Here is a 241,211-nt window from a genome sequence, read left to right on the forward strand (position 1 = left end):
AAGCAGGTTGGTGCTAAAATTCACCAGATAAGCCAATTCTCAATACGTGTGTGTCGTGATCTAGCCAACAGCTTTTGAACACAACTGCCTGAGCCTCAGGGGAAAAAAAAGCGCTGAAATTTCTATTTACATGCATAGCAAAAAATATATTTAATGTTCCTTCCCAGGGTATCCAAAGTGCTCCCAGCCACCCCAGCCTTCATTGATAAACCCATTTCCCTTCATACCTACATAAGGAGGTCTCAAAAAAGCACCCACAAGCTCCTGCCATGCACTTGAAAATTTCCGTATAATCCCACTGTAGCAGCCTCAACTGTGGTGGGCTAAAGCTATGTTTGCGCAGTGATCACTGCAGGAGAACAGGAAAATATTGACACAGTCGCAGGAGGAACACTGCTGCTGCGCTGTTATCAGTCGTTCTGCAATCTCTGCCCTCTCCTGACCCGTCAGCCCTCCACAGCAACCTTTGAACAGGCCACACAATCTATTTCAAAGAGTGTCACCCAACCAAAATAGACATCTCGGGAGCTTCTTAAAATAACAAAAGAGTGAAACGAACCGAACACCTCCTCTTGATGTTGCTTGAGAAATGCATTTATGTTTTGCTGAGAAGCAAGAAACAAAAATCAGCCGGACCAGGAAGGGCAGGGAATTCGATGTGTAAGAGCTGGTTAATCTCACAAATTAATTACAGACACAGGGTAACAACCACATGACTTTTTTGCAGCAAACCCCTAGGCCTCTCGGAGTCTGGTGTAAGCCAGCGTAGGTCCTTGCAATAAGAGAGCGCTGCATGCTGAACGACTGCGTGCCAGCCCATACATCTTTGCAAACAGCTTTCCACACTTTAAATATTTAAAAGATTATTTGGGGGGTGGTGGGTGGAGGCGGGTGGAACAAACAGACTCTGATCTACCAGGAAATTAGTTTTCAGTATTTAGTTTTAGCTGCTGCTACTTCCCTTTTCTGCTACTTTCACAATTTAAGGAAAAAAGTTTTTTAAAAAATAAATTAATAATCCGAAGGGAGGGAGAGTGTTCCCGATTAGTTACCTGTAGCACTGCTGTTAGTATTTGCTGGGTAGGCCATGTTTGTTCAGTGACACATCCAGAGCTAGGCTGTTAGGTGTCATGCAAATGCCATGCATCAAGTCCAACCAGACATGCAACCTGAAACAGACAAGAAAAAAGGCAGTTAGAAACCTACAGTTTTAAGAAGTTAGGTACATTAGGCAGTTTGCATTTCTGAGTGTTTACGGTCTCATCTTCAGTGCAAATTTCACTGTAGCAGTAAACATATTCCTCTTAATCAGCGTCCTAGCTATCACAAACCCCACCGCTGTCCTGGTGCCTGAAGTTGAACTGCAGTGCTCTGACAACCTCCAAGGAGGACCGCTGCTCTGGATGTGTCCTCACTGAGGATGTAACCAGCTGAATTTGCAATTGGCCTTGGGTTTTGTTTTTTTTTTTAGGTCTAGCCTGAGCTTTTTTGCAGTTTGTCCCTAGCCTCCCTTGTACCACAGCAGCTTCCACACGTTTGCTGGCACCTATGTAAGTTTTAGACTACCCAAACGTTTACCTAGGCAGGTTTAGAAGGTTTTTTTTAGGTGAAGAGCACCTACAGAAGAGCTGCACCAGCGAGCGGCAGATCAGCTGCAATTTCCAATGTTCCCAAGGGAGGTGAGGGCAGAAGAACCCCACTGCAGATGCAGCCAAAGCAAGTATGGGCATCCCCATCGCCTGAGAAACCTGGCGGCCAACGGCTGCTGAGTGGAAGCCTGCGGGGCGGGGGGACCAGCACTGGCATGGACCCTGGACTGGGACAGTGCATGGCTGACTGTGAGACCTGTCCCCTGCGGGTCCCTGCGGTGACAGGTTTTCTGGGTGTGAGGTTTTCTTTCAACCCACATGTGGCAGATTCAACCAAAAAGCGGTACTTGCCTGAAGCTCCGGCTGCGGGTACAGAAAAAGGGCGCCGTCGCCCTGGGCGGGTGGCTGCCGAGCCAAGTGAGAGGCAGAAGCAAAACCAGCAGCAGTGTTTGTGGCTAGTTGGCTGCTGGATGGCTTTGCAACGGGGCTCCCGCTCACCCTCCCCTGCCCACCCACCCACCATGGGGGCAGCCTTGATCACAACTCGCACCCTCAGAGCAACAGATTTGACGCGTCCGGGGCTGCAGAGATGCCTCCTCTTGGCTCTGCTTCAAGTTTTCTGCAATCCAAACAGCATTGCCTTTTGTTGACTCAGAGAGGTGGAGCTTAGGTGTATGAAGAACACCCTGCTTCGCCGACCCCAGCCTGACTTAGGCTGACTGCTCCTCAACAAACCAGTCACATTTTTCCAATTATATTTGATTTGGCTCTGACAGTACGTGCGTGGAAGTATTTAAAAGCTAAGCAGATTAGCGAAGGAAAAGAAAATCCAGAAATGAATTAGTGCAAGCACCATGTGAACCTGAGTCCAAAGTATACCAACTGATAGAGAAGCTGGCTGTCTTTTACAACTGATGGAGCTCCATCACAAAGGCTAATATCGCTTAGCTTTCCCCTTCAAGGAACACAAGCACAAATCACTTCAATTTTAGTACAATCCTGACATCAATTTCCCAAGAATGCAAAAAGACCCCCATTTCAACTCCTTCTCCCCATGCTCTGTCGTATACGCTTAAATTTATGATCTCTTGTTCAATGGAGGGCAGGACATGAAGCTGTCATAAAGACTGTGCAAGCAAAAGGCTACAAACAACAAAATAAAACAGGCACCCAACACAGACCATGACTCAGAGAGGCCCATCACAAGATTCCAGGCATAACAATAATTATCAGATTTCTGAAACAATGAAGCATGGTGCAAAAAAAAAAAAAAAAAAAAAAAAAATAGAAAAGCATGTTGCTGGCTGAGTTTGCAGCCAAGACCAAAGTTCGAAATCTGTGATCTTTTAGAAAAATATTAACTACTTCCTTTCCAAGGGAGAAATTTTAAAGCATCACTCCCATCTCTGCCACTGCCATCAGGATACAAAGTTATGCTTTAAGTTCAAGAAAGGCAATTTTTACTGAGCCATAAGGAATGCTGACTGAAAAACTATCACCTGTCTCCATGTGGAGTTTCCCAGGACAGGCACTGCCTCGGGGCAGGCTGCACTCAGCCGGGCATCGGACTCTACCAGCAGCGCACCCGAGGGTAAACAGGGCTGAATCCATTCACCCACTTCTAATTCGTTGAGCAGAGCTCTGTGCCTCTCGCTAGCACGGCAACAGGTGTGCTGCCCTGCTTTCACCGTATGTTTTTTTGCAGCAGCGGTCCACAACCGAGCACAGTGAAAACACACGGGCTGCCTTCCTTTATCGGGCACCTGGTGTTCTGGCCGGCCCGCGGCTTCCCATCCCGCTAGAAGCAAAGAAAGCCCAAGGGAAGGCTGCTCAGGAAACCCCGCACGAGATTTGCATCCATCTCGCCAAACTCCTCCAGGGTCCCGCCTCGGCGCTTCTGCAGGGCTGGACGTTAGCTCCATGCCTGAGCTTGAAGCTCAGCTCACACCACCAGCTGCACCCCTACTCCCGCTTGTGCGAGGGGAGAGGTGAGAGCATGCACCCAGGGATGGCTACGGGCAGATGGGTGGGAGGGGGCCTGGCGGGGGACCCCACCTCTTTTAGGTGCAGCACAGTCCCAAATTAGAGCAGGTCAGCCACAAAAGTGAGCCCCGACTTAAAACCCATGCTGCGGCATACCTGGAAACCCGTTGTGGGTTTAAAAGTAAAATCTGTTAAGTTTCAGCTTATCAGTTTCAAAAACACCAGTCACCATCACGGGCGCACATGAGGACAGCTTCCGAATTGTGAGAAGCAAATGCAATTGAGGTAAGAATCGACATAAAATTATAAAGACACTGCTGAGAGCCAAAACAGGGCCTCAGGTCTACATTTTGTTGTGGCTTAAAGAGATGTAATTGACCTGCTACAAACTCCCTTCTGGGTACACTTCTATTGGATTCAAAGCTGTGCAGGCTTAAGTACCTGTGTTAAGAAACAAACGCGCCTTTAGATAAAACAATGATGCTTCTGAGCTTAAATGAGGATCAATAAAATAATTTAGGAAGCAAATTCAGTCCAACAGATAGGAGAAAAGAAAAAAAAAGATAAAAACATAGGGTCTAATAATTTGCTACTGAAGATAAGTGGAAGAATGGATTCTTTTCTTTTTTTTTTTCCAGATGAACTGTAACTGCAGCTGATAACCTGCCTATTAAACAGCTGTTAAAGTATGGAAAAAAACTGATCTAGCTCAGCAGACTCACAGAGGAAGGGTATTCGTACTGATCTGAGCCACAAGGATACATGGGGAACTGAATTTCTGAAATTGCACCAACATTTACTTGAACCGTTTTTAGAAAAGTATTGGATGTGATTCCCCAGCAACACACCCCAATAGCTGCACTTTGAAAGAAGTGTCTTGTGTGGGCAAGGTGCAGGATGACACCAGGGGCCAGCTGGAATACACAGAGGAGGAAAATTTCGCCTGCTCTACAGCAAAGCATGCTCTCCAGTACAGACATCTTACAAAAGAAAATTAGTAGAGGCGCTTATATATTCCATTCCCAACTCTTCAACTTTCTGCCCATGTGTTTTTACATGCTCACCCCATGCCTGCCTGTGAATACTGTGATTTACAAACCCTCGGGCAAATGCAAAACAAGCAGAGACTAGCTATATGAAGTGTTATTGCTCAACCAAGCAGTCGTTTAAAGTGTTTTGAATTAGATATTCAAAACTCTCTTCTGCCCTGAGGTTCCATAGCAGAAACTTTAAACACACATGATCCTCAGTTTCTACAAACTATCACGACACCCCAGCTTTTACAGGTTTTTCCAGACTGGTGATTCTTTAGGCAGAACATAAAGCCTATGTCCTAATCCTGTCCTAATCACAAGAGACAAGAACCTCGTTCCTGCTTTGTGCTGCATCTTGTCAGGTCACCTACACCTATGCCAGTACTTCTGCACCAGAAATATCTTGTGTATACATACATCAGTTCCGGCATTCACCCAGCAGAGCTGTAGACTCAAGAGGCACAGACCTTGCAGAAAATCCAAGCTCCCACTTCAGTCTGATGTTTGCAAGAGGGGCTTAAGACAGGAAACAGTTGAGGTTTGATCTGAGTGGTTGTAGAATGGCATGTTGGCAACACAGTAGTTAGAAGAGAAATATAACTCAGCTCTTAACCCGGAAAAGTAATCATGAAAGTTCTCCTGTCCAGGGGCAATGTCACATGTGGGAAATGGTGGCGCGCACACACTTGTTTGTGGGATTCAAGAAGACAGGCCGTGGCTTCCCAGGCAACGGGGCTTTAGGCTAAGTAGATAGGCATATAACTTATTTTTTCTCATGGCATGCACAGACTGTTAAGAGTAAACGGTCACGTCAACCACTCAACACAAGCTCCAGATCTGCAGATATCTTGAACCACTCGCAGGGTGAGTGTGGCTGAGACATTAAGATGCTATTGCTTAAGATCTGGACTAAAAGTGGGCGCGTTGTGGGGCGGAGCTGAGAAGGATTCAGGGGTACAGGCTCGCAATTGCTCAGATGGATGCAGTCAGAGGATGGTCCCGGGAGGGAAACCAGCTCTGCAATCCTGTCCAGCAAGTGCAAAGCAGTGATTAAGTAGGCCTGGGATAGAGGGGTTTGACAGAGCAAGTTGACCCACAAGATGCAACACTCGAGGAAGAACTGGTACTGCTCCATTCCTGTTATACATCAGTGCAACAAGACTTCTGCCAGACACTTCCCTCTCACATGTGGGTCGTCCCAGCAGTAGAACTTGCCCAGTTTCATTCTGCAAGATACTGATAACATTTGCAAACAACAGCCAAGATACATGCCCCTTTAAACACACGGATGGTAATTTCTCTAGCTGCAAGAAGAAATTGGACCTGGAAATCCATCCTCCTGCTCAGCCAGAGGGGCAAGCACTATCCAAACTTCTGCGGCTCTACAGGAAACAGGAATGTCTGCAACCTAATTCATACCCTCAACCAAATATGCCAGGTGCAATTTAAATGAAGCAAGGGCTGAAGCCAGCAACAGTGAAAGAGAAAATATGTAGGGAGTTGCTCTGTGGTTGGTATCTACGCTGGGAGAATGACTGCGTATCTCACTGATATTTTCTTTTCGATCTTACCCCTACTGTGGTTCTGTTCTTCTTATCCATATGTTTATCAAAACAGGTGGCCAATAAACTGAAAGGCAAAGTTCGTAAGGGAGAAATATTTTGTTGTAGTTGTTTTTTATAATTAAAGTTAAAAACCAAGTTAAGAATGCAGGCATGTGAGGATTTTTTTCAGGTCAGACACAGAGCAGTCAACTTTGAGATAAGGGTAGACTGTGAACAATTTTAAATTTCACTTAATTATTTAATCATGTAACAATTCTCCCATTCACACATACTTTCTAGAGTGAATGGCATCCAAATCACAAGCAAAACTATGCAAGTTCAGTTGCTGCTTAAGTCTCACTAACTGAACAAAATAGATCACTAGCACAGGCTGTTTGCCACCCTGAGATGCAAAAGTAAAAATTCCCTGTGATCAGTGTTTCCTGCACCCTCTCTCAGGCAGCATTCCGTTGTGATTCAGCCTTTTCCATCAACAGAGATGATCCAGAGACAATTATTGCTATAGGCAATACGACAGGCAATTTTTTTGGACTGTATTTAAGCAGGCAACCAAAACAGCCACCTTTCACTGTGGCATAGTTATTTTTCTGCAGGATCTGCAGTATGATGGGAGCAAAAGAAGCCTTGTAAATCCTTTCCACAGGCAACTTAATTAACAAGATACAGCTATGGTCAGCATGAATTTACCTGCCTGCCTTCCTCACTCCCTCCATTTATGGCATGGGCCTGTAAAAGGTCTCTCTTCACAGCAGAGCTCCAGGCAAAAGCTGAGCTAAGCTCTGTTAAGAAGAGAGTGATGGCTCAGAAATTCTAGGACCTGAGTCAGCAAGCTGAAGAAAAGAACAGTCAGAGCGCTCCCAGCCAAGGGCATGTGCTTCCCTTCTGCCACAAAACAAAAACAAACAAACAAAAAATTCAGGCTCGACTCTGAGCTTTGTTGCTTTTGAGCTACAAACTCCCAACTATCGCAATGCCAGGCTTCAATTCTCGAGTTATGTTGGACTTACTCATTAGTCACTTCCATGGGGGTGACCTAAACTGTCTTCCCCTCATGTTAAGCAGACTTGCATTAAGCTATCTGCCTGCCTTGTCATTTCTTCAAGCACAGAATAAACGTACAATCTTCAGTAACTTAAGGGTCTGAGTGGTTTTCTTCTGCATACTTGAAACGGTTTCCTCCTCATCTCCTGAGTTGAGCTTCTACAAAGTTTCTACTTCACTCTCCCAAGCCACGTACCTACTGCACAGGAACTGAGCTTTAATGGGCAGCTTTCAGTGCAGAAAATGCCTCAAAAAATGGACATAAATTAAACTTTTCCAAAGGCATTGGATGCTTCTAGCTACCCTCAATAACCCAGCACTTTTCTGAATTTCCCCCAGTATTGCTTTGTCACATTTGTTAGAGATGACAGCAATGCTCTACCATCAGCTGATGGGTTTTAGTTTCCCTTCACATGGAGTTATCCCAAGTGGGTCTGGAGGATCCAGAAAAGACATCAGCTGTTCTACACAAGCCACTCATTGACTTGCTGGTACCAAGCAACGGGGGGAAGGATTTCAAAATGCTACCCAGCAGACACAAACATAACAAGCACCCTGTGGAGCCAGACAAATGGTCCATCTAGACTACCTTGTTTTCAATAATAGCAACAAGATACACTTTTAAGGAGCGTACAAGTGCTTGATGATGAGTCCATGCTTCTGTGTTCTCCCAGCACCAACAATGATTGGATTGGGAATATCTAAAGGTATACCCCTACTGTGTCATTTTAATATCCACATAAGTCCCCCGGGAATTTGACCAACCCCTTTCTGACCCTGCTCCTGTCAGTCAGGAGTGGCAGCTGTCACTATTTTCTATCAGGATCAGCATTCATTGGTAAAAAGAAGTCTTTGTATGGATTCTGTACATCACAGGTGGCATGCTTTTGTCACTTCCGATAAAGAGGACACCCCATCTATACAGAACCGGGGTAAAATCTTGCTTTGTCCAGTCTGCTGACTTGGTGGCCCAGGTCTAATGTGCAAGAGCGTGATCTTGGCTTACGTGCTGTGAGCCTGAACATGGATAGGTTTGTTCAGATGACACCCACCACAAAGTGCTGCAGGCCCCCCACACCCTGCAAACGTTCTCAGACCACCCATCTCTTCTGGAAATTGTTCCTGACAACATCATTGTCATCACCTTATATTATAAAGCAAAAAAACCCCAAAGCTTCAGAAGGCTGCAGTTTTGTAACTCAGAAACCAATTTCTGTTTATATTACAAGAAAAAAAAAAAAAAACCAAACAAAAAAAACCCCAGACCAAAACAAACAACTAGAAGAAGAAACACAATCCAGGGTAGAAAAAAACAACTTTTTTTTATACCTGAAATTCCTAATGGGTGATGTAGAAGACACTCCCTTTGGTTTATGCCAGTGAATAATGAGTCACATGAAAAGTACATGAATTCAGGCCAGTATGATACTGCTATGGGTTGTAATGCTTGCTGTGACAGGGAGCCCAAAGGATGCAACTAGGCTATCCACATTTTTCTTGTGGAGAAGCAGGAGTGATGAGACTTCCATGGCTTGAAGTAGTTCAGTCTGATCATTCTTCAAGAGGGGAATGAAATAACATGTGTGCTGAGCAGCGTTTTCATTTGAGGAGACAAAGACTCGAACCCAGCACCCGTAACAAATGAAAAGGCTTCCAAAATAGGTGTTAAGTTAGAAAAGGAACCCCATATTGGGGATGATGCATGCATGCCAGCTGCAGTGTACCTGTGGCCTCTCAGTGCTGACAACCCTGGAGCTACTGTGCCTGGCACAAGAAGCACCTCCTCCTCTACAGCATGTGCATAAACTACCCATCACATCTGTTCAAGCAGTGGAGCAGGACAAAACACACTCTCTTAGCTTTAAACATTCAAAGTTGAGTAAGAGTCATAAAAGCACATCTGCAGATATCATTACTTTAAAATGAATTTGCTTATTTAAAGTGAATTTAAAGGTAGATAAACCTGAAGGTTGAGTTGAATAATCCAATCAAGGATGTTTATAAACAGCTCATGAAATGCACTATGATCTCATTTAGACTTTGCATCTAGGACAAGCTGCAAGGATTCTGAGGCACAAACTCTGGTAAATAGACAAATTTAACTCTTCTACAAAGTGCCCGAGAATTTTTTTTCAGTGACATTTCATACGCAGTGGCACAAGCATGAAACATATTTAGAGGTTGATGGCCAAATCTCAGTCTGTCTCTTCTGCTTTTACATCTGGGATGCTATACATCAGAGAAACCGTAAGTCTTCTATGACAAAAGGGTGGCGTCATTGCAACCATGATGCTGTGGGACAGTTGGTAAATTCAACTTTTGTCTAGCAGCATTTGCCCATGTAGCTATTCCATGGTGGTCCCAGCTGAAGGTGTATCTTTACGTGAGACAGCTCCAGCAGCAGATCAGCTTTGTCCCCATCTAGCCCTCAATGCTGCTTCCTGTCCCCAAACAAGACCCAAATCCTGGTAACTCTTTGCTTTTTTTTCCTACTAATAAGGGTACTGTGGTCTTCAGTATCAACCAGTCCTTACCATACGGAATGGAGCAATTATAGGCTTTTTCCACAGTGAAAATGGAAGACTCTAGGAGCAAGAAGACAATATCGCAAGGGCCAGCCTCCCACTTTTTCTCTGTCACAGTTTACAACAGAGGACCGTAAAGTCCTACTCTCCATGCAACTCTACAGCCCACAGTGTCAACATCCATCACGACTAAGTGCCAGACTGCATCTACAACCTCAATATTAACACGGGCCCATTTTTCTTTAAGTTGCTGTGGCCCTTCGGAAACAGCCCCAACTCTGCAAATTTTCCATTGCACTGAAAGCGCCAACACAGAGCTTCAGCTTGGCCAGGGAACACACCTGAGACATCCTCCAGGCTGCTCTCCCCTCCCAGCCCATCACACAGCATCCCTCAGGAGCAGCTAGCATGTGCGCACAATTTTCCTTGCCTCCTCCCCTGGCCACAGACCATCTCTCTGAGGCTTTCTGCATTCACCCCAGGGGACAGCAGGTTTCGCTGGTCGCTCTTCCAAAGCCAGCATCTCCACACCACAGCCTGTGGACTGCAAGCCTGCATATTCTGGCAGGAGGGGCATGGGATTCACAGCAGCCAAAACCTGCCAGCCACCCCACCACACGCAAAATTGCCTCTTGTAACTGAGCATGCAAAGAGCCACCAAACCCAGCTAACGTTTTGACCTGAAGCTGGTGTGAACCAACGGGACACTGTCTGGCAGCACCTGCAGCGGAGTGTGGTGGAGCCAGGCTAGCTGGGTTATCGCCAAACTTTTCCTGCTCAACAGCCCGCGGAGAAAGACTTGTCATCTCTCTGCAAGTGTCATACTGCCTCTGCCTTGCACACAGCCAAAACCATCTTGCTGCCTGTGGCCACCTGCAGAGAACTTACCCACCCAAAGGAGGGGACCACAAGTTGGGGCTAGGTGCTTGTCCCTCACAGGGGGTGTTCCTCTCTGCCGGCTAGTCAAACCGACATTAAAACAATCCGTTCCTAATGCTCAGGGACTTTGCCATTTAATCCGAGTAATTTAAGTCAGCACACAGTTCACATAACCTGTCCTCCTCCTTCTCAGTCAGAGGGTGAGCTAACGCTTGTATGAATTATTCAAAGCATCTTCTCATGCTCATGCCCCGCTTCTTTTTCAAACAGCTGTACAGTGGCAAGTACTGAGAGCGCCAGTGCACACGAAAAGTGCACTGATGGACCAACTGCACAAGAACTTTTCACCTTAGGGAGCCGGGCATTGAAACTCGGTGAATTATGTCCCTCTCCTACAAATTCAAATCTAAAGCCCCGCATCTGGTTGGTGGCACGAGGCACACGGCGCTCTGCCACAGGGCGCCAGGAAGGAGAGGTGCTCACACGCAAGCGGGTGTCCAGCTGTTGGCACACGTGTGGTACAGCTGTCAGGTGCAGCATCGAGGCTCGTGGCGCCCACGCTCATTTTTGCACCAGTCAGTCACACCTCAATAAACTCAGCTTTCATTCAAATCGTCTGTCAGCCGAAACTACACCTGGGTGCTGACACGAGCTCTACGAACAAGGGGCCGTCTATATCTTACAGCACACGTCAAGGGAAAATCAAATCCCCCAATCAAATTCCCCAAATGACGTATGGATCTGAAAGTCGCTTTCCTATAACCCCGAGACAGTGGATCAAGTCCAGCACAGACTGCAAAAACTGTACCTTCCTATGGAGATCTGTAAACATGTTACTTTTCAAATCTTTTTTGGTTGATTTATTATTGGATAGCAGCACATTAATAAAGAAATAGCAAAATAAGATGTATCTTTATCGGTCACCCTGTGAGCACACATAAATAGATGGCAATGCATCTTTCAGCGCTAACCAAATTCTGGGGAAAAGGCAATACAAGAACTTAATTTTCTGAAGAGCGACACAGCAGGACTGTCAATGAAACAACGCATCTTCAATGTGATTCATGTGTTTCTTCCCAGAAGGCTGCTCCTAGGCAGGAAACCATGTAGCAAGTATAAAACTAAAACTAAATCAGATGTTCTTAGTAACAAAAGGATGGCTTTCCTATTCACTCGCATTATCTAGAGAGCAAAATAAGCCACTGAACAATTATCAATGCCCAATCTTCAAATCATAGCACCAAGGCCCTAGCAAAGGGGCACTTTCTTTTTTGAGATTATTCCCATCCACTTCCCGCTTCCCCCGGAAGCTAAGCCATATTTCGAGCTGTCTCCAGCCCTAGTGCCCATGGATTTGTGATAAAACACCCAGGTGCAGTGAATGAACCTATACAGAGCTAAAAGCAGATCCGTCTGTCTTCTTGGAAAAACTGCAAAACAGAAAATATACAACTTTTTTACCCCTGCCCCCTTTTCCCTCACTACATGCATAATCAAGAACAGAGCAGCTGAATTTGAACAAGGTCCGTCCCAGTCAAATAAAAAGGGAAAGTTTTTAAGATTTAGGTTCTGGTCTTCTGGGTCAGAGCAGAACTTAAAGGTCCCTTCTGCAGCCAGTGTAATTTCCCTACAAAGCCTAAAAATACCCTTTTTTAGCGATACAGATAATCTTTTACTGATTTAAAATCTTGAGAAATGTTTTTATAGGAGATGGATGTTACAGCAGAAGTTTTCTCCCTGGCTTTGTTCTTAGATGTGCCGAAGCTCTTTCCCTCCTATTTTACTTACTTGGAAGAACAACTTATTTTCACAATTTCTGTCACCAAGAATTCATGCACCTTACCTGGGGCTAACCAGCCCTAATTTTCACCTGCTCCCATTTCTCAGAACAAAAAGTCCAGTGCCGAAAAGCAAGCAATGTGAATTGTTACACTTCTATACATTTTTACTGAGAGGGAAGAGAATAGACAGCCAAAAATGTTACAAGGCCTCATGGCGTGTTAGGATTAAAGACCTTTGCAAATACTCTTCTTCCTACTACTTTTAATTTCTTAATTTTCTAAAGCTATGTAATCACCATATGAGGAAATAATAACTTTTACCCTTTGCTCCTCTGCGCTGTACTGGAATGACTTTGATTTTTTTTTTCCTCCTCACAATAAAATAGCAAAAGCAAGCACAGAGGTTACAATTAAACTTCTGTTGACACATTTATTGCTAATTATTAATCCATGTTTTGCTCTTTGTTTCTGACAATGTACGTCCAGTAGCAAAATGGCGCCAAGAAAATGAACAAAAAGAAGGCGGCATGCTGATGTTAGCCTGCAGTGAAGTTTCAAAAGCAGAAAAGGTGTAAGCTAAGCAAAAGTTTCCTTAAGTAAACATTTCATTTTCCATTCCCTCTTTCTAAATGCCATTACATATCTTATATATACATACTTACACATAGGGCACATCCCATGGTGTGCCAGTAAGCAATGCAGTAAATAAAAGACTAAAAAATTAGATTGCACAGTATTTAGAAATATTCTACATTTCCCTACTCAAAAAAGCAGTTTCACATTCAGGTAGGAAGGCTGCCACCAGGGTGGAAACTTTCTGCAATCATTTAAGGTGGGGAAACACCTTGTTGAGAAAAACATGATCTGATTTTCAAAGACTACAGCAGTATGGAGTGCAAAAACTGCTACAGTTTACTTCTACCAGTACAGAATTACCAGTACGAAATACTAGCTTGTAAACAGGATAACAACTTCTCCAACACAGTAAAAGGATATTTGCTTCACCAGAAAATTACAAAGAGAGATGAAATATCAGGCAGACAATGCTAAGACAAAGTTTGTGGAAGAGAAAACTTAAGAACTGAAATGTTGAACACTGTGTGTGAATTATTATTTTAAAGCTCTGATTTAAGAAGTAGTCTATACTTATGTATGTAACTGAGTATTACAATTTAAGTGTTTATTTTCGCTATATATTAATTATTTGACAACACATTTAGAATTGGAAAAATAAATACAAAAAAGATGAAAGTTATCCTCAGTTATCTGAGGACATGAACAGATTTCAGTATGCTACTTACCTGCTGCCATCACACTGAACACTGACTGCTACGAAAATAGGACATGACCAAGAATAAAAAAAGGCTAGCTAGGTCACACATCAAAATAAAGTTCTTAAAGGGTGAAAGTCAGCATTAGTTCCCTTCTAAGAATAGCTAAAATTCATCATATGACAGCTCAGGCTTTAAGGGCACATAGACAAGCACTATTTTCATCAGCAACTATCAAGTAAGGCATGTGCTTTAAGTGCCAATTTTAAGAAAGGTAAATGGCACTCAAAAAACCAAAATTCCTATGGAAACTTCTTCAGTTTACATTGTCTCCACTCCCACCAGAATTAGGAAGGCAGATGCTAAACATGGACAGATCTAAACCGTTGGTCAAGCCTTCCTGGGCACCGTGCATCTCACAAGCTGATGTGCCAAGTCACACCACATTCTTCCCTGTGAACGACGCTCATGGCTGATAGCAAATAAAGAACTGGGTGACTGCAAACTTTATCCCTAACTGAAGTCCTGTAGCTGCAGCGTAAAAACGCACAACTTTGCATGCATCTATTTGTTCAACCAAACTCAGCTCAGCTAAAGAGAATTGTGGTATTTGTCTTTTGGTGAATAAATCACACAGCAGCAGTTGCTTTAGAATAATAACTAGGTAGCTATGATTACTGCTGAGATTCATAGTTGGTGGCTTCTTTTTTTAACAACAGGTTGGGGCTTAACAGGCTGCAGAGTACCACAACAAAGTCACCAGCCACTACCTTACATTACATCTCAGATACCAAAATACATTCTTGAATAAGTGCAATAGAAATCGGAAAGGTTAACTAAGTGGCGGACACTGCAATCACAAAAAGCAGACTGCGCATCTTCAGCGGTATTCGGCACTTCACTTGCCTTTGGGAGTTCATGCAGGACTTGCAGAAGCAGCAGAGGTAGGACTTTCAAAGCCTACTCAGAGAACTGCTGATAATTACCACATGGAATCCCTGAGCCACAAGAGATGGGAATATCCCTCTCTGTGATCTGGTCTGCTCCCAGGTGCAGGGAAAGAAGTCGCATAAAAACCAGTCAAAACAAATTTAGCACCTGTGTTAACAGCAACATTTAGAATCATAGAATCATAGGGTTGGAAGGGACCTCTGGAGATCATCTAGTCCAACCCCCCTGCCAGAGCAGGGCCACCTTAGAGCAGATTGCACAGGAACGCGTCCAGGTGGGTTTTGAATGTCTCCAGAGATGGAGACTCCACCACCTCCCTGGGCAGCCTGTGCCAGTGCTCTGCCACCCTCAAGGTAAAGAAGTTCCTCCTCATGTTTAGGTGGAACTTCCTATACTCAAGTTTGTGCCCGTTACCTCTTGTCCTGTCATTTCTTGCTCCGTAACTAATGGGACTTCTGTCTCAGGTAGGAGGTGGCCTTTCACACAAGAGCTATAAAGAAAGCTGCCTCAGTATTTGCAAGGTGCCTCCCACCATCATCTCCCCATAAGCTCAGTGACACCCACGAATTCACAGCTCTTCACGGCGTTTACCTCTCTCTGCTGAGAGCTCGAGGCAAGCTGGCCGTGCTGCAGGACGGGCGCATAAACCCTGACTCCCTGTATGTGGTGACCTACAGTTGCCCTGGTGGTACTCACTTCCAGTAGTGTATTTTGGAGTTGGGCAGTTTTTAGCTCATATGGAAATAAACACAGCTGTGCACGTGAACGCCACTCTATCACCTCCCCTCCTGAAGCATTTTGCACGTGGCTGTTATGCCCCAAAAAGCTACAGACACAAACCTTCCCCAAAAGTGCCAGTTAGCAAGCATGTGGGAAGGCAAAACCTGAAGAGGAATAATATTTGCCGCCAGCAGCTCTTTGCTGGGAAAGCAAAAGCATTACAAGTGAAAAAATAAAAAAAAAAAACAAAGCAGCTTTAAGAAAATCCACTTTGTTTTACTGACTTGCAGCAATGAACAGTGGCAGAAGAAACGCGAGTGCTGGGAGAACATTTGGTTGCCAGCAGCACACAGGTTGCTGAGGCAAGGTGGGACAGAACGGCAGAAATCGCTTCCGATACGCTCTAGACCTGTGAAGACACCAGCCAGCCCCCCCCAGAAGCTGAGAGGTTAGTACGTGTTTACGTTGCTGCAATAATAAAATAGCACTCAAAAGCAACAATGAAGATAACGCACTTTAAAAAAAATAGTAATCGCAGCTACTCTATGTATATGAATATTATCTGTAAATATAAATTCGATCTTATTAAAAAGTGTTGACAAATACTGCAAGTTAGTGTTGACTCACGATGGAAAGATACAACTGCTGTCTAAAGAGGTAATTAATTTCTCCCTGTGAGCAACTTTCAAGGCCTTAGTTACAGTAAAAATAAATATTGCAGACTGAGTTTTGTAATTAATTAGAAATTACACATTAATCAGTTTGCCTGTTTCTGAAGGAAGGACAAAATAAAATCAGAGAAAAAAAAGCAGCACAAAGGTATTTGGACACTCCTTCAGCAACATTTAATTTCATCCATTCATCCTGCAGAGCAAAATACCGTAGAAAAACATGTTTCACGAGCCACTCTGCTCATCCATGTTACCACTCCCTATGAGGATGACAGATGCTTGAGCTCTCTCCTCTGCAGCACTGAGAATCACAGAATGGTCTGGGTTGGAAGGGACCTCTGGAGATCATCTAGTCCAACCCCCACTGGTCTTACCAATATGAACTGATGCACAGCTGAGTACTGAACAGAGCTCATCTTAACGAAATCCAGTCTCCACTACCAAACGCCACCCTCTCTCCAAAAATGGGACAGGCTCACCCTCCACAATGCACTTGAAATTCTGCATGGCATCACTGAGTGATAGCTGTACAGCTAGTCTATGTATAAACAACCTTCGAAAGACCTGAAAAATAGCATCTCAGGTTTCAGAATAACACCAAACCAGCGTATTTCAAAACAAACAAGGTAGTTTCCACAAGAAATAAAGTTATGTCCCATGCAAACAACGTTGATCACATTTTCTACAAAAATTACCTTTTTTTTTTTTAAATAAACTTTCTTAATTCCAGAAAGTGACCTCATTAAAAAGCTTACTGTATCAACCCCTTCAGTGTCTAAACACTGATTAATAGCAATAAATATTCACCTTTAACATTCAAACCACACCACTTAAAACCTGTTTGCGGGACACTATCAAGGAATTAAATTTTTTTCCAGCTTCTGGTGTCAAGGCAGGTGGCTTCTGATCACCATCAGGTGGAACCTACACAGTTTATTCCCAACTTTGACAAAATCTATCAGTGGGCATAGGTAGCAATGCGTACTTCCCCAGAGCAGCCACTAAAGGGAGTGGGGGGGGGAAGAGACATCAGACTTCTGACTATCCCTCAGGGCCAGCTGTGTTTTGCACCAGTAGTAACAGCATGGGTGGAAATTTGCATTATTTAGAAGTAGGAGGAATAAATAATAGGAATAAAAGATAACCAAATCTCCCAGTGAACGTGTTTTAATTATTTCCTGCCAACTCTCTCACACCAACCTCTAACGCTAGACGAGATTATTTATTAAGTTTATTGATTTATTGTATTCATTCTTTACATCCTAATCAGTCCTAATCTTGACCTTACCAGATCTGCTGATTAAATGAAGGTTATTTACGTATATTACGAAATCAAAGTGTATCATGTGGACTTCTGGCAGACTTGTGCTAGTTTTAGCAAACTTTCTTCAGAAAATTTCTGAGGCTCTCTATGGGCGTAATCAGGCAAATACCTCTGCTCTTGGCAAGACTGCAGCTCCTGCCCCTACACCACAGGTGCTGCAGTAGACTCCCTAATATTCCCAACCAACGCAATTCACAGTGAAACAGGACGGGGAGACGTGTTGCAAGCCAAGAGGCGTGCCATTTTTGCCAGGAACATATTCTACGTGAATATGGAGACTCCTCAGCTAATGAGGGGCAGGTTTAAAGGAATTATGAGGAACCTGTTTGATTTTCAAAAAACAGTAACCCACTGAAGCAGTTGCATCCTATACAGAAAGTGATGTTAGGAGACTTAGGCTAGTAACACGCTAGGTGTGCGGGCTACACCTTGACACTCCTAAAAGCTTCGGAATTTTGACCCAAATACCAACAAGATCAGTAAGCCTCCCCTGGCTTCAGCGGGGGGAGTTTCACAGGGAAGGTAAAACACCATTGGAGAGTGAAAACACCAGGAAAAAAAAAACACCAAAAAAACCAAAACAACACACAAGGAGACACTGCTAATTTAGCAACTGAGTGATTTAGTTCCCTGACCAGCCTGCAGCGCTGGGACCTGCCGAAGGCAGTGCACGCGGTGCTGCTCGCTCCACATGCGCCCCCAAACCAAAGCCTGGGCTGCCCCGTCCTGCCCGCTGGCCCAGCCATCTCCTTCAGCTTAATCCAGCGGCTTCTGGGAGCCGATAAACTAAAAGCTTGGCAAGCGCCAAGGCATTATTCCCACCTATTTCAGAGAACGTCATGGGGAATAGTAACAAAAGAAAAAGTACAGGATGCACAAACACCCAACTTTCCCAGGCATTAGCGGTAAAAATGTGCAAGCAGTGACCCATGCCAACTGATAAGCAGCTGTTTCAGGAAATTCACAGGGGAGTCGAGCCCAGGTTCAGAGCAGTCGCTGTGCACACACTCCGCTGAGATCACAGCTCCCACGTGAGCAGCGTGGCTGACCCCACATGGGCCCGTTCCTCAGCGTGTAACCCACTCTGAGAATGTTTTAAGTGCCCAAAAATTCACTGATTGAGTGAACTCCATTAAGCGAGGCCAAAACTATCAGTCAAAATTTCTGTCGGCTGGAGACGAGAAGTCCTCAAAGATGCAAACCCCAACTTTGCTACTCGCTTCCCAAGCTCCGTCAGCCTCTCTGGGCAAAGCACTCAAAGTGACGACAAACCCATCCAGCTGCAGATGCCTCTGATATTTTGCAAGGCGTGACCGTTTTCCACTGAGTGGTCTGAGCCTCAATACTTACAAAAATAAGAGGGTGTATATATATACACACAGACATGTGTACATATACGTCTGTTCTCTGATCAGCCTGGAAAATAAGAGGTTTTCAGCACAGTTTCAACTATTGAGTACAAAACTGGCTAAGGCAGTGTAAAAACTGGGAAAATGGTGAATAACCAACAGATAGGCAAAAACAACCACAAATCTTATTTCACAGTATGGTGGCTACTCCTTCAGGAATCTGTATGCTTCTCTCAGTTCGAACTAATTCAACCAGAGTCAAACCAAGACTATTTCCTAAAAATCTGTGCTGAGTACTGGGCAGAGTTTTCTTTGGAATAACCGAATTTTTTCCTACAGAGGCTTTACTTCTGCAGGAGACATCGTATCAGCGAGACACAGCTGCACAAATCAAGCTTCCTTTTGCCCCTAGTCAAAGCACTGGCGTTAAACAATTGTTCCTGTCAACAAATTCCTCCTCTCTTACTCACAGAAAATATACTTGACTTGGAGCACACTCAGCACAGTGGTTAAGGCATAATGTAAACCAGTCATTACCCAATTTTCTGTAACTTTTATATTATAGGATATATGTATTTCCATTTATCTTTGGTAGACCACAACCTTTTTCCTTGGCACTGCTAGCTCTCTTTAAGGTCATCTGTCACTCTAAATTGGGAGGAGGGGTTGAGGTTTCTGTTTTGTTTGTTTAGCACCACAGTGTGAAACAAATAGCAATGATTTTTAATAAGCACCCCTAGGGAACCAGTTTTCCAGACATTTTGCCCTACAATGGTTTCAGTGCAAATATTGTACTGGTGGAGGTGGAGATAATGAAATAGAGCAAAAAGGATTTATTTATTTATTTATTTATACTTCATAAAAGAGAGGAGAAAAAGTATAACATACTAGCTTTGCTACCCTCTTCCAATACAAGACAGGCGAGAAAACAAAAGGTTAGCATGAGGTGAAAACTGAAGCATCCTGTCTCCATATTTTACTTTATTTTTTTAAACTTGGACATCTGTGCAATTTACAGACAAATCCAACTGCATTTTCTTTACCCAGAATATCTTTCCTAACTTTTTCTATGAAAGCTGTCACTACTTATTTAGTTCAGACGGACAGCTGGACACTTACATAAGTGTACACTAATGTGACCACATATAATATATTGTGGCTCTAACCTCGTTATCTATCTCAAAACAAGATGAGAAGATTAGAGATTGTTTTATTCCTTATTTAATTAAGCAAAATCCTAGCCCTTTAAAAGAAATAACACAGGACCTTCTCATTATGACAGCTGAATGAACTGCACCTTCGACTAAGCCACAGGAATTAGTTTAACAGTTTAGCAAAAAGAGACATTTTGTAAGTGGTTGGAGGCCTGATTTTATTAGTAGAATGGAGGATGGCAACTTTCATCGCTGTGAATCGTGGCAGGGACACATTTAATGGGGGAGCTAAAGCAGGGGGGATGAGTAACCGTGCTGGTACCCGGTTGGTACCACAGACTGGTACCAACTCTCTGCCCAGCAGCCTGCAGAATCGCCAGAAACGTTAGCGGAGGCTGCAGTCACAGGCTGCGCTTAGATGTCACGTGCTCCTTCAGCAAGACCCCGATCTTTGTCTGTGTTTTCACAGTTATCTCCTACTTACAACAAGAGGGCCTTTCTCCGACCGCAGAGATTCCCTGCAGTAGCAAGGTGAAAGTTTCATGTTCAAGCGGTAATTGTTTTACATAGTCCTCTAGCTTCGCTGCTCAGTCAAAGCAGAGCAATTGCATAAGAAGTTCCTTTGTAAAGTCTCCTCATTTGCCTGCCGTGTCTTCCCACAGCTGTGCTTTAAATCACTGCCTGCGAGGACAGCGCATCAGCATTTTGTGACTTTTCGTTCGAGGCACTGAAAACCCGACCACGTCACAGCACTGCCCCTTTCAAGTCACTTAGAGAACGCAAGTAAATGTCATCCAATTTGCTCTCTTTGCTTGAAAGAAATCTAATTTTTATCTGCATTTGAGTATCTAATCCAGCCTATATCACACTGCAATTTCTGCCCGATTAAGGAACTTAATATTAAGAAACTTAATAAAAAATAGGCAAAGAGCAATGGGCAATAGATAAATAACTACTCATTCCAATAGCATAGATTTGTGAATAAACTCTCAATTGAACTCAAACTAATGAATAATCCAATGTGTTAACTAGCGGACATCTGAACAAGACAAGTACAGAATATGGACCCTGCAGAGAGGGAAATTAGGGTTTTTTAGTTAAGCATTCTGACCATTTTATTTCTACTTAACTGGCCTTAAGTATTAGAACACGTCTGCATTACATACATTGCCCAGGTCAAGAATTTCAAACAAATAATTTCATTTTTCCCAAACCCGCTTGCTTTCTTCTCAGTACTGTTACAAAAAGAAGGTGCATTTCTATTTGAAGCCTTTTGTTACAGACACACATAACACTACATGTATTAATTAGCTTTAACTTAATAGATGTCAGGTTTGACAATCTGCCAGCCAAGGTTTATTCCTTCTGTTGATCATCTGCTTTTTGGTTTTAATTTTATCTTTTATACTTTTATCTCATGTAGCCGGCACAAGTCAGAGAAAGATGCTGCCACTTCAGCATAAAAGCATCTGGATACTGGCTGCCTATTTGCAATTAAAAATTTCTTAATTCTCTCTCCTACCAACATAATTAACTTGACCTTAAAACTTTTCTGATAATCAGTCTCAAATCACTAATTTTAATTTCTTATTTGTGTTATATATGAGAGCTGAAGGACATACCACAAAACAGCTGGTGAAAATACACTTTTGCGTATCTAAGACAAGCAAGTTTTCCACAGAGGTACCTGCATGGTAGTTTTTCTACTGAGGCTACTTCTTGTGCATAATTATAAAGTTTCTTGTACTTGGTAGCAATTTTTTTTTCCTAACTCAATAAAAATGCAAATGGATTTGACCCTTCTCTCTCCTAAGGAGAAAACGTAGGAGCATAAACTCCACCATCTCGCAGACAGACATGCTTTGGCATGCATGGCTCAGAGCACGGGCCTTCACTTTTCCCAGTGTCTAACAGGTATCATGACCATCTACTCAGAAAGGAACTTCAGATACTAGGTCTCAACTCAGGTCTGCCCTTCAATTTCTTTCAGTGTGAAGTAGCGCTCCTAAATTTCAATAAAGGATAGCCAGCATTCACTGGGATTTTACTCTTATGTTGATGTTCAAGTTACAGGACAAGCATCTTGTTATTTAACTAAGCTTATCTATTGTACTCAATATTTTTATATATAGAAGAATGCTTATGGCTTAATTGTGATAGTTCAAGAGATCTGCACTTGATGCACCTATTTATCCATTGCTACCCCTTGGCCAGGAATTTGTAATCCATAGCCAATAATTTTAGCATACTTCTCAATATTTAGCAATTGTTTCTATTCCTTCAGCAGAATCCTCCTCAGGGGTTACGTATGCAGGACAGCAGCAATGCCTCTTTAGAAGTGAGTAGATGAACACTCAGCCCTGCAGGACTGTAGCTCTTTTGAGATATTAAGAGGAGGAAATGAAAAGGAGAAAGATGCAGTAATTTGCAACTCTGAGAATGGGCAGGTCCTCCAAAGCTTTTCAGACATGGAATACCCATTTGTCCTCAACATGGATGTGTGGTGGACCAGCAGCGAAAAGTGCTTTTGTCATCACTACAGAGTGCTTTTTATTCTGAATACTGTTTACCATCACTCTTACGATTTTGCAAATAAACCAAGTTCCCATAGAACTATCCACACTGCCATCTAGTGCAAATAGTTGCTTTAAAAAACAACCAAACCAAATAAAAAAAAGCATGAAACTGCTAGTTTTAATTAAGTGAGAAGGATACACTGCAGCAAAAAGAAATAAGAATTTAAAAACTCTCCTCTCCTTTCTTTTCAATGGCCAACACAGATATCTCCTACTGTTGTAACTAGACCACAATACCCAAAGATCTGAGATGAGGGTTGGGAAGAAATGAGTTGTCCACAGACAGAAATGAGAGTTTATTATTAAATCAGCTATTGGGAACAGAAGAGGTTCTTCTGCTCCCTTTTTAATAAGCACATCAATTATACAGAAACCAGGGTGTGTCTGGGAACCTAATGAAATGCACCCAGCAAGTGTCAGCCCACAGGGAAAACACGCAGCCTCACCCCAAGAGGGTGGCAGATGTTACGACAAAATTACTATTTGCGTGTTACACTAATCACTACGCTACGTCTGAAGCCAAAGCACTGCTGGCTGCGGTTGCTGTCAGAAGTCAACCGCACAGGACGAGGGTTAGGCAGCTGCTTCCCGTGATGGTTTGTGAGAGGACAGAGGTCCAGGAATGAGTGGCCAAGGCAATGAGCGGGACCTTGGGCCAGTCTCTGCCCCAGCTACCTGCCAGGGACGAGGTAGAGCTGCTGCAGAACACAGTGCCGGTCACACCCTGCCATGGCAGCCTGGTGCCAGGGCATCGCGGGATGCTGAGGGGTCCACAACAGCTATTTGTCCTTGTTTTGGTCAACAGGGACAAGGGAGAAAATCGTACTGCTACCTCGGTACTGAGTCTGGCTGTTTCAAGCATCACTGTCTAGTAACCTCCCCACCCACCTCCCCCCAAAAGAGGCACACCTTTTTAGTATGAGTTGTTACTTAATTAAGGGATTTTCATGGCTCGAACATTTAGCACCCCACTTAAGTTACACACTTACACAGTGGGGGCCTGCCTCTATCCCGAGAAAGGGAAGATGCAGCTCCTCCCAAGAGGAGGGGTCAAAACTTCCAGTAAATGCTCTAACTTACCCACTGCAGAGTCTGCCTGCTTCCCCCCCCCATCAACTCACAAAGAGAAAATAATGAAACCCATCTCTTCAATTAACTGCCCAAGTTACATGATGTTAATATCCGATGAGGTTTGATGTCACTTGGTGTATAGCAACACCTCTGCAGGACATCTGGAAGCATCCAGTTTTTAGCAGTTTTGAGTTTTTCTAGATGAAAAGCAGGAATGGGTAACACCCTCCTGCAGTAAGGCATCTGAAAAAGACAAATGTAACCGTGAAAAAGAGTCCTTAAATCAGCAGCCTGCTCGCGGTCATTTTTATTGTTTATTGTGCCCTGGCTTAGTCATCGAAGTTATACCAGAACATCTGGTGTCCTACTAAGCCTGCCTACCTGCAGCTCTCAGGCAGGACACTGGCACAGTTACTTTGCTTGGCACCTCGGTAAGAGGAACTCAAGTGGTTTTCCTGCTGGGAAAAGATGATTCTCCTCAGAACCAGTCTTCTGCATGAGTTTCCTTTCTACCGTAGGGCCGGAGACCTCAAGAGCAGCAATCCAGTGATGCTCGCTCTCTCAACGGCATCCCAGAAGAGGATGGAAAGTTCTTTGGTTTTGTTGCACAGAAACAGGTTCCACCAATTTACAAGAAACATAGAGGTGTGGACTCTAGAGCTTTTTAAAAGAACAAATACTTTGCTACTGGCACAGTCTGAAGAAGACTCTTCATTCTGATCAATTGCTGGAGTTTTTCTGTATTGTGCCCTAAAAATCCTTGGAGGAAAAAAAAGCCCAGGAGTCTATGTATGTTTTCACACCATGGAAAGCGGTTGCTTTCTGTGCCACTCAGCTCACCTGCACTGCTAAATAGCCCCAAGAGGCCAGATCAGCAATCAGTGGACATACCCCAGACTGGCACCTTTCTTTCAAGTGGAATTACAAAGCTTTTTTGCTGGGTAATAGGGAAGATCACTTCAAGGGAGTGGTCAGCACTGCAGAGAAAAGTAAACAGGTCCACGGCACAGACAGCAGCCTGGTGGATGCAGTCACCTTTCTGACCAGCAGACCAAGCCCTGCTGCGTGTGGACAAGGCAGCAGTCACTTCTGTCTGCCCTTCTGCTGTCCTTCAGCAACAGAAAAGCTTTGTCTAAAACTGAATAGATCCATTACCTACAGTTCAGCCTTTTATCTCAAAATCAAAGACTTACCTTTCCCAACTTAGCAAAAAGGAAAGGGGGAGGAGGCTAATGGCCCAGCCAGGAAGACACCACAGTAAGTAAGATGACAGCATTAGCCTCCCAAAAGTGGTCACCACCCATTGTGCCAGCTCCAGGGGCCATGGTGGCTATCTCTTACAGCCTCTCTCAAAGTCACAGCAGTCAGCTGGTACTGTTAGTTTAGGAGGCATTACCTTTACCTGGGCCTCCACCCTGCCATACCACCTGTGTCCAGGCTAGCTGCAGCCCACCAGTGGCCACCTGGTCACAACCCAGAGGGACAGTATGAGGTGACTCAGTATCAAGGACACTCCTCAGCAATGTTTTACCCTGCCAGCAAGTCCTACTGAAAAGGTGATCAGCCATAAAGCTGGGGGGGAAGGAAACAGTCTTTTGGTCTGGGAGGGAGGAGGACTTGGCAACTCCTTGGCCAGCTCACCGCATTGGCAATTCAGGTCTCACCATCTGAAGGCAGAGCTGATGAGTAGTGACACGGATGATATCACGGCAATTAAGAGACCAAACCTGAGTGGCAAGGAAGGAGAGGAATTTCACTGACAGAGTAATATTTCCTCCTCTCTCACACTAAAACAATGACTATCAAACGCTCTGGAAAAAAAAAAAAAAAAAAAAAAGAAGCAAGTCTTTGTTCAATATGTAAAACCCCTCACCTCTGCTAATGTATGCCAAACACAACAGGATCTCCTTCATTCCTGCTCTCCTCCTCCTCGTTCAGGGCTAGAAATACTCAAGAGACTTCAAAATGGAAGACAGAAGCAATGCATTTAAAGGTCCCATGATCACATTTTTACCAGTTTAACAACAAGCCTCTGGCAACAGCAATGACAACAGGGTGTTTTTCCCAGTATTCAGCCATTAACACAAGATTGGGCAGGAGGGAGAAATTCTGTACAATAAACACCAACACACACTCAGCCTTTTTAGTATTTTTTTTTTTTTTTAAATTTTAGCAATTTTGTTACTTACTGTTTGGGGTTTTTTTACTGGTATATCAGAGAAAATGGAAACTTTCATTAATGACAAGGCGTATTAAATGCGTGGCTTGAAAACTGCGAACTGGGAACAAATGTTTCCCAAGTTTGCAAAAACTAGAGGACAGCAGGCAGGGTAAAAAGAGAAAGAGAGGTGCACTCACAAAACATATAAACAACCCACGAAACTTCTTGCCACAGGACACTGTACTAAAAGTCTACACATTTAAAAACCTGATGGGAGAAAAATACAGTATATTCATCCACCAAGGGCTACTGAAACAAAGAAACTACCTGCTCCTTAAGAAAGCTCTGGACCACAAGTTGTTGGAGGTTGGTGGTATATTCTGGAACTGCATTATGTGCCTGCTCTGTTTTTGTTTTATTCTTTGGGCACTTTTCTCTGGTCACTGCCCGAGAACAAACTGAACCCTGTGGACCTCGACCTGATCCAGTACAGCCACACCAGCATAAATGAGACAGAATAAAGTAACAGAGGGAAAGCACCACTTTAGATCATTTCTTGCACTAGTAGCAGCATTAACAGAAGCAGTTTAAAGCAACTGCGTTATTTCTAAGTATTCAATCTCCTCTTTTAACGGACAAATGCATGCTAAACAACTCTGCAATTCTAGAAAGAGCCTAGGGATAGTGTGGTGAGCTTGCACTTCTCTCAAAGCTTTCCAGACAGCTGGCTTTCTGGTTCTCTCTCTCTTTTTTTTTTTTTTTTTTTTTTTTTTTTTTAAAATCAACATTTAGCATTTTCAAGCTATTTGGAACGACATTTCAAAGGAGGTGCAAGCTCTGCATGCTATCTCCACAGACACATGCCAAAACTTATCCAGAATTGCTAACTAAATTTCAAAGGCATGGAAATACTTGACTAGCTCTCCATCAGGTTGTGCGAGAGTGCCCACAGACAGAACTTGTTCGTGGGGGTGTTGTTTGTCTACAAATAGGGCATTTTGCTAAGGAATGCCCAACGTAAGCTACACATTTCTTAAGAGAAGCCTGGCAAATCTAGGGATTATCACCAACTAGGAAATAAAGGTCTTTTTCACGCCCACAGCATGTTGTGCTGAAAATCTGTTCTTCTCAGATGGAGAAGAAAATCTGCTCACCTTTCTAATTAGCATGATTTATTTATACACACACTACGTTATGAAAAACAGTGTTTGCGAAGGAGGCCATCCTGTTGAGCAGAGAGAGAGAGAACATCCTTCAGGGCATACTCATGCAGATTTACACAGATATTACCTGATAGCTTAGTCCTAAAGCAGCCTGGCTCTTGAGAAAAACAGAGGTGCCTGCTGCCAAACTGCTGCGGCTGTTCACCCTCGCGACTGTTACAGAGACTCCTGGGAACCTCTGAAGGTTGCTTTGTTCATTCTTGGCTTTTCTTCCTCACTTTAAGTTGTACATCTTGATGATTACTCCATGCAGCACCTTCTCTGTTGAGCTACCTACTGCACACACCAGGACTTTTTTGGCGAGGGAACGGCAGAGCCCCGAAGGAAAGCCAAGCCCCTGGAGCGGTTTTCTGCCCAGTGTATTCTAACATTTAAAAAGCAAAGCCTTTAACATACTTCTTAAAAGACTGTTCACACAGTTTTACCAGAAGCCAAGCATGAATCCCTGACTGATGGAGGTTGTCACGCACAGGCCTCCCTGGACACTTGTCAGAAGCCCTTTGGGGACGTAGGGCTGCTCGCTCCCCGCAGGGGCTCCAGAAGCAGCTGCTCATCTGCCCACAGTTAATTCTGCAGGCAGAGCAGAGGGGCACCGGGCAGCAGACCAGATGCACAGCGCGAGACTCGCCCAGATATCAGTGGTGTCCTTGTCACAAATGCCATGGGCCAAATATCTGGGTTTCAGTAACTGCACCTACTGTACAAGCCCATGAAACCCATCTATACTCAACTTTCTGCCCAGATTGCCCTTGTGGTTTCTGTACTAGGAGACAGGGAGGCTAGTACAAGACTCAGATTAATGAGTCACATCCAAATCCTTAGACTAATTCTCTTGCATAAGATATTGAGGCCAATGTAGAATGATTTGTACGGTATTAACACTGTGCAATATTAATAACTTTTTTTTTAAACAATCCAATGCAGACTAGATTAAGAACAATCCTATTTCTACATGGGTCAGAACTCTGGCAGTCCTGCAGGGTGTCTGACAGCTAATAGATCAGTTCATGTACAGCATCTTTCTTGGGGTCTGTACTTCTTCCTTAGACTCATTCAGCACATTTTGGGAAGACTGACCAGGGACACTCCATCCTGTAAAACAAACACAGCTGGGAGGTCTAGGAAACACGAGGGTGACAGAAGGGAGGGTGTGCAGAGCACCCCTGTGGTAACACCACATCGAGGGGATGCTGCTGAGAGCGACGGCCTAGGCAGTGCCCCACTGCAGCCAAAGGAGGCTGGGTGGCCCATGGAGGGACTGTGAACTGCTACGTTCATAAAGACACAGCGCTTAACAGAAAATAACAGTGATAAACCCCACATTTCCTCACATTGGGTTTCCAGGCTTGCTCTACAGGCAAGCACAGGAGGGGACTCAAGGATGACACAGCATTCAGAGTGTTTACCAGTGAATGGCTGTTGTGCTCATTTGAGGCATGCCTTTGTCTGGAGCTCTGAAGGCACCAAGAATCAGGAAAAGAAGTGGCACGACGCTGCCAGCTCTGCTGGGGTGCTCCTAGGCTGAGGAGAACTACCAAAGCATACCTCTGACTTCTAGTTCCAGGCTGTAAGCCTCAGTGGTCCATAAATGAATGCCAAGGTCTTCCCCCTTGTAAGAACATTTTTGGCAGTGTTGATATGGATGGCTCAGAAACCCTGGGAACCGTCCCACTATATATCACTGCCTTTTTAATGCTTTCAGTGTGAAGTGAACCGTGCTTCTGAAACCTTACAGCCAAGCTTCAAAACTTGTGACTGTTTTGGAAGCAAGTTGTGCTTTTATGCATAAATTCCAGGAGACAATATAAAGACTGACAGAATTCATCAAGAAGCCAATATATACACAAAAGACAGTGCTTAGATGCAACTTTTAACCTTCTCATTACTCTAAACTTGGATACACAAATATATGCAAAGCCCAATACCAAAAAAAAAAAAAAGGTACAAGCAGATTCCTCTAATATCTGTCATTGCTGTCATCTAAAACCTAGAACAGTGCTGCCAAGATAATTCTCTTTATTAAGGACAAAGTCTGCAGTAAACACAGACGAAACCATGAGATTCAACTCACCCAAGCACATTAAAACCCACCAAATTGTCTGTTCTGTGGAGACAGTTTAGACTAATTTTTCCATCATCACTGTGTGCCTACGCTCTGCTGTTTCCTTCATACATTATATGCATCTGGTGACAGGCTTGTAGCAAAGACTTATGAAAATGGTCTCAAGCATGACGTATAACACTGTTGGGGTTAACGCTAAATTCTCGTAACAAAAGAACATCCCACCAGTGGAACAGTTGTCCATTACTAACGTGCAATGACTGAAGCTGTACAGCAAACTCTTATTATAATCCATATATCCTACGTAGAGTATCAAATAAGGGCAGAGTACACAAGCTGCCTTTCAGAAAATAAACCATTTTGGCTGTGCTACGTAGAATGTGTATATACTGTCACAGAAGACACAACGCAGATTCATGTATACCAGATCCGGTATAAAATTTGTATGTTTGCTGAAATAAAAACACCAGTTAAGTTTATCTGCATGTTGTCTCTTGGTAAGGCAACAAAAACCCACAATAAAAACACTATTCCTTGTAGTTTGTCTACTTCGCCACCGATATGTGATTCTCAGGATCTCAGTTTCTCTAAATCTTATCTCCTCCCTTACAGAAACCCAAGCCAGCAGCCCTACTTTCCTTCAGAAGGACATTTGATACAAATGGCCAAAAAGGAAAAAAGTCCCTGTTTAGTCTGAGACGACGTCATTCAAGAAGCGTGGCCTCTGCACAGGCATGTGAGTTGGTTGCTAGGATAACCACCATCTCTGCTCCCTGGACAAAGCAGGGGAGCAGAGTAGACAGCAAGGAGTCACCTTGCAGATGGCCACCATCAGTCCTCAAACCAGGAGTCCTGCAACACACCTCAACTGATCTCACCACCAGCTGTTAAAAGGAGAGGTCTTTCCAACCCCACCACTCTGCTTGGGTCCAGCTGCTCTCCGGGTGCCTCACTGTAAGCTGATCAGACAGATGAACAGCTAGAGAACATTGGGGTTTTTGCCCTGTAGTGCAAGTTTTATCCCCATTTAGTCCCCCAACCTTGCTCACACACAGGCAGGCAGGTGGGCTGGTGTGCTGGCACGTGGGGAGGTCACAGAGCTGGACTCTCTGGAGAGGATATACTCCAAATGAAATTTGGGAGGCACAAACAGCATCCCCCCCTCTATGCCAGCCAGATGTCCCACCCGCTCTTCCTTGTGCCTGCTCTCCAGATGACAGCAAGGAACCGACAGGAAAATTCTGCCCTTCTTCCCTCTGCAGTCCCCCAAAAAGGTTTGTTTGTCCTTCTTGCAAAGCACGGTCAAGGCAAGTCGATGCTTCCAAGGCTTGTCCTTGGGCTCCCACAGATATCCAGTCTGTGGAGGGATCTGTAAGATGTAAAAATAAAGCCTGTGGCTGCGCTGCATCACTGCAGCCTCAGGGAGTGGGGGACTATCACACACAGCCTTGATCTTGTTCCCCTCTCCCACAGATCTTCTCAGCAGCACCTGTGGCAGCACCCACAGTGCTGTGGGCAGGCAGTCTCGGCACTGTCTGCTGTGCTGGGGGAACAGCATTTAAAAAAAAAAAAAAAAAAAAAAAATCGGCCTAACCATCAGGGACAAAGCATGTAACCGTGCATGTGGTAATTATCACGTATTTGAATTGCGATCATTATTCTCCAGGATTAATTGCCCAAGGAACGGAAAGGGACAGATTAGTCCACTCAACGGTTGCTCCAGCGTGACCGCACAGTCAAAGGCGTCAATATCGACTGCTGCTTGGAATGGGGCTTCCTCATTTCTGTACCAGATTTTAACGTGAAGAGCAAACAAGAGAGGAGCTTGAATTTTGCAGCAGGCTTGCTCCACTTCAGAATCAGTCATAACCCCCATTAGTGCTTTCATTACCTCTTCAGCTTCTTGTGAAAAGGACGTTTATTCACAGTGAAGCCGCATAATCATTTTTCAGTGCCTTGTCACAGACAGCAACACTATCTCCAGTCATCTTACAATCGCACTTGTTGAGCCTGCAGCAGAGAACAGTTTATAAACAACGGAAGCAAGCAGAGATAGGGCAGTGTTCGCAGAGCTGTTGAGGACACCAAAGGCCGCCAGCCTTTGAGAAAAATCTGAATTTATGGCCTCTTGATTTGTTCTAACTGCGAGACAGGCCACAAACACAGCTATCGCCTTTTAAAGTTAGCCTGCACGTAGTTTAAAGCGTTATGTACCATAAGCGAGAGCCACCTAATGGACACTGCCTGCTACACCCGCCCCGAGCGCAAGTCCTACCCTCAAAATAAACTTCTTTATCCAGCAGACGTAGGATAACCCCCTGCTCCTGCAGAGCTGTCACGGGGTTCGTAGACTTTGGGAACTGTGACCTCAAAGTCTCCCGAATTCAACAACAATTTACCACTTTGGAAAATAGACTCTTACAAATTAAGTGACAAAAGCATACCAATAGTTTGCTGGCAAAAAGTTGATTTTCTTTCTAAACGCACACATTTTTATATGCACAAGAGTGTTAGAGTCAAGAACAAAATAGTCCCTTGCTTCCCAAGAGAGGAGGGAAAGCAATCAGACTTAGGGTCTATTAAGAGCTGTTAGGACCCCATACAGAAATGCCTGAAGAAAACTCTACAGGGATTCTAACTTTTCCTGATCACACAGGAGTAAAGAAGGTCACAGGTGCCCAAGGTTAACTGTAGTCAGATGAAAACAGTTTTTACTGCTTACAACAAATGAACAGAAGAATGAACCCATGATCCTGGACGTGCCTGAAGGTCCTCTCTCTAAGAGACTATGTTTATGGACTGAAGCATGAACAACTACTGCCCTCTAAAATGAAACTGAATAATTTTACGTTTCAGTCTCTGTTGCCTAAGAATTAAACTGACTTCTGCAACAGCACACAAACACAGCATGCAACACTTCCCTGAATTCCTCTGTGCGAAGAACAAAACAGTGAATGTCAAAACAGAAAACAATTAAGACCATAGCCATGCAGTTCTGTCCTGTTCCTTACGCAGGTTCTCCCTCTGAGTCTTACTCAATTGATTCTTTTCACTAACACAGTAGAAATCTTTCTTTGTCAGGCTAGTTTTCTGCTTACCAGCACGCTGAATTAGCATTGCTCACTTTTCAAACCTTGCATTTCTCCTGCTCGCCTTGTCTCTCCAGGGCACAACTGTCCAGCCTTGACCCTGACTGGGAGATTTTTCCAGCTGAAGAAGCACCTGCTGAAGGAGAATGCTGTATGCAGAATTCACACATGCCTGCCTTCTCAGTTTTCCCTAAAGAAGAGGTTTTTCTAGTAGTCCCCTCTTCCTGTGACCCCTCCCTCCCACATCTGCTCCTTCCAAAACCACAGTGCAATGCAAACATGCGTTTTCTGTATCAAAATCCTGCACTCAGTTACCGGAATGCCTACTCTGTCCAAAAACATGACTCTAAACATGTGCCAAATATTTACAGTGAAAGCAAGGCCATTCTAGTTTTTAAATCCAGTGCTACAGAAAGGTGTATGTTTTATAACCTCGCTAACGATGAGGTTGTCAGTAGGGTAGGATATACAACTGTTGGTAGGATATACAACTGTTAGGCCTCATTAATAAGTTTGAGAACACGAACGAGCTTTGCAAGAAACACGAATCACTGGCCATCTGCTAAGGTACTGTCATCCCAGGTCACTCACCCCCACATCCACTGAAAAGCTCCCAACCAAGACCCGAGATAAGTGCTCTCCCGTCTTTGCAGCACGCATGGTCGAAGGTGCTCAGTAAACACTCGGCATAAAGCCATGGGGGGAGACAACTCCACACATGACCAATGTAGCAAAATATTTACTGAATGCTGATGCCAGGTGATTGCGTAAAATCCGCATCTGTTGCTTTCCTGCAGCTGTTTTGTGATGCAGTGTACCAAGAAGAGATAGGGTACCAATACAGCTCTTTGAATGCCAGCTCCTTTAATTTACTTGTCAATCCACTTTATGGCCACCATTTCTTACTGTTCTACAGCGAACACTGGCAAAATATCATGCTGTGGCAATATAGGTTGCCCAGAGAAGTTGTGGATGCCCCATCCCTGGAAGTGTTCAAGGCCAGGCTGGATGGGGCTTTGAGCAACCTGGTCTAGTGGGAGGTGTCCCTGCCCATGGCAGGAAGGTTGGAACTAGATGATCTCTAAGGTCCCTTCCAACCCAAACCATTCTATGACTCTATGAATACTCAAGAGATAACACAATTATTGAATCAGAAGGCCTTTCCAAAGCACTCAGTGGAGAAAATACAAGGAAAACAGAGAGATTATAGAATATACAGAGAAAACAGAAGAAAAGTTCAAGGAACAAAGAAAATACTACTACTTTTTTTTTTTAAACCTAAATTCTCTCATGAGGAGGCAGGAGCCACCTGCAGCAAAACAACAAATAAAATCTACTTTGAATTTCTGGTGTTCTCAATGAAGCTTTTTGCTTTTCTGAAATTACTCATTCCTCTAGTCCAACCATTGTATTTATTGAGGTTTACAAAGACAGAAACAGCTGTAGGCTGTACAGATTAACAGAGTATCATCACATTCCCTACTGTAAACTATTTTTAACCACATCATTACTACAAAGAAACACTCATAACTTAAATTTGGCATTTACAAACTAGTGACAAACCAAATTGCTTTCATGATTTTAAACACTTTCTTTTTTTCAATTCATCCCTGGCCTGATCAGAGACAGCCATTCCCTGACTGATGAGGTATCTTCCCCACTGCTAGTAACTTGCAAAAGACAAAGTAATCTCTGTTTCATTGTACTTTTTTTTTTTTTAAAAACTTATGGTGAACTGCATACCACCTCAGTAAAAAATAAATCTGTTTCTCCCATAAGGGGCTGGGAAAAGCCCCATTATGTGAACCTTCACCAGAAATGGGGGGGGGGGGGGAGTCACCCCATAGACACAGAGCGGTATTACACCACTGGGAACTACTTTTGACTTTGTGGGGGTTTTTTCCCCAGAAAAAAATTACCGGAATGGGAGATCAACGGACTAGGACCTATTTCGTGTTTATTGGGATTAAAATGCTACATAGATTTTTAACTTTCAGATACTTAATCCCTTTCTTCTCAGCCTCTTCACAAGCTTGTTGCTGCTGAAACACTCAGTGTGTTCAATCTTCTATTTCAAGTCCTGTACGGAAAACCAGAAAACTATCCCCACACTTGCACAAGGCTGGTTCTCCACAATGATCCATACACCATCACAACCCTTGCAGTGCACCCAAAAAGTCTTCACAAGTGGAATAGTATTGTGGCTTGCCATCTTCTCTGTAGTCCTGTTATCCTTCCTTCACACCTGTCTTCTCTGCTTACAGGCTCTTGTATTGTCTTTTTATGTGGTCCTGCCTGTATATTCATTACTCCTATATGAAGGGCACATGCATTTGGAGATGAAGGTTCAGAGCACAGGGTTCTCTGGATAACAACTGCTGTTGTCAGCTCATATCTGACTTAAATGAATTATCTGTACCATCAACCTCAGACAGCCTTTTCAGAAGCGCCCTACCCAAGAACAGAAGATTTTGTAGTACTATATTAGGCAACCCTTAATCACCTACACACGAGGAAGCATGAAACTCAACATCAGAAGCTCCTTACAGCTGAACTCCTTTAAAAATCTGGGCATTAGAGGTTTTGTTGCTCAATAGATTAGCAATCTCAAAAATAAAAAACAATTACCCATCTCTCACGCACATGCACAAATCTTTACACAATTAATCTTTAAGTCACTTTACATGTTCAAAAAACGCTGGGCAGGCAGGTTAGCACCACAGCTAATGGCAGGCTATCATGAGTGAAGCCGATACTCTTCTTCTCAGGGGCAAACCTGATAGAGAAAAGGTGCTCAAGGTTGTAGAGTGAACCAGCAGCAAAAAGCTCCTTTTCACAGAATCTTCAGAGTTGGAAGGGACCTCTAGAGATCATCTAGTCCAACTCCCCTGCCAAAGTAGGATTGCCTAGAGCACAGTTCCTCAGTTCCTCCAGACCACAGTTCATTGCCCGTGCACATCACCAAGTTTTACTTCGCAAGACTCCTTTGCCTTCAAAATTCCTTGAACTACTGAGCACTTTTTTGCTAGGTGTCTAAAGAGAAAACCTATTTCCAACACAGCCCAAACAATTACTCAGTGACCACTGAGAGATCATAAATTGTTTCAGAGACCTAGCAAAGGACACAATGACTCAGTAACCCCCCCCTTTCTTTTTAACATAAAGAAAGATTGCTTATGCTGTCCAAAAGGAGATTTCAGTTTTAAGTAAATTACTGATTCTTATTTCTATGCATTTTCAATTAAAAGCCAAGCCCAGTTAACCAACCTCAGCCAAGCCACGCTATTATGCATTTAAATTTATGCTTACCTGCTTAGTCTGATCTCAGGCACAACTAAAAGGAATTTTACAGGCACCTTAAAACACACAGCCAAAAGTTAAATAAATATGGACACGTAAAATAATGAGATGCATATTTCTGCTGCAAAGTTACACTAAACAAGCCAAACTCCTCCCTGAATAGAAATCCCATCAATTACTGACCTTGAAAGGTAGTCTCCTTCTCTTCTCTATTTCTCTTTAAAACATCAAGAATCCTGCTGCAATACACTTTTTTTTTTTCTTTCTTTCTTTCAAAGCAGAGGGAAGTTAGTACTTAATATTATACTATAGAATTTGGAGGAAAACAAAGGGAGCAGTTAACTTGAAGTGATGTGACAGAAAAAAGTTTGGGATGGTAGCATTACTCACAAATGAGGGATAACCTGGCAGAAAACACTTTCCTTCTTTCCTACAATTTTTAATTTGGCCAGAACAAGCAACAATCCATCCTTCGCTGAGGACAGATTTAAAATGAGATGTCTTGCCACTCTTTTGAATTTGGCACAAGAACTCTTTTACCCTTTGGGAATCATGGACACATTCCAACAACTTGCCCCCTTAATACGAAGTTCTCCAGCCTATTCTGTATTTTTTTTAACCTCACCTTCCAGCATTGCCTTTCCTGTAGGCACACTATGGAAAGCTTTCAGGGATACAATTTGTCCGGCACCAAATAAATAAAACAATACAAACAAAACCATATAAACAAAATTCTGCATTTTTATAGCACAGTATTCCAGGCGCACAAGAATATCCTGTGTTAAACAAGCACAAGGACGGCTGAGGAACCTTGAAAAACAGCTTAGAATCATGCTGGATCAAAATGTTATTTACTCCATTTTCCATTTCAAAGCAAACTTCAGCACTAAAAAAAAAAAAAAAAAAAAAAAAAAAGATCGTTTTTCAGATACTTAAAGCTTGCAGTGAGGCAACACATAACTGCTTATTCAATTATTTTTTAATTAGTTGGAGGCGCAACCATTTTCCCAAACAACATAGCTCAGTTTCTACCTACCCAGCAATTCTTCTGCCATTTCCAACCACGTTTGTTTATACTGCATACAGCTTAGCCACGTTTGCATTGATGCACACTGGGAAAATCTGTGCAGCCATCCCTGAGCACCCTCATTAAGAGCAGCATGGAAGGGAGGAGGGAAGGGGGAGAGGAGGAGGACAACAGGAAAGCACCCTGAGGCTATGTGTGCTATAGATAGCAGACGGGTAACTGCACCTTGGCACACCACATTTCATGGAAACTGCAGGAGAGTTGCCAGCCAAAATGGTTGCTGGGAGAAAAGGGTTAAAAAGTGTTCTGCCCTCTGCAAAAAAGAAAGGACTCACCAACTTCATTGTGGAAAGATAATCAATAGAGGCCTCTAGAACGACAAAACGTGATCAGTTATCATGGGTACAGACATTAGGCAAGGACACAGCTCTACTTAAAGCAAGTTTTGCAGAAAATGCATTACTTCTACATCTCAAAGTGAGTTTGGGCTGGGTATCCAGTGAATCCATTGAACAGCCTCATTAAGAATGAGTTTCTGTCACTGCAGACCCCCTCAGAATAGATAACACCGTTATTATCAATGGTAATTTGCCAAAAAAACAACATGTAATTCATGATCCTCCCCACCTCTTTCAAATTAGTGGCAGGCAATATTGCGTAACAACAAAAAGGAGAAGGGAAAAAAAAAAAAAAAAAGATATTTTGTCCGCGATGGTGTACCTGTGTCGCACAGGATGAGCGTGTCCCGCAGCCCAGCCGGCAGAGCCGGTGTTGGTGCCGTAGGCGGGCTGAACCACCTTCTGCAATACGCACTAATCCCACCCAAGGCTCTGCCGGGCTGTGTGGCAATGGGCTGCAGATTTCAACGGTGAGGCAATCAGAGCACAAGGCATCTGTGTTATAACCCAGACAGGTTTTGCAGCACTGATCAAACCTGGAAGAGGGCTGTTGAAGTTCTGTCCCACCCAAACAAGTTCTATACATCTTTTTGTACCCAGAGAAGGGAGAACGGAAAGAAGAGTTTTCTTTCCCGTATAACAGAGCGTGCTGCGACTTGTCACAGACAAAGCACTTGGCGTTACACCTGGGTGGGGATAGATGCGACCACACACGTTTTACACTCCTGCCCCATGCTTTCAAAAAGAGAATATTCTAAAGGCAGTACCTTTCATAAATAATCGAAGGGTGTCCCCCACATACACACCTTAATTCCTGCACTGGAAGAAAAAAAAACAAAACAAAACAAAACCACAACATCATATATTTTGACACAGTTGAAAAGGAACTGGAAAGCAATGTAAGGCTGTCAGATAACTTTTGTTCACAAGCCAAGACCATTTGCCTCACTGCTCCCCTACCAGTTTGCATTTATACTGACTGCTAGGAAAAGTCTCTCCATGTTTTCCTTTGGGGAAACTAAAATTAAAAGTTTGGTTTTTTTTTTCCAAATGAACTACTTTCAAGTCCTTTTGCATCACGCCATTCCTGCAGCACCCACACCAACTGTATGGGATCACAATCAAACACTAATTTTGTTCCATTTCTTTTCCTTGTATTCTTGAAAGCCGCACTTACAGGGGACAGGAAAGAAATTTTGCTGCAGCTGTTCCTGTATTTTGAGCATGGCCTGCAGAGATCAGTCACGTGAAGCTCATAGTACCTCATCTATCCCACTTTCAAGTACCCCTCCACAATTGATTTCCCAAGGGTAAAGAATTTGGGATGGTAGCAAGCAACACTCAGGTCACTTGCATGGTAGATTTCTAATCTAGATATCTTTCTGAAAGTTGCTTGATCTTTCTGGACTAAATCATGTTTTGTTAGTATGAAGAAATGAAGAAGTGTCGAATTGCAATAAAGCTCTTTTGTGTTTGTTGGACTACTTCCGATTGACTTCCAGGGGGGTACATGAAGTAGAGTAGAATAACTTCATCCATGCGCTGCCTGTGGAGAGTTCCCAGGTGCAGAGAAGGAGAATCCATCCCCACTGTATTTTGTGATGTTTCCTTATCTTACAGTTTCTCATTACAGTAGCCATGAACAGTGCCAGTGAAAGACACTCTTTTAGACAAACATCAGCAAGAAGGAATTTTCAAAACTGTATTTCATTACCAAAGTAGACTTGTTTTGGAAAAAGTTACACACACACTCTCATACTCCAAAACCTCATCTGAATAGAAGTTGTAACAAAGCCAGAATTGTAGTAATATGGCTGAAGCCTGTCCTTTTGTATAAAAACACAAACAGCTGCATACTTGCTCCAAAAACAAAATCACAGGTATGTTGATGTCCAATTTTTTTTTCTGTCTTCTGTAAGGTCAAATCAAAGGTATCCTCTTCAAGCAGCACAGAATTTTTACTTGCCTGTATTACACCAGAATTGCATAAATATTTAAACTACTGGAAAATTTGCCATTTGGCTTTATTGTAGACCTATCAGATGATCTATGGAAAACCTCCTGTTCCCCTTCCACAACAGCTTTCTATGCATCAAGCAAGCCACAGAATTCATGATCTTGAATATCAAAATAGTTGTCTTCAAGCTGTTGAAGCTTTCATTTAAATCCTCACAGTCCCAAGACCCCTTTAAGATAAATTACTTTATATTAGCAGTGAAGGAGTTAGAGATTTACAAAGTCAGTGAGAATTCATAACTTTTGCATGTTAATCATTCATAGCCACTGTATTTGATTTACCCCACAATTTCCATCAGAAAATGAAAAAAGTTTTGAAGAATGAGTTATTCTCAATGTAAATCTCCAGTAAGCCTCTGTCAATCATGTTAGTCCTTTCCCCGTTAGTTTTTCCTGCCTCCTGATTGAAACTACACAACCAGTTTAATTACTTCATGGGTTAATGACTTCTCACTTTAAAAGGCTGGAAATGCATGGAAAGCTAAACTAACACACAACAATTCTCCATGGAATAGAGGAAACCATTATAAACATCAATATAGCCCATGAAGACCCAAGTATATTCATACGTTTCGCTACCCTAACACTTTTACAAAAGAAGAAAAATAAATATACTTAGAGGTCTGGAACACATCTACCAAAGGATATTATGCACACACATAAAAGAGGGAAATACGCTATTCCATACTCAAATACAATATTTGCTTGCCACAAATTGTACAATCCCTCTGCCGTATTAAAATAACGACCTGTGGGAAGCTACCATTCCAGAAATTATGCCTTAAAAAGAAGTTTCAGTGTTGGACATTTGTTGGGAAGCTAAGCCTTTGATAGTTTTGCTGCCAAGTTTTATTTTTTACTTATTTATTTATTAATTTCCAGGGTGTTGAGCAGCTCATTGTACCTTTGTTCAACTACAGGGAAAGAACTGTTTAGTTTACAGCATGGTTTTATATGCAAATTATATTCAGTAGACTCTCTACTCATCATAAGTGTCAACAGGAAAAAAAAAGCATGACAAATTTAAGACTGTTGAGATTTTTCATAAACTTTGAAGGAACACTGAAATTACAAAGCATGCCTAACTCATTGTAAAGCATTTTCTCTAAGCATGTGCCAAATCATGTATATTAAAGGAATTTTTTTTTCTAAATCTACTATGACAATTTGTGCTCCATTTTCCATTTCTAAATATTTGTGGCAATTAAAAAAGTCCCGTCTTCTGCATACAGTCAAACTTGCTGTTTATACAGTCAAACTTACTGTTTGCTTAGCTGTCCCAGAAACGAAGCTTGTTTCTACTCTGTGGAAACATTTCCATTAGATTTAGCAGCACTGGAGAAAAAGCAAGCTTTCACCCCGACACAAATCAAAATTCAGGAGGAAATTCAGAGTTCAAAATGAAGAGATATTTTACTGCCAATAGGGGAAAGGAAATCTTAACAAATCAGCCAGCTGTTGCACTAACAACATCAAATAAAGAAATTGTGGAGCTTATTCTACCCTTTATCAATAATGCATGGCTGCGCACAGACAATTTATAGCTGTTTTCCATCACTGGGTATTGTGTAGTACTAAATTAAGTCTACAAAATTCAAGGACAGTCCACCCACACAGCTACTGTAAGCCAGCCAGGCCACTTTGAATAAACATTTTAAAGGCATAAAGTGAGTTTTATTAGCATTCTGAGCCACAGTTCATAGTGGACAAAGCAGCTCCTTTGAAAAAGTACGAGTACGCTGAGCAGAAGGAGAGATGAGTTACACTTCTGCCGTACATGTAAAGAAATAGCAAAAAGGAAAAAAAAAAATACTCAAACCCCTGAATATATTAAGATTTAATTTAAACATTAAGCAAGAGAATTTATTTTCTATGATAGAAACTGATTGTCAATCTCAGAAAATCCTGAGAGTTGCTGAACCGATCAGGTTCTGACAGCAAAAGAGCTAAAAACCAAAGATGGTTTTGATGGGTTTTGTTTACATTTAGGTAGCTCCAAAGATTAATAGACTTATTTTTAATCCTTCACAAGTGATATAAATCAGAAAAGCACACACAAGGCTTTCATCAAGATAAAGAACTAGTTATCGCACTGAAATCACCTCAGCAACATTTATGGCACCAGTAAACAAGTGAGAGGTGGAGTCCCTCCACAGGCAAAATTAACCAAAAGACAGTATGCCACAAGTTGGTTGCTTTTGGTCAGTCCCACCTCATCCTACCACAGCAGTACCAGCACTTGAATGCCTGAAATACAAGACAGCATCAAGGAACCTGGAGCACACGAGCTGGCCACCAGCAGCAAAAGGATGCAGGTGCCAGGTCTGCACATCCACCAGTTTTACCCAGGCTCTGCTTTGGCCCAGGTGCCACCTGGGTCCTCCCTCCGGGTCCTCCCTCCGGGTCCTCCCTCCGGGTCCTCCCTCCGGGTCCTCCCTCCGGGTCCTCCCTCCGGGTCCTCCCTCCGGGTCCTCCCTCCGGGTCCTCCCTCCGGGTCCTCCCTCCACAACTTGGTTTCAGGTGTGGAGCCAGGTGTAACCAGCCACAACACAGATGGCAGCACCACCAGGAGGTGGGTTTGGGTCATATTGCAGTCTTCTACCGCTCTTTCTTTTACAGTCACACTGCCCAGCTTCCCTCTAAAAAATACTGGCAAGTATGAGGTTTGTGACAGCCTTTTTTATAACCACAGCACCACTCCACCACTGGTAATTGGCATGACCAGATGCTATTCCTGCCTGGAAAACCTACTTTTGTACAGCGTGGGAAGGTAGAGGATCTAGCCCAGCATGGCTGGGCAGCTTGAAGGCTCTGTGGCGTGTTTAAGCACAACCACAACTAAGAGCAGGAAGGATGCAAGAGGCAGGACTTAAGCCACATCTGTTTTAAGTTGGTCAAGTGGAAATATCTGGCCAAATAAAAAAAAATCCTGAATGCATTTATTGTGCAGGTATGGAGACAAAAAAAAACCACCAATCATGATCAGTGGTATTTGGGTTTGCAGACACCTTTAATTTTCTAGTTATGGCATGTACTACTGTATAGCAAAGTTTAACTTCACTTACAATAGGCATGCTTTCCCAAAAATCAGATCCCTTTTGCAGATGTAAGTATCTTATGGACCTCTGAAGCCAACTAATCAGTGTTTACAACTCTGATTTTAAGTGCTCCAGTGAGTCCAGAAAATTCAGAAAGTGAAGAGACAGACTTGACTAAATCAGGCAACCAGCCTGATGTACAAGGGCAACCAGCCCCCAGCCTTTGGTGAAGCTGCTTCACCCCTGTGAAAGCAGAATCTGCTCTGTCCTACAGGCAGAAACTATCCCAAATGAAGTTGTACTGCGTTCTGGTCATGTTTTGTATAAAATCTTAAAGGTTTTTTGTTTGTTCGGTGGTTTTTTTTGTTTGTTTGTTTTGGTGTTTTGGTTTGGGTTTTTTTTGTTTGTTTGTTTTGGTGTTTTTTTCTTTTTTAAGATAATCAGAAGTCCAAAAACCCCTACAGCTCAAGACTTAACTAAGGAAAGCAACTGCTGGGTATTTGTATTTTAACTTGTGGGAAATACAGTTTTCTTCAGAGGATTGGTTGGGTTTTTTCCATTTAATAGGCTGAATTTCTGCTGCGAAAAGTGAAACTGCTGTTTTGAAGTCTGCAGTAAAACCCTTGGCTAAATCAAGGCTATAGGACACAGCTTTGAGAAACCCCAGGCAATCCCACTGAAGCAACCTTGGCTTTATAAATGGAAATTAATAAGCCTGTTGCTCATCTCATATTGCCAAGGTCTGTGATCCAATTAGAAGCGCACTGCTTTAATGACCTGCACGGGGATCACATTCAGTGAAGTTCAGAGACGCACAAAATGCTCTCGGGGAACGTGTCGCCTCAGTGGGATGCTGGCTTCGGAACTTACAGGCAAAAAGCACCAAGATGGTCACCTTAGTATTTCAAAGGAGCAGTTATCTGTACAAATGCAAAATACCTTAAGCACAGTGAAATGTTATTGTGCTACATGCAGTCAGGGACATACATGATCTTCAAACACTGTATTTTATGAACAGAGATTGAGCCCACTTCTCCATAGACTTGCTAAATGAGTAGCTGTAGCGTACTGACATTTAATTGGTAGTACCTCTCTACAGTGATGACTATCGCCATGAATGCCTGTATTGTCCTGTCCTCTGTAACACCAAGTTACAGCCCAGCACTACCCAAATGTACAGCGGGAGAGTCTGCTATGCCAGATACGCAGATATTCAAAGATATGTATGTATATAACATGAGGCATACTTAGATTCAGAGCATCTGAATTCAATCGGAGCGCACCTCTTCATCGTGCTCCTGTCCGTAGCCACGGCCTTGTGACGAGAGCTGACACAGGAGCTGCCTTTTTGCTATTTCTTTGCAATGGTACATGGTGCTCCCGTGCTTTCTGAGAAGCCACCAGGCAGCCAGCAATCATTGCTACTTCGGCTGCCTGACAGCAGATACAAGTCTGCCCTGGGTTTTCGCAGAATCACAAAATGGTCAGGGTTGGAAGGGACCTCTGGAGATCAGCTAGTCCAACCCCCCTGCCAGAGCAGGGTCACCTACAGCCAGCTGCACAGGACAGCGTCCAGGCGGATTTTGAATGTCTCCAGTGTGGGAGACTCCACCACCTCTCTGGGCAGCCTGTTCCAGTGCTCTGCCACCCTCAAAGTAACAAAGTTCCTCCTCACGTTTAGATGGAACTTCCCATGTTCAAGTTCATGCCTGTTACCTCTTGTCCTGTCACTGGGCACCACTGAAAAGAGACTGTTCCCATCCCCCCGGCACCCTCCCTTGAAGTATAAGCATTGACAAGATCCCCCCTCAGTCTTCTCTAGACTAAAAAGACCCAAGTCCCTCAGCCTTTCCTCGTAAGAAAGATGCTCCAATCCCCTAATCAGCTTTTTAGCCCTTTGTTGGACCCTCTCCAGCAGTTCCCTGTCCTTCTTGAACCGGGGAGCCCAGAACTGGACACAGTACTCCAGATGTGGCCTCACCAGGGCAGAGTAGAGGGGAAGGATAACCTCCCTCGACCTGCTGGTCATGGCCACACTCTTCTTGATGCACCCCAGGATGCCATTGGCCTTCTTGGCCACCAGTGCACATTGCTGGCTCATGGTCATCCTGTTGTCCACCAACCAGACTCCCAGGTTCCTTTCCACAGAGCTGCTCTCCAGGAGGTCAGCTCCTAACCTGTAAAAAAGGTTCCAGCCTTTCTGCAATCATATTCGCCCTCTCTGTCTGCACGTGTTTCCTTACAGCCTCCTCCCCTCTTCTCCCACCCCGTACCTTGCGCAGCCACCCATGCACCCCGACACACATCCAGGCTGTGACTACACTAGTTTACTGACACCTCCTGCAGTGCAGTGGGCAGCCAGGTCTGGGGACCTGCAAGAGCAACCTGAGAGTTCCTCCACGCATATATCCGCATCTCCTTTGCTTAGAAGCCCATGCTTGGCTGAGGGTGCACACTTCCACGGCCAGGACATGGCTGTGGCACACACCCACACAGGAACTAGGACAAGCCTAGTCACAGTGATAATAAGTTTCCTTATTTAGCTTTTTCTCCTCTGTGCCAGCTACAGCCCTGCCTCAAGGCCCAGAAGCAGTCATGGCTGCTTTCCCCCAACTCCTGTTCAAAGCACACCTTTGCCACCAGAAAACACAAGTCACCTACAAATGTTTCTCACCCCCGTCCCCAAAGTGACAAGAACAAGCTCCAGAAGAGCAAAAAGCCCTGGTGCACCCAAGTAAAGAACCACATCCTGCAAGGAGGGACAGGCACCGCTCTATGAGCAAGAGCCCGGGGCCGACTTGACCCGTGCTGGAGTGAGGTCTGCCATGGATGTGCAGGCAGGCTTCCCCATCAGGTGCCACTTAATGCAGGCGCATTGCAGCACCCTCTGCCCCCTCTCTGAACTGAGTTTTGCGCAAGAGAACCAAAGGGAGAGTCAGTGGAGTCTGGGTACGTGCACGTACACACACACAGGCAGCCCGTCTAAATGGCAAGTTCAGAGAGTAATGAAGAAAGGCAGGAGATCTGCTCTTCTACACTTGCTGAGTTTCTGCTGTTTGGGAAAAACAGCTGGTGCCCGGTCACCTTCGGGATCACTAGATTCAGTAGCCCTCCACCTGTCCCAACAGCTGTCAGCAATTCAACGCCACATCTGTATGCAAAAGACTTACTCTACGCTCAAAAGCCAAACCAGCTGCCCCCCCCTCCACTCTGATGAAAGCAGCAAAAGCAGCGTGGGACAAGAGTTAGTCTGCAGTGTGCTATCCCATATAGTGGAAACGGCCAAGAGACTAAACCTTTGCTCTTCAAGAGATGAGTTCAGCTTTAGGTGTGTCTGATCGCTCATCTGAACCTGCAGCACATTGCAGTGCACGTAACAGGGTAGGCAGTGACAGACACTAAAAGGAAATAAAACCGGAGCCAGCTGCCACTTCAAACAGCAGCTGTCAAACCTGAGGGAATCCAGGCGTCAGTAGCAAAGACAGCCTTTACACAGGGATTACCCATCTGGATTTCTTTTACTACAGATTTAATTCAGACCCTCCCTTTGGTGATGCTCTTAACCCGGTTTGTATTTTTGCGCAGCAACATTTCTACGTAGCCCTGTCCTGCTGGGGCGCTTACACCCCGTCCCTGGTCACCGAAATGACTCTGCAGCGAGAGAAGCCGGTGCTGCGCACTGGGCATTGCGCAGCCATACTCCCCACTGGACCAGTCTGTGGCTGAGGAAAAGCAGCAGCAGCACTACAGTGCAGCAGACAATCCAGCTATGAATCCAAAAGATGGGCACAAAATATGGGTAATTAATTAATTAATGGAAGCAGCAGCTCTAGTCAGAGGAGAGCGGTCGCTTTTCTAGCTACAAGTTGCATTTAGCTTCTTTACCCTTATTTTTCTTGGTGAAGAATTTGTCTCGGCCTGACATCCCATGGGGACTGAAGACTAAATCTTTTTACTACTAAAACATTATTAATATGTAGACGAAGGACTAAGGTATTTTAATGGAAAGGTATACAAGCACTTAAGAGCATAGAATTGGTGGTTTAGGAGGAGAAACCAAGTCATTTCTTCATTGCATCAATTTATACATTACTGAAGTCAGTGAATTTACTCATAACTAACAAATACTGATAGTTGGGTCCAGTCTAAGACTTCGTGTTGGTATGGTTTATTACAGAGCAAGAAGTGGGGCTGGGACAGTCTGTGGGACCACGTCTATTCTCTTTTGCTGGGGGCAGAGGGAAGAAGTCACATCTTACCTTAAAACATTTCAACAGAAGTGCCAGACCTCTCCTTTCCTTTAGGCCTTTTTAAACATCAGAAATAATGCAGAGGATTCAGCTAGTTCAATGCCTCAACATTTGACAGCACATTCAGGAACCTGAGAGTCATCCTACAAGGAGGGAAATGAAAAGCACCAATTAGTCATTGTACGTGTTGGGCAATATATCACACGCTTAAAACCACTGATGCCTGCTAGAGCCACGCTGCTAAACTGTAATGAAATTACCAATCACAAATATGAAAGACTAAGTCATTTTTTGCTTCCAAGGTAAAATGCACAAGCAATATTTTGGTTACAGCACCCTGGAAAGAAAGCATGCATCTTGCAATAGCTGTGTCACCCTGCACTGCCTTCCCAATTTAAATCCTCTTTGTTTAAACAACAGTCTGTGTGAAGGTACAGAAACAAAACTCCAGGCACGTCACGATATGCCAGCCACACCAGTTACAGAAACACAACAGTAAGTGTTTAAGGAAAAGTAACCTGGTACTAGTTTGAACTGGGAAATTCAGCAGAAGCCCGCGTGAACTAAGTGGTAACACTACGCAAACCAGATGTTGGTGTACATGAAAGACACATGGAAGTACTTTATAGATTGCAGTAAAAAGGGGAGACATCTACAGGCTGCTTTGTCTCATGTCCCTGAATAGGCTTTTTTAAAAATTCTCATCTTGCAAGGGCTCATACACGCTCTCAACCCTTACCGAGTAAAGACACTCCAGCTGCAGCTAAGTTCATGCCTGCACCACTACAGCACATAGGACAGCTTGTTTCCTCCACAGCCATTCAGCAAAGATGTTCTGTCACTAAGGTTTAGGCGCTTGTTTTGCGGCTCCAACTCACCTGGCACGTTTAATCTCCCAAAGGAGCAAACTTCCCAAAACCACAGGCGCCCACATACAGAGACACCATTCCTTCCACCGAGACGTCCCACCTCACCACCACACACAGGTACAGTCCCAATCACCTGCACCCTGGGGCTGCGCTGATGTCGAATGGTTGCACAACTACACTGCTACAACATTTGACAGCTGCGGAGGGATGGGACGGCAGAACAATTTATTTATCTCTAGCATGCTTGCTCAAGAGAGCAACCTTTTGAAGATTGTTTTCAGGGAAAAGGCACTTCTTATCATCCAGGTTTTAATTAAGTACTTCCCTAAAGCTTTGGTATGAACATACAAGGCGATCATTGTCCCAGTTTGTAAAACTACAGAGATGTGGGCTTAATGGAGTACAAGGGAATTATACCAGGTAAGAATTAAAAAGCTTTTATTATAAATTAATAAATAAACTAACACTGAAAGCATGACACAGACCAGTGTCCCTACCTATATATATATTTTTCTAATCCTTCACAAATCCTTAAACAGCCTCCTAAGGGTTAATTGTCTTCATAAACTAAAATAACAAGCAGCATTTGAAGGGAAACTACAATGGTCTCTGTCTGTGGGCAGAGGGGAGGGGAGATGAAGTGGGTGCTGTTAGACTCTGGAAAGATAAACCATAAATGCAACATCTGTTACAAAGCCAGAAATCCAAAAGCCCCAAGCTTAGGTGTGCTTTAAAACAGTACTCAGTGCTCTTAAGTTACCCCAAGGTAATGGGAGTCAATTTCTTCCCCCCTCTGTCTAACACTTCCCCAATACGTTTAGAAATACTTTCAGCTGTTTATGTAAAATATGAACTTGTTTACACTGCATGTTAGCTATTCATGATACCCTAAAAATGCTTTTCTTATGTTTCAATGGGAGTGCATTCCAAGATGTATCTCCATTTACATAATATTAAAAACTGTAATGTATTGGGAAACTTGAGATGATAGAAAACACATTATACCCTCGGAGCTATATGTTCACAGATAATAGAAAGTAGCATAATAATTGTATTTCTGTATAACCTCCTATTCTAAACTTCCGTATAAAGCATTACAGCAGTTTCCTGTAAAAATTCTGAATACCCTTCATCTTCAAGATGTTCAGCTGACAGTTACACATCCTGGACCACTGTTCAAGGATGCAAAAAACCTGACTTTCAACCGTGCCCAGCATGTCATGGCCCCATGACATGGTGTCAAGATTGTTCAGGTATTTCTCGTGGATTAATTTTGCTCCAACAGGTTTCACTTTTGCACGTTGTGCCACAACTAGCATAAACTCTGTATCGTGTACTCTCCGTAATTCAGCTGAAGAGAGTGTTTATGCCCACACCTGATACAGAGCAGCTTGAAGGCACAGTAAGTGTGCAACACCAAAGGACAGGGCTAGGACATGGCTTGAGCTCCAAGATGAACTAGTGACAGCTTTGAGGGAGTTGCTCTTCTTTGTCAGAGGACCAAACAAAAGTGAGAAATCCTTTGGGAACTGAGATTTATCACATAACTTACTGTTTTCCCCACCAGGTGGAAAGAATGCTTCAGTTTTGGTTTTTAACCCAAACACATCACAGCATACATGCATACACAATCATCTGGCTCCTATACACCCAAGGCCAACCAAAACAAAAAACATTACGCTGCACACCCATTTTTTTCCCTTAAGGGGAGAACAAACCACACCTAACAGGTATTAATAAGAACACAAAACATAAGAAAACATTCTGATACAATGGGGATTTAAAAATATATATATGTAACACTAAGCAAAATTTGAATCTGTATAAAATGGATTTATGTACCTCATCAAAAAGTAATTGTTCTTCTAAACTACGTTGCAAATGTCAACCAAAATTAATTCGCAGGCAGAAAAATGACTCAGTGATTAGCATAACTGAGTGCTAAGTAGAAGCAAAGAAAAGCAGAAATGAAAACAAACATGGTAAAACAGTTCAGCAGAGATATTGCATATACAAAAGGAGCACATTTACTGATAAAGCTGTCATTTTCACAAGAAGCTTTAACCTTGGTAACATTTTACATTTAAACAAAGCTTGCTATGCAACAGATATTTCTTAAATTCCCAAAGACATGGTTTCACCAATTTTTCACAGAAAGTCTACGTACTTCACAGCATACCTTAGCTTGACAAGTTCTCCGCAGGAAGGTAAGACACGTATTCCATCTCCTCTCCTTTTCCATTTTAATATTGTTCAACACCTCCTCCCACGCACTCCTCCAACACACACACCTCCCTCCAGCAGACAGCAGCCAGATTCACTTATCTAAAGAGGAATTTATGCTGGTCTGAAAAAACATCAGCCCCCTCAACTGTGAGGACATGCCTGGATAACTTATTGAGATATGCCTCAGATGTTGTGTCAAACACTTCAAAGTCAGTTAAAGATGCCCTGCATAGCACCAGAAGGGTAGTTACATTCTTGCTGGGAAGGAGACACTATTTTAAAATAAATTTGAATTTGACGGTAACATTTCCAGTGGTAAAGACACTATTTTCCTGGTGATTACATGCTACATTTTTGGACAGAAAGACTTTGAGTAGTCAAAAGCAATGTTCAATCTTGGTAGACTTCATTGGCATAAGTTCTTATAATTGCTAAAGGAAATCGCTACGGCTATGTCTGCATGGCACAAAGCACCATGCTAATTAACCCTGCAGAGACACTAATTAATCTGGGCAGGGCGCCACGGTAACATGACTACTCTGCTGCCTTGGGAATCTCCCCATGCCGATGTACCTTGCCATTTGGTCACCACCACCCCCCAAAGCATTCCCTTTCACATGAATGAGCCTTACACCAAAGATAAACCCCCCATGGAGGGGTGTTTCCTCTCAGCAGCTGTCATACAGCTCTTTTTTTATTCAAGACTGTGACCTACAGCAGACAATACCAAGCTGTACATTGCACCCATTCTTAACGAACAGTAAAATAATCAACCGGTACTACTGAGGATCCCAGGCTGCTAGGAGGAGAAACATGAGAGGGTGTATCGATGGACAGTCTCCTTGGCCCGAGGAGAGAAGGTCCAGGACAGCATCTGAGAGGAGCTATGTGTAATGATAATGGCGATTGCCCGCCCATCACTTGTGGCAGTTCACCGCACAGCATTTTAATTTCTCAGCTGGTTTCAAAACAGAGCAAGGAGAAACCCTGTAGTGCTAATGTGAATGTTCTCGAGTCAGTAAGTTCTAAATAGGAGATAGTGATGTGGTTGTTAGCCCATAAAAAAGTTAAGCTGTTGCCAAGGCAACTTTCCTTTCAACATTCTGGTGATAAAACAAGTCTTGAGCTAAAGCCAGAACACCTTATCTGCTGTACCTGATGCCACCTCTTGGTACAGAGATCAGCTCTTCACGTACTGCAAATGGACTTTGAGCTTCTTGTGACTTGTTAAAACATGTGCCATAAGGAATAATGTACTCAGCAGTAGCTTGAGATGCCTGTGCCAATAAGAAATGATTTTTGAGCATCCAGGGAACAAGAGGGAAGGGGAACATCTGCCATACAACACAACCTGCATCAGAACGTAGCCTTGTAGCTTGCCCAACGAAGCAGAATGGAAAGATGCAGAAGGGTCATTCACTGTGGCACAAACAAGCCAAAGTCGGGGAAAAGCATTTTACTGCCAAGCGAAATAGAATTTCAGAGTCTGAACAGCCCCTGTTCAGTCCCTTCTTCCTCCTCCTCACCAATTCACATCTGAAAATGAGACATTTCCAAAACAATCCTGTTCGTATGGCTTCTTCAAGAAACGCAGACCTACTGCAAAGCACAGGCCCATGAATTTATGCATGAGTTACTTTAGCAAGGGGACTCGCATTGCTAGCAAATGGAACACACCAGCTCAGCTAGAACCTGGCGGGCAAAGCCGGCTTCTCACATTTCAGTCCCTTTGCACAGGCAGAGGTCGCAGCATGAGAAAGGGCAGCTTCACCTTGGTCCAGGGTTTGCACTACAGCGTCAGAAACCCGTGACTGATTTCAACAAGTAGGCTGTTTCTTGTGGCAAAAGCACAGGGACAACTGTTAGTCCAGTATGAAGTGCGCTTGCATTGAGACAGGGAGAAACCAGATCAAATAAGCAGCATCAAAACCCTCCTTGAGCCTTTCGTGCTCTCGTCAGAGTGGACAAGTACTCAAATAAGTCACCATGGGTGAATACAAATGCTACACCACTATAAAAAAAAGCAAAATCATTAATTTATGAGAAATTAAATTGCGTTTCATAAGTAGGTGTTAAAGAAGCACTTAGTCCCAAAGTATGTCAGTTCCTGAAAAATGGAAAGGTGTCATAAGGGACACATTAGCTACCTGATCGCTTTCAAAGACAGTAAGACTTTTTCACAGGCATCTGGTGCACACGCAGGTTTGAGACTGACTAATAAAAGGCTGTCTCCTTCAAAACTTTTTTTTTTTTTGACACAAAGGCTAAGTGTGAGTTATACAGAGTAAAAGTGACAATCTAGGTAAACGCTTCAGTCTCCAACCAACAAAAACTGGTCAAGATTGTGACAGAACAGTAAAACCCAGCTAGCCATACAAACAAATGTGCTGAATCTTAACAACTTTAGCTGTCAAGTCAGGTGAGATTCTTATTCACTGTACCCTCAGAGGCCAGATACATGTCCCACTGCCTCCTCCAGTACCTTCCCAATACAAACTGTGAAGTTCACCGTGGGCTTTCTGAATGGAGATCTTTGCTTGGTGGGACAAACACTGCTGTGACACAACCACCACTGCAATGGAGATCTTCAGGTGGCAGACAGCAATCTGAGCTTTAACCAGAAATCGGCAAACTTCTGTAAAAAAACAAAAAAAAAACCAAAACCCAGCACAAATATCCACTCTAACTGCTGAGGCTGCTGCCATAGGTGAAGCTTCACTGACAGTGCTAGAGCTCACCCAGTGCTTTCTTTTATCCCATCTGCAGGGAAGTCACTGCTCACAGACTTCATCCCCCATATATAAGGACTCGTGTCCAGATTTGTTTGTGGGGAACTTTTTCCCTTCTTTTCCACAGGTCCCTTTCTGCAGGCAGATCTAATCCTTTTAATTCTTTGTTCTCCGTCTACAAGTCTAAGCTACCAAAACTCAGCCCAGATTCAAAAACAATGTATTTCGTAGGGCTTTAAAGGAGGATGGGCTTTACAAGGCCAGTTTAGTTGAGATATTTGATGTTAAGCAAGGAATGGAGGGAGAAGGGCGTGTCACAACTGAGAATGAAACTGAAAGGCACCATAAAACACTATCTTCCTTGCCTGGTGCCTGGGTCAGATGGCCTCTCACCTGCCCGTGGGACACAGGTACCAGGACACAGGCTGCTTCTGATGAGAGCCACCTGCTTATTCCTCTGGTTGCATCTGGGCTGGGTGAGCAAAAGAAGGGAGGGAAAGGGGCCTGCCAGCTGTTAAAAGGCAGAAGACACATCATTAAGTAATCTTAACCTTCAAAATTAACTTAAAAGATACAGACCTGATTGCAATTATCTCCTGAAACAGCAGCTCAGAAACACTAGTAACCATGATGTATCCCAGAAATTCTTAATTGCTAGATTTCCAGTGACAAAAGCAAACCTCCATAAAGACTCTGCTCTTTCTTTTCATGCTATTTCCCCATCCTCAGGGAAAATGAAAACATTCCCCAGCTGTCAGGCATCACTACAATTCTTAACAGGTATAACAAAGTTGTAGCTAACAACAATGAAATAGACAGCGGATCTGCTCTAGAACCACACCAAGAACCTACACCTTAGGGAATCCATATCCTCACATACCCATCTTTGCATCTAGGCCTGGAGGCTGAAGCTCCCCTCACTTTGGGACAGGGCACATCCCAAGACTTTGAGTTGGCAGGAAAAAAGACAACAGGGCTCATGTCCTCCTCTGGTACCAAGGCAAACCTTGGACCAGGTCACTTGGCTTTGCAGCTCGGGCTCTCCATATGTGTGTTGCCTAGCTGCCTTTGGGATTTTCAAACGGATCTTACCGCCATCTCCCCAGTGATATTCCAGAGCTTATATTCTTAAGGGATGGGATTTTTGGAAGAGCTAGGGTAGACCAGCCTCCAAAATCCAGCACTGTTTGGGAATAACCCTCAACACTCACCACACACTCCTGTAATAGCTCTGAGAAATTCCCAGTACTGAACCAAGATGAAAATAAGTTTCTACCATATTTTCAGCCTAAAGCTTTGAAAACACAAGGAAATGATGAACCCCAGACTGCACAGTGCTATTGGGTGGTAAGGTCCTCACTACAGCAGGCTACAACAAGAGAGGTCCTCAAAAGTGATAGTCACATATCACTGAGGGCTACTGTCACGCCAATGCTGTTCCCCTTGTGCAAACAGGAAAAAAAAGAAATACGACAGCTGTCCCATCAGACTTCAATGACATCAGAATCAATGACCTGAACAAGAACAGCTTAAAAAAAAAAGTAATTCTGAATTTACCTCCTGTGAAGAAAACTAATCCAGAATAACCACTGTATGTCCCTACACCTTAAAGAGCACCATGTTCAAGACATGGCAATTCACTTCAGACGAGGGTGGTAGTCAAAAATGAGCACCCTTCCAGGGATTCAGTGACCACGAAATTTAAGCAAACAAGCATGTGGCCTTCAAGGGAAAGGACAGATTGTTCTCCAGAATCCCACCGCCAGCTCTTAAGAGAACAGCTTTCCCCAATTTCATTTCAAGCCCTATCACTTGAAGACTGTGTCCCTCAGAAACAAAGCGGGGGAGTAGCTGGTCCTAGCATAAGCAAGAAAGACTAGCAAGGGGAGGACAAGCACCAGACATGCAATGCTGGTTAGGATGTTATTCTGTTGCAATTGTTATGGCTACCATATTCAGCAAAGGCGCAGATTAGAAACTCCACAAAAGAAGGTATATACAAATGGCAGTGTTCCTGTCCCTTCTGCCAAAAAATAAGATTAATTACAATAATAGTACTCTCTCTCCATATATATATATCCACACAGAAAAAAAAAAATACACTAAACACTGGATTTTCAGGCTCTAGCTCATGGAAATTGTAGTCGAACAACCTAATCTCTCCAACTAGACTGGGGGGAAAAAGTGAACTGTGTGTTTTTCAACGTGTTTCCCTCAAGCACCCAAAAGAGTAATATAAAGTTGCAAAAATCCCCTCTACCCACGCAGTCCACAAAACATGAAGGTCACAGAGCAAAGCGACCTCAACCGATTCCGCCTGAAAAGTGGTAGGCTCTCCTGTGTAAGCGCAGCCAGCAGAAGGCACGGGGGTAGTAGGGGGGAAGAACAGAGTGGAAAAGCCGATAGAAAAGCCAGTGCAAGTTTTGCAGCAACACTGCTTTAGTGTGTCAGCGTGAAGGCTCGGCGTGCTCGTGGATACTCAGGGCCGGTGCAGATGAAAAATCGCCAACTTAATCATTGTCCCACCACGGCATCTGCCTGCAAGCTTTGATTTGTGCGGGGCTGGCCGGGTTGCTGCTGCAGTTTGCAAACAGTTCCTCCAGCAGAAAGAGATACCGACGGAGAGATTTCACTCGCACAAACACACACGCTCTTCTCTGAAATACATTAAGTACTGCCATTCAAAAACAAATCACCACTTCAAGCCACAAGCATTCTCCCGTTTAGATATATTTTAAATAGTCCATTAGATTGTAACAAGGAAACCTACTCAGTGACACAAACCATATCAGATTTCACTATTTCACAAAAAAGAAAAAAAAAAAAAAAAAAAGAGAGAGACTAAACTTACAGAGCTGTTAGTCCACCTCCAGCACACCATACATGACTGAACTGCAATGCCTGAAACAGTAACTTGACCTCTCTGGGAAGGTGGGCGGTATTATACAAGCTGAAACACTAGAAACATGCATAATTACGCTGAGTATTTGCCATACATTCTTTCATCCGTGAACAAATATGAATGGAAAAGTCACACTGACACTCCTGGCTTAGATTATGCCCAAACCATCAATTAAGAAGATTTTTCATGAGGCCCCGAGGGAACAAAATTTTTTAGTGCAGGAGAAGTTTCCTTCGGACTTAAGCTGTGCATATGTTACAGAGACACAATGACAGTGCTGCCAGCTCAAAGCCAAGACAACAGTGGACTACACAAGGGATTTTCAGCTTTCTTGCCCACCACTGACAACTTAGCCTCTCACTTTGTTCTCCTCCAACCCCATGCACCCATTCATGCAGCACTGCCAAGGATGCCTGCTGGGGCACCAGCCGCATCCCGACACTAATCGCCCATCCATTCCTGCACAGTGACGTGTCTTACACAGCTGTGCAGCATCTGCCTGCTCCTCTGCACAACCACGCACCTCTGTCAGACCAAGGGCCTTTAGCAGAAGCAGCCCATCCGTAGGGCTGGGTGGGATGAAAACACTACTGGGAGGACAAATGGGGCCAGTGAATGAAGAGAAGGCACCATGCTTGCTCCTAGCTGCACCGGCAGCCACAGCTCGCATCACAGCTGCTTACACTTATGGCAATATCCCCTTCACACCAAGCACACAGAACGCCCTCTGTATGTAGCCTTCTCTTCCCTTCAAGGAAAGCAGCATTCATCTCTTGAGTTTTGGGTGGCAGAACCAGAAGCCAATGAAATAGCATGAGCCAATATTCACAGCCAGAGCCTAGTGAAATGCACAACGCTTTCAGAACTTTTAAGGCTAGAAAACAATACAAAATGCAATTTTGTCTTAACAGGGAGAAAATGAAGTTCCCATGACAGAAGAACTGTGCACATGTGGCTAACTACAGACTTCTCTTGTTACCTTAAGTTTTCCTATTCCTCAAACTCAAGACATAGCCACACTCCTGACCAAGTGAGATGCAGCAACACCTACAGTTGCTGTGATCCCAGTTGGCCCTCAACTTATTTTGATATCAACATCCACATGTTGCTGTTCTGGGCAACTAACTTGCCCATCCCCTGTCCACAAATGAAACACTTCCTGTGTTCTTGATTCAGCCCATTTCATTCCTGGTGCTTGCCACAAATAGGTGTGGAATATACAGTATTTATTTCAGCTAATTCCCCATGCATTAGGGACAATGCATGCATCTGGAACGCTGCTCCAGCAGAGAGACATGAATTATTCTAGAATACAATTCTTCTAGCCCAGCTTCCTCTGTCTCTTCACCTTCATTATACACTTTCAAAACCTTTGAAGATTGTAGCAATGCATAAAGTGATGTACCTCTTGATATATGTAAGTCAGATTTTGCCATTTCCAAGATATGTGTTTCCTCTTTATGCAGGATAACCATATATGTCAGGGAACATGAGTTGCCACAATGCCCACACAGAAGGAAAGTAAAACTTAAGAGCAAAGTTTTTCCACAGGTATCTGAAATCTCAATATATGAAAATTGGTCAGTGTCAAGTTATTAAGACAATATAAGCAGAACTTGCTGGAGATTTTGTTAGTTTGAGACCTGCCTTTGCAAACAGTGGTTTATTCAGAGGTTAAACCCTGCATACTTTCTTACACACTTCTGAAAACTGCAGACAGCTTTATTTTGAAGTTTCTCTCCCCCTTCCCTATAACCTAAAAAATCATTAAAAGATGACAGAGCAATCCTCTTAAGCCTTATCTAAAATATCTATTCAAAATGTCTGACCTATGTGATGAAAATGCTTTAAGTCAAAAGTGGTCTGTGGCCAAAAGAAAGGAAACTTTACATGCATTTCAGAACAGAAACTGCTACAGAGCAGAGATCTGAATTTGCATCAAATCCCCATCGGAACAATTTAATTGCCACGACACAAGAGCAGGAATTTCTCAAGTCTTTTCCAGTATTTGATTTTCCAGTAAATATAAGAAGGGAAAAGTCAACAATATAGTTTTAAGATTCCAATTTAGAAGTGGTTTGATTACAACCTCCCCCAAGTCATTCTCCTGGGAAAGAGTTGTTCGAGCACAGAGCTAATTAGGGCTTGTCAGTTAAGCTTCCTAGACAAATGGCTTATCCATGGACAGACCTGGGGGCCTTTCACAAATATTTTGTATTCCACTGCAAGCTTAGGCACATTACATAAACATCTGGAGTACCCACTAAAAATGTGAACACCTCCCCCTCTGCCCTGCAGTAAGTGTCTTCACGACACTGTTTCATCAGCAGTGACAGAAAGAAAACAATATTGTAGAGGGCTTTGATCCAAAAAAAATGTTGTGTATGTATAGACGAGCTACAGATCACAAGGGTTTGGGGGAAAAGGGAGGAGGAGAAATTCAGGTGCATAAACAAGTTTTCTAATCTTCCTTATCAGTGCTTAACTTCTGAAAGAAAGAAATTATCTTGTATCATTAATAATGAGAGACTGTTTCTGGAGGGGTTGGAGACTAGACTGCTCTGGGGGGAAATGGCAGTGAGTTTCGGGTATGTTCATCTTTTCCCTGGAGGTACAGCCCAGTTTGGAAGTGCTTTGGGCATCCAGAACCTAAGACCAAGTTATCCTGGTGTGCTCTGATGCCATTGCAGACTGATAGCATAGAGAAAACCACAGACACTGTATGAAACACAGGCATCTACAAAAGCTCCCAGCTGTGTTGACCATGCCAGGGCCCATAATTAATAAGCCAGTTGCTCACAGTGCCGCAGATACTTGGATACCACATTTCACAGCACAGCTGGATTAGAGCCAAGGAGCTGTGAGCTGTGTGAGCCAAACTATAAGGTGGGAAAGGCTCACAGTCATCTCTGGGATGCTTTCCCCCAGATCCTAAACCAGCAACATCAGCACCTTCAGCTTAGACTCCAAAGATGCTTGCAGAATTGCAGCTATCAAGCTTAACTACTGGGCAATTTTTTAGAATCATAGAATTGTCTAGGTTGGAAGAGACCCTTGGGATCATCGAGTCCAACCATCTACCCTACTCTACAAAGTTCTCCCCTACACCATATCCCCCAACACCACATCTAAACGTCTCTCAAACCCATCCAGGGATGGTGACTCAACCACCTCCCTGGGCAGTCTATTCCAATGCCCGACCACCCTTTCTGTGAAAAAGTCTTTCCTAATGTTCAGTCTAAATCTACCCTGTTGGAGCTTGAAGCCATTCCCTCTTGTTCTGTCGTTAATTACCTGTGAGAAGAGACCAGCACCAACCTCTCTACAGTGTCCTTTCAAATAGATGCAGAGAGTGATGAGGTCTCCTCTCAGCCTCCTCCTCCTCAAACTAAACAGTCCCAGCTCCTTCAACCGCTCTTCATATGAGTTGTTTGCTAGGCCCTTCACCAGCTTCGTTGCCCTCCTCTGCACTCGCTGGTTTTTATGTATTTGGGGTTTTTTTTTGAACCTGTGGAGAAGCTGTACCTTACTGTACATTTCAGCAGCTGCATAATAGGTGCAGTTTAGTTACCTCAAAACGTTCCCTTCACAAAACCAGGGAAACAAAATCTTCCTCTTCACTCCTACTCCACAGGAGAGCACTGAAGGCTACTGGTGAGACAAAGGCAGTAGCAGATAACTGGTGTGATAAAACTATCATTCACATTTTATTCCAATGAGTAATAATTACATGGTTTATAAATATACAAAATCCATGCATATGTTAAACATGAAAGAAACTGTCCTCAAGAGCTAGATGCTCCGAGATCACATTTCAAAGCAATGCAGTATCATTCTGTTAATCTTTTGGGAAAACCAGCATGGATATTCTGCTTCAGTGCGATTAACACAGGAATTCAAACCTTTCTGTTGTGACCTTCCACAGGAACCTCAGGGGTCAAGAGTGGCAGCTTGTATGTGTTATGCTACAATGCTAATACATCTGTACCACCAACAAAAGCCTTCTGTAACAATAGGACCAGCAAGTTTCAGGGGGAAAGGGGGGGGGGACGGGACAACAACTATATATACACTCCAAGACGGCCACAAAACATCTTCTTCAGAGCCATAAATGGAAAGTTGTTCTTCTAACTGTAGTTGCAGAAATTTCATTTTTGCTATGCAGTTGGAAAAAAGGTTACAGATTTACTTCCATGATTATGATTTATTCTCAACAAATACTCATACCCTATCAAAACAGTAACAAATAAAAGACTGCTTTCTTAGACGAATGGTTAATGAACAAAATGAAGCCAAGAGAAAGGCTACTTCTTGCTCCAACAGTGAAGTGCTAGGCAGAGAGGGGGAGAGTTTGAGGGAAAGGTGTTGGGTTTCCCCCCCCCTTAAGCCACATCACAGTGAATCCTCGGTGAAACCTAATGAGCACAGGCAAAGTGGTGGTTCTTACCCCCTTCATACTGAAGCAGCCATGCCCTCCTCCCCCAGCACCTCTCGGCGGAGGGATGGATGAGAACTGCTCCAGGGGAAGGGAGCAAGTGGGCAGGCAAGGAGGCAACATCGACTGCCCCGCAAAAGCCCTGGGCTCCGTGAGAACGGCCGGTGAAAATTTAAACTGAATCCCATTCGGCGTGTTCGGTATAAACAGCCTCAGGGTGGCCAGCATCAAGCCATGAAAAGAGATCATCAGATGAGTTTTTTCTCCTCATTCTTACCCTTTGCAATCTGAGAAGAGCGAAAGAGGACACCAGCCAGCAAGAAGGCTGCTAATTAATTCCTCCTCACTCAGGCAGGGCAAAGCTTCTAGCTGCAAAGAACCTTCTTATCTAGGAACAGGCACTCCATAGCATTTTAAGAAAGAGGCTTGATTCATTCTGAAAAAATGCCATTAAAAGAGACACAACCATCTCACAAGATCAGTTTGTAACATCTTCCCTATCAGCAGCAAGAAAAGCTGAAAGAAAAGCAGCATCACTCTCGCCTGCATTATTTTAAGCCTGGTTAATGTTCAGAGCACCAACTTACATTGCACGGCGATTCTGATGAGAGGTCAGCATGCCACAGGCATAGATGTTTTCAAAAGGATGACTTTCCACGTGGAGGTGTCCTTGCATCATCTCTTAGGTGAACAAGTTTCCCCAAAATAAACTATCTCTGAGTAAGTTGCCACAGAGTAGAAATGCCTCGCTGTAAGGGCAGGACCAGAATGCAGATAGCCAATTTAAGACACAGGCAGCTAAAGCACTTTAAAGCTAAGGAAGCAGGACTCTGTTGTCTTGGGTGCTCAGTTAACCTGGAGAAAAGGCTATAAAAAAAGCTCTTTGGAAACAGCACTAAGACAAGAGCAAGTCAGACAAAAGGAATAATGGAAAAACTCCAATGGACCCCACAAAGAGAGATTTCAGCGCGCTTTAACACTGAGGATCTCCAGCTTTCTGTGACCAGCAGTAGTTTGTTTGCCTAGCCAGGCTGCTCTGTTAGTGCTATCACAATACAAACAAGTCCCAACAGCGAGAGTTAAACTCCTGGCTGTCAGTAGGCAGATACAGCCTTAAGTCAAGTATCATCCGAAACACCTGCAGCTCAGCTGTAGCATTTTGGAGTCCCAAAGGGACATCACAATCATTAAAACCTCAAAGAACAAATCCACTTGCAAACACAAAGGCTCAAGAATCCAAACAACTTTCATCCTTCTCTATTTATTACTGCGATGTCCCTCATTTTAGTTAGGACACAAAGCATGAAGTTATATAAATTAAATTTGGGGGTGGTTTTCTTTATGAGGCCGGACAAGTTATAAACTTGTGCAAAACCCAAAGTAGCTCTAATCTCATCACCCTTTTCCAATTAAGCTTAAACTCTCCCAGCGCTTTGTCTTCACCACCTGCTTCTACCCAGGGAAAAGTGGGAGCATCAAGACCACCTCTTCACAATGCATGGGTCTAAGTGGGCAACAGGCCAACTGGGCAAACACAGGCAATGGAAAGGATTTTTTATTTTTACTGTGGTATCACCTCCTAGGTGTACAGAGTGCATGTTGAATGCACAGCAGATGTGCAACTCAGCCAGCTGTGTTTTCTCACATCAGTTTTTCATCCCTTTGTCCTTATCCTGAAACTGCTTTTCTTTATATCCACCCAGCAATCTTAGACACATTTTTTTCCCTGAAATAAAGGGTTATAGTTTCTGGCCTTACCACAGCACACAAACTTCATTGAAATCTGAGAAGCAAGAATGTTTTACTTGGTTTGAATCTGAAGACACCTGTGGTTCAATCTCAGGTGTGCAACTCAGAGCCAACAGCAAAACAATGGAAATGTCAAGGACCAGACACTTTCTTAAACATACCAGATTTTGCTCTGGGCCAACAACAGGAATACCCTTTGTTTTGGGTTTTTTCTTTCTAAAGCAGAAATCCTCCACCACTTGTAGGATACACCATTGTAGGTTAATCAGTTCCTGCATACAAGCTCCTCTCAGATTAACTGACTGGCTTCAAGCCCTTCTTTGGACAGGTAACCTGGAAGACGTCAGCGGAGGACCCTGAAGATGCAGAGAGGCTGGATCAGGAATGCCGGTGGCCCAAACCCAGGCTGGGTAAGCAGGAATTACATAGCTATCTTCTGGGTGACTACTGAGCATTTCAAACCGATCCTATCAGTTCTGAAAAAAACGGGACAGAACAACATGTGTAGGGACACATTTCCTGCTAAACCCTGTTGCTCCTTTTCAAATACAATAAAATGCCTATTTTAGAGTGTAAATTTGAGGGTGAGTCCTTCCCTACTTGGAATAAACACACTTGTGCACATTCCTTCCTTGTACATCTCTACTTGGCACCACAAGCTGTTGTGGGATGACTCAGTTTATTACCGATTAACAGCTCGCTTCAAGTCTTTTCTGTGTGCCTCAATCCAACTCTGCTCATATCAGTCAGGCATCCTGACACCATCAGCTTCTTACGACTTTGCCCTCAGGTGTACTGGACAAATACTAACTCAATAGCCCAGAGTTTACCATGTACCAGCAACCTTCTTCCCCCCCCTCTCCAGAACACATACAAACCCCACCTGCTTGCAACTACAAAGTCCTGCAGCACAAGCCTTCCCAGTCCCCAAAGGCTCTGCAAGCAGCAGAGCACATCTGTGGTCTTGCTGCCATCCCAAGTTTCCATGCACGGGAAGACTAAGCTACGAGTCAAGAAGAGGCGCCCTGGCAAGGGAAGGCTCTGCCCACTCAGGTATCTGCAGATACCCGCCATATACCATCTGCCAGTATCTGTCTGGACCACCATGCAGTATATCACCTGTTTGCTTCTGGAGAGCGGGGCCTGCCTCTCCTCCCCAGAAAGGGTTGGGTGGGTGTGTATATGGGGAGGGGAGTAACTTTAAGGTGACTGACAATCACACTGCTTCAAACCAGAGAAAAATGAGGTACGTCAGTGTATTTCACCCAAATGAAGTGTACTTTTTTCAAGAAGAAAATAAAAACACCTTTTCCTATATATTGAAGACAAGGTGTTGGTCCTTCATGAGTACTGGGACTACTGCTGTCTTGAATAGTCAGTCATGCAGAGCCATGTCCTGACGTGGACAAAAGGCAGCACCTCCCAGCCAGTTTTGCTGTAGCAGCAGCTGAAAGGTGATGTTACACAGCCGGTACCTCACTGTCTTCCACCCTGACCCCCACCACTGCCACACCTTCCCCCCCGCCACCAGCCCGAGTCTCAAAGGCAGCTGAAGTTCAGACCTCAGTCAGCTTTGTTTGCCCACAGCCTCTAACTGAAGACCACCTCCATCTGTGCCTGCAGCTCGCGCTGCTCCCACCAGCCCTGCCACCTGCACGGACATGCACACACCTGCCCCTACAGCAACACCCTACCCGCCTCCTGGGGAGAGAGGATCTCACACCTTCTCTCACTCTTCTCCCACACTGTGGTATTTCCAATAAAATATTTACAAACACACACACAAGCTGTGCAATCTGCAAAGTCTTGCCCTGGGGTCTTACCCTACCACATATCTGCATTGCACCATGACTGCTCCTGAGCCCTGCCATTGGCAGAAGCCCCAAGAGCAGTGCAGGGGTGAAGTCATGTCTCCATGGCCTCACAAAGCCTCCAAAGGCCCAGGGCCAAGAGACATGCAACTGTCTTTCGGAAACAGAGACAGAAGAGGAGGCAATGAGACGAGTTGCTGACAACACTGGAAGCTTGTTTGCTGGTTTAAGAGTTGTATCAGGAGATAAGCTAAAAGACCACCTCCTGCCCATCTGCATGTAACTACTGGCACACCTGGTCTTGCTTCCAAATGCAATCTCCTAACAGTCCATGCAGGCTGCTCTATGAAACCAGTCGTGCCAACCCCAACCCAGAAATCACTCCAGTGTCAGGAGCACTGGTAGTCATTATAAATATCAAACAATATTTACATCCACCTCAAATCCACAGTTTGGCAAAAAAAAGTTAATTCACCCAAGAGCGCTTTGATCCTCTGACAAATCATTTCCTCATTCAAGTTGAAACAACACAAAGGACTTTGGACACCAACCAGCTGTCGCCCTTGTGTTGTGAGCTGGCACTAAATCCCACACAGCCGGAGAGGAAAGATTTAGGTGATGGGAGGGGAGCAAATGGTCCATTTGCATTCACAGCATGTGAGAAGTTCCTTCTGGAGAAGTGATTCCTTCTCTTGCTACCTGACACAAGGTGTCAGAACAGGGATCCACCAAAACTCACCAACAGAAAAGCAGCTGCAGGACACATCAACAGCACTGAAGTACAGCAAAACCGGCTGGATGTACTACAACCAGGATTTGAGAGGGAACGGCTTTGCTTTGCTCTCCAAAGGATGCTTAGACACTGACAGATCTCCAAATGCAATGACCCCTTTGTGACCTTTGGGGCTGAGCCGAGTGAGAGAGAGAGAGAAACAAGAAGTGAGCTTAACAAAGATCTGAGACAGAAGTTGGGAGAAGCAAAGGCAGAGCTGAGGTTTAATAGCCATCTCCTTTTGTCCCATTTGAAATGAAGCATTTACACGCTTACAACCTAAAGGAAAAAAAAAAAAACAAACACACACACACACACCCCAAAAAAAAAACCCCAATGCTAGCAGACTGCTTTCAACGTCCTCCCTCAGATATTCTCAGTACAGATAGATTCATATTTTCCTGTGTTTCTACTAGCAAGTATAACACTTGGCAATTAAAAAGAAATGCAGCTTGGGGGGAAGCGGATTAGAAGCATAACTTGCTACATAGTTCTGGTATGATGAATTCTTTTATTAAAAAAACGTTATTAATTCAAGGTGTTGAAAGAAACAGTCCACAGAACTAAGTAGTTTCTTCCAGTCTCCGTCCTCATTTTAACTGATGTGTTTTATTACCAGGCTTTGAAAAACTGATTCTACAGTCTCGTTGAATGAACAGCCCATAATACACAAGCCAAAACAAAGTGACTGACTAACCCTTGAGACGCTCCTGACGTTTATTAACTTATTTTCACTACAGGTGGCATAAAACTGAAGTCCTGAAAGTTATCCTTGTAGCAGACTTGTTACTCTCCTATTATTTCCTCCTTAAAACAAGTTTTGGTGGCCAGGCAACTCTCAGATGTGCTACTTGGCCTACCACCTGCCTAGCTCCAACTGGATCAGTGTCTTCAAACTTAGCAGCACAAAAGGCATCAACTCGATAAAACTCATGCCTGGCGCTTTGAACTGCCCAACTGCCAGATCCAGAGCTGACATTACTCAAAGCCTCTCATGGGCCTCTGTTGTGATGCAAATAACGTACAATCCCCAGACACAAAAAAAAGAGTCATTAAACTGGAATTAGGAGTTATGAGTAACAGGCAACTTGAAGGAAAAAAATCAGGGTTAAAAGGAATACCAAAGAAAGATGTACAAAGACAAAAGTAGGAAATGGCTGTTTACTATCACGCTTCAGCAAACATAAGGGAACACATGTACGAGGGCAGCCTCCACCGCAGCCTCAGCCCACTCTCCTTCCCCAGGTCAAGGCGTACACCCAGGTTGCCCTTCTCCCCCGATAACCAGACGGACTTTGCCATCTAGGCCTCCCCGAGGGCTTGAAAGCACTGACAGCATTTTAACTTTGCAGCCTCCTGCTCAGCCCACTGCCAGCCACATGGGTTGGCAGACACGGCTAATACCAGCAACGAGCCAGCTCTGCGTGTGACCTGGAGCCAAGGCCAGCCCATCTCCAGCCAAGCTCCCCAGCTGCTGACCAAACAGGGAACTGAGCAAACCAGGGAAGAGCAGAGGAAATGGCTCACGTGGTATGAGGTCAGGAGTTAAAATATCTTGATGACCTGCAGCCTCCATCATGAACAGGACTGATGAATGCCAGAGCCACACAGAAGAGAAACTCATCTACAAAAACAAAACAAAACAACCATCCAGCCTTTGATGCAGTTTCTGTCACTCCAGATAGCCAGCAAGACAAAACTAAGGAAGGTCTCCTCCCTTCAGACAGAAATTAAATAATGACTTAAAATGCCGTTTTCAAGAAATAGTTAATGAAGTGCATGGAGCTACTGGAAACTTCCTAAATCAGACAGAAGCTCAGCATCTCAGTCTAGCAAGATGAATATTATCCTTTTCTTTTGTGAAAAGGAAGGTAACTGGAGCTGCCTTTGCCTGTAACTCCATCTTCAGCTTCAACATCATCGCTGACAATACCGTGACCATCATTCAGCTCACCCAACTTGTCCTAATTGGGCCATCCAAGGTGAATTATAAGCCAGTCATGGACCACAACAGCCTTTTTTTACGCAGTGCAGAAACATAATTCATACAGGAATGTACAACACAAATCGTGGCTACTCTTCACCCAGAATGTAAGCAGCTCTGTAACAACCAGCTCTCAACTAACAGGTTAACAGTGAAAGGAAATCAAAAGGTCAGTTGAAAAGACATATATGAATTAGGTTAGAAGAATGTTCACAGCTAGGAAAATACCAGATTCCTGCAGAAAGCAGGAAGAGCTTAAGAGAGCAGCTGGCAGAGCAAGCACATGCTTTGAGCTGCACGTCTACCTGGTTGCAGCCCATGGCAAGAGGAGAGGACAGCGAGGGGACTGGTCCACAGCCCACACTACCCAGCTGCCAACAACGGAGGCTAGAGAGTACTCATAGAAGCACCTGTGGCACCTCAAAGCATTTGTGCGTTGTGACCCCTGGCCACTATGGTTTATCACATGTTGGACTCTGCTCTATTTCTGAGAGGATGACAAAAATGCAGGTTCTCAGACACACACAGACAAGATTCAGGCAAATGTTCCATGCCAGGAAAAGTTCTGTCTCTGCAAACTGCCATGAAGTAACACGCATCTTTTATTAGCTACACATAAATTTTCTTTGCAATGCTGGGGCTCGAACTTGGTACCAAGAATAGCCCAGTATGTCGCCTTTTTCCATTTCCAAAGTAGAACATCTCGTAAGACTGCAGCAGCCTGAAAAGTTCTAGTAGTTTCCCACTGCTCCTGCATTACAGCGACAGGCAGCTATGTCACTTTTTTTTCCCCTACTGGCAAAGAGGAGAAAAGGAATTGCACAGCTGGCTTATCACTTCTGCTCCTGCAATAGCCCCTTGAGGCAAAGTTCAAAACTAGCAGAGATCTTATGACAGGCTGAAAACGTGAAGGGAAGGACAGTTTCTCAAGATGAAGAGTTTTACTAGTCAGATTAGAGGAGCCTGAATTCTGTCAGGGACAGCTCTTTCACTTCTCCCTTTTATTTCTACCGTTTTCTTCTTGTTACTTCCCTTCTCTGTATTGTCATAGAGACTTTGAATAAACAGAGCAAGCATTCAGGGGCAGCGCAAAAGAGGAGGAGCAGGCACAACTTGACAGGCAGTGAACAAAGCACGTGCTAGATAGAAAAGTTACAGGAAATAAAAGGAGTCCAGAGAGCAAAGACAGAGGAATAGCAAAAGCATGAGAACAGCCGAGCTGTGAGATGCTTCATAGACATGTCTGGGCAAACATTCAAGGCCACAAGGTAAAAACAGCAGAAGCCAGGAATTACATTGTGCTTCTTCGTCCTGCAATAAAAACTATCCTGAACATCTCCTGGGAGGGACCTACAGGCAATGCCAAAACTTCCACTCCAGCCGCTTGTTCAGAGCTGGGAGAAACCAGTTGTGTTAGACATCCAGGCCACCCCTAATCCCTCTTAATCAATAGGCATCTGGTAATCAACCTGGCTTAAGTGGTCAAGATGAGGCGATGGGCACAGATGGGACGATGAGATGAACTCACAAGCTTAGTCAGGAGGGTGGTCGGCCAGGATGGACAAGTTAGAGCTTCACATTGAGCATGTTTAGCCTCCAGTATCAAGCCCAGTATTTCTATCAGGGATATTTTAAGCTGCCTGATATCTGCAGGGTACAGTCAGAAGCTTCCTGATAACTCTCTCCAGAATTTTTCCTCCTAATTCTCCAAAACCAACAGGAAATTGATTTGATTTTTTCTCCGGACACTGCCGAAACCAACTCCATGAGCTGTTCAGCCATCCCACTGTGGCCAGATGCCTCTCACTGTGTGGCAGGCTAAGCAGGTCAGGGGGAAGTACCATTTCAGCTATCTGACTTTAATTTACCTCTGCAAGCAAGTCAAAACCATCTCAGCTAAGGCCAATCTCTTTCTAGCAAAAGCTAGGATAATATACTGCAGTTAAATCCTCACCTGCAAGCCACCACTGCTTTAATTAGATTCAGTCAAATCCAAGTCTTTGCAGTCTAGACATGGTTTAGCAAGTGCTTTTATGTGAGTAATTCATTGTGAGAGAACACAATTCTTAAAGGAATTAGAAAGATAACTCATCACATGTCAAGTTTTATCTTGAGCTTACCTCAATTTTGGCAAAGAAAAGCTTGGTGGATTTTCACAAAGCAAAGGCAGCATAATTTAAGTATTCAAGCATCAGTCCAAGTGAAGATTTTACTTAGGGAAGGAAGGAAGGAAGGAAAAGAAAATGTTCCACTTTGAGCCTAATGCTTTTCCAAAGTTTAGCCAGCCACAAAAGGCTTTCTGTTCAGAGCAAGAGCATTAACATTACAGTTTTGCAACACAGCACAGAAACATGAATTCTTGAGGTTACACAGAATACAGGCTTCCACCCTTACTCTGGCCCCTTCTGTAGCCTCTGTACTACTCAGTTTTAGGCAAAGGTATGAAGGTTTATACAAAGGAGCGAGAAAAGGCACCTACAGAGTACCTACTGCCTCTGACCTACAGCACAGATACACTGGTCACATTTTCAGGGACCTCCCGTACTCACATACCTATTTACAGAAACTTAAGGCAGGAGTATCAGAGCAGCTTTGTGGCTTAACAACTTCTGCGTTGAAATCAGAGTGATGAGATACTCCATCTCCACCAAAGTCAATTTGACTAAGCTTTAATACGCATGTCTGTTGGATGACAGAAAATTGCAAGTGCCAGCACTATTGTGCTGTGCATAAATACATTATTTTATTGCTATTTTGTATTTGCTCAAAGAATCTCTGGCAGAGCATTGGTAAGACACGTGAAATATCAGCCTGATGTTTCTGAAGACTGGATGTGTGGGGAAAAGAGCACTCATTCTTCTTCTACAGGGCAACACCAGTATCACAGGCCAGCAAGTCCTCCTCCTTGTAATGAGACTGTCTCAGCACTGATAGAACGGCTGCAACTGGACGTGGCAGTAATACAGTACTAACCAGTTCAATTAACAGTTGTACTTGAATGCACCAGTAAGCATAAAGCAACCCATAAATCGCCTCACTTTCACTCGAACAGTTGAAGAGATCTTATTTTCTGCAACTTACTGAGGAGACAACCCTGGCTCACTTTTGTGATGCAAATTAGAAAGTTGCTTGGAGGAAGAGGGGAGAAAAAAGGTCTTTTAAGTGAATAAAACTTTACAATAAAACTTCCTCCCTACACAATAGTCACAGAGACACCAGCAGCCACCGAGCCTCCTCCAGGACTCCACCGCTCTCCTTCAGACCGTGCACAGTCAAAACCTCTGGCCCCTCGATCGCACGCTCTCCTCACTGCTGCGTGCCTCTGTCGCCTCACTCACCTGCAGTCCCCAAAAAGAGCTTGGAACCACCCACAACCGGCACCAGATGTGTTAAACTGAACTTGAAACTGAGGGACATAAATCACTGCCCTTCCGTGAAGATGTAGCTACAAGGAAACTCCTTTACCAAGCAGTAACAGCCTCCAAAGCAAAAACATCGCCCCAAATGAAATGCGGCTCAGGAATGTGAGCTATGTGGGGCAGGGGGGGGCTCTGATGGATATTGAGGGAGGGACAGGAGCAGGCAGGCTGTTTTCACAGCCGACAGTGGTTTCCCAGCCAGAGCAGAGGACCAGCCTAGCTGCCCTCCCGCACCCCACGCGTGTGCACGCACAGGCACGCTGGCACACGCAGAGCCCGGGAATGCGAGCAATGCGGACCGTGGGGCCGGGGGGGCTTCGCTGCCCAGGAGGGAGGGATGGGAAGCGGGTACGAGGGAAACAGCACAACAAGACCAAGAGGCAGCCGGGGCTGCTGCAGAGTTGCAGGACTGCCTTTACGGGGGGCTCTGTGGGAGGGTCACAAGGCTCGACCGCAGGCTGCCAACCAGCAAAGGGTCCCTTCTTGTCCCACTCAGCCCGTGCTTGTGGAAACAAAACTTTACATGCATCTTTGCAATAAACCTGTCTGTCATTAATTTCTACCAGCTGAAACAAACTGCAGGTCCCCCGGTTTTTGGCTGGCTGCTGACATGAAAAACATACCAGCATTAAGAGTAATAAACACATGCACTTAACACTTCCTGAGCCAGAGATTTGATATTCAGCTGTACAAGCACAAGCCTTTTCTCCCCCGGGCTAACAGAAGACGAAATTGCTACAGATAAAACAGACCTGAAACCCTCCCAAGTCTACTTCAGCCAAAACCAACAACTCCTTACAGCGTGAAGAACATATTCAGTCACCTGCTATTTTTAAGGTTCTTGAAGAACTCCTTTATATTTCTACCATATTTTCTTGGTCCACAGGTCTCGGTCCAACCAGAGAGCCAGTGAATGAGCACTGCCCATCTGGCGGGGGCTGCAGCTTAACCCGCAGGGGCTCATGCCCGCAACCAGCGCGCACCTCCCACCGCCGCGTCTCTCCGGAGCGAGCACCGACTGCATCTCCTCAGCACGCCTACCGCACGACTCGTGGCAATCATGATGTGTGCACCGACACAAAGAAGGGTTTGTTTGCCTTAAATTTCCCCAGCTGAGAAGGCTCCCGGCAGCCACTAGTATTTTCGTTGATGTGACCGATCTCGCACATTGCTTAAAAACCTGAAAGCGGTCACAAGCGGCAGCAGTGATGGGGTGAGAAACTGCAAGAGAAACACAAAGGAGAGATAAAAACCGAGTGATAAATCACAGATGGGATCAGGATCGAGACTAAGGCGACTCCCACTCCACACAAGGGCACACATCAGAGCCCTTGTCTACTTGTGAAATAACACGAGTAAACCAGCCCACAACACTGCAAGAACAAAGTAAGAAGTATGCATGAAGTTTGTCAGCCTGGTTAAACTATGCTGACAAAATGCATAAACTGCAGCCAATGATGCCTACAGCACCTCCTGGTTTCAGATATTCAATCCCAGGGTCTTCTTGCAGGTGATTTTATCTCATCAGGGAAAGTTACTGACTTGCCATGCACAGAAAAGAATCCAAGCAGACTGCTGGTGAAGTACACATGGAGAAAATGGTCAGTGATGCCAGAATAAGGCTAGCATTCATCCAAGGAAAGAAAACTTTTCAAGAGCTTTCCATATAAAAAAAAAAAAAAGGCAAGTGAAAAGTTTAAGGAGTTCAACACCACATATCAGGAAGGAATGGAACTTAAACTAAGAATGTCTTCTTGTGTTGCTTTTTATAAGTCTTAAGATTAGCCTGGGATAAAGACTGTTGTTTTAAAAGCAAAGTTGTTTATTGAAAAATGTGAAGTGTGGTTTTAAAAAAATACCACGAAGCAGCTTAATTCTAATCCCACTCATGTAAATCCACACTAAACACCTGAAAAGAGCCTGATGACTTTTAATGCCTCTAAATAAAGAAACAAAAAACTGACTCCCCTGCTCAAGAACCCTAACATTTTACAGTTTAGTGGTTGTGGGGGTTTTTTGTTTTTGTTTTTTTTTTTTTTTAAATACAAAACCTGGCTTTTCAGCAAAACTGTCCAAGGGCTAAGACTGTGAGAAATCATAGTAAAAATGCTGACTTTCTGATTTTTGGTTTATGGAAAACCGGAGATCATTAATAGAGTTTAGAGCAACTTTAAAACTTACATTTTTATTAACATCCTCATTGTAAAGTGGTTTCAAAATCGACAACCGTGTTTCAATGAGCAAGCCCATTTTTGGTTGCCAGTCTCTACAAGACAAGGTGTTACTGCTACATGGACACAAAGCTGAAAAACACAGAGCAGGTTCAAGAGAGCCAAGAGAAGAGCTCTGAAAAGGACAGGAGCTATAGAAATACTACTTTGATATATCTGTAAAGTCCCACCTTGGTATAGCTGCATGATATTCCATAGCATCCATATGCAGATTTGACAACTGTCCTCCACTTTGCTAGGATTTCTCCAGCCATTCTGCACCCATCTTTTACTTCTGCTCTCCTGTGCACTGACACGGCACTGAACAAAAAAGCTAAGCCTAGCCTGCCAAATTACTTCTGCTTCCTGTCCCCGTTTGCCCCAGAAACCCAATTACAAAGTTAACTCATGCTAATGGAGCCTGAAGGGATGTGCACTCACACTCAGCTACATGACAGGTCTCAATGAATGAACAGCCCGATTTTCACCATGGTTTGGTATCTGAAATGTAAACAATGCACATTGAAGTTATCTATTGCAGAATTGCGGATACATCTGGGTCCATCTGTGGGTAATTGGAGTGAAAAGTCAGATTCCTACAGATGAGTCATTATCCATTAAAGTGCTCTGCTTGAAAAAAAAAAAAAAAAAACACAAAAAACAACCCACCACCAAGCCACAATAAGATTGACCTCAGCCTAAGTTTCTACTCTGAAGGAAGATTCAGCTAAACTAAACATCTTCTCTCAGCAGATATTTTGCTGAGTCTATTGAGGTATACCCACTCAGGAAAAAAGCAAGTGCAGCCCTCCAAAAACTGGACTGCAGTGGGAAGTGGGTTATGTCTTAATATATCAGTCTAACAACATTGCAAGGATACTGAAGGAGTTGAAACAGTAAAATCTGTCTACTAGCAGCTGGGTTAATAACAAAGCACTGGTGAGAAAAAATCCAAAGGCTTAAATTCCCTTTGCCAAGCAGCAAAACAGAGAAGACCTATCAACTCTTTCATTCCAGTTTCTCTTCCCTTAGAAGTCTGGAACTCAGAAACAAACTCTGCAATGTTGTTTCATTTAATAATTATGCATGGGTCATGTCCCCATACTTTTATCTCACAATCAACATCTTGACTGTCCTTTGTTACTTTTTATACTCTAATTTTAAAACACTCAAAAGCCAAAAATAGAGAGAAAGGCTCTCTAGTCTGTATGCAAGATTTTTTTTTCTTCCCAATCACTGCACTTATTGGAAAATTCTCTATGAAGAAATACTGAAGAGCCCCATAAAACACTCATCTATCTTTCTGTGCCCAAACCAGAGTTTGGAGTAACTCTTAGAGATCCTCTGCATCACCATATGCTAAGACAGGGATGAAAGGAGCAACATTTGCAGAGAGTTCACTATTGTCTGAGGTCCTTGGTTTTTTTGGTTTTTTTTTTTTGTTTTTTTTTTTGACACAGCTGTTCCAAAACAGCTCAGGAATAAGCCCCATCCTTTCCTCATTTAACAGCTCATGAAGTGAATGAAAACACTGTGACCAAAGCCCCACCACGCACAGCCATGTTTATGCACCTAAATAAACACATTCAACCTCTGACATGGTCTCGCTCCAGGGGACAATCCCAGCTGTTAAACTGGTAAAACAGTTTAAAAAAAAAAAAAAAACAAAAACAGAAAGAATCAGAATAACTATGGGGAAATCACTGTTTTAAAATAAACTCTTCCATCTTTGAGATGAAGAAGTTGCAGGCCAGTGGCATGCATGAACATGAAACGCAAGGCAAGGAGCTTTCCCAATCCCACCCACAGAGCAGGATGCTTCTGGTCATCATCTGCCAAGATGGTCCTAATGGACCAAATTTTAGAACAAGTTATGTTGGTTTCCAACAGTTCGCGGGCTTGGGAGGAAATCATAGTACCATGATTTCATACTCGCTGCTCTCAGCCGGGCACAGATTGACCGCCTACCTGCAGCCCCTGTAAGCCCCCTGTGGCACCAGCAGCTGCAGTCAACAGCAAAGAGAGCCCAAAGGTGCAGAGATTCGTATGGGTGCTGGATAAAACAGAAACAGTTCTCATGCCACCTTAGGAACTCATGGTGCAAAAATCACCTGGGTCAATCTGGGCAGGTTCCTCTCCTTTAATAATGATACTGCAGAATTGGGAAGGGATCAGAAATACGTAGAAATCATGAAAAAGGCTTTGAAAAAACACTTCAGTTTTTAACAAACCCAGCAACCATTATTTGGAAGGGGCTGAAGAATTACATAAAATAATGAAAGGCACATAAAAGCCAAATCAGTGTTTCTCCTTATCTCAAGAATGAGGGGTGATCAAGCTATGTAATTATGAGGCTGAAATGTGTGCGCACACACACTACAGAAGTCATTATCACCGCACAGCAGCCATGAAGGCTACCAGCTCAGTGGCACCAAGAGAAGGATTGGACACCTGTGTGGTTAACAGCCCTATCTGGAGCTGCATTTCAGAACACTAATTAAAGTCTTCAGGAAAAAAAAAAAAAAAAACCAACAAAAAACCAAAACCCCAACATTAAGTCCAAGGACTTAGGGCTTAAAAGTCAGTGTCCACTAATTACAGACCCATACCAGACATAAGGTAAGGAACAGATTAGCCCTCATGGGTCTTTGGTGTATGGACACTGCACATTTCTCAAAGCCTCTGGTACAAAACCTCTCAGCACAAAACAGCCTTATCCGGGCCAGTGTCTCATCCAATAACCAATATTTTGACTGTTTTCATAGAAACATAGAATTGTCTAGGTTGGAAGAGACCCTTGGTATCATCGAGTCCAACCATCTACCCTACTCTACAAAGTTCTCCCCTACACCATATCCCCCAACACCACATCTAAACGTCTCTCAAACCCATCCAGGGATGGTGACTCAACCACCTCCCTGGGCAGTCTATTCCAATGCCCGGCCACCCTTTCTGTGAAAAATTCTTTCCTGATGTTCAGTCTAAATCTACCCTGTTGGAGCTTGAAGCCATTCCCTTTTTTTTATAGTTTTCACCTCCTTAGAAAACACAGCACAAGCGCAATTGACTCCTGCTTTGTGTAACTGCACTGGTCACCCTTTGGGAAGAGAAGACGGTAGACCAGTAAGAAAACCCCAGGTCCCTGGGATGAAGCACAGGTACATTAGTGCAGTGAAGAACTCATCAGTAATGCTGGCACTTCAGCTCTGCAAAGGCAGCTGCAGTGAAACCCTTTTGTATTTCCTCAGCATCCCCCACCAACAGCTCAGGGCACCTACAGCCAGGAAGAGCATCCTCCACTTCAGCGCACTGCCACATGATGAAGCAGGTTTAAGAGATCACTAAGTCAGAGCAGACCAGCGATCTATCCTGGGAAGTGTGGTGCTATGAACATTTGCCCAAGAGACCCAAAGAGGTGTCCCCACTGCCCTCCTGGACATCAACCACCACAAACGAAGTCAGAGATGCCTATAGCTCATGGCATACACAGCTGCAGAGAAGATGCAGAAGCAGCCCGCGTTTTGCATGTAAGAGACTCCTCATTTACTGCCATTTCTCCCTCCTGGGCTCTGCATGCCATGCAGCAACACCCCAGTGCTTCAGGATGGCATGGACACCTTCCTCTGTGTGAGGAACGGCACAGAGGCACCATGCCTGAGCCCAGAAACAGGCTGGGACACCCCCACCACCCAACACCCTCCTACCATCACCTTTCACCAGAACATTTTCTGGAGACTTCTTGTTTCAGGGAAACACGGTTACAACCTCCAACTCATCAGGGCAGATATCCGGGTTTGGTTTTGGCTCCTGTGTGCAACAGGGAGCCCGTACACCAAACAAGTACGCAAACAGCAGTTTGCCTTATGAAAAGGCCAGACTCACTTTGACAAATTTGCTTACCCACAATTAAGTTCCAACTGTTCTTGTCAGACTCCTCCATCTTCAGACTACTCACATCTCTAAAGAATTAAAGGGACATTCAAAACATGTATTCATGACTCATGTTTAATTGTCAGCTGTCCTTCCCCAGTACAGCTCTAATTAGAAATCAGAAACACATTTTTGAGCACAGAAAGACACAAAAAAATTGGCATTAACTGCCAAGGGAAGCCTGTGGGAGCACTTTAAGTCTAACAGGACGCCTTCTAAGTTGTGCTTTAGCAAAACTAGTCATTGGGCTTAATACAGGGGTAAGAGCCCAGGGCCTGTGACAGCCTGGAAGTGAGATCAGACACTCCTGCCACCCATCCTGAACCACGGAAGTCTCGTCATTAGTAGCAAAGCTCAGAAAGCATTTTCAGTATTCATGACAGCACCTTAAAAGTAATTTCCTCTTTTCCTCATCACGGACAAGTACATCTTTAATGCTGAAGAAGTAACTATCGCCATATACATCTTTCTCCTATTTTGCAGAGTTTGCCAGGGAACCTTTGGCAAAGTAAAAACATAAACACAGCCTAAACCAGTATGCAGATTTAACTACAAGTCTCAGCACTGCTGTCATGATTGCAGACAGTTTCCCAAAGTAAAATACATGGGCAGCATTCAGAGTTAGAGAATGAGCTAGACATTGGAGTATAATTCACAGTACAACACTGATGGGAATAATCTGCATTAAATACATAAACTGCAAAAAACCAATCAATTATGCTGATTGTTCATTCTTGATGTGTATTATTACTTTACTTCAGATACCAGTCTTCTGACAGCTGAGAACAGCCATATAATTTGCATGTTACTTCCTCTTGATATGTAGCATCTATAATAGGAGCAAAAGATAACTGTGGAGTGTCAGAGTTGACAAGCCTAATTGGTTTCCCTGATTTCTCCATAAGATCCATAAATGCCTTTTTACAGCACCACCAATTATTCAACCATGCAAACAGATACCATTAAGATACTTAAAATGAATCATTTCCCACTAGAACCAAATATATTGTAAGTTTGATCATAAATCTGAATCTCTAGTCAAGGCAAACTTATTTCAGTGCTTACATAAGATTTATAAAAAGATATTGTGACTTTTATGTATTTTTATATAGCTCAAAAAAAACTTTTCAAGTAAGTCCTGTAAAAAAGTTACAGCTGGTATTTCAAGCCAGCTGTAAACTACATTTACTGCATCTTTAAGAAGTCAGGTGGAGTCAAAACTCTTCTAGAGTTCTTTGCTACTTTGTGATGCAATTCCACACGAACTTATCATCATTATGACATGATAACCTAGTTATTAGCTTAACACTCATCATGTGCCACAACCCCCAAAATTTAGATAAAATTCATACCCCTGCATGTATATATACACACAAGCTTTCAAGCCACTTCGCAAGTTTTGTGTTTCTTCCCTTTCTAAAGCGCACAGGCAAATTCGGATGACAGTCTGAACAGTGACGCCTGAAACTTCTCCTATGGCCCATTAGTCAATTCCATTAGCTAAATGGCTAGGAAAAAAAAAACCTCCTTCTCCGTGACCTACCACTACAATAGGTGCTGACACCACAAGAAAATCTGCAACTGTCCTCAATTAACAACTAATGCTTTAGTAACTAAAAGCACGATCAGCTGCCCGTTTCTAACAGCTCAACAGTGGCTCTGTATCATCTGCAAAAGAGACTCTTCATTTAGACGTTTTCATTTCACTTTCAGCATCTATTATTTAGACACACAGGGCACTGCAGAAACTGAGACCACAAGCTGTACCAGAGGCTTCCAAGACTGAGAAAACTGCCAGAGTGGGAAAAGGCAAACAGATACTCGGGGAGAACAACCAGACAGACTCATCTCATTCAAAAGTCATTCGTGGTATGAGAAGTACATCCGTTGCCATTTCTCCCAAGGAAGGGGGATTTTTAGAGACCCGCTAAACTGCCACCTAAAACCAATCCACATTCCATTTTCAATATAAGGACCCACTTTTATTCTCAGTTTCTCCAGTGCAAATTTAAAGTAGAGCCTAATCTCAAAAGAAAGAAGGTGTGTACAAATTTAAAAACTAAAGACACTGGGGACTCAGTATAGGCTGGAGTGCTACAGAAGTTGTCACCAAATTACCCAGAGTGGCAATTTATCTAATGGCAGTATCATGTTTGCCAGTAGAGAACCATCCACCTCAGCTGAGGAATTTACATCTAGTTAAAGGTCTGGCAATAAAAAGGGAAAAACCTCACTGTGACATCGACAAACGAAACACAAGAGTTCACCAAGCACATGGTCAGCTGAGTCACAGATTTTGAGATGCACAAGAGCCTGTATCCACCTACACTTCTGCCCAAGCTGCTCTCTGGCAGCTGGAGTTGTACTGCTGCTGGGGGCTGCGGCCCCCAGCATCGGTGTGACCCACGTTTCCCCACACCCAGCGCTGTGTGGGCTGCTCACACGACAAGCTCTTGCACCCAAGCCCCCCAGTGCCTCACACACCAGAGCTACAATCTGTGTTGCCCAAAACAGATGGAGGAAGGACTCGGGCTTCCCTGCCACAGCACACCACCTCATCTTCTGTTAAGGGGGCAGTTTGGGGGTAAGATCCCGTTTTACCTAGTCACTAATGAGGCAGGTGTTCCCAGCCAGAAGAGAAACAAGACTTCAAATATGCTGCTTGCAGCACAGGCTGGGGGCAGCCCCACTGCTGTCAACCAGCCCCACTGTGCCCTGCTGACACCCGCTCCCTTTCGAAAACTGATTCCAGACCTGAAGACCCAAGCAGCACTCCCAAGGGCTTGAACCCCCACCTGAATGAAAATGTCAGGCCTTTCTTTGCACACCTTGGGCACTTAGTATATTAGTTCAGCCTTTCTAAAACTCCCATTAACCCAATCAGCCTCCTCTTGCTTATCTCTTATTTCCATTCTTCACAACACTCACCCACGCAACCTTTAATCAGATCCAGTCACCCTGCCAGGAGGAGTGAAATAAAAGGGTAAGATACATCTGATATTTTTAATCAGCAAATTGTCATGGTCACCTCTCTTGGCTAGCCAAGATGCAAGGTTGTCAACTAAGCGAGAGAACTGCCAGATGGGCTCTGCTGTTAATTAAAATGTTTGAGAGCTTTAACAACAAGCACACTATGCCTGACCTTAACAACAGTACAAGAAAGTTAAACTTAGCCTGGTCTTATGTGAAACCCAGGGCCAAAGAAGTCACAAGAAAGTCACTGTCATTACTGAGGCTTGTAATTATGCCTGAATCAGTTTTTACACATAACTGTGTATCAAGCTATAGGGCCTCACAGTGTTCTTTGTTTAAGGGAGAATAAGATGGTTTTCAAACACTTCAGGATGTCTTTAAGAGCTTTTTGAGATCCATGAAGAGCCGCCAAAGTTAAAGCATATTCATGAGCTGAGCATCAAAGCCCAAAACTTCTCCCCTGCCCGCCATCAAAAAAAAAAAAACAACTTTACTGTCTTTTTAAAGTGCTAGCTCACAAGTTAGACTATATCCAAGATAATCCGTTTAAACAAAGCACCGATGAACACAAACTCCCGCTGTGGATGTGACCCACTCCCCACACGCCGGTACCCGGTCTCCCTCCTCTCCCCGACACAAACGTTCCCCACCCCGCACTTCCATCCCCGGACGAGCACGAAGGAGGCAGCCAGCCCTCAATGCCGGGCGCGGGGGGGGGACGACGGGGGGACCTGCCGAAACCTGCCGGTGGGCGTACCGTGGCCGCTCCGTAGAGCGCCGTGCGAAGGGCAGGGCTGGGATGCACCTTGGCTGCTCCCTAGTAGGGACGGGATGCAGCGCTGCACAGAATACCCGCCCCCGCCCCCCCCGGCAAAACCTCACATTTTTACTCAAACCGGGGAGCGGGTACCGATACCAACAACTCTCCGCGACACGCTCGCACGCCGGCACCGCCGCCTCCCTGCCCGCGGGGCAGCGCCGTGGCACACCGCCCGCTCCCCGCGCCGGACGGACACCGAGGCTGCCCCCGGGGCGGGCTGCTGCTGCCCCCCCATCCCCAACCCTATCCCCATCCCCCGCTCGCCCCATCCATCCCCGAACCACCGCCCCCTGCCCCATCCCCCGCTCACCTCCGGGCTCCGCGCCCTGGCCACCGGCGGGGCGGGGGGGAGGGACAGGGGACGTGTGGTGGTGGTGGTGGTGGTGGTGAGGTGCTCGGTAACCCCACAAAACTCCAGCCCCCCCGCCAGCCCGCACCGCCGGCAGCCCGCAAACTCCTCTCGCAGCCGCTTTGTACCCGCCGGAGGCCCGCACTGCGGCTGCGCGATGCCCAAAATCAACACGGCGCGCTTCCAGCCCCCCACCGGCACCCTCATCCCTCCCCCCTCTCTCCCTCCCCCCCTCCCCAGCAGGGCCGTCCTTCCACTCAGGGCCATCCCTCCACAACCCCAGCAGTGCAAATCTCCCCCTCACCCCCCCCAACAGGAAATCTTCTGCCCCCCCCCCCTCCCCCCCCGGCAGTGCAAACTCCGCAGCCCCTCACCATGCACCCTCCGGCAGCGCAAACCCTCCCGCACCCCCCGGCAGCGCAACCCCCAGCTCCCCAACAAAGCGGTCCCTCCGCACCCCAGCGTATCCCCCGGTGCAACCCTTCTGCCCCGCCGCGGGAGGGGGGGATGGGTTTCGGGCCGGTTTTGGGGGGGGTGCACGGCGTGGGGTGGGCGGCCGCGGCGCGTTTCCCCCACGCAGGTCCGGAGATGCTCCGGAAAGCGAGGGGCCGCCGGCGGCTGCAGAAAGGAGTTTCCTCGCCTCCACCTAGCAGGTTGGGCCAGCGGGCCACCGGGGCTCCCTGCCAAGGGAGAGCAGGGCTACCGTCGGGGCTGCAGCTGAGAATACAGCATCCTCGGGGACAACCTGTGTGGGGCTGACCTGGGCGAAGTCTTCCCTGTGCCGGGGCTGGAAGGACTGATCCGAAGCCCGAGAAAGGAGCGTTGGCCTCGGCAGGGTTTGGGTCAGGTGTGATACCTGGTCAAGGCTTGCGCTGCTCGGTGCCGGGGGACTGGGATTCCCCACTGGCGGCTGTGGTGTGACATGCTTTTTTGAGTGTCGGAGCCTCGGCAGAATGTGCCCACCCGCTGCCAGCTATTCTGCTGCGCGGGGCTGGACGGGGCGCTCAGCCGAGGCTTTCAAAGGCGAGCAAAATGTGCATCAGCTCCCCCAGCATTGCTTTGTGAATCTCAGCTTAGAAGCAATGTTTTTAAACTTGTGCCTTGATCTTTACTGTCCGGAACAGGCTGTCTCCAAAGCCTTTTCAGCTGTGCAAGGGTACGGTAGTCTCTGTTTTGTGAGCTTTGAGTTTTTTGCTTAACAGTTTGAATTTTTGGTGGGGATTGACACACGGTTTCTTTCACTCCTCCCACTCTTATCTCAGGTGCCACCCTCATTGCCCTGAGGCTCCCAGATCCCCAGGAGCGAATGCTTCAGAGGCTTTGTGGTGATGCCAGGAAGGGTTTCACAGCTCCGAGTCGGACAGTCCCTCCCAAACACAGAGAGGCCAGAAAGTGAATCCGCAGCCCTGGAGTAAGGAAGGTGCAGGAGACTCAACAAAGTCAGGAGTGTGACAACACTTGGTCGTCTTTCCCAGATCTGGATGTGGGGCCCTGCAAGGTGATTATTGTCAGCTACTTCGCAGCACAAAAGGAGGCAACTGCGGCACATCTCTCCTTGCTTTTTCTGATTTTCCCTGTAGTGTGCTATTGAATACTGGCACCTCCTGACCTTCCCTTCTCATTTCCTTCTGTCTTGTGTCATTCCTCTGCTTTTCTTCTGCCTTTCCCAGAATAGTTCTCCTGAAACTCTGCGTATTTCCAGATGTTTTTTTTTTTTGTTTGCAGACATGATACCTGAAGCTCATGAATGGAAACTGGCAAAGATTGTCTCAATGAATATTGATTCCAGAATAGAGCAAGGAGAATATTAAGGAAACCTGTAAATCTATCTGTTTTTCCCAGTGGACCACACTCAAGTAATGGTAGACAACAAATGGTAGGGTTTTCTCATTCTATAAAAAGCTAACAGGCTCAGTGATATTTCCGTCTAAATCATTTCCAGTATTTCTTCTGAAATCTCTGAAGCCATTAAAACATTTTAGAGATGAAATTACATCAAGTATTTTTGTAAGTAAAGCTGCTATGACGTTGATATAAACCATCTCTCAAACCACTAAGCTTTTATTAAAAAAAAGCTTTTATACATTTTAATTCAAGAGCATGTATTTTTAGAAATATTTTCAGTGCAAATCTGTGACCAGACCCTGCAACTCTTTAAGAAGCTAATAATTATCAGTCCTGACTGTGCTAAGTTTCCATCCAGAGGCTAATATTTATAGCTGAGTTACCAATCCTAGAAAAAATGGGGGACTGATGAAAGAAATAGTTGAGACAACAGTGAGCACCACTTACCGTTATTTACATTAACAACCAAAAAGAAAGTATACTCAGGCCAGCAAACAACTCCTTAGCATCAGCTTATTCATCCGAATAGTTGGGTCAGGACCATGTTGTACCAGAAACTGTACAAACACAGAATGAAAGCACTCCAGACTACGGCAATGAACAGAGCAAGCAGATAGGGCTCTTTCCTCTTCTCCCACTTAATCCTTTCTTTCAGGAGTTGCCAGCTCTTGACAGTTTAAACAAGTGAAATTAAATAAATAAGTCAATTGTTGCGTTACCTGCGTAAGAGTGACAGCGAAAGACTTTCGGCGCGGTCATGCAGTAGATGGGGCTTTTTTCTTTGATGGTGCGACTAAAACCAGCAGGTCTTGGTTCACCCTTCAGCCCTTGGGGCTCATCTGGCACAGCGAAGAGCTTGCAAAGGGCACTAACCCAGAGCCTGGGGATCTGCCAAATGGGGCAGAGGGGGGACATAAGGGAGCAGAAAGTGAGAGGGGCCAGTAAGCCCCTGCCACTCTGCTCCGTCCGTCCTGGCATCCTGGGCACATGCTCACGGGGGAGGTTGGGAGAGGGGGTGTAGACCCTCCATAGACTCCCTGTAAAGCACTGAAGAGAGAAACTGGCTTCTGTCTAAACTAATCCGGGCAAAACCTCAAGGAGAAGGGGGGATGAGGGTATCAGTGTGTTCCGACCCCTCTGCAGGTGGGAGTGGTGAGGAGTGAGGTGCTGCTCCCCAGCCAGGCATGCCCTGGTTGGGGCACTGCCACTGGCTGTGTCACCCTTGGAGACTCCTGCACGGCCCCCACCTTCCACCCAGGGCTGTGGGAGTGGGTGAGTCTGCCTGGCTTAGACCAAGCACCAGCAAGAAACACAGCCAAGGAAGAGGTGCTTTTTCAGGGCTTTTCCAGCTCCCTGGAGTGTTTTTCATTTGGGACCTGCTCTGGCAGGTAGGAGGGCTGGACACACCATTGACGTTTGGCAAAAAAAAGCCCCCCCCCCCCCCCCCCAAAAAAAAAAAACAACCCAAACCCACTATTTCCTGCAAAAAGCCAGATGCCCCATGTCTGTGAGCAGGTAATCCTAAGTGGTGTGTCCAGAAGTAAGTAAAGGTAATACTTGAAGAGAGAGAACACATTGTATTTTTCTGTGATCTGGATCTGGTTCAGATAAATATTGTGTATGCTTTGGCAGAGTTTTCTGTGAGACTTTAGGTCGCACACAGTACAGATAAAGCCTGTGCACACGTAGCACGCATATGTTAAGAACAAGAAGGGCTTAAGAAAAATCATCCCGCCCAATGTAATTTTCAGCGCATTGAGCAGGGGCTCAGGCAGAATGAGTCCCTGTGGAGTCTCAGGCCCCATCCCTCTGGGTTTTAACACTCACCATGCCTGAAACCTGTCTTGTGTTGAATGTCCCGCACAGCTTACTCAGGAACCATGGGGCTTCTGGACCATGAGGGTCCCATCAGCAGCCTCAGAGGCTGGAAGTGCACCTGAGAGCCGGTGGTCTGGGGGCTAAACTTAGGTTGCCCCAACCCTACTCCCAGCTGTGGCCCATATCCCATTGGGAAGTGTGGAAAGGAGTGGGATGAGACATCCCCTCTGCTGCTGTATTTGGCAGCAATTCTTTGCTCAGCTGCAGTCATACAGGAACACAAAAGGCCACGCGTATCTTGGATGTTGCCTTAGATCTTCCTCTAACTGGGATGGGCATCTATGGCTCCACAGTAAGCAGCTCCTCAGCAGGACAGTGGGTGGAAAAGGCTGAGGATAACTCACTTTTTGCACCCCCAAAACCTGAGATGCTGCCAGTCCCACAAAGTTCACAGCTTCCAGGGAAGCCCCTGAAGCCACAGCAAACTTCACCTGATTTGTCAGGGTAGTGGAAATGGCCCTGCCCTGTAAACAAAACATTCCTATTGAAATTTTATAAACAGAATAATTCTAGTTTTGCCAAAACAAAACAAAAAGTTGAAATATTCTTTCCATAGGAAATGGCAATGCTTTCCTGTGCCTTATTTTGCCCGTTCTAGAAATATCCCTCACCTGAAACAAACTCCCCCTATATTTTTACCAAAAAGAAGCTTTGGCTTGTAGGAAGCGGTGTTCACAGCACTGGCCTAAGCCTGGCCAGAGCACTACAACCCCCTGCTCCCCCACCCCCCGCCCCCCCAATTCCTCCCTGCCTTTGTGGGGGTCTCACACAGAGGGGGGCTGAGAGGGGCAGAGCTGGGCTGCTGGGAGTATCTCCCTCCAGGGCCACGGGGTGCACGTCTGACTGTGAGGGACACTTTGAAGTGCTGATCACTGCTAAGCCACTGCCGTTGCAAAGCTGAGCAGCAGCCTAAGGAATTAGTAAAACCCAATTTTAAAAGCACTGGACCTTTGCTGCCCCGACTATGCTGCAAACCGTTGTGAAAAGCAGGGGTGACACATTGCACTGGTGTGAATGACCCCACGCAGTGGGCACGGCAGCTGGGAGTCAGCTTAATCCTCTCCGCTGGCAAGCCTGCAAAAAAACCAGCTTTTTCTCTCAGGGCACCTACTGTTCCCACTTTCTTGTAGGGAAGCAGCGGTTTCAGCAGGTGCACACACTGGTCGCTCTTTTCTCGGTGTAGCAAATCACCGCACGTGGCTCGTTTCTGAGCACCACCTCCAAAGGAGGGATGTTACACAAAAGAAGGCAGAGCGTTTTTGCTGCCCCGGTTCAGGACTCACATCAGTGGCAGCCTGGAAATAGTACCACGTGCTTGACCGCCAGTCCAAAGTGAAACGAAACGATGCAGCGTGCGGCTGAGTTCCCATCGTCTGGGTTTTCAGCGCTGGAAGGTGCACGTTGCTGTTCGCCACAGGTTGTCTTGGATCTCACCATTAGGCCTACGGATATTTGAGGCACAACAGTGTTCTTGATTTGTGCATGAATGCACAGGAATGCAACTCCAGAAATCATTTACTAGATGAAATGTAGCACTTGCCTTTCCCCTTATCTTTAAAGGAGCAGTGTCAAAATACTATACGCCCCAAGGTTTGACCAGCTCTAATAAGACAGAGGAAAAGTTTCCATAACTATGCCTTCTAGATTTTATCTACCTTTTATCACTGAAATATTTTGCTTGATTCTCCAGAGCTTCCAGACCTTTATTTTACCTCTGACCTGGGTGAAGAAACCACTGCTGTTTAAGTTGAATCAACAGCATAATGCGGTTATATTACCAAGCTTGGTCTCTGCAAAAAACTTTACTTGGTCCTCATGTCTGTCATGACTTGTCTGAGAGATTAATATAATAATTTCCTTAATGGGTATGTGCATACAGCAACTGGGGTCTAGAACTACATTGGGGAATCGTGCTAAAACCTAAAATTAACACCAAAGGTCTATTCAGACACGTGGGCTGGGAAAGATGAGCAGGTCCACATGTCAGCTCGTGAGAGGGAGAGTTGGCTTTGAGGAATTCACAGGATACCTGTCTCACATGCCAGGGCAGGCAGAAAACTTTTCATAGCGCCTTGACAGGAAACTTGAGACTCACAGTAAGAGACAAAAGCAACAACTATAAGAAGAAAGCAGGAGATAAAAATCTTCAGCAATTTCTTGCTGGAGCAAGGAATTTGTTAGATGAACTCCCAAAGTTAGACTCAGTTGGCGTGATCCTAAATTTGTGCATGTTCACCCCAGGGAATGGCAGAATCAGGAAATTAATGACCCCAGTATTTTTCTCCCTGATGCGTGGCTCCTTGGAGGAGTTCCTCATCATGAATTTTGGCTCCATGGCAGGAGACAGATAGGCCCTGAGGGACACTTTGAAGGACCCCTACATTTTACATACAAGACATTTGGAGTTTTCTTTCTATTTTTGTACACTGCAGATTCTCAAATTAAAATGTGCTCTGTGCCAGAATTGGGCTATTGAGGACTGCTTTTATACACAGACAGATTTATTTACTTTGTATAAATGATGATTTGATTTCTGCAACGATGATTTGATTTAATCAAATTCGTTAGTCAATTGTCCTCTTAGAATGGTGTTTCTCAACCTTCATCCTCATTTTAAATTCACAAGGGGGTTTTAATTTAGAGGTATGGTGTCTTTTTTAAAAAATGTGTTTAAGATATGGAGGGCTTTGACTGTAAAACTGCAAGTGAAAAAAACTTGATGTAATTGAGCATTTTGTTGAGAAGGGTGCTGCTTTTCTCATCTGGTGACTGACTTAACAAATAAGGGCCCATCTGATGGTTATTTAGTGACAACTCTGAACACCAAAGTTCTCACCTTGACCAGTGATCAACCTGAAAAAGAGAACAGGTTCTTTGTTCCTGTTTCACAGACATCAGTGTGAAACTGCTTTGGCAGAGACTGGGGAAAGTTTTAGCTGTTCTTGAAATGCATGCTGTGCTGATTAATCTGTGGTTTGTAGCGCTGGAGGTGGGTGTAGATCCTGTCTCATAACTCACAGAGATTCTTCAGCCTGAAGCATCTGATACTGGCTTCTACAGGAGTCGGAAACTGGACAAGCTGAATGGCATGCAAGGTCTAATAACACTATATTTATGTTTCAACAAACCCATGATTACCAGTGGAAGCCTTCAGCCTTCAAATGTACCTCCTGACAACACAACCTGGCACAGACAGTCAGTACAGACTTCTCCATAAACTAATCTTACCTATTGTTTTATTTTTGCCAGCCAGAGGGTTTATCTGAGATCTGGCAGTTGTAGAGACACAGGTACCCTCTCACTGCTTCAGACCATCCTGGAACAATATGAAGAGTCCCCATTTTTAGTGCACGGAGTACAGTTCTCTCTGGATGCAGTGAGTGCCCTTTGGCATTTTACTGATACAGAGTGCTGCTGAAGGTTCAAAAAAACATGTTAATCCCCAGAGCATTTCTTAGTTTGGGCAGTTTTCCACCCTCCTTCCATCAGTGTAGTTGAGCAGTCCCTTCGGTGGCACACGCTGGTGTGTCCCAGCTCTTCTGTGCTGTCCCCAGGCGCTGTCCTGCAGCGGTGCCTGCAGAGCTGTGAGCCACACCGACACCTTCGTGGCTGCTCCCTCCAACGCTGGACTGTCCCACTCAACCCACGAGTAGGTTCACAGTGGTCGGGTAGAGACATCTCGGGCAGGGGATGAGCTGCAGGAGCATCGTGGAGAGCAGAGGTGGGAAATGTTTGAAAGCCAACTGCTGAAGTTAAACAGAGGATTAAACAAGCTCCAGTTTTGCAACCACGGATACCATGTGTTAAATGCTTTTCCTTACTGGGCTGTGGAATGACCAGGAGTGAAGGACGGCTTAGCTGGCCTTTCTAGGAAGATTGCCTCCGTCAGTGAAACACTCTGAGTGCCAGGATGGCGGCTGGTGCCGCGGGGTCAGTGCCCTGGTGGTGGTGCCTGGCTTGTGAGCAGGACTCCAGTAACTGCGAAGGCACTGGTGGATGCATTTGGATGCATCCTCCATCAGTTAGTAATAGAGAAGATTAGCAGTGAACCAAAACTAGCAGAAATAACAGGACATTCTGCCTTTGCCCTCTGTTTCCTCAAACTATGCCTGTCTGTGACTGTATTTCCAAGCTGAATAATTTCCATCCACAGCATCCCTTTTGTGCACAGGCCACAGAACCAGCGGTGGCTCTGGGCACCCATTACTGCAGGAGGTGTGCGGGGCTGAGCCGCGGCTCCCCGCCAGCCTGGATCCTGCACTGGGAGTAGTTATCCCGACACTTAGTCTGCCTCCTACAAACGAGTCATGGGAAAGCACAGTGTGGCTTTTGTTTGTTGCTTTTGCTGTTCCCCACTTCTTGACAGAAACTAGTAAAATCCAGGCAGTCAGCATTAAAAAAACAAAAAAAAACCCCACCCCAAAATCCACAACCTCCCCCAAACCTAAGAATATTTTTATAGAAAAGTTAGAGTTTTCTCATTATTATTATTATTATTTATTGATTGATTGATTGATTGATTACTTTTTGCCTGATGGCTTCCATTAAAGCACAGCAGCCCTCGGTTTGATGCCAAGTGCCCCACACAGTCTTGAAAGTGAGATGCATTCAGCACTTTAACCTGCCCTTAACTCCATTTCCGTGGTACTACTCCCTTTGTTCCCTGAAGTGTGTTGTGCTTTTAATCTTTTGCTCTCCGATTGCTTATTTATTTCTTTACGGATGGATATCTTTCACTCAGCTGCAGCCTTTGTCCTAGGCTGCAGCAGGCCTTGGGGGCAACTGGGTTTCTCTACAACCTGAGGTGCGCAATCCTTTCTACACAGTCATGGAGGACAGTACTGGTTTTATTCTCTTTAACCTGCCACAGATTACAAGAGTTTTGTTCTTCCTAGTTTAATCAATGTCTGAAGTCTGTTACATAAACCAACTTCTTTGAACTCTTTTGGTAGATTTAATATTATTCTCCCAATGTTAAAAGCTTGCAGCATGAAGTTACAGCGAAAATGGCATCCTTCCAGGCTGCTGAGAAATCTCCAGCCTCTGAGGAAAGCACTATCAACTTAATTTTTGTAAAGCTGCTCTTGATGGCAGTCCCTTCCCCTTCCCTTTCCCCTTCCCCTTCCCCTTCCCCTTCCCCTTCCCCTTCCCCTTCCCCTTCCCCTTCCCCTTCCCCTTCCCCTTCCCTTTTTTTTTTTTTTTTTTTTTTTTAGTTTATTTGTTTTGATCAGCTAAACATTTAATTTGATGTTTTGGGGGTGTTTTACTGATCAATATCGAGTCACTACATTGTTTGCAAATAACTTCATCAAGGTTAGTTTTTAAATCCCTAAACACTTGGAAAGCAGTCAGTTTTTGAATAAAAACCGCTTTGTTTAAACCAATCCCTCACTGAAGACATAAGGAGTCACAGAAACGTATTCGATTCATGATGCCAAGCACTCAATCAATGACAGGTTTTACTGTTACCTTCCTGAACACTAATTGAGCTCTGCTGTGAGTGTGCATTGCCCTTATTCATGTAATCAAAAAGGACTTTTTCCACAGGGGCCCCTTCTCCTTTCAGTGCACTGATTAGACCGGAGCATTACCCAGACTGAGATGACTTATCAAGACCTGTTGATTGTTTTTTAATCACTGTGTTTAACTGGTTTAAAAGATGGTTAAAACATAGTCAGCTGAGCTGCTCCACAAATTACCTCACTCCCAAATCACCACTAACGGCAACACGCTATGAACATTCCTTGTACGTGTTCCTGTCTACCAGAAGGCAGCAGCACTGTAGCGCAGTAAAATGCGATAAAACACTGCTATCGTGTGCTTAGTTTTCATAACAAGCATTGCTTTGAGAGATTATAACACCTTAGAGAGTCCTAGCTGGCTCTGTGTCAGGTTGTCTGCTAATCTTTAATGCCTCTTTCTGAAATATTTGAGATGATGGTACTTCAAACAGGCAAAATGGAAAAACAAACAAACAAAAAGGTATCAAAATGTTTACTTTCATTTTCCCAAGCCTTCACATTGGTGGAAAACCTAACGAGGAAGCATTCAGCTTCCAGACAGAGGTCACAGAATCATAGAATACCAGGTTGGAAGGGACCTCGAGAATCATCTGGTCCAACATTTCTTGGCAAAAGCACAATCTAGAGAAGATGGCCCAGCACCTTGTCCAGCTGAATCTTAAATGTGTCCGATGTTGGGGAATCCACCATTTCCCTGGGGAGATTATTCCAATGGCTGATTGTTCTCATTGTGAAAAATTCTCTTCTTGTGTTCAATCAGAACCTCCCCAGGGGTAACTTGTACCTAGTACCCCTTGTCTTTTCCATGAGACTCTTTGTAAAAAGGGAGACTCGATCTTCTTTGTAGCCACCCTTTAAATGATATGGTCTCCCCTAAATCACCTTATCTCAAGGCTGAACAAACACTTCCCTCAGCCTTTCCTCACATGGCAGGCTTCCCAGTCCTTTGATCATCTTTTGGGCCCTTCTCTGGACCCTCTCCAGCCTGTCCACATCTTTTTTGCATAGCAGGGACCAAAACTGAACATAGCATTCCAGGTATGGCCTTACAAGCGCTGAATAGAGTGAGATACTGAATTCTTTGTCTCTGCTGGTGATGCCCTTGATGCAGCCCAGCATTCTCTTGGCTTTCTTTGCTGCAAGCAGCACACTGTTCACTCATATTAAGCGTGTTGTCCACCAGGAGCCCCAGAGGTCCCTTTCCACAGAGCTGCTCCCCAGCCAGGTAGGTAGCCTGTGCTGCACTCCTGGATTATGTTTACCCAGACGCAAGACCTTACACTTGTCCTTGTTGAACTTCATGAGGTCCTTGTCAGACCACTCTTCCAGCCTATCCAGATCTTCCTGAAGGGTGGCTCTGCCTTCCAAAGTATCTAAGGAGGTGGATGACCTTCATGAAGGTTGTGTAACCCAGACCTGCCAGTTGTAAGTGACAACACTGCATTTCTTTTTACCCAGCACAAGTGTGGCTACAGCTACTCACGGTTGTGCTTCTTCAGTCCATCACCTGCTGAATCCTTGAATGTGAGATTTTTTTCATGAAGGATAAAAGGTGTCCTCCCTTTACATCTGCTGGAAATCTAGCGTTAGGTCTGCCCATGTAGGATCAGTAGTCTGACCAAAAGCACCCACCTTGACTGTTCAAATGTGTTCAAAATATGCTGACAGGTTAATTTATACTTCTGGACCATATTTTTGGTCTTCTTGGTGGACTCCTTATGTATGTGTATTGTCTGCACGCTGGCAGGCGTGCAAGTGTGTGCTCACACCTGGCTTGGATCAGCTGTGCTCTGTTGGGTGATGGGGCTGTGTACGGACTTGACACTGCTGGTCACAGCCTACTGCGCAGTGCAGCGCTGCGCAGTGCAGCAGGACGGGGCATGGCTGGGGTGGTGAACCGAGAGGTGATTGCTTGTCAGGCCACACCTGGAATACTGTCTTCAGTTTTGGTCCCTGCTATGCAAAAAAGATGTGGACAGGCTGGAGAGGATCCAGAGAAGGGCCCAAAAGATGATCAAAGGACTGGGGAGCCTGCCATGTGAGGAAAGGCTGAGGGAATTTCGTTTGTTCAGCCTTGAGATAAGGTGGCTTAGGGGACACTGTATCACCACTCTGAGCTGAAGGATTCTAGCCCCAAAACCAGCACCACACTCTCTAAAGCTGGTGCTTGCTGGTGGTAAGTGCAAGGAGTAAGTGAGCTATGGTGAACTTCCAGCTGAGACACCCATGGGAATCTTTGGACCAGCATCGGTGTAGTCCTGTGCCTCACTTGCTGGCTCCCCTGTGACAGCCTCAGTAGTTTCGGCCTGGACCTAACTAGTGTGGACACATGCAACTCTCTTGAATCACTCAGGTGGTGTGTCATTCAAGAATCAGACATGTTTCTGCTCTACACCTATACATCAGAGGAAGAATGGAGGGCACTACTGTCACTGAGCTTCCCACTGCCATATTTCATGGACACTGAAAAAGGACGTTAGGAAGCAGTTGTTGCCGGTTACCCCCACAACAGACACAATTTATTCTAAAGACAGACTGACACCTCCCCTGCCCAAATCTCTGTATTTTCTGCTGAATGATGCTTCCACAAGGAAAGGTTGTTCCTATTGAAATTTTCTTTCCATCTGGATTCTACTGAGGTGCAATGCAAAGGCATTTCTGAACATCCTGTGAAACAATCCCTTTATTGCAAAATTAATGTAATAAGGTAGAAAATACACATAGTTCAACTTTTGAAAGAAATGTACAAACCATGTTTCATTGGTAGAAGGGACAACATGAGCTACAAACTGAGGGCAAGACTGGCCAACTGGCTGAGGGGTGGTCCGCTCATAAAATGTAAGTGAAGAGTCCTTCAGTATTCCTATTACCTTGAGTATTGTCTCAGTTCAAGGACCACACAACATGAAACACTTCATTACTTTTACCTAGTATATTGTATACCTGTAGCAGTTTTTTGTTTACCTGAGGTTTCTGTTATTTAGGCTGTAAAGGACAAGCATCTTGTAAACAATGAGGTTGGATTATGGGGTTGACAGATGACAGTATTCTGACCTTCCTCCTGAACAGGCTGTTAAAAACAATAGATAAGGGGATAGGGTCTGATCTCATAGCTTCAAAGCTCTGGGAAATTAATAACCTTTTCAACTTAGAACTGTTTCAAAGCAACTTGAATACAGAGAAGCCACTCTGCAGAGGCATCTTTTGCTTTGAGCTTTTTATATCATTTGCTTATGTACTTTGGATGCTTTAAAATCTTCCAAACCACAGAGTACTTATTCCTGATTGTTGCATAACAATACCATAAATGAGGAGGGAAATGCTGTGTAAGTACAGGTTTTATTTCACCTATTTGCACATCTCATCTTGTTTGATCATCCCTGTGAATCTTCTGTGTAGCACATTGTAAATCTGACTTGCTCAGCCGTCAACAAAGTGCTGGGAAAATTCATATTATCAAATGGCAAGGCTGCAGATGACTATAAAAAGTCAAAATGTTTCCACTAAAAGCAGCAGCCTCAATCTCCTTTATACTGTCGGAGCAAAGAGACTTTGCGTTTAGAAACACATAGCGTTAGCTCTGAGAAAGTTCACTGTAAATTTCTAAAATTAAGTACAAAGGAAAAATGTAATTCCACTGTTTCATTTAATTTTAACATTAAATTCTGCATTTGGGCAAATGGGATTAGTTGCTTTAATCAGCATTAAACAAATAATTTCCCAAATCCTGAAAAGGTGAAGGGAAGGATGTGATACTGGGGGATGCTTTCATGGCTCTTTGTTTCAAAATACAAACATTACATCATAAGCGCGGTCACAATACAAATTGTGGCTCTGCCATTGCCTCACTGAGTACCAAGGTCCTAATCTCTCTCTCTCTCTCTCAACACCCTCACCTGCAAAATTGTAATATTATTTCCTCACTTCAAAGAAGTGCTGTAAAGATTATTTAGTAAAATGTTTGGTCAGGGTTCAGAAAGTACTAAGCATTAGGTATTATAAATTATGTGCTAATTTCTCTTAAGCTGCATTAAAGCCTGAGTGAAGTGCTTTGTAGGAAATCCTCACCGTGTGCTTCTGTAGTTAATTTTGGATAAGATTATCCACATAAGAGCATTGTATAGCAAAAGAATCACTAATAGCTTAGCGTCTTTTTAAACTATTACTTGTTAGCTCTGCTAAACATGACACTGATTATTAAGAAATCAAACTGCACGTCAAGTAGGAGTCCCTATACTTAGAAAAAAAATTTAGAAGATCTGTAAGAATTGTTTGCTGTTAATTATTGCTTTCCAAGCTTTGGTTGAGAAAACTTACGCAGAACTCTCCCCGCAGTTAAGGACTGCGACACAAACTGGTGACAGAAGCTGATTGAGGAAACTATTCCTTGCTGCAGCGCCAGCTCAGCTAACACTAAGCAGGGGACCATGCCTCTCCTCATTAAGACAACATTTAAGCATGTGATTAACTTGCAGAATGTGCTCCATTGCCAAATGCACATGGATAAATGCGGTCTTGGAAAAGGACCATAAATAGACATAATTTGTCAGCGTCCCTGAAGCACATTATTTGGATACATGTAACACCTCAACAAAACCACAGAGTTCTGTGTCTGTTAGCTAGTCATGACTGACCTCATGCCACTGACCACTCTAATGGTTCACCCCTTTGCATTACGCGATTATTTTACCATATATGCAACAGTATCTAAAAAGCAGCTCCTTCCTTCCCAAGTCCTCATGAGACGTGGTTGATCAGGAGTCATCCCCTTTTTTTCATTCAGTGACCTTGTATAAATGTTTTTCTGCACACTGTCCAGAAAGTGCACATGCTGTCTTGTGAGAGATTTCTGATTTCATAGGTGCTGAATACTCCATTGCTTCTGGCTTGCAGCATGAAGCTCTTTCTTGGCCAAAGCATCTAGTCCTTAGGTGCTTTGTGAAGAAGTCTGGGAATCATATTTCCTAAAACTGTGGTTTCGAAAAGATTCCCTGCAATGAAACGGATCCATAAATAAAGCTGGAAAATGAAAAAGAACCCAAGAAATACCTGCCTTGTGAAAAGGAGCAGCTGACAAATCATCAGCTAAAACATGTTATGTGTTGGCAGGTCAGAGCAATATTCGTTTTTCTGCTCCCACCCCACACTGGACACAGTGGCTTTGTGAAGAAGGTATATTCATAAGTAAAGAAAGAATGTAAGTTAAGACTCTTCTGTCTCAGTCTTGGGACTAAAATGGATTGCGTTATATAGGAGTAAAAGGATCACTCTTACTTCATGCTGGCTAACACCAAATGGTGCCATGTGTTCAAAACACATACCTGTTCTATCTCCTTCCTCGCTTCAAATGTTGAAGAAATGGCAAGAGGTTTCCAATAGCTTTTCACTAGGGTGGGGGAAGTCTTCTCTAATGATGTGTTAAAATGACATAAATCCCTTACCCCAGAAATAGGCAACTTGAGTAACACAGCTAATACCACATTCAGCTCCAGTGGAAGTCAGCAGACTTCTTTGATCAAGTATGAAGTTGGCAGTGTATATTGTGGCTTGTTTTTAACTGCCAGTAAAACTGCCTTTCTTCCTTGCAAAAAAATGGCATCTTTTTGTATAGCTGTAACAGATAACCCTGCCCTAACTGTACCTTGTGCTATGGACTTTCACTACAGGTTTGTACAGCTCTGGGATCTTCCTCTCAATCATGGGCCTAAGGTTCTCCTTCAGTTTCCCATAGTTCTTTCTGAGCTCTAGCTGATATTCCCGCTGGTCAGCAGTAATAAGGCGCTTGTTTTTTTCCACTGCTTCACCACACCTAGGCAAAAGAAAAGAAAAAAAAAAGGCATAACACGTATCACCCTACTTCTGTTAAACTCATTAACTTTGTGTTAGGTAATCTGAGTGGCCAAGGACCCAGGTCCTCTGAGCTATCTATTCCTGTGATAACTTGTCATCCAAAATTATGATGAACTAATAAGAAAACTCTGTCTTTTCCAAGTACCCAAATTGAGGTGATATTTTTAACACATTAGAAATGCATGAAGGAGCTAATAAAAAAAAATTGACCGCAGAATACTGAGCTACCTTCCTATTTACTATAAACACAAGCAGTGACAACAATAGCAGAGAGTAGAGGCTGTATCTTCTGCATAAGGCTCATTTTTATTTAACTCAAACTTATTCTTCAGAAATTGTGCGCTTTTTTTTTTGGACTAAGGAGATTAATATCTTGCTATGTGAGTTGCTCATTAAGATTTACAAGCACATCTAAAGAGAAAGCCATATGTATCTACCACTACCAATGTGTCTGCTTGACAGACAGGGTCAAATGTTTTCTTATGAACAGCTTCTACATAAAAATGTCATTTTATAAAAAACAAAATCAAGGCAATAATCTGAAATGCTTGACTTCTGTAAAATGCCTGTAAATTCTGTAAAACAAACGGAAGATCTTCATTTATACACAATTAGTTTGAAGTGTTAAAATTTGCTCCCGTTTGGGATGCAAAGTCTTCCAAAGCATTGATCACGAAGCAGACACAAGTCTGGACAAGGTGTCTAAAGCATGAGATGCAAGGATTCATGATGGTAACTTACATAATTAATTACACAGTCATATTATCGTTGCATTATTGTGATTATTGTCTTTATTGATGCAATTCAGCAATTCAATTTTGTTTTACTGACCTCATTATAAACTCTTTGAAGCACAACCTCAGCTTGTTGTGATGTCGATAAAGTTTCGGGTCTGCCGGAATTTCAGCCAGGAACACTTGTGCTACCTCTAGTGGTCCCTTACAGGAATAACACAGGACAATGTTAACGCCTGCTTAAACTAAAAACAGACCACACGTTTGGTTAAGCAGTTATTTCATGAGCGGAATTATGAAAGAAAAGCCACCATAACAGGATGGTTTTTTGCTCCTTTTCCTGCCCGGTTTTCCCTTTGGCAAACAGAGTATTTGCCCATCGTATTTCATCCTCTCCTATTTTTACTTCTCCTCCGTCCCCACCAAAAAGGCAATGGATGAATTCTACTCAGCAGAGAAGAGGTGGGATAGCTTTACTGCCAAATCTGGTTACATAAGAGAAACACAGCTCCTATTTGTGGCATTACAAGACCCCCAAGGGAGTTAGTTAAATAAGCACAGTGCAGAAAAGGACCACTCTTTTCAAAGCTTACATCAATGCGTTACTTCAGACTGGAGGCTTTGGCTGATGAAGAATCTGGAGAAATTGAGTGTACTTAGGCCTTCAGCAAAGAAAGCAAGCTTTGTGAAATTGTGGATAATGGCAAGTTTTCTCTCAGTTATGCCTTCATTCTTTCATTTAATATTTTTAATTGCCTTTTTTTTGTTAGAAGGCATATTTATCTTATAATTACTGCATCTCAGCTTTCTTTTGGGGCACCCAGGTCTTGACTTCGTGTATTTTCTGTGAAACTGTGAGTTTGTGGTGGTCCCACAGCAGAATTGTTATTATTATTCCCATTCCCCAAGAATACACCTGGAGTGAACAAAATGGCTGAGATGGCTAGCATGCTAGAAATGGAAAATCCTTGGATGCATTCACAAGGTTTTCTTGAGTTTCTGCACCTACAATCAAGATAGCACTTCCACGAACACTTTCACCACAAGCATACCTAATGAATAGCCTACAGTGACTAAATATCAAAGGATGAAGTTCAAATGCACGTTGTGACTAAATGTGTCTGACTAGATGTACTTCTTCCAGTGCAAGGGATGAGAGTGAAAAAGAAAGTACAATGAGAAAAGTATGCAGAAACTCTTCATCTGGCTTTTTTGGATCCCTTACCTGGTTTACAGTGGCTCCAACTGAGCCCTGTAAAACCATCTGGAGCATTTTGGCATCTGGTGGTTCTTGGTTGGTGGCTGCAGTTAGTTCCTGTGTTTTTTTCCGCATGTCTTCAATAGCAACTTCAATTGGGGTTAAAATAAACTAATGGAAATGGAAGAAAAGATGCTTCATTACCTGAATCATGCACAGAGCTGACCTGTTCTAAATCTGGCAATACCACTATCATTCTTCTGTGTCAAAAGCAGCAGTTGTGAAACCCATGAAGACTGTTTAATCTAAATGTCATCTTGGTGGATGCTGCATCTGATCCAAAGCTCTTTGACATCTTATCATTTACAAGAATAGGATGTAGATCTGACTGTCTGCATAAATTCATTATTATTCTAAGAAGTTACTGACTTCATGTCTGAAATGGTTTTGCATGTTCTACATTTATAAAACCTCCCTGTCTCTAAACCAGCTCTGAGTCCAATTTAGTTCTTTAACTGTACTTTATCAGCTTGAAGTACAGCGATAGAGAGAGCTCCACACATCCTCCTACACAGCATTACAACCAGGAGGTCAGAAGAATATACACTTGCTGTCCTTTGTTCTCCATAGTAAATATCCAGCTTGCATTTGTCTACCTATTCTATGCCATTCCCATTTATGAGCGTAACGTGTCTGTGAAATTCAGACAATTTTTTCTGCCAAGCATAGAATTTGAAAATCTTCCCATCTGGAGACTCCTTCAGCCTTTGAGAAATTAGATCTGTCCTCAAAACACAATTACCTCTTCTTTTTGGATGACATTGATTCTAGTTTTGATGTAGGGGAAAGCATGCATTGTGGTTAGGATGGTGTTCCTCTTGTATTGCTCACTAAGCTCTCCTCTGGGGCGCCCATCCATGGTGAAAGGCGTAGTGTACATGAACCGACAGAGGTTGAAGTTCTTCTCAAAATAGGTTACTCTGTCCTTCATCTCATAGTCATCAAAATACGGCTCCACAAAAGTAATTTGTATGTATGCCTGAGTAAAGAGGGAAGAACCATTACAGTACTTGACAACCCAAGAAGTGGAAAAGGAATGGCACATATGAAATATCCTATAGTTCACATTGGCTAAGCATGGTCTGGAAGTGCACAGAGCTGCAAATCCTTCAGGGCTCCTCTTCTTCTTCAGAGCTGACAAAACTTGCCTCTGGGAAGGGTACAGTTTAACCCTTGGGATCAGAGCCACCGCAGGGACTAGAGATCAGAACTTCTAATTTCCATACTCTGGGATGAGCTACCAAACTAAGACTTTCACAAAGGCTTTAAGGACATCCCCGAGCACAGAGATACAACCAAGTTAGTTTTGGGGTTTTTTTTGTGTGTGTGCCTTAATGTTTGAGCATAGATGCTTCAAGGCCATCCCCTTCTCTTTGTTTCTCTCCTGTGACAAAGCATTCAACACTCTCAATAGGACTTTCCTTACCTTATTGGGATCCAGCTTTCTTTTGTCTACAGGAGCAGAGTCCTTAATCACTTCCACAGCATCCTCCCCAAAACACTGGCCATAAAATCCCTGGAAAGGAAACAGAATTATCCCAGAGTGTTTTTAGTCCTTTAATGTAGTGGTAATGATCTGTATGCCTCTAAGAGAAACCATGACAATTTCTGGGCTCTGTACAGTCAGTATACTGCTTCATGAACCACAGCTGGCCAGGGTAAGGCATCTTCCAACAAAGATCAGTGTGAGTTGCTTATAAAAAAGCAGAACTCAAGGTAAAGTGATCAGAAGAGAACGTTGCAGTTCCATGAAAAATCTGAAAAGATATCAAAGCAAATATCTGGCATGTTCAAATCAAATCATTCAATATATTACAGGCCTGCCTGTAAGACACGTGGCCTCAAGAGGATGGGTCACTTTCATCATTATGCTGTAAAACAGGCTACAATGGAAAGGATATGCACAAAGGAAATAATGTATGGTACAAATCAGTTTGTTACTGATTTTTATATAGCAGTAATACTATTAGAACTGCATGGGTTCGTTAGAAAGTATAACACAACATTGGAGATCACATTAACACAATGTTTATTTCTTTACCTCTAATCGGTGAGAAATCTCAGGAAGTTTGGTAATTGCAGGCTCTTTATAAACAAATTCCTGTTCATCCAAGTCCCCAAATTTGGATCCATAGAAGCCAACACGGAAGTAAGTTCCAAACATTCTCTTTTGACCCTAATTGATAAAAAGAAAGAGGAAATTTACAATTACTTTTTTTTTTTTTTTTTTAAATGTCAACGTTGTAGTATTTGGATGCCTTTTTTCCCCAATTGTTATATAAGAGAATCCACTAATCCTACATTTTCCCCATTTCAGAGCCAATTCTATGTATCATCAGTGCTGATGGATGAGAAGCACATATTCATGAAGGAAAGAATACAAATTAAGGGGATATTTGACTAAAATCTGAAATAAAATTTAGGTTAATCATTAAGTGACTTTTGCAAAAGAAAACAACTTATTATTTTCTAATTCCATTGGGTAAACGTTAAAAAAATTAAAATTCTGCAATGAAAATTGGTAACGATTTGAAACTGTCCAGACTCAGCAATAAGATTCTTCTGGAGAAAGAGAAGGAAAGGGGCAGTATGAATGCTGAGAATTTAACCAGGCTTTTTTATTTTTTCTGTTTTATAACTGAAAACACTAGTTAATTGACAATAAAGTTTTTGGGTTTTTTCTTCAATAGATGTGGCCAGGTGGAATCACGCACGTTCTTATTCTGTTTGACCTATTCAGCTATTTTTCTGTAACTTTAAATGAGTTTTATATTCATCTCTTCTTTTTCCCACAGAGAGGACAGAACCTCTTTTCACTGTAGACTACCCTTTGTAGGTAGGCCAAAGCAGATGGAAGCTTTTGTTAGAAAAAGGAAATTGATCTATTTCACATGAACAGTTTTATTATCACCAGTCTTAAACAAACAGTGCGACTCAGCAATGTGTCTTGCTAGCAGTGCCTTGCCTCACCAATACCTTATTAATAATGCTGTCAAATGCTTTCTGTAGCTTGCTGTGTGTCAAGGTAAGCTTCCTGAAGTCTCGATGTGCTTCCAGTATGGGGATGACAATTTTGTACACCTCGTTCACAGTTTCGTACAATCCCCCCTTGGGAGAAAAAAAAAAAATAATAGAAGAAAAGAAATTAGTCCTCACACACTCTGAACATTAATGGCCTGGCTGACAAGGGGATTTATGGGACTCATCTTTTAATCTGCTATGTTGTTTGTTTCAGCTTTCTAAAAACAACTAATAGTAAATGGGTAGTTCTGAGCTGCAAACAACAGACTGGATCTAATTTGGATCTCTGATCTGTTGGGCTCTCAAACCCAAATTCCCGTGTAAAGCACATGGTTTCTACTTAGGGACTAGGAGAGTCAAAAATGCAGGTGAGCAGAAGGAAATGGATTTTTTAGCATGTATGTTTCAGGGCAACCAGAGCTGCATCTGGATGAAAAGAACCCAAATGATAACTTCAGAGGTGCTAAATCATATATCCTCTTTAGCACTATAACAATATGATGAGCTACTTAAGTAATAGCATCGTGACTCTTTACATGGTAAGGGTGGATTATGAGGCTGGTGGTTGTATGCTGTGTAAAAGCACAGGAGTAACTCTTATATGCTTTCTAAAATCTGTAGTTTAAGCTAGAATTTTTTTTTTGTACTGAGATGTACTATCTCATGAAAATACCAAACAAGAGGCTTGGTTCGTGTCTTGGACAATCACTTTCTGCTGATGCTAACTGTAGTCTGCACAGTAGAGGTGGATATATGGCTGAGCTACGCTACCTGAAAAGCCTAGCTTAGCCAACCCGGCTGAGGCAGGGCTAGGTGAGCCATAAGATATGTCTCCACCTCTTGTTGTTTGCAGTGGGGCAGATCTGTGGAGCCTGGTTTACCAGTAAGCCTTTTTTTTATTCATGAGCAGCAAAATAAGCTATGGATCTGTCCCAGATAGCATTGCTCCATCTCCCTGTGATTCTGGCCCTCACTCACCGTGCTGAAGAGCTCTGCTGCTTGTTCCAGCAGCCCTACCAGGCCACTTTCTGAGAAATACCTCCCAGAACATATACCATCTTCATCTGGAGACAAAACATCATCTGAAACAGCAGATTCCTCTAGCACATTGGATGAAATGTTCTAAAATACATCAGAGCAGAGAAATCAGAAACCTCTATCAATAGTCTATCACAGAGATCAAGGCAGAAACAGTTTCAACATATTTACATGATGGGAAGAAGAATGAGATTATACAAGTGCAGCCAGGGGACACACAGTTAAATTCCATTTAGAAATGAATGTAACATCATAAATCCCTGCAGATGGCAGATCAGGAGTTTCGCTACAAGAATCCTAAACTTTCCTTCTCGCCTCAGGTTTAAAATAAAGACTCCTGTAGGTTGCAAACCGGCCTCCCTCTGGTGGCTGGATTTACATGAAGCTGCAGTGAGCTCAATGTCCCACACCACAGGTGTCACAACTAACGTGCCCTTCCTGCTGCTGGCACCTGGGGGTGGGAAATTCCACGCTGCACCCCGGTCCTCCTGCCACCTGCTTGAAGAAGTTGAACTTTCAAGTTGCTGATTTGACATAGACAATATTGCTCTAAAAACTGCAATAATTGAATGCTGCTTCTCGTTTCAGCCACCGCCATATTACACCTTGATCCTGCAGAATTTACTCGATTTCGTGTTAAAGTTACTGATCTTATTGTGCATTGAAATAAAAACTAGACAAAGCACACAGTGTCGGTCACTCTTTGAGATTCTAGACCATGAAATATCATGTCTACAGTTCTTCTGGATCCCTTTGAATAAATGACACTGGGTAGAGTCAACATTAAAATTTTTATAATACATAGAAATACATGTAAATGAACATTAAAGTATATGTACATACAGTATGGAACTAGCATATGTAACTTTCAACAGCAGCAGAAATGCTAAGCTTTGATTTGCTAGTCATTAAAAGGAGTTAAATTAGTGTCATAGTGTCTCACTTCAGCAGAAACTGGCAATGACAATCTGTCTGAGTGCAGGATAGATGCCAGCTGACTAGCTAACCAAGTGTTTAAAGACATCTTTATAAAATGGCAGAGACACCGAGGGCTGTAACTATTGATCAGATTTCAGATAAAGAATTGGCACCACACATCACTAGCAACCTGGGACTTTCCCCCTTGGGTTTTGTGGATATATTTATTTCTCCATGGGTGAAATTTACTCCAAACATGCTGACATCACAGTACCTAGTCTGCACATCACGTCAGCTCCACTGGAAGGAAGCTCAGGCGAGCATTTGCAGGAGTTAAGAATATGTCTGAATTTCAGCCAGAGGGAAAACTGCAGCACGTTTTAGCACACCCGTGTCACTTTTTACCTACCAGGCTCTTTGAAGATAAGGACTTCAACCAGAGTTAGCTTCCTTGGCACATACTTAGGGCAACTCGTACAACCCATGTTGCTACTCAATTTCTGGTTTTTCTTTTCTGTAACATTGAGGACTGTTTCTACAGAATGGCATGTGGTCTTTGGTGACTTTTTTTTTTCTTTTTGTTGCAAAGGGTAAAGAGTCCAGAGGAGTGATTTATTTATGAAAGTAACCAAGCAAGTCAGACAGCAATTATTTCATCTTTGCCTTTAAACCTGTAATAACTCATGTCAGGCATGTATTTCCATGTTTTACGGTCCACACACTCTAGTAAGAGACAGCCTTCATGACATATTCCTGGTGCTTGCATGATCCTTTCCAAAGTGGACATGCCTCACCCACCTTTTGCCTTGATCTACCTTTCATACTGAAGAATTCGATACGTCCCTTATATAACAAAGGCAATACACAAATTACCACGTATATCATCAGCAATTATTCTGGACCTCACAAGACTAGTTTTCTTTAAGGAAAGAAACACTTGTGTAAACTCAAGGGGCGTTACTGTGATCCCCAGATGATGTTAGATATGGCTAAGGTAGCCTGCAACCTACACCCCCAAACCAGCACAGTTGAATTAGGCTACTGCTAAGCCCAGGCTAATTAGTCCTATGTCTCAGGAGGTAGACAAACACACTAAGTCCTTGACTGTGGTAATATAAAGTGACTTTAAAGTCAGTCCATGTGCAATTCATACTCTAAGTCCATATTATCATTTGCAAAGAGGATTTAGTGTAAACACAAATCAAGCTCAAAGGGAATTTCACTGAAAGTGATCCCATTCTGATTTTGAGGGATAGTTTTTATTGCACAGAGGGAAGCATATACAGTTTGTCTGGCACAGTATAAGGAAAAGTGTTGCTCTACTGACAATCAGTTTTCTGGACACTAACAAAGTCACTGCGGAAGACCTAGGTCAACTGATTTTATCCTTTGCTTCCTCATTTCATTCATCTGTAAAAAGGACATAACACTTCTGCTCATCCAGAATAATCTTTTTTAATACACATTATTAATACCCTCAATTCCACAACTAAATCTACATCACCAGTATTAGTTAATTTCATATGTGATCTAAACGAAGAAATTGACACAGAAAGAGTCAATGAGTGAGATCTGGAACTCCAGGTAAAGCCAAGACAGTCTGAGTAGTGTTTCTCTCTTTTGTCAAGGTCATCTGAACAAGATCTTCACAGGTGCTACAAAACACCAACCTATTTGTAAAGAATGGGAGCCCTTCTCTTGAAAGGCTTTGTAAAAATGCAACGAGTTATTATAGTTAATTATTGTTATTGAGCAAACTGCAATTCAAAATTATGCTGTCAGATAACAAGTTGTGCAATTGGTTTTCAGCTCATTAAGGCATTTCATTACCTCTCTCCTATGGAGCAACTGTTCCTTTAGCAAATATATTTAGACAAACATTTTGATGAGAGAAATAGATTGATTTGTTGCTTTTAAACTTCTAAGTTTTTGCTCGCCTGGTGTGTTGTAGAATATATTTCAGTTCTCTAAACTAACTGGAAACACACCCATTCATGGCAATCTGCATAATCGGGGAGCAAAGGAAGAAGGAATTGCACTAGGGTCAAGTGTGTGAGATGATAAGTACTCAAGGCAGCCTGGGAGCAGGATGACATTAGGAAGGGAATGCAGATTTCACCTATATCTAAATGATGATAGCATGTAACAAGTAGGGAAAAAATAGAAAACAGAAGTAATGAATGGAAGTTAGAAGTTAGGAAGTATACAAAACTGATAAGGGATGCAGAATGGCAGAAGTATAAATCCATGGCCAGAAGTCTAGCCATGAAAAGGGTATATACAGCTATCTTAAGAGTAAAGGAATTTAAGAATAACACTAGTCCATCACCTGATTGCTAGGGTGGAATTGCAAATACGCCCGACATACTTAACTTGATGCAAAATGCGAAGTGGTGCAATCATGTTCACATTTACTATTCTGAAGGGAAAAAAACACCCCAGGTTGTATGGTTATATCAAGGCATGATGGATGTACAAACTACTACTGTTATCCATTTCAAAATCATCTGGACCATAAAATGTGTTCCTCAACAGTTTAAAAGAGCTAAGCAAAAAGGGTATTCAGGCAGCGAATACTGAGTTGCCATACGTTTTAGAAAACTGGGGAAGTTCCAGACAAGGAAATATGCTTTGGGGACCACATTTTTTTAAAAGTAAACAAGATGAGCAGATAGTGGCAGATTTATCAGTCTGCATCCAGGACAAAGTGCTGGAAATACTGATACAAAGTTTAACTCAAGAAAATATTAAAGGTATTGTAATTAAACTGAATCAACACCAGACTATAGAAACCTGATACTTTTAAAGAGATTAAAATCTCATAAAGGCAATAATGCCCAAACAGCAGATGTCTATACAACATCTGAGTCGATTCTGCAAAACATTTCTACTAATTAGTTGGAATGATTCCTAATCATTGCAGCAAACACTCTGTAAATGAACAATGGTCCTCACTGGTCTTAGAGAATAACGATAAAGGAGGAATCATCAACATGTGTGAATATTTTTAAGGGTTCAGCCATTTCTATTTTTAAAAATGTGTGAAAAAAAAGCAGTAAAATCACAGAATTTGCACATGAAGTCAGTTCAGGTAAGGGTAACCAAAACTGCATAATCTGATAAACTACATAAACATCTGCATTTCAAAATGTCTAACTCTAACGACAAAAAATTTTGCTTTCATCTATGTGATGTAGAAAAGAAGGGTGAAAAACAAAACCCAAGAAAACTCCCTGGAAAAGATCAATGTATTACTGAGTAAAGAGTTCAACAATGCCAAAAGAACCAGTGGAGTCTTTGGAGAAATAAACTGGCAGATACTTCCCAGGCTTAAAGAACTTATGGGACATTTTTATTTGACTTTGATGTCACTGCGTATAGACTATGGTGATTGTGTCATTCATCAGTCAAAAGGGTGTTGGTTAGTAATGGGAGGACAGTCAAAGGATTGGAGAACATGCCTAAAAGAACTGAGTAGCTCCGATTACCTAGATCATGAGAAAGACATTTGAAAGATGCGTCTGTCACAGTTGGTAAGTAACAGCCCTAGGAAAAGGCACGTGATAATAGAGGGGTTCTACTTAGCAAGCAAGAGATTACAGTATCCAACTGCTGGAAATAGAAACTAGACACAGCCAGATACTAAAGTGCCAGTTTTCATCAGTAAGCATAAATCATTGGAACAACCTACCAAGAGTGGTGATGGATATTCTGCCATTGTAACTCTTCCTCCCCATACATACCCTTCTACTCTGGGCAACACAAGGAATACACACGCCAGAACAGGCCATCCCAGCCTTACGCTGTCAGAGCCTGGCAGCCTTTTCTTACCTGAAAACTGACACTGCCCACCGGGAGATAGTTTCGATCTTCAAGCATGCTGAGGTACTCTGCCACCAGCGCTGCAGCATGGACCAGACACATGGCTGCTTCTGTGTAGCACTTCCTCTTGGTGTGCTTCTCTGCCATGTTCTGCAGCCAAGTCAGCCTCAAGTCAGGTGATGTCTGGTATCCTTTGGCAATTCTAACAACACAGGGCAGAAAGGAGGTGTGAATGATCACTTCTTCCCAAATAACAGAAAGAACCTTTATAATTCTCCACCTGGGCTGAATGGAAGGAGACATCTCCATCTTTATTCTGTATAATTCACTAAGCGCAGGGCAAAAGAAATGGTTAGGCAGGGGTAGGCAGGACACACAGCGGCTATGAGGAGAGTAAAACTGCTGAACCCAAGACTCTCCAGTGTTTATCAGTCCTTGACTCCTGTCCTTGCTCAAGTCTATGCCCACCTCCCGGTGACTCCACCACAACATGCTTAGTCCCAGAGGCTAGGTCCCCTGTGCCAGATCAGCTATGCTAAAGTGGGAATGTACACAAACAGAACAGCTAGAGGGTTTGTCCACAGCTTGTCCCTAAAACACACAGTTCTTGTGCTCACCTCACTACAGAATTTCCTCAGTAGCAAATCTAAATGGATTCACCTGTACATGAGATCCATGAGCATCTCCGGATCTTCCTGAAATTCCCTCATTTTCACTGTATCTGACAGGATGCTGTTCAGATTACACAGCAGCTCCTCTACCTGCAGTAATACAAAGATCAACATGCATTTCTCAGGTGTTTATTTTTTCCCTTCTAGAAAAATAACAGCATCTGCACCAGATGATGTTACTCTGTTTTAGTCCCTCTTACCCAAGGAAATGTCAGGATGCTGAATTGCTACAAAGATATGTTTTTCCAACTCTATTCAATGCAGCAAAGACTGCTAGCATAGCAAATCTTACACATACATTTTAATTAATAAAAATGTATGTGTAAGAGCTGAAATCCTTTGATCTGTTTATTTCTTAATGAAAAAAAGAAATCAAACCTATGTGCTAATGTTCAGCTTTAGTTGATCTGTGATCTGACAAAAAAGTTGATGTTTTTGTAAGCCTTCAGCAAAAGATGACTTATTGTGAGAATTTTAGCAAAGCATCTGTCCGTTGTCTGAAATATTTTTCATTATTGCTGTTGCCACCTTATGAATTGAAAAAGGGAGAGAACTTTCCATGATGCTACTTGTCTGAAAACATAATGAATCAAATTCCATATTGCGAAACTCTTACAGGGTACAGGTCCTGCAGGCGTCTAGAAGAAAGTTTTACACCAAGCTAGGAGATGATTCTCGTTTCTGTGGTGCTTAAGAGTTTATTGTACGGAATTATTTCCTCCACTTCTTCTCTGCTTATTCTTGTGTTAGAAATAAACTCATGCAATAAACCCTGAATCCCTATGTGCTCCAAACACATTCCTATGTGAAAGTTCCTAATAAAAGCCACAGATGTCACAAAAGATTTGACCTGAATGGGAAATGGAGTTGCCTGCATATCCACATCTTCCTCTGCATAGGCTAGGATGGTTCGTAAGGATCGTCGGAGGAATTCCTCATTAAAGTCAGGTGATTTGCCAACCAGAGAGGCTAGTGACATGGTCACCTGCATCTTCACTCTTGCAAAATTCTTTCAGAAAAAAAAAAAACACAAAAACATGAGAGAATGGTGGTGGCACTGCACCATGCATATCAGTTCACATATCTCTATCTAGTGTATAAACCAAACCCACTTTCTCCTGCCCACACTGAGTGCGTTAAATTGACTGCTCATACACGTGGCCTCTGGTGCACTAAACCCAGTCCTGTTTTACCTGGTTAAGCCAAAGTTCCCTAATTCTAACATGTCTGTACTTTGGGGCAAGAATATACCTTGGAATACATAGGGGGATGCACCTCTTTTCCCCCTTTGCACAGGCCAGTGGGTGCGTAGATCAGGCCACCCACAGAGGAGAAGAGGAAGTAGGACTTGGAACACATTCTGGAAACAAGTCTGGGAAGGAAAAGGCCTCTAAGGGCTTCCCGTGGTGATGCACTACACCCTGCTGATCATGGTGACTGAAAGACACATTTTCCGCCTGCAAAGCCAACAGTTTTACATATTTAAGGCTTTTAAAGTAACAACTAGGGAAGAAAATGCTGTCCAAGATCAGATGCTATCCAAAATTCTAATGTATGTCCTTTTGTGCTAGGACATTGTGAACCTACATGCATAACATATGTCTTTTGCTCCATACAGAGCCTAGTCCTGAGACCAAGGGGCCAGTGAAGATTTCCCATTAATACAAGCGTACAGTAGTTCTGCTGAGGTTGTAATTGCATTAGAGTAGTTAGTATAAGTTTAAGTATTTTTGACACAGGAGTGAAAAAAAAACACAAATGTGACAAAATTAAGAGTATTACTTATGAATTGTATAGTCCCTTCTATCAGAGGTCTAATGCTGTTCCATTTGAAGAAGCATTTACAAATGTTGCAGAAAAAGTCACATTTTCTGAAGAAAATAATGAACAATAATTAAAACTACTTTCCTCTTAGCATTTCTTCTGGCTCAAACGTGTGAAACAGCGTAACATATGACTATTTATCTGTAGATGCATTCCATTTGCTATCACAACTTCAGTTTTAGTTTCAACTGATCACAAAACAGGTGGCACAAAACACACTGCTGTTCTCAAAATCTTACACTGGTAGAGCTAAAGCTGTATCTCATGAGGAGATAAAGAGTGGCACAGGCTTGAGTCCGTGTAATATCTATGCTGCTGCTGCAGTGATGCAGAACTCTTTGACATAGGTCAGCACATTGTTCGACCTCCTCTTCAAACAGGAAATCCCCAAACTAAGGGAGATAGAGAAGAAAACACTGATTACTCTTGTTTCTGGCCATTAAAACATCGTTAGCTTAGTGCACAACAATCACAGTATTCAGACAAAGACTAAAATTTGCAAAAACTACATTTTATACTTTTTTTTTTTTATTTGGACTTCTGATTCCTGTGGTGCTGTAGGTTCCATTTTCAAGCTTTTCCAGAGAGAAGAAGGGTCTGAAAATAGTCTTTGTTTTTAGAAAAAGAGTGGCAGAAAGAGAGAGAATAAAAAAAATTCTTAGAGTCCCACGGCTTTAGGAGCTTTTGAAAACATCAGATATTGCAAAATTCTTAGAAGCGTGGAGAGTTGCTATTTTCAGAAGATATAACTGTTGATGAAACATGCAAATACTTCCCTAAACATAAGGAGCAATTACCAGCTTTTTGCATCAGTGCCCTACCCCTTCCCAGCCCTCCAGCATGTTATTCCTCCTACCGTGTGCCACAAAACTTCCATTGCCCGGCTTTCATGCCAGACCCTCCTTTACAGTGTCTCCACAATGCACCTAGCAGACAATAAACCCAGGGGGCAGGATGTCTTTCCTAAGAACTCTCACTGTAGACAGCACAGATGCACCAGTACTGTATATACATACATGGGACTGATACAGGTGTGTGAGCAGAACACAGGATTTCTCATTTGCAGGCCCGTTTCCCAGTTGTCAACCTTTCTTCACTCCATTATCTCACTGTTTTATGTCTAATTTACATTACAAGCCTGCTGGCACAGGGGCCTATCATTTTTATTTGTAAAATAACATCTATATACCTACAGTGTAATAGAAATAACTGGAATGATTGCTTCATAAAATACAGAACTGAGTCAGCTTAAATCAAAGATCTATTTCGATGAGAATAACGATTGCTTCACAAAATTCATTATTGTAATTGGAAGTTAGCTTTCAAAGATGGAGTACAATGAAAACATAATTATGAGTTTCATAACTATTCAGATATCTAGCCTGTAATTAGGTTTTATCAGCCAATCTGCATTTAACAGCAGACAGGCATTAATTGGACAGGAGTATCCTGTTTGTTACTTGTATTTTAGAATAGGTTAGGGGAAAAAAGATTTCATGGATTTTTCCATTGTGGAACTGCTTTTCTTTGTAGGAGAATAAATCTTAAACAGATTTTAGAGAGTCCTCATGAAGCACCTAACCCTTTATGACCCATATTATAAAAATGTTGGGTCAAATTCTGTCCTCATGCACATATTGAAAGATTTTATTTTTATCGGTGATGCAGAAATGAAAGAGAGATTAGGATTTGGCTTGGTTTTGAGGCAGAATGAAGATGAAACCTGTCAACATCTTAAAATCTGCTTAGAGCTCTGGAACCTATCTTAGAAGTAGAAACATAGAAAGATCCCCATGATCTCCAATGAGTTAGCTTTGATTTCTCTGCTGCCCAACTGGTTGGAAACTAGTCCTGATGACATAATAATTTAAATTTGACTTTATGGAATCCATGAAATCCTTGGCATTCAGATTCCTAATTAAAATCAGAATGTATTTGAAACATAATGGGTGGAATGTTTTACCTTTTTATTAGTAAATCTTCTATGTTTAAGACTAGACTGCTAAACCCACAAGATTATTCAGATTCAATTATTCCATCTTGTATAGTCAATGAAATAACCTTACACAGCTGTAGAAGTCCTGTAACATCCCTATAGATATGCATTTGTATTTACATATGCAAAACATATTTAACGAATGCCAAAGAAAAAGTAGTAAGTGAATGCACACAGCTCTGCCCTAGAAATGCTCCTCTAATAACTTGATTAAAGCATGAAAACAGATGTATGTCAAGAGCATACCTTAGCAATGAGTGCTCTAAGTGTAGCAAAGCAATGAGTCAGGTAAGTGGTGCTCTGATCACAGCCAAGAGAATTTACCAGGACCTTCAAAACTCCTCCCAACAGATTATCTCTGCACTCTGCCGCGAAGCTTGCCTACACATGGAGGAGAAAAACAACAGTAACTACACGAGGTAATTCAGCAATGAACTAGCACATGGGAACTGAAGTTCTGCTCTCCTGGCCAGGAGACACATCCAGGAGTTTAGAGATTGCAGTTTATTCATTTGTTAACAACTGCTTCAGAGGAATTTCAAAACACTTGTGTAGTGATCAGGAAGACAGAAGGGGAAATGTCCCAAACATTTCTCAATATCTGCAGAACCTCCAAGGTGTTTTTAAGCTCAGACAGCTTCTGCAGTGAGTCTTGAAGTTCTGCCCACCTTCCGTCCAATCTTTCATGTGCCTTGGATCAGAAGTGATCCTGTGGTGGGCAAGCACCATCCTTCCCCTTGCCCCCTCATGCTCTGATTTCCTGGGCATATAGTCTAAATAGGCATACTGGTATGCTCTGATCAAAACCACAACCCAAACAGTGGGGTGACTAGGTGCTATGAGTGGTGTCATGCAAAAATCATGCCCAGTACTACAAGAGTCTAGTAGCTAAATGCTTTTCTACTAACAGGTTTTCAAGAACGAAGTTTTCTTCTTGCTATCTATGAATATGCATGTTGCCCCAACAGTAGTATTCCCATACCCATAAATTTGGAGTGTATCTTGTAAACTAGGAGACCATGTTCAAGCAGAGTCAATTATCATGGTTCCATTGCTGTCAAAGAACCTGTCAAATTTTGCTGCTTCTGACTCCTAGAAGTTAAGTAAGTTCTGCACATTTACATTGCTCTAGGGAGGCATATCTCTTTTCAGAAGGACTCCATGCAGGTGGAAGACACTTTCCTGCACTGAGCACTCTGTGGGAGTCAAGGTTAAATCCTTTTGTCTCACAGGATCATACATGCAAGTGTGACCAAAGGCCACCCAACAGTCCAGTTCCAAATTACTAATATCTTCAGATACATTCCTAGCATAAATGGAGATTTCTCTTCCCTCATCCTCTGCAAACGCCCAGATCATAGCAAGACAGTAGAAATGGCTTTCAACAACATCTACAGGAAGCAAGGTGGTAGAATTCCTTTTCATTCATAGTTGTGCAATGCCCTACAGTGCCCTTGTGGCAACAGCGTAAGGCAGGCAGCAATTTCATCTTTGGATTCATTCTCCTTCATCTTTTTTTTCCCTTCAAGCCTATGCAAGTTTACAGAAGATCTTTAACTAAAACATTTTGCACTGCCTAAGAAACAAAAGGAGAAATGAATCTTGCTTCCAATGGCTTCTGAGGGAGCAGGGCTTGGTACCAAGCCAGCTCTGCCATTTCCCACCTGGATGATGTTCTCTTGCATATCAAGAATGATCAGGTTAGCTTCGGTTGCCAGGTTTCCACTGATCAGAGCTTCTTGATCTAGCTCAGCTTTTGTCCTGCAAAAAGGAGTTCTAATTAAAGCATGCAGAGAGTCCCCCAAGAGTTAGATGGTCTGCTGTTTAAACAAAGCCAAAATACAAATGATACCATTCTGAATCATCCTATAAGAGCAAACAATGAAAACAGTGTTCAGTGGTGGTTCTTAAGAAGTACCCAGGCAAATGAGGAGAGCTGTTATCATCAGAAGTGCCAAAGGGGACACCTGAAAACTAGGCCTCTGGGTAGTTCAAATAGATGCTTCTGCTTCCTTAACAGCAATCTGTGTAAAGGCTACTCTGCCCTGAATATCATGCTCAATTTTTCAATAAGCCATGCAGTAATTTCTGAATGCATTGCCCGTATCAGGACACCAAAACTCAAAATGGTATAAAAGGCGACTGATCTGACACTTCGAGAAAAAAAGTAAAAATAGCAGGCTTGGGCAAAGGGGAAATTGCTTCAATGCCATAGCAGCAGTGTTAAATGTAGGCAATTTAAAATGTTAATTTTGAGACAGTTGACAACAAAAGACAGCATGTCCAACAGCTGTTGGGATCAATGCAGTAGTGCCCCAAGCTACTTAAGAGAGGACTGAAACATGTACAAAAGACAGAAGGTGGTGGTAAGGTGATGCATGATGCCCTTTTAGTTGAGACCGAAGGACAAGGTCTGGAACACAGCTCCTCTGCAGCTGAATGCTCTAAGCATAGGTGCAGCTCCCAACAACAGTGTATTTTCAGAGATCCCTTCTATGCCAGAAACACAAAGAAGAGGCTTTGTTCTTTTTCCTAAACTGCTCGGAAAGGAGCTGTTTCATGGCCAGAAGCTGTTCTCTGGCGCTTGAGATTAGAGCTGCTTTGACTTGGGCTAAAGTTCCTAAGGTGCATTTCTGTGGCTGGAGCAACACCCTTACAATCACACTTCTGAGTGACTCCAAAATCTGTGGCTTATCTGCTATGTTCACTCACCTCTTCTGCCCAGTGGAATCTTGCCCAAAAAGAAAACCAGAAAAGTAAAGAGCCATCCTTTAGGCCCAGATAATTCTGGGGAGGACTAGGAAAGGAAGTCAGGGCAGTTGTATGGTTATTAATTAAATGACTCAAAGCAATGAAGAACAGAAGAGTCTGCCAAAAGGGTGATGCTATAATCAAGCCAGGGATCACTAAATATGAGTAAGAACTGAACAAATTAAGCAACAGCATAGCTGTTTGAACCATTTCCAGCAATCAGCCTTGCACATTAACCATGCTGACTGGATTCTCTCTGACCCCACACTTAGTTTATAACTGTACCTACAAGCCCAATCCCAAAGCACGCTGGACTCAAGGAGAAGCAGGCTGAGTGAGGCTAAGTGGCAACCTGTGCAAACCTGCTGTGCCATGTGCTACCTGCAAACACCTTACTTATGGGAAATATACACTAAAGGGATCCACAAAGAACGAGAGCAAAGATCTCACATATGACAGTGATGAAAGCTGGGTAAAACAGAAAGGCTTGGACAGCATGCAGAGTTTTACTTAGGTAACCAGAACTTTTATTTTCAGTGGTTCAACTGAACTACTGTAAAGAGATATTGTAGAGCTGCTGCTTGAGGACTGTTTTATTTTCATTTCAATGAAACTGGCTGGGAGAAAGCAAGCTACTTCCAGGGCAAAATAAGAATATCCACACTGGATCTGCACCTCTTCCAATCTAGCACAGAAAGTGGGAAGATTCTTTTTTTAAAGTTTGGATAAATTCCAAATAAACAATTCTGTGTTAAAAAATATATGCAATAACCATGGATGAGTGCTAGCCTACTGTAATGTAGTTGCCACATAGCACAAACTATTGTTCTCAATTCACATTCACAAATTCACATGGGAGTTCACAGCAGCTGGACTGGTGAGAGACCACAGTCTCTAGCTGACACACGGTGGCCTGTTCAGATAGTTGAAATTCAAGTGTTATCTACGGACAAATGACACATCTCCTTTAGGGAAAAGCAAAAAGTTCCCTGCTTACAGAAACTTAGAATGTACCATACAAAAATGCTGTTAGTGACACAAATTATTCCTGAAAATACAGTTTTCTGTAAATCTAGACTCTGACTTGTCTACTACCATATAGTGCTGATAAGGTGAAATGTACTGAGACATCACAACTTAAAACCTGTAACAAGAAAAATATTCACTACCGAATCATCTTCCCCTACTCCTGCCAATAACTCATCTCAATTTTAACATATTACAAGCATAGTCAAAACCAGCTCAACTGATTTAATGTGGCAAAACTTATACCACGGTACTGTATACAGTGAGGAGCCACAGCAACACCAAAATAAATGTTGCAACAAGCCTCTGTGGCGTATTTGATACAACTTGTATCAATAACTAGTGTTTACCACGTTGCTAATCAGAAGGAAAAAAACGTGTAGATAACTATTTAAACTTCTCATTCAAGTATTTGTGATCTCTTTGTTGTGTCATAGCAACATTTGAATACTTCTGCTACATAAACATTTTCTATTTCTTTCTCTTTGACAGAAGAGGGAAAGGATTGCAACTGCTGATTTTGTAATAAAACATCTTAGGAGCAAGAACAAAACACAAAAAACCCAAACAGCTTGATTCTAATAAAAGCAATATCTATTTATTAAAAGACTTACTTATCTTGTCTCTCATTTGCCTGCCGCCAGTGAGTCTGCTCCTTTCTCCAGCGCAGGTTTTCATTTAGCCCTGCTGATCTGTCATTCCCTGAAAGTGCAATATATATCAGTGAGATTAAAGCAAAAGGAGACACCTGAAGTCTGATAGCTCACTGAAAGAAGGAGATACATGTCTGTAGCAGTTTGTCAGAACTAAAACCATTCAACTTCACAGCCTCAGGGCTCTAGTAAAAGGACAGGACCCTGTATTCTTTTTCATCTAGGATTTTTAGAACACTAGCTTGTTTACAGATGTCTTCAAAGACCTAAACACAAGTTATTCCATTTATTAAATGAAACAACATCTTTTGCTATGAACAATTTGTTCTTACTGATAGTTTTGACACCATGTTTTGGCTCTTGATTAGACGCTAACACAATTTCTCAGAATGTCTTAAGACTTCTTCGTTGGCCTCATATTCTTCACCTGAGAAGAGCTCAGTCCTAGCTACACCTTGGACAGTTGAAAGCTAATGATATTTTTGTCCACAGCAAAACCAAGAAAGGTCTGCAAGGGAAAAGACTGCGGGTGAAAAATACAAGAATGAAAGTGGGGAGCGTACATAAACCCCAACAAATTCATTTATGTCTACAACCTCTTGAGATCCTCTCAAAAGACGTGGGGGGATAGAGGTATGAAGTACCAGCTGGTATTCTGCAGCGCTTCATCATTTCTCCTCTGGCTCCTTCACCTCTCAGTAAAGCCTCTTCTAATCGGGCCTTAACATCTCGTGACTTCTGGAGTGCTTGGGTGCTAACTTTATCTGAGCTTTGTTTGCCCTGAAAGTAAAGTCAAAGCAATCATCAACACAAATTCCTCCATCTTTGGACATGAATCCAAATTACATCTCCAGAACCAGACACAACAGGAGATACCTGTAGAGGGGGCAAAAAGCAATGAATATGATTGAATAACATATAAAGGCTAATTAAATTTTACAGGTGAGGAAAGAGGTAGTATATACACTGCTAATAAACAGAAATGTGTATCTGACTGCTACAGAGAGAGAAGGATATTTGATCCATTTCAGACAGACCCTGTCAGAGAGGGGAGTCCTGACATCCAGTCCCAGCCCTTAAATAAAGGGTCATCTACCACAACCTTGCTTTGAAATGGGTAGAGTATAAGAAGAACAGCTCCAAGAGGTGTCAATATATTGCCCAGCAAAAAAAAAAAGCCCTCAAATCCCCAGGAAAAGGAAAATAATAAAACAATTTAAGCCAGCTTCATAGGTCTTCCTCAAAGTTTTTGGCTGCATTTTGCTTGAAGGTTAGTGTTAGTCATTTTATCTGAATTAATTTGTCTGTTCGTAGCATAGATCAGACAAGAGCTAATTTAACAATTGTCAATAACAAATTCCCCTGGACAGCCAGAAGGTAAGGTTAAAAAAAAGAAATCAAAACAAGACAATAAAATCAGGCCATGTTTCACTTACCTTGTACTCAAAGCATGAGACACAAATGAAGAGGAGGTCTAAAATCCTGTTCAACTGCATGGATGGAAGGTCTGCAATCCATTTCTGTATTAGATTCTGATCAGCATTTTTCATGATCCAGAGAAAACAGATCAAAAGGTTGCGAGTCGTATCAGGACCTAATGTGGCACTCTGTCTGTAGGGCTAGAAGCAGATAAAGCAAATGTCAGTTGAAAGAAGAAAAAGAAGAGGGAGATCATTCAGGTGAAATAATGTTATTTGAATTTCAGTGAAATCAAATCTCAGGACTGAACTTCAGTAAGTTTAACCCGTTCCAGGTTATACTGATTGTGTTTTTTGTATGTATGTGTGTGACAGGACCAGTTGTACGCATGTGAAAGTCAGAAAGAAGCCCAAGACCATTGTTTGCTAGATGCTTGTATCTTAATTTCCTTAGAATAATGTAGAAAAAGATTCTATAACTGTTTGGTCCCCTCTTGCCACACAGTTGTGTCAGCAAAATTGTATAGAAAATAAAAACAACAATTAAGAAAGAGACAGAGAGAGAAAAAGAAGGAACTTGAGTCCTAGATCCATGGATTCAGGTGAGACTGGGACGGGGAGGAAGTGCGGGAGTCATAGTGGTATTTACTGATCTGGAAATGAGTCTAGGTTGGGTGCGGAAATGGAAATAGGCATGTGGGAGAAAAAGTTGAACTATTTAAAGTAAAAAAGTAATGAAATGACTAGAAGAGAAGAAGAGGAAATTACAGGAGGAATATGAGGCATTCTTTGGGGCTGGAGGAAACAAGAACGCAGTTTCTCATGACTGTAGTTATTAGTCGGAAGAAAGGCTAAAAGGAGAAAACAAAGAGGAAAACATACAAGAAAGGGGATTTGCAGAGCACTGGACATACCAGGGACACCAGAGATATTCCAGAGCTCCTGAGGTTGAACTGATTCCCTGCAATGGCAAGGGCCACATTTTGATTGATTGCACCTGCAGAGTCTTGTTCTTCTTCTGGGTTTCCTGTGCGTCCCTTTCCGCTACGGGCATCTGAAACTAGATTTGAGATATCCCATTTGAACTTCAGGAGCAATCCAGTTGTTGACGCTCACATATCACAGCCTTCCATCCGACGGTAACCTATCAAAACAATTGGCACCTCCATCCCTGAGACTGTTGGTCTGGGTGATGTACCAAGTAGTGAAAGAGATGCAAGACAGATTGTGGCCATCTGCAAAGGCTGCCAAATTTTTCAAATAAACACAGGGAAAAGAGATGTGTCCAATAAGCTCCAGGTGTTCAGAGAAGCTAAATTAAAAGCAACGGCAGTAGCAAATGTGAGGTTGTCTCCGAAGTTCAAAGCTAAGCCAGTGCTTCATAAGACTTGGAACCATCCAGTTCCAGTCCATTTCAAGCAAGAGGGTCAACGCAAAAGCCATACACGGGTTTGGTGGTACCTAAGTCTGCTAACAGCTGACAGAGCCAGTATTGCCTGCTGGCTAAAGACCGAGTTTAATTTCAGGCATCTAGCTGCTTCTATCCCTGATATTTCTTGACATTCACCTAAGTTTTGAAAAAATCACCTCTGATTCTGAGCGTCCATTTAGTGTTTTGCAAGCCATGTTTTCCAGAGAAGCTGAGTGACCAGCAAGTCCCAGTGTGTTCAGAATGAGGTCAACAGCCTCTTGTGACAGACCCTCAAAAAGACAGACACTCAAAACCCTAGCCATACTGTTGCACCTGGGCTTCCTCATAATGTCTCCTTTTCATCTGTGATACAAGGATAATACTTAGATTAGAAGAAGGGGGTCAGATCTGCTTAGCCAATGTATAGTAAATGTTTTCATCCTATTAGAGTGCAAGTGCTAAATAATGCTTTCATAGTATGAAGTTTTTTGTCCAGATATCTAAATGCAAAATATTTTCAGTACCAGTGACAAAAGTATATTCTTCAAAGATCACACCTTTTTTTCTTTATAGCCTTTATTTATGGAAGTGAAATGTAGTTTTTCAAGGAGCAGAGACCTACTTTCTTGCAAAAATATGTGAAATAGCTACTTTCAGCAATATTATATGAACACACAAGTTGCAAAATGCAAGGAAACAGTTCAGATATAATGTTTTAAAAGGCTTGATAATGTAGAGCAAAGTTTATAGTTGTTACAGATGATAAAAATAGATTTCTTGTGTGATGATTACATTTGCCCAACCTTAATTTTGGTATCATGTTAATAGCACTACAGAGCAATAGAAAAAATAGAAAGAAAACAATCCAATTTCTTTAATTGTGATGTAACACGATGTCAGTATCACTCTTGTTGTCTTCCCTACTGTCTGTTAAACCTATCTATATCTCTATATTTCTGGCAGATCTTGCAGGCTTTATTTGTGGGATCATAATATCTACACTAAGAGATAGGCAGGAGTACTTACAGTTACATCTCTGGTCTATCACTTGCTCATGAACTGAGGACACTGAAGTTTTTCCTGTCTTTAAAAATTGAATTGACTTCTAAGTAAAGAAATATTCAACCTTACTAGACTGTGGGGAGTTTCTGCACTTAGTGTGATCTCTTTTATGTTTGATAGATTGTTTACAAAAGTTACTCTAAGAAGCTGAATAATACAAAGTGGAAAAGGTCTTACTTGTAAAATCATGGAGTTGCGGCAGTGAATCCAAAATTATACCAACCAAAGGGAGATAGAGAGCTGCAATTTTAATCTTCACCTCTTTTTTGGAGCAACGTGGGTCTAGGTCATGAGAACTCAGCAGACTAAGGATAGCGCTGACAGCTTTTCTTTGCACCTTGCTAATCCTGTTAACACAAAGCCCATCCACAAGCTCCATTAATGGGTCATGCACAAATTATTTATAAATCAAATTTAAGAAACAGAGTGGAGGTGAAAGAAACAAATGAATACACCAATATTCCTCAGATAACCTCTTCCATTCTGAGCAGAGACTTACGTTCCCTGCAAAAGATAGCTATCTTACATCCCCAAGCCACTTCACCACAATCAGAGAGCGCTCAAGTCTTTCAAACTTTCCATAAAAATTCAATATGGTGAAGAGAAGTGCTTAAGAAAAGCACCAGACTCTGGCCAAAGTTTAGCGAAACTCTTGAGCTCAGACAAAGGCAGAGGTGTTTTAGAGACAAGAGCAACTGAAATTTTAAATTGTGTTCTCAACTGATGTGTTTAGTCTATGCTACCAAACAAATACTATATTTTTATTCACTAGGACCAACATACTGCAGATAAAATAATGACTGAGTCATTGCTATCTTACAAAGTGACTCACTGAAGAGAGTGGGCAAAACAGGACTGCCCTGGAATCAAACTACAGCCTTGCCAAGAGTAATAGTGTGACTTGATCCCATTCTAAAATCTGCAAATTGGGATACCCACCCATCACAGTCTGCATCCAGCGCTGCTGCTAATTCAGTGAAAAGTAAGCCGGTCAGAAAGTGCTGCTGACGGTATTCAGCTGAGAGGTCAAACATACCAGCGATTTTCTGGTCCTGGAAACTAGAGCAGGAGCTAGAGTTCTGCAGAAGCATATTAGAAGTGTTAAAGAATGATCACTGAAATCAAAGCTTCTTAACATGGTTGTACTCACATGCCATGTAGCTAATGGACAATCTCTACCAGAGCAAAAGCATAGACTTTGAAAGAAGGTTGGACATTTTGGAGGAAAACATCTGAGCGTGAAATAAAAAGCATCTAGTTTCAAATGAGTTGCTTGCTAGGAGGCAATCTCATCCTTTCCATTCTGTGTGAGCAACTCATTTGACATTTTTTGAGGTGTAAAATTCCTACTCTGTATTCATTAGTTTGGACAGGACACAAAGCCAGAATTTCCTCCATGTTTACAACTCTTTACATTGTTCTTACTGTTGCAGAGCAGCCATCGGGCATCGTACAGCAAGAGGCTGTCCCTACATTAAGAGGGACCTTGGTGTCAGAAGCTCTACACTGTGCTTTCTTCAGCATCCGTGATGTCTAGCAGGGAAGTAAGGTCAGGGAAGATGTGTGAACAGTGTTTCCTTTCACCCTGGAAATCCTTGGCTGAGCTTGCTGGCAGCTGGCATAATTTAGAGCTGCCTTCAAACTGCGGTAATTTATAGCTATGACTGATATACAGCCAGCCCAGGAATGGAAAGTTGCTGCTATATATGTGTTGTGAACTTCTTAGCTTCTCCACTCTCTGCCTGTGCCACAGGTCACTGGAATGTTTTTGTCCCCTGATCGGGTGAGCATAAGTCTTAGACTCTACACCACAGTGCAGGTACTGGGGCTTATGAGTCCAAACTTTGCTTTTAATTTATATTCTTCAATATTCTTTCCCAATATTTCTGTCAGTCACGTGTGAATAGTGCCAGAAAACAAACACATGAAGTAGCAGTATACCACACTGTGGCAGCTGTCTTCTGGCAAACTGAGTCAAATGAAACTCATGTCTCTGAATAGGCCTGTATTTGGGATCCACATACTTACACCCACTCCCATTTCCACCTCAAGCAGACAGGCATTGGCTGTACTATGTTTGTGTGGAATAATGTGGAAGTGTAGAGCACTCAGTTAAGTGAATTTGGCTTCTCTCCAAGAATTCCAAAAGATTTATTCACAAGGCCACATTTCTTACTGAAAATCTAACTCTACCTGGGCAGCACTCCTGAAGACAGATCAGAATTACTGCAAGGGTGGTCAGCTAACATATCATTAATAAATCATCCAAGGGCCGCAAAAGCCTTATTGATTTGTGCAGGTTGCACTTCATAGGTTACTCCTAAAGGAGAAAAAAAGTTGATAATGTTGCTTGAAGGAAAGAATGATTAAACTGGTGTCTGCCCAGCTCTGACTTGCTAGAACTAGTTGCAAGAGCTACGCTGGCTGTTTTTTTCCCCCATAAGCAGAAGAGTTCCATTTCTAGTTCTTTGGCATCCAGCATTAGCGTTAAGCAAAACTATTGGGAAATCCTGACTCTAAGACTTTCATGCTTTGCTTTTAAGCCCAGGAAGAACTTCAAGAAAATATTATTTACTGCTATTAACCTGTCAGAACCCTGAAAGTACAAGATGTAGCACATCTTAGCATCCAACCAATTCTTTGGCAATGATACTTTAAAAAGAAACCGTGAATTTTAACTGCTCTGTTACTTAGAGTGGTTTTGTACCTTCCACCATTCTTAGCTTCAATTCCATTCCCTTGCACTCAAGGGCTGTGGGGCATTATGAGGCATTGCACTGAAACGCTTCATCCCAGTCCTGACCTCTGCAAGACCACTGAGGTAGAAAACAGGCAGGCTAGCACTCCTTTTTAGGGGGTCTGCCCCATGGAAAAGGCAATGTAGAGGAGAAAAGCACAAGACCGGAAAAGTAGCATGTGGCATGCCAGACAACAATTTCTTCATTGAATATGTTTGTGAACTTCATGTCCAGGATGTGGATGGGAGGTCTTGACAATCAGAAAGTCTACAGCTGTGTCAGTATCAGGCCAAGTCTGGAAAAATGTGCATGTACTGGGAATGACATCCTGGGAGAAATGACAAGTGATGAGGAGGGGCATTCACAAAAAAATGTGTGGAGAGCTGTGCTCACGATACCTGGGTGTTTCCACACAGAAAAATCATTAAGTTTAAATAAAAGGGTAGTTCAAACACTGCCTAGAAAACTCAGAGAAATCATTGGTAAAGTCATACCATCATCTGTACCACTAGGCTGGGGAGCAACCCAGAACAAAGAATGCTGCTACTTGGAAAAAAAAGCATGATAATCCTGCTAATCCTGAACAACACTAAGGCTCAATACAAATTCACGATTCCAGGATATTGAAACCTGCAGTGTGTTATTCACTAAATTACATAGTGGTAGCACCCACATCCATGTGGAGAACAAAAAATTTACCTGGAAGGCAAGCACACAGAAAGTTTGCTGTGCACTGCTGCATGCCATAATTCTCCAAAAAAGATATTGAAATATGTATTTGTGGGTGTGTGTATATGGGATATAGGTGTGCCTGTAAATTAGCCTTCAGAGCCATGTTACCTTTAGGTATTGTACCTTAACAATCATTTTCTGTTTGCATATTTCTGGAGGGACACATATCTTTGTCATGTTAAGTTTTAACTTGTGTAGATGCAGTTTTGCAGTAGTACTCCCTTAGTCTTTATTCTTCTGCCCCGTTTCTTTCAAGAGGGAAGCTGTTCTCCCTGATCCAACAGTGGCTAATTCTAACCTAGAGCAACATAAGTCCTTCTCTACATGTGTGCTTCATGTGGCATTCATGCAATACCTTTTAATGGATGCTCACCTGGGAGGATAAGGAAGGGGAGGGGGATGCTGGAGCAGATGTGGAGGTCATGAAGAAGAGGTTCAGATTAAGGTAATTCTCATGGCTGCAGAGAATCCTCAGGAACTCCAGTCTCATGGAAATCAGGGTGGAGAGTGAATTCAGCTTGTTTGAGAGCTAGAAAAGCAAACCAAAAAAGTGTCATGGGATGGGTGTGCACTATTTAATTACCATGCAGTGAAATATCCTGCTTCCTGAAACCGAAATACACAAATTTGCCCTCCCGAAAGAAAAACATACAGTAGTTTTTCCCTTTTGCTTAACAAAAAGGTCAAAACCAAACAAAACTCTGCTGAGCCTGTGGCAAACTCATAAAATGTCCTGCTAGGCAACACAGAGCGTCAGTGGTCTTGTCATTTCCTTTCAAATCAACAATGACATCAGTGGAGTATTGCACATACTATAGGAAACCAGGGCGGTAGCCACCTTGCGTTCTCCTACCTACCATCAGCTGACAGAGGGCCTTCCTTTGGCAGAAGAACTACAGCAGGTATATCAGGTCACAAAACAAAAGGAAAACTTTCCCCTTCAAATACAACAAATAATTTCATGACAACATCCTGCATCATCTTTAATTTTGGGAGTCTTGTATAGCAAGAAGACAGAGATGGATCATTTTGATTGAACCCCCCAAATCTAAATACTGTCCATTATCACAGTGCACTGGAAGACTCAGAGACCAAAAGCTGCTCTATATGGTCTGCAGACCCTGCTGCTAAGCAATGTAAAATAGTAAGGGAAGAAAAGCGGCTCCACGGGTGCTCTGCAGCAGTGCAAGATATGACATTTCTAAAAGAGTCTTAAGCTCCACTCAATTTTTTTCTGCAGACCACAAATCAAAAGGGGTTTAAAGTCTCTGCATATGCAATAGGAAATAGGAAATTTACCTGGCCCTTTAACACAACTCAAAGGATCTTGATGGATAAATGAATCAAACAGAACAGAACACTGGTGGACTGGCCGTAAGCCAAATGCAATCCAAATCATGCATTGTGCCTACCTGATTACAGTAATGTTTGATGAGATTAAACACAAATCCTCGGTCCATTAAAGAAAGAAGATCATACAAGAAAAATGCCAGGCTGATATTAATTTTTTCTGCTTGCTCACTTTCCTTTAAAAAAAAAAGGAAAAAAAAAGAATTGCAGATATGATGTATAAAACTTATATAAAGGTGGAAGACTTTTTACAATCATTAAAAATAGTGTAGGGGATAGCTCCCAGAACCATCTCATGGAACATCCTGGACAAGATTATTTCAGTTCTCCAATTTACATGATCTTGTTAAAATTATACAGAATCAGTCCTGTAAATTATTTCAACTGTTGTAGCTTTCACAGAGGAATATCACAGAATGAATGAACAAGTTTATCTATGCGAGCCTTTGGGATGACAACAATTAAATGGAATTTGAGACCTGCTCTGATGGAAAGCCAACTATTTTGTTTAGAGATTTTAAGTGTAAAACTGACAGTAAAAAAACACTGGTAGGATAAATCTGCGGGTTTGACCATTTAGCGGCTAAGCACTTGCACGCTTAGAATTAGCCTGATTACCAGAAATACGCAGCCCCCAAGTAAAAATCACAAAAAACTTCATGTGCCCTCTAAAATAAGGGTACAGTTACTCCAAATATACCAATTTAAATCATAAAACCACAGTAGCATGTGTAGTTCACCAAGAAGAATTTGTGGAGGTCTCTGAGGGATCTGCACACATTTAATGCTCAGAGCCTTCAGGTGGGTTCACTCAAGACTGACAGAGGAGATGACTGAGAAAAATATTGCCCCTACTGGTGTCTCTGACTATTGAAAACAGGTGTTCAGCACCTGTTTTGGTTATGGTGGTTACCATTTAATTTTTCATTTTTCAACCGTTTTGTTGGTGTTCAGGAATAGATATAGATAAATATATTTCCTGTGATCTGGAATTTACACAGCAAAACATTTTTCTGCTGTGAAGAAAAAATTAGTTTTCTACTGTCTTACTGGGTAGACTAAAATATGCCAGACATATCACTGTAGAATCCCAGGGCAATCTGACATGCTCAACCATGTATTGAAACACAGATCATTACTGCTTGGATTTAAAAATCAGACTCCTGATTACCTACTGCTACTCTGTACAACTAACCAATGGCCCTAATTCTGCAAACAGTGCCGTGGGATTTTCACACATAATCAGGTTCTGTACACAAACTCTATCAAAATTGAATCAAATTAACAGCCCGTAAAAACCTGTGTATTTCTTGTGAGGAAGCCATAAAATACTAATCTCTTGGCAAAACCTACAGTTCCATTAAAACATTTTTAATGTAACAAATTTTTATTATACAAGGTACTTAAAAAAAAAAGTAACTGACACCTTAAGTAAACATTTCTGTCGAAACGATTTCTCTGCATGTGGCTACCATGGAAGCACACCAAAGGATCGAGCAAAGGGTAAAAAGCTTCAGGAACGATTTCTTGGTGGAAAGTGACAATCACTTTTGCCATTCTCTGCCCTCAATTGTCCGGTCTTAGCCCTTTCCCAGTTTCTGCTCCTCAACAGAACAGCAGGGCACACTTGGAGAAGTGGATGAGGAAACTGAGCTGGTTCAAAAGTGACCCAGCAAGCTCTCCAGCCTGGTCTGCCCTGTGGCAGAGCACACTGCTGGGCTAGCACAGTGCATTTGGCAGCTCCGGGGCATGAAAACAAGTCAACAACTGCAACAACTGAACAAACAATAGTCACCCAGTGCCCATCTGTGGCCTTAACTTTGTCCATTGGCCAGTGCAGAGTGACATCGGTGATGTAAGCTGGTAGTATCAATGTTAAAATATAAACTACATTTTGTCATCCTTTCAACTTTATAATCCGTTGTATCAGTGCAACTTCTTTAAATGTATCAGGAGAAATAATTTAATGGAATTTAGGGCTTGATTCTTGTCTTTAATTTTCATGTGGCAAGTGCCTCTTTAAGAGAGATCTGGGGTTAGATCACTCGTGGATGGGTTTTGCAAACCTCAGGAGGAATACTGCCTTCATATTGTGTAGCCCATTGCTGTCAGGGAAGTCAAATGTGGAATAAAACACTATGCAGTAGGAATCAGGGTAAGAGGAAAAGGGAGATAAAAGGAATAAGCCCTGCTTGGGCTGCAGTTTGATGCCTTGGCTAACCTGGCATAAAGTAGCACCGCCACTGAAAATGGGTGTCCAACCGGGAAAGGGGATTCCCTCCCTGCACCCTGCAGCCACACTGAGAAGCAGGCTGGGGTGTCTGCCAGGGGAGCAGAAGGTTGCCCCTTGCCCAGCCACAATTCTTACTTAGGGTCCATGTGAGAATACCACCTCAGTTTTGGCCTACTTCTACTGATGCTGCTGAAGCTGAAATGGGATTAAATACAGCTCAGTGTAACACAGGCTGAGTAGCAAGGATCCACGGTGCTTATTTCATGCATTTACCTTTTGTGGTTTGACTAAAAGTGCAGCAATCTCTGAAGTAACCACACTAACTATAGTGGTAATATCATCTTTGAAACGATCGGAGAATCGGCTTCTTCGTGGGTTGTCTTGCTTCTCTATGTTGTGAACATACTGAGCCATGCTCTTTATCTGAAAAGCAGAAAAAAATATTAAAAAAATGCCCAAACTGGAGGTAAAACTACTGCTTTAAGTTAGTCCATGGGAGTAAGATTCCCTACTTGTTTTTCCCTGAATGTAATCACTCTTACCTTCTCCGAGCTGCTGTGATAAATCCTATGTGTACTAACAATGGTAACAGAGAGCCTAAGACTCAAACACAGACAGACACTGGTTCCTGTTCATGTTCATGCAGTTGGCTACTCTCAGCACCTGAAATCAGAATCATCCTCCCTAGTCCCTTGCATTTGCAGCTCTGAAATGCTGGTGTTTGCAAATTTTGCCCTTCATGATGATGGACAGGGAGTGACCCTTCTGGAATGAACTCTTATTTCTTGATCTGCTGTTGGGTTGCTTATACGTTGCCAGTGGAAATCAGTACGTTTTTTCCACTGACGTCCATCAGCACAGGGCTCTGTGAAACTGTGAGTTTACGGAGTCTTGTCATGCTCCCATGTTGTTACCCAAGTGGAAAAGACAGGAACATGTATTCACAGAAAAGGAAGGGCTCATTTTGATGTGTGTCTTTCAGCCTTCTGCAAGCTGTGGACCACTGTGCACGTAGTTCATGCAGGACTTTGCCATCACAGGCTGTCAGTGGGGAATAGGGGTAAATATGGGGAATCCTTAGTTGTACTTCCATTATTCGGGACCTCTCCTTTTCACACTGGGGCTGAGATCACCACCCAATTAAATCTGTGCCTGGAGTACCTGCTACATCTCACTATTAACTTACTATAAAATACCACTGTCAAGTCTTACCAGGAGCTCAAAGAAGAACCAGGCGTACTTGAAGACAGATTCTCTCACCATACCCGTGCTGACCACCATCTGCAGTGCCAGCTCCTCATGGAAATGCTAGATAATAAAGAGAGAGTGTTGAGAAATGGTTTTTCAATCAATTAATCTTCCCATTTCAACGTTCCCCCTCTCCCATGTGGGAAACTTCCCTGTACTGGACAGTCAGCAGTTGGATGGGGATGTGGGGACATCCCTGTAAAATGAGAAGGCAGATTTGACCAAAATGACATACAAGGAATGCTGGTGGCAAACAGACTTTGGGATCTATTTTTCTGTGGAACCAGAACCCTGGATAACTAAACTGGGAAATGCCTTTGGTCTATCCTCAGGCCATTGGCTGTGCACAAGACAGGGAGCTGTTGCGTTCCCCAATCTTCCCTAAGCATTTCCATTTAGCAGACCCATGTTTTTTGAGAGAAAGTAGAAGTAAGATTGTCTCTGTGGTGGGAGAGAAGGAATAGCAATAACTACAGCAGAATTTGTACAGAGCTTTGTAGTTGGAGGCAACACTCTTTGCTGTGAGATCTGACCATGAGACACCCCAAACCCAATGATCTAAACTTTTAGGAAACTAAAATCTGGACTAAAAATTTATTGCAATGTTTATTTTCTTTTCCTGACACAATCAGTAAGCTAATGAGATTCCTAGGCATATTTACATTGAATAGGACATATTAATCCATTCAATATTCATATTGGGTATAAACCTCTATGCTTTTTGTCAGAAATCAAACCAATAAACATGAGTAAGAAAGGAGTTTCTTAACTGTAACTCAGATTCTGAACTACTCATTGCAGGGCTTTCCCCCTGCTTCTTCATCCAAAGCCACTGCTGATGAGCAATGCCAAACACAAGATACAGCTCTGGAAAAATTATCTATGTGATATGGTATCTTCTATGTAGTTAAAAAGCTAGTTGGGAATACGCATTCAAGATAGGAAGGAATTTCTTGGTTCTAAAAGCAACAATAAGGGGGAAAGAAAAACATTCTTTACAGAAGAAGGAGATGGCAAACCTTTCTGAATGCAGTTTACTGCAACATGTAAAGGCAGGTATCCAAGGGTAAACAGCGGTGGGAAAAGACAGAGCCCCTAACACCTTGAGAAAGAGAGGAAAGGGAGGATCCAGGCAGGCTACTACTTGTCTAAATCTGTCCTGGAAAAAGAATCTAAAGACTCTGGAGTAGAAGCAGACGAGTTTGGGTAATATTTACCCACTGATTCAATATACCATCACAAACTCCTTGTTCTATAAAACCGGTTGTTAATTTTGCTCTTTCTCGCCTCTCTCCTCATTTAGAAGTGCTAATTACCAGCACTGCCTCAGGAGGCTCCAGGCTCTGTTAATGTACGCCCTCATGCTTAGTGGTAGGCTACCTTTTTATTGGATGGTCTTGGGCTTGCACAAACGCTTGGCATGTCATTCGTTCCTTCAGCGTAGAAAGACATCCGACTGGAGCTGTGATCCGTAGGCTGGAGGGCATAGCCAGAAGAAACACATAATAGTAAGCTAATACATAACTTAAGCTAATTAACACAGAAGAAATCCGCAGCGGTGGTTTTTTTTTGGGGGGTTTTTTTTTTTTTTGGAAAGTATGCACAGATGTTCACCTAAACAGCTCAGCACTTTCCTTCTCCCCATCCCCCTTCCCGGTGGAGGCCAAAGACCACCTGAACGCAGCAGCCGCGGGAGCCTGCACATGCCAATACTGCCATCACGTGCCCAATTTCAGGACTGCAGCTGTATTTTGGAAGCGCTACAATTCACCCTTTCAAGGGTAACTGTCCTTTAAGCTTATCCGGTGGCTCTACGTCGGAAATTAACTAGCACCTGGGAGTTTTCCTTCCATTAAAAGTAATGCCAATTTAAAGGGCAGAGAAATGGCAGTAGCCAATCGTAAATTGCTACATTTATCAATGTGATGAAGCTGTAATATCAAACATTTTAATTTTGTATTAATCTGGGAAAAAAATGTCTTGAGCTGTGTTTTTGTAAGACGCAGTACATGACAGTAAAATTCACAAAGCTATTAAATTCAAATCTACATTATTAAAAATTGTTACGGATGAATACTTATGTCTATATAAACAAACCAAATAGATTGGCAAAGCCTGTGCATCTTACTAGTTCTGGTTTAATTTGCTGAAGACAAGCACCCACTCACTTTAACTGCAGAGGCGTGTGATCGTTCAATGGAGAAAAGACTTCAAAATGTTTCTGAAAATAACCTGCTTGAGAAGCTGTATTTTACATACATAACAATTAAAGAAAAGGGAGGGGGGATATGGTTCAGAGCTCCGCAGACATGCTCCTGCGGAGCTCTGCCACGGCTGCAGCTAGGAGCAGGATCCTTCCACAGGGTAAAAATCCTGCTTTTGTCAGAGGCTCAGCTTCCCAGCTGCTGCTGAATGGGGAACTCTAGGTTTTGGTTTCCCCAGCCACTCTCATAAAGCTCTGAGATAAGCCTGGGATGCTATAGACTAGCGAGCACCAGGTGCCAATCAGGGAAGAAATATTCTGCTTCTCAGCTGTCATCACCCTTTCTATCCTGCAAACTGTTGGTGGCATATGTAGTTGTAGATGAGAAAGACAGAGGAAGCTTGTGTTCCATGCTGTGGTTGAATTAAGTATTTGGAAACACCCAGTTACAAAATGTGCACATGGCATCTATACTATAGTCAATATAAAATCATGATGCTGCTGTCATATAAATTGCCTGCTTTTTTTTTTTTTTTTAACACAAAACTATTTAGCACCAAACAGGATCTGTGTTTTAAAAAAAAAAGTTAAAAGGAGCAAGAACAAATTATCAGTGCATTTTAGGAAAACTATTTCCCTTCCAAGGACTCTTTTACCCCTTTTTGAAAGTGAATCTGTTCCCAGCGTAATCAACAGTAGTCTTTCTGACTCTGTGCAACCTGGACCATCCCATGTCACCAAATGTGAATGGAACCTAAATATCAGGAAGCACAGGAGAGTGAAGCATGTTGTTGTCCAAAACCCAAATCTCCTTGTGGAGTGTTTAAGCCCCAAACAAGAGACAGATTTCTTAATTCTTGCTCTCTCCACTGATAAGAGACATCAGAATCTAGCAAAGGGATTTAACGTGTGCCTATGCCAAATCAGATAAACAGCAAATGCTTCTGGTGATACATACAGTGTGTTTACAAGAAGCAAATCCAAGCCTCAAAGCACAAATCTAGATTATTAGGTTTTGGCCCACAGAATTCTCCAGATATTTGACTTCATTCTCTTACCTTGGATGACATGATGTTTTTCACCTCCTCATCAGTAGCAGTTTGTGTAACAGCGATGTCAGGATTGCTGCAGCTTATCACTCGGCTCTGCAGGAGTTTACTCCCAACAGACACTGCGGAAGTGCGTCCAAATGTGTAATAACGAGACTCTGTCAAAATGGCACTGCTGCCTGCACCTGCCCACAGGGAGATGTTTAAACTAAGACAGAAGAACTATATATGTGAGACAAACATGAAATTCAAGCCAGCTTTGTGTACTGCTGTTACAGCATCAGCATTTTGAAAAGCATAAAGCTCCGGAAAATCTCACCACTAACTGCTTCATTAACAAATTACATAGGCATTGAATGATAAGGTGCAGATGTTTTCCGAGTCAACAGCTCACAGGGTGATTGCACAAGCAGCAGCAAGAGATTAACAGGGCTACCTAAGCAGCAGCACTATTACAATAACTCTTTCTTCTTCCCATCAGCTCTTTTTAATTTGCTGTAGATTAAGGCAAGATTCACAGGCTTAAACACAAAATACCACCTTCAACACATTACATTTAACACCACCTTCAAAGGACCCAAGGAAGCAGGGAGCACTACTAGCAGAACTTTCACTAAATGATTAACTAGTTTTCAGCTTACTGTTCCATGGTAAAGAATTTCCAAGTGTAGGCAAGCTCGAAGATTTTAGCACAACCTAACATCATTCTAAATGTCCCTGAAGGGGGATTTAAATGAATATTTGAAAGATAAAAAGGGCCTTCATGTCTTTAGCACCACAGCTGCTTGGTGGTAAGTCAGTAAACACACAGAAACTGATCAAATGAATCCTATAGGCTTTAGGACAATGGACTGCAGCAGAATAATAGAATGGTTGAGGTTGGAAGGGACCTCTAGGGGGTCATCTAGTTCAACTCCACTGGTCAAGCAGCGCCACCTAGAGCAAGTTGCCCAGGACCACGTCCAGACAGCTTTCTAATACCTCCAAGTGAGAGAATCCACCACCTCTCTGGGCAACCTGTGACAGTGTTCGGACACCCTCACAGGAATAAAGTGTTTCCTGATGTTCAGAGGGAACCTCCTGTGTTTCAGTTAGAGCCCATTGCCTCTGGTCCTGTCACTGGGCACCACCAGAAAGAGCCTTTGTAATATCCCTTCAGGCCTCTGTATACATTGAAGGTCCTCCCTGAGCCTTCTCTTCTCCAGGCCGAATAGTCCGAGCTCTCTCAGCCCTTCCTCATCGGAGAGATGCGCTAGTTGCTTCATCACCTTTGTCGCCCTTACCTGGTCTCTCTCCAGTACATCCATGTGTATCTTGTACTGAGGAGCCCAGAACTGGACACAGTATTCCAGGTGTGGACTCACCAGTGCTGAGTAGAGGAAAAGGATCACCTTCCTCAGCCTGCTGGCCAACATACAGGATTTTATCCTCTGATGACATCCTTAATGTGATGGAGAAATTGGCAGAGCTTGGACCTATGCCACTTGGTAGTAAGTTAGTTTTTATGGAAAGTGGTTTACTGATGTACAGGCCAGTAAGAAACTGGCATCTTAAGGCCATTTTAATTTCTAAAGGAAATATCTCTAAAGAAACCATCAGTTTAGGAGATGTCTCTTATTTTCATGAAACTACAGTGTTACATATAGTTGTGGAGTCCCCTCACCTCAACTCTGCATCTTAAACGAATGACTGAGAAATAGAGACTATAGGGAGCAAGTCCATATTGCTCTTTGCAGCGCTGAGTTCCCTGACCTTCCTCTAAGAAAAATTATATATCTGAGCAGTGCTGTGCTTAAACAGTATGCAGTCTAGGTCTGAGAAGTTGTGATTACCATTTTGTAGGCCAGTTCCCTGAGTCCTCCTCTCAGAATCACCATGCTGAATAGCGTGTATCAAGAAAAAAAAATACTTTTTCAACTCTTGCACCAATATTACCTGGTTTGACTACTTCTCTTTGAGGGTCTGGCAGGCGAAATACATAGTAGACATAAGATGCCAGGAGGCAGTTCCTCCCATGCTGGTCTTTGCTCAGGTCTTTGCTGTTGTGGAGACTGTTTACTATTGCAACCACAGATTCAAAGGCAAACTGTGAGAAGTTCGCTGTGAAACAGAGGGAAGAATTAGTCTCAGCACTGAAGGGTATAATATAATTAGGTGAGGACATTATCTGTAATAACTACTAATCCAGTCCTTAATTAATTCAGTCCTTAACAAATTCAGATTTCTAGACAGCAATTACTATACCCGACCAGACCCAAGGTCTACATAGGCCAATAACCACTCTTCAGCATACCCACTGACTTTCAACCCAATCACTGCTACTCCATTACTTCATACTACATAAAAGCAGACCATAACTGTTAATTACCATTTCTAGCAGCCTTCATGCATTTCCTATAAAATAGCTACTTGAAGAACACTAAGACTCATTCTCCAGCTGACAGACAAATACAAGCTAGCGGGCTTTTCCACAAATATTATAGTGGATGACAAGCATTGATTACCAAAATGAGATAGGAAATAAACTACACCCTGTCTCCAAGTATGCCTTCCCTCCAGAGTTAACATATGTGATGGGCAACTGGCAGCCTCAGTAACAGAAAAATCTGTGTGCATTACTATATCCTCTCTGTTTTTGTGCTCACCCAATTCTGTTTAAAGATATTTGGGCAGAGGATATGTCAGCTGTAAGATAAGTGATTTTGCTGGTGTTTTCCTTGCAAAACAACTGAATTCCAAATAAAGTTGAACCACAACCCACTTTCTGACCAGAGAAATAAATTTTTTCCAGAGAAGTAATTACTATGATTTGATGTACCTCCCAACCAGAGTCTGAGAGTCTTATACGCAGGAGGAAAAGGAGAGAAGGCAGGAACTCAGTTAAACCTGATTAAATCGTGCAGTGAAACTGTGTCTTGAAAAGCACAACTTTTTCAGAAGTGGACTACCCCAAATACTAAATCTGAGCCTGGATATTTAGCAATCATTTTCCCCACATCTCTAGGTTGCTTGCACTACCACTCCAAGGCCATGCACCAGTAAATACCTGTCTGGCCAGCTATGACCATGGGCTGTACAGCCAGCTGGAAAAGTTTATCTAGTACCAAATGTAAAAACAAGACAAGAGGCTCAAGGCGTGAAGAATTCAAACAGATAATGCTGAGTTTCAATTCATGTTCCAGTGTAGCCTCTGTGATCTTTTGGTCCATCAGTCGAATGGGGAATGTCACTTGACTCTCCAGAGAATGGCACAGAGTGAAGAACTTCTCCAGGTGATTGTCCTGCAAATACAGTGCACTCACAATTAACAAAGTTGATATAGTTCAGGCTGCTGTTAGCTAAGCGAAGCCTGATTGTGCCACCTAATGGGATGAGAGCAAAATATTTTCACCCTTCTGCCCTACACCCTTTGTAAAGCAGCTGTCACAGCCTTTTGTTTGTTCCTTTTCACCTGGCTCAAATTCAGACTCTGGTTAGATCAATTTAAAAGCAGAAAAGCTAAAGCCCTCACTTGCTTCATTTCATGAAAATCGTTTTCCCTCTCTCTGTCAAAACTCTGTCGTGTCATAGGTCTATAGTCCCTCTGCCACCCACACCTACATTCCAGCTACATACAAGTTATGTGCTTAGGAGTATGCCCTACTTGTATTTAAAAAGCATGCTGCAAAGGGATGATGGACCTGCTTCAGATACAGGGCCTTCAGTTGTCAGGACATAGCTACCAGGGTTAACTAGAATGGGATGATGGGTAGGAGACAGTGTAAAGCAGCAGCAACAAAATAAAGCTGCTCTGCCTCAAACCGTTATCCCAGTAAGATCGGCAAAGCCCCAATTTCCTATCACATTTAAATAACCAGAGTCGTTGAGTTCTCACTCAGCACTAAGCTTGTGTCCCCACACCACACAGTATTGACAGCTGAGCTGCCTAAAGCATTCTGGCAGTATAAACAGTCCCTACAGGCAGGGAGGTACTACGTCTCTGCAGATGTCGACACATTGTCTGAACGAGCCTTGCAGAATAGAAGATGCAGACTGCAGAAACTGGCACCGTGCTCTGCCAGCGTCTTTCAAACACAGCCTAAGCAGACCCTTGCTGAGCTGACAGGACGCCTATCGCTTGATGTGCCTTGCTGCTGAGAGTGCTCATTTGTTCACTTGTACCAACAGGTTTCATGTCACCGAAGGATTTCATTCACTGAGGATATCAGGTTATTTCCATAGCTGTTAGTTGGTTTTAAACCTGTGTGGGCTTAAACGTCTCCATTTGATAAACCTCCTAAGTTGGCCTGGACATCTGAATTCTCTTCAAAATGAAACTACAGCTGTGTGTTGCTTCTGATGCATTACCTGAGTGTGAACAGATGAAACAGCTTGCACTTCAACACTGAAAACACCCTTGTGTCCTTCAACCCACTTAATAGGTGGTGTCTGAGATGGAACTTTCTGTGATGGAAAAGAAATATCGGAATCATCATCTTCCTTTTAACAGTCAAACAGAAAATCTGTTTACGCAGGGGTCTATAGGTTATTCAGGCTATTCCCTTCATTTTAGATATCCAAATTCAGTGCCATACAGAGGACCACAGCTAGGCACCTGCTTGTTTTCATAGACTAGATGGAGAGAAGTTGATGCATTGAACAGGGACATTTGGAGCACTTCAGCCAGATGCCTAGCATAGACAGTGCAAATATACATCTTCTGATGGTATATTTTTAAGGTTAGAAGTTCCCAGTTGAAGCACTGCCAAAGGCTCTCCATGGTGATGTGGTGCAGTTTTAACCCTACTTGCCATATTTACTCAGAGGGCACAGTTTTCTGCTCCAGTAGCAGCACTTCATTCCATTTCTCCTCTCTCTCCCCCCCCAAAAAAAATAAAAAAGAGCAAATCATCTTGTGGAGCAAAGCAAATTATTGACTTGACATCCTCTAAACAAATGTATCCCTGATTAGACAATTTACAAGGATTTGCTTGGATAATTGAAGTTAAAATCCACAAAATAACAATATAAAATAATAACACCAGTGACAATAATAACAACATTTTTCTCCAGAGATTTCCCCTTTTAAAGCACAAAAAGGAGGCATTGTCTACAAGCAGACAGCGACATTAGTTTGTAAAACACTTATGCTGTTCTTCTACATTAGGAAAGTATTATCTTTTCATAATTTTCTTTGTTACCTCAGGAGAGTGAATTGAATAGTGGAAAGGCAGCTTATCCAATGCAACAGGAAGACAATAACATCCAGTTTGAAGACGATCATTTAATAGAATTGGCAGCCACTAAAACAAATGAAGAGAAAACACAGCAATATTCATGACTATATCTGTTTAGGGTTATTTATCTAATTTGTTATGTACAGTCAACAAAACAACAAATGAGATATTGACCCAAGCTTCTCTGCTCTAACCCATTCAACAGTAATTTCTTTGCATTTTAAATTCACTGATAGCTACTGTAGAAAAATGTACAAGACTGCTTTACAAACTGTTCCTTTTGAAGAAAACAAACACAGTGCTTTTCATGTGTGACATATATTTTTCTACTAAATCCTACCAGAAGGATTTAGTAGTGTCCATGTTTTTATTTAAAAAATCACATATCTTGAATAGACTGATCCTTGGCTTTGAAGCAAATCAATGCAATTAAAATTTTGCTAAGGATAAATGGAACATCTTGGCCATGGTCACCATGAGGATTAAGCCCAGAATGACTCACTGTAATGCTGTACTGATATTTGGACACAATTTTTCTCCTATTCAAGTCTGAAAGAGGCTGTGCACTTGAGTATCGCAGGGCAGAAACATTTTGTATTTAGGTAAACAGAAGCCTGAAAATTAAGTCCTTGCCTATGTCAAATATTGCTCCTGAACTACAAACTACTTTACTTCTTATCAATCCCACTGACATTGGTGGGACTGTATCTGTCCATAAAAGAAAGCCCATTTGAAAGGATTCTCAGTATTGGGATCAAAACCAAATACAAACTTGATAGCAGGAACACATGGAAAGCTCTTGTCTGGCCCCACAGCTCAGTTGCTGACCACAGCACTACGATGTTTTCAAATCTGAAGTATTATCATCTCTGCTTTCCTCTTATTTTAAAATCTCTCCAGTTAAAAATATGGATTGATAAAGAAAAAGGTCGAAGAGACCATGCTACAACATGTATTTCTCAAGCTAAAACATACTAGTCTCAACATGAAGATAACGAAGGCAAGAGAACTACATTTTACCTTCTAGATTCTGCTTTTTATATTTGCTGTGGGTAAAAGACACTTTAGAACATAAATGATATGCCATATAAAATCTATTTGAAAATATATTAGTTGTTACCTCATGTATGAACATGTTAGATAACAGTAAATAATTGTATATGGTTTAGGTTTTTTTTTTGTGTGTGATAAGCAGAATCTAACAGAATTAGGTGATATGCTATAAAGCATTACTGTTGCAAATATTTAGGTGCATACTTCAGTTGCATTGCATGAATTCATCAACTTCAAAGACACTTAAAAATGTAAAATCATAGGACAAGGATGTAACATAGCACAAGTTGCACCTGGTTACTGTGAATTAACATTAAGACCTTCTACTGTTTTTGATGCATTACCATAACCAGAAAGGGAATATATGATAAGATTTTTGACAAGCAAAGAGTCTTTTTGGATGGGATATAGATACATACACACACACACATGTATATTACATGGAACTTACTGAATATCCCAGGAGGGTTTCCACAGTTGCTCCTTGCTTTGGCTGGCAGCTGATGTGGTAGAACGTGAACAATAGATGGTGCTTCTCTGTGAGTTTTGCTGGCAGCTTAATTTTCACTTCTTCATAAAAGTCAGGGGACCTGTTTAAAAACAATGCCAAGCACATTTCCAATGTTAGCATGAGACAGAGAAGAAGGCAAATTTGCCAGTAGGTTTCTAGATACTGTGGTTATTAAAACTGTATAAATCCTGAAAATAGACTCAGAGACGAGTTAAAGTGCATATATATATAGCTGTATTTATGAATTATCTACAGCTTTGAATGAGGAAGAGCATAGATCGTATCAGCTTTCACTCATCTCTGTACTTCAAAACCATTAATTCTTAATTTTAGATTCTAGTACATTTATTGTGTAAATTCTAAATCCCAAGTCCACATTAATGAGAATGAGAATGTCCCTTCAGGTCTTTTGGATCTGTCAATTCATTGAAGTGAATGTTGTAACAAAGTTGTGCTGCTGCTTCTGGCTCCTGCTCCTCAATCTTCAGGTTAGCAATATTCTCAACTAAACTCTGAAAAGCTCCAAACAAGTAAAGCAATGGTTGCTTACACAATGCTCACTTATGTAAATGCATGTAGCAATCCAAATTAGATATGACAAATCCACACAAAATGTAAATGGTTAAAATGTATAAGTACCAGCATGCCTTGATGAACTATTTAGGCTATGAATTATGTAAAGAGGTCATGATTAATACTTCTCAAGTCATACAAATAGTAACAATACTTACTTATTATGATATGTGATAGCTGTGTATATTTCTTGCACAAATTCTGGACCTGAAGATTTCCCAAAAATTGCCTACATTACAAAGAAAAGAAAGTAACAGAAGTCAGGTCTAAAGCGTTTAATTGTCATAATCTTGTATAAATTTTAAGACAGTATCTGTAGGTTAAAAATGACTCTTCAATTTTGTCTTAGCATATTGACGCAAATGTCTTATTACCAAGCATCTTCCCAACACACCATTCAGGGTAAAACAGAGGAAAATGGAGCAGAGCCATTGAGTACCCCACATCACATTTTCCAGTCATGCACTAAAAAGTTAGGAATTGCGGGAGTAAAGTTATGGTAAGCCTCTTTCACATTGTCACATTGCCTTTAACTAAATGCTAAAAAGCTAAATTAAAATTATTTTTAGAAGTTTGTTTTTCAGTTGTAGCCTGCTCGTTTAGCAGTTTTAAACTGAAAGAGGGTAGATCAAGATTAGATATTAGGAAGAAATTCTTTACTGTGAGGGTGGTGAGGCACTGGAACAGGTTGCCCAGGGAAGTCATGGATGCCCCATCCGTGGAAGTGCTCAAGGCCAGGTTGGATGGGGCTTTGAGCAACCCTGTCTGTCCAGGTGTCCCTGCCCATGGCAGGGGGGCTGGAACTAGATGATCTTTAAGGTTCCTTCCAACTCTAACCGTTCTATGATTCTATGATTTAAGGCAAGATTCGTCCACTTTACCTTAGAGCTCCAAAGTTCCTTTACAATCAATGAAGAGAAATAGGCATTTTTAGTGCTTGATTTGCTTCCCTCATTTCAGACGCAGCCTCATGGTAAGGTCCAGGAATCCAGTAACTTTAAATGGAGCCCTGGGACATGAGCTTAGACAAGGATATCTGTACAGCCAAGTTTATATGTATCGAGATGAAGCACTCTCACAGTGGAGAGGGATGCCAGATGAACTGTCTCTGTCCAAAGCATTTGTCAAAACCCAATTGCAATATGGGCAGAGTTTAAGGAAACCAACAACGTAGTATTGTGTAAAAGGTGGTGTTACATTCACAACGCACAGCTCCAGCTCTAAGAGAAACGTGGCTTGGGAAAACACTGTGCTGATGCTCTGATTTCAATTCCAGAGCACTTGTGGTGTAAGACTGTGAAGTACGCACTGTGCAGTGTCAGCACACTGATAAAAGCTGGTCAGGTGTCAGTCCTTACTCCAACATATTGTTGGATTAAAGTTCCTCAAAGTAGTATTTCGACTCATTTTTCCTCCTCTAGCACATAAAATCATGAAAGATTTTATCCCAATGTAATTCTTAAATAGCCACTTACACTATCTGAAAATTTCCCCCAAAATTCAGGCTGAAGCAGACGTCTGGGTTAGAACACTTCAAACTGAACATCCGAAACTTGGTAAAGCAGAAGAGAGAATCTTATAATGAGAAATGCTGAACAACCTGAACATGGACAGTGCTGCCTGTTCTGCTAGTAGTGCACGTGCATACACTATGTTTCAAACACAGAAAACTCTGCTTACGCTGCATGAGATTCAGGCAATGAAGATCCCAACTTCTACCTTCCAGTGTTACACCTGAGTATTTGTGTACGCATAGTGCATACTGAGGAGTTAAACTGGAAGATAGACTACATCTTTCTTAAAAGGTCTCTGAAGCTCTATGATTTACCCTTAGAGTTTCCAACACAGCATTGATTTAATACAATATCACTCTTCTGAAAATAAGGTAGGAAGGCCTAGATAGGAGGTAGTAATATTCCTCTGTTCCACTCGATTGAAAAGTCTTTCCTGTTGTGGGTAAGAACTACAGCCCTGCTTTCTGATGAGAATGACAAGCTTCACAAGCTCTCTGACGTTAGGCTTCCTAAGGCCCCACTAGAAACTGTGGTGATGGAAGTAAACAATGAGTTCTCTCTTCAGAGGTTCATTGGGAATGCACGTAAGCAAAAGTCTGTGAAGAAATCTCAGCATTTATTACCGGCATTGCACAGGACGGGTCTTCGCCACACATAAACTGGATCTTGATGGTAATGTTTCTTGCAGAAGCTGGTCGGTTAGCAAAATTCAGCCTCTGAGGGTAAACATAGAGGAGATTTCTGGAAGAAAGAAAAGGAAGAAGAAAATGGGTAAATGGCAAGCATTTGCATTTCAAAATGAAGTGCACAAACTAGCATTTTGCTGATTCCTCTCCTTGTCCTTCAATTCCACCTAAATAGTGAAGGCTTTGCCAGAACTCCATTTCAAAAGTTCACGAAGAAAAGGTAAATTCTTGCTGTGACACATAGAACATCCCGTGTTTAAGGTTTCTCACACAGTAAGCTATGTCTCTGAGAAGGTAGTCCTCCTATCTCTCTTTTTTTCTTGAAATATGTAATTCCCAGTTATGAATGAATGTAATGCTTGATGTAACAAAAAGCAGGAATCTCTCAAGAAAGCAGCTCCTTTCTCAGCTGTGAAGAGTCAGACTTTGGAAAAGGGTAAGGAATCACTCAGGTGTGATAAAAACAAGTAAACCAGCAAGTAAACCCAACAACTGAAGTTCATGCACACATTCCTAGCTTATAGCAACAAAATTACATATATTTATACATTATCCAAATCAAAAAGCAGTATCAATGAACTTGAGTAAATAAAACCAAGAAATTTTGAACTATAATTCTAGAAACGGACATTTTCAGTAATGAATATGAATAATACTTTAAAAGACAACATACTTTGCTGTTTATTAGCTTCTGTACATAGACAGATCACTAAACTTAAAAAGCACCTTTAATTTCTGTGGGGAATTTGGCAGCATAGATGGTCTTCCAAGTTCAAAACCCAACATTTCTGGTAGAAGAGTCAAAATGTAAAACTTTTTCTCCAGTGAAGTCTACGGCATGTCTGAGATTTCAGCTAGACCTGGTTTACACGCATTCTGGCATCACAATTATGTCTATTTAATGTCTCATTTTCCCAATCTGGTATAGGATTCTGTTTGTCCTCTGAGTGTAAGGAATAAGACTAGTGTTGGTGGAAGCATGCTGGCTTCCAATGAGAAACAATGAGAACTATTCACGGGCTTTCATGCTTTCTTTTTGTCTCTGACAGTCAGAAGCTACACACAAAATTGCCTTGACCTTATCACAGGTTATTTCCTCGGCACCATTGTCAGCTGAAAATGTGTCACAGCTTTGGAGAACGTTGACATTAAGTCATACAGTTCATCTTCCATTCGTTGTATCCCAAGACCTGGAAAACTGTGGTTGATCCTCCTTATTGCCATGTATCACCATGTGACAATACTCTGCAACTACAGAGTCCAATCTACTTTGCTAACCAACACACACTACATGGGCCACGGCATGCCTTAGCAAACAAACCAGCATGTAACTTGCCTTTCCCTTTGTTCAGAACAGTACTCCTGCCGGCCACACTAGTGCACTTTCTTCCTTACCTTAAATGCAATTTCTGCTCTGCCAAATTCTCTCCAAGATGATATTAGGAAAAGCTAAGTGAAAGAGAGAAATATATTGGTAACCTTCACTGAATTATGCTCAGGGGAATGACATATTAAATGAAGGATATTATCAATATTACATCTGCCAGAGGTGAAGAAATACATGTAGGTGAGGCTGCATAATCCAGTCATTGCTTCATTAATCTGCAGCCCAGCGGAAGATGTCACAAATCCATATAATGTCCCTGAGCACTGGATTTTACATTTATATGTGACCTGAGATGAAAGATATGTAAAATTACGAACAGAGAGCTCTCTGCTGACTACACAAACAAGGAAGCATTATTCCAGCAAGTACTGTACTGAAGAGCTAAAGCTTGTGCCATTTATGCTCAAGCAGTTTTAGGGATCTTGCTTACATGTGTATTAAACCCATCAGCACTGAGGAAGAACAGAGGCAAATGCTGACTCTGGATATCCTGCAGAGGATATCACTCCACAACAGCATTCCACAACACTTACTTTTGGTCAGTGTGATTGAACCTCTCCCCTCTCTCACCCTACAGAAAGTGCAGGGGTCTACCTCCACATATAGTCAGATGTGCTTACAAAAAGCAAAAGAGCTATTCAGGAGTCAGTATGGATCTACAAAAGCCATGGCAGGGGACCCAACTTCACTGAGACCAGAGTCCCACAGGACAGCAGAGTCCTGGGTGAGGCACAGATCCAGGCGGCTTCCCTGGGAGAAGCTCTGGGAGCCTCTCGGAGGCAGACCCAGCGGAGGGTTGATAAAGTAAGAGGCTATCAGGATCATGGGTACTACACACAAAACAACAAGAAGCAAAATCACAACCTTAGCCTTCAGGAAGGCTAACTTTGATCTCTTCAAGAAACTGCTTGGTGGACAGCCGGCTGAGCATGAGCCAGCAGTGTGCCCAGGCAGCCAAGAAGGCCAACACCATCCTGGCCTGCATCAGGAATAGTGTGGTGAGCCAGACTAGGGAAGTAATCATCCCCCTGTACTCGGCACTGGTGAGGCCTCACCTCGAGTACTGCGTTCAGTTTTGGGCCCCTCACTACAAGAAGGACATTGAGGTGTTGGAGCGTGTCCAGAGAAGGGCTACAAAGCTGGTGAAGGGTCTGGAGGACAAACCTTATGAGGAACGACTGAGGGATCTGGGGTTGTTTAGCCTGGAGAAGAGGAGGCTGAGGGGAGACCTTATCACCCTCTACAACTACCTGAAAGGAGGTTTTAGAGAGATGGGAGCTGACCTCTTCTCCCTGGCGACAAGTGATAGGACAAGAGGAAATGGGTTCAAGTTATGTCAGGGCAGGTTTAGATTAGATGTTAGGAAGCATTTTTTCACTGAAAGGGTTATTAAACATTGGAATAAGCTGCCCAGAGAGGTGGTGGATTCACCATCCCTGGAGGTGTTTAAGAAAAGGGTAGATGAGGTGCTTAGGGACATGGTTTAGGAGTGGTGGTGTTTTTATCAGGGTAGGTTAATGGTTGGACTTGATGATCTTAAAGGTCCCTTCCAACCTCACTGATTCTATGATTCTATGATTCTATGATACAAAGCTGGGAGGGGTGGCTGACACACCAGAAGGCTGTGCCGCCATAGAGAGAGACCTGGACAGGCTGGAGAGTTGGGCGGAGAGGAATCTTATGAAATTCAATAAGGGCAAGTGTAGGGTGCTGTACCTGGGGAGGAATAACCCCATGCAGCAGTACAGGTTGGGGGCTGACCTGCTGGAGAGCAGCTCTGTAGAAAGAGACCTGGGAGTCCTGGTGGACAACAGGATAACCATGAGCCAGCAATGTGCCCTTGTGGCCAAGAAGGCCAATGGCATCCTGGGGTGCATCAAGAAGAGTGTGGCCAGCAGGTTGAGGGAGGTCATCCTCCCCCTCTACTCTGCCTTGGTGAGGCTGCACCTGGAGTACTGTGTCCAGTTCTGGGCTCCCAGCTCAACAAGGACAGGGAACTGCTGGAGAGGGTCCAACAAAGGGCTGCAAAGATGAACACCTCTCTTATGAAGAAAGACTGAGGGAATTGGGTCTCTTTAGTCTGGAAAAAAGACAGTTGGGGGGGGGACCTGATCAATGCTTATAAATACTTAAAGGGTGGGTGCCAGGAGGATGGGGCCAGGCTCTTTTCAGTGGTGCCCAGTGACAGAACAAGACGTAATGGGTAAAAACTTGAGTATAGGAAGTTCCACCTAAACATGAGGAGGAACTTCTTTACGTTGAGGGTGGCAGAGCACTGGAACAGGCTGCCCAGGGAGGTGGTAGAGTCTCCCTCTCTGGAGACATTCAAAACCCGCCTTGACGTGTTCCTGTGCAACCTGCTCTAAGGTGGCCCTGCTCTGTCAGGAGGGTTGGATTAGATGATCTCCAGAGGTCCCTTCCAACCCTATGATTCTATGATTTCAGAATCAGTTACTTGCTGGGAAACCTAATGGTCCACTTAGCCTGGTACAGGACATCATGCAGTAATTCTCATTTGAATTTGCAGACCTTCTTACTCTTTCATGTGACTTAGTAGTGGTGATTTGATCACTTCCCATGGATAAAGCAATGTAGACCTATCTTCTGCCAACATAAAACCTTTCAAGTTTCAAGTCTGTGGCCCTTCTCATTGAATATTCCCCATTTGTAATTATTGGCTGTGCATATGTAGGACATAATAAAATCCTTCTTGCTAAATAACACAACATGTGAGGTGTCACAAGTGCATCTCAAATATTAGGCATGTTCACTGGTGACTGTGACAAGAACACCATACATAGCAAAAGCCAATTGATGTGCAATAGTCACTGCAGATACAAACCACAAATGTTCTATAGGTGAACAGTGATCACAGAATCATAGAATCATTATGGCTGGAAAAGATCTTTAAGATCATCAAGTCCAACTTTTATCTAACTCTACCAGGCTCACTTCTAAACCATGTCCCTGAGCACCATATCTTGATGGCTTTTAAATACATCTAAGGATGGTGATTCCACCACTTCCCTGGGCAGCCTGTTCCAGCCTTTGATAACCCTTTCAGTGTAGAATTTTTTCCTAATATCTAACCTAAACCTCCCCTGGCATAACTTGGCAGCATTTCCTCTTGTCCTATCAGTTGTAACTTGTGAGAAGAGACCAATGCCCACCTCTCTACAACCTCCTTACAGATAGTTGTAGAGAGCAATAAGATCCCCCCTCAGCCTCCTGTTCTTCAGACTAAACAACCCCAAGTCCCTCAGCTGTTTCTCGTAAGACTTATTCTCAAGACCCCTCACCAGCTTCATTGCCCTTCTCTGGACTTTCTCCAGCACCTCAATGTCCTTATACTGCAGCACCCAAAACTGAACATGGTACTCAAGGTGCGGCCTCACCAGTGCCGAATACAGCGGGACAATCACTTCCTTAGCCCTGCAGGCTACACTATTCCTGATACAGGGCAGGATGCCATTGGCCTTCTTGGCCACCTGAGCACACTGCTGGCTCACATTCAGCCAGCTGTCAATCAACACTCCCATGTCATTTTCTGTGGGGCAACTTTTCAGCCATCCCTCCCCAAGCCTGTAGCATTGCATAGGGTTGTTGTGGCCCAAGTGCAGGACTTGGCACTTGGCCTTGTTGAAGCTCATACTATTGGCCTCAGCCCATCAATACAGCCTATCAAGGTCCCTCTGAAAAGCCCTCCTACCCTCAAGCAGATCAACACTCCCGCCCAACTTGGTGTTGTCTGCAAATTTACTGAGGGTGCTCTCAATCCCCTTGTCAGATCATTAATAAAGATGTTAAACAGAAGTGGCCCCAACAGTGAGCCCTGTGGAACACCACTTGTGACTGGCTGTCAACTGTATTTAACTCTATTCACCACCACTCTCTGGGCCCAGCCATCCAGCCAGTGTTTGATCCAGCAGAGTGTATGCCTGTCCAAGCCTTGAGTAGCCATTTTTTTCATGAGAATGCTGTGGGGAACAGTATTGAAAGCTTTACTGAAGTCTAGGTAAGTAACATCCACAGCCTTCCCTTGTCCACCAAGTGGGTCACCTTGTCATAGAAAGAGATCAGGTTCTTTAAGCAGGACTTGCCATTCATGAACCCATGTTCACTGGGCCTGATCATCTGGTTGTCCTGTAAATAATATGTAATGGCATTCAAAATAATCTGCTTCATAAGCTTCCCCAGCACTGAGGTCAGACTGACAGGTCTGTAGTTCCCTGAATCCTCCTTCTGGCCCTTGTAGATGGGCGTCACATCTGTTAATCTACAGTCCATTGGGACCTCCCTGGTTAGCCAGGTCTAATTGATAAATTAGGAAGAGTGGTCTGGTGAGCACATCCATCTACTCCTTCAGCACTCTTGGGTGTAACCCATCTGGCCCCATAGACTTGTGTATGTCTAGGTGGTGCAGCAGGTCACTGACCATTTCCTCTTGGATTACGGAGGTCTCATTCTGGTCCCCTGCACAGCTTGACTGTGCCTTTGTAGTCCTCCTCAGTGGCCCACCCCCTTTCCCAAAGGCCATAAACTCTCCTTTTGTTCCTGAGCTCCAGCCAAAGCTCTCCGTTCAGCCAGGCCAGCCTTCTACCCCGCTGGCCTGTCTTTTGGGATGTGGGGCTGGCCTGTTCCTGCACCTTTAAGACTCCCTTCTTGAGGAGTGCCCAACCTTTCTGGACTCCTTTGCCCTTCAGGACAGCCTCCCAAGGGACTCTGCCAATCAGTCTCCTGATGGATGGGTTAACATTGCTATTTAATACTTATGGTACTGGAAACAAAAAATTATTCACCCATTAGTTATTATTTTCAATCTTTGTTGATTCCTGTACACTTTTGTTGGGGTGCGCAGGGAATCTTCAGAAAAAAGGTTGAAGATTTTAATGCAAATCACAAACACTTTACCAAAGATGGAAACCTGTTCTAATCAGCCACTGACCACAACAAATGGCACAATGACAGAACTTCAACATGGCACACTCAAGAGGATGTATATGTGTCATATTCTGTATCTTTGTATGCATAATTTGGGCAATAGTTTGAATGATTTTTCTCATGTTGCTAAAATTAAGGATCATCTAAAGAGTCAGTGGTCAGAGCCTCATAAAATTTAGGCTGAGAGTGATTGTCACTTTATTCTGTCCATTAACATTGGTGTGAAAACCTTAATAAATTTTCCATTAAAGGGTTATTCAACACAAACGAAATGTCACCACAAGAACTGAGTGGAAGGCTGTCCCAAAACATCAGATTTCTGCAGATTCAAATCACAAAATTATGACAAGAAAATAGGTATTTCTAAATTTAAATGTGACCTAGAGCTTAGAGTCAAGTCAGACTAAAATTTTAATAGCTTTCACTCCAGGACACATAGTTATTCATTATACATCATTGAACTGACCTACCATTACTTGAAGTATCAAATATTGCAAACAAGGGATCAATGACATAATGTGTTTAAAAACCAAGACCAAAGCCAAATTTTGTGATTTTGTGAATCACAAAAATCGCCAATAAAGTAATTTCTTACCTATCATATTCATTTTCTAGTGTATTTTGATACACAATTGCCTCCTTCACATCAACTTTTTCAGAAGTTACTCTTAAAATAGTTTTAAAATATGAAAATCAAAGGGATTACACCACCTTCTGGTGTCTCTGTCCTCCATGCTTTGCAGTCCTCTATCAAACTAAACCCACCGTTCCATTGATAATACCTCCACTTCCTCTGCTAGTTCCAGTATTATCAAATCCTGAGTGGCAGTGTTATTGAAGTGGATAAAATGAGTGGATATCCACCAGGTATCAACTATTGTAACATTAAGACACTGTAATAACAAGATGGTAGGTCACACATAAGGCATTGCCCAGTTGTCCAAATTAAGTATGAAAAGCTGAGAAAAGTAAGACAGTAACTATAGTGTAGAGCTGTATTTTATACATCCATTCGCCTTCCCAGGCGACCTGTGATTCCTTCAGCTGCGTAAACAGAGGTAAAGCTCTATCCCAAAATTCTCGCTAAATCCCTATAATCAAAGAGTGAAATTTACAACATACCAGATTTATACACATAATAGTGAACCTATTTGGAATATGATGATACAGCTGAGAATTGTGGTGAGATAATTTTGTCCTAATATACTTAATTAATAAATGACACAGTGAAGGAGTGCTAGTAAATACAACAGTGTACCGTATCTTCCCAAAATACTGGCAACATGCTCCCCTGAAGTTACACATGTTAGATAATGTGATGCAATATTTCATATTTACCAGCATCTTCTTGTTTCCACAGCCAGTATGCACTTCTAAAATTTCAGTTGAAAATCCTTAAAAACCTTAGTGAATGACATAGGATTCAGCAGCATGCAAGATCTATGCAGCTAGAAGTCAACATGTGGAACTTGGATTTGTTTTAATTGTCTCATTGAGGTATTTATACACTCTCCCATCCTGATATGGAAGGCTGAAAGCTATACTGACAAACTGCACTGAGTGATGTCTAAACTGTACACCTCAAAGTAACCATTTATCAAGTGAGAGGAAAAAAAATCCAGTGAGAAAATGGATGTGCTCCCTCTTTAAGTGCCCTGCAGACCCAAGCTAAAGGAGTTCTTACCAAAAGGGAAGCCACCTGCTACTACCAGTAATCTAGCACTATTAACAATTCTTGGATGAAGTTACTGAAGCATTTTCATTCCAGTGAAAAGCAGACACATGGTTTAAATGAGAAAGCACAGTGTCCTGAGGTTAACAAAAAGATCTGCAAGCTTGGAAAGAACTGTTTTGGTTCTAAGAGTCCTGGTTGGGAGCTCTTTACAAAAGGACAATATTCAGCACCTTACTACCTAACCAGGGCCAGTATCAGTGATCAGAGAAGCTTCATTTTTTCTCAAGGCATTCATGCAAGACCAAAGTACAAGCCACCGCCTGATGAGGTGGAGCTGCAGCAAAAACAAATCAGTGAAGAAGATGCTTTCATTCAAAACCATCTTGAAAGGTAGGCCCCTCACACTACTTGTGTCTTTTGTGTTTTCAGTTATAGCTTCTTTCTTTAGAGGAAGGTGAGCGTTCAGTGTTGCGCTGACTCCTAATGATAACGATTAATGGGCAGTCCAGATTTTCTGGGAAGTCATTGTGTAAGATAATGAAGTGCTTTTATGTCTACATCCTAGAGGAGAACCAATAGTGATACCCTTTACAAGACAGGGAAAAAGTAGTGGGAAAAAATGGCCTCAAGTTTTAGGAATTAAACCACAACAAAAATGCCCAGCATTGTTTGAACATACTGTAAAAACATTAGTCTAAACCTTCTAACATTCCTGCACGGTAGGTATCTTGCTGTGGATGTGAATGAGCAGTTGGAGAATATGAGACACAACTAATGATAAGCCAAAGCTTTGCAGGAAGTCAGTGGTAGGACCGCAACGGAATTTAAAAACTGCCATTCGGTCCTACATTCCTTATACTTTAGGAAGTTGCTTGAACTGAGATACCTACATGTTTATTGCGATCTTTAATTTCTAAAGGTCTCTGGAAGACTCAATTTAGGCTTTTGCAAAAGAAAAGGGCACTAACTTCCTTGGTATACATTATAAATGATTTGCATTTAATTTCTGTTGTTTGAAAAGCTTTCCTTAACAATATTTTCTTGCTGATAGGGCTCTTTTGTTTCCACAGTATAAACCAAAGAAAAAACTAATACTGAAGCTGAAGCTCAGTGGCATCAAAAATACAACATCAGATTTGTTTGGAAGGCAAACCACAATATTTATCAGTATATGATATATTTCAAACAGTATAAAACTGCTCAGCAGGACATGAAAGCAGATATACTAGTGATTTTCATACAGAGAGCTAGCAGTTATTCAAGACACTAAAGTGTCAAGGCTTTTTTAAAATGCTGTTGTTGCATTTTGAATTATACTTGCTTAAAAGTCTGCTGAAAATAGTGTTTTTGAGAATCTAATTTATGATGTCAAATTACAATTAACCAAAATATTTTGAAGAACCTAAAACCCCCCTCTAACTAAACCACTTGCATTTGACATTTTTTTTTATAAGAGTAATTACGTATTTCTTTAAAGGCTTTGCTTTCCTCTGGAAGTTTAGACAAATCCGTATTTTATTCAGTCTTTGCTCAGTGACTACAGAGAGATCACCATACCATGGCGGCATGTTTTCCTCTGCATGTATTACATAATTAATGAAGTTTGTTATGAGGAGTCAGGTGTAATACCTCATCGGAAAGCACTGTGATAAAGAAGGTACCTATGGGAGAGGGGCATGCGCTCCCAGAATTCTGTTTGTGAAGTTTTTGTTTTCATTATTTCTGCTTTGTTATGCAGTATTCGGCAATGTCATTTTTATCTGAGTAAGAAACGAAGAAAAATTAGGAAACCTTCCGTGAAACCTCTTACAGCTGAGATAGTATAGCAGATGACCAGGAAGGATTGTGGAGCTTGGAAAAGAGCAGGCAGCTAGTTGTGTTCGGATGAAATCATGTGTACTGAGGAGCAGAATAAATCAGGACACACTCACATCTCGGTCTGAAACCGTAGTAGCTAGCTTAAGCTAACAGCTTCCTTCACCCGTGCACAACAGTGCAATACTAATCCCCACTTTGTTTACTCCGAAAAAGAAGTTAGAACTGCCAGCGTCTCCAACCGGCACAAGATTAGAGCAACGGCCCTGTAGAAGGTGCACAGCGCTATCGTGCTCTCTCCAGATCCCACAGGCAGAGAGACAGAAAGGAGTAGATAACCCTGTGACAGCAGTAATGGGAATAGCAGACCATTATACACCAACAGCCTTTCCTTGCTCAAAACTAGCCAAGGCTGGGGTAGAATGATTACCACCAAAGCAGAAGGCCTCCACCTCACACTGCAGACTACGGTAAGTCTCAGCACAGTGCTAAGTGGTTTGCAATTAAATGAAACAAAACAGCAAAGGAAAAGGTTTTTTCTCCACTCCCTCCAAAAATCCCCTAAGAGTTAGGCACTTCTCCTAGCAAAGCCAGGACTTCTGTGCCTGGTTAAGCTGAGTTACTGCTGAAGTGATGGAACAAATCCCTCTTCCTCAGCACCAACATTTCACAGTGGCAGTAAGCAGCATCATTTTCATTTATATTTCATGAGAAAATAAACTGATAAACAATCTTTAAATTATATGATTTTTCCTATTAAGAATAGAAGGGTACTGAACAAAATAAATCTTGCAATGTTTTGACATTTTCAGGGAACTATTTTTATTAAAGAAATGTAGGTACACAACAAAAAGAAGTGCTCAATTTCACAGTGCACAAAGAAAGGGGGCTGGCTGATCTCTCTGGCATAAATCATAAATAGCATCATTTAAAATAATGGCATTACACCAGTATAAAAACTAGCAAGAGATAAGTTCAAAGACTATAACGGAAGACTCTGCTTCTCCTATCACAAAGGAAAAAGCTATTATTTTAAAAAAAGAAGACTTTTTACCTTTGAAATATCTTAAATTGGCAACCCCCACTTCCTCACCCCAAGTAAACAAAATCTTTGCATTTCTTTTAAACAGTCAGGAGAAAAACTGAAGCTATATGTTTTATTAGTATTTGTCTGGACATGTGTAGAGATACTATTATGCCAGTAAGAGCTTACCAGACTGTATTTTATAAGTTTTCATTTATTTGTTATTCAAGCACATTTCTATATGCAACCCTCTCTTATACTCACAGTAACATTAACAGAAAACAGGTAATTATTTCATCTATTTTTCATTCTTTTAATATCTAAATCTATAGCACTGGTAAATAAACAGTTTGCAGACTTACCATCAAATATTAGGAAACATTAAATTACCTGTAGCACACTAGAAGGCCATTACACTCAGTTATGACTAAATGCTAGCACATTGCTTAATTAAAACAGGATGGTTCTACTTTTTAGATTAGATGAAAGGAAATAAAATAACATGAAACACTTAATATCTGGCTGTATTCAAATTCAGAGTTACTTTGCATAGGTTAGTCTAATCTCAGGCTCAAAACAGTATTCACCATGCAGAGAACTAAGCAAGAAGAATTGCATGACAGTGAAATTAAGCAAATACATTTGCCTACATTCCCTAACTATGCTTTTGCTGACCAAACAGAACACTGGCATAATTGTATGGCAAAAGCATCTCAGATGGGGCTAGGTGATTCTGGCTTGTGGGAAAAGGAGGTGCTTTCAATGGCACTGCGCAAACACAAATGTTACTTCCTGGACCCCACCAAGTTCCAGACTCTGCCCTTTCATAATGTTTGCAGAGCTGCCTGATTTGACTTTCTGGGGAACCATTGCTGGAGTTCATCAAAAGTTTCAGTTGGCAACTCCCCTTTCTTGCTCCAAATGTGTTTGTTGTCACAAGGCAGTTGAAACATGACCTAGCATTTCTGCATTTTTTTCACCATTTCCCCAGTGTATCTAGCTAACTGTCTTTAATTTGGGTACTAACTGATTGAGTTTCCAGTTTACAGCATAACACTACTTATGGCATGTTAGTTGTCTCATCACCATTGACTCACTAACTAAGTTAAAGATTAATGAAGGTAAATATTCTTTATAAATATTCTCTTTATTATTACAAGTTAGGCTGGACAGATCCTACTTTGTTTTGTTCCGATGATTTTTACCTAGGGTGAAAATCAAAACAGAGCCCCAAAAGCCTGTAGAGACTAAACATACTGGCTGTGAACGCTTGCACAAGGAGACTAACAGTTGAGCTATAGCAAGCATTTCTTCTAATGTGGGTGTATGTTTTCAATACAGACACCTTAGCAACTGAAGAATAGTGTGGAGACACCCAAACTCGCTTCAGGAGATGCACAAATTAATTTTCAGCATGGTGGCTTTGATATTCATGATGTCTGGCTGCAGGAGTTTACCTTGGTGAGAACTAAAGGGAGAATATTCTGTGCAGACTCAACTCTTTCAGCAACACAGCCATTGCCAATGCTTTTAATTTTCAAAAGCAGATCTTTAGACACTTCCAGGCTGCACAGTGGAGTTGACACATAATACTCCTTATTGGGGCCTGACAATGAATGAGAAAGTTAAAATTCTGGTTTATTTTTAATTAAAAAAAAAAAAGGTGTCATTACTCAAGTTTATTTACATTAGCACTTTTAATTGTATAAAAACTACTTTCCCTAGAGAAATGTCTGCATAAACCCCCTAAAAACTGGGGTGGGGAAGACATTCACTTCTATCTTTGATACACAGAGAAGACAGAAGTACCAGAACACTCTGCATGTTAGCATTCTGGTGCTGAGAGTGCAAAGAAAATGCCCTCAGCAGTCTGAATATCACACATTCACAGCACAGCCCAGGAACAACTCCTCCAAAACTTCTAATGAGCCTCTATCCCAATTGGCTTGCTTACTCATTTCCCTGCTGACACCACATTGCAAGTTGTTATCGTAAGATAAGATGCCAGTTCCTCTTTTTGCTTTCCTTAAAAGCTGAGACCCAAACACAGGTGTCACCAACAGCCCTACTGGCTCTCCAGTTTCCCATGAAGGTGTGAAGCACCTCCCCAGGATGCATTACTCTGCAGCCTTGCAGTTCTGAGTTGTACTGAACAACAAGCCTTGCCCTTCCCTTCTCCCCTCCCGGGTGGGGTCAGATGAGTGCGCAGGAGAGCTGCCTCTTTGCTAATCTGCAAGAAGTGAATAAGCTTTACACCCCTTTATTCAGGTTCTTCATTCTCTGGTTCCTTACTGATAGTCACGTCTTTGCCACTAATGCAATTCAGTACCTAGCTACTGTTTCAGGGATCAGAAAAGTCCCTTGGAATAGCATCAACTACTGTTGTAAGAAGCATTCTGCTTTACTTCCATGCCTTCACTAACACAATGGTCACATGAAAGCTAGTATTTCTGTATCTATAACACTGTAATACACCCGTTTTGAACTGTTGCTAGTTAGCTATTACCAGTATCACTGCTCACTAGCACTACTATGCTGCACAAACATGTTGAAGCATTCTTTTGATATTAATTCCTTCTTGGAGACTCAGATGTGCCAGAACACTAGGAAATTACGGGAGTTGCTCAGCTGCATGCTAATGAACACTGTGGTCTCCTTGAAACAACCAGAATAGAATAGATTTAAGAAAAGAAACAACATAGCCTAGAGTCCTTGTTCACTGTGAAAAAGTACACAGAGCAACACGTTACTTCCTCAGATGCTAAGATGACTCAACAGTAGAAATCACCTAGCACAAACATTTACCAAAACTGTTAAAAATGATAATTAGATTTACTGGGAAAAAAACACAGTAAAGGAGATATATATATATATGCCAAATCAATGAGAGATGTTAGGGGATTTTTTTTGATATTTTAGAAAAATTTTCATAGGACAAGATAATTAGAATAGTAAATACGCTGTAGAACATCCTGCTGGTGTTTTACTTTGTAATGGCTTGTCATATTAAATCACCAGCCTAATGTATAGTCTTTAACATTTAACAAAATTATTTTTGGTTTCTATTTCTGAAAAAAAAATCTAAATCACAATTATTTTTGAAAATGGTTTTTAAGAATTTTAAAAATACATGTTATTTCTTACCTATAAATGGTATGGGGAACAAACACTTCTCTAATTGGGAATTCCAAAATCTCTTTGTGAGGACGATTACGGTTTTCTGGAAATGGCTTTACTGGCAGTAATTCTGGTGTCAGACAATAACCAAGGTTTTCTGGAGCTGGAGAAATCTCCAGTTTAAGTGTTCCTTTAAAAAAAAAATCACAAAATCTCAGCAAAATGCTTAATAAAACAAAAATGAAAACAATCTATGAGCTTACATAGCAACAGTGCAGAAACAAGAACTGAATCTTTGGCTTGAAGGCTACATGAGAATGAAAGCATGGGTGTAGGAAGGTGCGCAAGAAGTAACCTACACATGTCCCTACACATCAGGCCACTATATAGCTCTTTATGTCTACCCTGGACAACTTCAAAGAAACAGGAAAGAAAGAAGGAACACTATATGCTGGGTTGATGGTCTAGTATCTTTCACACACAAATACTGCAAAATTTGTCTGGTAGACAAAAGATAAAAGTGCTGCTGTCTAATACTGTTCTCTCTCACTCCCCCCACTCAGATTCTGCTCTGGTTAATCTCTGCAAAAGTAGACACCACCCACCAGGAAAGCCAGGCTTGCTGTGGTGAGCAGTTAAACAGTTAATACTGATAACGTTTACCCAAGTATAACTAGATTCAATTTAAATTCTCTGTTGTTACAAGTGAAAACTGTTTGGGGAACTCACACATGTCATTTCTGACAATCAGCTAAAAAGCCAAAACAGCTTTGCACTTAGGTAACATTTTTTAAGGGTCTTCTACAACCCGGAAGAGTTTGGGCTGTAATTTACGCAAAAAGAAAAAATAAGCTGGTCAGGTTTTTGACAGTAGCCAAACACCATCTCTGCTTCCCTACTTTGTTAGCTAACAGTGACCCAAATACCCAAGCAAGATGAAATAAGTACACATTTTAATCCCCCTCTGTAAAATAAGACCCATTTTAAAACATTGCAGGGAAATAGCAAGGATCTTAGAAATCTGCTTTAAAGCACTGTCTTCAAACAGTTCGAGTAATAGCAAAAGAAATCCAGTAGATACACTGTAAATTAGGGAGGAAAGCAAATCATTTTAGAATATCAAGCTAAACACAAATCTCCATACTCACTCATACAGAAAAAAAATTCAAAAGCATCTGTGCTCAGGTAGACACTGGGAACCCAGGAAGTTCCACAATAGCACGTACTATAGACTTAAAACCCAAGTTAATTATATTTTGGGCTTGGAATTTACAGAACAATTCAGAGGAGAAAATTAATTTCCATCCAAAATGAATTATGTACCTGGTAAAGTCTTAATTCTTCTCTGCAAGGAAGATGATCTTTTGAAATCAGCTAAAAATTTGAACAGATCTTCATCACTGAGCCTGTCTCCTTCCTACCAGGAGAAAGACAAACATCAGTACCTTTATAACAATATTCCATAACACTGAGAAAAGCTTCTGAGTGAACCATGTCCTTGAGGCACGCAAAGCAACTAGGTTATTGCCTACTTGACAGCAGTTATTCTCAGTCCCCACATGAACATCACTGGTAACTTTTCCCAACACATTTCGCATTATGTAGATGAAAAATGTCTTAGGCCATGAGAAATAAAGAGTATTCAGTACCTGTTTAAAGAAGGTGTTGAGGGTCAGAGAGATAGTTTTGAAGTTTGATGCTGGATAGCTGTCCTCCGAGCTGAGACTTCTCTCAGAAAGTCTTCTCGCCTGTAGCAGTGTTGCCCTCTTGTCACTAGTGGATCCTTTCCCTTCAAAGGGAAATTAAATGAAACAATTTGCTTTGTGTTGCTTCAGTACAAAGACTATCAGAATACACTAGAAATGCACAAATTCCCAGCAACATCAGAGGATAGATAGAGTACCTAAAACATTCCACTACTTTTATTTCAGACAATGTGAAATAGTCAAATGCCAGGACACACCTAGTGAAGTGACATTATTTCTGCTGCACAGCACAAGCTTATTCAAATTTTTAGTTCATGGGTTATAAAGCACATTGCTCAATGTTGTTGACCAATGGTCCTGTATATTCTAGAAACTAAGATGATATGTATTTTGATTGCTCTGTATTGCAAATGAACTACATATGGCAAAGGTAGTTTTACTTTTACAAAGCCAGTGTTCAACTAAAATTGGGCCTAAAACATGGAAGAATATTTAACGTACATAAAAATAAATATGCAGAGATGAGACAGTGAGTGTATTAAATTGTAACTGTTTGTAGCACTGAAAAGGAAGGCTGAGAAAACATGAATTTGTATCTCAGGTTCACTTTTGATGCCAGAGTAAATGACATTGTTTCCTATGCACAGTCCTACTGAAGAGTCACTTGGCATGAATTAGAAAAGTTAGACAACTACCGTTTAAACCTTCAGCCTCAGATATTTCTCGTTCAAGTGTTGAAAGATTGAAGAAATTAGTTAGGCTTATGGGAATCCAGGCGAATGGCATTCTGTATTTCCCCAACCGCTGACAAAAGGATTCAGCTTGGGCTTTCAGTTTTTCAATCTTTTCTTTTGTCTAAGACAAAGAAAATAAAAGACTGTTTAAAAAGCAGTTATTTTAATGTTACTATAGATAAAAAAAATGAAATTACAGTTCAGTAAATAATTTGCATTCCTATCTCTCATGTTTTCTTGCTACATCACTGTCAGGATCATAGCTGGTTTGATTTGCACATTCCCTTCTCATTGCTTTTCAATTAGTTGATTTTCATCATAGAAAAGGAGAACACAGATCTTTTTGCAGTGACCCTCAAGCCCAGCATGAACAATCACCATGAAATGTTAGCAGGTTCTACTTCCTTCCTAAGATACAGAAACAATATTGTGCTGAAAGCAATATTTTAAAGGTGAGAGATGTGTGGAAGTCTGGCAAATATTGCCTGTCTGCTCCAGGGAGGTAAATGACCATGAATTCCTTGAACAGATCTCAAGTTATCTATGGATGACAGCACTGCACTGGCCATGTACACAGTACAACAGGTTGTTTGTCTCTGAGGTATGAACGTTTCTGCCAACTCCACATTCCATTGTCATCTCCTTTGCGCACCCCTATCTGCTTCATGACACAAGACTTTGTTAGTATTGATTTCCAAAGGAGTCAGTAATGAAAGTGCACCTTGTCTTCTCATGACTTCTTCCTGCTGGTCACAGACACTAGACTGCTTGCACCATGGATGCATCAATTGGCTTCCTCCCAAATGTTCTTGGGATTCTGTCTTATTCCAAAGGGAATTCTTTCTCTGTTTTTTCCTTATGCATGAATTTTTTTGACCTAAACACTCTTTTTAGTTAGTTATTTACTTACCTTTCCAGCCTCACTTTCTTTAAGAACCATGTAGGGTTCTGCACAGTCTCCGATTTCTCCTTGCTGAAGCACTTTTTCTATCTACAAAAAGCAGTAAAATTAGACACTCAGAAAGCAAAAATATCACCCAAATAATAATGTGTTCCTTCCCTAGCAATACAAAAGAGCCTGCCTAAAGGCGCAATACAGAATTCTTAAAACTGTATTTATGGGGTAACTGATACTAAACCTTCTCCTAGTTTTCCATCTGGTTTGATAGAAAGCAGAAAATACATATGTGGCAACACTGTCAGTCAGGTACTACTGCATTTTCACTGAAATGAGGAAAATTAACACATTCCAAGTGAAGTGGTTCACAGAATCACAGAATGGCAGGGGTTGGAAGGGACCTTCAGGGATCATCTAGTCCAACCCACTTGCTAAAGCAGGTTCACCTAGAGAAGGCTGCATAGGAACACATCCAGGTGGGTTTTAAATATCTCCAGAGTTGGAGACTCCACAACCTCTGTGGGCAGCCTATTCCAGTGCTCTGCCATCCTCAAAGTAAGGAAGTTTTTCCTCATGTTGAGATGGAATTTCCTGTGTTCCAGTTTGTGCCCGTTGCCCCTTGTCCTGTTGCTGGGCACCACTGACAAGTCTGGCCCCATCCTCTTGATATCTGCCCTTTAGATATTTATAAGCATTGATGAGATCTCCTCGCAGGCTTCTCGTTTCCAGGCTAAACAGATCCAAGTCTCTCAGCCTTTCCTCATAAGAAAGATGCTCCAGTTCCTTGATCATCTTTGTAGCCCTCCACTGAACTCTGCCCAGTAGTTCCTTGTCTTTCTTGAACTGGGGAGCCCAGAACTGAACACAGTACTCCAGATGCAGCCTCATCAGGGCAGAGTAGAGGGGGAGGATAACCTCCCTTGACCTGCTGGCCACACGCTTTTTAATGGACCCAAGGATGCGAAGTCCTCAGGCTAACTCAGTTTCAGAATTGAATACACAAAATAATGCAAAGTGTCTTAAACCAAAGCCCCAAACCCACCACAGAATATAATTAAAATTTTTAAAAATGGCTTATTTCACTTTACTTTGAATTTCCCTTAGGCAGAGATAGGAAATTCTAAATACTTAGTACAACTAGAACACAGGGTATCAATACAACTTCATAGATTGGGGGTGAGATATACCAGCGGACACCTGCACATGTACTATTAAAAACTATTAAAAATTAATCAGAATTCATCTCAGCTACAGGAAACTCATTTTTGTCAGTGCAACAGGCACAACTGGGAACAGGAAGAATGATGTTAACGCAGCCCTGTAACATACCTTTATAACTAGGTATATATCCGATGAGGGATAAGTGACAGAAAATACTGCTGATCTTGCCTGAGTAGACAAGTCAATGGAGGGTGTATGAGGACGCAAGAATCCTCTTAATGAATCAGGGTTGAGGTCACAATGAAAATTTTCTGAGATCTTGGAAAGAAAAAGAATGAAAAAGTATTGCAAACCAAAAATGCATCAAATTTTATTTTAAAATTAGTCAAAAGTAGTAACTAGAACTACAAAATAAACAATTGCAAGCATGTAACTTTAAATGAGTAAAAAAAATCCTGGATCAGACTGCATGTGTGAAAAAGCTTCATGGTTTTTGTAAGTTTTCCTAAATTATTACTCCAGAAAATAAAACCCAAGCCAAGTGAACAAAAATACTGTATGCACACTTACCTTTTTCCTTTCTTTTATATCATAGAGAGCTATGCATGCAAACAAAGGTTCAATCTCTATATCAAACCTGTTAAGGAAAGACACACAGGAGACTGATTAATACTGCAGTCTTAAGAGTCTGTATAGTAAAAAAATGAAAGGGCTATATTTCGACTGCTGTTTCTATTAGAAAATAAGGAGAAATATTTAGTTCCAGGCCTCAGCTCTGTCAAAGCCTGGAGGATTCTTTTATTAGTGCATTTTATTAGATGATTTCAAGAGGAAAACAAGGGAAGTAAACTGCATGCAATGTATTTTCTAAATTTGTCAGAAAGGTGATCTCAGATATCAGCTAAAAATGATCCTGCCTTTCTTGAGTTTTTTTTTTCTGTTTGTCAAGTCCAGTAGCATGTAGGGAGACCAATCTAGTTGGCTGGAAATACAGAATTTGGGCTCTTTCCCAACACCTTTTCCCCCCGACAAGTTAGACTTCTGTAATGGTGGACAGAAATAGTCCTCTGCTACACTAAGAGTGAACAAGCAAGCATGTAAACAGCTGCCAAACAGGCCACCTGCCGTGGTGTAGCAGGATCATCATCATCATCATGCCAGTATGAACGGAGAAATGGGGAGCAAGGCTTGCGAACAATACTTACTTCAGAGTCTGCAGCTTCACCAAAATCCTGTGGCCCAGGTGTTCCTTTGGGCGATCCGGCACTGGCCGTATCTCCACTGCATCTTCCTAATTGTTAAATGGTTATTCTAGTCATACTCAATTAAAACAACTGTAAATTTACGTGCTTACTTAAAACCTTTATGTGGCATTAACTGGACTACTGCTACAGACTAGCACCTTCCCCCACTCAGCCGGCATTTCATCTCTTCAGAGAAGAAAGAAAATTGAGTCACGTTTCTGAATATTTACACTTCTGACACCCATCTGGCATTTGGACTGAATATCTACACTTCTGGCCCCCAAGCATGCGTTACTGCATAGGGTAACATCCCGACACAACCATATCGCCAACACAGGGCATGACCCACATCAAGGGGTGGCAACGAAGCCTCAGGCAACACCACAAGTCCAAGTACAATCCCCTGAAGGCACGTTCAAGGTAGCTGACAGGAGGCCACAGTGACGTGCCTTCACCGTGTTGTTATCCAAGGGAGACGTAACCAGGCCGCAAACCCCGCTTTTCAACCGCGGTGCAGCTTTAACCTTAAAGACACCCCGGGGGGCCGGCAGCTGGGGAAGGCTCGTGGGCCATGTCCACCTCCGGGCTCACCTCATCCACGGAGGGGTAGAGGGCGAGGAGCTCAGCGTGCCTGTTGGTGCGCCGTGCCTCCTCGTTCTGCCTCTCGAACTCCTCGGCGCTGACGTGCCGCAGCAGGTTCTCCAGGCGGGGGTCCGGCTGCAGGCTGCGCAGGTCGAAGTCGGAGGAGGAGAGGGTTGTTCTCGAGGTTTCCTCAGGGAGAGCGTGGACGTGTCGGGGCCCCGCCTGTTGGCAAACAACAAAATGGCGAGCTGCGGCTTGGACACCGGCGTGTCACGAAACGTCTCTTGCTTCTCAGGTGCAGGGAGGGCTTAACACCACCTCTGCCATGAGGCAGAGCACAGCTCTCCGCTTGACGCCATTACAGAGATCTGAGGATGCTTCCTCTGAGGAAAGCTGCTACATTTGATCGCTTTTCCCGAAGTGGAGAAAGCGTACCTGAAAGCTTGCATCGCCAGAATCCAATGTTTCCGATTCAAATGTTTGTTTTTGAAGCGTCTTGTGAAAATCTTTTCGGGATCCCTTGTTTTTCAGGCTGCAGGTATCTGGAATCCCTTGGTTCCTTTCAGGAGCAAGTCAGGAGAGCACAAGGAGAAGTTAAGGGAAAATAAAACAGAAAGGGCAAATTAAAAAAAAAAATAAAATTAAGCAACTGGAAACATTATTGTGCAAAAGAGCAGTGTAGCACAGTTTTTATGCAAAAATGTGACATTTCACAACGTTTAATTGTTTTATCACACCACTGCAACTCTATTGTGTACATTAGGAAGGGTTTTAAGAGGAAGAAAATTCATTCAGATCGCTTTTGCATAGACTGTGAGTCTGAGACAGCAGCAAAACCTGACCTAGGTACAAATTCAGCTCCGAGCTCCTCATCAGACATGGCGATTATTTCAGTGACCTTAAGAACATGGATTGGGATCGTTTATCTCCTGGCTGGCTTTTTGCTCCTGCAGTGGTACATCAAGGAGCTTACTGCTTTTGTTCTGGACCTGGCTGGTATCCCAAGTTAATCACATACAACAATCTCCACCTTTCAAACACCTTTTTGAAGAGGGCTATTGCTATGGCACAATGTAACCCTCTCTGCTGGCAAATTCCCAAAATTTTGCAGCAAGGCACCAATTTCAAGTCACATTATTGGGACAGATGGAAAAAAACAGGAGGTACCCTGAAAAAGGATACTAGATGCATCCAGAGCTCTATTTCTTCCACTTTAGTATGCAATCTGCTAAATCCTGTGATGGCTTTCTTGCAATCATCCTCCTTAGTTACAGTATCCCTCTTCGTTCATTTTTCTTTTTCCGTAACATTCCCAAAGCAATGTTTAAACATCTAAGTACTTCCATAAAGACATTGCCACGATAAGCAATTATTGATCAGGGAGACATCTTTTTATTACATTTTGGGAGTAACTGAATTATATGCTCTGATGTGTTTTAATTTTGTTTGCATTTTAATCGTTTACCAGTTCACTGCAAATGAAAACTGAAGTCATAAAAGAGACAACCCCAGCTCTCCTTGGATGTGACCTTGTTTTGGAATTGCCTTAATCATCTAGAATGAAAGAAGACAGAACTTCTGCAGAAGTTTAAGACATTTCAGCATCCAAAAGAGGTATTGTTGATTATTTTTTTACTACCTCTGATGGCAAACAAATTATTGATGGAGAAATTTATGTACCTGAGATCACATTTTCCCTGTGGTGTACAAGCGGCACTAGAGATGCCTTTCCCCTAAAGTATTCCTGGAAGGTTTATTTATATTGTTTATTTTTTTTGAAAAGCACGGTAGCAATTAAAACTCACCAAGAGGCAAACTGTCCCTTTAGTGCACGTGTCAATTTAAAGGCCACAGACTGAATTAGGAAAATGGGACAAGGAAAAGGAACAAAGGACAACTGAAAGGAGAAACTGACAGGCACAGGAACAAGCCTCTCATTAAGCGTCTGAAACAAACACACAGACCGCTCAGCTCCATCCAACCCCTATGTCTAGGGCATGAGGACCACCTCTGCTCACGTCACTCGTGGAAGACTCTTCAATCTCCAGTTCTGAACCTCCACATTGATGAATGGATGAAAGTCACTTACACACTCCTCTCATCCATAGCTCACCAGAACATATGTTCAGCAACCTGTCCTATGAATCTTTGTCTCCCAGGTACGCAACTATAGTTTTTCCAGCATTTCTCAAAACAACGAAAAGCCTTCTACAACTACTTTTTCTCACTTCTCTCTCGATGTCTTTTCTTCCTTTCATATTTGTTTTGAGATGGTGTCCAAGCATAACGTGAGACTCCCAATAACAATCTATCACTGGTTTATGTGACACTGCAGCATCTTTTACACTGTCTTGTTCTTTGCAATTTTTAACAACTTGCTTGCTTTTTTAGCCACAGCCATCAAAGCCCAGGTCTCTGACGGGGCCCTTTATTGTGTTTACCACACACTCAACTGCTCACTAAATTTTTTGAATGCAAATTAGCCTTACCTGAATGAATGAAATAGTAAAACACATGACAAATCTTTTCACATCTGTGTATTTCTATGGCTCCATTCACATTTCTGCAAGTACACGCAGGTGCAAAAATAGCTATGTTCTATTTTTCAGCTCACCTACTTTCCCAGTTGCTCCCTACTTGTGTGCACAGACAAAGCTGCACTCTGGCTCTTTACAGGGCGCTCAGAACAACACTGCCTGAAAGAGCTAGCGCCCGTGCTCTGAGCGATGCAGGTGGGGAGCCTGCAAAACCCGCTAGCTTATTTTTAGTGACTCACTGTGGAACAGTTCTGAGAACTCAATCAATTTCATCAGCACCCCTGGAGGAAGTCTTTTAATAACCCTCAGCAGCTGCTCCGTCCCTGCACAAGCTGCAGAATTAAACAATGCGATTCCTTTACGATCACCAGGACTCCACCCGTAATGCACTGACTGCTGATGTACATCAGGTCAGAAAAACGGAGAGTAGCAAGGGCAGGCGAAGGGGCGCAAGGAAATGTCAGCAAATGTGTCAGCACTCTACCATCAGCTGCTACTACTGCTTCTCAAGAACAGGGCACGAGCGCAGGAGGGGGTGAACAGGAAGTGGCGCAGAAAAACAGAGCTCCAAAGACCTCTTTCTGAGGAACAGGAGGAGGTGATGGGGAAGGAGGTGGGCTCCTCTGGCACAGCGCATCCCTGAGAATCTGGGGACAGACACCCCTGCACAGAAAGCAATGACCGAGAGTTCCCTTCACGTGTAATACATGAAATGAAATGAAATGGTAAAATTAAATTAAATTAAAAAATAAAATAAAATAAAATAAAATAAAATAAAATAAAATAAAATAAAATAAAATAAAATAAAATAAAATAAAATAAAATAAAATAAAATAAAATAAAATAAAGGAAATTAAGCCACTTGTAATGAGTACAGTTTCAAGTCTGTGTGTTGAATTACACTGACCCCAAATGCAGAAGTCACTTACTGATGTAAAATAGTAAAGTTGGATGTTACACTAATAATCCCATGAATACAATCAATCACTGCTGGGAAATCCCATAATCCTTGCGTTTTTGCTACTAGTGCTCCGTTTCATTTTCAGACACCATTAGAAATCAGATCATGTTGAATTTTCAGGGCACAAAGGGGAAAATGAAGAGCACAGAAATATAATCTTTATCCCTGTTATCTTTCATTTTAGTGCGATCAAATATTAGTAGTATTCCTGATTTAGATAAATCATCATTACAGACAGTAAATGTGAATTTCTTCCCAATTAATTCCCAGAGTGCCTGATAATTAAGAAGCAGATGCAACAATATTTAGCTATAGCACACCAGCTCAAACAAAACTATATAGTTACATATACTACTGAAAAGTCAGTTCTTGTCTTCAGTCACTGACCCAAATCATTATTCTTTAGGATTACAGCATGCATCTCCTCTCTGACAAATAAGGAGCAAGGTATTTTCTATTTTATTTACTTGTATGCAGCTTACTTTCGATTCACAATCAGCCACTCCCGAATATACGTCTGAACACAGTCTCTGACATGTGAGTCCAGTTCAACCCTGGGGAAAAAGCAAATATTGTAAATATTTTAGTACCTAGGTCATACCTTAAGGACAAAGAAATTTATCTAAATGTGCTGTTCAGAAAAAGGCCTCTGTATTAGTCGTCTCCTGTATATTTATTTTACTGCTAAACTATTGTTTGAGGTTTAAAGAATTCTGTGTAAGCATGAATTCCCCAATGCAGGTTTTTGTTACTGTGTTTAAAAATTAATAAACATACATTTAATAGCAGTTACTATTTGCTGCACTATGCATTTCATGAATATAAGCCCGATGTTGTTATAAAACACAACAAAATAAAAGAAATCATACCAGGTACCCTTCTTTGTGATTTTCAAAACTTGATAACAAGTATTAACATATATTTTTCCAGAGGCCTCAGCTCCTGGACTCCTGCAAATACATAGTACCTTGTATGGTTTTGATGCAATTTTCTCTTTCTCATAGAAATGAAGAAAATACTAAAGAGACCCTAAGCATTTAATCAGATAGCATAACAAAACTTTAAGATCTAAGAATTTGTTATAATTTAATTCTATGATTTTCAAATAAGTCTCATGTAATGTAGGGAGTTGTCAGTGCTGCCTGATAGACTAGATACTGATTGGAACTGAAATATTACAAGATAAAGTCAATGTCCGTGAATTTGCTGTCACAATGTTGTAGCCTAATTCCCCCACACCTATTCCAAAAAATTTTAGTGACCTGCGCTGAAATCACTTGTTACGTCCTCTGATGCAAGTGAGTAGAAGAGGAGGATACACAGGCAGTGCAGGAATGGGTGAAAGCTATGATACTTCTTAGCACTTTCCACCCAGAACTCTTAACAGATTTGCAGCTAATTACCAGACTGGGTGACAACTGATGTGGGTTCATGGGTGCACCGCAGGACAGAGCCTTGGCCAATACCGGACTGCTGTGTGCTCCTGCCACCGGTGGACTGACACAGCACATGGTCCCTTCCTGCATCTGGTACAGGTGGGACCTATGTTTGCAAGCAGGCAGCAGGTTAACCCAGTTTGGTCAGTGGCATCTGCTCCCTGCTCTCCTGTGGGAAGACACCACAGACTGCATTGCCTGCAGGCAAATCTTTGGTGCATGCCCCTCCCGTGCTCTCATCTTCCCTAACACACCCTGGCACCTGTGATGAGGATTTTCTGTGAAAGCACTAATATCAGTAACATTGGTGGGAACGGCTAAAGGGGAAGCTGCTGTGTAAAAAAATATGCTGAAAGCGTATTTGTTGGTATTGACTATTTGAGCTTTGCCACAGACTCCTTACAAAACCCTTAATGCCACTGTGGTGCAAATCAGGCCTAAAACTCATTGTACAACATGAGTCTACACATTCTCCTCCTGGAAAAACAAATAGATAACTGCTGTTTTAAACAGCCGTCATGCTGGAAAGTAACCTTGGAAATAGGGGAGAGATGGTCATCTTATCTTTTAAATCCCATGTCAAAGTTGGATAATTTTTTACTATTTTTGTCTATAATTTAAATAAATGGGAACTTCAAGCATGAAAATATTCACCGCCTCCCACATCCCTTCTCTCTTCCCAATCTACAGCAAAACAAGAATTTATGATGAAGCTTGGAACATTTTCCATGAGTAACTTCAAGTGAAAATCACCTTTTGTGCAAATGTTACAGAATCCCCTAGGAGCTGTATGGTTCAAAGAGTTCTTGGGTGACCTATCATGGCACCTCGTCTCTACTGCCTTCGCTCTCCTGAGAGGTGCACTGGGCCACAAAGAAACTTGCAGGCTCAGACCTTGCTTAGGTTCTCAGCTAGACCACAGCTGGAAAAATCATATAAACTGTGGTTCCTGCTTAGCCTCATTGCATTTGGTATGTTGAGCAGAAAACACTGAACGACTACTGCTGTTGCATAGGGCTCTATTTTATACAGCTGGCTGGTATAAATTAGAGCAGGCTGTAACAACTTTTGCAGGAACGCAGGGGGATGCAGGTCTACCCTGCAAGCCAGGACACCATAAGCTAAGCCTATTTGTCCCTTCAGTGTTCAGGTTCAGCACAGCAGAGAGTATAGGCTGTACCATTCATTTCCAGAATCTACTGGAAGGAGCCAGCCCCCATCCCAAACACGTTGCACAGTTAGCTGTCTTTGCAGACATAGCAGTTTTGGGGCTAAACTGGTGCTGTCTTCATGTTTATCTGGCTGCTACTGCTTACAAGACTCAAAAGGCCTTTGTGGTTATATTTGAAGGTACTGTTTACAGCGAAACAATCCTTGAATCACATCAGAAAATTCTCCAATGAGTCCCTGTTTCTCATTCTGAAAACTTCTGTTGCTCATAGTTTGCCTGTTTATCAAACCAGCTTAAATATTTCCAGGATGGCCTAGCACCAGTATCAACACATGCTACCTATTTTAATTTAAAAGCTGTTGAAAGTAATGGAAAGCTTCCTAATTATTTAATTAATGTCAGCCTGAAACCAAAAGTGACTCCTACACTAGAAATTCACACTTTCCCCACCCCCAAACCTTGTGAAGTACAAACTATTTCCCCCCATTTAAGCAAGAAAGGTACCAAGAAAGAGATGCTTAGTGATCTGATCAATGCCATGCAGCACATAGCTGGCAAAAAAAAAAAAACAACAAAAAAAAAACCCAAAGAAAAAACTCTCAATCCTATGCTTACTACATGAGCAGAATCAACTTCCACCTCTGGGATCACTGCTACAAAATTATTTTTCATACTACCCACGTGCCTTCCTTTACTCTTCTTCCTGGTCTACACCTACCTCACTTCTACCAGCTAGCTCAGGAAGTCGCCTAACCGCTTGCATAATAAGTGTGCAAACAGGCCTACAGAGTCAATGGCAAAGTTCACATGTTTAAAGTTCAGCAAGCGCATAATGGATGGATGGATAGCAGACAGAGGTGTCTGGATCAACATCTTCAAAACTATTTTTAAACCTGCAGTGTTTCAGAGGGAGAAAAAGTCTCCTTACCCATCTTCTGGCATAGAGGGTTGCAAAGTCCTGCACTCTTTGGGTGTAAAGACAATGTCCAAGTCATCTTCAGGAAAGTCACCAAGTTCTTGTGCTAGTTCTGAGTCCAAGTTGTTCAGCCGTGTCATTAGGAAGCCTTCAAAATCTACTGGGTCTACTGCGTCATAAAAGGAAGGCTAATGGAAGAAATAAAGAGGTGTTTATTTTAGCAACAGAGGGTTTTTCTTAATTGTGTAATTTAGGGTTATTTATTTAATTCTTGTTATTGCCCCATTATTTATTAAACATCAGAAACAGACTTCTAACCTTATATACAGTGCCACTGCATTTAATGCAGGGAAAAGCTGCTAATGAAACATTCAGCTGAAAAAAGAAAGAGAACAAAGAGAGAAAAGTTTTGAAACATAGAGAAGAAATGGAAGATACTACACCTAAATCCAAGTTTGCTCCTATTTTCTCTGTTGAGCTTTCCTAGATGCTGGTAGAGTGAGGACTGACTGAGGTACATCCTGGATGCCCTCAGATGTGTTCTGTTGGATTCCTGTGAAGTGCACTCAGTCCCCCTTGCCCATTCCACCATATCAGAGTTATGAAAAAGGCAGCAATGAGTACTGGAGTACTGTGTCCAGTTCTGGGCTCCCCGGTTCAAGAAGGACAGGGACCTGCTGGAGAGGGTCCAACAAAGGGCTACGAAGATGATTAGGGGTCTGGAAGATCTTTCCTATGAGGAAAGGCTGAGGGACTTGGGTCTTTTTAGTCTGGAGAAAAGAAGACTGAGGGGGGATCTTATCAACGCTTACAAATACTTCAAGGGAGGGTGCCAGGGGGATGGGAATAGTCTTTTTTCAGTGGTGCCCAGTGACAGGACAAGAGGTCATGGGCACAAACTTGAACATAGGAAGTTCCATCTAAACATGAGGAGCAACTTATTTACTTTGAGGGTGGCAGAGCACTGGAACAGGCTGCCCAGAGAGGTGGTGGAGTGTCCGACACTGGGGACATTCAAAACCTGCCTGGACACCACCCTGTGCAACCTGCTGTAGGTGACCCTGCTCTGGCAAGGGGGTTGGTCTAGGTGATCTCCGAAGGTCCCTTCCAGCCCCTACCATTGTGTGATTCTGTGATTCTGTGAGTACAGAACAACAGAGGACGAGGGCAGGTGACCAAAATGATAGTGACAGGCAGCGCCGGCTGGCAGGGACCTGCCAATAGACTCTACAGCACATGTGACAAAAGGGACTACAAATAACAAGGCCAAGGCAGTAAATTTTGGAAGTTACACTGAGCTAAGGACCAACTATAAGCACTCTGGCTGCTGTCATGAAGATGCCACTCATTTGAGGTGCTGTGCCTGAAAGATCCTGACTATTAGAAATGCTGTGTGCTTTTGATCCAAAGTTATGGGCAAGATATACTCCAAATCAGAAGAAATTATTATTTTCCTCTGCTGAGTGTTACTGGTTTGCATTTTATTGGAGCTCTATTTTTATTGGATTTTTCAAGGGTTAGTACAGTAACTACACGAAAGATTATATGGAACTACTAAAGTTATTATTGCAAACCTTAGATATCCACCATTTCTACTGCACATGGCATCGCACCTTGACGGAGAGCAGTTGTATCTGACTGCATTTAACCAGCCCTTCCTACACAGAATGTCTGATCAGAACAAAGTTCGACAAGTGCAAGCTTTGCCCCTCATACGTGCTATGAAGCTGTGTGGCTCTTTTTATCTGCTTAGTCTCAGAGGCAGAAAATCTTGTTTGATGTGGTACCTAGAAATGTTCCACATACACACAAATGTGACTTCATATGTTAAAAGTATATGTTATTCTATGTATAGATAAAACTGAAAATTATTTTACTTGCTATATAGCCAACAAAAATAGCCTGTATAGGTTTAGAAAATAAAACATCTGTCCAGTTGAATACAGAGACCAGACCATATTGTTAATTTTCTTGACAAATAAAAAAGAGATCTAAAAGCTACAGCTTTAGAAAACCTAGTTTATATTCTGTAAGTTCCAGAAAAGCTGAGGACACGTCAGTGCAGTAAGTGTACAGAAAAACAGAGCATGAGAATAATAGCACTGCAATAACTTATTTACTAGGAGGAAGAATTCTAGCAAAAAAACAGCTGTCAAATCATCCTTGTCTGTTAAAAGCAAGGATTGCATTGCATTGATTAGCCCAAATACCTTCCACAAGACTGCCTTCTGAAGCTGCCAGCAATAAACAGTCTGACTATAGATCAGATAATCTACCTCTATGGTGCTGTTAATGGGGTGTGGGAAAAATAAGGCTCTCAATGTCCCTGATGTCAACACTGCCTTTATATTCAATGTTACTGTGGCTACATTGCTACTGTGTCTCATCCAACATGCATTCTGGAGTTACCCTGCTTATATGCCAGTGCTCTTCTCCACAAGTAAAATCTGTGGGCTAAAATCATGAATTCTTCACTCATTATTACTGAGTCCTACTTGTGCAATTCTCTCATGGAATTTGACAGGATTTTCGCCTGAGCGTGCAGTGACCTGTGCACACGAGAGTGTTACACCCACAACATCAGGAATTTTAGCTCAATAGGACAATGAAGAATTCCACAATTTATGAAACGTGCAAAGGTGCTCAAAAGTGGTAAAGCTCTGGGTAACTCTGAACTCTGAACTAAAATGGCTCACACATAATATGCCACGTCAGTCACTGTAGATAGGAAGATGAGTTAAAACTGATTAGTGGTAAATATGAGTTTTGTAGCCTTTTTAGAGTTCTGAAAATATGAGTGAGGAAATTATTCAGCTAATAAAAATCCAGAAACATCTTGCAGAAAGTTGTAAAGCAACTTTACAAAAAATGTGCGAAAACATTTAGGAGAAGCAAAACAATTTAAACTTTTGAAGAAAAAAAAAAGATGAGGTAAATACTTCTGCAAATGATGTAGTAGAGACCTTTGAACACACCCAACCACCACTGCCTGCCCCACGTTCCCCTTTTATAGGGAAACTGTATTGGCCTCTGCATAAATAAAGTCTCTGGGCTCATCCCTCTGCTTCTGTATTTAAGGGATCGATTGAATTCTCTGAAAACACCTTTGGGAAAATCTCTCTCTTTTCTCTTTTTATCCAAAGGGAAAACCTAAAACTGACAGTAAGTCCGTCAGATCGTGAGGCAACCAGCTGAAGAAATACAGTTTTTAAGTTATACACTATCTCTGGTTTGTACCTAGTGTAGTGCTAAGCATACTGGACGGTTATGAGTAAATAGGGATCTTTATTAGCTATGGACATTTTATTAATTGTCAGCATAATACCCTCGAAGTTCACTTACTGTACTGCCAGTGCATAAAACATGCATTGTTAGTGTGTATATATATATGAAGACCTACTAAAAAAAAATTCACAAAAGATTAAAGTAAAGCACAACTTAAAGTATACAAAAGTATATTACGTCTTTTCAGTTCCTGAAGATGTAATGTTTTGCATGCAAAATATTTTTGCATAATACAATCTAATTTTTGATTAAGCATTGCATTTCCTTTCAGAAATCACACTTTTCCATTCTGACAAGACAAATCCACCACATTTCATTACACCTTCTAACATTTTCTAGTTGAAGTGTTAACAATAACCTGTAATCACCAGAAACGTGTGCTTTTGGCTATTGTAAATTAGATACAAATGTAAAAAAGATGGTGAAAACGGTAAATGCAGATGGAGGGTAACGGTCTCCCTAACAACTGGCGCCAATTATCAAAGGAAACAGAGATACTGTTTCAACTCAGAAGCTAACACTCCTTTTCACACATCATACAAGTGTGCAAAACAATTATTCTACAGAAGATGCCACAAATCATTACTGCAAACATACCTTTTTAAGGATGACGGATTAGAGGCATGTAGATTGTGACAGCACACAAAATGGCAGCTGCGGCGTAACACTCAGTAAATGCAATGTTATCAAGTTTCTCAAGAGCAAAAAGCAGTTGTCTGCATGTAGAAGAAGGGACCTACCCTCCCCAAGCTGAATAACCGCAAGGAACAAGTTAAAACACCACAGCATTTCAGATTAAGGAAGTGAGTAGTGGCGGGAGGCCCTGACACGCAGGAAATAACTGCTTACATCTAGTGTTTTACATTTTTCACAATCGCTGGTGCACGAAGACTTTTCCTGCTTCTACTTACCGGGTCTCACAAAAATAAGAAAAAATTAAAAGGGTAGGAAGAAGGAGAGTATCAAAATCGCAGCCAGTTTTATTTATGGCATAGGGTGTTTGCAAAATACCCATCCTCCCTGAAAGGACATTAAAAAGATCTGGCATTTTTTCCCTTTGTCATAAGGGCAGCGTCATATGGTCTGACTTCTTTAGACAGGGATTACACATGGGAGGCTGAAGATGATTTGGAGACAAATAACAGTTGACTCAATTACATCTACGCCAATCAGAGCATACTTTGGCATTTCTCACTTAACATGCTTACTCTACAGCACTGAAAAACAGGTCAGTGTGCTGCCTCTGATGCTAGCGTTGGAAACTCCGTATTAAGTCAAGCTAGCTGAGCCTCTACCTTTCTTTTTTTCTCTTTATTCACCAACCTTTTGCAAATCATCTGTAATCACCACACAATGCATTTACTTGATGGAGTTGAATGATTCCAGCAAGGAAAGGATGTAACATACTCCACACTTACTCATTGACTTTGATTTATAGTAGTAGGCAGAAAGACTGTCTTATTTCAGGCTCCAAGGACCATTCTTATTTTTTTCAGATGTATGATGTCCTCAGCTTGTCAGGGAGCATTTTTTAACAGCTTCAGGCAGAAGCCAGTAGAAAACAAGACTACTTAAGAAGATCACTTAATTTACCCTAAAAACATTAAGCAATGTAGATGCCAAACCCGTGTAAAGAAGATAAACCCCGAACTTACCAGATGAAGAGTAGAAAAGCCAGGGGTACTTAAGCTTCGTTGACAGCACTGTGCAAAGCCTGGTTGGAGAGTAAATTGCTTTCTTATTTCTGCAGAGGAGTGCCTTTAATTAAGCAGAGAAAAACCCTTATAATTACAATTATCCCTATACAAATTCCAAATGCCAGTCTTTAGCCAATTTAGTCTCCTGTCCCAGTGTTTAGAAATGTATTTTGATGAAGTTCTAGACTCCTTTTGTTTTGTTTGATGCAAACCTCAAAAAACATTTGCAGTCCTATATAATTAAGATTCTGATACTCTTCCAACAGATTTCCACCATTGTATTGCAGTCCTTGCAACTGGGAAAGGCTAATACAAGAAAGAATAACCTTGCCATTAAGTGAAGTCTGACTGCAACCTGTACAGCAATACTTGCAGGCTCATTTCTGTAAAGCAAAGATACAGTATTATAGAGCAGAGAAAGAAAAATTAACATGACAGAGGCAAATATGTTAATGAACTTGTAATTGAGCACAGGATAAAAACAAGACAGGACCACGCACTGAACAGCGTAAGCCCAGACTTATGTTAATAATGCAGTCTGCTGTGAAAAGCACAAGACAAAACAAAGCACAAATTTAAAACTCAGTCTGTACTATATCAGCTGAACATCTGAGGAAAAGACTTCTCAAGTGCTAATTAATTGATTTCAATGGGAGCAGAAAGAGGCCAGTACTGAATTCTTCAGAAATCCCAGAGTGATAGTATGTTTGCATGTACCAAATCTGAAAATTCACTAATCAGAGTAGCTTGGTCATTTTTCATGGAAACAAATCAATTAATATTTAATATGATATAAGAATAATCAGCCATGAAATGGCAACAAAATATCTACAATATATTTCATCGTGAATGTTCAGAACAAGATTTTTAAAAGAACAAGATGCACTTAAACAGATTCCAAATATAAAAACCTTGCAGCCCACCAGGGCAGCCAACTGGGACACAGGAAAATACAGAAATAAGACTTTCCCTTCCGTATGAGAGTCTCTCCAGCAAGCTTTAATAGGCATCTTAGAATTATCAGATGCCACAGGATGGTTTGCCTGTTTGGTCTGCACCTTCTCTCCTCTGTGGCCTCTTAATTTCTATGAGTACTATACCTATTCTGTGACACTTAATCTCTTAATACTGCTTTTCTTAAGAAGCATGACAAAAACCTAAATTCTGCTCAATGCAGTTCTGCTCCTGTTAAGAGACAGGCATCCTACAGAAGGTATTGAAGGTATCAGAGGTATTAGGGCTGATTTCTAAAATAAAAGATGCATAAATGAAAGTATTTGCTTGCACGTCAAAAGCTCATGCCACGTGCGAGTGGGACATAGCTCCAATCTGAAGGCAGCACCAATTGCAGACAGCAAAGCCAGAGTTATAGAGAAAGAAAAGAGATCCATTTGGACAAGAAATTCCTACCTATAGCAGTGGTATTCAAAAAGTCAGACAGGATAAAATGTGATTTTTTTAAAGGTTATTCAATAATTATATAAGCAAGAAGCTACTTAAGGAGATAGAGGTAGTCCTTGTGTTCCTTAGATTATTTTTGCCGTATTTTAAAAAGAAAAGCTGCTTGTATATCAAAGTTATTGTTACTCATCTTCCCACTGCAAATAATCTCTGATCACAAAAGGTGTAACTCAAAACTCAAATTATTCAAAATTACTATTTTTCTTCAAACTAAGTCAGTTTCTACTCTGTGTAGGTCCTGATATAAATAATAGATGTAGCAGCAGATGTTGGCTTAACGTGTGTAAAAAACTGTGTTAGAGGGTATTGTGTAAATTGCTGCTGTAAACAATGATATAACACAACTCTGAATTACACCAGATATAGGTTCATCAGATTCTTTGAAGAGGAAATGGTATGAATTTTCATCTACAAAAGAGGAAGCGTGCATGTGGATGAAGGGCCAAATTTGCTGCCTGGTTAAAGCCTGTACGAGCCCAGCTAACTGAGAGGAAATACGTTTCTCAAGAGCACCGACATTAGTTCCAGAGTATCCCCAATGTTCAAAGAAAGAACCTGCAAAAGAATTCAGTCCAATGGAAGAAGAATCCTGTAATCTATAAAGGTGAATTTAAAATAGTTAAGGAGTAGTTCAATTGATTGATTTCATGTTTTGAATATCACTGAAGGTAGAAAGGGAGAAGAAATACTGTAAGAATAACAGAAAACAGTAAAGTTGGTTTGAACCAACTCAGAAATGATTGTCAGTATCTACTAGGAATAAATAAAGGAAAGGCACAGCTGCTAAAAGACACTAAACTAAAAGCACAAGTTAGCTACCCCAACAGGGAGAAAAGGTGGGTGTTACTGTCAGAGATCATCATGGAAAATTTTGACAACCTGAGAATCGAGGTGGAAACAGAGGTCCTTCTAGACGGCTCTTCGATAATGCCAGAATGGTCTGTGAGATACGCCTGTTCTCTGATCAAACAGCTACCTCAGACACTGTCTGGGTACCTGCAGGAAAATGATGGTCCACGTTAACCTAGCGCATGTGGTGTCCCAGCTTTTATGGATGCTGCAGTTCACCCATGCCATGGCCGTACTTTTGCCCTCCCTGCCTGTACAGCAGCCCTGTCTAAGTCCGAGGAAAGCTTTACAGTTAGCCTTAGCAGCAAGGACAGTGCTAAAAAACAATCAGGAAAGGTGAGTGATGAAGGATGAATGCAAAGCAGTCACTGAAAAATATGAGCAAAAAAGGCAACTATATTAAGGGGGACTCAAATAATCATGGACCAGTCAGATGGTCTCTGACACTCAAAAATGTAGTAGAGCAACTTACTGAACAATCAACTTATAAGTAGCAGGAACATCAGGTCCCAAACCATGGTCTCCAGTTGAAACAAGCGGACCATGAAATCATGCTTAACATTAAAATGTACATCACCCTAGTAATGCCTGTTTATTAATAGCCTGATGATGAAGTGTATGGTGGGCAACTAGAGACTGTGGACTGTAGTAAGCTATGGTCCAAAAAGTTTGGCGATTATTGCTACATTATTGGCAATTTTTAGGTAATGATGAACAGCCAATATGGATTTATCAAAGGGCAGTCATGTAAAACCAATCTAATACTTTTCTGTGATAGTTTAACTGGTTTCAGTAAGGCTCTTGATAATTTCCCTCATGACGTTCCTACAAAAAAAGTAGAGAGCATGACTAGATGGAATCATCACAGCTGGTTCCAAAGCTGATTAAAAAAACATATTCAAGGTGTAGTCATCAATAGTTCAAAAGAAGACTGTGAAGAGATTTTGAACAACATAGTACTGTAAGTGAGAAGCAAGTTAATTTTTCCTCAGTCTATTTCCAGTCCATATTTTATTTTACACTGATGATGGTATAGGTAACAGAGTAATAGAACTTGTGGATCACAGCAGGCTGGAAGGAGTTGCGAGCGCTCTGAAAGGCAGAACTAGCATTCAAAATGATCTTGTATTCTAGAAACAGTCTGAAATCAGCACAGTTAGATTCAGTAAAAATAAATGTAAATGCCTAAACTTAGGAAGGAAAAAAAATCAAATGTGGAAATACAAAAAGGGAAATCAACTGTCTAAAGAAACAGCCATGCCACAGAAGAGGCTCTGAGAGAGTATACTGGGACACGTACTAACAGTAGCATAAGTGAAGAAAAAGAGAAATTATTTCTGTTTATTTAAGCCAATGAGACACTGCTTAGGCTGATGTACACACACACAGAGCAAGATGCAATCAAATTTAAAAGGCTTCAAAAGAGAACAGTCAGAATGCTAAAAATTTGGGGAAGGATGACCCATGAGGAAAGACTGAAAAACATAGATGTGTTACAAAAAAGATGACCGAGGGGAGACAGCAGTTACCCTCGACTATGTAAAAGGTAGCAATCTGTAAAGAAAACAGTGAGCAATTCATGTCCATAAAGGGAAGAAGAAGTAACCTGCTTAAATTGAAGCAAGAAAGACTTAATGAGCTAGCAGGAAAAATGTTGCCACTGCAATAGCAGCAGGGTATTGGAAGTGGCCATGTGGTGATGCCACAGTGACAAGAGCACACTGGTGATGTAGATCATGTCTCTGAACTACATGGAGAACAGCATCTGGGCAACTGCAAGCCCTTCAGAGACAAGAAATGGGACTCGACAGTGTTAACAGCTCTACAGACCTCTCATGTTGGTACCTGTCTCTTTGTTTAGGATAAAGAGGAAACACTGCCCGAAAAGAAAAAGGTGTAGATTTGGGGGACTTTTTTTTTCCAAAAAAAAGTCACTGATGAATTCACGGTCAGTCAGAGTTCACATGGCATGTTGCAAGATAGTGTAAAGCTGTGGAAAGATGGGAGATGATGGCAGGCCTAAGGCTCTTCTGGATTTTTTAGATCCTTGGCTGCTCCATGGTGTTGGTGCAAAACAATGTCAATTGGAATTCATTGCTCCACTCTGTGTTGCCTTGGCCCTACCTGCATGACAATGCTGTATTCCTGTGGTGTAAATCTTAACAAAGCTGGAACTCACCAGGCTTCCTGAACCACCTAGATGTGGCTGGAGGGTAGCCAAAGAAACCCCAAACAACCAAACAGCAAAAACTGGTGCTGCTTAATCAGAATTTCACCAGTGTCTGTCCCCCTGGTACATGCAATCCTCCAGCAATTCTGCTGAACAGCGAACGAAAGTTGAGACATAGTCTGTATTTCACAAATGATCTCCAATGCAAAGTGTGCAGTTTGCATAATATATTAAAACAATAGTGTAACCGAAGTAACAGACTACACCTGGAGGTTCTTAACATTAGATTTAACTTGCAGGTCAAATTCTGAGATGTTTCTCAGGGTAGAGCTCGTAGCAGGATTGGGAACTTGGAGATTTGGGTTGTTGGTTGAGGTATCAGGAAAGGAAGATAAAATAGCCATTTATTTTCTCTGTATATATGCTAGATCTGTGGCTGAACACTGCAGGGTTCTATAATTAAAATTATATGAATGCTCATAACGTGTAAAGCTGGTTCTGTAGTTTCGCTGTACGTTCTGCTCAACAATATAGATCTTTGAAATATATAGTTTAAAAGCAGGCACACTGACTCTTTTGCTAGTGTGTAGACTGTGAAAACTTAAACACAGAACAGCAATTTAGAAATAAAACAGAAAGAGAACAGCTTCAAAGATCTGGAAATTAGAAATTTCATAAGAAAAAAACTGATTTTAAAAGCATGCTTCACATGCTTACTGGATCAAGTTATCCAAAGTTACCTACTATTAGAAGTTACCTACTGGAGGGAGGTAGGAAGAGTAATCCTTAACACCCTTCCAGCCGACTCTGAGGAAGAGTGAGTTGTCCTCTGCAAGAGCTCCATATACAATTGGACAGCAAGGAAAGATGAAAAAATTAAATAAAAAGAGACTAGAAGAACTCTCCCCAAGGATGGAGAAACATTCACATTTAAATGTATACAGATGGTGGAATCATAAAGTAAAATAGTGAAAACTTTTGCTTAACAGGTAAAATATTCAGTCTTGGCTGCCCTGAGGAGTAATCCCTTTCATCTGACACTGACGTAGAAAATTCCCAACTAGCTTTTGTTCTTTTCCTGAGCCTAACGTGAAACTTTTCTAGTTACAACTAAAAGCAAGCAACAAAAAACTCTGGAAGAGAAAAACATAGCAATTACCTACCCCTCTCCTCCACTCCCATACACAAACACACACAAAGTTTTGGGCAACAATCCAGATCTTTAACTATCAAATATGGGAATCTTGCTTAGAAGTCCTTTTCTTACCGCCAGTGGAACTGCCTGTTTTTCTTCTGAGTTTCTAATTAGTCCTTGAGGCACCAGAGCTCTGCTTTGTTAGTCAGTGTTTACAGCAGTGGTCCATCTGAACTAGCTGCTATTTCCTTGATGGCTCAGGTAGGTGTATATCCTACCTCTGGCACACCCCTGCTTTGGGGTCTACCACATTAAGAGTCTATATCAGCTAAGGCAATAAAGTTCCTATTCAAGACGGTTGAAATTCAACCACAAACTTCTCAAAGGAGATGGTGCAGGAACAAACAAAGTCTAGGAGGGGAAATCATCGACTTCATTATGCTGGCAGCTTGTTACAAAGAAAAACAGGCAAGAGGTCGTTTTTTTATTTTTGTCCCAGGTCATGTACGCCATTCATTCAGTGAAGATTTTTCACCGTCACTCAGTTTTGCTGCTTCTTCCTCAGGAAGAGACATAAGCACACACACACAAAAAATTTTCTAATCCTAGCAGTGGAGGAAAAGGACAACCATATTTTCTTGCCCCACAAAGAAACCAGAGACTTAGGATTTGGTTTTGATGAGCCATGCTTTTATGCACTTTTTAATCACTGTGCTCTATGGATAATATGCAAAAGCCATTATATTACATTTGAGAAAACACTGTGCATGCATTGTTGACTGGCTGGCTCTCGCAATGGAAGTGGTTTTAGGTGTAATGTTTCATATGATAGTTTAGTGGTACCTCCTGGGAAAGCAAAGAGTATAAATTAATCTTATCTGTCATCCTATTATAGACTTAAATTAATCATGATAGTTTATGTATGCAATACAAATTTTCTAAAGAATATTTCACATGATGCTAATTAATGATGCTAACAGAAGATAAATTTGTGTGTGAAAACAACAGAATTCTTTTGTTGTTCCCATTAGCTTAAAATCTATCAGCATACACAAATTATTACTTATATACACAAATCCTTCATACTGAAGGGTTTAACTTCAATTTATCTAAGGATAATTGTCTGTGGTTGGCTCAGTGCACTCTCTGCTTGAAGTACTAAAGCTCACATTGGTGCCTCATTAAACATTCGTTTCAGCTGAGGTGTCTGAAGAAAAGCATTTTAACAAATGTGCCCTGAACTCTCAAGAAGTATCTACAGGTCTATAGTCAGGGCCTACCTCTCTCTCTCTCTCTTTTTTTTTTTTTCCTTTCCTTGTTCCTTGCTAAACTGTTTAAATGACTTCCAAAATCTTAGATCATCTACAACAACAATGATAAGGGCAATTTTAAAAGCATTAGTGATCACACACGCCATCTTCCTGTGACTTGAAATGTAACAGAAGTATATCAGTTTGTGCTTTTAGATTTTTTGTTTTGCCTGCACTATCCTACCAATTCAAAACAGGGCGAGTGTGAAATAAATGCAAAGATTTATTTTCCAGCTCACATGTATCATCTGAGCTTCACAAGGACTTGACTAAGAAAATGCTACCATACTGCTGATAATTTTGTAAAGCCTGTACCAAGTTTAATAGTTTATGTGCTTTATTTTTACTTTCTTCCTAATAAAAACTTATTAATAATAAGTGAAAAAAAAGTTAGACATCAGGAATAATAATAAAGACCATGTAAATGTTATTCTAGGGAATTTTTTCATTTTGCTCCTACAGGGTTGTTTTTATTTTTATCAAGGTCTCAGTTGGCATTTTCATCCAGAAGGAAAATATTTTTTTTTTTGATGACTGACAACTTCAAAGAAATTAACAATATATTCACAGATGGGTCTTTAATTCTCTTGCTACTTCAAAAGCCAGAGGAGGAGATAACACAACTGGCACAGAACTGGAAAAATAATGTGTTAATAGTTTGGCCCCATTTCCTAAGAACACAGATTTGTGGAGCTTCAGTATGACTTTTCTGTGACAGAAAAGCAATGGTCTTTTACAGTTACTTCTTAGAATAACATTTTTTCTTTAGAGCTGTAAGTTTAACTAGAAAAAGTAGGATCTTTTATTAGGGCAGTGTACCTGAAAAAAATTGGCCCAATTTCAAGTACATGAAGAGGTACTGCCATTTTTAGAACAGGGAATTTGGATTCAACTTCCATGGGAGCCAGAGCAGTAACTAAGGTGCACTTGAAAGCTGGATCTTCCAGTCACACTTTTAAAAATAAGAAAATTGACAGAATTTGGCATGTGTTAACAACTATCTTGTCAAAAAGAATATATCTTTTTGTATCTTCTGGCTACTATTACAGGTACCAGTTCCACAGGAATTATATTATACATCCTCACAAACACATTTGGATGATGCAACGCATTTTATATCATAAGTTACAAACTGAATTTTACATCATGATTCATCTGGAAAATTCCAAGCTTGGGGAAAGGTTAGGTTTTGGTCTAACAATGTTCTAAACATGAGGTTTTGTTATTATAGTAATTGTAAAGCTCAACTCATGTGACAACTGAACTAAAATACACTCTTACCTAATGCAGTTTGCTTGACTTTAGGGAAAAATACTAATATTGAGTCCAGGTGTGCTGACTCCTTTATAAAAGTCTCCAGGTCCTTATTACTGAAGCTCAGGAAACTGTGCAAGTATTATTCTACAAAGGTCACAAGAAAAAATATTGTGCATTTTTTATATGAACTTGGGCAAAAGCAGATCTAGGCCTGGACCTATTTTTCTGTAACTGCATTAATGATGGCAAGCATTTAGCGTGAGTACGTTATCAGGTAAGCACCTTTCACAGGTTATCCTTTTCCTTTATATTACAAAATACAGTATAGTCTGGTGTGTGTTTTTCAAATCAATTTTAAAGAAAAAATCAAGTCAGAATAGAAAAAAAGACAAATATACTGAACTATGCTCATGAACTGTAATTTTTAATGACTATAAAAACTAAAAGCAGTAGAGGATATGAAATACGACACTAAATATGTCTTCCTTTCTGGTTTTCACTTCATGTCCGGAAATGAAAACTCTTTGGAAAGATAAATAAAGAATGTTCATACACGGGACATGGTGGACATAAAGATGTTTCTCATTTGCAATTTCGTTTTTCTTGGGTAAGCTTAGGATTTTCTGTAGTATAAAAAAAGAACCTCATCATAAATTGCAGCCTAGACTTCGCAATGCGCATAGATGTCTGAAGTCTAAGAGGGAAACAAGATTTTTAAAAAGCATTTTAAAATGCAGCTTTTCTGCTCAGACCCTGAAGTCCATTTCTGGCTCACCAGCCATCTTCCAGAGACAAAGCAAGAACCTCAGTATTCTAACCTTGTATCGGGGATTATTATGTCTGATTCCAGTGATTATGCAGATATGTAGGTACAGTATAATATTAGTCTTCAACAACTGTAACAGAAAAGAGATGTGTGGGGTGGGGTTACCACAATTTGAGTAAGCAGTCAGATGAAAAGATTATCTTCCTGCTAACAACAGCTGTCAATAACATCTGTCTCAACAGTAACAACAGTATTCTGCTTGCGTGGCCAACTGTTCTCTAAAGCCTTTGTTTCTACAGCAGTCTGATTGCTGATAGAGAGTACGCTTGTTTTATGGAGCCTAACTTCCCTGCACTTGTAACTTTTCATAGGGATTTGACTGGATGGGCCTGTGCTTGTTATCAACCCCCTTCTGAAGTGGTTACTGTCACCTTGGTTGTATAGCAGACAGACAGCTCCAGAAAAGGTAATCATGACGTTCAGGGTAAACAGTGCAAATGAAAAGTAAGTCACTGTGATTAACAAAAGGCATCTGTATCCCCTTAAAAATAGTGAGAGGGCATTCTCTTACTCTTTCCACTTCCTAAAAGTTGTATTTTAGATGTATTTTAGGCAGGAAATGTTGTAATCTTTTGCACAGTGTACCAGAGGAAAAGGTTTGTGCACTTGGTCCTTGTGATGGATAAGAGCAACCTGAATAACGTTAACTTTGCAAAATGAGCAGATACTTGCAGGGATTTATATTAGCGCTATGGATTAATAACATATGGTATAATCTTGATACATAATATTACTTTCTTCCTCAACTTACTCCTGTAACTGATTTACAATCCACCTCTGCTAGAGGAGGAAGCAATGTTCCCACACTTCCACATCAGAATTAGAAACATCTTAAGGACACACACACAGTTTTGCACAGAAAAACATGACTTTGTGCATTGTTTGCTTTTCTTTTTATTAATTTTTTGCTTTTATATAACATGACAGCTTGCAATCTAAACCTAGTCCATAACAAATATTATAGCAGTGTTCCTCATGTTACGCAGTTGTCTCTCTTATGGCCACCAGCTACGTTCTAGCTTATATGGTCTACAGCACAGCTTAGTCCCAGGTATAATTCAGCAGGCTGTGTGGGTGCAGACGGCTTTGATATAGTTGGGCTGAAATACAACAATTATCAATGCCAGAATGTGAGATGCAAATCAGCTAATATTGGCTTGAATTATACATCATGACCAGCCAAACTGTATACCGCTTAGATTTGTCATTTGCTCAAGTGTAGCTGTAAAACACATTTAGAAGCCCTACACTGATACAGATTTAGTCTAATTTGACTGCTCACTGGAAACACCCTAGCCAAGGCAAATGAATTATCTTTAGGGCTGATGAAAAGATAACCTCACAGGCATTAGGAAGTTCCCTCTATTATCTTTAGAGCTATTTACAATAGATAGGATCCATCCCTAGCCTGCTTTAATATTCTTGACTTTGTGGTAGATTTAGAAGGTCATTATTCCTGCAGGTTAAATCTCTCCCTTGGAGTGGAGAAGTACCTGTAAAAATGTCCAAAAAGAAGAGAGATAGGTGATTACACCTAAGGAAACAGCCATCTGAGGCATTTGATGGCTGTTTAGTCCTTTGCATGCAGTCATAACTGGTAACAACAGGGATGAAACCATGGTCTCAACTGTTCCTTAGCTTTTCTGCTCATTCAGATTGCCTTGAATCCAGAAAGTGGTGTGATGGGCAGTAAAGCATCTATGTGCAGAGGCTGCAGGGAGGACTGGCCTTTATGAGTAGCGTATGAAACAGAGTTTCCTGCCTTCTCTCCCTCCTCTGCACCTGCTTTAGAGCCATGTCCAATCTGTTCCTTGGGCTGAATACAAATCCAGAAGACACCAAGACAGTGATGTCATAAAAAGCTAGGAGAAATCAGCATGCAGTAAGTCAGGAAGACAGGAATGACTTTTCCTGGGAAAACGTAACACTTAGGAGATTAGGTTCTTCATATGTTTAACGGAAACTTAGGTCCAAAGCTGGTGAAGTACAGGCTGGATGAGCAGACTATGAAGTGGACTGAAAACTGGCTGAACAGATAGGCCCAGAGGATGGTGAACAGTGGCATGAAGTCTAGTTGGAGGCCATTAACTAGCAGTATACCCCAGGGGTCAATATTAGGTCCAATCCTGTTTAACATCTTCATTACTGGTCTGGATTATGGGGCACAGTGTACCCTCAGCAAGTTTACTGATGATACAGAACTGTGAGGAGTGGCTGATGCACTAGAGGCTGTGCTGCCCTTCAGACAGATGTCAACAGGCTGGAGAAACGGGCTAAAAGGAACCTCATGAAGTTCAACAGGAGAAGTACAAAGTCCTGCATCTGGAACATCCCCACGTACCAATACATGCTGGGGCCACCCAGCTGGAAAGCAGCTTTGCAGAAGACCCGGACATCCTAGAGGACCATGACCATATTGGTCCTAAAAGACCATGACTTCAAACAAGTTGACCATGAGCCAGCAATGTGCCCTGGTGGCAGAGAAGGACAATGTTATCCCGGGGTGCACTAGGCAGAGTATTGCCAGCAGGTTGAAAGAGACGATCTTTCCCATCTGCTCAGTGCTGGTGAGACATGCCTGAGTTCTGTCTTTTATCTTTATATGTAATATGTTGAAGCATATGGAACGCAGGGAGGTGATTAAAGACAGCCAACATGGCTTCACCTAGGGCAAATCATGCCTGACTAATCTAGTGGCCTTCTACAATGGAGTGACTGCATCAGTGGACAAGGGAAGAGCAACTGATGTCATCTACCTGGACTTCCATATGGTACCCCACATCTTTATTATCTCTAAATTGGAGAGACATGGATTTGATGGATGGACTGTTAGTTGGATAAGGAACTAGCTGGATGGCCACATCCAACGAGTTACAGTGAATAGCTCAATATCCAAATGAAAATGAATCGTGTTCCTCAAGGGTAAGTACAAGGACCAATACTATTTAATATCTTCATTAATGACACAGATAGTAGGACTGAGTGCACCCTCAGCTAGTTTGCAGACAACATCAAGCTGAGTGGTACAGTTGATTTGCTTAAGGGAAGGGATGCCATCCAGAGGGACCCTGACAGGCTTGAGGGGTGGACACATGTGAAGCTCATAAAATTCAACAGGACCAAGTGCAAGGTCCTGCACTTGGGTCAGGGCAACCCCCAAGATCAGTAGAGACTTAGGGATGAATGGATTGAGAGCAGCCCTGATGACAAGGTACTGGTAGATGAAAAATTGGACATGAGCCCGCAATGTGTGCTTGCAGCCCAGAAAGCCAACCATATCCTGGGATGCATAAAAAGAAGCATGGCCAGCAGGTCAAGGGAGGTGGTTCTGCCCTGCTACTCTGCTCTGGTAAGACCCCACCTGGAGTACTGCATCCAGCTCTGGAGTCCCCCGTGCAAGAAAGGCATGGACCTGTTAGACCAGGTCCAAGGAAGGCCATAAAAATGATCAGAAGGATGGAACACCTCTCCGGTTAAGACAGGCTGAGAGAGTTGGGGCTGTTCAGCCTGGAGAAGATAAGGCTCCCGGGAGACCTTACAATACTTAAAGGGGGATTATAAAAAGATGGAGAGAGACATTTTAGTAGAGGCTGCAGCGATACACAAAGGGTAACTGTTTCAAACTAGAACAGGGTGGATTCAGATTAGATACGAGGAAGAAATTTTTTATGATGGGGGTGGTGAGACACTGGAACAGGTTGCCCAGGGAAGTTGTGGATGCCCTGTCACTGGAAATGTTCAAGGTCAGGCTGGACGGGGCTCTGAGCAACCTGATCTAGTGAAAGAAGTCCCTGACCATGGCAGGGGGTTTGGAGTATGTGATCTTTGAAGGTTCCTTCCAATCCAAACCTTTCTATGGTTCTAAGATGCATACCTGATGTTTATACTCCCTGCACTTGCAACTCCAAATAATTTCCTCTGAAGGATTTAAAAAATCAGGTTCTCATTTATGTTTACAGAAGTCTAAGAAAACTGGCCATTTACTAGAAACTGTTGTTAACAGCTTGTTATACGTAACGTACAAAGCTTATACACATCCTACATTTTATCTTTAATCTGTTACTAGTGATTAATATTCTCTGTACCAAACACAAAACCACTACTATTTCACACATGTAGTATGTAAGAAGTAGTCTTTTCCCAAAGCAATTACAACTTGGAATTTTTTAACCTCTCTTAAAAACCACGGTGCATATTTATGGTATGGATTTTAGATGAATTCAAATGGGTTATTACCTGAGCGTTTGAAAAAACTGTCTTGAATATAAATCTGCAAAGGCTTATTAACTTGAGTTATCCTCACTTAGATAGATTCCCAGGGTGCAACTCATTAGAGTAAAGCAGGATTCAACCCTTTCATCAAGTGTGCTCTGCTTTGTGACACTCTTTCTTGAATTAGGTTGACTCAATAAAAATGAAACAGAATTTTTAATACTGCCACTGTCCTGACATCACGTATTATAAGGCTATGGCTCAACGGTCATACTTGATAAGAAGGATATATCTGCAAGCAGCTTTTAAATGTTGATAAAGTATGAATGTGCACTTTAGGTATGCAGCAAACACACGGAAAATGCCTTCGCTATGAGCAGACTGGTAATTTTATTAAGGCTTTTATAATGCATTACGTTATGTAAGAAACCAACTATGAGAATCTACCACATCTTTTTAAAAATGCAGTAGATCTTCATACTTACTACATAAATCTATTGTACATACAAAGGACTGAGGTTCTCCCTGCAGCTTATTTAATATATTTAAAAAGAAAAATTAATTGAAAGAAACAGCTTGGCCTATATAATAGAGTCTGGACAATGCTTTTAAGTAATTAGCATTTTATGATATCCATATAAAAAGGGGTTTATTGAAATTCAATCAAAAAATGCTGGCCTCATCCCCATAAAGGGGTAGCACTGAACAGAAATCTGCTATCAGAATACATAGGAAATGGCCTGTTCTGCCCCTGAAACCATTTTGCACTGTACCTGACCCCTCTGCAACAGCCTTTGCCATTTAAGGTAATTTCTTACGAACCTTCAGAACTGAGACTTTGTCCAACATAAGACTGAAGCTGATCTTTTCATCTCAGGTAGAAATAATTTAAATATATTGCCATCACTAATGTAAAGTAGAATTCATGGTACAATTTGACTTTTATCATAGGCTTTTTAAAATTTGAAATCTTTAGCTAAATGTTTGCTTTAATATTGGTAGTGTGGGTTGTTTGTTTTTCTTGTATAAATCTATGTGTGTAAACTCATCCTTAAGTACACATCTTAAAACTAGAACAGGAAACGAAAACTTTGTTAGGCAACCGGACAATTTCAGGGATAAGGAAATGAAATGATAGAAGTAAATGCTAAACATTTGTTTTGTAACACTTGTAAAATGCAGACATTGGTTGTCTGTAGAAACAGCTGAGGAGTATGTCTATTGGGAGGTGTTATGGTTTGAGAAACCCGTAACAGTTTATTGTCTTTTAGACAATCATTCTATCACACAATGACCCCTCCCTACCCGGGAAGGGGAATTGAGAAAAAACAAGGAAACCCAGGGGTTGAAATATAAACAGATTTAATAGAATAAGATTAGATAATTAACATTAATAGCACTAAAGAACCAATATTGAACCCGAAACTGATACAGAATATGCAAAGGTTATACTCAGCCAATTGTATCCGTAGGAAGCTGCACACTCCCAGCAGTGGACAGTAAATGTGGGACACTGCGAGCGCGATGGCTTCGGGAGGAAGGGAAGGCCTCAGGGGTCCGGCACCAGGGCAAGAAGTTCTCAGGATGGCAGCCATCAAGGGAGACAGAGAACTTCGCGGCAAACTTTCTAATTTATATTGAATGTGACGTTCATGGTATGAAATAACCCTGCTGGCCAGCTTGGGTCAAGTGCTCAGGTCTCGCTCCTCCTCACCCCTGCACCTGGCGAGCTCAAAAACACTGAGACCTTGAAACCCACACAGCATAGCTGGCTATGAAGTCAAATTTTTCACAAATTCAGACACTAGAGTCATCCAAAAGTGCAGTCTGCCCAAGTATTAAAAGAGAAATTAGCCCTCTGTCGCTCAAACCAGGACAGGAGGTTTATTAATTGCATGAGTCACGTAACTGAAAGTAAAGCAACATGTTAGGGAGCTGTATTGCTGCTCTTGATAGTTTTCTGTTTTGTAATTTATGTGTTGAAATGTTCTGAATGTATAGCACCAGTGGCCAAGGCCCCTGGTTGGTGACAAAACACAATTTTCTTCACTTGAAGTCAAACCAAATAACTACTACTGAAAGATCTATGTGGAAGATACAATTGTAAACTACACTGGCTAAATAAAAGTAATAAAAATAGAAAATGTCATCCATGAATGCTGTGTTTATCCCAACACAATGCTGAGGCAAACTGGTTAAAATTCAGCTTTTACGGTCCCTCAAACATCCACTGCTCAGATGGTACATGTTAGAGCCCACACTTTTAGCAATGATGAGTTGCTTTTTCTTAGCAGTTTACAAAACTATTTTTCAACTTTCTTGGTTTCTGGGTATAAATACTGTGATTGGAAAGTAGACACATTTACAACATGCAATCCAGCTGCCTTCTAATTACTATCCAGGACTCAACTCGACAAGGATGATCTGCTTTTCAATGTCCCATGCCCACTTCCAACCACCACAGACACCTAACACCCAGCCATAAAGGTCCCTTAGTGTTACACATTAATGAGGGTTTTTTCGTCCTCTTTCTTTGTCCAACATAGGAGGCCATTTAGAAAGCCAGTTACAACTTACTTTTAAGTGAAACTTTAGGCTTCATTTCAAAGAACTTATAAAGTTGGACAGGAATTTAATTTCTCACGTAGCAAAAAAAATGTCATTTGAAGAGGATGTTTTCTGAGGTCCTGCTCAATTTTCAGCAACTTAGCTCTGGGTAATACACAGGTAAGTAATAGGAATGCTGCCTAACATGCAAGGGACACTAAAGGCTTGCTCCTTCACTTCTACCTATGAGATGAACATCATTATACATAAAAGTTATCCCATTAAACCAGAAGGAACTATTCACATGCATTAAAAACATATGTGCAAGTCTTTGCAGGATTAAAAAATGCAGGAAGCAACAGGTTGGGGCAACAGGCACCAGATGGGTGGAAGGAAGAATAAAGTGATAGGAAGAAATGGTTTTGTGGGCAGGTTGCATACGCAGTTTACAAGTCTGACGGCATTTGAAGGCCTGATACTAATGTTTGACCTTGTTTTGAACAAAGGTGATGCTTGTCATGTAACAGCTGCTCCTGAAGCATCTGCAGCTCCAGTGCTCATGATCTCACACTAACTTTAAGTTATGATGAGACCACTAACACAACATTTCAGACCACATCATTGCTAATTTTTTACAGAACAGTGTTTAGATGGTCAGATATCTATCATGCTTCACTGAACTCAGTAGGGTACTGCAGGGAGGAGGCTCATGTTGTTGTGCTGAGGAACCACCACAGAGCCTAAAATTCTGCTGGTCCTCATAAAAGTTTATAGGTTAGACAAGTCACTGGCAAGAGAAAAAGCGAGTAAGAGAAGAGCTTGCATGGGAATTTGTAGTGAATGGACATAATTATACAGGCAATGTAATAACTCCTGTAAAAGATGCCTTGCTAGTAACATCCAACTTTCACTAAGAATTGCATTTTGAAGAAGTAAACTCAGGAACTCTGCAGAAAGAGGAACAAAATTTTATAGCTGTAAATTAGCCTTTTGTGTACAGGCAAGAAAGCTACCACACTGATCTATTATTCCTTTTATTTTGAATATTCCTTTCAAAAAATCCAAAACACCACATCAGAAACACTTCTTGTGAAGATGTATCACTCTATTTCAGTGGAAGACTGCGCTTGAGTCATGTAAAAATGACCTGCTCCTTTTGATGAACAGGAAACATGACGTTGTGCTAGCAAATATATTTAATTTCTACCACACTGTGCAAAAGCAAATATTCTTACCTGCAAAATAAGCATGCAGATTGTTAATCATATCCAGAACATAATGAATAACACATTTGAACATTTAATTTGTTAGAAAAAATACTGAATATTTCTCTATTGAAGAAAGAAAAAGAAATTAAAAATATTACAACACTGACTTAATTTCACAACAGTTCCTAATAGCAAAACTTTTGTGAGCGTTTGTGAAATGAAGCCAGATAAACTGTTATGATTCCACTACTTTGTAAGGCTTTAGTCATACAGATGAACAGTGACCATCACTACTGCTGGGAAATGCTGCCAGAATGCTGACCCTAAAAATAGGAAGAAAGAAAATAACCCTAACCCTCTAAATATCAGCCAGTTACACTCTTTATCCAAGCAAGTCTCCAAATGATTGGGAATTGTGGCAGGATCCTGTAGTAAACTCCTCATCTGATGGCTTCTCAATAAGTTGTCTCACTCTTGTGAATATTCTACCATAAATTTAAAATGAATTCCCAGAGGCTATAGAAAGGTACACTGATGTGTATTCTGCCATGGGAAAGGCACATCACAGCGGAGCTAATTTTATCCTCTGTGACTGCAAACCCCATCTCTTCCAATAAATTGCTGAAGGAGGTGGAGTTTCTCTGCATACTTTTCTCTCTGGCACAGAGACCTACCCTCAGTTTATATTACCATTTTGATATTTGTTCTTCTATGTGTCAGCAAACGTAGTTACCTTGTACTTAACATCAACACCCTGGAAACACAGTTTTTGTCTCAGATGACAAGACTCTTGAAAAGGAGGCCTGTGTTTTCCTTTAACCCAACAATACAAAAATAATTGTCTTGGTTTCTTACTGCCACCACAGAGCACAGACCAGCTGAGAGTCAGCACTTCCCTGGGAAAAGACACCGAAGTCTAGCAGATGGCAAGCTCAGTCGGAAGAGTACGGTGTTCCAACAGCTGAACTCTTATTTATTTGGTCTAGGGAGGTAAGGGGCAGGGGGTAGGTTTATTTTAAATCGGAAGGATTTTTTTCTTTTCGTAGATGAAAGGGTGAAAAGAAGAAAAAAAATCCCAGGGATGTATGTCATTGCAGAACTGATGCCCTACATAAAAACATTTATTTCACAGGAGCGCTAATTTAGGCACCCGGTTGTTTTGCTGCTGCGTGCGGAGGAGGAACCCCAACCCTCCGCCCCGCCGCCGGCGAGCGGTGCCCCGGCGGCGGGCTCGGGGCTCGCTCCGACGGGGCAGGCGGGCAGCGAACGCCCGGGACGAGACTGGACGTCTCCTCCCCGCCGGAGGACACAAACCCATCGCCGGCTTCTTCTGCGGACGCTTTGTCAGACCAAACGCAGTGGCAGAAGCGCACCCTGTAGCTGCACCTCCGCGGGGCCGGGAGAGGACCGGCGGGGCGCCCCGAGGGCCGCCTCTTGCCGCCGGCGGGAGCAGCCCGGTAGCGGTGGTGGTGGTGGTGTCCGCCCGAGGGCGGCCGGCGGCGGGCGGCGGCGGCAGTGCCAGCCGGGCTATCTGGAGCTGGCAGATGGCTCCACGCCCCGGGGGTCTCCCGGGGAGGAGCCGTCCCGCCCCGCGCTCCCGCAGCCCGATCGCCTGCCTTGGCTGGCTTTTCAGGCTGAGACCGGCGAGGAATAGTTGCGACGTGCGAGGGAAAAAAACCCAAACCCTTACCTGTTGATTTTCAGGGCGAACGCCCTCCTGTCTGCGGCGGGTAAAGTCGCCATGCGGGAGAGCAGCCGTGGGTGTCAGCTGCCGGGAAGGACCGACGCCGGCTGTAGGCACGGAGGGCGGCTTTATCTTATTTATTTATTCATTCTTTGCAATTGCACGCTCCGGGCAAAAAAAACGACGGTCTTCTGACAGTTCTGGGTGGCAACTTCCGCATTTCACCTTCCTCACCCAAATCGTCCGGAGTGGGAGGGATCTGCCCCTGTGCACCGCTGGCTTCTCACCCCCGACGGCGCCTGCCCCGCCGGGGCCCGCCAGCCCGCGCCTCTCCCCGGTGGCAGCGCAGCCGGGCAGCTGGGAAGGGGCAGGAATTTCACCTGCCTGTTTAACACCGGCGACGCCCCGATCCGCCCGCGGATATTTTGGAGGGATCGGGAGGGAAGCAGCGGGAAAGGCAGGCGTTTAAGAAGGAAGACACCTTGTACCCTTGAAGGCGCACAGCTGCGGAAAAACTTGCGCATCCCCCATCCCACACAACCCCTTTTTTTTTGGAAATCGCAGTGCGGGTGTCAGACACCCCTGCCCGGGTAGGGGTGCTCTACGGGGGCGGGCGAGGAGGCAGCGGGCACCGCTGGGCACCGCTGGGCGCCAGAACGGCCCCGCGCCGCCTCCGGGACGCCGCCGCCGCCGCCGGTCCAGCCCGTCCTCCCCCGGCGGAGCAGGCGCGGCTGCCGGGCAGAGCCGGGCAGGATTGGGCAGGGCAGGCAGGGAGGGGAGGGCAGGGCTGGGCTGGGCTGGCAGGGCTGCTCCGGGCAGGGCAGACCGGTGTCCACCGCCCTCCAGGCAGAGGAAACTGCCACTGGAATGGTCCTTCCTTCAGCCCCGCTGGCACAGGGATGAGGCTGTTCGGGCAGGTAGCAACCGTAAGGTGTAATGCGTAAATAGGTGCCAGCTCTTTACCTGGCATGATATTTTGACAATACACACGTGCACTCAGTATATGTTTCTCTTACCCCTAAACTACTTGCATGTGTAAGGAAAACCCACACAACCCAACTCTGGATACCAGCTCAGCTTGGTACAGAGCGGGCCCCACTGCTGTTCTCTTTGCCTGCACTTACAGCTCAGCTTTTCAAAAAGGCCATTTTAGCAAGTGTCTTGTGGTTGTGTTATGAAGTGATGGTTCCTGACTGGTATTTTTCTCTCAGCCTTGGTGCAGATTTCACTGCTTCTGCAAATAAGCAGAACTCAGACTTCATTTGAAAGGGGAAACGGAAGCCAAACATGGTTTCTACAGGTGAATTCTGGGGTAGCACAGGCAATTCAGTTTTAGGTTGTCCTATTTTCACTAAATCCATGCCTTGGTGGCAACAACATCAGGATTCACCCACTGAAAGGCAGCCAAAAATCTCTCAATTCTGGAGGGTATCTGGAGGAAAACATCATGATTTGAGGCAAGGAGTGGAAGACTGTCAAACAGTGAAGGCCTAAAATTGTGCTACTAACAATTACCTCTTACTCTGTAGGATTGATCATGTTCTAGAGCACTGTTAAGTACGGATGGTCTCAAATGTGAATGTTAACCCCTATGGTCTTTGAGGACCACTGGTTATGTGCCGTTAGGGAAGTGCAGAAAGGCTGAAGAGGTGAAAGATTTAACGAAACACAGAAGTAAATAAAAAGAGTTGAAAACGGAAACAAATATGGATATCTTTTTTGGGAAAAAAATCAATAAGGACCTACAGCAGAATAAGATCTCAGATATGAGTCTGAAAACCTCAGAAGGAAAATATTAAAATCTACTATTAATAGAATGGTATTAACTAATAAACACTTGCTTTGGGAAGAGTAAGTTAGACACTTTATTGCACAGAACTTACCCACCACTCCCTCCCTTTCTTTACTTACCTACTTTGCTTACCTAGCCCACTTACCTACATGTGACTTGATCTTAAATATCACGTACTTACAAATCACCAATAAGTGGCTATGATCTGGCATGTCTGTTGGTGACAAGAAAACTCAGCATGTCAGAGATACTGGCCGTGGCAAGGCACTGCTTCCCACCACTGTTCTTCTTGTCTGCACTTGCACGTGTCTGTTGAAAGATGGTAACCGCTTTCACAACTCTCTTCAGCACACAAACTGGCCCTGGTTTTAAGAGAAGAGATGTGTTACGGCTCTACAATGAACTCAAAGCGTGCAACCTGCCTTCTGACAGGCGGCTGTGATCACATTGTGTCAACAGTGGAAAGAAACAAGAAAAATGTAACCTTCTTTAAAATTTTAGTAGACACATGTAATTTAAATGGACACATCCATTTTTGAGAGCCTAATCTGAGACACCCAATGTTTGATTTTTTCCTGGACCAATGGTATCCATTTCTTACCTGCTGTACTTAGAGTCACGGGCCCCAGCACCATTGAAAGCGATGCATCCAAAATCCAGCTGAAATATTTATTTTAGCATCTTGGCCTTTTTGGTATTCTTACTCTCTTTGCTCTTACAGGAAATTGGTGGTCAGAGGAGCTTCTTTTCTCCTATTTGCTTTTCAGAATTTTAGCTTAGAGATTAATATAAACCATGTTCTCCTTAAGATGCCATGAAACAAACACCAGTTTGTCAATTTTCCATGCTGTCTAGACCACTGCAGGGCAGGCAAGAAACACTTCTTAAGTAGCCTTTGCACATGTTGAGGTGAGCTCTCTACATTCCACCTCATTCTATCTCCTGTATAATAGAAGGGAAGTCAGAGGAAAAAATGTTACGCAGTTCTCCACTAGTACAGTCCTTGCTATCACATGAAATTGCGTTCTGGTAGCTTAACCACGCATTATAGATAATCCATCACTAGAAGAGCTGCTCATCCACAGCAGGAAGTCAGACCTTTTCTGTTTCTCGAAATACTGCTTTTGAAAACCATAACTATCCTTTTCATTGTTCAATTTCAAAAGCTTCCATGAAGTCCTATGCCTCTGTTCCTAGCAACCCACAAGCTAAGGAGGAGAAAAGTAAGCAATGGAAAAAAAAAAGCAAGTAGCTCCATTAACCATTCTGTGCGTTGTCAGGTTGTAGAGACAGTAAGACAACAGTTTTGGTATTAGATAGGTTTCGCACCCCGTTTTTCTGTTCACAGCGAGACCCACGAAAGGAATTGGACATTCTTTCTTTACTGAAGTCTGTGGTTAATTGGGTTTCTGTTGCTGTTTTTTGTTTGTTTACGAGAGGAAGATGCTGCTGTATCTCCAGAACTGCTAACTACTCAAGAAGAAGCCACTACCTCATTTTTTATTGATGCTATAAAAAAAAGAGTCCAGGGTTCATCTTAACAGCTCATGTGGCATGCCTTGATTGCCAAATTTGGCCACACAAATCAAGCTAGCAGCAATGCAGCTAACATCTCAACCTGCACAATTATACCCATTTATGAACGATACAACAATTTATTTTGCAGTGCATGCATTCTGGGTAAGTGTGGACAAAAGGCTTACTCAAAAACATTTTGTCACATGCAGAAAAAAACGCCTGAGGAGACACACAAAAGTAAGGTTTCCAAAACTGCTAGTTTATTCAGCACGTACATACCAAACACTTAGATCATTGTAAGTTTTCATCTTTTTAGAGGAACTGAATTATCAGCAGCCTACTTCTGCATATGAGAATGGCATGGTTTGGGCTGGACTGGTCATTGGAACTAATCAAATATGCCTTTTTATCTATTATGTCAGCAACCCCATTGCCTTTTTGGGGTGGGGGGGGAGAAAAAAAAAGATCAAAAAAGGATTAAAAAAAGTTATCAAGAAAGTGTACATGTTTTAACTCATTGGAGTACTTCCAGATGAGATGCTGGTAAACTGATTTTTTTAAACTATCTTATCCAATTAAATATTGTCAACAGTGCTCCTCCTGCTTATTGTTAAACATTATGGTTTGAATTGCTGCAACAAACAGACCTACTATATACAAGGTCATGCAATCTAATCACGCCTTTAGAACAAGAAGTAGAACAAGATCTTTCCAGTCAGGAGATTAAAAACATGATATCAATCCAGGTGCCAGTGAAAGCAGCACAGAATCAGAGGTGAAGAAAAGTATGCAACTCAGAACAGATCATGCTTTTCCAACCCTAGGTTGCTTGGATGGCAGCAGCTGTTGGTGGGTCTCACACATGATACAGTAGAAAGCATGCTTACATTCCCCATTTAGAATGGTTTAGGTTGGAAGGGACCTTAAAGATCACCTAATTCCAACCCCCCTGCCATGGGCCGGGACACCTCCCACTAGATCAGGTTGCTCAAAGTCCCATCCAGCCTGGCCCTGAACACCTCCAGGGATGGGGCATCTACAGCTTCTCTGGGCAACCTGTTCCAGTGCCTCACCACCTTCATAGTGAAAAATTTCTTCCTGATATCTAATCAAATTTATCCTCTTTCAGTTCAAAGCCATTCCCCCTTGTTCTGTCAATATGTGCCCTTGCAAAAAGTCCCTCTCCAGCTTTCTTGTAGATTTCTTCAGATACTGGAAGGTCACTATGAGGTCTCCCTGGAGCCTTCTCCAGGCTGAACAATGACAGCTCTCTCATAGGAGAGGTGCTCCACACCTTTTGATTATTTCCTCATCCCCATCCTCCTCTGGCACACACATGCATCCCAAGTGGTGGTCCTAATCATTGCTGCATCACTTCAGTCCTAGAATCAGTCATAAAGCTTCACTTTCCTCTTATTCCACTTGGGCTTCAAATGCTCTCACCACGCTTTGGTCTTCCTCCTGCAATCTGACCTGGAGGTGGTGGGTCTGGGGCAAGTTGGTTGCTGTACTTGGGCAGGCTGAGGAGCTGCAGGCCCAGCCACAAAGAGCGGCTGAGTGGTGGTAAGGACAACACAGCTTGGGCACATGCTTCTGGGAAGACAGCTACTGCTGGGTATTGTTTTGAAGGAGTTTGCAAGCTGGGGTTGGGGAAATGCTGGAAGACATAATAATTGGCATGTCTCTATGCCGCCTAGCAGGAGATGTTTTTTTCTATTAAGACATACATTTCCAAACATTTTTTTTCTTAAAAGAGTAAATTAGCAGTCACTTCTCCACCAGCAGTGGTATCCCACTATTATTAGGACGCTATTGCATGATAGAGTATTACAGCATCATGTCCATCGTTAAACACAACTTTTTGGCCCAGGATAGTCATGGATGACAAAGCCCTGTTGAGGCTTTAAGTGTCACCTGCTTATTTGTAGAGGATCTACCTTTGGTGCTCAACCAGCAACTGAGCTAAGCCGACGGGAGTTTTCTCAGTATCTTTTATAATGGTAAGTTTGCACCCTTAGCAAAATACACCAGCAGCATGTAACTGCAGTAAAGAATAACTGGTATCTGATTACCTCATAAGAACGTGTGGAGGGTCACACTGACAGGAAAACCGTGATGATCTCAGTACCTGCCAGCAACACACAACGCCTGTTAAAGTTTGCTCATATTCCACCTTCCTACAGCATCACTGGCTAGAAGAGTGTAATGTGCAACTAGACACCCTCTCCTTAAAGGAAGCTGACATGCCATCAAGTTCAGTGCTCTCGCTGGCATAGATCTCTATTGTATTCAATAAAATCTAAGTGATTTATTCAAGACTGCTTTAAACAAAAAATATTATATGAAATTTAGTAGGCTAGATCTCAGAAAAATAAGTGTAATTTTCCATTACTCCTACTGATATATTAAGTAGAATGGCAATGAAATACTGAACCTTCCTTAAAAAAAAAAAAAAAAAGAAAAATCACTCCTAGGTTTAAGTTTCATTTCTGTGTTGGTGAAACAGGAGAAAGGGGAACTTAGATCACTTTGGAGCCTTCTGTTTTTTCATAAAACACTTGACTCAAAAAAAAAAAAAAAAAAAAGGCTATGTAAAAGCATATCTTCTTTTTCCATCTGTCTGTTCAAATTCTTCTGGATAAATAAAAATGTTACCGGCCAGATCCTCAACAGAGAGTTTCTCAAAGAGAAAGGTTTCTTTGCTCACCTTCACAGTAAAACAGAACTTAAGTAAAGACATTATTGGTAAAGTTTTTCCTTACTGTCACCATCTTACATATGATTAGGCAACTTGCTAGTGATGTATGTTGATATTTAAATCCTGGCTATAAGCCATACCTTTATTCTAATGTTCTCAGTTTCAATAAGTTTCATATCATAAGAATATATTGAACACATAAATCAGAAAGCAGCAATGTTAAAAAGCAGGTGCACTGACTGAAGTAAACCTGGTGTTTTAAAAAGATCTTCCTTTGCTTACATGACATGTGAATAATCTGCATTCTTCAAAGAAAAATAAAGTCCATTTGTCAGGAGAAGCTCTCAATCGAAGTACAGATAAGAAAACAGAGATAGTTTAATATAGAAATAGTTAAACACAGCTAACAGGCAAGAAAGAAATAAATGTACCCAGGGGAGTATGCAAATCATACTGAAGTTATGCCCCTGTTTACCAGCTTGCATTTTGAGATACACGTGGGCCTGATCAGCAGCTACTGAGCTGATCACAAAACTGAACTTCATTTCTGTTTCCGCATTGTTTTGCGGCTTAACTATAATTAAAAAAATCTGGCATCCCTGCATGAATTTGCAGCAACTCATTTCTCTGTGATGCTGAACTGCACTGTAACATACAGACTAGCAGTACCTTAAAGAAACCTGCTTCTCCAACAGCCATGATGCTTTAAGACTGTTATATTCCACTTAATATTGAAATGCTAATGATTTCCTGTTGTTTCAATCACATCATGCTCCCCTTGCTACCGTATCAGGAATCAGTAAGTTGCAATGCCCTTCACTGCATCCTCTTCCGTATTTTCATCTTCCCCAATTATCCTCAAAGAATAACAGCCTTAAACGCTGTCATCCACCATCCAAATCAGCCTAAAGCAAACGGTTCACCGAAATCTTCCCCAAGATCTTCAATATTTGGGAAGGGACTAGCTTATTTCAATTGCAGCCACCTAAACTAATAATTAAATACAACTTCCTGGTACCCGTCAACACTTTACTGCTTTCTGATGTTGTATGTCTGGTCTACAAATAGCTTAGAATAAAACAGTCCAACCGTGCCACCCAGATTTAAGTTTGCTATGCTCATTTTAGCTGCCACCACAATAAAATAAGCAGGTTTTGCATCTATCTTTACAAAGTAGGCTTTATTACACAATTCAGCAGAAATGCAAAGACAGTTAATACTTAAAGCAAAATTATAATGTTTGAATACAAACTTTAAAGAAACCAAAAGGAAACCCAGAAACCACAGTATTTATTTTAGGTAATTTTGTTCAAAAGAAAAATAAAGAGCAGTGTCATGTGAACTGATGAAAAGCAGAACAGCTTAAAGAAGCAGGACACTGGTTTCATCACCTTTTTCTTCCCCAAAACCAGATGTCTCACTGACATGTAAATGAAATTTCAGTATTACTAATAGTCTCATTTTTGAAAGACAACTTATAGCTTTTTATAGCTTCTGTGATGCTAAGCTGCTAGTTCCCACCACCTTTCTGATTTTTTTCTTCCTTTACCCCACAGCTTTCTTGCAGTGAAAATCTTACATTTTTTCTTAATCAATCCCTTAATAACAGCACTATGTAAAGTTGAGCAGTCTCCAGACAGCAAAACCATAGACCATCGGTCAGGGTTCTAACAGACATAGCTTTGAAAAACTGATCAGGTTTTTCCTTTAAAACAGGATGCAACATACAACCCGAGTGGTTGAAACCAGAATGCAAAAAGATTCATTTACCACATATTGGTTCTAAAACTCTACAAATCATCAGAATATATAATTATACCCTATAATGAATGGATGAGATTTACTGCCTTCCACAGTTAAGGAAACAGAAACTCCACAACTGATTCTTGTTAGCTACCTTTATTTACTAAAGATACTTAAGCCCGTCACCTTGGTAAACTCAAAAGTTTCATGCTTGTGCCACTGCTGACATTCCAGAGAGCTGGCAGAAGATTTATAGTGTAGGACAACATCAGCTATTTTAACTACAACCAAAGCAAAAAAAAAAAAAAAGCATTTCCCTCACAAATCAAGATTTTAATAATTTGTTTTTGAACTTATCTGGACAACCATGTAGCTACAGGTATTTCTGTTGGAATAAATAAGGTTGTATCTCCAAGGACAAGCTGAATTAATCAATTATATAAGTCATTTGATCATTTTGTCAGACAAGACTTCTACGCGCTTATTATAATAAGAATGACTAAAGTAAAAGCAAACTATTTAGCGTGGAATATCATCAAGTATCATTGGTATTAAAGGAATGTCTTAACCTACACAAGTGTAAGATCTAAGGATAAATACTGAGTAAATTTACTGCCAGACAAGCCAACAAACACACAAACAAGATGATGCCCAACATACTTTATCAGTCTGTTCTCAAACCTGTGTTACTGGACCTTATATTGAGAGCAAAGAACCACACCTGGATTTTGAGGAGTATACATACATACAAACATCAGGTAAATCTCCATCCCCCCCCAATACTATTACATTTACACCTTTTGACATGAAAAAATGGAAGATGTATTAGATTTGCTAAAGCTACGGTCTGCAAAAAGGTAGGGAGTTCACACCACCACGGTTAAAATTAACCATAGGGTATGTCTTATTCACGTACATGCTTCCTCACAATTATCTAATGGAAAACAGAGAAAGCTAACATTCGATTTGTAGCTTAATTTTATTTGATTATAAGTAAAAGACACCACATCCACCCCACACAAGGTTTGCCGACCAGGCCGGGCCGTCTCCTTCAGCGTTCGCCGTAGCTCAGAAGCGACGTTTCCCTTCCTGAGACGGGTCTGCGGAGTAGCGGACAGGACACCGCCACCCCGTGAAGCCGCGTCCAACGAACAACACACAACCACTACCTCCCACCTCCCCCCGTCCAGCCGCCGGCCGTTAACGGAACTGCTAACGGCCCGCCCGCGCGCCGCGCTCGGCCACGCCCCTCGTCCCCGGCCCGCCCCGCCTCGCCCTCCTGCTGCGCCTGCGCGGCGGGGCCCGCCGGGCGGGCGGCCTGAGGGCCACGGCGCATGCGCCACGGGGAGGTGCGGCGCGCAGGGGTGGGCTCTGCCGCGCCGCGCCGGGTGCGCGTCCGCCGTATTCCACGGCGGGCCCGTGGCGTGGGCAGCGTGGCGTTGCGTGGCGTGGGGCGGGCGTAGGCGCAGGTGAGTGGCGGCTGGGGAAAGCGGGCGGCAATTGGAGGGGGAGCGCGGGAAAGCGGCTGAAGGGGACAGCGGAGCCCCCCTGGCCGGCAGCGCCGCATCGCCCGCCCCGTGCTTCTCCCCCGTCCCTAGCCGGGATGCGCCCAGCTGCAGGGGCCCGCGCTGTCATGGAGGACGAGGACTGCCCCGACCTGGTTCCGATAGACGCCGGCGGCGCGGAGGAGACCGAGTCCAGCCCCAGCAGGAAGATCCCCGTGACCATCATCACGGGCTACCTAGGTGAGGAGCGGCCTGCCGCGCTCCGCGGCGCTGGGAAGAGCTGTCCGGCAGGCCTGCGGGCTGTAGTTTGTTGGCGTCGGGAAACCCCTAAGTGAGAGGCTGGTGTCCTGCTTTGAGGTAAAACAGGACCGATTTTGTTCAGTAACTTTGCTTCTTAGCTGGGCCTCTTCTAAGTACTGAAATCAACAGCATGTTGTGCAGACAGTGTTTGCTCTCAGAGTGGTAAGACCTACGTTTATAGTTGATGCCAAGGAATGGTATGCACTGTAACACCCAAGGCCAGATAACTTTGTTATTTGCCCCGTTGGAGGATCGGAAGTGGAAAAACGTAGAAGGGTCGCACCTGCAGGGAGGAGCGGACAGGACAGGTGAGCCAAAACTGACCAACAGGGTATTCCATCCCATCTGCCTCATGCTCAGTATAAAAGCTGAGGGATCAAAGGGTCAGCCTCTTTCTGCAATGGCCGACGTCCGAGGAGGACTCTGTCTGCCTTTGATCTCGATCCTGAATGCAGATCTGGAATCCAGTTCCTGTCTGTCACTGAGTCCAGTCTGGGACTTCCCCAGTGCCAGCTGGTGACGTGACTGTCATCTTGGGAGCTTGATACGTTTTTGTATTTATTTCATTATTTTCTTTTTATTTTATTATTAATATTTCATTGAAATTCCTTTAATTTAGTTCCTTCTAAACTTGTCTCTTTCTCCATCCTCTGCCTCTCCCTTTGAAGAGAGGTGGGGGAGAGCATCTGTCAGTCTCATCTGTGGTGCCTCGTGTTCCCAGTGGCCAGGGCTGGGCTGAAGTGCCCCAGCAGGTCTGGCAGGAGCCTCCCTGCCTGCAAGTTGGGTTGGTAAGTGAGAGCCTGAGGACATGGCAGAAAGGAGTCTTGAGTGCATTTTCAGCTCAGTGTCCTCCTACAGGTCTTGGCAAATGCGGTTCTATTCTAGTTAGATTTGCAGAAAAATTTTAAGCAGCTGTGCTGCAACTCCTGTTGCTGCTTTTACTAGGTTGTTTTCAGGGCTTGATTTATTCTGGTCATGTTTGACAAATCGCTTTTTGCCACTTAATGTCAGAATAGTGTAACATATTTGCCTCGGTTAAATGCAGACTGAATTATAATCTTACAAATGTGGGATTTGGCTTCCCTCTCTTAAATCACACAGTTACTGGGAGCTTCAAATATAGTTGTATACAGTAAAGATCAGGTTAAATTTAGTATTGTCAACACCGTTCTAAAAGTTGTAACTTTGTACTGCATCATACTGTCTCAAAAACCCCTAAGGGCGGGGAAGGAAGGTTGCTTTACCAAATTCTCCTAGCTATGATCCTGTGCATGGGATGAAGCTGTTAGTGTTGTGGTACCACAGAAGCTGTGAACACCTTGCTTAATAATGTCTCATCTTATGGCAGTTATTAGCTCAACAGTGATTGCTGACAACAAAAGAGCTGGTCAGAAAGAGCATTAGGAGGGAGAGGAATAAGTGCACCTCTTGTTAAGAGAAACATAAAAATGAGTTTTCTAGGAAAAGACTGCCCAGCTGGTAGGGGACGTCTAAGTTTATCAAGCACTGACACTTACTGAATGGAAAACTGGGTCTTTTAAAGCTGAGGTTTAATGTGCTGATGGTTCCATGGCATCAAATATTTCTACAAATTAATTTTTACAGTGTTATAACAGAATGCAGGATACAAGAATGAAAACTCATATTTCAGGAGATCAGATTTATTTGAAGTGTGCATACATTTGCTTTTTATTTAGAAATTTAAGCTTTTAAAAAACATTTTAATAGAAATATGGTCTGTGTTCTAGGAGCTGGGAAAACAACTCTTCTAAATTACATACTGACAGAACAGCATAATAAAAGAATAGCAGTTATTCTGAATGAGTTTGGAGAAGGTATGTAAACCTGCAGAAACATTTTTTTGGCTGTAAAATGACAACTATATAAAATTGATGGAAATCATGAACGTTGTAGTTTTAAATCCATTACTGAAATTATTGACATACCTCAGTCTTCAGAAGGGCAAAAAGTCTTGGCTGGTGTTCAATAAAATAATACTATGCATTAATCTCTTTTGTACATAAATTCAGGTCCTCAGAGTCAAGTAAATTAATATATCACCCTGTGAGAAGTGCTATACCTCCATTTGTCCATTTGCTCAGTTTCAAGCAAATGGAGATTAAAATGACGTGTTGGTAGATAATATTTTCTTTCCTTTCCCTTCAGGCACTTACAGATCATGAATTATACTAGACTGAGAAAATGGGAAGATTTGTGCTTGGTGTCTGTGGTTCTTTGAACTCTTTGCTTTCCGTCTCAGGATTTTTAACTGTTGTGGCTATAATTTGATACCCTTACCATAGTTGGCATTACTTACAGTTTGCACCGTGGTGGTGGTGTTGGTTTTTTGTTCATTTGTTTTCATCAACAAAGATGCATGCCACTTTTCAGATCGTGGGGCCTAAAATAAAATGTATGGACGGAGCCTTTATTTGATAGGAGGTAGAGGCTGACTTCCCTTTCTTTTAGCAAAGTTTGTGGCACTTATGCTGTACTTTCATCCTCTGGGTTTTGGTCTTTGTAGAACCAACTTGACTTTGACTTCTAAATTTCTCATAAAATGGAAAATCCTAATTTCTAAAGAACATGTCAGAAACATGGTCTCAGACGAAAAAAATAAAATCCAAGGGTAAAAATGCATGCTAACTTGAATCTTTCATATCTCTTTTGCAGGCATTGTTATGTAAATTTTTAGATTAAAATTATGGTACTACTTTGATTTCCAGGAAGTGCTTTGGAGAAATCCCTGGCAATCAGTCAAGGGGGAGAACTCTATGAAGAATGGCTGGAGCTCAGAAATGGCTGCCTGTGCTGTTCAGTAAAGTAAGGAAGAACTGTTGTACAAGTTCTTACAGTGGGTTTTGGCGGAACTGAGGAAAGGAGAAGACGTCTGGATTTGATTCCTAAAACTGATGGTAGTATTGATTGAGACTTCTTTTGTCAGATAAAACAAGAATTGGAATTTGGGACATGAAAATTTATTTCTGTTTGCTGCCTTGCAGGATTTGGACTTGGTGTCTCTCAGAAAAATAATCTAGATACCAACTTACACACTGTTGGAGTACTGTAGGGTGGGGAGCTCTCCCTCTTCTGTTAGTATTATATGCTTTTATAGAGAGAGCTAAAGATTCAGGGAGGCTGGAACTAGGACTCTAGTTTCCTAATTTCCACATTAAATACTTAGTCTGTGTTTCTCTCTCTGTATGTTGGTTAACACTTTTGGTGACCTAATGAAACACAGTCTTCCAGATTGTAAGCCAGTGGTCACATTAAAACCAGGAGTGTATTTGTTTCTTTGACATGTTTTACCCTGTTTGTTTGAATGCTGGATTGCTTGTGCTAAGTTTGTAATGGCCTGGTTGTCCTGAAAATTTGGAAGAACTGGTACTATGCCTTAATACTGGGATGTAAGGACAGCTGCCATTGCTGCTGTGTATTATATACATTGTTTTCTTATATAAAGTGCCATATGTTTCTGCTTCAGGCTGACTTCATTGGTTGAGGTTTAAGTAAATGACATGTCTTAATTTTGCTGTAGGTGAAGTGGAAGGGCAGGAGAACATGAATCAGTTCCTCCACACCCTACTTTCTTTTTGTAATGTCAGCTGCCGAACCAAATTGTTACGTATTTACACAACCCTACTGTCTTTCACAGGGTTTTCAGTGTTTGAAAACAAATCTTCATTTAAATTACCTTTATTATGCCTATTAGGAGTGGGCAAATACTATTTTCAGACTAAAATGAAACAGAAAACTACAATTTGCCTAATGTTAGAGGAGCAGTTTGACTGAATTTTCATTGTTGACTGTAAGTCCTGGCTTAGGCTTTGCTTCGATGACACTGTGTTCTGCGTCAGAAGATATATGCCTATACATGTTCTAGCTTGTTTTCTCTGTTCTCAGGTTTAATTGTTTCTTCTTACAGGGACAATGGTGTGAAGGCTATTGAGAACCTGATGCAAAGGAGAGGAAAATTTGACTATATATTGTTAGAAACAACTGGTTTGGCAGATCCAGGTAGTTCATGTTACGGTTTTCATTAAAACAGAATAATTATCATTGTTATGAAGTGCTTGTTTGCTCACCAGTCAGTTCACTGTGCAAAATGTAATACAAAGTGGTGAGTTGTCAGGCACATGCTTTGATTGCTTTATAGACTAAAACTGAATTAAGTAAGGTGCAGAAGCAGGGATTTGGTTGGGCGTTTCGGCTTTTTTTTTGAACTTGTTCTAATTTGACTTGAAAGCTTAACAGAAGTCCAGTTAAAATATATTTCTATCAACAGAAGACACTGGGCTTAGAGAAGAGAAGCATGCTCTGAAACTAATAGTTTTCAGTAGGCTCTTGTTGTTCTACATTGCTCCTTCTAAAGTAAATTACTAGCATCTGATGAAAAAAAAATAAAGTTAATGAACAAAACTGGTCCTGTTTTACCTCAAACCAGGACATATTGTTACATTGGTGGTGACAGGCCTTGTATTTTGTGAAGTCATAAAATATGCTGTGAAACAGACTAATACATTCTTCTGGTAGGTACAGAACAATAATAGATCTCGCAAAATCCTTGTGTGCTCTTTAGTGATATCTATTATAAAAAAGTGTTTAAATTTGAGCTTATGTTGGTAATAGATATCTAAAACCTTTTTTCTCTGAACCATCTATTGAGATGTGTTGTTGATTGAGAGTCAAGAAAATTCTTAGGAGAAATTCAGTTGTTTCCCACTTAGGAGACTGACACTTTCCAGCTCAAAGCTAAATAGTTGTCATGGTAAAGTAATTTTCTTTAAAAGAAAGGACATTGATTTGGCCTCTGTTACACACAAATTCTGTTTGAGTCAAATTGGAAAACTATTAAGCTTTTTGGAAGAAAAATCAATAGATACCAGAAAACCATTAGATGTTGTGGCCCTTGCTATATCTTGCATGAGTAAGCACTGTGAACAACTGACAGGTATTTGGTGTTGATACAGAGTGATGTTTGAAGGACTGCATCTTATCACTTCGGATGTACAGTTTTAGGTATTAGAATGGGTTTGATTACTGATATTTTTTTTTCTGAGGCACTTAATACTCAGACAGCTTGCTAGTAACTAAGGAACTATAATTGAAAAAAAGAAGGACGTCATTGCTGTCAGCTTCTCCTGTCCATATTGTGGCACTGATATATGTTCAAATTGGTTTGTTTCATAACAAGCTATGATTAATTTTTTTAAAAAATAAATATACAGCACATCCTACAGTTGCTAGAATCTGTTTTACAGGGCCATTTTAGCAGAAAGCAGGAGTAGCATACTCCTAGGCCATCTGTAGTACACAGTGATCAGGTTACAGATTCCAAGCCCTTGATAGAACGTGGTCCCAGTAGTGACTTATGTGTAGGTACCAGGGAGGCTTGCCATTAGGTTCCCCAGAAGCTTTACCTTTTCCAGGGTGAAAAAAACTTTTGCCCACCTTTCCTCGTAGGGCCAGTACTCTGGCTTCAACAGTCTTGGTGATCCTACGCTGAACTTGCAGTTTATTAATGTCTTTCCTGTACGGGGAATCCCCATGCTGGAAGTGCTAGCCATATGTGGGCTTGAAAGTGCTAAATAGAAGAGAATAACCTCCCTCAGCCATGCTTCTGTTCCAACAGCCTGGGTTCTTTTCGCCTTCTCTGCTCCCAGGGCACACTGCTTGCTCGGCTTGCTGTCTACCAGGACCCTCAGGGACTTCTCCGTAGACCTGCTCCCCAGCCAGTGTGTCCCTAGCCTGTGTCATTGCCAGGTAGTCTTTGTTCTTAAGTGTATTAACCTTTTTTCTTGATGAATTTCATCAGGTTCTTGATGGCCATTCCTTCCTTCCTCTGAAAGATAGAGCTGCCTTTAGGTATATCAGCTGTTCCTTTCCAAATTTGGTGTTCTCTGCAAACTTGACAGGCATGTCTTACATCCCCTCCTGGGTTCCTGGTAAAGATACAGGACAGAACCCAGGGTAGACCTGTGCAGTACCCTGCTTACTACTGACTTTTCAGGCCCATTAACTGCAACTTTTAGAGCTTAACTATCCAATGGGTTTTACTTAGTTGTCTTTCTATTCAGACTGGTAAGGCAGTGTTGAAAAATTTGCTGGAGGTGCTGTAAATGGCATGGAGTGCTCTCCCTTGTCCACAGATACAGTAGTTTTTTCACATAAGGCCAGGTATGGCCTTCACTGCTTGATCAGGTGTGATTTACCCTTGTAAACGTCCTTTCCAGTACAATATCTGTTTGCAAATTGAACCTGCATTAGATATTTCTTAACTCGATCTATCTTAAAATTATCTAAAGCAGACCTGAGATAATTAAGGAGAACATTCTTCTCTGTATATGGTTATTCTTGGCTTTCTTCATCCTGTAGATTTATGATGTAAGAAACTGCATAGCAGAGTTTATAGTAGCCAGTGAAGAAGAGAAGGTCCCTAGGATGGAGCTGATTTCTCCGCAGTGTGCCAATTCCATTTTTCTTTCACTGTTTTATTTCCTTTTTTTTGTGTGTGTGTGTGTGTGAGCCATGACCTAGAAACAGTGGCTGAAAGGTGAAGAGAGGGAGTACGGATTTTTTAAGAAATGAGGGAGCCTTGAAGTACAGTAATGAGAGCTAATTTATATTACTGAGTAAAGGCAATTTAGACAACTTACGTGAATCAGGAATTGTAAGATTTTTTTTAATGCTTTTTGTAGTCATAGTTGTTGATTTGCACACAAGTATTAATGCTTTGGTAGCTGCTGTTAGATCAAATGAGTGATCAGGTATTTGACATGTATGATGCTTTCCAAGTTTGCAGGAGTGGAGTTTAAAGTACAGCACTACAAATAGAGTTTTTTCTATGAAATGTTTGAATATTGATAGTTTACTGAAAAATTCCAATTTTGCAACTAAATGTACTGCACTGCTTAGGAGCTGTGGCCTCTATGTTCTGGGTTGATTCTGAGCTGGGAAGTGACATCTATCTTGATGGTAAGAAATTCAAGCTTGTTTTCCAATGTATCGGCATTCCATATCTGGATTTAGTGTAATGCATCCTTATAATTTAAGGCAAGGTTTCAGAAAATGTTTGAAATACATGATCATGGTTCTCGCATCCCCAGATTTGACCACAGACATCCACTTGCTTTCAGTTTGCTAAATCCAACAAAAGTTGTGTAATGTTTTGCTAAGGGATCAGATACAGAGATATCTTGATTGTGGTGTAAGGGGGAAAAAAATGTCATTAGTTAGATGTTATAAAATACTATTTAGGAGTAATATTACACACACACACACCCCCCCACACACACCCCCACCCCCACCCACACCCCCACCGTGTTTCCTAAATGGTTTCCTTTTTTGTGAACTCTTAACTTGTCAACATCTGGACTCTCCTGGCTTTTGTTTTCTGCCGCCTTTGCCTATTGTACTCTTGTTAGCTCTAGTATTTGCTGTGTTCCATTAGAAATCTGAGTTTACAGTAATATGTCATCACTATATGTGGTTAAAGACTATGTTGAATTTTGATTTATTTTTTTTTTAATGTAGGAAGAAAGCTTACTTTTTGGCTTGAAATCCTACTAACACTGTCTATAAAATACCCATCTAGCCAAGGAAACATTCAGTTGAATAGGAAACAGCTTCCTGAGTTTCTGTCAGAGAATTGCAGATTCCTGGTCACTTACAATCAGAATAATTGTATACCTCAGTCAGTCCCCTTAATTTGTTTCAATAATCTGTAAAAGCATACCTCTGCCAATTTGCTGTTGTGGAAGAAGGAGAGGCATCCGTCTTGTGAGAATTTCTCTCACCTGGTTTGGCAGATGCTTTTTTACTACAGATATGAGTAACAAACAAGAAACTAGGTGGCAAGTCTAATGTTCAGATACACTGGAAGCATTGGAAATATTATAAGCAGTTGTAAATGTGATGATACTGTTGCTTCAGTAATTGTATAGGAAGTTTACAAGTTGTTAAATTGTTAGCTGCTTTCAGCACATTTCTATTCCATTTAAATACTATCTTTTAGGTATTGTATCTGTTGTTGACGCAAAGCATGGATTGCAGGTAAGTTACTGGATTTGTTATGTGGTTTAAAACTGCAACATTAGTATAGCTATTGCAGTAATGTGCATTTGGATGAATTATATTTTTACAATTACTTGAATTCTTAGAATGGATGAGGATGCATTTCAGTTGCTGTGGTACATAAGTACTATATTTTGAAAGGGAACAAGAAGTACTGATATTCGTAGGAATTCGCATTCTTATCAGCACAGCAGCACGTCTGCTAATTGTCAGGTTGCTAGATGCTTGATTCCTTCTATCACTTCACTCAGGAATCTTGATTGTATCCCAAATAGGCATTTGTATTACTGTAAAACAGTGTCTTACAGAGTGTCCTTGCTCCATGTTACTTGAGAGGAGTAAGAACAGACCTCTGCTATCAGTGTGGTAACAAGTGAGTTAGGGCTCAAATTGGGAAAGGTGCTAATGTAAAAGCAACTGTGGTGAGGAGACATGAGAGAGCCAAGTGTCTAGGTAAGAGGTCAGATTAAAAGATTACTTAATTACATGGAAGCAGACAAAAATAGCAGGTATTAGAGTAATCTATATAAAGTGTAATGTAAGAAGAAACCTATAGAACAGTGAGGTTGGATAACAGCAGAAATTGTGATTAAATCAAATAGTTCAACTGTTTTTGTAACAGGTAGTCATAAAAATAATTATTTGCAACTTATTAATTTAGGAAGTGACTACTTTGATTAGGTATGGTTTTTGCATGATTCAAAATAAAAGTGACCATAAGAAAGGATGCCTACATGGTATAAACATCCCATCATGCTGTGGAAATGTTTTTAATATATCTATATTTTACAATGGCTGCAAAAAGCTAAGACAACTGAAGGACAATTAAAAACTAAGGAAGTGATCCCTTCTTTGTAAGATTTTATTTTGTTTGGACTATTTGGGTTTCTTATTTCAGTTGAGCTGATCAAATAGCTGATTTACCAAAAGGGGACAGTCCTGCCCTCTCATCAATTTGTATTGCACCAGGACAGAACTAATCTAATCCCATAGCAAGCCAGTTTGGCGAGTTAAGCCATCGTGTTTTGCAAGGGCTTTTGTGGAGGAGTTGGTAGAAGAAAGAGGGGAAGGGACTGAGCTGGTTTGCCCTTTTAAGCAGGAACCAACTTTTAAAGCAGTTCAACTATCACAAGAAACCACAGCATTTCTTAAGTCACCCCCCTTTTCAGCTGAGTGCCCACATACTGATTTGGATGGTAGTATTACTTGCAAAAATGTTGTGTTTATCTTTCTCTTCATGCAATGCTGATTTATTGGCTTGAAGTAAATATATTTGTGTTGCACACAGCAGCACTAAATTATTATTGTTTAAAAATTTTAGTATTTAAACTTTCAAGTAATATGTCAGAAACTACACAAATATGTTTTGAAACATTCGGTTTTTCTCTCCATTATTATCTTTGACAGCTCACTGAAAACTTGTACCTTATTTGATCAGTAAGCTTGTACAAAACCGGCATCCACTCAGAATATTAGAAACTTCAGACTTTCTCAGTTATATGCCGAGTAAACAACTTTTGCTTTTTTACAAAGTACTTGCAAACTTGTGCAATTCCTCTGGTTGAAAAGCTCGACCTCACCGGCTGCTTGTGATTCAAAGAATTTTCAGAGCAATACCAGTAATGACATTGAGATAATAGGCAGAAATTTAAGGGTGTCATGCTTCAGAGAACCAACCCATCACAAGAAAAGCTGACAAATAGTACCCTGCGACCAGTCAGCCAAATTGAAACTGAAGTGGTAATTGATATCATGGGTTATCACTCTAATGCATTTGTCACCCAGCAATCTGAAATACTCATTTTTTTTTTTTTTTAATCAAGGGCAAACAGTTGGACAACTTCAAGTGACAGTTCTCTACTTTCAGGACTTGACATTGGGACTACTGACATTGTTCTTTTCAGGGCAACAAATCTGACAACATTTAATTCAATAGAATCAATACACAGAGGATTACAAGAAAAGGTCAGAGGAGAGGTTCCCTCCCAGTCATCCTGGCACTATGCTCTGCTTAGGTTGTGCACAATCAGGAAGTAGTTTTGAGGTTTTGTTTTTTTTTTTTAAGCTGACAGACTGACAGTATGCAATGATCTATTTTTGTTTTTCAAGTCAGATAACGTTAGATGCCTGCTAATTCAACTTGAAGAAAAAATAGTTTTCTAGGGCGTTTTAATTTATGTATTTCTCATGACAATTAATTCCACTTTCATTTAGTATTCCTGTGTCTTTAAAACCAAATTTAGAAGTAATATTCCTCATACATTTATAGCTGATAAAAGAATGCACAGGACTTCCCAGAGATGTAAGGTGTAAGTGGAGAGCTCTTACTAATGTTACATCGTCAATTTAAAGTCTTGCTGGCTCCAGGTGTTTGTGATGCTTCTGTCCTGGAGACTGCTGTCTCCATGGCAGAGTGGGCAGCAAATAATTTGTAGCTGAACCTTTGCTGCTTCAGTATAGTCTGTTGCTCTGCTTAAATTAAGTAAGGCTTTCTGTTGCTAAACTTTATGCTGCTGCTTTAGAGGCAGGCATTTTTTTCCCTTTCACTAATTCTTCTGTGAGGACATTAGCTTGGGCAGACAGGTGGAGCACAAAGCTGCAGATGATACTAAACTCTTGCAGCATGAACAGAAACTGCTGCTTTTGTCAGTGCTGACTGACTCTTCTCCCCAGGTACAGCTTGAATAGGCTGCCCACTGATGTTGGGCAGACTTGCCAAGGAGAAATGGTTTATTCTTACAAACCCAAAAAGAGAGTTACAAATTTTTATTATAAAAGTAGAGTTTGTCAAATCTTTCAGAGAAAAGGAGTATGCAGTTATGTATATGAAATCCTGTACTGCAAGCCTAACCCATCTTTAACAGTTAGTTGACTTCACACTCATTAGTAAAATTAGTGTACTTTTATTTTTTCAGATATGTTTTTCAATGGTTACTGTATGTCATGGTGACTTTTTTTACTTCGTCATAAATCTGAAAATCAGTTAAAATAAATATAATAGTTTTCCAACTCTTTAATGTTCTAATCATAAAATTCATTAAGAGTTTTCATACAAGAAATTATAAGCTTCTCTAATGGTGAATGTGCAAATTTACTTTTTCACATCATTTTACAGAAAAATTCCAGATGCCATCTTCCTTAATACTGTGTTGAAAAACATACATTGGCTGAATTGGTTTTGACTTCCTATAATTGCAAATGAATTTAAATGTAATTTAAATGCTTAATGCTTAATCCAGTTGTTTTAATTTTTTTCTAGCACTTGACAGAAGAAAAGCCAGAAGGCCTTGTCAATGAAGCGTGTCGGTATGGATATATAAATTAATTTTATATGTCACAGTTAGGAGCTGCACTGTATAGTTAATTAAAAATGGCTTCTTTTTCTTTTATAAGGCTTTTTTCCCCTCCTTTGGTTTTAAACCAAGGTTGGCCGGTGTAATAAAGTAGAAAATAGAAAAGTGACTTTGTGCTGCCTTTTGCCAAGATCTGACACTTCTAATACATATTTTAAGAGGGATGGGATTTTACATAAGTGAAGGGGAACCACCTGTGTTGGGGGGAAGAAAGAATTCCATGCTAGGATCTATCAGATGCTCGAAGTAGAACTGGAGATAGAGAAATATTTTTTGCTACATGTGGAGCCACAGTGATTAAGGGTAATTGTAGCAACAGAAATCTTCATAAAGCAAAGAGACTGCAGGTATGACTTTATGAAGACTACATGCAAGATAAATAGGGGCTTGTGAAGTTCATAAGTCACCAAGCACTTCAGATTAGATGACATTTAAAAAAAACCCCAAAACAAACCAACAACAAAACCCCAAAACTAGGAAGCATTTGTAGCTTGGTAGACTACTCTTATGGCACGGAAGAGCACGTCAAGGAGAAGCCAGTAGTACTTTAGTCATACTCCGTGATGTTCTAGTTTGATTAATGCTTGCCTTTCTGTACTAACAATGCTCATACTATTTTTTTTGGTGCTATGGGAAAGATGCTGTTTCTGCCTTACAGAAAAAGTATTTGTTTGTTCATGTTGTCTTTTTTTTTTCCTTAATGTGTAGGCAGGTTGGCTTAGCTGATCTAATAATCATCAATAAAACGGATTTGGTTTCAAGGGAAGAATTGAATAAAGTCAGAACATCTGTCAGGTATGAAACTTTTGGCATAACTGTAACACTGTACTGGCTGAAAGGTTGTTTTTATTTAAACATAGTTAGTTCATTCTTGTTAATACAGAAATTAGGTCTCACTGTTACATTGACACAAATTGTTAGCTCAGTAGGGAAAAGAGACTACCCGTTTCTAAAGGCATTTCAATACTTTCAGGTGCTTACACAATCTTAGCATTTTGCCTGTCTAGGTAAGATAGCTACCTACTAATGACAGGCCTTTGTCTTAGTTGTTCACGCTCTTACATTTTTTGGCAGCTGTTCCCATTTATCAGAATTAGCATCAGGGAAAAAAGAATTGCTAGTAGGTATGAGTTCACTATCAAATGCAAAGATATATAGAGGAAGTCCCAAATAATTGTCGTGGGTGTAGAAGAACCAATAGTATAAATTAAATTAGTGATCGAAGACCTGTCCCGTCTTTTTCTGTTAATACTATGATAACCAAAACAAAACATTAAAATTTTTAAATATTTTACAACTTTATTAGTGGTTTGAATTCTAAAATTAAAAATGCTTAGACCCATCGGAGTGTATAATGAGGAGTCTTGGATAGAAAATGGCTATTCTCACCAGTAGTATTTTGTTGTCAGAACTCATAAAGTTCCGCAACCCTTACTTAGGAGATGAAAAAGTCACAAAAACAAAGTCTGCCGGGATGTCTGTTGGTTTGTTCAACAAGCTGATAACAGAGTTGGGATTATTGCTGTGGTGCTATTTTTCATGCTGCTTTCCATGGTTAACTTGCTCAGGCAATATATTGTGGTTGCATTTTCATCTAACTTCTGATTTTTCTATTTTATTTCAGGTCAATAAATGGACTTGTTAAAATTCTAGAGACACAAAGATCAAGGTATTAAATGGCCACTATTACTGGGTAGTAGATCACTCTTCTTTCATGATGGATTTAAGTATGCTGTTAGATCAGCTTGCTTAAAGTAAAACTATTGAGTTAGAAATATTTAACTCAATCTTGATTTTACTGATAATTTTTTTCAAAGAAGTAAAAATTAAGTTTTCTTTGTTACTGTTTACATCCTACACTTGAGCGTGTATTTTTAAAAAAATCACTATTAAGATGTAGCTTATTTTACAGAGCTTATCACTAGTGGGTTTTATTGGACTTCGCAATATAACCATAAATATTTCATATTTACATTAGAAGTGTATTTTACAAAAGCTTAGGCATTAATTTTTTTTTCAAAACCTGCTTTTTTTTCTAAGTTGAATATGAATAGAGCTGAAACTCTTCATAGTAGCACTTGCCCTATAGCATCTTTCAATTTTATTTGCTAACCGTGTGTCAGTATAAGCTACATATATTCCAGGGGTTTGTGTGTGTGTTGGGAGAGTCTGTATTAAGGGTGCAGAATAATCGCTGGGAAGAATTTCAAGGTTACTTTTCTCATTTAGGGAAAATCAGTTATTATTCAGGCATCCAGTATGAGGGATTTTATCCCTTTTCTTGGCAATACCATGTATTTTACTGTATTTTTAAAGTTATGTTTCTGTGCTTACATATTACTGTGTAAATAAATACAGTGTTTCCTTGCAGGAGACAAGACCAGCCACCAACATCCAAAAATAAGGCTAAAGATTCAAATGGCGTTAGTTAGTATGATAGACAGGAAAACAAACATAAACTTCAGTGAACCATTTTAAAAATAATTTTTTAAGTATACACAATATTTAAATATAGCAAAAAACCAAAGCTTTCTTTCTTCCCTCTGTTTAGAGTTGATCTCTCAGATGTCTTGGACCTGCATGCTTTTGATAGTTTATCTGGAATAAGGTATGGTGATGATTTCACTGTCTTATTAGAAGTAAAGTCCATTGTATAAATACATGCATGAAATAGACACAATCAAATCCTGGCTTAAATTTGCATCTGAGTTTGTTAGAAATTCTAGTTTAGTCACTTGTTTAAAATTCTTACTTTATAAGTGGTCATTTAAGACTGAGAATTTTTTCCACTTGAAATGCGTGCAACAAAAGCTTTTTTGACCTTGTAAAGTTAAATGAGCAAAAATGTGCATAGTTGGTTGGCTTTTTTTTCCCCCAAAATACGAGTTTTGCTTTAATACTAGTAGTAGAGTAGATTTGTACACTCTTTTCTGGTTCTCTTAAAGGATTTAAAATTTTTTCTCACTTGACATCATGATGAACTGAAAGTGTCCTTATTTTTCACAGAAAACAATGAGGGACTGAGGTTCCACAACAAACGAAGCCACTGCAAATTCTAGTTACTCCGGTCCATGGATTTTGTTTTTTGTGCTTTTTTTTTTGTTTGTTTGGGTGTTTTTTTCAATGCCAAATGTGTGCTTCAGCATGCTAGATGGGTGGAAAAGTAAAATTGGAGGTGAGGGGAGAGTGACTTTCTGTTCACTTTGTGTGCTGAAGTTGTTAAGCAAAGAGTATTGGAGCAATCACAAATGAAAGGAGGGAATATGCAATTGGGGGCAGTACCATCTTAATTTTTCCTGCTGGACACACGCTGTTCACTTCAGGTGGGAGAAATTGCAGAAGATGCAGCTAGTAACCTCTCGTAGATGAGATGTGCTCATGAGATTTCCCAGTGAACTGGTGCAGTACTATCCAAAGGATAGCCTGGTTTTCCTGACTCTCTGCTGCCCTTTCTTTTTGCTGGCACCGGCTTTTGTCTGATATGTGAAACATAGTGTTTGTTTCTTTTGAGCTCCTTGAATGTACCAGTCCGATCTGTGCAAATAGGAGCATCAGGGAGGTATCAGAATAGGCATCCAAAAGAAAGCTAAGGGAGGAGGAAAGCCAATATATACTTTATGAGCAATAGATAACTATTAGGTCATAAACCCATGCCCTGAGTTCTTATGATGGATCAGCTAGCTAAACTGACTCATCCTGGAGCCATGCAACAGAGAGAAAGCAGTAAGAAGGTGTGAATCAGAAAGGATCGTTCTTGATAGTGGCAATTCACAGTTAGATCTGATAAGCAGTGATATTAGGTGGCGTTCTGGAATGTTTACTAAGAATTGCTCTGCTCTACAAATCTGAGAAAGTCCTTAAGGAGCTGACAAAAATTATTTTTTTTTTCTTTCCTTGGTCTAGTCTTCTCTCTTATCTCATAGTTCCTTCAGAGGTTCTCAATATTTGGTGTTAAAACAGAGGAAGCACCTTAAAATTGCAGCATTTAAAGACAAATTCTAAAAGCATCAAGAAAATTCTAGACTGCTTAAATGAAGTTCCCTTTCTTTTGATTTTATTTGAGCTCTGTACAGTGAAACTGCTTATCCTGGTACTAGATCATAGATACAGAAATTCCTACATAAAATATTAGCAGTGGCTTCTGCCCTATCATCTGTAGCAGAAAAACCCTTTGCATCCAGCACCATTTGAGCACAAATACACACCGGGACGCTAATGAAATTGTACTTTTGACTGCATACTACAGTAAGGATTTCTGCTGGCATAGCAGACAGATAAAGCATCTGATTGGTATGGCTGTACTGGTAGAACCTTGTAGTCCATATGTGCCCTGAAGTGATGCGAAACACATCAGGACTTCTGGTTTCTGTGGAATGCAGTATGAGAAGAACACACCAAAGCAAAGAAGGTGCAAGAAGTAGGAGTGTGAAATGTTACTTCAGTAGCAGTCAGTACCTTTTTCCCCACCATTAAAGGTTGCTTAAAGTTTACAATCATCAGAGTAGGAGGAGAGATTTTTATGTGCAGTCTTCTCTGAAGTAGCAGAGCTGTCGTCATAGTGACTTTTGATGCAGTATTCTTTTTTCTGCATGTTGGACATAAGACAGAATGTTCTCTGGTACAGATACAGTATTTGAAGAAATCTTGCACTGTCTTGGTTAAAGACAGATGTGGATGTGTAATCTAAAGTTGCAGTAAAATTTTATGTTGTCACACAAAATGGTACAGTAAGATCCTGAATCTTGGTTTATGAAACACATCCCCAAGTTCTTTTATAAAATAGAGAGGACCAATTTTAAATTTGCAGGCACACTCCACAGTAGGAATGAGCTGTATAACAGAGTTGAAATGGAGGCTGGGTATACAGTATTTCACTTAGTGTTACAGATTTCATTCTCACAAGTAACAGCTTTATACATTTTTTTCTTCTTGCTTTTCAAATCATTCAGATCACAAAGATATTGCAAATCGCTTCCATAATCTAATTGTGTTTACATTTTAAAAGAACTAATGTCCTAGACCAAATCATTAACTGGACCAAACCAATATAATTAAACATATGTATTTTTTTAATGACATTTTTTCCATCCTACTCAAGTGCGACATTTAACTTTACTTATTTTCAGTTTGCAGAAAAAGCTTGAGCATGTAAAGACAACACATGCACATCTAGATAAGGTAATTACCAAAACTACTGCTTCAGTCTTTTTGTAGCAATAAGGTTGTTCAGGGTAATTGCAAGCATTGCATGCTAATCATGTTATCTTTTCAGAAGGTTTCTGTTAGGGAGTAATGTGTTTTAAGATCTTTGGAAGGTTACATTGAATACATGTAGGAAAGTGCTTTGTTGAAGGTAGATTCCAAATAGATATAGTAAGCCTTACTAGGAAAAATAGCTTGTAGGCTTCCACAGCTCCAGACAGTCACATCCATTGATTCACATGGAGTGTGTTAGTGAAACAGACAAATAGCACTTCTCTTTTTTAATATTTGCAGAATCAAGCCCTAAATTTGTAGCTGGTCTTTATCCTATAGATTTTCTGTCCAGATGTTGTTTGTGTGTGTAGATAGCAGGGAGATGTTATTCATGACTTTGCATCCTTTAAAGCTGTAATAAAACTTCACCGAGTAGTTAAGCATGTGTGGATTTCTGTTCTATGAGTGCTTCACATTGTTTTCACAAGAAATAATAATGATTTAACTTGTAACAGTGCAGTAGATTCTGGCCTATAAACTTGGTATCAATCCTGTAAGCACATGTATGCTAAAAAAAAGAAACAGTTCTGTTGATGTTATTTTTCGTATGTCAAAATAAACTCTAAAATGTGTTCCTCACCCCTGCCCCTCCCTGATACTCAACCCAATTTGTGTTTATATCAGGGCAGAATCTTCTCTCTCAGTGCAATACAATGATGCTGGCATAATGCAACTGCAAATAGCATTTCTGACTTTGTGGCTTTTATTTGAGTAAATAGTATTTTTTGTGATCAGCATATCTAATGCCAAAGATGAATTCAGGGAAAGAGTCTGGTCTGTCATCCCTACAGGTTTGACTAGAAAGACTCCCTTTTAATTCGCGCTTTTTTTCCCCCCAAATATTGTGATCACAGTATCTTTTTCTGCTTAGACCTTTCTTAAAAGCAGAACAGTCTTAAGTCAGGGAATTACTGAATTTATTGCCCGGCAACAAAAACTTATAATTAACAATTTGACTACTGAATAAAATGAATGCAAAACAACTAAACAAACACTTACATGAACACCTCTCCTTCTCTTTTCCTCAACTTTCTCTGTTTTTTTTCTATGGGTTGCACTTAGTCTGTTCAAGTTCTTCTAGCAAGGCCACATGTAGCATAGGACATTAGGGGTTTTGTGTTATGCTTTTCTGTTCATCATCACTGCTCTTTTCCTTTCTCTGCCTGAAATGTGTAGGACGTTTTTTTTTTTTATTGTTGTATGGTTTCAGAGCTGGCTGGAACAGGTTGCGAGACACACGGGGCAGCTGATGGCCTCTTCCCACACCCCTCAGCACTGCAGCCCCCTGCTACATAAGCCTTGTAAGCTTACACATAAAGACCTGTACGAAGATATATGGGTGTTAGACTCTACCCTTAATATCATCAGAAACTGAATGTACACCTAGTATGCATTTCACTCCTTGCCGCTGAGAGTTAGACTGTAGAAGTTAACGTTGTAGTAGTCTGAATATACACGTTAAAAATTGTTGTATTTAACCTCCATCTCCTGCCAAGCAAATGATGGGGTTAGTATCATAAGGGTTTGAATTTACATGTTTCCATTGTAGGCTCCATCCTTTGGTGTAGATTAGTAAGGGTAGTAGATTAGTAAGGGTAAGGTGAGGCCTTGTTCCTGCAAAACACCAAACCAAGATACTCGGCTGTTCAATTTACTTAGCATGCCTTAGCATACAAGCAAATATTCAAGCAAACAATTAAACAGTACAACCACAGAGCGACACCACTATTGGATATCCACTTGGTTTCTGAGTCCAACAGCTGTAGTTTCATCCAGAATCAAAATGTGTGGTGACCAGTGTTCATTTGATATAACATGGGCACTCCCCAGTTGGGGAGTAAGATGATGTATCAGATGACTTAAATTTCCAAGAGCTTGCTTCACATACCGTATTATCTGAGCTCTGGCCTTTCTTATGAACTTGTTATTTCTTAGCTTCCAGGTGTAGATCTTTGAAGGACTTCTTTCCCATTTCCAAGTCTCAATTTGTAGGGTGGGAGGGAGCATAGAGATTTTATATCCCTTCCTGACACTTTCACAACTGCAATTTTGTCATGCTTTGCCATGAGGCTGATCTCGCACCTGCCTCTGGCATGTTCCCCCCAGTATGATACTTGAGGTGCTCCTTGATCAATAGGATGTCCCACCAGGTTATTGGGTGATACCAGAGGGGCAATAGTGAATGGCTAGCTGTCAGAGCTTTTGGTCTGTGGCCTCAACTTTTTCAGGGTTCCTTACCCCTTGCCTGTAAACACAGCAGGAGTCTGAAGTGATCACACTTGATTGCCTCTTCTTCCTAGTCCCTCCACAGGGGTCTTGTTTGTGGGACAGGAAGGATCAAGCTCAGCATACCCCTCCACTAGTAAATCCCAGTTTCCTACTTTTGCTTGATGTGAAGTTGCTAGTCTTGAAAACAGAGGCAATTACATTCTCCTTTTGGAGCTAAAGTTTAAATAAAAATCGCTTTCATGCTTAGCTATAATAGCAGTCAGAATCTTAAGTTCATAGTTTTTTATTCAATTAAAATTTATGTTCATCTTCAATATGTTCAGTTATAGCAATAGCAGTCTGAATAGATCCCTAAAGTAGAAAAGAAGTTAAATAGAAGCCTTCCTGAATATTACAACAGTTATAGCATGCTTGTATTATTAAGGAAATTCTTGTTGGTTTTGTAGCGTGGAGCCATTTGACCAGGGGAAAATGGTGAGAAATCATTATTACTAACCCCATTTACTTCAACACCCACAGTTTAAGATGGCTTGTTGAGGCATGAATGAGAACAGAACACTTCTCACAGTAGGCTGCAAATCCTTGTGGGATGATAAAGCGTGCTTATTACCTTCATGTGGAAGGTCAACAGAAGCAATACTGCACTATGTGTGGAGCACGGTGAACTTTTGTCTGTCTTGTTTTGAATCTGCTCAAAGTGTTAGCTCTTCATAGAATCATAGAATGGCTTAGGTTGGAAAAGACCTTGAAGATCATCGAGTTCCAACCCCCCTGCCATAGGCAGGGACACCTCTCACTAGACCAGGTTGCCCAAGGCCACATCCAGCCTGGCCTTGAACACCTCCAGGGATGGGGCCTCAACAACCTCTCTGGGCAACCTGTTCCAGTGCCTTACCACCCTCAAAGTGAAAAACTTCTTCCTAATGTTCAATCTGAACCTGCCCTCTTCCAGTTTAAAGCCATTAGTTAGTTAACCTCTTAGTTGTTTCGGTGAATTTACTAAGTCATTAGATAAACATTTAGATTTGCTGTTTGTTGCTTATATCTAATCTTTAGTTTCAAAAAGAGAATGTAATTGCCTTTTGCTGTTTTCAAGACCAGTGACTTCACAGTCAAGATTTGCTGTTCAAAAAGAAAAATGCAGGCTTTCTATACATCTATTTTAACCTGAAAATTAAATTTAATCATAGCAACTTTATCAGAAGAAAAGAATATTTTTCTAAGCTACTGGATAAAAATACAAATTTTTCTTTTTTTGTTGCAAGCGGGGCAGAAGACCAGCTTGACTGAACAGGGAACTCCTTGTGGAGCTCAAGAGGAAAAAGAAATTGTATGATCTTTGGAAGTGAGGTCAGGCTTCATAGGAAGAGTACAGAGCTGTGGTTCGTTTATGTAGGGAGAAGACACGAAAGGCCAAGGTTCAATTACAGTTGATTCAGATAACATGAAGGGCTCTTTTCAGTATGTTAATAGCAAGAAGAGGCCTAAAGAAAACATTGGACAAATACTTGTTGAAGGTGGTTATCTGACTGATAGAGATGAAGAAAAGGCAGAGGCATTCAATGCATTTTTGCCTCAGTCTTTAATAATACTGGTAGACTTGGGCTGGAGTCAGAAGACCGTGAGTGTGGGAACAGTGACTTTCCATTTGTGGACACTGGAATTGTAAGGGGCCAGCTGTATCAACTGAAATGTTCACAAGTCCATGGGTCCTAGTGAGATTCATCCAGGGTACTGAAGGAGCTAGTGGATGTTGTTGCAGGACCCCTCTTGGTCATATACCAAAGGTCTGGGGAGGTTCCTGCTGACTGGAAGCTAGCCAATGTTGTTCCAATCTACAAAAAGGACATGGGGGAAAATCCAGGGAACTGCAGACCTGTAAGTCTAACCTCAGTTCCTGGAAAAATTATGGAGAAGGTTACACTGGGTACTGTTGAAAGGCATTTAAAGAATAATGCAGTCATCAGGCACATTCAACATGGGTTCACAAAAGGAAAGTCCTGTTTAACTAATTTGATGTCCTTCTATGATAAGGTCACACACTTACTGGATGGAGCAAAGACAGTAGATGTAGTTTTTCTGGATTTTAGTAAGCCTTTTGGTACTGTTCCTCACAGCATCCTCTGGACAAGTTGTCCAACTGTGGGATGAGGAGATTCATGGTGTGCTGGGTGAAGAACTGGCTGAAGGGCAGAGTTCAAAGGGTTGTAGTGAATGGGCTACATGTGGCTGGCAACCGGTCACCAGGGAATCAATTCTAGGGCCAGTTCTGTTCAATATATTTATCAGCAGTCTGGATGCAGGAGTTGAATGCACCATTTGCAAGTTTGCAGATGATACCAAACTGGGAGGTGCTGCTGACTGTCTTGAGGGATAGGAAGCCTTGCAGAGGGTTCTAGATTGGAACCTTGGGCAATGATTAATGGGATGAAATTTAACAAGTTGAAATGCCAGATTCTGCACCTGAAGTGCCAGGCACAAGTATAAATTGGGAGAGTAGAGGCTGGAGAGCAACCCTGCAGAGAGCGATCTGGGGGTGCTGGGTGATGGCAGGCTCAATGTGAGCCCGCAGTGTGCCCTGGCAGCCAGGAGGGCAAACCACATCCTGAGGTGCATCAAACACAGCTTAACCAGCTGGTCAAGAGTGGGGATTATCCCACTGTATTCAGCATTGGTGCAGCCTCAGCTGGAGTACTGTGTGTAGCTCTGGGCTCCACTGTTTAAAAAGGATGTGAAGGTGCTTGAATACACCCAGAGGAGGGCAACAAAGCTGGTGAAAGGGCTGGAAGGCATGTCCTGTGAGGAGCAGCGGAGGACTTTGGGCTTGTCTAGTTTGGAGGAAAGGAGGCTGAGGGGTGGTGACCTCATTGCTCTCTATAGCTTCCTGAGGAGGGGGAGCGGAGAGGGAGCTGCTGATCTCTTCTCTCTGGGATCCAGCGACAGGACGTGTGGGAATGGTTCAAAGCTGTGTCAGGGCAGGTTTAGACTGGATGTGAGGAAGCATTTCTTTACTGATAGGGTGGTCAAGCACTGGAAGAGGCTTCCTGGAGGGGTGTTCAATGCCCCAAGCCTGTCAGTGTTTGAGAGGCATTTGGACAATGCCCTTAACAACGTGCTTTAACTTTTGGTCAGCCCTGAAGTGGTCAGGCAGTTGGGCTAGGGGATCATTGTAGGTCCCTTCCAACTGAAATAGGCCATTCCATTCCATTCCATTCCATTCCATTCCATTCCATTCCATTCCATTCCATTTTTTTTCTTAAATTAGTCATCTGAAAGCAGTAATCATTTGAAAGAATTTTAGGTTGTACAAAAAGGAATTATCAGTATGTTCTTCTATGCCATTGAGAGGTTATAGTGGCAAAAATGAGTTTAAGACACATTATTTCCTTTATTTTGTAATAAATAGTTAATTTTAAACTACATTTTTTTTAAATGAAACATCACTTCAGACTTTTTTATTTTCAGAATCTGTTCCTACATAATCTATTTTTAAAAAGCTTTTCATAACCAGAAAGTATGGATAGGTGAAAAAAATGTTAATTAATTTTTGTCTGATAGAATTGTGATGAAGATCAGAAATAGTGACAAAGATCAGTGTGCCAAGAAAATAATGTTCTTAAAACATACTTGAAAGATTGAGTTTACCAGCCTATAAGAATTAAAATTCGTAGGCTTTCTTTAAGAACAAACATCCACTACAGCAAAGAGTTACACGGTAGAAGCTGATGGCATTAAACTATTCAAAGTATTATGTATACCCCTTAAGTGCACAGCCAAACAGAATCAAAAAGTAGAGCATAATATAGCAAGTTAGAGCAGAATAGAAATGGAGATTTTTTTTTTTTAATTTGACATGAGCATATAGTTGCTTTTTTATGAGGCCAAGTTATAAAGAACACTCTTTGAAATTAATGTAATTAAGTGTTTATTCAGTTTGGTAATAATAAGTGGGTCTTTCCATTTTCAGGGTATAATTACAGTAACTTTTGAAGTTCCAGGAAATATAAAAGAGGAAAACTTAAATCTCTTTATTCAGGTAAGTAGTAGTTCACTGTCAACTGAAAAATCATTGTGGCTTTTTATAGAAAATCATCTTGTGCCATTCTGTTTGTGAAAACATTTTTCCTTTCCATAGAATCTTCTGTGGGAGAAGAATGTGAAAGATAAGACTGGGCGCACCATGGACATCATAAGACTGAAGGTTAGTCAGAAATGCCCAACTTTGTTTTGTGCTTTTCCTCTTTTACGTCTAAAAAAGTGCAGTGTACTGTCAGTTACAGACCACTGTACCAGAGCAGACAAAATGGAGAATAGCAGTTTGTCATTGTTTCGTGTAGAGCCAGTTCATCAGCTGACTGGTGGAACAACTCAAAAAGAGATAGCTGACAGAGAAGCAAACATCGATCCTACTTGTTTTGAATTGAGAGGGAAAACGTACAGTCCCAAACATCAGTGGCAGAGTTAATAATCAGGACACATTTAAATCATTTTCTCATTTTTCACCTCCATTGCTTTGAAAGGTACCATCCATCTCTCATTAATGTCTGCTATAGATTGGATACTAAAGATTGCTGTCGGTAATTGTAATTGTTGGCATAATATGCAGATGTTGAAGTTGGCATAACATGGCAGCTCAATACTAGTTGTGGTCTACACTTACTTTTTTACAGTATTATCAGACTGTAGTTTTAAAGATGTAGCCCATAAGTATTCATTTTCATGGGTACTTCATATGTTGTTCAGTTGCATGGTTTTGAGAGGAGTATAGGTGACAATTTAGGATTTATTTTCACTTTCCTTATACCAGGCAGCCAAGTAAATCATCAAAGAATCAAGTCTGTCATTCAGTAGGCTGTAAGAAACACAAGAAAATGTGCTCTGGTTTGTTTTCTGGGAACACTTGTGTGTCATGAATAGCGACATAATTATTTTCATACCATTGGAAAAAGGTTGCATTCTTGCTCTTCTAGCAACAAAATGAAAATATCCTTGTCTTCCCCTTCCTGACAAATAGAAGCAAATAGCCACTGATGCATCTTAAGCTCTCTGAAATCAGTACTGCTATGCATAAGTACATTTTTGTTGTATTGAGCATTGGAATCAAAGTAATTCCTTAGGAGACCTGAGGCCTGTGATAAGCTGTGGGCTCGCCCTCAGTCGCAGACAAATACACCAAAGCAAACGAACCACAGGTAATTATAGAATGGGTTCCAAACTTTGTTGCTTGTTTATTTATATCTTCCCTGCAGTCATAATCCTTTTGGCAGTAATAGTCATAGAATTCCAACTAATATGTCAAATGCAGACCTTTTCTCATGAAATATTTTGAACTTTTTTTTTCCATTAGGGAAGTGTAAGACATGTTTTACAGAATGTGTTCTACTAAAATATTTTGTAAAGTTTTACATGAAGCAATGAACACTCTTTTAATACAACTTTTGGTATGTGGGTTAATGGGCTCACTCTGACAGTAATCCCTTCTAATTCTGTTGCTAGTCTTATTACCTCATTTGTTTGTTCTCCAATATTCACAGGTACTGTTTCAGAATAGTGAATATGCTGAACATGAGAGCTTAATCAGAATAATCTGAAATAAAACATTTTTGCTTATTGTTTATCGTCTTTGCTGGCAATCAATCTTACATGGACTTATACGTCATACACTGTATATATATTCAAAGTGGCAATTGTAGCTGATGACATTTTATTTTTGCTTGAACATGCTAGATGCTGACCTAATGAGGAACAGAAGGCAGAGTATGGCAAAGTGTAATTATTAGTCTTTAACAAAATAAGGAGATGTGAGAATAGATGTTATGAGTAGAAGAGGCTATACTACACGGTTATGTGGTTATGTTGTACTGGGGAGACCTTAGAGCAGCCTTCCAGTATCTGAAGGGGGCCTACAAGAAATCTGGAGAGGGACTTTTTAAAAGGGCATACAGTGATAGGACGAGGCGTAATGGCTTCAAACTGGAAGAGGGGAGATTTAGATTAGATATCAGGAAGAAATTCTTTACTGTGAGGGTGGTGAGACACTGGAGCAGGTTGCCCAGGGAAGTTGTGGAGGCCCTATCCCTGGAAGTGTTCAAGGCCAGGCTGGATGGGGCTTTGAGCAACCTGATCTAGTGGGAGGTGTCCCTGCCCATGGCAGGGGGTGGTGGAACTAAATGATCTTTAAGGTTACTTCCAACCTAAACCATTCTAGGATTCTATGGTTATTTTGACTAACTGGTGCATAGTTGCCAGAAATATTTTTCACTGCTTGGCCTAGTTTCAAAGTGTTTTCGTATCTTACATATTTCATTTTTAAAGTTTTTTTAATATATCCTAACAGTTATTTTTCCAATAAGGGACTGGTATCTATTCAAGGCAAATCTCATCAGGTGATAGTCCAAGGTGTCCATGAGCTCTATGATCTGGAAGAGACTACAGTAGCCTGGAAAGAAGACGAAAAGAGAACAAATAGACTGGTCCTAATAGGTAAGAGGCAATTATTTATCTCCTTGTTTGACTTCAAGAAGATTTTCTTTCAGCAGGCAGTCCTGTGACTTGTCCAGTGAAAAGCAACCGGCCTAAACTGGCCAGAATAATAGCAGTGTGTATGTTCAGTATAGCCTTCAGTCAAAGGTTTATCCATCAAGTCCTCCTGCGGTTTTATATTCCAGAGGAATCTACACTGCCCTTTTTAGTGACATTAAAATAAAATAAAATACAGTACTAAGTATTCATAAATTATGTTGGCATATTTAATGTTATTTTTAAAATCCATAATTATAAATATGGTGGTGGGAATGGTTTGAATGTTTGATAAAATATTCAGTAACTGTAAGGAAGGTGATTATAGCCATTAAAATGTATAAAATCTGTTTTGTTTCTGAAAAGCTTTTAATGCTGAAGTATGTTTCTATTTGCTACTTGTTACTCTCTGCTTTGCAAAGTGTTTTTATGACCAAAAACCCCCAATCTTTCCCTTTCTTGTGCAGCTTGAAGTTTGTTGTTGCTTGTAAAATCTAAAGTTGTCTTGTTAGCGTATGCAGCTTAATTTTAATAGTGCTATTTTCAGTCATTAGTATAATAAATACTTTTTTTGCTGAGAAGACTGGCAGGTTGCTACTCACATGCAGTTTTTTGTAATACACTGTAAAATATAGTCAGCTAATTTATTTCTCTTTACAGGCAGGAACTTGGATAAGGAGATCATCAAAGAACTATTCATAGCCACTGTGACAGAGAAACAGTTGACATCGAACTACGAAAAATGAAATGTCTGTGCCTAACCCTGCAAGCTTTTTATGACAGAAAAGACTGAATGACATGCAGTGTAGTAGTTTCTTTTTCCTCTTGCAGTTTACACAGCTGTTAAACCCTGAAGTCCTCTTAAGAATCCCAGTTGACTTGCTGCTTAAAGATTAGCTCTTACGGGCTAGAATCAAACACAAAGAATTCTTCCATTTTGGATTTGGCTTAAGTTATGTCAGTGATATCACGTACTTGTGCAGAAATGCAGATAGGCTATAGGCTGTTGTTTATGCTGTACATTAAGTATTACAGGAGGAATATGGTAAACAAGTTTGAAGCTTAGGGCTTTCTCCAGCTAACTCCCTTTTACTACGGGAAATGAAGCAACAATGATTATTGCCAGTGATGTAATTGCAGTAAAAAGTATTTAGTGTTTACGATTAAACTGTCTTCCACCTCTTTCCACTTGTTTTGTGATTATTGAATGTGTACGTCCATCCCTGGTACTGCTAAGCCTGTTGTATAAATGAAATTAAAAATGCATAGATAGTAGAGGTTCAAGACCACATGGAATATATACTCTCTGCATAATAGCTATGAATGCAGCTTTCAGTCACGTAGCCAAAGTGTTGAAAGGTGTAGCTGACCTCATAGATCTTCTAGGCCATAACCCTACCAGTTTAGAATTTGGGGGACTGGGGGCAGCACATTTCCACTGTGTTGACTACCCTGGGTGATTTGCTATGCGAATATCTGACACTGCGTTTGGGTGCTGTTTTGAAAACATAGTTTGAAGCTTTTATCTCTCTGCTTATTACTTTTACAATTTAGAGTTGAACTTCTTGCTCTGTACCTTCTCCAGTAGTCATATTTCACCTCTTAGCTTTAGAGGGATATGTTGACTACAGCAGGGTGAGTACAAAATAAGTGAATACAAGAAGACAAGGTGGAATTAAAAATGTTTCAAAACATAATTCTAGGACATGCAGCAGAAATTCTGAAGAATGGACTCTTAGCTACAGTGCTACATGGATGCTTGCTGATGTGTCTGGATAAGTAGAAATTTGTTTTCGGTACTAGTGGTGTGTCACTTGTCGCATACATAGCATTTGCTTTAGGATAAAAGCATCAAACTGGAAAAAAAAAAAGCAAAAGAAAGAAGGCTTATCAGTAATCTTAAAAAAATTTCTTTTTACTTCTACTGAAATAAATGAGTTCAGAGTTTTGTTTCCAAAGAGCTGAGGAAGGAGACATTGTTAATCTTTCACTGCCAGGAGCTGGTGTCTTGTTTGATGAATACATGAAGTCATGTGTCCAATATGATAGAGCTCTTCAGTCTGCCAGTGGATACATTAGCAGACATGACTTCATTCCTCATAAGTAGTTTTAGATAGCTTGACGAAGTTTCTAGAAATTAACTATTTCCATAAACTAAAGCAAGGTAAAAAGAAGGAAGAATGGACTTAGAATGTTGCTTTCTGCTCAGTGGAGCATTTGTGGCATTTCAGTGAGATGTGTATATTGTTGAGTGACATCGTGACAGTTTCCCTTAGCAAGTGCATCTCTTAATTTTGAAAACTAATACCTATTCTCACACTGATACATGTTTTGCATTGCATAAGTGACACTTAGTCCTGCATGAAAATTAGCCAAATAATTGCCAGCAGTGTAATAGATTGAGTTATAAACATTATGTAGATGCAAAATTGTGGATAATACATTTGTAATTGTTGCTGCTTATAGTTGCATTCATCATAGAGAAAGCGATCAAAATACCTTCTATCTTATAAATGCTTCATGTAATTGAAGAACTCTTATCTTTTGAAACATTAATCTCTGAAGTGCCCAACTGATAGTTCATTTTCCATTTGAAAAAGAATAATAAGACCTTCAAACATGAGTCATAAGGGAACAAGCCGTGAATGGCATACACACTTACTGTCATATTTTAGATGCTTATTTTTTATATTTGCTCATCAACTGCATCCTCCAAAATTCCCACAATGACTGTCAATATAATGGTTTGGTGTTGGTTTTGGTTTGTTGGTTTTTTTTTTTTTTTTTTTTTTTTTCTGCGGGGCAATTTCTCTATAGCTTATCTTGCTCTAACTCGTTCTTCCTCCATAGGACTTCCCCTGAGATGCTCACCGTGGTAGTGTCAGAGACCTTTAGTCAGTGTGTGCAGCTCTGTCTCTCCTCTCCTCTTCTGTGAACTGCCTGCATGTTTCCAGGGAGCCCCTGAGAGGGAGAGCAAGCAGCTCCTATGCAGGGTGAGAACGTGGACCTCTCCATCCTTCCTGGCTGTCGGATGCCCACTCTGCCTTGTCCTCTTCTGTTCTGTTCGCCCATAATGACACTGGTAACACAGCCAAGGGTCAGCTGTTTATCTGCTTCTCCCAGGAAGATTGCTGCTTTATTTTCTTGGATATTTATTTAACTGACTTTTTCTGGTCTGTTCTTATACCTCCAGCCTGGGGCATGAAGTCTTGTGTTTGTGTCATGCCAAAATGACAAGAGGAGGAAAGGTAAATCAGAGAGCTCCAGTAAAAGCTGCCCTTGGTGAACTGATTGCTGGATGCTTTCAGTGTTTGTATTGCTGGTGGTTATATCAAGGATGGCCTTCTCCAAGGAACTGGAACTGGGTTGAAGTGAGGTTGTGCAGGAGGCCAGAGGGAGCAGGCGGGCACTGCTCAGCCCTGTCCTGGAGTGGCTGTGGTGTGGACGGTGGGGTGGCTGAGCTGATGCTTTGGGGGACCAGGAGGGGTTTGGGGGACCAGGAGGGGTTTGGGGGACCAGGAGGGGTCTGGCGAGGGAAAGCATTAGCATTTCTCCCCATACAGGTCCCTAGAGGGGCACAACAGGGAGCGAGCTGCACCTTCTCATGGGGAAGTGATAGCCATTGTGGCTGTGGGGCAGCTGTCCACATCTGGACCTGCTTTGAAGCCAAAGTAATTCCCAGGATAACAACGCTTCACTCCACTCCTCCAAGACATGCTAAGCACTAGGTACACACTCGGCATCGATCTCACCAACAAAACCAACTCATTTTCTTCCCTAGCAGAGACGGAGGACTTTCTTTCCTAGAGGCAAATTGCAATCATGTGATCACCCCTGTGCCCTCAAGAAGATCAAATGTCTACAGAAATTGCCTTTCCAAAGCAGCATTTTCCCCACTGTATTCTACTTGCCACATGTTTTTATAGGGTCTCTTATACTCAAGAATAAACAACAGAAATTGTCTCCTTGCACTAACTATCGTGATGTTTGTATCACGTTGTGTTTAATCTTCAGGAATTACCCAAGGAGATGGATGAGGTTTGATTTTTCTGTTTTATTAAGCCCATTAACATTTAAGCAGTTCTGAGTTTGCTAGATTTCACTAGATTCTTGCTTTCTAATCCTTAGGTATAACCACCACTCTCCTCACCCTCCCACCGCATCCGAGCGGGTCGTTGTCCATGTCCTGTCCCATTCCCCGTGTGCAGGATGTAACCAGCTGAGGGGACAGGAGGGGTGGGGTGGGGGTCCCAGCCGCCCGCTGTCCCCATGAGCCACCCTGCCCCTCCACCGCCCTCATCAGCCTGGTCGCCCTGCAGTGTGGCAGCATCCACCCCTCCACCCGGGGGACTTTCTGGGAGTGCCAGCCTGAGCAGTGTCCACCATTTCTTCTTCCTCCCTCTCAGGTCCACTTGAGCATCATTTTTGTATGTTTGCCACCCTGCTTTGCTCTGCCTTTACTGCTCTGCAGCTCCACATTGCATCCCAATTTACTATATACATTTACAAGTCCTAGATACCATGCATTTGTTATCTTTTTTCTTTTTTACCCTTAAACCCAGTTTTATCCAGGTCTGCATTGTTTTAACTGACCGTGGGTGACCTGTTCTGCTACGCCTGTGCCCCATCTCTTATCACCCCATGCCTGTACTCCTCTACACCATGTCCTTGTCTCCACTTCTCAAGGTTGCTGATATTGTATCAGGCATGTGTTTCTCTGTGCTGCATCATTATGTTACGACCATAAATGTCTCGTTCTACACAGGATGCAGGTTTGTTACTGCTGCCGATAAAAACCTGGTTGTAACATACAAGGATAAAAAAGTAAAACAAATTAGCAATAGACACCTGGTCAGTTAGAGAAGCTGCTGTCACAGGTAACCCAAACAACACCGAGCTGCAGGCAGGTCAAGAAAAGCAAGTGTGGCCAACCTCAGCCCTGAGGCCCCGCACACTGAGTCCAAAGCTTATGTCCTGTTACTGGCGGTGGCAATGCCATATCTCAGAGTGACATGGTTACGTTCCCTCCCCAATGCCCTGCATATGGTCCTTCCATCCTTCCAGCCACGGACATGCAGAGGGCAAACGGAGCAAAGTCTGGGAAGGGCCAGCAGCTTCACTGATGCGTCAGGGCTCCTGTGCAGCTCGGTCTAAGTCCTGTATGCATGGACATCCATGGAAATCTGGGGACAAGAACCAAGCTGTAACAAATCAAGCATCAAGCGGACTAGGAAATGTTTTACTTGTTAAGAAATAAGTAAAAGAGTTGCTACTTGCATTTACTCAAAATATTGGTCTAAAATACAGACGAAGGCTTTCAATCTTCAAGCATAGTGGAAAGTCCTAAAGAACTTGCTGTCCTTGCTCAGGGAGTCTGAAATATCTCTGAGTTTCACATGGCTCTCCTAACAGGATTTCAATCCCATCTACAAGCACTGTTAACTTGTTAATGGGTTTCTTTATAACTTCCGCTGTACTGTTCTTGTTCGAAACTTCTTTTTAATAGGACCGAGCAGCAAATAATCATTTTTGTGCTCTTAAAATTACTAAGATATTGGTATTTTTATAATTTCATTTTCATTTGAGTGCAACTGGAAAGACTACAGTTCTCAATGTTTTGTCTGGTGCAGAAGTTTGTTTTAACTCACAATAGGTTGCTGAGAACCACAGCATCGAATCCTTCCTAATGGAGAAAGTTGTTTTAAAAAAAACCAACACTACAATTAGCTACTAACAACATATAACAATGTAATGCCATTATCACGTTGTAACAGGGTGAAGGGGTCTGGTTGTTGTACCATGTAAGCAGCAGCAGGGCAGAGCAGAGCAGCCTGTGGGTGGGAGGGTTGGCCTCCCCCACCAGTGGGTCTCCCAAGTCATACTTTTGGCCCCTTTTCTCTCAGCAGATCCTTCTTCCCCCTTTCTCTCTCAGCACGTTTTCTTAGGATGCACAGGCATGGTCACTTTTGAAAAAAAAACAACAAAACAAACAACCAACAACCCACCCCAAACAAAAAAGTTGTCATGGTGTGAATAGTTACTGCTCCTCTCCTGGAGATGCCCATCTTCCCTGCAGAAGGGCTCCAGCCAGCGCTGCCTAAACCATTTCAGTTTAGGTCAAACCCATTAGGTCAGGTTGTCCTGAACATCAGACTGGTGTGACACTGCACTGAAGAGGATCATGCTTGCATTGACTGATAAGGGCATTAATCTCAGCTGATGAACGATAGTAATATGTGGCTGGAAAAGACAATGTTTTCAACCTTGCTAGCCGAAAGGGGTGGTCTACATTACAACAGCTTAATCCACTGTAACTGCACAATTATCTTAGTGGCATCGTTAGCAGGTGCCTTTTTTTAAAATCAGGTTTTATTCTGAAACCTCTCTTTGCCAGAAGAGAGCGCAAAAAAATAAACAGACTTCTCAAATGGAACACACAAAAGTTGATTAAAATTCTTTCCATCTGTTGGTGGTAAAATACACTTTGGAAAACTATTCAGTTCGCTGAAGAAATGAGAGTGTTTCACCCCTTGAGAATGTGGAGATTGCTGGTCTCTACTTTTTCTGCTAGGAGCTAAGATGAATTCACAGTTCTAGAAGTAACCTCTAGCTATCAGAATCACCTGAAGGCTTGTGCTTTCTATATTTAGTTTGCTTTTCCCTTTTAATGCTATGCTTTTATTATTATATTTTTTTTTTGTCTGCACCATTTGTCAGTTATTTTAATCACCACTGTGAAAGACTTTTCACAGAAGTAAAGTGTTCTCAGTCTAGCAGGAGAGGTCACAACCAGAGCTGAAGACTACAGCTGGATCTAGACGCATTCAGAGCAGCGGAAAGCTGAGGTTTTCTGTCAGGTGTTTAACTATCTGAGCAACCTGGAGTCTCAGTTACCTGAGGTCCTTAAATCTAAGTAGGCTATCATTGTAGAATATACTTCGTGGTTTGTATTCCATGTTATCTTATTCCTGGAGCTGCTGCATGAAATATGACAGGTTGTTTTACACTAACATGCAGGAAAGTCAGATCAGGTATCATATAACTGCATTTTTTTGACCTAAGAACCTACAACTCTTCTTTCTTCCTGTCAAATTTTTTACCTACCAAGCCAGTAATTTTTAAAATGAATTCCCATTGCTGATTCTATATTTTTTACTGTAAATAAAGTAAAATGAATCTGAAAGAAAAATGTTGGCACGTCCCTGAGGCGTCTGACAGTAGTGTTCTGCATTATGCCTATGGTCATCTATTCTGTTGCAGCACAACAATTTTTTTAGATGCAAAATCCATGACTGATTTTATCATTAAAAAAAACATTATTCACAGTAGCCAATTCAGAATAAGCATTGCAAAATTCAAAATCTTTTAAATTATATTGCATGCTTTAAGAGTATCTGCGGTATGGAGTTTGTCAAAGTGAGGGACTGTTCCCGTTTACCGGTGTAGCCACCAAACACCACTCACGGCAGTCCCTGGAGGACTGGTGCTTCGTGCTGCCTTGGAAGCTGACTTTCAACTAATTGCCTGGCAGGTTAAGGGAAGTCCAGTGCTAATGCATGCTTGCGGATGAAACGTACCTCCTTGGTGGGTGAGACCTTCCACGTGCTTCGACAACATACTTTTTAGAAGATACAGATTTTAAAATAAGGCAAACTATTTCTCCAAATCCAGTAATCTCTGACCAGCTGTTTATCAAGAACCAAGACCATGCCCCAGGTCCTTCACATGGAGCTAAATTCAGCTCAATTTGCAATAGCCGTGGCCGGTCACTCATCCACTCTCCCCGAGCTTCATGAGCACGGAGTCCCTGCCCAGCCCCCGCCCGGCCCTTACCTGGCCCCTCTGCCTTTGCAGGAGCTCACTGATCCTTCGATCAGTCCCGTGGCTCAGACCAACCTTTAATCACTGTTAACCATTTTTGCACTGTAAGCTCCGTTCATTAATTGTCGTGTGAATGACCAGCCCTCTTGCCCATGCACTGTGTGACCGAGCATGTTTATAATGGAAAACAGGGCAATTTACAATAGTTTGGTGTGTGATTTAACTTGAAGTAATATTTCATTCATATGTACTATTTGAGTTTTAAGATAACAAATCAACAGCAAACTTACTACAGATAACAATACAATGATTATTAATATAGGTATAACATCTATTGTAGTACATGGGTAGCTTTTGGTGACCAGCCATTGTATTGACAACACTAAATAAAAGTGGTTTCCACCTCACTAACGGAATCAGTGTAATACTACTGTATATAATTTTTATTTTTCTTTCCCCTAAGCATCTTCCATTTTCAGGCAGATGTTGAAACCTTGTTACTTAGTTTGAGAGAGTTATATAGCTTACGTAGCATAACTATCTAACATATTGGGGTGTTGGACTACATGACCTTTAAAGGTCACTTCCAACCCAAACCGTTCTATGATTCTATGATATTGAAGATTACTCCAGTCACTACTGAGGTTTTAAATGGTGCAAAATATGACACTTCCTGCTCAGTGTGTGAGAGGTTAACTAACAATTATTTTGGTAGTTTGATCAAAACCACATCACATTACAATGGTGAATGCTACCAGATCCAAATTTTATGTTACCTTGAAGATGGGTACTCCACCCACAAACTGTTGTCATATACTCATGTCTCGTTACCACAGAAATGTTGCCAGACACCAGTAGCAGAGCAGAGTCTGTGGCTCTAAATTTAGGTAGCAGTTAATTTTCAATACCTCATCTGCTGCATGGGCAAGGTAAGTCCACAGGAGACGGGTTTCAGGGCTATGCCCCAACCACCGATGTTCTTGGGTGCAATGCAAGCCCAAGTTATGGCTGACTTACTGTCTTTGGTATCAGCACCATCCTGCACTTTTCTGTTGTGAAACAAGGGTCACCTGGTGGACCTCTAGTTGCATATTTAACCACAACCTCAGCTCCAGGCATTCAGAAGGGGCTGGAGGGGGTGGGGTGGGGTGGGGGATGTTGCCTCAGCTTTAACAGGGTTTTTTACTGCTTTTGACATGAACCCCTTGTATGGGACTTCTCATAGGGGTTTGCCGCTGGTTTAGCTGTTGTATGACTCCCCATGCCGGGATTCCCAATGGGAGATGGGACTAGAGTCCCTCCCACCTTTGTCCCCTTTCCACTGCAGGTGGAAAATCCATGCACTCCATCCCAGCCACACCAGGTTTGCACTTCATTATTCTTAAACTGTGACCTGTTGACAGAGGGTGTTTCTTGGAGTGGGAGAGAACCAGTAGACTGGCAGCCAGGTAGCCCCATGCTGCCCCACCATTTGTTTCAGCCACACTGTTGATCATCTGGTATCACTTTCCTCCAAAGTTGTGTTCGGTTTTGCGTTGGCATTTTTTTTTTTTTTTTTTTTCCTGTAGGCACGTACATGTCCAATGGATGTGTTCCCAGACTGCGCTATAGCACAAATCCTTTCCCAGTGTTTCCCCCACACAGCTGCACAGCAGTTTGCTGTGCTGCCCCAGGGGAAATGGCTCACTGGGTAACATCGTCGGCTGTGGGTGCACAGAGCTTGACTCCCTTTCCTCGAGTGATGGGCCCAGCGCAGCATCCCTGCCCGCACCGCCAGCAGCACTTCCCAGAGGGAGCCCAGTCAGGATTTACAGCCAGTGGTTGTAGGGAAATCCTTTTTACCATGCCCTTCTTGTTGCTGTCATCCACGTTGATATCCAGTAGTGTAAAGGGGCAGGTAGGGAGGACAGGGCCCATAGATTGGCAAGTAAAAATTTCGTCTTCTAAAGCACTGGATGCTTCACAATGTCTTTGTTCCCAATTCCACAACGTGTTTTTCTTCAGCAAATCCCAGAGAGGTCTCACAGGACTACAGATAACCCGACATGTGTGACTCTAAAACCTGCAGGACCCAGGCAAAGTCTACAACACCACAACGCCTTTTTTTTTTAATCAGAAAGCGCCATAATACTTTGTACCTCTACTGAAACAGATCCTGGCAGTTTTCTGCCTTCCTGTCCATTGGGTACCTAAAAAGAGTTTGGAGAAATATTTCCTTATCTGGACCTCTGATTAAGAGGTCCTCAGCTGTATATTGAGAAACAGTTAATTCGGGTGGGAGGATGGTGGGTTCCAGCTGTTCTGCTAACATGGTAAGGGCAATGGTGGAGTTGTGTTTAGAGCCTTGGGACAGGCGGTTAAAGGTGTATTATGCTGCACCCTGGGTAAAAGCAAACTTTGGTCTGTCTTGCTCTTGTACTGTGATCACAAAGAACATATGTTTTACACCTGGCACTCCCATCCATGGAAAAGCGCGTCAATTTATCCTGTTGACCAATCTGACAGTGCTGGCAACAAAGGCAGTGGAAAGGCCAGTGTTTTTATATCAGCCCTGGTAATCAATAGTTTTTTGTAACAGGCCATCCCGGGCTGTTATATGGGTCTGCCCGTCCCCACCTGCTGCCCAGGATGTCTACGGTGGTGGAGGTGAGCAAAGTGTCTGTTTGCAAGCGCAGAGCCCTCCCCGCAGCTGTGTACCCAGGACCTGCTGGAGTGGGTGGCAACAGTGGTCCCTACGTGGCTGGGCATCAGCTGTGACAGTGGGATGCGATGCCAGTTATAAGCACCTGTCTTCTTCCTGCTGCCAAAATGGTGCCTACCTTACAGTAAGCCCTTCTTCTACAGTTTATCTTCAAAAAGCCTTTCTTCTATGCATACCTTTTGTGGCAGCTCCTTCCCTAATACAAAGAAAGGCTAGTTAGCTGAAGTAAAGTCCCATTCCCTCTAAAATCTGAGCTTTGGTATTATCCATTTAAGGTTGCTTGTTTTTTGAGAAACTCCGATGGCTTCCTTGCACTAATATGGCTGCCATCAATGTATTGGGGGTTATCTGAACAAAGACTGTGTTGATATGACATTAAAACTGTATTTTCCAGAAGGACCCAGTCATAATCATAGAATCATAGAATAGTTTGAGCTGGAAGAGACTCTCTCTGCAACAAGCAGGGACATCTTCAACTAGATCAGGTTGCTCATAAATAACAGCCTGAATAAACAAAACTTCTCAATATTTTTATTTGCTGCTTTGTAAAAATTCTGCCGCTTATTCCTGAAAACAATCCCACATTCCTCTGGGATCAGCATCTGCCTTAGAGGAATTGAAGGAAGGTGAGTAAACACCCAAATTGACACAGTTGCTGGAATTCTGATTTGCAAACAAGAACATCAGAAAGCCTAGTATCGAAGAGAACAACTCTTCAAAGTGAGGACTATAAAGCAGCATGCTACTTTGGCCGAAACAAAGAATTTACAGCCCAGCAAGCGAATTTTACTCAATGAAGAACTCTGCTGTTGTCTCCAGGGCTAAAAGAATCCCAGCTCCTCCCTTAACAGGGGATTTCTTTGCCTATTTTTGCCTTCAAAAAATTTGAGCTGCTGACAGGAAAGAAAATGCCGCCGAAAACGGGTATTTGCTGTCATCTAGTGGTAAGACTTATTTTAGCAACTGTTCGTTCTTGGCTCTGCAACAACACAGTTTTAGTTTTCTCCTACGAAATTCTCTATCTGAACTTTTATGCTCTTTTCCAGGTAATAAAGGAGAGAATTTATGAAGAATAAAAGTCTCTATGCTTTTACTGATGGTTCAGTCCAAAATTACAGTGAGAGTTTTTTTTCCTGCCAAATGCTTTATTCCTTCTTCTAAAACTAAGAGAATTCTGACCTCACTTTTTTGATGAAGGACTTTGCTGATATCATTGCAACATTGAATGATGACTTCAAAGGTGCCTGAGAAGACAAGCTTTAGCTTTCCACCCCCACCACCATAGGAAGAGGGATAACTGTAATCATCTTCTTCAAAAGCAGTGGAGAGAGTGTTATTTTTATAGTTCATTTTTTTTTCCACAGGTATTCTTGGTGCTACAGGATGGACAGTGACACATGGAATCTTGAGGTATCATTCACATCTGTAACATACCATGCATGGTGTGCTGAGTTACAGCTCCTATCGCTCAGTTTAGCTCTGTAGATATCAATAAAGCCGCATCAATTTGTACTCTTTGAAGAACTGTCAAATCAAGCACCTCTGCTTTGCATCATTTAAAGGCAGTAACACTGACAGATGTTGGATGGCACATGCTCTGGACAGGACTGTTCAATAATGCAGCAGAAAACCAGAAAAACCACGAATGTTAAACCTGTGGTATGCTGCAGTCTGCCCAAGGTTTGGCATGCAGGAATGGATGCATACAGCACTGTTGGGAAAGGGTAGGATAGATGAGAAATGAGGCTATGCCATAATACACCCTTGATTAACACTAAGAAAAAGTGATGTGCGGTCCATAAAGACCCACTTCAAAGTTCACATGAACCTCTTTTTAAGTATCTGTGTAATAACAATGTGTAGTATAAAGGAGAAAGTTAAATTGTCATATGTTTTCAAATATGCTTTCAGCCCTTTCCACTTGAATACGATCTCAGGAAGGCTGAAAGACAAGCTTTTAAACTTTGGACCAAGATCACCCCAGAAGAATTATTTTGTCTTAAGGCAGGGATAGCTTCAACACAGGAAAAAAGCTAAAAACATACGTGCAGAAACCCTGGGAAACTGCCACTTTGGTAGGGCATGTGGCCATGGGAGGGTCTGGAAGGGAAGTGACATCCTTGACACGATCTGAATTCAAAGTAAAACCTGACAGTCAAAGGCCAACAAGAGCAAGTGAAACCAGCACCCTCAGTAAAAGTGGTAGGTAGAAACAGCCCTCCATTTCCGTGGAAGAGGAACCTCCTGGGAAAAAGAAAATTTAATTCTAGAGTAAAGAAATTAAGCAGCATGTTACTTCTTTAAAAGCACTGTGGTCTAAATAAGACAGACTTGCTCAAGCCAGTTCCACGACAGATTCAATTCTGCAGCAGTAGGCTTCAAAGACCTCAACCCAGATGGGGACTGCAGGTATAAACAGAGACATTAGCTCAGTGTTTCTGGCAATCTTAAGGATTACGCCTCAAGGAAATGCCCTACTTAACACCTGCAATTGATATTTTATTTTATTTTATCTAACTGCCAAGAACAGCTACACTCATTTTCCAGGCTGCATCAAATTTTTGTTCCACTTACACTGTCACAGAATCTAAATAAGGAAATCTGAAGTTACCCTGGATTTATCTGAGGTCAGAAAAAGGTCAGGCAAGACCAGGACAAGAAGACACACCAAAAGCAAAAGGCTAGTTTGTGTGACTATAAGTTCCCGAAGATGTACATCCAAATGGATATCCGTAATTAAGCACCTTTCCTGGCTCACAGGTCGTGAGAACTGAGAGTGAACTTCTCAGAGATGAGCCATAAGGATATAGCAGGTTATGGAAGGGAAAAGTAAATCAGACTTTTCCTGTGGGCAGACCCTCAAAGAGCTGACTTTACTATAGACTGGACGTGGCCACAGAAGGAGGCGCTGCTCGACCACTTTCCACGTCGCTGGTGGCACCTGCAGTTGGGTGGAGTTCTCAGCCGCAAATCAGGACTCAGATGCAGAAGTCTTGCGGCATGTTGAAATTATACCTTTGACTCATTTTGTCTGATCTTTGTTTTCTGGATCTTAAAGTCAATGGTTCTTTCTGGACTATTTTTATCAATTTAAAGTACTGCTTTTATGTCTACCTAATCTCCTCGGTGGCCAAAGAAACAATTAGAGCCACTTCACTGCAGAGAGGTTGTTTAGCAGACACAGTATATTGCTGTAAGAATGTTTTCTTCTTTTCATCAGCTATAGTCAGGAGGTAAAATAAGTTTCCTGGCAAAATCAATTTGTCAGCTAGAATTTAGAGTATGTATGCTGAGAAATTACTTGACATTAGAGAGAGGGGAACTCTTAGAAAGAGAAAAATCCCAAGTGCGTTATCCAATAGTATTCTCCCAAATGGCAGGGCCAGAAACAGCAGACAGCGGCAAAGAGCAATGTTAACAATGTCTTTTTCAGTGGGTGTATAAACAAACAAAGGAAACCTTTAAGCAACTATGCAAAGTGATCAAAACCATGATACTGACACTTACTAAGGAATTGCTGTAACTCTGTCTGGCACCCTTTCTTAAAATAGGGCTTTTTAATCCCTAGGGCCCAAAGTGCTTTCTAAAAGGCCAGTGAACTTGGCTGGTGAACTGAGGGACTTAAATATATTGTGACTTCCACAAAAACTCAGAAAGAAAACCGGTATTAAAACGCTGTCATTCCCTCCCCCCCCCTTATTCCAAGGACATGTTTTTCCACACAGCTTTCTTCCCTTTTTGTTGTATTCCTGAATAGTTTTAGTCTTGAGTCCTTGTCAGAGACACTGCAACTCAGAGCAGGGGTGATGACAGTTTGCTTTTCCTGCCTTGCTATAGTGTTGCAGAAGCCGGTGTATATATAAGACAAGGAACGCCTGTACCAAGCAATCATTTTGTCAAGTGTGTATCTTCCTTCAGATGTGTTTATTATCAGAAGGGATGTCAGGGGAACATTTCCAACTCTGTGTTTTTAAACTTTGTATATGCTTTGATTTAATGTTAAAAATCCTGGGCTTTTAAAATGGATGGACAGAATGGTACTATAAATTCAGTCTCTGCTTCATGTACCAATCTGTCAGTACAGCAAGAAACATAGCATCTTCTCTGTTACCTTTACTGCCTGGCATCCCTGGGGCTGGTAGACAGCCACGATATATCTGAGAATGTATGTTCCACTTCTGTGTTATCACTGCCCAGCCCCCAGGATCAAACCATTGGGCCCCAGCTGAGATTTTTGTTTTACTCAGTAATTCCACCACTGGAAAGGATGAACGTAGATAGGGAACGTGCTAGCTTGTAAGGAGTGGACTTCAGATCAGTAATTTTTTTTAGTAATTTGTCTGCCAGGATTCTGCAGTGCATAAGTGGGTGACCATGTGGAAGAGGCCATTCAGCTGGCAGTGGACTTGCAGGTATAAATAGATATATTAAGTCAGTGTTTCTGGCAATCTTAAGGAAATGCCTTACGTAATATATTAAGGCGTATTTTGCAATGGTTATAGAACACGATGCCATTTGAGGATCACAGCCTGGAGAACCTGGTCTTCTGTCACTTTCACTGGGTGCAGTGGTAGTTCCTATTCCTTGCACCTCTGAAAATCAGACCTGAAATCTGCAGGTCTCCGGCAGTAGGACCAGTTTGTAGGTTGTGTTTTATTCTTTGCATATCATGTGCCACAATGCCAATCATATGGAAAAAGTTACCGCTCTTAACTCATGACATAATTGGTAAATATCCATAAATGGAAGTGTAAGGCTTCCACAGTGTGTACGGAGTAAGCTCCTGCTAAATCAGGCCTTGACAACGCAGTGCTTACTTGGCAGTAAAAACAGCTTCTTAAACAGAATATATCTATCTCCATCACACAGTCTAGCAAGACTGTGGTGACTGCATGCTTAATTTTACATATACTAAGATTAGTTAACTTATTTGCAGTTGCAAAAAAAGAGTATCAATCTCTTGACAGTGGGCAAAACTAAGGATGTGAAGTATCCTTCCATGTTCAGCACTTCCACACTGAGGTTGTGTTGCGCTCAGAGAACCTGTCACTTCCTGAACAGGAATCTAATTTTTTAATTATGAAATGTTAATATTTGAGAACATTAGTATTTTAGATTGCTGAAGTACATTCCCAGATTTTGTGAAGAAGTCACATGGGATCCATGTCAGACATCTTTGGGTTTTTTTGGGGGCTGCATCTCTGCTACATTCATTCTGGGCATCAACTACACAGAAGCATATTTATGGGGTAGCAGGAGGAGATCGTACTGCAGAATGTCCTCTCCAACTGCCTTCTCCTCCGCCAAGAGAGGAGACCGCTAGACTGTGTAGCTCTTCCCTACCCTAGCCTTTCCCTTTTTCCCTTCCTCAACCCCATCATATCTCTTTCCACCCTGGAATCATGTTACTTCCCAATCTGTACTTAATTAAATGACAGCAACAAACATTGCATGTGCTGATGGTTCATTGTTCTGTCCTGAACTTTCTGCTATTCATTTATTTTTAATTCCCATACTGAAAAAAAATAATCTCACATCCGTATATAAATCCCAACATGAACTCAAGTGAAAATACAGACTTTCTTTCCAGAAGATGCCCTCTGCAGATGTCCTAGATCCTACTGGTGGCTAGCGTGCGCCCAAAGAATTGTAAAAATTTTACAGCTTATTTGAATGATTGAATCTAGCAGCTGTTAAACAAGGGTTACTGAACAATACTGGGAAAAA

General features: G+C 41.9%; 2 protein-coding genes across 5 annotated transcripts; one reads left to right on the forward strand and one right to left on the reverse strand.

The window, feature by feature from the left end:
- Window positions 1–93,243: 93,243 nt before the first annotated feature.
- On the reverse strand, window positions 93,244–190,035 carry DOCK8 (dedicator of cytokinesis 8; the record flags this gene model as incomplete). Its single annotated transcript, XM_082497994.1, has 47 exons — window positions 93,244–93,462; window positions 94,113–94,280; window positions 95,153–95,259; window positions 96,281–96,424; window positions 97,056–97,292; window positions 97,740–97,829; window positions 98,355–98,489; window positions 99,290–99,421; window positions 100,313–100,456; window positions 105,122–105,314; window positions 105,773–105,873; window positions 106,634–106,792; window positions 107,847–107,999; window positions 109,850–109,984; window positions 111,268–111,364; window positions 113,995–114,082; window positions 114,678–114,813; window positions 115,470–115,652; window positions 116,366–116,505; window positions 118,102–118,271; window positions 118,864–119,003; window positions 121,768–121,923; window positions 122,807–122,920; window positions 125,251–125,400; window positions 126,190–126,285; window positions 129,487–129,656; window positions 131,404–131,577; window positions 132,524–132,758; window positions 133,825–133,920; window positions 134,658–134,759; window positions 136,198–136,336; window positions 136,989–137,059; window positions 138,968–139,085; window positions 153,017–153,179; window positions 154,313–154,406; window positions 154,639–154,778; window positions 155,391–155,550; window positions 156,340–156,420; window positions 157,657–157,806; window positions 158,059–158,125; window positions 158,694–158,779; window positions 159,324–159,536; window positions 159,750–159,873; window positions 163,295–163,366; window positions 166,348–166,523; window positions 171,276–171,378; window positions 189,983–190,035. The coding sequence occupies 47 exons, from the start codon at window positions 190,033–190,035 to the stop codon at window positions 93,399–93,401; spliced, it is 6,219 nt and encodes a 2,072-aa protein (XP_082354120.1). The 3' UTR covers window positions 93,244–93,398.
- Window positions 190,036–199,086: 9,051 nt separating this feature from the next.
- Window positions 199,087–226,146, forward strand: LOC309683007 (zinc-regulated GTPase metalloprotein activator 1A-like). 4 transcript variants are annotated; one of them, XM_082497189.1, is made up of 16 exons: window positions 199,087–199,196; window positions 199,326–199,472; window positions 201,281–201,367; window positions 202,259–202,355; window positions 203,458–203,549; window positions 206,448–206,507; window positions 207,547–207,584; window positions 210,865–210,911; window positions 211,667–211,753; window positions 212,583–212,627; window positions 213,510–213,566; window positions 216,085–216,136; window positions 222,411–222,479; window positions 222,579–222,644; window positions 224,797–224,926; window positions 225,623–226,146. In XM_082497189.1, the coding sequence occupies exons 2-16, from the start codon at window positions 199,331–199,333 to the stop codon at window positions 225,706–225,708; spliced, it is 1,155 nt and encodes a 384-aa protein (XP_082353315.1). In that variant the 5' UTR covers window positions 199,087–199,196; window positions 199,326–199,330; the 3' UTR covers window positions 225,709–226,146. The 4 variants fall into 4 exon arrangements, with proteins under 4 accessions (XP_082353315.1, XP_082353316.1, XP_082353318.1 ...); XM_082497190.1 differs by lacking the exon at window positions 206,448–206,507; XM_082497192.1 differs by lacking the exon at window positions 225,623–226,146 and having other exon boundaries at window positions 224,759–224,821.
- Window positions 226,147–241,211: the final 15,065 nt, after the last annotated feature.

Source organism: Vanellus vanellus, assembly GCF_965231255.1.
Source record: "Vanellus vanellus genome assembly, chromosome: Z".
NCBI classification, from domain to species: Eukaryota; Metazoa; Chordata; class Aves; order Charadriiformes; family Charadriidae; genus Vanellus; species Vanellus vanellus.

What these genes read in the sequence shown, in the direction of transcription:
- LOC309683007 (XM_082497189.1), top strand. Translation starts at nt 199,331, where the DNA reads ATGCGCCCAGCTGCAGGGGCCCGCGCTGTCATGGAGGACGAGGACTGC. An exon ending in CATCATCACGGGCTACCTAG is followed by an intron (nt 199,473 to 201,280) that starts GTGAGGAGCGGC and finishes TCTGTGTTCTAG; the next exon opens with GAGCTGGGAAAACAACTCTT. An exon ending in GATAGTTTATCTGGAATAAG is followed by an intron (nt 213,567 to 216,084) that starts GTATGGTGATGA and finishes ACTTATTTTCAG; the next exon opens with TTTGCAGAAAAAGCTTGAGC.